Raw genomic sequence first — 276,471 nt, forward strand, 5'->3', positions numbered from 1 at the left:
TTCCCCTACTTCCCTCCTCTTGCCTTCTCTCCCCTCCCCTTCTGTCTACTCACCCAGGGATGAAAGAGAGCAGTGCTCTTGCAGTTGTGCAGGGGAAACAGTGGGGCAGCTCTTCCCTCACCACCCAAACCCACCAACAGAGGACAGCAGACCCTCCCCCTCCCCGACAGGAGCTGCACCCAGATCTCTAGGGATATTTGGGTCCCTCTCCGCCCAGCTCCGAGTAGGACTTTGTTTCTCTCAGCCCTGAGGCCATAATAGGTTTCAACCATGCTACTTGGGGGTGGGTTCAGAGGAAGGGCTTCCCAGAGCAATGCTGTAGGTGTCTAAGCCTTGCTCCTGGCCCCCATCCTGCATCTTCACCTCTGAAGAACTACTAAGCCCCCATGGGGGGTTGGAGGGGTGACTCTCTCCCCGGGTTGAATGGGGTGAGGATCTTCCAGTCTGAACAGTCACAGTGTGGGCAGTGTGAGTGGTGTGGATCCGGCCCCCCAGGAGCTCCTTGGGAGACCAGTTCCCAGGCCTTCCAGGATTTGTTGTTCATCTGCCTCACCTGGAGAAGAATCCTAGGCGGGTTTCCTGTTGCTGACCCCCCACAATCCCTGACCGTCATGGGCCAGATGGAGCCCAGTGGCCCAGCATTGTCTGTCATGACTTTGAGGTAGGTTCGGTGTCCCCTGTAGTACCCTGAGAGGTGGTTTTTAAATGATCTCCTTACCGTCGGCTTTAGAGCACTCAATCAGCTCCTACCTTACCTTGCTGACTTCCTACTACAACCCAACCTGCACACTTCGCTCCTCCAATGCCAACTCACTCACCCACGTCCTCCCTGTGGCCTGGAGCTCCTGGAGAAGCAGTGTGGCTCAGTGGAAAGAGCATGGACTTTGGAGTCAGAGGTTATGGGTTCAAATCCTGGCTCTGCCAATTGTCAGCTGTGTGACTTTGAGCAAGTCACTTAACTTCTCTGTGCCTAGATACCTCATCTGTAAAATGGGGATGAAGACTGTGAGCCCCCTGTGGGACAACCTGATCACCTTGTAACCTCCCCAGCGCTTAGAACAGTTCTTTGCACATAGTAAGTGCTTAATAAATGCCATTATTATTATTATTATATCTGATAGACCACCCCCCCATTTTCAAAGCCCTATTAAAATCACACTTCCTCCAAGAGACTTTTCCTGACTAGGTTCTCATTTCTCCTATTTGCCCTTCCTTCTGTGTTGCCTGTGCACTTGGATCTCTAATCCTTTAAGCACTTGATATTCACCCACCCCCATCCCCACAGCACTTATATACATATCCTTATACCCTGCCATTTCCCCTATCTGTAATTTATTTTAATGTCTGTCTCCCCTTCTAGACCATGAGCTCCTTATGGTCACAGAACATGTCTGTCAACTTTACTGTATTGTTCTCTCCCAACCACCTAGAACAGTGCTTGGAATACATAAAGTGCTCAATAAATACCACTTATTGATTGATTCACTGACTTGCAAGCCATTGGTTGCACAGCCCTATCTTAGAAGGACAGAATACTTTAAATATGTAGCATGTCCTAGTGGAAAGAGCACAGGCTGGGACCCAAGGGACTTGGGTTCGAATCCCTACTCTGCCTCTCATCTGCTGTGTGACCTTGGGCAAGTTGCTTAACTTCTCTGTGCCTCTGTTTCATCATCTATAAAATGGGGATTCAATACCTGTTCTCTCTCCTACTGAGACTTTGAGTCCCAATGGGACAGAGACTGTATCCACCCTAATTATCTTCTATCTAACCCCAGTTCTTGGCACATGTTAAGTGCTTAACAAATATTATTATCATGGTAAAATGTGGGAATCTATTCTCATTTAAAATGGCATTTTTATCTCCAAGGTGTCTCTCAAATAAATTGTTAAACTTTGTGGAGTAAAGCTACATTTTAAGTACTGTACTTGTAATTGAATCAAACTCCTTCATGAAGAAACAGCAAAGTCTCTTTTTAACTAAACCGAAGAGACCGATTTGGGGGGATTTCATTATATATGAATTATTTTTACAAAGGTCTTTAAAGAATATTAAATATTAAATAACACAATGGAAAGGGTATGGAAAAGTCTTTGTTATGAAGGAGTTCTTCATAAAAAGTTCTTACAGTAGAAACATTTGCCCTTAGGAGATATAGGGAAAAAAAATCAAATGAATGTTAAATACAACTATATCCTTCACAAATTCCTTTTTATTTATAGTCTGTATTTCCCTCTATTTCAGATTGCTTCTCTCTCTGATGTTTTGAAGGGTGCCAGAAGAGAAGCCCAAATAAATGTCTCTGAAATTTCTGTAAGTGAAAGTGTTTAAAGGAACAAAATCCGGCACACCAGTTGTTTAACCAAATTCTGTATTTGCCTATGCATGCTCATGCTTGGCTCAGTTATGAGAGTACATGTGATGTGCATGTGATCAGGTGGAATTACTGTTCTTTCTAGTTCAGCTACTGTACTAGTGACTCCCATGAGCTTTCTTCTGATGTAACAGCTCTAACCAAAATATTACCCTTCAATTCCCCTACTATATGTCTTTATATAAACAAAATACCACAGACTGAACTCAAATTTTTGGTTTCCTTTCCCAAGAGGATCAAATTCAGCGTCTCCTAGCTTTTGTGTTAAATTCTGAGTGTGGTTGTGCAGATTAGTTTCTCTTTGTCTGTCCCAAAACTTTCTCTCTTTTTCATTTTCAGAATAGCTCTAAGCCTTTCACTGGATGTATGAAACACCCCTTAGAATTTTCTGCCCTACTCATTTGGCCAAATTAAAATGCCTACCCTTCTTCTCGTCATAAATTGGGGATTGGGCAGCCCCTCTCTCGGGGCTTTATGGGGCCATACGTCCCCACGTACCAGGAATAGGATTATAATAGTTTCTCTCTCCTTCATTTTATTGTTATTGTTTAACATATATTGACTGTCCACCATACTCTAGACAGTGCTGAAATTAAAAAAAATTCTAACTGAAAACTAATGCACCCCCATGATCCCCCGGTCCCTGCGAGGAGGCAAATGGGCTTTTAGGATGGTAGGGTGGGAGCAGCAGTAATGACCATGGTGGCAAGGAAGCGGGCTCTTTGCCGGGTAGGGTGAAAGCCAAAAGCAGAGATGAAGGCAGACCGGGGTGGTGCAGCCCCTCCCCAGACAGGCCCCAGGCCCCCTCTGCCTCCCCTCATTCTGGCTCCCAGTTCTGTCTGACTGGGATTAGAACCCAGGTGCTCTGACTCCCAGGCTTGTGCTCTTTCCACTAGGCTATGCTGCTTCTCGCAGAATCATAGCATTGTAGAATTCTCAGGTTAGGATGCACCTAGAGAATATACCTCACCTTTTCCCTTGCCTCCCAGCAAGATCCCACATAGTAAACACCAGACAGGTGGTAGCTATCCCATTTTTGAACACCTCAACTGCTCCCCAACTCCTAAGAGTTTAAGTGCTAGGAGAGCATACTGCACAGCCAGTATCAAATCTCTGGACATACATCTCACCCCTGCAAGTGGTGTACTTAACTAAACCCACACTGTTGCCATAGGAATAACAGACACACTATACTTTCATTTCATTTAGGTAGGTCACGAGAAGATTATAATCAATTATCCCCTTTCTAGGCATAAAGAAGTCGAGGGTTAGGGTCACTCAATGAGTCAGCCAATGAACCACATGAAACCTAGCCCATCAGCCTCTCAAGAGACCCCCTCAGTTCTCTTACCTCCAGAGCTGTTTTATTCTTTCCTCCAGTGCCATGGCTAAGCTTTTCCCTCTTTATTGGCTTTTTTTAGAGACCAATGAGCCTGCTTGAGATGGCTATGTGACAGGTTTCGGTGAGGATAATAATGATAATAATTATAGTATTTGTTAAGCGCTTACCATGGGCAAGCACGGTACTAAATGCTGGGGCGCATACAAACAAATCGGGTCAGACATGGTCCTTGTCCCACATGGTGCTCGCAGTCTTCATCCCCATTTTATAGATGAAGTAACCGAGGACCAAAGAAGTTAAGTGACTTGCCCAAGATCACACAGCAGACAAGTGGCAGAGGCAGGGTTAGAACTCATGACCTTCTGATTCCCAGGCCCCCTGCTCTACCCACTACGCCATGCTGCTTCTCAGGACTCAATGGTGAGCAAGGCTGGAGAGGTTCAATGGGGATTCTTGTACCTGTTGGTGAGACAATGAATGATGGAGACAGGTACCAACTCTTAGTAAGAAGGAGGACAATCCAAAGCTGGTGTAGCAGCAAGGCTCCTGGCCACAGCATTCTCCTGGCCCAGGTCTCGGCAGGGAGCAGGAGCTCATTGTAGGTAGGGAATGTGTCCGTGTATTGCTATATCGTACTCTCCCAAGCATTTACTATAGTTCTCTGCACACGGTAAGCACTCAATAAATATGATTGATTGAATGAATGAATGAATGCCCCCTTGTCACGTGTGTCCCTTTAGTCCTGTGGGAGTCTGCTTTTTTCCCCTTTTCACCCTGCGTGTGTTTCCATGTGTCCACTTCCCTGACCCTGAGCATGCATATGTCTCTACCTGTCCACCCTCTCCGTGTCTGCATGTGAGTGCCTGCATGTCCACCTCCCCAGATCTGTCTTTGCCTCTCATTTCTTTCCCAGCCCTGTCCATTGGGAACCCCAGCTCCCTATAAGCCTCCCCTGATGCTCGTTCACTCCTGCCCTCAAAATGCAAAGCTGCATGGGAAGTCTGTTTGAACTAATGATCAGAAAACAGCTAGGACCTTGGAACTTCTGAGAACTTAGCTGGGAGGGAATAACAGAGTCTCTGCTCAGCTGAGCTGTAACCTCGAGACCATCGTGAGGTTTGGGGTTTTGATTTATTTTGGGGCCTATAACTGATTAAGTAAGATGGGCCCTGGATGTTGCTGGGAAGTTTTAGGGAGTTTTCTGATATAAATTCCTAGAATTCCCCATACACTGAACTTGAACTAATTTGCAAGGTGGAACTTCTGAAAGTGTCTGAGCAATAAGCTCTCAGGCACAGGAATGAACATGCAGTATTAAGTATTCTGATTCCATGGAATGTTTAAGTTGCTTGTAATTTTCTTTCAGTTGAGCTGAAGAAAGGCAGTGAGGTCAGATAGAAAGAGTCCTGGAACGGGACTCTAGCCCTGAACTGATCACTGACTCATAAACTTGCAATGATCAGAAAGATCACCATCTCCAACTGTCCCCTAGATTCTGTGGTCACTTTGCTGACCACTCAGTAGTAATAGTGTTTATCGAGCATCCACTGGGTGTGAAGCTACCCTAAGTGCTTGAGAAGAACAAAGCAGAGGAGTGACACGGTCCTGGAGGATTTTTCATGCTAATGAACAGATGGATATAAAAAATATTCACAGATAGAGTATTGAGTGACAATTGGATAACTTTTATATGAAAGGGCTGAAGATGAATATAAAGTACATTCATTCATTCGTTCAATCATATTTATTGAGTGCTTACTGTATGCAGAGCACTGTACTAAGCACTTAAGAGAATACAACAATAAATGGACACATTCCCTGGCCATGATGAGCTTACAGTCTAGACACGAGCTTATGCTGGCCCTGGCTGGTAGATTCGCATGACTTAGGGTGCTGGGAGAAGGTTTGTTGGAGGAGGTGAGATTTTAGGAAGGCTTTGATAGTGGGGAGCCCCACGGTCCGTTGGATTTGGGGGAGGAGGTGGCTCGAGGCCGAGGGTGCAGCGTCGGTGTGCGCGGAGGCATGAGGGGAGAGAACAAGATACAGTTTAGAAGGTTGGCCTGAGAGAAACGAAGAGAGAAAGATGGGAAGTAGCAGGGAGTAGCTGTTGAAGAGAGAAGATATGTATAAGTCGGTGGAGAAGCTTGGAAGTTGAGTATGAGGAGCTTTATTTTGATGTAATGACACAAAGAAGCAGCGTGGCTCAGTGGAAAGAGCACAGGCTTTGGAGTCAGAGGTCGTGGGTTCTACTCCCGGCTCTGGCACTTGTCAGCTGTGTGACTTTGGGTAAGTCACTTAACTTCTCTGTGCCTCAGTTGCCTCATCTGTTAAATGGGGATTAAGAATGTGAGCCCCACGTGGGACAACTTGATTACCTTGTATCTCCCCTAGCACTTAGAACAGTGCTTGGCACATAGTAAGCGCTTAACAAATGCCATCATTATTATTATTATTAAAGGAAACTGGTGATGTCTACATGTTTTGTTTTGTTGTCTGTCTCCCCCTTTAAGCCCGTTGTTGGGTAGGGACCGTCTCTATATGTTGCCGACTTGTACTTCCCAAGTGCTTAATACAGTGCTCTGCACACGGTAAGCACTTAATAAATGCAATTGAATGAATGAATGAAAGGAGGGGAGAGCTGTATGCCGAGTGACACTCCAAGAAGATCAATCAATCAATCATGTTTATTGAGTGCTTACTGTGTGCAGAGCACTGTACTAAGCACTCGGGGAAGTACAACTCGACAGTGTAACAGACACAGTCCCTGCCCACAATGAGTTTACAGTCTGGAGAGGATGATGATCTATGCAGTGCTATGAAGATTGAAGGGAGGAGAGCCTGGAGCCAGGGATACAAGTGAGGAGGCTGATGCAGCTTGGCCTAGTGGAAAGAGCATGAGTTTGGGAGCCAGAGGACCTGGGTTGATGGTATTTGTTAAGCGCTTACTATGCGCCAGGCAGTGTACTAAGTATTGCGGTGGTTCAGCACTTAGAACAGTGCTTTGCACATAGTAAGCACTTAACAAATACTATCATTATTATTATTATTACAAACCAATCAAGTTGGACAGTCTTTGTCCCATATGGGGATCACAGTTTCAATCCTTATTTTACAGATGAAGTAACTAAGGCACAGAGAAGTGAAGTGACTTGTCCAGGGTCACACAGCAGACAAGTGACAGAGCCAGGATTAGAACCCACGACCCTCTGACTCCCAGGCCCATGCTCTATCCACGACACAATCCCATGTGGGACAGAGACCTTATCCAGATTAACTAACTTGTATCTACCCTGGAACAGTGCTTAGCACCTAGTGAACGCTTAACGAACACGGTAAAAAAACAATAAAGTCTAGCCGCGCTCTAGCCAGTTTGAACCACACTGGCAGCTACAGTCAGTGCTCAGGCACCCTTTAACCACCTTCCCCCTACGCAGTTCTCTACTACAATTCATCCTCAGTCACAAGAACATAGCTTGGGGCCATTGAGCTTCCCCATGCCTCTGGTTGAGTGATTTACCTCATTTCCACCTCCTACCTGTTCAGCCCCAACAAACTCTCAGACAGCCTAGTGTATTGACTGCTCCTTCCATTGCTAAATACCCTGGCTTTCTTTCCTGCCTTCATTAAGAGGGAAAACATGTAACCCCGAGACATAGCTGTGACCTTGACATTTTTCACTAGGCTCTGACCCCAAAGCTTTCCCCAAACTTTCCACAGGGCTTAAATAATTCCTGAGTTAATTTTCACACCCAGGGAATGAACCCAAATAAACACTTGGTGTAATCAGGTGAGTGAAACCTGTTCTTTCCTGGATGCAAGCAGTAGTAGTACCAGCAGCAGGAGTAGAAGTAGTAGTTGTTTTCTAGTAGTAATGATAATTATTGAGCCCCCACTAAATGCAATGCACTGCCCATTGGAGCTGAAATCTTACCAACAAGTTTCCGGGTAAGAAGAAGCTATTAAATGAGTAAACACTTTATTCTGGAGAGGGAGGTACTACTTACTTTCCATGGACAGTTAAACTGAAGAAAAAAAGTTGAACAATGCCAAAAAGTAGGTTTCCACCTCCAGACCATAAGCTTATTATAGGCAGAGAACATGTCTGCTAATTCTGTTGTATTGTATTCTCCCAAGCACTTAATACAGTGTTCTGCACAGAGGAAGTGCTCAATAAATACCATTGATTGATTGATAGTAGGCTACTAATAGCAGGGTTGTCTAGTTCAAAGAGGACACTGCTTACGTCGAGACTGTCATGAGTTCAAGAGCCTCTCTTATTTAGGAAGGAAGAGAAATAAGGTAGTTTTGAAATCCCTCACGTTTTTGAAGTCCCAGAATCAATCAATCAATCAATCATATTGAGCACTTACTTGTGTACTAAGTGCTTGGGAGAGTACAATATAACAAAGTTATAACCTGTTCCCTGCCCATAACCAGCTTACAGTCTAGAGGAGTACAGCAGTCAAAAATCTCAAGCCACAAGCCAGGTGGATTGTAACTATCCCAACCCACCAGTCTAATAAACCACAAGCAGGGAAGACATCTGATAGACAAATACAAATTTTCTATTTGTACTTTAATTTCTTGTCTTTTGCTGTCGAGTCATCCCTGACCCATAGTGATGCCACGGACACATCTCTTCCAGAGCACCCCAACTCCATCTGCAATCGTTCTGGTAGTGTATCCATAGAGTTTTCTTGGTAAAAATATGGAAGTGGTTTACCATTGCCTCCTTCTGTGCAGAAAACTTGAGTATCCACCCTTGATTCTCTCCCATGCCGCTACTGCCCAGCACGAGTAGGTTTTGACTTGTGGTAGATTGTTTTCCACTCGCTAACCACTGCCCAAGCTAGGAATGAAATGGGTAGGCCTCTGCCTGACTCTCCCTCCCATAGTCGAGACTGGTAGAGTACTGGAAACTCTCTAGGTGTGACCCTGAGAGGGGTACTTTCATTTCTAAAGAGTCCTAAATCCTTGCAAATTGTCTTTGAGATGGAAGATAGGGCCCTGATGAGGGTAATTTTCTGTCTCAAAACCATATAGTACAAGAGAACCAGGTGGAGTTAATCTCTTCATACCACATTTATTTCCTTCCTCTCCACCTATGTCCCATCTTCAAATCTGTAAGTCATTAAGCCTTCAAAATGACAGGCGCTGAGTAAATTGAATCATCAGTCCTTGTTCGCTTTTAAACAGAATTTCTCCTTGGCATCCATTTTGTTTTCTCTCCCCTATGTACCTTTTTGTTCGATTCCTGCACTGCAGAGCCATAGCACCTGAAACAAGCAAGCTATCCATTCCACTCAGCAACCTTTTTTTTCTCTCTGGAGTGGTTGAAATTCTCTCTGTCAGAAGGAAAACCAAGAAACAAATGAAAAAGCAGAAAAATCACAGCTGCTATGAAAAGCTCTTTTGGATTTCAGATATTTATATAAGAAGGCTCTGAACTAGTGGGTCTCCCTTGGGAAGATTAATTTGCAGTTGTGATGTTAACCCACAAGTTTCCGCTCTTCTGCATATTTCGTACTAAGATTGGAGGTTTTGGCAACTAAACAGGTCTTCAAACAGCACCTCCACATCATCCCAGGCTCTGAACCTCTAATCATACTCTAATCAGCTGAGCTCCTAGGACTGAGGTGATATGTTCTCAGATGTCCAAAGTCAGGATGGATCCACTGTATTTCTCTAGGTGGTACTAGTTGGTTCAGGGGCTCCAGTCTTGTTTTACAGCTGGGATATTGAAGATTATTGAAATTTGGGTGACTTCAGGAAGACTTCCCTTCCTGCCATGACTTACATTGGCTATGTGATTAATAATTACAATTGTATAGCTTTTCCTTGCCAGAAATGTCCCCCTCAATCAATCAATCATTATTTATTGAGCGCTTACTGAGTGCAGGGCACTGTACTAAGCACTTGGGAAAGTACAATGTAACAGAGTTGGTGGACGTATCTCTTTGTGCACTAGACTGTAAGCTTGTTGTAGGCAGGAAACATGGCTACTAACTCTGTTGTGTTGTACCCTCCCAAGCACTTCGTACAGTGCTCTGCATACAGTAAATGCTCAATAAATCCCATTGATGATGATGAAAATGCACTGGCTTGCATGTTTGCGCCCTTCCCTCTCTGTGTCTTTTCTTAATTGTGCATGAAAAACAAAGGCACTGTAGCTCTCATCTGCTAATATTCCTGAATCCTATCTTGTAAAGTAAAAGTGAGTACAGAGTTGGCATTACTATTTCTCTGTACCTCCTTTTAGTATAAACTATGATCATAAATATGGCTTCACAATCAGTAGCTCAATATTTTGTAATATCTACATTTTGTTAATATTTTACATTTGTCAATCTATTTATTAATTGATCCATACTTAAAAATGTATTGGGGGATACTGGTGGCCTATCACCATCAGTGCTATAGATTAACTGATCAATCAAATTTATTGAGCGCTTACTGTGTGCAGAGCAAGGGCAGTGTGACTTAGTGGAAAGAGCATGGGCTTGGGAGTAAGAGGTCATGGGTTCTAATCCCGGCTCTGCCACTTATCAGCTGTGTGACCTTGGGTAAGTCACTTAACTTCTCTGTGCCTCAGTTACCTCATCTGTAAAATGGGGATTAAGACTGTGAGCCCCACATGGTATCTACCCCAGCACTTAGAACAGTGCTTGACACATAGTAAGTGCTTAACAAATACCATCTTCTAGACTGTGAGCCCGTTGTTGGGTAGGGACCGTCTCTATATGTTGCCGATTTGTACTTCCAAGGGCTTAGTACAGTGCTGTGTACACAGTAAGCGCTCAATAAATACGATTGAATGAATTATTATTACTAAACGCTTGGGAGAGTATGCTACTACAGAGTTGGTAGACATGTTCTCTGCCGACAACGAGCTAACGGTCTAGAGGGGGAGTTTATGAGGACCTACTGTGTGCAAAGCACTGTACTAGCTACTTGGAAGATAAACTACCAACTCTGTTGTATTGTACTCTCCCAAGTGTTCGGTACAGTACTCTGAATGCAGTAAGCACTCAATAAATACGACTGATGGATTGATAAACAGAAGAAATATAATGTAATTTATTTATTTATATTAATGTCTATCTCCTCCTCTAGACTGTAAGCTCTTTGTGGGCAGAGAATTGTCTGTTCATTGTTATATCGTACTCTCCCAAATGTCCAGATCTTAGAGCTTATCTCACCGGCCGTTCATTCTCAGTCTCCTTTGTGGGTTCCTCCTCCCCCTCCCATCCCCTTACTGTAGGGGTTCCTCAAGGGTCAGTTCTTGGTCCCCTTCTGTTCTCTATCTACACTCACTCCCTTGGTGAACTCATTCGCTCCTACGGCTTCAACTATCATCTCTACACTGATGACATCCAAATCTACATCACTGCCCCTGCTCTCTCTCCCTCCCTTCAGGCTCGTGTCTCCTTCTGCCTTCAGGACATCTCCATCTGGATGTCTGCCCGCCATCGAAAACTCAATATGTCCAAGACTGAACTTCTTATCTTCCCTCCCAAACCCTGCCCTCTCCCTGACTTTCCCATCACTGTAGACAGCACTACCATCCTTCCCGTCTCACAAGCCTGCAACCTTGGTGTCATCCTCGACTCTGCTCTCTCGTTCACCCCTCACATCCAATCCATCACCAAAACCTGCTGGTCTCACCTCCGCAACATCGCCAAGATCTGCCCTTTCCTCTCCATCCAAACTGCTACCCTGCTCGTTCAATCTCTCATCCTATCCTGACTGGATTACTGCATCAGCCTCCTCTCTGATCTCCCATCCTCCTGTCTCTCCCCACTTCAGTTTATACTTCACGCTGCTGCCCAGATCATCTTAGAGAAGCACCGTGGCTAGGTGGAAAAAGCATGGGCTTTGGAGTCAGAAGTCATGGGTTCAAATCCCGGCTCCGCCACATGTCTGCTGTGTGACCTTGGGCAAGTCACTTAACTTCTCGGAGCCTCAGTGACCTCATCTGTAAAATGGGGATGAGGACTGTGAGCCCCCCGTGGGACAACCTGATCACCTTGCATCCCCCCCAGCGCTTAGAACAGTGCTTTGCACAAGTAAGCGCTTAACAAATGCCATCATTATTATTATCTTTGTGCAGAAATGCTCTGGGCATGTTACTCCCCTCCTCAAAAATCTCCAGTGGCTACCAGTCAACCTGCGCATCAGGCAAAAACTCCTCACTCTCGGCTTCAAGGCTCTCCATCACCTCACCCCCCTCCTACCTCACCTTCCTTCTTTCCTTCTACAACCCAGCCCACAACCTCCGCTCCTCTGCCGCTAACCTCCTCACTGTGCCTCGTTCTCACCTGTCCCGCCGTCGACCCCCGGCCCACCTCCTCCCCCTGGCCTGGAATGCCCTCCCTCCGCACATGCGCCAAGCTAGTTCTCTTCCTCCCTTCAAAGCCCTACTGAGAGCTCACATCCTCCAGGAGGCCTTCCCAGACTGAGCCCCCTCCTTCCTTTCCCCCTCCCCATCCCACCGCCCTACCTCCTTCTCCTCCCCACAGCACCTGTATATATGCTTGTACAGATTTATTAATCTATTTTATTTGTACATATTTACTATTCTATTTATTTTGTTAATGATGTGCATCTAGCTTTACTTCTATTTATTCTGATGACTTGACACCTGTCCACATGTTTTGTTTTGTTGTCTGTCTCCCCCTTCTAGACTGTGAGCCCGTTGTTGGGTAGGGACCATCTCTATATGTTGCCAACTTGTACTTTCCAAGCACTTAGTACAGTGCTCTGCACACAGTAAATGCTCAATAAATACGATTGAATGAATGAATGAATGAACAGTGCTTTGCACATAGTAAGCACTTAACAAATGCCATCATTATGATTATTAGTACAGTGCTCTGCACGTGGTAAGCACTCAACAAATGTGATTGAATGAATGAATGAAGAAACATATGGCATTATCCCATCCCCCTACAAGCTCACAACCTAATCAGGAAGACAATCAGGCACAATTTGATGAATTTCTTCATCAGAATCATTCAAAGGACCACCAGTGTTTGGCACAGATTCCATCTGTGCTGTTGCACAAGATGAAGTTTATATTTCAGATAATTAGGCTGAACAGTCATTTCTCATGATTCCACTCTGGAGAAGTTGTTGTTTGGCAGATATCTGTTATGTTTCCCATTCAGTCAAGCAAACAACCAAAAGGCTTTTGAATCATGTGGAAAAGACCTGATAATTCAAACAATAGCCCTGCTTTAGATGAGAGACCATATGAAAGCAGAAGGGATGTATCAGTACCAGTAATTGTTCCAGCTTCCCGGGTCACAGCAGTTTCGAATGTAAGAGACTTCAGAAGATAAAAATTTGGGGAAATTTAGAAAACCAGTGAGAGGAAGTTGTAAAAATCCACACACAGAGAAGAAGGGGTCTGTCAAGCAGTTATAACTTAAAGCACCCAGGCTATAATTCTTCCAGGGAGGTAGTTTGGAACAAGAAATGCAAACTAGATCATAAATGGTCTTCACGGAGATGGACAACTGCCTTATTTAGCCTGGTCTGTCATGATAAAATGATGATAGATTTCCCTTGGAATCATTTTCACTTCTTTGTTTAGTTTTCTGGAATTCCTCTGAAGCAATGCACAGTCATTATCATTATTGCTTTTGGAATGGGTGAAGATGATGAGTTGAAATCATCTGCCTCTTGCCTTTAGTTCAGCACTTTCCAAATTATTTCATCAGGCCAAATCTAACCCAGAACAATCAATATGTAATCATCACCATTTTCCCCTCCAAATCCACTCCCACCATCACTACCAGAAATCAGTGGAAGAGGAAAAAAGAAATGGGGAAGGTGACTCAGGCTGTGATGAACAATCAGCTCTCCTCTACTGCAGGGGTCAAGTTCTTGATGACCCTCATTAAGAAAACTCACATGTTAATACTCACCCTGTGTTCTCTGCTGCACGCATGTGCGCAACAATTTCTGGCTCCACCACGTCATATTCAATCCAGAAAGACTTGCATTGACAGAAGGCTGTTCACTGTTTCTGTCATCACATTTTAGCCCAGACACTTAATGAAAATATACGTCATGGCAGTAACTGACTGACATGTAATGTACCTGACTGCATGTAGTAAGGGCCTCAATTTGGAGCCCTGCTGTAGGCAGGCAAACCCTTGAACTCAGGAGTGCAACATTCATTCATTCATTCAATTGTATTTATTGAGTGCTTACTGTGTGCAGAGCACTGTACTAAGCGCTTGGGAAGTACAAGTTGGCAACATATAGAGATGGTCGCTACCCAACAACGGGCTCACAGTCTAGAAAATAATGATGGCATTTATTAAGCACTTACTATGTGCAAAGCACTGTTCTAAGCGCTGGGGAGGTTACAAGGTGATCAGCTTGTCCCACGGGGGGCTCACAGTCTTAATCCCCATTTTACAGATGAGATAACTGAGGCCCAGAGAAGTTATGTGGCTTGCCCAAAGTCACACAGCTGACAATTGGCAGAGCCGGGATTTGAACCGGTGACCTCTGACTCCAAAGCCTGTGCTCCTTCCACTGAGTCATGCTGCCAAATTTTGCACCAAGAAACTGCAAAGATAGCAACATCTTGAAATTTTTGAAGTACAACAAACGGGGCTCCAAAGTTTATATCAGTGTGCTTTGGCCGACAGGATGTTCTTGCATAATGCCTGTGACAGTCACAAGTTAGAATTGTGAAAAGCAGGCAGCAGATCAAACCTCTTATATTTGCCTCCTGCTAACTCCAGCAGTAAAGATGCTGAGGAGAATCCAGCTGGCCCATAGGGTCTGCTGATCAGAGTTTTCACACTTGGCTTTAGTGTTTCATGTGGCCTGGGGGAAAGAGTATGGGTCTGGGAATCAGAGGACCGGGGTTCTTCCCTTTTGTGTCACCTTGGGCAAGTCACTTAACTTCTCTGTGTCTCAGTTCCCTCATCTGCAAAATGGGGATTCAATGCTATTCTTCCTCGTACTTAGACTGGGAGCCTCATGTGAGACCTGATTATTTTGTATCTACCCCAGCACTTAGTACATGGTAAGTGCTTTACAGATACCATGATTATCAATATTATCACCTGAAAACTTTTGAAAGCAAAGTATATTTTGGCACAGCACTGGTTTTGTTCAGCTGCAATCTGATACCCACCCAGGAAAACTAGAAACTACTCGTTTGGAGATTTGTTTGGATTTTTTCCAAACAAAAATAGAAATAATAGAATGTCCTTCCTTCTGTATTGCCTGAGTAACAGCTGGGAACAGCAGCTCAATAACTGTGTACACAAGAAGCCCTTAGGGGAAAGTCTGGCTTTTCTTCTTCCATTTAGGTCATCCCACCCATGGGGACGCCATGCAAATTCATGAAGAGTTCCATAGTATTATATCTTTAAAAAAAATAGCATTTGTTAAGCGCTTACTATGTGCCAGCATTTTATTGAGCACTAGGGTAGATACAAGATAATCAAGCTGGACACCGTCCATGTCCCATATAGGGCTCACAGTCATAATTCCCATTTTAATAAGAATAACTGTGGTATTGGTTAAGCACTGTTCTAATTATTGGGGTAGATACAAGACATTCAAGTCAGACACATTCTCTATCTCACAATCTCAATAGGAGGGAGATTAGGCACTGAATCCCCATTTTACAGAAGAGGTAACTGAGGCACAGAAGAGTTAAAGGACTTGCCCAAGGTCACACAACATGGGAATGGCAGAGCCAGGATCAGAACCCAGGTCTTCTGATTCCAAAGCAGGTACTCTTTTCACTAGGCCGTGCTGCTTCTCTTGAGGAGATGAGATTTTAGGAGAGCTTAAAATATGGAACAGTCCACAAATTTGCATGTCATTTTCTTCAAAGCTCTTCTGAAATCATATTTCCTCCAGGAGGCCTTCTCTGATTGATTTCTCATCTCCCTACCCTAACTGTGTACCCCCCTCCCTCCACTGCCACTTCAGCACTTCCCCATCACCTATTCACTTGAGCACTCACCCGACCCCAAAGCATTTATGTACATCTCTTCATAGCCCATTGCTTCCCTCTATCTGTAGTTAATTTTAGTCATCTGCCCCACTGGAATGTGAGCTCCTCAAGGGCAGGGATAATGTCTACGAACTCTATTGGACTCTCCCAAGCGCTTAATACAGTACTCTGCATAGAGAAATGCTCATTAAATACAACTGATTGATTGATCAAGAGTATCGAGTATCGAGTACCCAGTGCTTAGAACAGTGCTTTCCACATAGCACTTAACAAATGTCATTACTATTATTAAGAGTAGAACAAGCCAGGACAGCTGAAATCCAGGCTAGAACTGGACTCAGAGTTGCTCTTGGGTGAGGTCCTCTTGGATGGGTAGAAGACCCCGGCAGAGGTGTAGAGGTGCAGAGAAGGATCTAGCCTCCTGGAATGGAGAGATGGGAAGGGGGAGGGAGGGAGGGAAATCAGAGAGCCTGTGGGCTTTAAATAAAAAAAAACAAAAACCAGAAAGAACCTTGGCAGAAACTTTTATGTTTCATGGGGCAGCAGGTGGAGCATTGTGGGAAGGATGTGCAGCAATACCTGTGGTTTTGCCCCAGTACCCCCTTGAGAGGTCGGGGGGGAGTAACTCCAAGTGACAGGAGCCCACTGAGGCTGCCCTTGCCTTGGGGCTAGTAATAGGGTTGGGCACTTGAGGCCATATGGATCTGGGCAGAGAGTCCCCTGGCCTGTTGGGGTGCTGCCTTGTAGCTTGATGAGGTGGCCTGGCTAGCCCTATCCTGCTCAAACACTGCACTCTACCCTTCCCTTCACTGCCCACCAATGTCCACCTCCTCCTCCCAGAAGCTGGTGGCCTCTGAGGCCTGGGGAGATGGGATGAAGGGAGTGAAATCAGTGGTCCCACAGAACTTTTTTCTTTAAAAAGCAAATCAATAAATAGAAAGAAACAACCCTTCGTGGAGACTGTTGATTTCAGGATGCCACAGTCCTGGTCTTCAGAGCAGCAAGTTCACTTCTGACTTTGGGACAACAGGGAGGGTCTCTTAGGCACGGGTGTGGGAGCAGAGATGGCTGTTGAGATGAAACATAAATATGGCCGCTGCACAGGTACAACACCGGAGGGAGCAGGGGGGTGGCGAGGACACTGCACATGTAAGGGAGCCATCTTAGAAGGTCCCAAGCCGTGGCCATCTTGTGGAGGTCAGGAGGTGCCATCCTGAGGTAATTGCTTATTTTGATTACTGTCTGAAGCTGGCTCTGACCTCTTTAGTCCCATTTAAAGCCTCCATATTTAATTCAGGTTACGTTACCTAATTATTTCTTCCGACTATGGTAACTGGAGGCACGGATTCCAACCCCCGCCTCCCCCAGATTGGGGTGGACAACAAAAATCAAGCCAATGGTATTGTTGTCCACTAGCGGACTTGACATGACTGACTCCATTTTGTGCATGCTGACAGTAACCCTCCATTTTGTGCAGGCCGAGAGAACAACTCCTTTTTTTGTATTTTATGCAAGGCTCAACAACAGAATGTCTTCAAGGCCAGTAACAAGTAACACGTATCTATGCAAGGTCATAGGGCAGATAACAACATCCTGCACAAGACAATGAAAACAGAGAATAATGAGAAATTATAACATCCTGTTGGTCCTAATTGGATTCCTGAAATTCCCAATTGCTCACCCCCGCTTTGCTGTAACTCAATAAAAGACACAGTGGGAATGGGATCGGGGCTGCTTGTCACTCATACCTCTCTCCAGAGGTAAATGGGCAGGTAGCCAGTTTCCTTTGCTGCTCTATCTGAACTCATGTCTCCGAGTCATTTTTCCTATCTGCGTCATCACCTTGGGTACTCGAACCCTGCAGCCGATTTACACTGATTAACCTATTTTGCACCCTACTTTTCGATAACAGGTATAAAGTGGGAAAAGTTAAGGAAAGGAGATCCTTCCAGATTAGTATATGAACACTACCTCTAAGGGCAAACCCTGTGGAATAAGAAAGAATCATTGTGAGACAGAAACTAGAGCACTGATTTTACCATGAAAAATAGAAACTGTGGTGATGATTAACCCTTGAGAAAAGGCATCAGCAACATAGTATAGGGCAGAGTCAATATAGGAAAGTAATTATGTGAAACAATGTAATCATTGAATGTATCTGATGAATGGAAACAGTGGTGACATGGGAAGCAGCATGACCTAGTGAAAAAGCGTGGGCCTGGGAGTTAGAGGGCCTGGGTTCTATTCCTGGCTCCTCCACTTGCCTGCTGTGTGACCTTGGGCAAATCACTTCGCTTCTCTGTGCTTCAGTTTCCTCAACTGTAAATTGGGGATTCCATACCTGTTCTCCCTCCTACTCAGACTGCGAACCCCATGTTGGACAAGGATTGTGTCTGACCTGATGATCTTGTATCTACTCCAGCATTTAGAACAGTGCTTGATGTATAGCAAGCACTTACAAATACCATAGTTGTTATTATTATTATCAGACAATCCCCCTATGGGACAGGAACTGTGTCTGATCTACTTACCTTGTATTTACCCCAGTGTTTAGAGTAGTGCTTGGAAAATAATGAGTGCTTAAATACCACAATTGCTATTATAATAATATACACACACAATCACAAACACACCCAGACCCCCTCCCTTAGAAGATGCACTGCGGTGGGAGTTAGTGCTCTGTTAAACCACCATGACCCTCTTTCCTTTTGTTACTTAGTAAACAAATTTTCTGGGCCCAATTTGATTCCCAGGCCATCTCCTGCCATTGCTTTAGGGGCTCAACCCTCACTACAAATTGACATTGGTTTCCCAAGCAGTCTGTTGGGGAGAGGATCTGCTGATTAGCTGCTGTTGAACCACAATTAGGCAAGAACAATCCTTGTTATAAATGAATAAGTTAACATTAGAGTTTATAGCTGAGGTTTTTCTGCTGAGATAACCACCACAACCCCACCCCCACAGCACTGAACCCTGCATATCTTTCTGCTCTGCTGCTTCCCCTAGCTGTAATTTATTTTAATGTCTGTCTCCTCCACTAGATTGTAAACTCCTTGAGGGCAGAGATCATATCTACTAATTCTTTTGCACTCTCCCAAGCGCTTAGTACAGTGCTCTGCACATGGTTAATGTTCAATAAATACCACTGATAGATCGACTGTTTGATTTGATGAACAACTAGTTTCTTGGAGCAGTAGAGCTGATGTCCAGTGCTAGGCCCCTTCTGAATTCTACAGTGATGTTTTATGATAGGGGTCGGGCCTGGGAGTCAGAAGGACCTGGGTTCTAAACCTGGCTCTGCCACTTGTCTGCTGTGTGACCTTGAGCAAATCATTTTACTTCTCTGTGTCTCAGTTTCCTCATCTGTAAAATGGGGATTAAGACTGTGAGACCCATGGGGGACGTGGACTGTGTCCAAGATGATTAGCTTGTATCTACCCCAGCTCTTAGTACAATGCCCAGCAGATAGTAAGTGCTTAACAAATACCATAAAAAAATTAGCAACCGATATGACTACTGTTTCATCATCATCATCATAGAGACTGTAAACTCCTCTAGACTGTAAGCTCATTATGGGCAGAGAATGTGTCTACCAACTCTGTTATATAGTAGCTTCCCAAGCGCTTAGCACAGTGCTCTGCACACAGCAAGCGCTCAATAAATATGATTGATTGATCATCATCATTTACTGAACACCTATTGCAGAGCCCCAAACCACAAGTCGAAAATGGTAAACATGACCCCATAAGCATTAACTAAAAAGAAAATGCCAAAGAAAAACCAACACTTGAAAAATCCTGATTAGTTTGCTATTTAATTTTCAGAATCCATACCTGATTTTTATTTGATTTAGCCTCCTGAATATAGCAATCAAGAAAAAGGGCTCCACCTTGTGTCTGTTCCTCTGAATCACTGCTCATTTCACACGTTTAATATAATAGTTTTTATTAATCAATCACTTGTATTTATTGAGAGCTTACTGTGTACAGAGCACTATACTAAGCACTTGAGAGAGTACAATATAATAGAGGTGGTAAACGCATTGCCCACAATGAGTTTGCAGTCTTGAGGACTGGATTATTACTGGGTGCAGAGCGCTGCTCTAAACAATGGGAAAGAATGTACAGGTAGGAATTAGACACGGTTCCTGGCCTTCAGGGAGCTCACAGTCTCATTTGTAAAATCAATCTATCAAAGTCAACACTGTGCTAGTACTCTATGCAGAGCTCTGTACTAATGAGAACAGTAGTCAGATGACCCAAACCCTGCTCTGGAGAAGCTTAAAGTCTAGCAGCAAAAATAGACACAAAATAGTTTACAGGAAGAAGAAAAAAGCAAAGTGGATTTGTTGATGAGTAAGGTGTGTAAATCTGTACAGAAGTGCTAAAGGTGGGTGTGACCACCTAAGTGCATAGCTGGTGCAGAGAAAAGATAAATTAATCAGGGATAGTCTCCTGGAGGAGATGTGATTTTAGATTATGAACTTCTTTTGGCAGGCAACATGTCTACCAATTCTGTTATATTGTACTCTCCCAAGCACATAGTATGGTGCTCTGCATTATTAGTATTCTCATTATATTTTCTTAATTACTTAATATGTGTCAAGCACTGTTCTAAGCTCTGGGGTAGCTACACGTTAATCAGGTTAGACACAGTCCCTGTCCCACATGGGGCTCACACTCTTAACCCCCATTTTACAAATGAGGTAACTGAGGCCCAGAGAAGTGAAGTGACTTGCCTGAGGTCACAGAGCAGACAAGAGGCAGAGCCAGGATTAGAACCCAGGTCCTTCTGATTCCCCAGTCTCGTGCTCTTCGCTCTAGCCCACACTGTTTCTCTGCATGCAGTAAGTACTCAATGAATCCATTGAGTGATGGATTCATTGATTCAGAAGAGCTTTGAAGATGGGGAGAGTTATGGTCTGGCAGATTTGAAGTGGGAAGAAGTTACGGGCAGGAGGAAGGGTGTGATCAGGGGGTTGGAGTCAAGAGAGATGAGAAAGAGGTCTGGCGAGTAGGTTAGCTTGAGAGGAATGAAGAATGAGAGCTGGCATGAAGCGGGAGAAAAGATTTGATCGCCACTCCTGTCACCATTGCCACTGCCCCTGCTCCCTATGGGTCATAAGGGGTGGCTGTTGTGGGGAGGAGAAAAGGAAAAGGAATAGAGCAGGGGAGATGTAGGTGGTGGGATATGGTAGTGGGTGGAAAGGCATGCCATATAGAGCAGAATTGCTTCAGGCAAAGAAATACCTAATCCACTGTGCTAAATCCTGAGAGTAGAAGCAATACAATCAGATCAGATGTGGAACCTAAAAAGTGATGTGAGGTCCACAGAGAGCTAATTAGTACTTTTGGGTCAGAGAAGAGCGTACAATTTGTTGAGATTAATATTATCAAGGGAATAATGCAGACATAATCCTGAGTCACCTTTTTGATAGGAGCCCTGCTTTTACATTTGTACATGGGTTCATAAAGGATTAAAGCAATGACAGATGGCATATTGTTTTATAATAGTCTCATTCCCAGGGCAGAAAATCTCTTATATAAACCACTTGTTTATCCTGCTGTGAAAAGTTTTGAAACTTTATTTTAAGTTAAAATAGTATCCTCTGCCTTTAAAATATATTTTTCAGTATGAAGTAATAAACTCTACATTTCACGTGATCTCTGATGATAAACCCAAGCAAACTTCCGGGTGAATAAAGAAACTAGAAAAAAAAATCATTCTTGTTTTCAGCTCAGGGGAGATTTTTATAGGCCAAGGAAAGTTTGAACAAAACCCATTCAGATGTTCTGGAGTTTTGCGTTTTTTTTTTTTCTTATGAAATCTTAAGAGTCTTTTCAGTGTAATTATGAGAAAACAGCTGAAAATACTTTTTTGCGTAATATGTAATTTCATTTGACTATGAAATTCTCTTGTGGTGAATCATGGAGAAGAATGACTACAAGCTTTTGACAGTGAAAGAAAATTAAAGGCTGCCTATGCGTGTGGAGAGAATGGGTGAATCCAGAAAACAGAAAAAAAAAAATAGATTCTGAGGAGCACTAGTTTCATGCTTCTTCCTCACCTTCAAGTTATACGTGTGTGTGTGTGCGTGCGTGCGTATGTGTGCTGTGTATAGTTGTCTTCAATACTCGAATATGCCACTAACAGTGAAAGTAACATGTGTATGTATGTGTATGTCTGCAAAGGAACTTGGAACCCACATTCCTTACAGTGACCACACAGACTGTCTCTTGTTGTGCTTTCATGTTCATTATTCATAGTGGCTGGCACGCTCACCTACACTAAAATTTTGTTTTCCTCTTCTTGCCTCCAGGCATCCCTCCCACGGTTGCCCCCACAAGCACCTGTAGCTCAATATGTCTAAAGTCGAACTCCTCATCTTCCCTTCCAAACCCTCTCTTTCACTTAACCTCGTCGTTACAGTTGAGGGCATCACCATCCTCCCCATTTCTGAAGCCTGAAACCTTCCTTGACTCTCTCCTTGACTCCACCAGTTTGACTGGTTCTAATCTTCGGTTGAGCAATTGATCAGTGGTATTTATTGAACGCTTACCGTGTGCAGAGCACTGTATTAAGTGGTTGGGCAAGTACATTATAACAGAATGGATAGACATGTTTTCTGCCCACAATGAGCTTACAGGCTAGAGGTTATGGTTATACAGCAAAGCGGCCCCAATTTTGATCTCCTGCTGAACAGCGCTCACTGGAGTCAGTCAGTCAGTCAATCGTATTTATTGAGTGCTTACTGTGTGCAGAGCACTGTACTAAGCACTTGGGATGTGGGTTCTAATCCCGACTCTGCCACTTGTCTGCTGTGTGACCTTGGGCAAGCCACTTAACTTCTCTGTGCCTCGGTTACCTCATCTGTAAAATGGGGATTAAGACTGTGAGCCCCACGTGGGACAACCTGATTACCTTGTTTCTACCCCAGTGCTTAGAACAGTGCTTGGCACATAGTAAGCGCTTAATAAATACCATAATTATTATTATTGTTCTTACAATATAACAATATAACAGACACATTCCCTGTCCACAGCAAGCTTATAAGCTAGAGGGGGAGACAGACATAAATGGAAATAAATAAATTACAGATATGTACATAAGTGCTGTGCGGCTGGGAGTGGGAATGAATAAAGGGAACAAGTCAGTGTGATGGAGAGGGGAGTTGAAGGGAGTCTAATAATCCTTTCTCTTCAACAGAACACCCATGGGCGGAAGGAAACAGCATGGCAGGGGTGGGCAGTGCCCAAGCCGCCTGAAGCAGCATGGCCTAGTGGATAGAGCACAGTCCTGGGAGTCAGAAGGACCTGGGTTCTCATCCCGGCTCTGCCACTTGTCTGCTGGGTGACCTTGGGTGAGTCTCTTCACTTCTCTGGGCCTCAGTTACCTTTTCTGTAAAATGGGGATTAAGACTGTGAGCGCTATGTGGGACAGGGACTGTGTCCAACCTGATTACCTTGTATCTACCTCATTGCGTAAAACAGTGACTGGCACATAGTAAGCACCTAACAAATACCACTGTTATTATTATTATTAATTTCCCCATGCAGCATGACTGACTCCCCCCACACTCAGAGGCTCCATATCCTGTGGGCCCTTCCCCAGCTACGTGTCCCCTGGCCTGGACTCAGCCCATTGAGACGGGCTTCTCCAGGCCCAAATGATGTGGCTCTGGGTCCCCTCAGCCGCAGGCACCTCCCTGGACCACCCCCAGCACCCAGGCTGTGAGATTTCACAGACTCTGGCCACTTGGGAGTCGGTCTCCCCCTCTAGACTGGAAACTCACTGTGGCCAGGGAATGTGTCTGTTTATTGTTCTATTGTACTCTCCCAAGTGCTTAGAACGGTGCTCTGCACATAGTAGGCACTAAATAAATACAATTGAATGAATATTCAGGGTGCAACCAGATGGATAGGGAGTCTAAACAAGTTAATTAAGTAAAATATTTGCATATGTGTAAACCATCTTACAAACTCATTTGGGTGGCAGTTGATGGAATTTCTGGATCCTCTGTCCTTAATTTATAACTTTAAATATCTGGATGAACTAACCTTTTCAACAATATTGTAACTTTCTTGAATGTCTTGTATAATGAGCAGAACATTAACTCGTGCTTTAATTATTTCTATCCTAGATGGGAAGCCCTACACATCTTTTTAATGGTATCTGTTAAGCGCCAGGGTAGAAACAAAGTAATCAGGTCGGACACAGTCCATGTCCCACATGAGGCTCAGAGTCGGTAACTGAGGCCCAGAGAAGTGAAGGGACTTGTCCAAGGTCACACAGCAGACAAGTGGCAGAACCGGGACTAGAACCCAGGTCCTTGTGACTTCCAGGCCTGTGCTCTAGCCACTAGGCCATGCTGCTTCTCATGACCAAAGGTTTTCACTGACGACACAGAACTCCAAGCCATCACCAAATCCTGCTATATAGGCAGTACTCTGTGCATCTTTGGATAGCTGACGTAATAGAAAACAGAATTTTAAAAGCTGGCAAGACTTTCAGTAGGCTGCAAAACCTAGTGGGGCAACATCAGGAAATCAAACACCAACGAAGCTTATAAGGTTGTTATGGTGTCCATACTCCTGTTGCTGTGAGACTCCAACCAACTACAGAAGACCCACCAGCTTCTAGATCAGCTTCACCAGCACCACCCTCAAACCACACTCAACTTCAAATGGCAGGTAAGATTACGAACAATGAGGTCCCAAATGGGAATCAGCACACCAGGGCTGAAGTGATGCTCACAGCAACACAGCGTTACCAGACAGGACATGTGAGGAGAATGAACGACAGCAGGATACTTAGCTACTATCTGATGAACTGAAAGTGGGCACGTACAAACCAGGAGATTGGAATCCACTATATTAAGATAACAATGTACTGTCCCAAATAATGCAAAACAGCAGTGGAGTGTTGACACACTATTGCAGCCTGGTATGAAGCAATCAGGAAAGTGATTAGTCTAAGAAGGAAGGCTTAAAAACAGAGATAGGTCCTGTATGGCACAAATCTATTAGCCCAGCAAGGACCTATCCTTAAAATGCAAATATCGTTTTTTTTTCAGTCACACTCATATGCATGGTTATGATCTTACTGTTGGGAACATCATCCTTGCAAGTGAAGCTATTATTTCTCAGTGAAAATTTATTTTGGAAACATAATGCAGTACAATCATTGGGTACACTGTACGTTAGCAGCTTGCTAAGGTGTGACTGCACAACAAACGATAGCCTTCCAGGAAACATTTGATCTATGGATTCCTTTTTTTTTAATGGTATTTGTTAAACGTTTACTACGTGCCAGGTTCTGTACTAAGTGCTGGGGTAGATAACAAGCTAATAATAATAACAGTGGTATTTGTTTAGCGCTTACTATGTGTCAGGCAGTGAACTAAGTGCTAATAAAATAATCAGGTTGGACACAGTCTAAGACCCACATGGGGATCACAGATTTAATTCCCATTTTACAGATTAGGTAACTCAGGCACAGAGAAGTTAAGTGACTTGCCCAAGGTCACACAGCAGACGTGTGTTGGAGCCGGAATTAGAGTCCTCCAGTTAAAACATTGCTTTATGAACTGCCTTCCTCTGATTGGTTCCCCCACGCAAAATTTGATTTGTGGGCACATCTACATGTTGAGTGGTCACCAAGATCTGATTGTGGGGAAAATCTGCCTGTCAGGGTCCATAAAGTCGCTTTGGCTTTGTGGTAGAAGTGGCATGCTGTAGTGGATAGAGCACAGGCCTGGGAGTCAGAAGGTCATGGGTGCTAATCCAGCCTCCGCCACTTGTCTGCTGTGACCTTGGGCAAGTCACATCACTTCTCTGTGCCTCAGTTACTTCATCTGTAAAATGGGCATTGAAACTGTGAGCCCCACATGGGATAGGGACTCTGTCCAACCCGACTTACTCGTATCCACCCCAGCGCTTAGTGTAGTGCCTAGTACATAGTAAGCGCTCAACAAATGTCATAATCATTATTATTATTATTATTACCCAATTATTCAGGAAAGTGAATTTTAAACAGATACTGCTGTTCTTACCTGGATTAACCGCCAGAGGGCAGTAAATGAACAATTAGAACCTCTTTCAGAGAATCTCTAATAGTTTTAGGAAGTATCAGAGTGTTTGCTACTCCTTGTTTTTTCGCAGTTGACAAAACCATATTCTTAATATCAAAGTTATGCTGCAAATTGTAAAACAATTCTGACTCCAATGTCTAGGCATTGCCATAGGTTTGCGATCAAAAACAATACATAGGCAAAAATTAACTTGTAAATTCCGTCAACAAATTAGGTATTGTTTTAAAATTTGATCTTGAACTGATTATTTCAATCAATGAAATCTTCAACTTTATATATATATATATGTACAGAAGATATATATATCTTCTAAACTGTGAGCCTGTTGTTGGGTAGGGACAGTCTCTATATGTTGCTGGTTTGTACTTCCCAAGTGCTTAGTACAGTGCTCTGCACACAGTAAGCACTCAATAAATACAATTGAATGAATGAATGAATATATATAACTGTATATATATATATATATAAGCCAGAATGATTTCTTGAAAAGCATACAATGCCATCAACCTTCTCAGGAAGAACCTCACTGAAGAACATCAGTTTGACTTCACTAAAGGTTGGAATATTTTCTTCCTTGTTGAAACCAGTGGAAGCCAATACTTAAACACAATCAAGGTGAGCAAATTGAGGCATGGACATGTCCTGTGTTGGACTGGGACTATATTATGTAGTATTATGGTGAAAACAAGCACTATGTAGAACTGATTGCAATGTATACAGTTTTTCCACTTGTCTAGATTCCCCCCTCAAAGCTCTTTGAAGGCAAAGTCCTTTATTTGCAGGTTTTTATTTGAAGAGAAGCAGTGTGGCCTAGCGGAAAGACCGTGGGCCTAGGAGCCAGAGGACTTGGGTTCTAATCCCAGCTCTGCCAATTGCTTGCTGTGTGATCTTTTTTTATGGTATTTGTTAAGCGCTTAGTATGTGCCAGGCACTGTTCTAAGTGCTGGGGTAGATAGATACAAGCTAATCAGGTTGGACACAGTCCCTGTCCCATGTAGGGCTCCCGATCTTAAGCCAACTTAAGGCAACTGAGGCCCAGAGAAGTGAAGTGACTTGTCCAAGGTCATACAGCAGATAGTGGCAGAGCCAGGATTAGAACCCAGGTCCTTCTGACTCCCAGGCCCCTGCTCTATCCACTAGGCAATGCTTCTTGGCCAAGTCACTTCATTTTTCTGTGCCTCAGTTTCCTCACCTATTTATTTGGGGATTAAAATACCTGCTCTCCCATTTAGACTGTGAGCCCCCTATGGAACAGAAAATGAGGAGCTTGTATAATAATAATAATGATGGCATTTGTTAAGCACTTACTATGTGCAAAGCACTGTTCTAAGCGCCGGGGGGGTTACAAGGTAATCAGGTTGTCCCACGGGGGGCTCACAGTGTTAATGCCCATTTTACAGATGAGGGAACTGAGGCCCAGAGAAGTTAAGTGACTTGCCCAAAGTCACACAGCTGACAATTGGCAGAGCCAGGATTTGAACCCATGACCTCTGACTCCAAAGCCTGTGCTCTTTCCACTGAGCCACACTGCTTCTTGTATCTAGAACTGCTTAGAACAGTACTTGACGCGTAATAATAAGCTCTTAACAAATATCATAATTATTTTTTGACAGCTTTTGGTTCATTTGCAGATTTTTTTAGTTCCCAGGTTCTCCTAGGCTACTCCCACTTATGGTGGGCAGTGGTGGGCCTCAACCCTGCCTCAGTCCCCTGCTGCCTGCGATCTCTTTGGGGGCCAGCAGCTGCACCCCACGTCTTTCATCGGCCAGCTGGGGTTCACCGATGGGAGAGAGGCTGCCCCGTCCTCATGGCACCACTCCCGCCAGGGAAGTACTCAAACAGTGTCAACTGAGTGAGCTCTCCACTGCACCCCTGACATCCCACCTCTGGGGCCCACCAGAGGACAGGGAAGGGAGGGTAGCTGTTCCCAACGGCCCTGCTCCAGCCCTGGAAGAACTCGGCATTGAGAAGTCAAGAAGGCAACGTGAGGCCTTCTCGACATTTAAAATGTTGAAGAAGTCACTTTCGTGGCTGCAGTTATGACTTCTGTTAATAATAATAATAATAATTATTATTATTATTATTATGGTATTTGTTAAGTGCTTACTATGTGCCAAGCACTGTTTTAAGCGCTGGGGTAGATACAAGGTAATCAGATTGTCCCACATGGGGCTCACACCCTTAATCCCCACTTTACAGATGAGGTAACTGAGGCAGAGAGTAATTAATAGGCTTGCCCAAGGTCACACAGCAGACAAGTGGCGGAACAGGGATTAGAGCCCATGTCCTCTGACTCCGAAGCCTGTGCTCTTGCCACTAAGCTACGCTGCTGTTGGTCTGAGCTGCGAGGAGCCTGAAATCCTGCTGCTCCTTTTGTGTTCATTATCATCCTTGTCTTCTATATTTTTGTTTTTTCATTAGTGTCTATCGCCAGAACCCTTCTCCCCTTACTCTTAGACTCTGAACTCCTTGGAGACCAGGAACTGTATCTCTACCTCATCGACAAATTTCTTACTCCTTAGTGCTTATTACAATGCTTTGCACATAGTAAGCACTTAATACATACTGTTATTACTACCGCTACTATTGATCGGCCACCCTCTCCCTTTGCCCCCCCAAAGCTCAGAGTTGTCTAATAAACTTTCACTGTCACCCCCAAATGGTATTCACCATGTCCCCTCATTTGCAGAGAATTCTCAAACCAATTCCTGGCAAATACCAAAGCGCTGTTGTAACGAGAACCAGCGTGAACAAATGGAAAAGAACATGGACCTGGGGAGTCAGAGAACCTGGGTTCTATTCCCGGCTCTACCACTTGTCTGCTGTGTGACCTTGGGAAAGCCACTTAACTTACCAGTGCCTCGGTTTCCTCCTCTGTAAAATGGAGATTAAATCCTACTTCGACTGTGAGCCCCATGCGGGACGGGGACTGTATCCAACCTGATAATCTTGTATCTACCCCAGCACTTAGAACAGTGGTTGGCACATAGTAAGCGTCTAACAAATACCATGATTATCATGAATTATTATTAGTCCCTTCAGCAGCCGGTACAAAATGGGTAATCGATGAATTCTGATGACTGACTGAATCTAAATTTCAAAAGGAGACCCACAAGCTCAATACTTTACAAGCTCAGTAGACTCTTCATTATGCCATAAAGTCAACTTCCTTCACCAACACAGTGAAATTGAAAGGGCTATTGCAGTAACTCTTGCTAGATCACAAGGAGAGCATTAGAGAACTGCAAGTTCAGGCTTGACGTACCATCTGAACCAATTCCCCACAACAGCAAATGTTGAAGATTATTTGTTTTTGCTTTTGTATTCTCGCCCAGACCTGCTTACTCTAATATCCCATATAAAACATGACTTTAATAATAGTCTACAGGGTTTATGTAGCACTTTGTACTTTGAAGTGTTTTAAAGCTACTAATTACTACAGTGCTCTGCGCACGGTAAGCACTCAAAAAATAAGATTGAATGAATGAATGAATTTCTAATCCACCCAGCAAAAGTTGCAACTGGCCCAGTTTGCTTTTTTTTGCATTTAGCTTGATGTAAACTTTGATTGGAAACTATTTTTATGTCTCAGTCTGGCCTTACTTCCTTTGTTATGGGTGCGGGGGGGGGGGGGGGGCGGAGGAGAGCGGGAGAAACAGGAAATGCTTAGAAAAGTAGAAACTCATTACTCTTCCTCTTCTTACTAGGTTAATAAAAGAAGCAAAATAGAAGGCCATTATTATTTTAAAGACATTTTGTATACTGTTAAATTGTTTGGAACTAGGAATGCAAATCCAAAATGTAGTTATCACTGGTTAAAGCAAGAGGAATAAGAAACAGTGTGGCCTAGTGGAAAGAGCACGGGCCTGGGAGTCAGAAAGATATGGGTTCTAATACCGGCTCTGCCACTTGTGTGCTGTGTGACCTTGGGCAAGTCACCTCACTTCTCTGGGCCTCAGTTACCTCATCTGTATAATGGGAATTAAGACTGTGAGCCCCACGTGGGACATGGACTGTGTCTTAACCTGATTAGCTTGTATCTACTCCAGCGTTTAGTATAGTGCTTGACACATAGTAAGTGCTTAACAAATACCATTAAATTAAAAAAAAAAACACTAGCACTAATCAGGAAAAACAAGATTAAAAAAAATTTTAAAAAAATCTCCGGCACTGCTTTATTCAGTACGATCAAGAAAACTGGATCAGTCAGTTTTACTTTCCATTGTCCATGCCTAGGGAGACTAATAATGAGTCATTCCGTTTTATAGATTTTTATTTGTTTCAACTAATTACTAGTTCTGTGGAAACTTCTTTGTGGTGGGAAAATAGCAAGTAGAGGAACATGCCATATATAACATAAAAGTCTGAGACTATATATATATAGTATATCTGTATATACTGTACAGATAGAGTTGTCCTTCATATTTAGTCAGTCAATCGTATTTATTAAGTGCTTAATGTGTGCAGAGCACTGTACTAAGTGCTTGGGAGAGTACAGTATAAAAATAAAACAGACACAGTCCTGGCCCACAATGAGCTTACAGTCCAGAGGGAGGAGTTTACAGTCTAGAGGGATGTAGGGATTGTCTCTATTTGTTGCAGAATTTTACTTTCCAAGCATTTGGTACAGTGCTCTGCACACACTAAGTGCTCAATAAATATGATTGATTGAATGAATTAATGAATGATACTAGTGCTGGTAAGATTTCATGCATGATTGTGTGTGGCTGAAAACAGAATCTTCCACATTGTTGACATGAAAAGTTAACTGGGTACATTTTCTAACCCCTCTTACTCATTTGGGGTGAAATATGCCTTACCAAGTAGGGCTACCCAGACAGCATGGGTGTTGGGCAAAAGGCACTATTCCCTCTCCAGCAAATGAAACCAGTACTTATATTCATTCATTCATTCAATCGTATTTATTGAGAGCTTACTGTGTGCAGAGCACTGGACTAAGTACTTAATATAATACTTTTGTTTAGGCCTGAGAGGGTGAGAGCAGGTAAGGAAGAGGACAAAGGAGTATTTTACTAACAGCAGGACCCACAGTTGATTTGGAAGGCAACAAGGGTCTCAGTTCCCTCATCCGTAAAATGGGAATAAGATATCTGCTCTCTCTCCCTCTATGATGAGCCCTGTTTAGGACAGGGATCGGTTCTGATCTGATCATCCTGAATCTACTCCAGTTAAACTTAGCACATGGTAAATGCTTAATAAATGCCATTATTACTTTCTTTTCCAGTACTGATGATGGTTTGGCTCTGGCAGTGTACACCACTCTCTCTCTCTCTCCCATTTCCCATATGGCCAACTGCATGCATTGCTGGGGGAACGGATGTTATCTACGTTGATAGTGGAACCAAAAATCTGTTAGACCTTCTTGGCAAAAGACACTGTCGTGTCTTTCCTCTTTCATCAGCTATTACCAAGTGTGCTGGAATTCCCAGATTGACCTTACTAAAGGTTGGAGTCTTTTTTTGCTTGCTGAAAGCAGTGGGCATGAATATTTACACAATCAAGGTGAGCAAGTTGTGGCACGGACACGTCCCGGGTGGGACAGGGACTTTCTGGTCTGCTTATCTTGCATCTGTTGTTGTCCTATGCTATCGAGTCGCGTGTGACCCATAGCGACGCCATGGACACATCTCTCCCAGAACACCCCACCTTCATCAGCAATCATTCTGGTAGTGTATCCGTAGAGTTTTCTTGGTAAAAAATACTGAAGCGGTTTACCATTGCCTCCTTCCACGCAGTAAACCTGAGTCTCCGCCCTGGACTTTCTCCCATGCCACTGCTGCCCGGAACAGGTGAGTTTTGACTTGTAGCAGATTGCCTTCCACTCGCTAGCTACTGCCAAAGCTAAGAATGGAATGGATATGGCTCTGCTTGATTCTCCCTCCCATAGTAGAAATTGGTAGAGTACTGGAAACTCTCCAGGTGCGACCCTGAGAGGTGATCTTGCATCTACGCAGTGCTTAACACAGTGCTTGGCACACAGTGAGCCCTTAATAAATATCAGTCAGTCAGTTGTATTTATTGAGTGCTTACTGTGTACAGAGCACTGTACTAAGCACCTGGGAGAGTGAAATATAACAATATAACAGACATAGTCCCTGCCCACAATGAGCTTACAGTCTAGAGGAGGTGACAGACATTAATTTAAATAAATAAATTACAGATATTTACATAAGTGCTATGACTGGGAGGGTGGATGAATAAAGGGAGAAAGTTAGGGTGACACAGAAGGGAGTTGAAGAAAAGGAAAAGCGGGCTTAGACTTCTAGTATTGAGTGCTTTTACTGAATAAAAACAACAACAATAACAACAACAGCCATAACAACGACAAGGAAAATAATAACAATAATGATTTCTCTTCCTACTTTCTTACAGTATCTTAGGTTTTGTAAAGGACTTTTTCCCTAAAGGACTCTTTCATCATCTATCTCATTTTTGCCTTCACGACCATCCTACGAGGTAGGTAGAAAAGCAGGTATTATTATCCCCATTTTGCAGATGAGGAAACTGAAAACAGAGAGGTTAAATAACTTGCCCACTGTCATGCAGCAGGCCAGTGGCAGGGTTCGGACTCAAACCCAGGTCCTCTGACTCCCAGGCCAGGACTCTTCCATTGTACCCTGCTGCCTCCCCTAAGATAAGGATTTCATGTTTGCCACCATGATCAGCAACCCCTGAAAGCTGAGTTGGGTGACTGTCTTGGGGGAGGAAGAAGTATGCATGAATGTGCGTGTACTGATTGCTCTCTCTCTCTCTCTCTCTCTCTCCCTCTCTCTCTCTCACTCTCTCTCTCTCTCTCTCTCATATTTTGCCCCCACAAAAATACCAATATTTCTCTTCCCTATTGTTTCCATGCTAAGTTAGGTTACTAGAATGGGCATTTTTGCTTGCTGCCGACCCTTTTCTAGGGTGGTGATGGACAGCTCAACGGCTATGGTGGTTCCCGAGCTCCACCTCCCACTCTGTGGCAACTTTTCAGGTTGTGCCCTCCCGGTCCTGGGCTGGTTTTTGGGTTTTGGATGAAACCCCCTGCGAGTAAGTTAGAATGAGGTCTTGTACCCACCGAAGAGCTGCCCTGGAGTTGGTGTCCTGAGTCAATGCCTGGCCTAGAGGGCTCACCAGCAGGCAAATTGCAATCTGCTGGATTACCTGGAAGAATTTTAATAGAAGTAGCGTGGCCTAGTAGAATGAGCCCAACTCTGGGAGTTGGAGGACCTGGGTTCCAATCCCAGCTCCACCACTTACCTGCTCCCTTCACTTTTCTGGTCCTTAGTTCCCTCATCTGTAAAATGGGGACTCAATTCCTGATCTCCCTCCTACTTAGACTGTGAGCTCCAAGAAGGACAACGTCCGTGTCCAACCTGATTAACTTGTATCTACCCCAGTGCTTGGAACAATGCTTGACAAATAATAGTAATTGTAATAACAATGATAATAATTTGTTCCTTGCAGTGCCCAGTGGGGCATTTTTGCTCTTACCCCTTGGTTTCACAGACCTCCTGAAGCTTCTGCCAAGAGCCACTCCCTTGATTGCAGTGAGCCTTGCTAGCCTGTCTGCGGCAGTTGTCACCTAGCTTTCAGCAGTGATGCTATACAGTCTGCGGCTAGATTTTATTACGTCCTTAAAATGTTTCCTTAGTCTCCTCAGACTTGATTGCCCCATTTCAGCTCACCACAGAGCAACCGTCTAGGTGTCCCACTGTCATCGATTCTCCTCACATCTCAACCAGAAAAGCCAAGTTCAGATAAGCATAGCAGAGCTTCAGTGCCAGTAGACTGACTTCATTCCAAGATATTTTGGTTTGGGAATCCTGTCTTGTCATCTGACTTTGCATGTAGCTCACAGTTAATGCTCAAGGAACTGCTCGAGGAGCATTTGTGCTGGAGCCAGGTCTCATATCCATATGAAAGGTTGGGCACCATAGTCAGATTTCTTTCTCAAAGGTCTATCTCAGATGCTCTACTTCATGGAAGATAATAATAATAATAACACTAACAATAATAATTATGGTATTTGTTAACTGCTTACTACGTGCCAAGCACTGTTCTAAGCACTGGGGTAGTACAAATTAATCAGATTGGACATAGTCCCTGTCCCACATGGGGCTCACAGTCTTAATCCCCATTTTTTACAGATGAGGTAACTGAGGCTCAGAGAATAATAATAATAATAATAATAATAATAATAATAATAATAGTACTTGTTAAGCACTTACTATGTGCCAAGCACTGTTCTAAGCGCTGGAGCAGATACAAGGTAATCAGGTTGTCCCACATGGAGTTCACAGTCTTAATCCCCTTGTACAGATGAGGGAACTGAGGCACAGAGAAGGTAAGTGACTTACTCAAGGTCACACAGCAGACAAGTGGCAGAGCCAGGATCTGTGTGACCTTGGGCAAGTCACTTAACTTCTCTGTGCCTCAGTTACCTCGTCTGTAAAATGGGGATTAAGACTGTGAGCCCCACGTGGGACAACCTGATTACCTTGTATCCCCCCCAGTGCTTAGAACAGTGCTTCGCACATAGTAAGTGCTTAACAAATGCCATTATTATTATTATTAGAACCCATGACTTCTGACTCCTAACTCCGGGCTCTTTCCACTAAGCCATGCACTTGCCCAAGGTCACACAGCAGACATGTGGCAGGGCTGGGATTAGAACCCATGGCCTCTGACTCCCACGCCCGGGCTCTATCCACTATGCCATGCCTCTACCATTCTGGGTATTACCAGGCCTGCTGGGTAGAGGTTTTGACACCTGTCTACATGTTTTGTTTTGTTGTCTGTCTCCCCCTTCTAGACTGTGAACCCGTTGTTGGGTAGGGACCATCTCTATGTGTTGCCGACTTGTACTTCCCAAGCGCTTAGTACAGTGCTCTGCACACAGTAAGCACTCAATAAATATGATTGAATGAATGAATGGAGGTGATCCAACTCTGAGAAAGAGCCTGAGTCAGTTTTGGCATCCTTTCACCCTTGCGTCAAACTAATTGGGGAGGAGAAGGGAAGGAATGTGTGCTAGATATCAGTAGCTTTCAGTGCTCAGCCACCCTCGATGTATTCCTAGAGCCTTGCACGGGCTTGGGAAAGCTCACAGTTCCCAGGGAACAAGCTCTTGGGACTTGGTCAGCCAGATTTAGGTGCTCACTCACTCACTCACTCACTCAGTGCTATTTACTGAGCACCTACTGGTGTAGAAGACTGCACCGAGCACTTGGGAAAATACACCAGGAGCAAATGTTTCCAGCCCTCAGTTTACAAGAAGGGAGCAAGGTGAAGTTAGAGGGTGAGCCTGGGAGTAAACACTCAATAAATACCACTGATCAATTGAAGAGTGCGAGCTGGAGAGAAGTAGTAGAGCCTACATGTAAGAAAAAGTACTTAGAGCTTAGAACAGTGCTTTGAACATAGTAAGCACTTAATAAATGCCATTATTATTATTATTATTATTATTATTATTATTATTATTATTATTATTATTATTACTGGAACAAGTGTCCTGGGGAATCTGGTCTCTCCTCTTTGGTGGACAGCAGCTGCATAAACATAACTGTGGTATTTGTTAAGTGTGTACATTGTGCCGAGCACTGTACTAAATGCTAGGGTAGGTAGAAAGAAGCAGATCAGTCTTATATACTGGGTACTGACTGCATTCAGAACACTGTACTAAGCACTGGGGGGGGGGGGGGGGGGGCGGCTGTTACAGGGTTGATAGACATGTTACCAGCCCAGTGAGCTTCCAGTCACAGGCTGTAAGTGACTGTAAGTGACTTCAGCAGACTAGGCCAGATCAGCTCTTGGATTTCTGGGTTGGGCAAGGCTCTGTGTGTCCCTGTTCGGAGAGATGGATTTTTTTTTTTAAAAGGGTATTTAAGTGCTTACTCTAAATTAGGCACTGTACTACGCACTGGGGTAGTTACAAGCTAAGCGGGTTAGACCCGACCCATGTTAGACATGTTAGTCGGGGTTAGTCACAGGGCTCCCCATTATACAGATGAGGTCATTGAGGCACAGAGAAGTGAAGCAACTTGCCTGAGGACACGCAGCAGACAAGTGGCAGAGCCAGGATTAGAATTCCAGTCCTCTGGCTTCCAGACCCTGTGCTCTAGCTACTGGGCCACACCGCTTCTCAAGTGCCTTCTGGTTCGCAGTTTGTGCTTTGCTTTCCAAAGGCCTCTAGGTACCCAAACCCTAACCCTGACTAGAGAAGCAACGTGGTTTAGTGAAAAGAGCCCGGGATTGGGAGTCGGAGGACGCGGGTTCTAATCCACGCTCTGCCACTTGTCTGCTGTGTGACCTTGGGCAAGTCACTTCACTTCTTTGTGCCTCAGTTACCTCATTTGGAGAATGGGGATTAAGACTGTGAGCCCCACGTGGGGACAACCTGATCACCCTGTCTCCACATCAGCACTTAAAACAGTGCTTGTCACATAGTAAGTGCTTAACAGAGAAGCAGCCTGGCTCAGTGGAAAGAGCCCAGGCTTTGGAGTCAGAGGTCATCATCATCATCATCAATCGTATTTATTGAGCGCTTACTGTGTGCAGAGCACTGTACTAAGCATTTGGGAAGTACAAATTGGCAACATATAGAGACAGTCCCTACCCAACAGTGGGCTCACAGTCTAAAAAAGTCATGGGTTCGAATCCCGCCTCCGCCACTTAGCTGTGTGACTTTGGGCAAGTCACTTCACTTCTCTGGGCCCCAGTTGCCTCATCTGTCAAATGGGGATGAAGACTCTGAGCCCTCTATGGGATAACGTGATCACCTTGTAACCTCCCCAGAGTTTAGAAAAGTGCTTTACACATAGTAAGCGCTTAATAAATATCATTATTATTATTATTATTACCCATCAACCAGAGCCGGGGCTCTTCCACCCTCTCCGGTCCTGTGGTTCATCAAATGATCGTTAATAATATTCTCCCCACCACCCCCCCAACCCCCTCGTCCCCCTCTCCATCCCCCCATCTTACCTCCTTCCCTTCCCCACAGCACCTGTATATATGTATATATGTTTGTACATATTTATTACTCTATTTATTTATTTATTTTATTTGTACACGTCTATTCTATTTATTTGATTTTGTTAGTATGTTTGGTTTTGTTCTCTGTCTCCCCCTTTTAGACTGTGAGCCCACTGTTGGGTAGGGACTGTCTCTAGATGTTGCCAATTTGTACTTCCCAAGCGCTTAGTACAGTGCTCTGCACATAGTAAGCGCTCAATAAATACAATTGATGATGATGATGACACAGGGGGCCGTAGTTGGCTCCTCCTTTCGCCCCCCCCGTAGATAGAACGGAGGGGCGGGGCGAGTTCTAGCCCCGCCCCCGGGAGCGTGATGACGTAAGGAGGCCGAGGAAAGGGGTGGGGTCCGGCTGGGGGGCGGGGGCTCAAAGTGGGGCGCGCTGACGCGACGTCGCGACGCCGCAAGGAAGGGGCGGGGCCAGGGGCCGAGCTCGGCGCCCGCTCTGCCGCCCGCGCCCCCACCCCCGCGGAGCCGGGGAGGGAGTGAGCGTTACCGCCTCAGCCCGGCCCGGCCAGCGGCCACTGAGGGGCGGCGGGCGCCCCCCGAGTGCGTCCGCCCGCCCCGCCGCGACGGGAGGTTGCGGGCACCGGGCTGGATGTGCGGGGAGCGCGCGCGTGGAGGGGCTTTGTGAAGTGAGGGCGCCGAGGCGGTCGGACATGTATTTCCTGAGCGGTTGGCCCAAGAGGCTCCTCTGTCCCTCGGGGACCCCGGCGGAGCCGTGCCACATCCAGGCGGCCCCTCACAGGGCTTTCTTCGCCGTCCTGGCCCCGGCCCACCTCAGCATCTGGTACAGCCGGGTGAGTATCAATCACGTCTGCTTTCTCGCGACTCCCACCTTACCAGCTCTTTTACCTCCCCCGTCCTTGTGGCACCCCTTGTACACTACTTGTACATATCTGTTCTATTTATTTTATTTTGTTAGTATGTTTGGTTTTGTTCTCTGTCTCCCCCCCTTTTAGACTGTGAGCCCACTGTTGGGTAGGGACTGTCTCTATATGTTGCCAATTTGTACTTCCCAAGCGCTCTGCACATAGTAAGCGCTCAATAAATACGATTGATGATGATGACCCCTTCCCCCGATTTCTCCACCATTTCCCCCCTCCTCCGCTTCCTTTTCTTCCCCAGATTTTTCCCGCTTTGACCTCCCCCATTGCCTTCCCATTAAGCAAAATCTCTCAAACCTTTGATTTACTACCCAAATTCGGCCTCTCCAACAGACACACACACACATACATATTCATGTAACTTTAGATCCCTCCTTGCCCACTCCCATTTTGGTAGCGCACCTTCCTCTCACCCCCACAACTCCCCCTCGTAAGGAAAGGCTACTCCAAACTCACGCCTTTGCCCACCCGGCGGCTCTTCCCCCAGTTTGTACCTGGCTGAAGAGGCAATGGGGGGGCGGGGGGGGGGAGGAACACAAAACAAGAAAAAAACCACGATTAAAACTCTTGGTCGGGAATTATAGAGCCGGCCTGGCTCTAATGGGGGGGGCGGGGGGGGGGAATTTAGGATTATCCGATGAAAATGTGCTCTTTCTATAAAAGAAGGATACGCTTCAGTCCTTACGTTAAAACGTCGAAACTTGTATTGCACAAAAAACTTAAAATATATGTGGGCAAGCGAATCGGCTTTCACATCTTGCAGGATAAAAAAATTGCGCTTGCAGTGAATCGATTTGGGACATCTGGTGGGGTTGGGTGGTCAAGTCACAGACTCTATTCTTGTTTCTAGTCCTTGAATCTCTAACTCTTGTTTTTTTGGTTCTTCAGGGGTCGATTAGGCAGTGTGCTCAATCCTGTACCTGTTCCCTTCTCTCTCCAGTTTCTGTTCCAGCCCCTTCTCCTTCCTTCCTTTTCCACTTTATCTCTTTTTGGGCCATTTCTCTGTTAGCATCTTCAAAAAGGGGGTGCTATAAAGGAGGAAGAGATGAACTGCAGGACAGTCAGCTGTGTTCTTCGGGAGAAAGTCTGATTGAAAAAAAACTAAGTTGGAAAAGGGAGGAAGTTTTGTTGTTGTTTTTTTTTTTTAAAGAACAATAACAAAAACTGGTGTGGCTTAGATTACTTCCCCTACAGGGAACTCTTAAATTCCTCTTCATGAAATCCACTAGACTTTATGAAAAAAAAGTAGAGGCCTCTATTCAATACAGTTAGTGTCCAGATATCACTGAAACCTATCAGTACTGTAAATTTCATGTCGGCAGTCTTAGGTTAGTGTAGTTTTGTGAGATAATATTTTGTTAAATGCTTTCATGTGTTTGTCCAAATTCTTAAACAGGATGCCAGGTGCTAAGGGTAATTTATATGCAAATGCCAACTTCACTAGTGTATTTTTGAGCCCATAGACTTATCGCAAAATGATCTTATGTATACAGAAGTATCAATTAGGGCATGATCTTTGCTTTCATTAATTTGGTACTTGTTATCAATATAACAAGTTTTTTTGTGTGGGGGTTGCGGGGTGGGCGGCAGAGAGGTCTTGCCATTAAGTTCCCAGCCTTCTGATGATAATAATAATAATGGTATTTATTAAGTGCTTACTATATGCAAAGCACTGTATATGCAAAGCACTGTTCTAAGCGCTTTTGAGCTGGTACAGTTCGTAGGGGGCTTCCTGACTGCTGATTGGCCTGCATAGGGTGTGTGTGTTGTATACGTGCACTTCCAATAATCCAAAGGAAAGAAAAGGACACCTAGCTAGTGGATTCTCCAACTCTCTGCCTGCCGTGCCTCTTTGGAAAAATATCAGCTTGGCTTGACAGTGTTTCAGAGCCCAAGCCAGACAGCAAAATATGGAGAGGAGCTGTGAGCTGAGAGAGGCTCCCTGAAACACCTTCATTCATTCATTCATTGTCATATTTATTGAGCGCTTACCGTGTGCAGAGCACTGTACTAAGCGCTTGGAAAGCACAATTCAGCAATTCACCTTCTTTGGAGAGGCAGGCAGTAGAGCCAAACACTGCTGCAATTGTACTGCAAAGCCCAACAGGGAGAAGCACACTTCTTCTCTCCCCTCCTTTCACCTTCCATCCCCATCAGCCTCCTTTTCTCCTCCCCCAGTACCTATGTGTTGGAGTTTGGTGCTAGGTTGCTTCGGCTCACTCGCCTCGGTCCATCTTGCCCAAAACCCAGCCAGGGTTCTTCCTTCTCAGTGCCTGTCATCCTTTTGTCCCCAAAGAGGAGCTAACAGCACCCACAGTCAAAGGTTCTTCATGTTTCTGCTGCCCTAGCAGGCCTTGACACTCTGATGAGGGGGTAGGGAGAGGGAGAGAGTGTGTTTTGCTGGAAGTGATGTAGAAAGGGTCAGGTTTTGCAGGGAAGTGATCAGAGGAAGAAGGCTTCCCCTCTCAGTTATTGAGGAGTGGAAAAAAGCATTCATTAGACACATAAACACCTACATGCATCAATATTTTTCACTTTCTTGCCCATATATAAAAGGGCAGGTGAGGGCAAGATATATATGCCCCAACACTCTCATTTCACACCTCTATGGTGTACTCCCAATATTCCTATATGATAATAATATTAATACTTGTTAAGTGCTTACTGTGTGCCATGCACCATACTAAGGGCTGGGTTAGCTACAAGAAAATCAGGTTGGACACAAGCTGTGTCCCACATGGAGCTCACAGTGTAAGTAGGAGGGAGTAGGATTTAATCCCCATTTTAACTGAGATCCAGAGAATTTAAGTGACTTGCCCAAGGCCACTCAACAGTGACGTAGACTGGATTGGAACCCGGGTCTTCTAACTTTCAGGCCCGTGCTCTTTCCAGTAGGCCATGCTGCTGTTTTGGGTGAAAATACATTCACCCAAGTGTATTCTTCGACACGCCTCACATCATCATCATCAATCGTATTTATTGAGTGCTTACTATGTGCATAGCACTGTACTAAGCGCTTGGGAAGTACAAATTGGCAACACATAGAGACAGTCCCTACCCAACAGTGGGCTCACAGTCTAAAAAGGGGAGACAGAGAACAAAACCAAACATACTAACAAAATAAAATAAATAGGATAGATATGTACAAGTAAAATAAATAAATAAATAAATAGAGTAATAAATATGTACAACCATATATACATATATACAACCATATAGACTCAGTAAATGTAGAAATGCAGCCTGCCATACGCAGTCTGCTGCATCTCACCATACGCACTCACATGCACCATCATTCGTATTTATTGAGCTCCTACTGTTTGCAAAGCACTAGGCACTTGGGAGCAAACAATAAAAGTAGATGATATCCCTGCCCTCAAATGGACATGTAAACAAACACACTCACGTACACCCAAATACATATTCTAACTCTTCCCACATAAACAGGTAAGAACACATCCATACAGGAATGTGCTTACACACAGAAACAGACACCTCAAGTTATGGTACACTTAGAGGGAATGTACACTCCCAGAGAAGTAGAAACATATACCAGAACTAATGGAGGACGGGGCTATGAACTTCAAGACACAAACTCACCAACACCAGGGTGTTCACACATTCATGTAAAGACAGTAGACAGAGTAACGGTAGATTTCCGGACCAGAGGGGGATAAAAACAAATAGAACATCAGGAGAAAAGCACCTAGTGGACACAGAAATGGGGAAAAGTATATGATGCATTTCTCATTCTCAATCTGGCACTGACTGGATATTTTTGTTTTTAAAGTAAGCTTAAAATCCAGGGCTGGGAATAGATAGAGCACTGGAATAGGAATTATGAGGCCCGGATCCTAGCACGGCTCTGCTACTGACCGTGATCTAGGTCAAGTTGTAATTGGTTTGATAGGATTTATTCATCTTTAAAAGGAATACCATAAAAGAGCCCAACTTATTTCCCAAGAATGTTGAGGATAAATGATACTCCAGCAGCCTTTTTAGAGAAATGAAATCCCTGATAATTAATGAGAGATTTGAAAATAATTTCAGTAGTACTTTGAAGGAAAAGTGCTCTTTAAATCTAGCCTATGCTCAGTTGTCCCAGAACATGGGGATTGCATTCTTGCAAAACCCTGCTCTTAGGAAAACTGGCATCATAAGTACACCTAGTTTTGCTATAATCCATGTTTTCCTCACATGATGGAAGAACTAGGGCAGATGATTTTCCTAAGCTCCTGTGTCCGATGCCACTTGCATGTGCACATGCACACACACCGTCTCTTCCGATACCGTGGCGCATTACCTCCAAACGGATTCGTTTCGTTGAATGGATTTTCCTTCCATTGTAGCCAAAAATGCATAGTAAAATATTGCATGATAGGGGATCTCAGGGTATTTTTGCTTGGAGAGATGAGGTAGAATATTGGGAATTCCCAAAATCAAGTGTGGAAAACATCATCAATATGAAAGGACTGTGGTGAATGAAACTATTGGCTGCTGTTTTCATAAAGCTTCTTGACTGTGCCCTGAAAGGGGTGCTATATGAACACGTGTCCAAGGCCTCTGGTATTAAATCCCTCATGCCACTCTGCTTCTTGGAGCCTGTGCCATGTCCTCTTAAGGGCAAGGACTAGGTCTCTGGGACTTGGGATGGACAAATATCTTGCCCGTATGTATATGTCTGATGCCTGGTGAGAACAGTGAGAGGCTATGTTATGCCACAAAAATACCACTGGGGTTTATATGGCCCTTGTGAGTGTGTCAGTTTCCCAGCCTGCTGATTTTTAGAACCTCAGGTACTGTGCTCTCCCAAGCACTTAATATAGTATTCTGCACAGAGAAAGCGCCCAATAAATACCATTGATTGATTGATTAGTGGGCTTTGAAGACATACTGTGGCCAAGTAGTGGGTGAAGCATTACTCTGGGAGCCAGAGACCCGAGTCCTGAAAGTCACCATTTCATTTGGTTAGTTTGGTCAAGCAATTTTACTCCTATTCTTCATTTTACTCCTCAAACTCATCTAAATAGGGATTATGCAAATCCTTTTTTGTTCCTTAGAAAACAGATGGGCAGAATAGTTTTGCTTCCATCACCCCAGACCAAAAGGGTTAGCCTTGTGGGCTGGCCCCTCACTTCCCAGTGCTGTCTCTAAAATTCCTTCAGGTACCCCAGGGCCAGGGCTATACTTATTTCATTCATTCAATTAATTCAGTTCAATTAATCCTGGGGTATGATTGAAGTTCTAAAATGCTCGTTTGATTTCCCGCTATCCCAGCCTCCTGTTGAACTCATTCACCCTTACTGAGCTCTCTTCAGATTGCTTCCCTGATCTGAAGGTGGAGGAGTGGAGTGGAGCAGTGAGCTCTCTCCCTCCCTTCCACTTGTGCCTCACTCTCACTCTGAAAAAGAAAATTCCAGTAATCATGTAACGCTTACACAGCAAGTATGACAAGGGCCAATCTTTATGTGTGCATAATGTGGTCGGTTCTGTAGGTCCCACGAGGGCCTCTTCAGCCACAGTTGGAACCATAGGTAAGCTTCACCACCTGTGATTTCCCTTCAAATGTGAAGGGTTGCTATATTATATTTAATATACTTATTTTAATATAAGGGCTTGTGCAGAGGTGCTTGTACAATATAGATTGATTTTTTTTTATGTTGGGTTTTGTGTATAGATTTTTTCCCCAATCTGTAGTATTTACTGAGCGCTTCCTGTGTGAGCAGAGCACTGTACCAAGTGCTTGGGAGAGTACAGTACAGTTGGTAGATGTGATCCCTGCCCGCGAGGAGCTTACAGTCTAGTAGGGAAGACATCAGGTAAACAGCAGAGTATAAGGTTATGGGCATAGTGCTCTGGGGGTGGGGTGAGTATCAAAGTGCTGGGGGCTGTGAATGCAGGTGTGGGATGCTAGGGTGGGGAAAATGGAGGTTAGTCAGGGAAGGCTTCCTGGAAGAGATGGGATTTTTAGTAGGGCTGTGAAGATGGGGAGAGTGGTGATCTGTCGCATGTGAAGGGGGAGGGAGTGAGCACAGGGTCACAGTGAGAGAGATGAAATCACAGTACGGTAAGTAGGTTGGTGTTAGAGGTTGTATTGGGAAGGGGGCGAGGATAGGTAGGAGAGAGAGACTTGATTGAGTGCTTTAACACTGATGAAGAGAAGTTTCCACTTGAAGTGGAAATAGGTGGGCAACCATTGGAGGTTTTTTGAGGAGTGGGGAGGTGTGGCGGAATGATCTTTTCTTTTAGAAGAATTATCTGGGCAGAGCGAAGCTTGGACTGGAGAGGGAAAAGACTGGAGGCAGGGAGGTCGGTAAGGAGGCTGATGCAGCAGTTGGTGCTTGAACCAGCATAGCAGTAGTTTGGATGGGATGGAGTCTCATCTGTAAAGTGAGGATTAGGATTGTGAGCCTCACGTGGGACAGGGACTCTGTCTGACCTGATTGGCTTGTACCTACCCCAGCACTTGGTACAGTGCATGGCATGTAGTAAGCACTTAACAAATACCATAAAATAGAGAGACAGAACAGGATCAAGAGAGAACTGACCAAAACTGCTAGTTGGAAAGGTGGGAAGAAAGCCATTACAGAATAGTCCTGTAGCAGTGCTTTGCCCATAGGCGGCCAGTAAATAGTAGGGGTGACCAAAGTTGAAGCCAGAGAGAGCATTTTGTTGAAGGGGAGAGACACAGTCAATTGTATTTATTGAGCGCTTACTGTGTGCAGAGCACTATACTAAGTGCTTGGGAGAGTGCAAAATCAGACTTGGTAGACACATGCCCTGCCCACAAGGAGCTATTCAGTGGTGTCAGGTGCAGAACACATTTAGAGAAGAGGCCTTAGGACCTGGCTGAGGAGAGTTCTTTGGAATCATGTGATTTCTGTAGCGTGTTTGAGCCTGTTTTTAGAATAGAGGACATCAAGGAGTGAGTGACAGGAAGGTTAATGGAGGCAGCAACAGCAGATAGTGTGTTTGGGGAGTTGGATTTAAAGGGGAAGGGAAAAGCGATCCGAGAAAACTTTCTTGACATCGGGGGTCACGGTGCATGCTGGCAGAGGAATGAGCAGTTGAGAAACCACAGGTGAATATGTGGGAGAAGAGAAAAAGTATCTTCAATGAGACATTGATAGTATGGTCAAGACTGCAGTTAGAAAAATTGGATTTTAGAATAGCTGGGAGAGTTGTTCTTCGATGGAGGAAGAATTAAAAAGGCGTGAGGGATCCTGGGGCACTGGCCCAGGCAGCGGAAAGGAGGGCTGGGCTCAGGCTGGCTTGTTCCCTCCTCCTCTCTGTGTTTTGGATAGCATCCTATGGATTGTGTTCCAGTCATTGTGCCAGTGGTTTGCTCGTGTGTGAAGCCTCTGTGCTAGCGGGGACTGTAACTTTCAGGACCTCATAGAGACAACAGGGCATGCGAGCCACACTGAGATTGGCTCTGATGGGTTTGAGGTCAATTTTGGGCCCAACTTTTCACGTCTTGGATTAACACGAGGTAGGCCCCAGAACTTCAGCCTCTGCCAGGCTCTCTTTGAGGGAGTGATGGTAGGTTGTATAGTTGGGCAGATTGTGTGTGGGGCTTGGACCTGATGGCTTGGATTTTTGTCGGGGACATCAAGTTACTTGGATTTAATAGTTTAAACAGAGGATTTAAACTGGATTCATGTGGAAACTTTCACCTAAAGTTGTTCTAAAAACTGTACAGCAGAGTGAAAAATCCTGCAATTATTGTGTATGAGAAACAACTGACAGGCTGTCCTTGTTGCCCTTAAATCAGTGGATTTGACTCAGGGCACATCGACATGCATCCACAAGTGTATTTCTATCAACTCTGTATCTGTTCTCAGCCAGTTTTCAAATTACATTTTTATTTTTGCTACCTTTAAGGCAGCTCTCAGTTTATTTTTCTCTTCTCTCTTCTGTGTTACCACTATCACTCACTGCCCCCTGTTCTCCCAAGCTCCTCCCCTACTTTTTTGCTAAATAGATAGCAGAGGTGGACCAGTGGGGGAGGTGAAACCCAGCTCAAGTCCAACCATGCCAAAAATGGACACAGTAGCGGAAGGTGGCCTTTGCTCCCTAAGTTTGACTTGGCTACAGCCCAACCTGCAATTTTGCTTCTCTGACACCAACCTACTCACTGTACCTTGATCTCGTCTATCTCACCGTCGACCCTGTGTCCACGTTCTCTGGTCTGGAACTCCTTACCCCTTTATATCTGACGGCCCGCCACTCTCCACACCTTCAAAGTCCTCCTACAACCACATCTCCTTCTAGAGGCCTTCTCTGGCTAAGCTTTCATTTCCACTACTCTGTCTCCATTCCGCATCCTGTCTGCACTTGGATCTCTACTTTTTTAAGCACTCTATATCTGCCCCACAGTGTTGACGTACCTGTCCTTACGGCCAGCCGTTTCACCTATCTGTAATTAATTTGCTGTCTCCCTCCCACCGCCCCCCCCCCAGTTGTATGCTTCTTGTGGGTAGGGATTGTGACCTCTCCAAAATGCTTGGTACAGTGCTCAGCGTGTAGTAAACACTCAGTAAGTACTGTCGATTGATTGGAGAGAGCGGAGACGTTACTGTAGCCCTCCAGTACTCATGCTTTGGGTTCACAGATGTCTCTGAGCTCCTGAGATAGTTCACTGTGGGCAGGGAATGTGTCTGTTTATTGTTGTATTGTACTATTCCAAGTGCTTGTACAGTGCTCTACCCACAGTAAGCACTTAATAAATGCGGATTTACTGACTGACATGGGAATACGAGGCCCAGCAGCCCTAGGGTGTGATTATATATGTAATGAGACCTTCCATTCCTGCCCCCCTCAGAAACAGTTGGCTATTAGGCAGGGGTGCCACAGTCATGGGGTTCAGACCAGGAGGTGCTGGATCAAGTGGGGATGAAAATTTTGCCTGGGAAGATGGGCTCTAAGGCGAACGAATAACAGGGCAACAGTTGAGGGAGCAATAGAGGACAAGAGAAATGGACATTTCTCAAAATGGAGTTAGTCTTCTCACACTTTTGATCAATCTAAGGCTCTTACTTGAGATCTTCTAGGTCAGGTGTGTATCTCTTGGAAGCACAGAGAGCCACCCTCAGTTGCTTGAATGCTGCCCTCCACTCAGGGGTCCCCGCTGTGTAGTGTTAACAGTGCGGAGTGAAGGGGAACAAGAGAGAGTGGTGACTGCTGCTCTCCCTTTAGGCTTGTAAGCTTCTTGTAGGCAGGGAATGTGTCTGCTGGCTCTGTTGTAATGTACTACATGCTGTACTCTACATGTAGTAAACTTTACAATAAATGCCATAGATTGTTTGTCACAATCAGGGATTCTGTTGCTGAGACATTGCTCTGAAGTTGGGGTGGTAATAATAATAATAGTATTTGTTAAGCGCTTACTATGTGCCAAGCACTGTTCTAAACACTGGGGTAGATGCAAGGCAATCGGGTTGTCTCACGTGGGGCTCACAGTCTTAATCCCCTTTTTACATTAAGTGCATAATATGTGCCAAGCACTGGTCTGAGCACTGGGGCAGATACAAGGTAATCAGGCTGTCTCATGTGGGGCTCACAGTCTTCACCCCCATTTTACAGATGAGTTAACTGAGGCACAGAGAAGTTAAGCCTTTTTGTTTTGTTTTGTTGTCTGTCTCCCCCCCCCTTCTAGACTGTGAGCCCATTGTTGGGTATGGATTGTCTCTATCTGTTGCCGAATGTACTTTCCAAGCGCTTAGTACAGTGCTCTGCACACAGTCAGTGTAAATATGATTGAATGAATGAATGAAGTGGCTTGCCCAAGATCACAAAGCAGATGAGTGGTGGAGCCAGGATTAGAACTCATGTCCTCTGACTACCTAGCCCAAGCTCTTTCTACTAAGCCACACTGCTTCTCTGGTACTGTACTCTTGTCTCTTAGAAACACTGTCTAAACATGTTTTTCCTGACACCTTTCCCACCTGGTTCTCCTCTTCCCTCTCAGGCTGATTCTTAATAGTTTCTTTCTCTGACTCCTCTTCTGCCTGTGAGGGACCCTCGTGGCTCTGTTCTGGGCCCCCTTCTCTTCTCTCAAAGTACACTCGCTCCCTTTGGGAGCTCATCTGCTCCCATGGCTTCAATGAAGCCTATGAGGTTACTTCATTCAATCGTATTTATTGAGTGCTTACTGTGTGCAGAGCACTGTACTAAGCACTTGGGAAGTACAAGTTGGCAACATATAGAGACGGTCCCTACCCAACAGTGGGCTCACAGTCTAGAAGGGGGAGACAGAGAACAAAACAAAACATATTAACAAAATAAAATAAGTAGAATAAATATGTACAAGTAAAATAAATAGAGTAATAAATACATACATGTATACATATATACAGGTGCTGTGGGGAAGGGAAGGAGGTAAGGCGGGGGGATGGAGAGGGGGAGGAGGGGGCTCAGTCTGGAAAGGCCTCCTGGAGGAGGTGAGCTCTCAGTAGGGCCTTGAAGGGAGGAAGAGAGTTAGCTTGGCGGATGTGGGGAAGGAGGGCATTCCAGGTTACGACTAGAAGTTCCCCTCTGATTCTTCTGGGGACCAGACATGCGGGCCAGGAAAGTTGCCCCATGATCTTCGGATTGGTAGCCTGGCCACTGTGGGTCTTTGTCATCCCATTGAAGTGTTAGTGCTCTCTGAATCTATTTGTGGCTCCAGACAGAACCAGTCTGGTTCTTTAAGATAGGGAATTGTCGAGTGGCTATTTTAGACCCTGGTGTCAGGTTGAGGGGAGGAGAGGATTGGAGCAGCCCTCTTGAAAGGGCTGGACTTTGTTCCTACGGAGCAAGAAGGTGGGATGCTTGGGTAGAAGAGGTGGCATCTGGAACCTTTCTTAAAGGACAGACAGATTAGTAAATAAAAAATCTCCATGTGGACCAGGCTGTGCAGAACCTTATTTTTCTTTCCTCCATTTCCTCTATTTTTTTTGATGCAAATAATTGTGTAGTATTTTTCCACTGCCTTTTGCAAAAAGTGGAAAGACTCTCCAACACAACAAATGTCTGTTTGTCATATTGTACTCTCCCAAGCGCTTAGTACAGTGCTCTGCACACAGTGCTCAATAAATGATTGCTTGAATGAATGAATACAACCAACCTGAGTGCTAAGTGCTATACTCCATAATGGCCTGAGACATGGGGGAGGCACAGGGGTGTCTGCTGCTCGTGAGATTGCAAAAAAAGTATTCAGTGCCCTGACCCCAAAGTGCACTTCCTCTGTGCCAGCCAGCTGTCTCAAAATGGATGTGGCTGGTCACAGGGGGGACTGGGCAAGAGAGTGTAGCTAGCACAGCACAACCCAATGCCTTGACTGAAAAATCCAAGTCCAGTGCTTGCCCTGATGGTGGTAGAGTACGTCTCTGCACTCTCCAAAGTTCTCAACTCAAGTCCTCTCTAAGTATCCCCATTCTGGCCCCTGAGTGAGACAGAAGTGTACTTTAAGACTACCCTGGGTTTCTCAGCAGCCTACTTAATGATGCAGTGCTCTGCCCAGATGGGCAAGGGACCACATAAAAATGCCCTATTGTTATTTTCATGGGTTTGGTGTGGAAGAAATTCTTTCAACAGCATCAGTGGAATTTCTCAGCCGTGTCATCTGTGGACTTGGACGGCTATATACTTTAAAAAAAGATCTATGAAAAGGACAAATGGAGATGAAGCTGGGGCCGGTGTAATCCAAACATTGGTAAATGAGGCAAGCTCTTGGATTCCTCTAGCCTAATGTTGGGATCTAGTAAAATTTTTGTAAAGTTTTTGGATCTATCAGCTGTCTTGCTTTGGGAGAAGCAGACTCCTTGAGGGGAAACTTCCTTGGTTTGAAGAAGTTGCTTTACAACAGAATTTAAATTACGGATTCAAGGAAGAAGAAAACAAGTAGGAAGATAATAGATCAAGTTGAAATTATGCAAAGACTTGAGGGGTGCCAAGTTTTCATTTTGAACATAACTCGGATGGGATTCCAGAGAGCCAGGGCTGAGGAAAAAATTCACACTCATGTGGGCTGGCATGTAAATATCCACCCACACCCACATCTTACCCCCCCACCCCGGGTTTATAGATCTGCATATACACTTGCAGGGTAGAGGGGAGGGGCAGACACACACTGTCCCACACATATACACATGCCCGGGTCCAGAGAGTAGGAGACACACACACAGTTGGAGAGAGACACAGCGGATCTGGGGCCAGAGAGAAACCGAGTCATGTACCACATCCAGGGCTGGAGTGGTACACACAGACACACACGCAGTCCCAAGACTGGAGAGGGACTGATGCACACCTGGAAGTTGAGAGGGCACACAGATGTAAGGGCAGGCACGCACACGCACCCCGCCCCTCCACCTTGAGAGGGGGCTGAATTGGAATGGTATACACACCCAAAACTGGAAGAGGGGGCAATTCAGACAAAGACACACATGCACATATACAAAACAGTAGGTGGACGACTGTTGACACATTCAGAGGCGGGTCTGGGGACATGCAGCATTTATTTGCATACAGACCATAACTTATTTACAATTAATGTCTGTCTACCCCACTAGACTGTAAACTTGTGTGCAGGGGATATACCTACCAACTCTGTTGTACTTTCCCAAGCATTTAGTGCAGTGCTCTGCACACAGTAAGTACTCAAAGAATACCGTTGATTGATGCAACATCCTGGGGATGTCACACAGGCAGTGCTAGAGGGATATTCAGTGAAAATGGTTGGAACTTGACATTTGGTGCTTGAGGCCAGCATCAGAGAGGGCCCAGAACGCACTCACTCATTCATTCAATCGCGTTTATTGAGCGTTTACTGTATGCAGAGCACTGTACTAAGGGCTGTTCCCCACCGAGGCAGATACTTTGCCGAGGCTGGGAATAGAGGAAGTCTGTGCCTCTGGTTTTCAGACAGTTTTCATTTTATTGAGAGGGCTAGGGCAGCCAGCCCAGACAGCTGTGGAGGTGAAACTCTTAGTTTCACCCCTTCAGGCACAGTCCCTCCGGGGAAGTGATCCTCTTCTCTCCCCTCCACCCTTCCCCTCCCCCTAGTTGGCACTCGCTGAAAAAATTTGTCCTTAATTGCCTAGTTTGTACCACCTGTATTCATTCATGAGCGACTTGATCTTTTACGTTAGTGATACTCAGTGAATCCTTTCTTTCTAAGCTTATGTAAAAGTTGTTCTCTCTGACTCTGCCAGCTTCATTTGTTTCACTTTGACAAGTTTAGGCATAGCCTCTTTACATAGCCTTTCAAATTACACGTTCTTCAGTCAGATCATACCGGGATTCCTTTTCATTGCCCATTGCTTTGATTAGTCCTAGAGACTTTCCACACTTTGAAAGCCAGTGTTAGTCCTGAGCTTTGGTTAGAGTCAGGGTAGGCAATTGGTATTAGTTTGATAATGTTTACAAGCTATTTCTAGGTGACTCATATTCAAAATGACATTTGCAAAAGACAATCACTCCTCTTTTATCAAACTTGGAGTTGGAATCACTTTTTGAAGTAGTATGACTAAAGCTATAATGTCAGTTAGCTATTATTAGCATTTGAAGGCACCTAAAGAGCACAGAGGTTGTGCCTTGCATTGTTTTTTCCCAAGCATTTAGTACAGTGCTCTGTGCAGTGACGTGTATTGTTAGGAGTTGAATAGTTCTGAGGCGGTTTTAGTTGCTCTAGATGTTACGGGTTTAGTCGACTTGTTTGGTGTAATAGTCTGTCCCCCTGGTATCGCCTCCAAGTAGATGTATAGAAAAAGCATGGGCCTGGGGGTCAGAGGACCTGGGTTCTAAAATCCCACTCTGCCACTTGCCTGTTGTGCGACCTTGGGCAAGTCATTTGTGTCCCACCCAATTTGCTTGTATCCACCCAGCGCTTAGTATAGTGTCTTGCACATAGGAAGCACTTAACAAATACCATAATTATTATTAATGTCTCTGTACCTCAATTTCCTCATCTGTAAATCAGGATTAAATACCTGTTTTCCCTCCTGTTTAATAATAAAAAATAATAATAACTATAGTATTTTCTCATTCATTCAATTGTATTTGTTGAACACTTACTGTGTGCAGAGCACTGTACTAAGCACTTGGAAAGTACAGTTCAGCAACAGAGACAATCCCTACCCAACAACAGGCTCACAGTCTAGAAGGGAAGCGTAATTTGTTTAGTAGTCCTTTAAGAAATCTACCTCAAAGGGTCACTGTTAGTAAGCCTGAAATTTATCCACACATTTTTTTTTTAGAAGTTTGGAAAATTCATATAATCATTTATTTTCCCTTTGCCCACTCTTGGCCCTTTTTTTAAATAAAAAAAATTGAGAGAAAAACCAGTGCCAGCAGCCTAGCGTTCATATGCCAAGCACTGTTCTAAGCACTGGGGTAGATACAAGGTAATCAGGTTGTCCCACATGGGGCTTGCAGTCTTTATCCCCATTTTACATATGAGGTAACTGAGGCACAGAGAAGTTAAATGACTTGTCCAAGGTCACACAGCAGACAAGTGGCAGAGCCGGGATTAGAACCCAGTCCTCTGACTCCCAAGTGACTTTTGCCACTAAGCCACACCCCAGGTGGGGTGTGTTTCATTTGCATAATCCCAGAACTCAGTACAGTGTGGGCTACATAGCAAGCACGTAACAAAATATTATTACTGTTAGTAATAGTTGTGGTCCCTGGAGCTTTTCAACATCAACAGCATTTACTGAACTGCTGTTCTGTGCAGAGCACCATACTAGGCACTTGGGAATAAATACATCCAAACTGCTACCACGTTAATACAAGCATTTATCCTATCCTGCCTTGCTTATTGCATCAGCTTCCTTGGTGACTTCCCTGTTTCCTGCTTCTCCCCACTAGCATCCCTACTTCACTCTGCTATCTGGATCGTTTTCCTACCAAACTGTTCGGCCCATGTCTCCCCACTCCTCAAGAACCTCAGGTGGTTGCCTGTCCACCTCCATCTCAAACAGAAACTCTTCACCACTGGCTTTAAAGCATTCAATCACCTCGCCCCCTCTTACCTCACCTCTCTGATTTCGTACTACAGCCCAGCCCGCACACGCTCCTCTAATGCTAATCTACTCACTGCACCTCGATCTTGTTTATTTCACTGCCAACCCCCTTGCCCACGCCCTGCTTTTGCCCTGGAATTCCTCCTCTCTTCATATCCAACAGACGATCACTCTCCCCACCTTCAAAGCCTTATTAAAAGCATTATCTCCTCCAGGAGGCCTTCCCTGTCTAAACCCTTATTTCCTCTTCTCCCGCTCCTTTCTGTATCACCTTTGCACTTGGATTTGTACCCTTTATTCACCTCACCCATAGCCCCACAGTACTTAAGTATGTATCTGTAATTTACTTATCTTAATGTCTGTCTCCCCTTCTAGACTGTAAACCCATTGTGGGTGGGGAATGTGTCTACCAACTCTGTTGTACTTTTCCCAAGTGCTTATTTCAGTGCTCTGTACACAGTAAACGCTCGGTAATTACGATTAATTAATGCATGTAAAAAATGCAGTAACTGTACTCAGGATTTCAACATAATTACTGAACACCGCAAATATAAAAATAAAGGCAAACACATGTAAATAAGTAGATAAATACATGGGCCAAGGTGGCTCATAGGGTGACGTGACCAGCAAGGTGGAGATTATTCATTCATTCATTCAATCGTATTTATTGAGCGCTTACTGTGTGCAGAGCACTGTACTAAGCGCTTGGGAAGTATAGTTTGGCAACATATAGAGACGGTCCCTACCCAACAACGGGCTCACAGTCTAGAAGGGGTTCTAATCCCGGCTCTGCCACTTGTCAGCAGTGTGACCTTGGGCAAGCCACTTAACTTCTCTGTGCCTTAGTTACCCATTTGGAAATTGTGGATTAAGAGTGTGAGCCCCACTTGGGACAACCTGATTATCTTGTATCTTTCTTGTATCTACCTAATCACATAGTAAACGCTTAACAAATATTATTATTATTAATATTATTTTCCAACCCCCTCCTTGACCCTCTGCAATTCGACTTCAGTTCTCCTCTTGTATGCTGAAACTGCTCTCTCTAAGGTCACCTTGCCAAATCTAACAGAATGGATTCTACTCTGTCCTAATCCTCCTCGACCTCTCAGCTGCCTTTGATACTATGGTCCACCCCCTTCTCTTGAAAGCACTATCTAATCTTGAGTTCTCTGATGCTGTCCTCTCCTGGTTTTCCTCCTACATCTCTGGCCGCTCGTTCTCGGACTTTTTTGCTGGCTCTTCCTCCGTCTCTTACCCCATAACTATGAGTGTCCTTCAAAGCTCAGTTCTGGGCCCCTTTCTCAATCTACACTAATTTTCCTGGGGAGTTCACCTGCTCTCATGGCTTCAATCACACCTCCCCTACCCAGATGACTCCCAAATCTACCGCACCAACCCTGACCTCTATCCATCCCTGCATTCTCGCATCTTCCAGGGCATCTCTACATGGAAGCCCTGCTGGCACCTCAAGCTCACTGTATCCAAAAGTAAACTCATCTTCCCTCCTAAATCTTCTCCTTCTCCTAACTTTCCCATCAATGTTGACACCATCACCATCCTCCATCTTTTTCAAGCCCACAGTCCATTTGTGGCTCCAGACAGAACTAGATTGGTTCTTTAAGGTAGGGAATTGTCGAGTGGCTATTTTAGACCCTGATGTCAGGTTGAGGGGAGGAGAAGATGGGAGCACCCCCCTTGAAAGGGCTGGACTTTGTTCCTAAGGAGCAAGAAGGTGGGGTGCTTATCCTTGATTCCTCTCTTTCAACCCCATATTCAGTCAGTCATCACCAAATCCTGTCGGTTCTTTCTTTACAACATCTCCAGAATCTGCCCCTTCTTCTCCATCCAAACAGCCACCATGCTGGTCTAAGCACTCATCCTATCCCAATTTGACTACTGCATCAGCCTCCTCCCCTACCTCCAGTCTCTCTTCCAGTCTATACTTCACTCTGCTGTCCTGTTCATTTTTTTAAAACATCGTTCTGCTCACGTTTCGTCACTTCTCATAAACCTCCAGTGGTTGGTTGCCCATTCCTCCTCGCACCAGCGCTTAGAACAGTGCTTTGCACATAGTAAGCGCTTAATAAATGCCATTATTATTATTATTATTATCAAACAGAAACTTCTGACTCTTGGCTTTAAGGCACTCTATCAGCTCTTTCCCCACTACACCCCAGTTCGCACATTTTCCTCCTCCTCACTGTGCCTTGTTCTCAGCTCTTGTTTCTCCCCCCCGCCCCTTTCTCCTTGGGACTCTACCCCCCTTCACATCTGGCACTGCTCTTCCCATCTTCAAAGCTCTGTTGAAATCATATCTCGTCCATTTCTGATTCACCTCTCATCTCCCCACCCCCCACATACTACTTCCACTTCAGTCCTCCCATGTCACCTTAGCACTTGGATACTCACCCCCAACTCTTACAAATTTTAAACAATGTTGCTTTCCCCTGCCCATAATTTATTTTAATGTTTGTCTCCCCTGTTCTGTTGTAAAGTCCTTGAGGACAGGAATGGTGTCCATTGATTGTATTACACTCTTCCAAGTAGCGTTCTGCCCACAGTTAATGCCCAACTAGTAGGATTGATGGATTGATTAATGGGTTATTTTGCTGGGAGTAGGGGTAAAGTAGTGCTTAGTAATAATAATAATAATGGCATTTATTAAACGTTTACTATGTGCAAAGCACTGTTCTAAGCGCTGGGGAGGTTACAAGGTGATAAAGTTGTCCCACAGGGGGCTCACAGTCTTAATCCCCATTTTACAGATGAGGGAACTGAGGCACAGAGAAGTTAAGTGACTTGCCCAAAGTCACACAGCTGACAATTGGCGGAGCCAGGATTTGAACCCACGACCTCTGACTCCAAAGCCCGTGCTCTTTCCACTGAGCCACGCTGCTACAGTGCCTGGTACATAGTAAGCCCTTATCAAATACCATTAAAAGACAAAAAAGGAGAGTAGAGTCAGTAAGAGTTCTGGAGAGTGCTGGAGGTGATCTGTGAAGCCATTGGTTGAGGCTTTTTTTTCTTAACATTAAGAAAAATGGGTAGCTGTTGGAGGCTTCTGAGGAGGGGAGTGATGTGTGGTGAATGGTATTTTAGGAAGGATAGGCACAGCTGTATTGTAGAGTAGACTGAGGAGGGGAGAGACGATGTAAGGAGGAAAGTTGTCCTTTGTTTTTGAAGATAACTCAACTGGGACATGTAGGATGATGGCCCAAAGGGTTGAGAGGAAGGGGTGGATTCATTGAATATTGTAGAGGAAGAATCAGCAAGGACTGAGAGACTGAATATATGAGGAAAAACAAAACAAATAGGAGTCAAAGATGACACAAGCTGGCAAAGTTCTGGGGAAGGGAGGGTGTTGACCATGAGGTGAAGGCTTAGGAAGGAGGGTGAAGTGTTCGGTTCTTGATATATTGAATTTAAAGTTCCTCTATTGTTGCTTCCAGGGAAGGTGTTAACTTTTCATTTTGAGCATGTGGAGGTGCCACACATGTGGGCCAGAGCTTCAAAGGGTTTTGGCTTTCAGGGGCAGAAGCCTACTCCATCCTCCAGAGCCTGCTAGGCTGGGGCACAAAAAGGCTCTGACCAGCAGTGGAGTCACACTTGGGCTACGGAACCCGTCGGAGGTGAGAGGAGGCCCCAGAATCCCAGGGAACCTCTGCCCCTGCTCATGCATCTGGTCTTCAACTTCCCCCAGAACCCCGGCTTGGCTGGCTGACTAATCCTGGAGTGGGTGGGATAGATACCTGCCTCACACCTGGACCACCTACCAGTCTGCCTGGGCCAGCAGTGAAAAGAAGGTGATCCCAATTCTGGTGACCTTAGGCAGGAGCAGGGAATAAAGTAGGCAATATCAAAGGGGAAGGGGGAATGGAAGAAAGGGGGGAAGAGGAAGTTGAAGAGGGAAGGGAAAGCAGTGAGTGGGGCAGGGGGAAGAAGAAGGGAATGGAGAAGAGGGCTACCTCACCTGAGACCTTGGGGAGGGAGAATTTGTAGGGCAGAAATGTATGTTATATGCCAACCAGAGCTGTTGAGACTTGCAGTTACCTATTACAGGACTTATCCACTTGCCTTTAACAGTGACAAATCAAGGTCGATGAGCTGCTAATGGCCCAAATTTTACACCCTCTCTCAAAGGCTTCTCAACATTTTTTTTTACCACATCTAAACTTGCCTGCCTCCTCCAAAATTGGGTGTACCAGTAGATGGCGAGTGCTGAGCTGTACACTTGTGGTTGCCAAAGCTTGTTATGGAAATAATGCTGAGAAACCCCTCCATCACTTCATGGAATACCAGGATATTACGTGACCTTGAAAGCAGTCATCACCTTGAAAGAAAAACAGGCCCAGAAGCACACAAACTGACCAAATACAGAGTCGCTCAGAGTAGCAATTGCTGGCTGAAGGACAGCTCAGACAGATGCTCGTTATACCTTCTTTTGGTGAGGTCTTCCCCCTTCAGAACAGCGACTATCAGGGGTTGGTTTTGCAGTCAGACAATCACTAGTATCGGGCCTTCTAAATCTGCCCAGCAGTATAAGTGACAGTCTGATGATGCTACACCTGCCCCTGAAACTAAAACCCTATGCCACCATCATCTCCCCCCATCCATCCCAGATAGGACGAGTTGTGATGAAGAAAAAGAGCATTTCTACAAAGGGGTAGCTGGACTCATTCACAGGAGTACCACCATTTGACAAACTGATTGTAATGAGGAATTTTAGGGTTTGAGTTGGCCACGCCCAAACATGGAAGAATGTCATTGGATCACATGGGATCGATAAAACAGCAGTGGCTTACTTTTGCCGAATGTGTCAACACCAGCTCTTGATCCCCAACCCCATCTTATCCCTGGAAGACAAAAGCAAAACAGCCTTTCTTCTCCTAAACAGTGGCATCTCATTGACTACATCATAGTATGGAACAAGGACCTTAAGGATATAAGGATCATAGTTGTCCTGCGTGGAGCAGAATGCCAGACAGACCATAGTCCCTGCTATACTTTACGCTCACCTGACTGTACAATCATTTCAGCAAAAAATGGCCTCCAAACCGCCAAGATGGCTAAGTGTTAAGTTCCCAGAGAATGAAGACATCTGAAGAAGCTGCCCAGCGGTATTGGAGCAGCTCTAAACAGCAACACAAAAAAACAAGGGAGCATTTTTCCCCTAGTATTGTTGAGATATTGAGCTGGCCCAGGTGAAGTCACCAAGATTGGTTCAGTGAACCAATCGATGGTATTTATTGAGTGCTTACCGTGGGCAGAGCACTGTGCTAAGCGCATGGGAAAGTACAATATGATAGAGTTGGTAGACATGATCCCTGCCCACCAGGAGCGTACAGGCTACCAGCCTGAGTTTGAGTCGAATGACCCAGGGATAAAAAGTTATCTTGGAGCAGAACGAGTACTGTCCCAACACCTTTTAAAAAAAAAAAAAAACTACGTTGCAATTTATAAATCAAATTAAGGAACAAGTGCGACAGATGGTGGAACACCAAAGCATAAGAGATCCAGAACTTTGCAGACTGCCAAGAACATCTGTGTACATCATTAAAAAAGTAATATTGGCCCTGTGCATGTCATCCCAATACCTCTGAAGAGTGAAGGTGGCTTCAGCCTCATCACAGCCAGGAGGGGATCCCGAAGGAATGCATCCCAACTTTAGTATTCTCCTAGACACACTCTCATTGAAGATGAAACCCTGTGAAAGAGAAACTCTATCAATGTACAAAGTCCTGGCACTTATCCCAACTTCGAAAGGAATCACCAGTTAGAGCCATAAAAATGACAGAGAACCTGGATCGGGTGGCATGTCCATAGACTCCACATCCTGCTCTTTGAGTAGTTCTGTCAACACTTCTTATGGACCTTAATGTCAGGTGCAAGATAGGCTCACACACAATGAAGTCTTGGAACAAAATCAGTTTTCTAGCATTGAAGCTGTGTTCACCTCAAGACAGTGTCATTGGGTGTGACCTACGAAGAGAACGGATGGTCCTAGGATTCCCTCCACAACTGCTAATGGTGAGCTGAAATTGGACCACCAAAGCCAAGGCAGGGAGAGGAAAAGTTTTAAGGAAGCAGGAAAGCTTCAGATAATACTGCATCTCATCTGAACGCTGGGAGATAACTACAGCAGACAAGACCACCAGTTGTACAGCAGTCAAGGAAGGAGTGGTTTTTTGGAGCAGAAGCTCTGAGTGGATTGTAAGATGGAGGCAAAAGTGGAAAAAGTGCCAGGCGCTGCAAACAACAATCTGCACTCAATATCACCTATGATCTAGGTAATTATCGGGTTTTATTATTCTTTAAATTGTGGTAAAAATCTGATTGAAATTTTTAAAATGTGGGATTTTATTTTAGCTTTTATTGATTTAATTAACGTACCATAACAACTGCATGACAAGTTTTTCTTTAGTAGCATTACTCCTTTCTCACATTTGTATATAATATAATGGCTAAATAAAAATTGGATCTCACAGGTACTGTTGACACACATAGCAATGCCAAAACAATCTTGTGTAACTTTAGGGTATCCGATCACAGCAGCATACACTCATGCAAGAATTAAGCAAAAATGGACCACAGGGGTCCAAACCAATGCTGGACTTTTTTAAAAAAAAAAAAAAAACAAAAAACCGTAGAGCCGTAGAATTGTCTTTTGGTTTAAGTACAGTATTGTTGATGGGTGAGATTGTGTCCATGGGTGTGTCACACTGAAAATCAAAATTCCACCAGAAAACAACTATTTGTGGTGCATTTAGAAGTATATGTCGATTCTTTTGATGACAGGGAATATAGTGACAATTCATTACTCAGGTACTCCAGATTGACTCAACTGGGACAGAATTAATAGAACATAATTTTATTTAAGCAGCGAAGATGCTAAAAAGTAAATTAGAAAATGCATCTTTGCCTTTTTCAGGTTTAATTAAAACATTTGGGGGTAGAAATTGGGTTAAATTGAAAAAACCCCCTCAAACTTCAAATTCTAGTCAGACTTCTGATTTGTTTTTCCTATTGGCTTTATCCAGCTGTCTTGAATAGAAAAACATTTAAATGAGTAACTTCACACTAGTTGCTTGTCTGTAATGGCTCATTTTGTTGTATAGCAGCAGATGACTAGAATGTAATCTGTGCAGAAGTTCAAACCCAGTAGATAAATGGCAGTCCTTTAGGCATTTATAAAGACTTTTGAGGGGATTGCCTAGTTTAATCTTAATCTTCTCATGAGGCTAAATAAAATACCTAAAATTTATATGGCATCTTTCTTCCTAAGTGCACAAATGCTTACACATTCTCATTTTGCCCTCATTACATCCCTGTGCAGGTGGAGGGTCAGGAATTACCCCATTTTACTAGTGAAGAAACTGAGACATAGGTTTAAATGAATTGCCCAAATCTCTAAAGTTAGAGGAAGAGCAACAGCTAAACCAAGATCTCTGCCTTTGCTGTTGGAGTGCTGTTAAAGTGGTGGTCTTGTTGTTCTAGTAGTAGTGTGAATATTTTTTTTTTCTAAAATTTGGTAATGCCCATTACAGAGAGCTTAAGAGATTTAGAATAATGTTAAAAAAAAATCAGATGTAGCTTTTAACATTCAAATGGTACGATAGTGTTAAAAATGAATCACTGAGTTACTTTAAGTGTCTAGCCTTGATATTTTTTTGCTTATTTAGTGCCCATTCTTTAGGACTTCAAGGAGCAGGAATAAACATTATCTAATTGAGGAAGGTTCGGTACAGTTAATAGCGTAGATGAGTAAATGTTAGGCAGAGAATTTGAAATACTTGCCCAAGTTCGCATGGCACCCACCACTCATAGTTTCTCTGCAGCTGTTTCCTATCTAGATCCAGCATTTTCTTTTGGATTTTTATTTTTTTTGAAGGAGAGGTAAAGTATGAAGTTACTCTGACCTGTCATTACTGACCTCCCTTGGTAAAAGGAGTTTAAATTTGAATAATGTCAAAACTGTACAAAAAAAGTATAAACCTAAAAATCCCTTTCTTGAGTTAGAAATGTCCCTTAATTTGAAGTCTTTATAACAGACTCCTTAATGTTTTAGGCCATTTTTATATGGATTGGAGAACAAATCTTAGTAATGAAATGCATAATAACACTTAACAATATCTTCATTGTAGTGTGGCTTCCTTATAGCCTGTCTAAGGTTTCATGCTACACCTGTACACATTGTTAGTGCAAATATGATAACAGTTAAGGGTTTAGTATGGGCACATACTACCTACTAAACCTACTAAACTCTGGGGTAGGTACATGTAATCAAATTGAACACAATCCCTGTTTCACAAGGGACTCACAGTCTAAGGAGGAGGGAGAACAGGTATTGAATCACCTGAAGCAGAGAAGTTGTGACTTGCCCACGGTCACACAACAGACAAGGGGCGGAGCTGGGATTAGAACCCAGGTCCTCTGTTTCCAAGGCCTGTGCTCTTTTCACTAGGTCACACCTTATTGTGTCTTTTGAAATAAAAATTATTTAATGTACTTGTGATTTTGAAATAAAAAGCTTTCTCCGGACTGCAGTTCTTCTATCTCTGTAGATAAATAATTGAAAACCTTGGGTTTACTATTCTGATCAAGCTTAAATAATTGAGAAGCAGCATAGCCTAGTGGAAAGAGCCTGGATCCGGGAATCAGAGGACCTGTGTTTTAATTCCAGCTCTGCCACTTGTCTGCTGTATTACCTTGGGTAAGTCCCTTCTCTTCTCTGTGCCTCAGTTACCTCATCCGCAAGATGGGGATTCAATACCTGTTCTCCTTCCTACTTAGACTATGAACCCCATGTGGGACATGATTATATTGTGTCTGCCCCAGTGCTTAATACAGTGCTTGGCACATAGTAGGTGCTTAGCAAATAGTACAGTCATTACAATTGTTGAGTATTTGAAGCTCTTTACCTGATGATAATAATAATAATAATGGCATTTATTAAGCACTTACTGTGTGCAAAGCACTGTTCTAAGCACTGGGGAGATTACAAAATGATCAGGTTGTCCCATGCGGGGCTCACAGTCTTAATCCCCATTTTACAGATAGGTAACTGAGGCACAGAGAAGTGAAGTGACTTGCCCAAAGTCACACAGCTGACAATTGGCGGAGTAGGATTTGAACCCATGACCTTTGACTCTAAACCCCGGGCTCTTTCCACTGAGCCACGCTGCTTCTGTATAATCGATTGATTGTATTTATTGAGTGCTTACTGTGTGCAGAGCACTGTATTAAGTGCTTGGGAGAGTTCCATATGGCAGAGTTGGTTGACATGTTCCCTGCTCACAGTGAATTTACAGTGAAATATACCTGCATTCTAAAGCAGTTATGTTACCTAGGTGAATATACATTTCATACAGTTCAGGTAGAGTTACTGCTGCATCTAGCTGCCATGAATGAGTGTACTGTGAATATCCTCAGATCCTAGAAATTGTAAAAGTACTCATTTTCTTCAATGTTAATTTTTTTCGGTGGTTATGATTGTACAGTCTATGGAAAGATGCAGAAATTTGTTTTGATTGTTGGTATCAGTTACCTCATCTGTAAAATGGGGAATAGGACTGTGAGCCCCACGTGGGACAACCTGATCACCTTGTAAGCACTTAACAAATACCATCATTATTATTATTATTATTATTAATAATAATAAATTGAGGTATCCAGTTAGATTAATAATTTAATCGCACTTTCCCGAGCACAGAGTACGGTGCTCTGGATACCTTACTCTCCGAATAAGTACCACTGATCAATTGCTATCCAGCAGCCCACCCCCATTCACTGGATAATTTGCCATCTAGTTCAAATGCTGTGCCATGATGCTCAGCATGTACTCCAAGACATCTTTAAGAATTAGAAAAATACCGAATTACAAATATAACTTGCTCCTGAATGTGGTTTCCCCAAGAGAGAAAGTTCCTCCCCTTAACTCATTTGAGTTTTCAGGTAAAATCAGGCAACAAATCGAATAGATCTGGCTCACAATACAGAAGCCAGAGTTCATGGAGAGGGCCAATGGGCATGGAGAGGAAAGCTTTTCACCCTAAGGTGGTTTCTCTTCTCTTCCTCACCCCCCCCCCCCCCCCCCCCCCCAATCTGCTTAGATCAGAGATTCAGAGATAGGGTAATGGGTAACCACACTGCTTAGACTGTTGAATTTTTTGTCTTCTGAAGGATCACTTTTTACATATCTAAAACCAGAGTCACTTAAATTAAAATGTCACTCCCTTAGTTTTATGATGCAAGTAGCTTAATTGTTGTATTTGTCTAATAGGAGCAGGGTTTTTTTTTTAATGCTGGTATAGCTCTTTTATAGAGACTGCTCTTTGCAGGGTTTTTCACTTTCCAGCTCTGCAACCTTTCCAATCACCAGGAACTTTGGGTTATTGACTCCGAAGAGCTGCGTGTAACCCCATGGTTTTGTTGGTACCTTCCTTTTCAAGTCGCAGTTAGTCAATATAAAAAAAGGTTTGTTGTACACTGCAAAGGCCTGTTTGAAATAAAGATAATCTAATTCCCCCGAAAAATAGACTTAATGTCCAGTTAGCAGACCAGCTCCACCTGAATCCGTTTTCTTTCTAACTCCTTTTCTTGAATGAGAGCTTAATCACATCTGAGAAGCGGCGTGGCCTACTGGATGGAGAACGGGCCTGGAAGTCAGAAAGACCTGGGTTCTAATCCTGACTCTGCCAGTGGTCTGCTGTGTGACCTTGGGCAAGTCATTTAACTTCTCTGTGCCTCAGTTACCTCATCTGTATAATGGGGGTTAAGACTGTGAGCCCCATGTGGGACATGGTCTATGTCCAACCTGAGTGACTTGTATTTACCCCAGCCCTTAGTAAAATGCCTGGCACATAGTAAGTGCTTAACCAATACCATTTAAAAAAAATTGCCATCTTGCCTTTTAACATGATCTGGGAAGAAGTCTGGGGCTCATAATAGGTTTTAATTTGCTTGCTACTAGTTGAAAGATGCAAGGGGCAGATATATTGGTACAAGTACTGTCAGTAGATTCTCTTCTCCTCGAATGTATTGGATTTAATTTCAGCTTTGATCCATTTAGTTTAGGCACCTTCTTGGAATAAGGTTCTGACTTTGAATATCAATTGAGTTTTACTTAATCCTTTGCCAAAAATACTTCCTTGACATTCCTCTCAGAGCTCTGAATAGTGACATATTCAAGGCCCAGTATATAATAAGTACTTTTAGGTGGAAAGGACAAGCACTTAATATTTGGTTTAAATATGTATGCAGAAATAAAGACAACACAAATATTTTAAAACAAATTTTATACGAGAAGATGTATCTAAAATGTTCATGCACATTATGCAGTTACAGGATAGGAACATTGTGAATTACTGCTTTTTAATAAACCTTCAGTTTGGAGGATGAATGATTGTTGTTATGAAGCAGTTTGTTACAAAAGAGACAGAATCCACTGATGCTACTAAAGTATGAGGATTTCATAGGGATAATTTGCAGAGGAACAATAACTTTTTTGAGTATTGCAAAACAATTCACGAATATTAATGTGGGCTTTTGAGAACTGAAGTGTAGTTCACCATTGTAGTTTTAAATTTGAATCTTATACCTTTTGAAATGTGTATTTATTTGCTAATATAAGATAGTTGATCTTTCTAGTAATAACTGTTCTGGACTTTAATGAAGCAATTTATATCCTGCAATAGTTTTATGCTGTCGGGAGCTCATGTACCAAGGGTGAACAAACTTGTGGTTCACAGGGCTGTCTCCTGATCTCTTCTCCTATATGACTTGCATAGTGCTCTCCTAGAGCCACGGAAATAGGCAGGGCAGGCTTCTCCTGGGTTTAGCAGGATTAATGTGCAAGTGCTTGAGATTTAGCGGGGAGGATAGAGATTTAAAGTGCTGTGGGTTTCTCAGAAATTCTACTCTCAGCCCATCTTGTTTTGCTTATTGCTTTCCTCTGAGCGTTGGGGCCATTCCGTGATCTTCTGAGATTTTTTTCAGCCTTCACGTTCCTCCTGGTTCCACCAGGTGCAGACAGAATAACCTGGTGATGCGGGTATTATAGCAACTATGTCTTAAAAAAAGCCTTACCTAGATAGGAAGGAGAATAAGGTTAAAACAAAGTCCCAGGTAACAGGGGTAAATGAACCACTAAATGGAATTGAAGTTAGCCATAGTGTTTAATTTAGTGGGTGTGATTCCATCCGTGGTGTCTTCTTGGAATGTGGATGTGTGTGTATGTGTGTGTGATACTGAAAAGGCCTAATTGGGATCCAGTCCCGGGCAGTTAGTATTCATACACTGTTACTCTTAGCACTCTCTTCAGTTCTTGCTTCTTGGTAAAAGGTGACATATATAATCTTGGCATATGTATTTGGCAAAATTGGCCAAAATTGTCTGCTTTTTTAATGGAAACTTAAAAAGTGACAACCACTACTCTTAATCCGTGTTTCATGGCGGTTGTAATTTTGACGTTCTAATTTTAAGACATTTTTCAGGCTTTTATCATCTATCTTGTATTTCATTCCATCCATTTGCATTGCTTTCCAGATAAATGCTTAATTTTTCTCTTTTTGCTTTAGCCTCAGGTGAGCCTCTCCACTTCTTTCTCTCTCTGGCCCTATTTAATATTCTGCTGTCCTGTTAGTCTCCTTGTTTGTGGCCAAGAGTCTTAAAAAGCCATTAATAGACAGATGGCTTATTTTATGAAGATTTTTTAACCAGTAATTCTGGTTTAAAAATGAGATTTAGTATTTTCCATTTAATAACTTTGTCATGTTAATGAACTCAGATTTATTTTGTTGTAGAGCAGATCATTAGTTATATATGGAGCCAGTCTGATCTAGTGGAAAAAGTGTTGGACTGGTAGTCAGGAGACTTGGGTTTTAATCCTGTCTTGGCCTTTGACCTGCTGTGTGACCTTGGGCAAGTTACCTAACCTCCCTGAGCTTGAGTTTCCTCAGCTATTCACTGGCGATAGTAATACCTGCCTCTCCCTACCTCACAGGGATGTTGTGATGGTAAAATGAGATAGATGATGTTGAAAGAGTTTTGGAAAAATAAAAGTGCTATTGAAAATACAAGGTGGTATTGTCATCATCATCATCATCCTTATCAGTAAGTTCCACCACATCCAGTTGTATAGCATGGGGACCACGTTCTTATAAAATCTTGTGTTAAAACTCCCTCTGTGGTACTCACCTCACACATGCGGGCAAAGTGTTTCTTCCAAAACCACAGCCCGCTGTAACCAAATAAATGCCCGATGTCAGAAGAACATTCCGTAATTCCCCAACAGCCTTCTAGCTGAAACACATAGTGAAAGCATGTGCTATGGCAGACCTGACTGTATATAAAAAACAAAGGGATTAATTCAACTGTAAAATGCTAGAGCATTCAATCAATCATATCAATTGAGTGCTTGCTGTGTGCAGAGCACTGTACTAAGCGTTTGAGAAAGTACAATACAATAATGAACAGTGACATTCCCTGCCCACAACGAGCTGACATTCCAGAGTGGGGGAGACAGACATCGTTACAAATGAATAAAATTAAGATATGTACATGAGTGCTGTAGGGCTGGGAGGGGGGAAGAGCAAAGGGAGCACGTCAGGGCAAAGCAGAAGGAAGTGGAAGGTGAGGAAAAGTGGGGCTTCGTGTGGGAAGGCCTCTTGGAGGAGATGTGCCTTCAAGTAAGGCTTTGAAAGGGGGGAGAGTAATTGTCGGATTTGAGGAGGGAGGGCGTTCCAAGCCAGAAGCAGGATGTGGGCTAGGGGACAGCGGAGAGACAGGCGAGTTCTAGGCACAGTGAGATGGTTAACACTAGAGAAGCAGCGTGGCTCAGTGAAAAGAACCCGGGCTTGGGAGTCAGAGGTCGTGGGTTCTAATTCCGGCTCCACCACTCATCAGCTGTGTGACCTTGGGCAAGCCACTTCACTTCTCTGCGCCTCAGTTACCTCATCTGGAAAATGGGGATGAAGACTGTGAGCCCCATGTGGGACAACTTGATCACCTTGTATTCCCCCCAGCGCTTAGAACAGTGCTTCACACATTGTAAGTGCTTAACAAATACTGTCATCATCATCATCACTGAAGGAATGAAGTGTGCGGGCTGGGTTGTAGATAGAGAGAAGCGAAGTGAGATAGGAGGGGACAAGGTGATGGAATGCTTTAAAGCCCAATGGCGAGGAGGTTTTTTTGGATACGGAGGTGGTTGGGCAGCCGCTAGAGTAAATACATAGTCTCTCTTTTTCTGTTTAGATGTTGAAAGATTCAAATTTTTGGCAGAGCCAAAGGGTGTATATCTGAATCTACTAATTGGCAGAGAATCTGCATAGCACTGGACTTAAAGATTTCAGCCTTGCAGGGCTGAGATGGTAGCTAGTGGAGTCAGCTCTTGGCTAGGGTGAATATATTTTACAATTGCTTTAAACCATGTTTTCAAAGCACAGTGCTTGGCACATAAGTACTTAATAAATACCATCATCATCATTGTCATAAATAATTGTTCTCTGAAAGGAAGAAATACAGTAGTCAACTGCTCAAATTTTCATCTCTTCCTGCCTTTTCTCAGGGTTCCCGTCACTGTCTTTCTTTTACCGTCAGTCTATCCTTGCTTTCCTCTGCCTTGCCTATCTCTTTGCCCTCCTTATTTCCTCCCCTACCTGTTACTCTCATCTGAGTGCCCCCCTCAGTCTATTCAACCTTCTCCTGCCTTTTCCTTTATGTCCTTCCCTCTTTCTCTTTACCTTTTTGCTGTTCCTTTTCCACCACGGTCAGTTTCTCTGCATCCATCTTTCTTTCCACTTTTTCCTTTGTCCATCTCCCCTCCCTCCTTCAAATCCCTCCCTCCTAGTCACTCTCTCCTCCCTCCCACTTTCCTTCCTTAATGTGCCCCTTTTAGTCCCTCACCAGGATTATTCCATCCTATTACCAGCCCCAACCCCACTTCGAAAGGCATTTTTCTGCCTCTCTAAATTCTTATCCGGGCATTTGAGCCTATGGTGTCTGGCAGGGAAATGCATCTGAGGGCATGCTCTGCGCCAACCTAGCAGCTGCCCACTTGGGCTAAGGTCTTGCTGCTGGTTACTTTCTCTGTTGATGTTCACTGTGGTCAACATCGCAGGAGAATGGGTCAGGCCATTCGTGTCTGGAATAAGAGCAGCCAAAGCCTCCTCCTAGAGCTGCTTGATGGATACTGGCCAGAAAAATGCAGTCCTGGCATTTCCAGATCATCCCAGGTGACCGGGAAGCCAACTAGACATGGCCTCCTTCGCCACAGGTTCCACTCGTCTGAGGACGAATTCTCAGGGCCTTTATCCATTGCCTTAACTGTTCCTTGAGCTGTTCTGGAAGCTTAGGGACCATATTCTTGCGCTGGTCTCGGCTTGGCTGAATAGCGCCCAGCAGAACTGGTGGATTGGGGCCTGCAAGTGGTTGACTTTCCTGCTCCTATCCATGATTGGCAGCCGCTCCCACTGAGCCAAATCAGCATCGACTGCCACAACAACCCCTTCACCCACCTTTACCCTTATAGAATCATAGATCCATTATAACTGTTTTCTCTTTCTCTTGCCTCCGTTTGTCTTTTGTCTTTAATGTATATAATTGTATTCGTGTGGTGCTATTGATCTTGTCCTCCCATGGGATTTCCTCGAAGGTCTAATATAGCTCTCTACATCCTGACTGACTTTTCAAACTATAGTGGACATAGTCTTAATCCCCATTTTACAGATGAGGTAACTAAGGCACAGAGAAGTTAAGTGGCTTGCCCAAAGTCACACAGCTTACAAGTGGTAGAGCTGGGATTCGAACTCATGACCTCTGATTCCCAAGCCCGTGCTCTTTCCGCTGAGCCATGCTGCTTCTCATGCAGATTTAAAATCTGCATGAAAAGATAACAGGAAGGAAAGATGGCATGCTGATTTTAATACCAACAATCAAAACAAATTCTGCATCTTTCCAGAGACTGTACAATCATAACCACCGAAAAAAATAAACATTGAAAAAAGATGACTATTTTTACAATTCCTCTAGGATCTGAGGATATTCACAGTACACTTATTCGTGGCAGCTAGATGCAGCAGTAACTCTACCTGAACTGTATGAAATGTATATTCACCTAGGTAACAGAATTGCTTTAGAATGCAGGCATATTTCACTGTAGGTTCATTGTGGGCAGGGAACATGTCAACCAACTCTGCTATATGGAACTCTCCCAAGCACTTAATACAGTGCTCTGCACACAGTAATAACTTAGTTATTAACACTAAGCGGTTAATAACTACACAGATAGGAAAGTTAATGTGTTAAAAGCACAAGATTTGTCAGATGTCCAGGCATGTTTCAGTTGTGCTCTGCTTTTCTTGCAGGCCAGCTCACCGTCATTTGTACTTCTTCCAAAAAGCTGTCGACTTTTTTGAATTTCGTTTCTCCTTTGTGCACACCTAAGCTTTTATCCCTTCTTTCATTATTCCTGGTAATACAGTATATTAGGTGTCAGCCTATGAAACTGTCTTGAAATCAGACCTGATCTTATTATTGAATTTTGTCTGGTAGAGTAATGTGAACAAGAGCTAAGGGAGAGCCCAGTATCAAGATAGTCTTTTTGTTGGGATATTGAGGATATCGGTGAGAGGAAAGAAACTCCCCATTTTTTGCCTCTGCCTCTTTTATGTGGGTGCCCCATGACCTGGTGGTCTGTAGAAGCTGGGTGGGCTTTTCTCACTGTTTCCCTGAGGAAAGAAGTAGGGCTGTCATTATCATTAGCAATTGTTTGAGAAGCCTCTGAGTGCCTGGTAACTATCCAATTCATGCACCTAGATTTCTATTCCTGGGCCCAACCTCTCTCTCTGCCACCACTGTTGCTTCAAGTGAAAATGAGCCAAGCTACCACAGAGGTTCTCATTCTCTTTTGTCTCATCTAGCATGCCCCACCACAGGACTAATAATAATAATTATGGTATTTGGTAAGCGCTTACTATGTGCCAAGCACTGTTCTACTGGAACTAGTGGATGAAGTGGGCCAGTGCCTTCTTGGAGCCCGTGTGTGCCAATTTTGGCAGCTTGCTCCCTCCCTCCTCTACTCCCACTTCCTTTCTGGCTGTTGCTCTGAGCTAAAATAGCCAGAATGTTGGGAAGATGAAGGGAGGACAAGTATGAAAGCAGGTCTCTGAGGCCCTGAGAGGGTGGGAGAGGATTAAATCTTAACTTGGGGAGTTTCCCTGGGTTTCCATTGCTGTGGGCTCTCCAGAACCTTAATGTGTTCATTCATACCACCACAGTTGTTGCTTAGGGAGAGATGGGATCAAGTATCATCACTGCTTGCCTCTTTTTTTTTTTTGGGCCAACCCAGGGTAGCTACTGGAATGACACATAAATCCAGTGCAGCCAGTCATTTGACTGGTATGTTGCCATCACTCCTATGCAGTCAGCAGAACACGTTATTTTTTTTTGTCTGGCTCTAGGTCTTATTTTCAGTAGGAAACTAGAGTTTACTATCCTAGGAAACTATGGATGTCCATTTGGCAGGGATGGGCTTGGGTATTTTTTTGTATACTTTGCACTAACAAAAGCTTGGTGTGATTGAAAGTACCCAGTGCTTTCACTTCCTCTTCACCAAACTCTCTTTCTGACATTCACCTCCTTGGCAATTTGTTTTTCTGTCACTTCTGCTCTAAGACCATGCTCACAAAGGTCTCAGAGGATGTCCCGCTGACTCATTCTAATGAGTTCTACTTTACCCTAATCCTCCTTGACCTCTCTGACTGCTTCTGACAACGTTGACCACTCCCATCTCCTAGAAACACTATCCATCTTTGGTTGCTTTAACCTCCCGGTTTGATTACTGCAGGTCTCCCTTCTGTTCCTCCTCCTGGAAGCATCTCCCCTTTTCAGGTGCTCCTTGTGTTAGCATTCTTAAATTGCCATTTGGAACACATCATCTCCATTCTAAAAACCTCCAGTGGCTAGCCATTTATCTCCATATAAAACAAAAATTCCTAATAATTGGCTTCAGTGTCTCCTGACATTCGCACTCTGGTTTCTCACTTCCCTCTGGAGCATACTCTTAACTCCTCTCTTGCTAACTTTCTAATTGTACCCCACTCGTGACTCTTTGGCACAGAGCCTATTTCTCATGCCTCTCCCCTGTCATTGAACTCCTTGCCTTCAAATCCGCCGAGCCACTTCCTCCAAGTGGCGAGCCCTACTTTCCTGGTCATATTCATTCATTCATTCATTCATTCATTCATTCATTCATATTTATTGAGCGCTTACTGTGTGCAGAGCACTGTACTAAGCGCTTGGGGAGTACAAGTTTGCAACATATTAATTGTCCCTACCCAACAATGGGCTCACAGTCATATCATCCCGTAGTGCTCATGGGGGTATCTGCCTTTATCGAATCATCTTACCAACTTTTCATTTGCACCTGTGCTCTTTCTTCTACTGATTTTAAGTTGCAAAGTGTGTTTGGTTTTCTTTCCCAGTAGATTGAAAGCTGTTTCAGAGCAGGGACCGTGTCTTTGCTTCTTTTGTATGCTTCCAAACGCTTAGTACAATATTTTGCACACAAAAGGTGTTCAGTAAATGCTGCTGTTGGAAAAATTGTATGTTCTTTATATAGTTGCCCTTTGTTTTTGAAGATGATGCCTCTGATGGGAAAATTTATCTTTGAGTGCAAGTGTGATCGAAAAGGCCATTGCAGGACTGATAGTCCCAAACGCACTGTGCCCACACAAAGATTTTTTTCCCTTGTTGTGTTGGGATGTTTTACACAGTGGTTTTCCATTGTTGGAGCTCCTTCTCATTAAAGAATACTAAATTTCTTGGGATGTTGGAAATTGGATTCTTGAATATTGAATTTGTCATGATACATTTTTCTGAAACTACTTCAAGCTTTTTAAAATGATTATAGACCTGAAAGCGGGGGTGGTGCTGGTGGTGATTTCAATTGTGCAGTATCTTTTTCATGAGAACTCAATAAAAATGAAATCTTGTGTTTTGTTTTTTTTTCTTTTGGCAGCCCAGTGTGTTAATCGTGAGTTACAAGGAAGTTGCAAAGTCATCAGCTCAGTTTGGATCTTATAAGCAAACTGAATGGAGACCAGATAGTACTATGATAGCCGTGTCAGTAAGTAGAACTTTTATATCTTTGAGAGTGTATTCTCATGTATTGAAATCATAAACATTTTGATTCTAAACTGGATGATGTCCTTAAATTTGATTACTTAAGTTTCCAAAGACAGATGCAGAATAGGGGTTTCCTCCATGAGGTACTCTTGCCAAGAATGCATGCATGCATTTCTAAAACTCTTGAGTTGCTCCCTAAAAGTTGAAAATGGGGGAACTGGTGTAGAGGAATAGATTTTTCAGAACTGCAAAATAATAAATAATAACCATGGTGTTTGTAAAGCACTTGCTATGTGCCAAGCACTGTACTAAGCACCGGGATAGATGCAAAGTAATCAGGTGGGACACAGTCCCTGTCTTTTATGGGGCTCACAATCATAGTAGGGGCGAGAAGTATTGAATGCCCATTTTGCAGATGAGGAAACTGAGGCCCAGGGAAGCAAAGTGACTTGCCCAAGATAATAATAATGATTGTGGTATTTAAGTGTTTACTGTTTACAAGGCACTGGGTTAGCTACATAATAGGGTTGGGCAAAATCCTTGTCCCACACAGGGCTCACAGTCTTAATCTCCATTTTACAGATGAGGTAGGTAACTGAGGCACAGAGGACTTGCCCAAGGTAACACATCTGAAAATGGGGATAAGATATCTGCTCTAACTCCCTCTTGGATTGGGAGTCCCTTGTGGGACAGAGACCACCCGATCCGATGGTCTTGTATCGACCCCAGCCCCTAGGACATAGCATATAAAAGATGGCATTGTTATTATGTGTCAGTTATCAATCTACATATTTCAGCCACTGAAATGGAATAGTACAAATCGCTGCTTCTGGTGTAGAGCCATGTCATTCAGCAGTCAGGGAGGGTTTGGGACAGCACAGAGAGGGGTTCAGTTGTTGTAACGGGAAAGGAGAAGTCTAGTGGGAGGTGGGGAAAACTGTTATTTTTCTTGCTTTCCTTCCAAAGTTTGGCCTTCCCTACTGCTGATGGGCTGGTATTTGGAGAGGGCTTGTTCTGCAAATTACATTTGTCATCATCCCACTGTAACGTTATAGACTAACAGCTCTCCTTTAATAATAATAATAATAATGCTATTAAGCACTTACTATGTGCCAAACATTGTTCTAAGCGCTGAGGTAGATGCAAAGTAATCAGGTTGTCCCACATGGGGCTCACAGTCTTCATCCCCATTTTACATATATGGTAACTGAGGCACAGAGAAGTTAAGTGACTTGCTCAAAGTCACACAGCTGGTAAGTGACAGAGCTGGGATTAGAACCCACGACCTCCTACTCCCAAGCCGGTGCTCTCTCCACTAATATGTTGCCACTGATGCTTTGAAGTTTAAAACTTTGTGCTCTGTTGGCGAGTGTCCTAAATTGAATGACTTCTGTAAAGCTTCGTATAAAATTTTCCCTCCATTTCAAAGGCTTTTCTTTCAGATGCAGAAAAACTGAAAATTTTTAGTTATATGGGTAGGTGAATGTTTTTAGTTATATGGGTAGCAGATGAGCAAATGTGCAACCCCTAATATTTTGAAAGAAAAACTTTCATGGAAACTGATGAAGGAAATGTAGAATGAAATGCAAATTAATTTTATTTGCCAGGCATATACCTCCATAAGAATTCAGATCAGGTGGATACATTTGCTTGTTCAGTTACCTGGGCTAGTAGCCACAGCTTGGGCTCTGTGCCCGCTCAGGTTATGCCATCAGTGATGAAGTTATCTGACCAAGGAACCACGTAGGTGGAACCATTTGTGTTTGGCATCTGTGGTAGTTTTCCAAGTGCTTAAGTACAGAGTGTTGGCACTCTAGTAGATGCTCAGTAAATACCATTACTACTGCTGCTCCAGCATCCTGTATGGTGGGAAGGCTCTGAAAGAATCCTAACCTAGGTTACCCTGGCAATGACCTTTTGGCCTATGTTGCTATGGCATTGGTGCAATCCTTTCCACCAGGCCACGTGGCCTCCCCATTTTGTTTTCCAAAGCTAAAAACATGGCTGGAGGTAAAGAGGAAGGAAGCATGAGAGGAGACCGGTAGGGAAGAACCTATCAGGGCAGTAGAGTTTAAAAGAAGCAAAGAAGACCCATCACATTTGTGATTAGATGTGGAATTGAAAAATGTCACATTTAGGGTTAAGGCCAATTTGACCCTGTTGATTCAATCAATCAATCGTATTTATTGAGCGCTTACTGTGTGCAGAGCACTGTACTAAGCGCTTGGGAAGTACAAGTCGGCAACATAGAGCGACGGTCCCTACCCAACAACGGGCTCACAGTCTAGAAGGGGGAGACAGACAATAAAACAACTTTCCTTACACACTCATTCATTTCCATGGTTGCAAATTGCCTAGTGCTTACGCTTTCTTTTTGAAAAAGCCTTTTCATTTATTAAAACAGCCTAAATTTCAGTTCTACAATGCTTTCAAACTGCACTTACAGTCTGTACAATCTGATTTATTGGCAAGTCTGCAGAGGCAGTGTGACCTGGTGGAGGGAGCACGGGCCTGGGATTCAGGAAGCCCAGGTTCTTATCCCAGCTGTGCTATTGTTCTGTTTGATCTTGGGCATGACACTTAACCTCTCTGTTTCTTTACCTATAAAATGGGGACAAGATACCTGAACGTCCCACCTCAGACTCTGAACCCTGAGACGGGTCCCGTGTCTGATATGATTTTCTCTATCTACTGCAGTGCTTAGCATAGTGCTTTGATGCATAGGATGTGCTTTAACAAATGTGATTATTATTAATAATAATAGTGGTAATAAAAAAATTTGTCTTTATTGGCCTGAATATGCACTGGGCAAACCTGACAGCTGATATTGCCCCTGGCAGTTAAGATTCCTTGTCGCCAGTCTCCTCGAGCCCAGTCTGAGGGACTTAGACACATTCAATAAAAGTGGAAGACCCCCGTTCCTACCCTCAGACTTCCAGTCTGATGAGGGAGAGGGCACAGATTGGGTACAGACCTTGGGAAAAACAACAAAAGCATAAAAACAACAGAACAAAAGTGAGCAATTCAAAACAAAAGTAAGCAAATGAGCAGGTATGTACATGAGCCCATTGTTGGGTAGGGACCGTCTCTATATGTTGCCGATTTGTTCCTCCCAAGCGCTTAGTACAGTCCTCTGTACACAGTAAGTGCTCAATAAATACGATTGAATGAATGAGTGCTAATGGTGGTGGATGGAGTCAAGTGACTGGGGAGGTAGGACTTAGTTGGAAATGCCTCCTGGAGGAGAGGGCTTGGATGGTGTAGTTGGAATGTATACCACCAATCTTCCATTAGAGCTCATCCTATTCATTAGAATGGGCCAAATTCCCTGATTGAGTGATAGGTTTTTAGGTTTTTCTAGCACCTAACCTTGCTCCCCCACCCTGTTGTCTCCCTTGTGGGGGGCCTCAGGGCAAACCCCTCAGTCTAAGGAAGTTGGGAGAGAGGAGCGACCCAGGAATTGCCAACATCTCTCCTGATTTCTGTTGAGCGCTAAAAGATACTTCTGCTCTTGAAGGAGGTAAATTGTTCAGCAAAGGAAAAGAATAGCTTCCAACTGATTTATTTGAATGCAGATTGCTTTCCAGCTTCAGCTCCTGGGAAGTAAAGGATGGAATTTCCTTCAAAACAGTGGGAGGAAGAACTTTCTACTAAATGGTCTGTTGAGAAGCAGCACGGCCAAGTGGAAAGAGCCCAGGACTGGGGGGTCAGGGCACCTGGGTTCTAATCCTGGCTCTGCCAATTGCTTGCCATGTGGCCTCGGTGCAAGTCACTAAACTTCTCTGTGCCTCAGTTACCTCATCTGTAAAATGGGGATGAAGACCGTAAGTCCCAAGTGGGACAGAGACTGTGTCCAGCATGATGAAATTGCATCTACCTCAGCGCGTAGAACAGTGCTTGACACATAGTGAGTACTTAACCAATATCATAAAGAAAATAAAACAACTTAAGCTACTGTGAAAGGTCCGTTTTCAACTATTTCTTTCTCGGACATTTTCTGAACGGGTTGGAATTAATGAGGGGAGAAACGGCTCGGTTTCTCCATGGAATATTTAAGGATTTTTCCTAATGATGTTAGTGGTATAAGTTGCCAACTCCATGGGGGCAGTGCCTCCCCCACAGCTGTCTCAGGCTTACTCTCCGTCTCGCTCATCCCAAAGCTCTGAGGAGACCCGGGAGTTTACCATCAGGACTGAAAACAGAACAGTGGCTTTCTGGCCTGTTAGTTCTCTGATGTCTGCCCCCTCTCAGTCCCCGTCCCTGCCCTGTTTTTGCCCGCGCAATCAAAAATGAGCTCTTTGCACAGATGGCTAGAGGTGTTTAAAGCAAACAAGAGATGTGTAGATTTAAGGTGTCTGACTTGAATATCTTGTATCTACCCCAGCACATAGCACGGTGCTTGGTGCATGGTAAATGCTTGATGAATACCACAGTTGTTGTTATCGATAGTCTCACTTCATTACACCCACTCTTGAGGAGTTCATCCCCTTTTATGGCTTCAGCTACCATCTCTACACCATCGACTCCCAAATCTACATCTCTAATTCCAACCTCGCCCCCTCTCTGGAATCTCCAGCCTTCAGGACATCTCTATGTGGATAGCCCACCATCACCTCGTGGATAGCCCACCATCACCTCAAACCCAGTATGTCCAAATCTGAACTTCTCGTCTCCTCATCCAAACTCTGATCCCTATGACTTTCCCATCACTGTAGACAACACTGCAGTCCTTTCTGTCTCACAAACCCGCAGCCTGGGCATTGTCCTTGATTCCTCTCTCTCCTTCTCGTGGCTTCCTTTTAAAAGGGCACCAAAAATTGCACGGCTGTAATGTTTCTTCTGCAAACAGTGACTCAGAAAAGGAGTCTTTTTTAAAATGGATGTGTGGCTTTCTTTCAACACCACTCGGCTTTTAGGAAATTTTTGTCCCACATCGGTGAATCTCCTTGTATTAAGGCACGTGGGGATTCAGAAGTGACTGACCAAGATCTAGTGACAGGAATGTGTATGCCACATTGACAGTTCTTTATAGTACTACTATATGAAGCAGCATGGCTTAGTGGATAGAGCACAGGCCCGGGAGTCAGAAGACCTGGGTTCTAATCCCAGCTCCACCTGTGTGTGTGTGACCTTGGGCAAGTCACTAAACTTCTCTGTGCCTCAGTTACCCCATCTGTAAAATGGGGATCAAGACTGTGAGCTGCAAGTGGGACAGGGACTAGGTACAACTTGATTAGCTTGTGTCTACCCCCACCACTTAGAACAGTGCTTGACACATAAGTGCTTAACACATTCCATTATTATTATTATTATAATTCAGTAGCCTGTGCAAAGGAGGAAAAATGTATTTCTGCTAATGTGGGCCAGGGAAATTAGAGACAAAACCCCCCAAAAAGATTGTGTCATTTACTAGTCCATTTGAACCCTGGTATAGAGAAGTAGGCAGAATTAAGAGATAAGCCTCTGTTAGTAATCTGATCCCTATTCTGAAATGAAGATTGAGATCGCTGTGATCCCTGCGATGTGGCTCTATTTAGTCCGTACGTCGTTGCCAATTGAGTAAATCTATGTCTTTGTAAAAGTCACAATGTTTCCCAAGCTCAGAAATGCCTACTAAGAAAAGGATATAATTTTAGCATCCGCTCTCCGAAACAAAAAGGCTTATGTGGAATCTGGAATATCTGATGAATTTGGGTTTGAGACATGAAGTAGTGGTTTGAGACCTGAACTACAAGAAGTCAATAGAGCTACTGTGTAATAAGATGGGGTTTGCTTATATCCATGCCAGCCAATGGTTGAGTAACATATTACTCTTTTCTGGAAGTTGGAATTAGTTTACAGGCAACTTTCAGGAACTTGGATCCATCTTCAAAGTAATAAAGGTTAAAATTGACTTCCACCCAATAAAGCTCTTTGATTTAGAGAACTCTGATGGCTTTATAGCTTTTAGGTCCAAAAATAGCATGTGTTTCATCTGATCTCTAACTGGTGAGCTCTAACAAGTCATCTTTCCATTCAATCAATGAGTGGTAGTGGTATTGAGTGCATACTGCATGCGTCGTGCTGTACTGAGCGCTTGGGAGAGTATAGTGCACCAGAGTTGGCAGGCGCTTTCCCTGCTCACAACGAGCATATGGCCTATTCTAGATGAATAGTGGTGGGCTGTACTGATGACGTGGATGGATCATGGAGCCTGTCTACATTCCAGATGAGTAGAATGAACCTGGGTAGGCTCTGTTGTCCCAAGGCATCACTATGCTGGGTCAGTAGAAGCCACTCAGATGACCCAGGCATCCTCTTAATTTATTTTTGTGTTCATGGTGGTTACCCAGTAGAGAGAAACTGTAGTAGACAAAGACTACTGCCCCCTGGAATGGTTCTTTTGTGGCCACTAATTCCGTTTTTATTGTACTCTCCTAAGTGCAGTAAATACCACTGATTGATTTCCAGGGTGCTCTGTGAGACTGTTAGCTCCTTGTGGGCAGAGATCGTGTCTACCAACCCTGTTGTCTTGTACTTTCCCAGATGCTCAGGACAGGGCTCTGAGCACAGTAGGAACTCAGTAAATACCACTGATGAATCGCCTTGTGGCACAGCTAGCAGGAAGTGGTATAGGGTTGTCCGTTGTACTAGAAGACGACGCCACCCATGATGACATTTGACATTCACCTAGGGCTGTCAGATTTGTTTGCACTTCCCAGAAAGGAATTCTGTCACCTCTCTCAATCCCAGAAAGCAAACAAAAAAAAAGCAAAAACATCCTGTTTTCTGCTTTGGCCTGCTTTTCTAATGTTTCTTTTTCTTATACATGATTTGAATACTGGGAAGTAATTTTCACTATTGCTTCCTAATAATGATAATTATGGGATCTGTTAAGCGCTTATTGTGTGTCAAACACTGTACTAACCGCTAGAGTAGAGGCAAACCAAGTCTCACAAGGGGCTCGCAGTCTAGGAGGGAGAAAGGGTATTGAATCACCATTCTGAAGGGAAGAGAACTGAGGCCCAGAGAAGTGAAGTGACTTTCCCAAGGTCACACAGCAGGCAAGCGATGGAGCCAGGATTAGAAACCAGGTCCTCCGACTCCCAGACCTGGGCCCTTTCCCACTCCTCTCGTGATCCCTACGAAGTTTCCGCCCCAGAAAAGCCATTTCTTTCTTAATGCTCGTGGCCATGCTAGTATATCTGCAGCAAGTGACTCCTAGTTTTCAGCTGAGATGTGCCATTCATATTCGCATCAGTAAAGTGCTTTCCTTTTCATATATGGAGAATAGTTCATCCTTTAATCTCAGAACTGCTGAGATATTTCCCAGCTAGTTTAGACCCATGGGAAATGCAAGCTTTAATATGCAAGCTTGTCCTTTGCACCCGTGGTTTTCATTTGGCCAGAGTAAACTAGACGGTCAGGTACCGGGAGAGGGGATCATTCATTTGATGTTTGTTGTCTGTGGCATTCAGAAGAACGGATTTTGGCTGGCAACAATGGGAAGCTACCTTGGCATGCCTACCTAGGACATCATCATCAATCGTATTTATTAAGCGCTTACTATGTGCAGAGCACTGTACTAAGAGCTTGGGAAGTACAAATTGGCAACATATAGAGACAGTCCCTACCCAACAGTGGGCTCACAGTCTAAAAGGACAGAACTTGACTGGGTTAAAACAGTTTGAACTCAACATGCATTACTTCCCAGTACTGAGTTCATGTGTAAGAAAAAGAAACATTAGAAAAACAGGCCTAAACAGAAGACTGGATGTTTTTGTATTTTTTTTTTTTTGTTTGCTTTCTGGTATTGAGGAAAGTGATAGAATTCTTTTCTGGGAAGTGCAAAAAAGGTACCTGAAGACTAAAATGTATTCTATGGGGACCACTAATATATGAAGTTGTTTTGAAGTATGTCCATGAGATTTTTTGCATGCGTAATGCAAGCAAGCCACCGCATTTGAAATTTTAAATCGATTTTCAACTAAATGCCAAATCTCACCATTTTAGACGCCTGCGGAGGCCAAGTTATTTCAGCTTGTTTTGAGGCTTTGTGGTTATCTGGACTAAATGCATGGACAGAAAATTGTGGTAAATAACATGCAGATCTATGCAGCTTTAAAAATAAATGGAGTCAACAGCCAGACCCCCTTTTAGTACTAGATTTTGATTGTGGTTTCTAGTTTTTCGGTTCTCCGTTGACTACCCTTTAAGAAGGATTTCCTAAAAGTAAAAAAAGGACTGTGCAGAAATCGCATGAAGAAGCCACTCCGAGATGGTGCTGTTTGAACCAGTTTATGAATTTAACGAGTGACCTATTACACAATCAATAAAAAATGCATTCAGAATTCATTTGTGGTTTATGGCAAAAGAGGATTGAATGGATCAACTTTATCTGAAGAAATTTCCAATTTGTATTTAACAGAAATCCTTTGTTAGCTACAGTAGGGGTAGTGAGAAATCAATTTCGGTTTACAGTGATTTATTGAGCAAGGAGCATTCAGGCAGTGTATAATAAAGCTTCAGTTGTTTACTCTTTTTATTATTCCTGGATAATTAATGTGATGCCAGTGCATCAAAGGGATTCTTGGTAAGAGCAAAACGCATTATTCATTCATTCATATTTATTAAGTGCTTACTGTGTGCAGAGCACTGTACTAAGCGCTTGGAAGGTACAAGTTGGCAACATATAGAGATGGTCCCTACCCAAAAATGGGCTCACAGTCTAGAAGGGGGAGACAGACAACAAAACATGTGGACAGGTGTCAAACATGTGGATAGGTGTCAAGCATTACCTGTAAGTACTGTGATTGTTGAGTCCACTCTAAAATTTTAGCTAGGTTCCAATAAAAGAGCAGATTGTTCCATATAATAAAATCTGATAAAATGAGTTTTCGTAACAAAGTCAGTGGCAGGCTTTCTCTAGATGACTTTAAAGCTGCAGTAGCCACAGTATTGAGTGCCGACTGTTAGTAGAGCATTTATTCATTCAATCGTATTTATTGAGCACTTACTGTGTGCAGAGCACTGTACCAAGCGCTAGAGCAATGTACTAGGTGCTTGAGGAACGTATTAAAGAAGAAAAAGATGCAGTCTGTAAAGAGAATCAGAAAGGTAACTAACAAGCCTTGCAATTATTTTGCAAAGCTGCCCTTTGGAAAACTGGAAACAACTCCTTAGAGTATAAACTCCTCTTTAGATCACAAGCTCCTCAAGGACAAAGAATATCGTTTGGCTTCTGTGATACCTGCTCTTAAAACAGTGTCTGGCACTCAGGAGATGCTCAATAATTGTCGTTGGTTGATTGTAGTTGAAGCCATGTTTTCTGATTTGGGTCGGTTGAGTGGAACAGAGGGTTTCGAATTTGAATGAACTGGAGGGAAGGAGAAACCCCAAATTTGTATTTTATATTCAAGCTGACTTTGTATCAAATGGTTCATAGACAGAAGTGTAGGAAATATGGGACCGTCTGCAGTTTTGAGTAGTATACCATATGTGGAATTCAGTAAGATGGAAAATACTCCATTTTCTAATTTACTGCTTTTAAAAATTCTGTTCAAGTGATTTTATTGCTGTCACTTGATACTTTGGAAAGTGGTGAACCTTTGACCTGAGACAATGGAGTTGAAAAAAGCTATTGTTATCTTCATGCCTGCAGTGCAGATACTTTACAGTATTCTTTTACTTTTCCTGTCCATATTAGGTAAATGAAGTCATACAATTTTAAACAGATGGTAAACAATGCATTGGAACTGATGTACTTGATTTAAGAATATTTTTCCATCTAGAACGTTTTAGGTCACTTATAAGTGTAAAAAATATTTATGGCTTGAAAGTGTTGGGTTTTTTTCTAATCTCCTCAAGTGAGAACCCTTTTACTTTTTTCCTCTTTTATAATTTTTCATTTTTACAATCCCGGCTTCAAGTTGATCCAAAGCAATGCAAATGCATTAAAAACGATGAGCTTCCCAACTAAAAATATCTGTCTTGTAGAATAAGTTAAGTTGTGTTTCCACTTGGCATTCCTTAACTGAAAAACAGGAAACCAGTACTGGAAAGAAATTCAAACCCCTTCATTTTACTTCTACTTGCTTTTAGTCTCTTTTTGGGCGAATGCCCAACTGACATTGAAATTTTAAGAATGCAGCTTTGGTATGAAGTATTTTGGCTGAAGCATATTTACCAACGACTGTTACTGTTATAGAAGCTATTAAATCGAGAGGTCTGATATTTAGTTTCTTCTGCATGTGATGGGCAACCTATTTAAACTGCATGAATTTCTAGAGTTATACCATGCCCGAGGATATGGAACAATTTAGTCTTTTGGTTTCCAAGCCCCAGATCCTTAATGATCACATTTGAAAAAACAAGTTTTTGAACTTGGAAAAATGGACTGACTGCTATTTTAAATTTGGGGACTTGGTTATACTTCGAATCTTAGGAGCTATCAATAGTATTTACTGAGCACTTACCCTTTGCAGAGCACTGTACTAAGCGTTTGGGAGAGTACAGTAGATCACAGGTAGTACCGATCTGCCAAATACCTTCTTGCCAAATCTAGCGGACTCTCTTCTAATTCTCCTTGACCTCTCAGCTGCTTTCAAAAGTGAGAAACCACTCGTTCCTCCTGCAAACACCATCTAACCTTGGTTTTACTGACAGTTCTCTCCGGGGTCTCCTTGTCTCTCTAGATTGTAGAGAAGCAGCATGGCCTAGGGGAAAGAACATAGGACTGGGCGTCAGGAGTCCTGGGTGGTTCTAATTGCCTGTTGTGTGTCCTTGGACACTTAAATGTGTCACTTAAATACTTATGTGTTGCCAACTTGTACTTCCCAAGCGCTTAGTACAGTGCTCTGCATACAGTAAGTGCTCAATAAATACAATTGATTAAATTCTCTATGCCTCAGTTTCCTCATTTCCCATCATAGTTACCACTGCCACTCTCCTCCCCATCTCTGAAGCCTTGCTTACTTTCCACCCCTATATTCAGTTAGTCAGCAAATCCCGTCTGGTTTTCCTTCGCATCGTTTCCTCCAACTGCCCCATCCTCTTCATCCACAGGAACACTATGTTGTTCCAGGACCATGTCTCTTATCCCAGCTTATCCACTGCCTCAGCCTCCTCACTGTCCTTCCTGCCTACAGTTTCTCCTTTTGTCAGTCTATACTTCACTCTACTGCCTGGATTGTTTTTCTAAAACATTGTCTTGCACACATCTCCCCACACTTCAAAAACTTCATTTGGTAACCCATTCCTCTCTGCCTGAAGCAGAAATTCCTGACTTTAAGACATGCAGTTAGCTCTCTTCCTACTTATCCATTTTCTGCTCACACTCTTTATTCCACTCAAGCTAACTTTCTCACTTGTTATTCCCCTAATAGACTCCCTACATCCTCTCCTTGTTTGAGACACCCCATATTTGATTGATCAATCAAATCAACATTTGATTGATAATGTGATGCAGGTTAGTGTCTTTTTCAGACACATTTCAGTTTATAGATGCTCTGTCCTAAGAGTGGAGTTACTTTTCATTTGTCCTTATTAATTTTAGCCTTTATCACATAGTTGCTTTGAAAATTTAGGTTAATCTTTATACCATAAATTGCTCTAATTTCTTATAGTTTTCAGAGAATGCGATCCAGTTATTTTAAAATTTTTTTGTAAAGAATTGACTGTTAAATAATAGATCTGTGTTAATTTGTCACGTTATTTCCAAAGAACTGCCATAGTACTTGTAAAAACAGTATAGTAGAAAAGAGTGTGTGAACCTAAGCTAACTAGGGAAGAAAAGGTCAGGTAGCTGAATCAACCTGTATGCTAGCCTGCCCAAGTTACCCAAATCCCAATTTTATCCCAGCTTTTACCTGAAGTGGCCCTAGACTAATTTAGTTGAAATGATCAGGTTTTAAATATACCTTATCTATCATATTAATTCATATTTGATTTGCATTTCTAAAAGTAAAGATTAAGAGAAAATGTACTTTCATTTTTGTTATACAAAAGCATACATAATTTCAAGAGTAGATTCCAACATAAGTGGTGTTGATTGAACACTTTCAGTGTGCAAAGCACTGTACTAAACATTTGGGAGAGTTCAGTATAACAAAATTGGTAGACACGTTCCCTGTCTACAATGAGCTTATAGTCTTCATGCAACTGCTTCATTTAGGAAAGATACTCTTTCTTTAGAGGCTTGTTTTTTTAGTGTAATGATAGGAAAAGAAACGACTACATGAAAACAAAATGCACAAGAGTGTTTGAAAAGTGTTATCAATATATTCATATTCTTATACCGCCACTAATAATGTTTCTCTCTTTCAGACTACAAATGGCTATATCTTATTTTTTCAAATTGTAACAGCAAGAGGGGAGAGGTACCTTTATGAGCCTGTGTATCCCAAGTAAGTTTGCTTCTGATTGTATTTTTTTTATCTTTGTGTATTTGAATCATTCAATGCATCTGAGTTGGCAAGAAGAGATTCAAATAAGCGTAGGGTATTTCTGCTAATTTACTTGGGGATTTTTCAATAAATGCATTTGTTATGCAGAAGCCTTTGGGCATTTTAATGACATTAAAAAAATCTTGTCCTTAATGTTTACAGGAAAACTGATATATTTGCAAGTTTTTAGTGAGTTATGACTGTTGTATATCTTTGAATAGAAAAGCAGTCTTTTAAATTTGACTAGATTATGCATCTTAAACTGTATTGAATTCAAATCTTTAGTGCCTAGTTCTGACATTCTCTACCTCATAAAACGTACAAAACTTGAGCCACTTTAATTTCAAAGATTCCAGTTAACTGTACCAGATGTAAGTTTATTAAAGAAAAATTTAAAAAAATGAGTTTCTCTCATAATTTAAATGTCCTATAAAGTTAGCTCTTTAAGATCTTCAGGTACAAAGGTATTGTAAACACCCATAAAAATCATAAGTGCATTCTAACTCACAATACTTTACTTCACCAAATCCCAGGAACTTCAACTTACATACCTTTCAAAATACAAAAGAACTGAACGATTTGGGTCATTGTCCCAGCGTGCCATTTTACTCCTAGGCAAGTGACTTGGGCAAGTCACTTAACTTCCCAGTTCCTCAGTTACCACTTCTGTAAAATGGGGATTAAGACTGTGAGCCCCATGTGGGACAGGGATTGGGTCTAACTTGATTAGCTTGTATCTACCCCAGAGCTTAGTACAGTGCCTGGAACATAGGCGCTTAACACATATCAAAAAAAAAAAGGTATTGCAGTCTTAAAACACTAGGTAACCATATAGTGCATTGCCTGCACTGGCCTATGCTCCTGTAATGGATAGGGTTGCCAAGTATATGACTGTATTGCCCCAACCATCCCCTGCCTTTTTAATGCTGTTTGTTAAGCACTTATTACGTGTTTAGCACTGTTCTGAGCGCTGGGGTAGATAGAAGTTAATCAGCTAGATACATTCCCTGTCCTGTATGGGGCTCACAGTCTAAGTAGCAGGGAGAACAGGCATTAGATCCCCATTTTGCAGTTGAGGGACAAACTGAGGCACAGAGAAGTTAAATGACTTGTCCAAAGTCACACAGCGGGCAAGTGGCTGAGCTAGATTTAGAACCCAGGTCCTCTGGGTCCCAGGTCCATGCTTTATTCCACTAAGCCACCCTGCTTCTCCTGTTTTTCCCTATTTTCATTGTCTCTGCCCCTTGTCCCTGAGGCATATCAGTGTGCAGAAGTGCCACCTATTTGAGTGGCCTTGCTACCTTGACATGAAAAAAAAATCAATCAATTCTGCCCGTAGCTGTAGTTATTGTAGAGGTTGAAGACGGATAAACAAGTGGGAGGGAGGTTTGCCACAAAACTGACCACAGAGTACTTTTAATGGTTGTCTTTTTTTTTTGTAACACATCCACCCATGGCTGTCCTTCATATTTCAAGGTGACACTGCTGACAGTGAAATCCTATCCATGCCTGTGGGTGTTGCCAAAAAGACTTAAGCAAGACTGTCACACTTTCACTTTTTGCGTGCACATAAAGAGTGTTCCTTTCTGGGCTGATGCTTATGTGTCCTAACTATTGTATCAGTGGCATTTGAGTGCCTTCAGTGTGTAGAGCACTGTATTAAGCCCTCAGAGGAGTATACCAGCACCAAAATACACATCCCCTGCCTTTCGGGAACTGAAAATCAGACAGGCAGAAATAAATCATTTGCAAGTTATCGGAACAGGGTGAAGAGCAAGATTTTTACAGAGCCAAGTAGGAGTTTGGATGAAAAAACCGGTTAAGTAATTTAACGTGCATTCTTATAGTCAAATAGAGACAGGCCATACAGTCCTGCACATAGTTAGTACTCAGTAAATGCCATCAATTGATTGATTCTGAGTACTGGGGTAGATACAATTTAATCAGGTCAGACGCAGTCCCTGTCCCACATGGACCTCACAGCGTAAGTAGGATGGGGGGAGAACAAGCATTGCATTCCCATTGTACAGATGAGGAAACTGAGGTACAGAGAAGTTAAGTGACTTGCCCGAGGTCACACAGCAGGCAGCTGGCAGAGCTGGGATTAGAATCCAGGTCTTTGGACTCCCAGGCTCATGCTCTTTCCACTTGGCCACTCTGCGTCTTATAGAATCATCTTATCTTATGCTGTCGGGCCATCTCTGACCCATAGAGACACCATGGACACATCTCTCCCAGAACGCCCCACCTCCATCTGCAGTCCTTCTGGTAGTGGATCCGTAGAGTTTTCTTGGTCAAAATTTGGAAGTGGTTTACCATTGCCTCTTTCCGCGCAGTAAACTTGAGTCTCCTCCTTCGACTATCTCCCATACTGCTGCTGCCCAGCACAGGTGAGTTTTGACTTGTAGCATTCATTCATTCATTCAATCATATTTATTGAGCGCTTACTGTCCACTTGGGAAGTACAAGTCGGCAACATATAGAGACGGTCCCTACCCAGCAACGGGCTCACAGTCTAGAAGGCTGATTGCCTTCTGCTCGCTAGCCACTGCCCAAGCTAGGAATGGAATGGGTATGCTCTGCTTGACTATCCCTCCCGTAGTCCAGACTGGCTCTCCAGGTGCAACCCTGGAAGGGGCGTAGAATCAAAGCATCATAGAATTCTCATGTTGGGATCCAGTTGAATGGAATGCAAAAAAGTAAATTCAAATAGAGATTTTGAAACCCTCCCGAACTAAGATGTAAACCAGAAAACTCCAAATTAGGTCATCAATGCCTAGAGGTGTCCACTCCTAGCTGGACTCCTAGCTTCACTTATCTCACTCATTCCAGAATTTCCAATCAGGGCAGAGAAGTCTCGTGAGTGGTGGCTTTCTGGCCAACTTGCTCTTTGAAGCCTGCCCTCTCCCAGCCCTCATCCACAGAGTGCTAGAGTGGGCTGTTGCAAAAGGGAGCATGGCCTAGTGGAAAGAGCCCGGGCCTGAGAGTCAGAAGGACCTGGGTTCTAATCATGGCTCTGCCACTTACCTGCTGTGCGATGTTGGGTAAGTCCAAGTCGCATAAAAGGGACCACTCCTGCTGTCCAGGTTCTATCGGCTGTGGCCGTAGCTACCACCGTCACAGAAATGACCCAGCTCCATTGCTACAGCCACAGGCCCCAGTCCCCCGGCAGCAGTGGCCTTGCAGGGAGCCCACCCACCGCTACAGCAGCAACCCGAAAGCGCTGGCCCCTATCCCGCCCCTGCTGAACCCCACCGCGTTTCCAACTGGAAAGTAACTTGATGCAACCCTCCCCTACCTAAGAGGATCTGAAGTGAAATAATGTGGTGGTCACGTTTCGACCATAAACCAGTATCTAAAAAGAATCAGAGAACGATAGAGGTTCCAGCCTTATGCGGGAGATTGAAGCGAGGGATGTTGGGGATGAGAGGGTTAACATTGAAGGGGAAACTGAGTCTGCAGAGGAGATGGAATGATAGATTTAAGGTGGCACAAGTTAGACTAGGTTGGGAAAAGGTGTGGAGAGGTAGAGATAAAATAAAGTAGAAATGTAAGACCAGCACATGCAAACCAAGGGACTGAATGCTTGTTGCGGGCAGGGAACATGTTTACCAACTTGTGTTGTACTCTCCCAAGTGCTTAGTATAATGCTCTGCACACAGTAAGCACTCAGTAGATACGATAAATGAAGGGGTTGTAAGCACTAGCGCAAGTGCAGTGGAGAAAGTAGCACATGGGTTGCTCTTAGCTCTACCCACAAACCGTGGCCCTGACTAGACACAGATCATGGCCCAACATACGGGGCGATTGGAGGAGGGATGGAAGAGGAGGAGCTGAGATGATGGAGAAGGCACTGACGAGGACAAGGTGTGGCCAAGAAGGATGTATAGCGGGGGACAGAGGGGGTTGAAACCTTGGTATTTTGGGCCTGTAACACATGCCTCTCAGGACTGCAGCCTGAGTAAGAAATCTTGGGTACTGACGGAGTCTGCCAGTGGACTCTGGCGAGAAATATCTGTTCATCCGAAACCCGGACTTTCTTCTCTGCCTCAGCGAAGGGCTCATTGGGGATTTGGCCTAACATTGGGCTGTGCCATGAGAAGTGGTCAGGCATTCTTCAGCGTTTGAATACCGGGAAAAATTATTTGAATTTTTGCCATCTGGCAGTTTATATTTAGCATTCCTCCACACAATGATCATGCCAGCCACATTTTTTTTAACTCCCTGCTGGAGTAAAGAGTTGAGCTGACTGGATATATGGTTGTTATATAGATCCTTGTTTGAGAAGGAAGCTAGGGCCAGGGCAGAGGTACAAGGCAGGAAATAGATAATAATAATTATGATATTTGTTAAGCGCTTACTATCTGCCAAGCACTGTTCTAAGGCGCTGGGGTGGATACTAGCAAATTGGGTTGGACACAGTCCCTGTGCCACGTGGTGTGGGCTCACAGTCTCAATCCCCATTTTACAGATGAGGTAACTGAGGCACAGGGAAGTGAAGCAACTCGCCCAAGGTCACACAGCAGACAGGTGGCGGAGCTGGAATTAGAACCCACGACCTTTTGGCTCCCAGGCCCGTGCTCTATCCACTATGGCATTGCAGAAGACAGCCACTCTCATTTGCTCCCTCCTTTTGTCTGCTCTACAATCTCAGTGGAATGTCAGGCTAGGACTGTATCTGTGGGAGGAAATACTGCTTTGCTTAAAGGGGAGACCCAGTAGCTTTAGAACCGTGGGCTACTTCCATCTTCCTCCACTGTCCTGATTTTAGCCTACAGACAGTTACCAACAGAGGGAGTCTAAAATTAAGCGTCATTTTAATGACAAGCAAGAAAGTCAAATGAAGGATACAAAGATCATCATCGATGGTATTTATTAAGAACACAGTGAGGGGGACGGGCAGGTTAATCCATTGTGTGCCTAGTTTATGCAGTACTTGGGAAAGTGCAAGTATCCTCTTACCTTCCTTCTCCCCTCCTCTCCTTTCCATCTCCATTTTTCTTCTCCTCCCCCATCCCTAAACTTATTTTTATATGGTCCACGTTTAGCCACCCTCATTTTAATGTTACAAAAATTAGGCAGTAACTGGGGCTACTCTGCATGTAAATACCATACTTGTCTCCTCCGTTTTAGATGGTGCCAGATTAAATTTGAAATTTAACACACCCCCTTTTGGTAGTTTAAAGATCACTGTACTTTTTTAAAACATTAATGGTAAAGGTTGGTTTTGGTGAACGTTTGAACAGTCCTTTGAATTCATTCATTTGTTCATTTGATCATATTTATTGAGCGCTTACTGTGTGCAGAGCACTGTACTAGGTTCTTGGGAAGTACAAGTTGGCAACATATAGAGATGGTCCCTACCCAACAACGGGCTCACAGTCTAGAATCATTCTTGAATCATTCTGGACCAAGCAACGCTGTCATATACAAATACTTTAGCAAATCCTTAACTCATAGCTAAAGTAAAATAGTGAAGACCCAGGTAATGTCTTTCAGATTAGGGGGCTTGATGGTTATCCTCTCCCAATTCTCCAGGTGCAATCCTGGCATCCGATTTGGAGTTAGGGAGAGAGGGACTCCTGCCTCCCTTCAGCCCTGTCTAGTTCTTGAATCACAAATTGTATAGTTTGAGTTGAGAGAGGAAGACCCAGCCTTCTTGCTCCTCCTAATCAGCCTGCACAACTCCTCATCTTCCTCATTTTCCTTCCTTCCTCCTCCTTTTTGATAATAATAATAATAATGGCATTTGTATTGTGGTATTCTGTGTTCTGCACACAGTAAGTGCTCAATAAATACGACTGAATGAATGTAGTAAGCTCTGGGAGAGATACAAGGTAATCAGGTCAGACACAGTCCCTGTCTCACATGGGATGCCCCGTGTAAGTAGGAGGGAGACTGGTATTTTATCCTCATTTTGCAGATGAGAAAGCTGATGGACAGAGAAGGTGAGTGACTAGTCCAAGTTGCACAGTAGGCAAGTGGCGGAGCCTTTGTTCATGGGAACACGTGTTTTTTTCTAACTTTGGTTGATCCTCGAGATCCTTGTTTTTGATTAGAATGGAAAACTAGTTTGCACTTGCCCTGTCTCTGGGGACTTACCCTTTCTCCTCTAATTCTCATCAGGGAAGGTGAAGTGGTGGAGGTACCCATAGTCTGTGAGAATTAAACACCTGCCTGATTATCACCTGGGGGCTATGTGGCCAGTACGGTCCTTCAGAAGAGAAGCCAGACTCCCTCTGGTTTGGTGTAGAAAATGTCTGGTCAGGCACTTGGGGGCTGGAACTTATACCCGGCTGGTGCTGGTGCAGGCTGCCATAGCCTGCCGTGAGTAGGAGCTAAACTGAGATTTGGGGATAAGGTGTGGCCACCAAGGCCGTAGTTCCCATGCCGTAAAGCCCTGGGAGCAGATTTAGCAACCAACAGCCATGAGGATCAGTTTAGTGCTGGTGCTCTCTCCCTCTCCTTCTGTCCCTCTCCCTCCCTCCCTCCCTCCCCTAATTGGACTGGCTCAACTCCCCGCCACCACTGCCACAGTTGCCATGGCACCATTTCCGCTTCCCCTCCCCCCAAATTTATTACTTCTCCCCTCACATAATACTCTTTCTCCTGCTGTTCAGATCATCTGTCTAGAAGAATACAAGTTGCTACCTACAGTAAGTATCCTCACAGTTCCTCCTCAAGCAAAATTCACATTGAAATCTAAATAAAAGGCAATAGAGGAGGCACAAATGATTAAAACTTTTTTATATACCACTGCCTTATTTGGTTTCAGCTTGGCCTGGTTTCTTTGACCTGTGAGAAAATGCTTATTTACAGGGCAGCAGGACATCTCATTCTAATTGATGGGCCAAGCCCTTCTTCATAATCCAAATATGTTTATCAATCATTTATTGAGCACTTACTCTGTGCAGAGCACTGTAGTAAGTGCTTGAGACAGTACAGTGTAACAGAGGTGGTGGATACATTCCTGGCCTACAGTGAGTTTACAGTCTAGAGGAAGAGAGAGACATTAATATAAATAAATAAATTATGCATAGGTACAGAAGTACTATGGGGCCGAGGGAGGGGTGAATAAAAGGGGTGGATAGGTGTGAATCCAAGTGCAAAGGTGATGCAGAAGACAGTCGGAGAAGTTGACTTGGGGAAGGCCTTTTGGAGAAGATCAATCAAGCGTATTTATCGAGCATTTACCGTGTATGGAGTACTGTACTAAACGCTTGGGAGAATACAGTGTAGCAGAATTAGCAGACACGATCCCTTCCCATAGTGAGTTTACAGTCTAGAAGGGGAGGTAGACATTAATATTAATGTGCTTTTAATAAGGTTTTGAAGGCAGTGAGAGTGATCATCTGTCAGATATGAAGAGGGAGGTCGTTCTAGGACAGAGGCAGGACGTGGGCAAAGGGTCAGCAGCAAGAAAGACGAGGCCAAGGTACAGTGAGTTGGTTGGCATTAGAGAAGCACAGTGTGTGGCCTGGGTTGTAGTAGGAAAGCAGCAAAGTAAGGTAGGAGTGGGCAAGATGATTGAGTGCTGAGTTTCCGTTTGATGAGGAGTTGAATTTGCAGCCACTGGAGGTTCTTGAGAAGTGGGGAAACATGGACTGAATGGTTTTGTAGAAAAATGACCTGGGCAGCAGAGTGAAATGTGGACTGGAGTGGGGAGAGACAGGAGGCAGGGAGGGCAGCAGCAAGGAGGCTGATGCGGTATTCAAGGCGGGATAGGACAAGTGCTAGGATTAACATGATAGTTTGGATGGAGAGAAAAGAGCAGAGTTGAGTAATGTGAAGGTTGAACTGACAGGATTTAGTGACAGATTGAATATGTGGTTTGAATGAGAGAGATAAGTTGAAGATAACACCAAGGTTATGGGCTTGTGAGAGAGGTATGTATGTCAAGAGATCAGATTTTCTTCTTGAAAATAATTACGCCCAGTAATCTATGAACTTTTAAACTGGGCTAGAGAAGATAACTGTTTCAATTTCTAAATGAAATATGCATCCACACATCTAAAAATCGATTTAATGCATAGTGAGAAGCTTTGATTTCCTTCAGGGAGGAATCTTTTTAAGCACATGGACCCAGGGTGACTGATAAATGCTAACACCCCAAAATTACAAGTGCCTCTTGTGTCATAAAAAGGTGTGCATTAAATTTGGCCATGTTCAGAGTATAAATCAATTTTTTACTTTTCCTGAAAAGTTCGGCAGAAGTGCTTATTTAGTAAAAAAACAAAATATGGCTTTTGTTACGCACCTACTTTGTGCTAGGTGCTGAGAAAGGTTCCAGGTTAACTGATCAGGCACAGTCCCTGTCCTGGGGCTCACAATCGTAGCGTATTTACAGATGGGAAAACTGAGGCCCAAAGAGGTCAAATGAAAGGTCACCTAACTTGTCTGTGCTTCAGTTACCTCATCTGTAAAATGAGGATTAAGACTGTGAGTCCCATGTGGGACATGGACTGTGTCCAACCTGATTATCTTGTGTCTACTCCAGCACTTAGTACAGTGCCTGGCTCATAGTAAGCACTTAAGAAATACCACTTGAAAAAAAATGATTTGCCCAAGGTCACACAGCAAGCCAATGGCAGAGTTGGAAAAGGGTCCCAAGTCTCCTGACTCCCAGGCTTTGAATATATCAAAGAGCTTCCGAGAGTGAGGTTCATGATTCAGTCTTTTTTTGGGGGGGGGGGGCGGGGGGGGTTGCAGTTTTTTTTTTTTCAGCAATTAAATATTTCAGTTCATTTCTAAGAATTATAAGATTTAAAAAGCGGTCTAAAATGGAACTACTAGTATGGTGACCCGATTTGGGGGGCTCAAGTCAAGATAGGGGTAGGGTCTAAAAGGAGTGGAGGGGCTGGTGGCAATTCCAGCCCACACTGTATAAATAGACTTTCCAGACTGGCTGGAAATATATCATCCAGCACCGCCACAGCCCCTGGTGACCAATTCAGCCACTGCCATTATACGCATGGATTCCTTCCTGCCATCCCAACCAAAAATAGTAGGAACCGTAGTGAACCTGAGCTTAGACCTGTTGGAACAAGATGGGGAATCCTGGCCATCTCACTATAATTACTACGGTACTTGTTAAATGCTTACTACGTGCCAGGCTCTCTCCTAAGTGTTGGGGTAGAATCAAGATAGGTTGGACACAGCCCCTGTCCCACATGGGGCTCACAGTAGGAGGGAGGGCAGGTATTGAATCTCTATTTTACAGTTGAGGAAACTGAGGCACAGAGAAGGTTACTGACTTACCCAAGGTCATACAGCAAGCAGTTGGCAGAGCCAGGATTAGAACCCAGGTCCTCTGACTCCCAGGCCTGTGCTTTTTCCACTAGGGTACACTTGTCTTATCTTAATTTAAATTGCCATTGTTATTGCAGGTAAAAATCTGCAAACAATCTCTTAAGGTCATCTAGTCTCTGAAAACATTTTGTTCGTTTAGAAATGGACTTGAACAAGCTCTTGCGCAAACTACCACCATAAGTAAATAAAGTCAAATAGTTTGGGCTTTTTGCATCGACTTCCTTGGAGTTGAGCGTTTCTTGCTACACTTGCTACACTCCAGTTTAGTTCGTTGAAATTTTGCCAGATTGTGCTCGATATGAATTAATTTTTAATATTTAAAATAAGTTCAATGTAGAAATTACCTTTTCCTGATTGGTTTGGGCAACATGGTGTCTATAGAGATGAAACTTTGAATATACTGTGCAAGCCCAATTCTTCTGTCTCCTTTTTAACTTTAGTGTTTAGATTTTCCTATAAAAGTGTAGTTAAAAAAAAACCCTTACATTTTGAAAGTTACTCGTGGTCCCTTTGAAATGATAAATTAATGGGCAGAAATGAGGAAAAACTGTGATATTTCAGTTAAAAAATGCATTGGCAATAGGGATATTCTAGTCTAGTCTCCAGATCTAGTGCTGCTACTACTATACAATAATAATAATAATAATAATGATAATATTAATGGTATTTGTTAGGCACTTACTATGTGCCAGGCAGTGTACTAAGAGCTGGGGTGGATACAAGTAAATCAAGTTGGACACAGTCCCTGTCCCACATGGGGCTCCCAGTCTCAATCCCCATTTTACAGGTGAGGTAACTGAGGCACAGAGAAGTGAAATGACTTTCCCAAGGTCACACAGCAGACACATGGCGGAGCTAGGCCAGGTAGAATATAATGAGAATTTTAAAATGTGACCAGGGCATCACAAGTTGTGCTTGGTCTTCTTATGTTCACTTGGAATTTCCACTCATTTCAAGTGAAATTCTAAAAACTAATCAGAATTTATTCCAGTCCCCACTCTCCTAAAACAGGCAAATCTATACATATTTACCTCCCTAAATATGCCATATTTTCTGGTGCTGCACTTGGAAGTCATGGGGTTGTTTTTTATTCTCCTTTTCTACTGATTTGAACAAGTAATGATAGGGTTGAATTGGGCATTAGAAGTAGTTTCCATTCACTTCACTTCTCTATGCCTCAGTTCCCCCATCTGGAAAATGGGGATTAAGACTCTGAGCCCCTATATGGGAGAGGGGCTGTGTCCAACTTGTATCTACCCTACAGGTCAAAATGTCAAGCAGGATTGTTTCATCAGTGAAGGTTCATGTAGGAAAATAAAAACTGTTAAGGAAGCAAACCTGTGTAGACAGTCTCTTGCTTTTACTGCTTATTGTTAAACAAAATATGCTAGACACTTTTGCCCATTAGGTTGTTTCAGAACTTCATTCTTCTGTACTGTGATTCTTCCCTCTTCTTTTCACATTCTCAAGAGGACCTTTTTAGTCTAAAATCTTTCTGAGGTGCATTATTAATAATTATTATTATGGCTATGATATTTATGGAGAGAATATATTACTCTGTGCCCTAGAAGCCTTGGGGTAGATACAGGCTGGGTGGCCAAGTGGGCAGAGCACAGGCCTGGGAGTCAGAAGACCTGGGTTCTAATCCTGCCCCTGCCACTTGTCTGCTGTGTGACCTTGGTCAAGTCACTTAACTTCTCTGTGCCTCGGTTACCTCATCTGTAAAATGGGGGTTAAGACTGTGAGCCCTGTGTGGGACAGGGACTGTGTCTATCCTGAATTCCTTGTATCTACTCCAGTGCTTAGTACAGTGCCTGGCACATAGCGTCTAACAAATGCCACAGTTATTATTATTATTATTATTATTACAAAATAATTCATGGACACAGCCCACCCTTGGATAGCAAGCCTTCTTTTCTTAGCCTTAGGTCATCACTAGTCTAGTATTCAGGTGATGGATTTTATGTTTGATAGTTCCCTGAGAACCTTTAGCCAAATGGAGAAGCAGCTTGACCTAGTGGAAAGATCATGGGCCTGGGAGGCAGAGGACCTGGGTTCTAATCCCAGCTCTACCACTTGTCTGCTGTGTGACCTTGGGCAGGTTACTTCACCTCTCTGTGCCTCAGTTACCTCATCTGTTAGACTGTGAGCCCACTGTTGGGTAGGGACTTTCTCTATATGTTGCCAATTTGTACTTCCCAAGCGCTTAGTACAGTGCTCTGCACATAGTAAGCGCTCAATACGATTGATGATGATGATGTAAAATGGGGATGAAGACGGTGAGCCCCGTGTGGCTCAGGGACTGTATCCAACCTAATTAGCTTGTATCTACCCCAGCGCTTAGTATAAGGGGCCTGGCAGGCAGTACACACTTAACAAACATCATTAAAAAAAAGATGTATTTTCTGGAACTCAGGTTAGTCCTCCAACCAACTGGATGGTGTAGCCAACTGGTGCTATTTGACATCAGAAAACTAATTTTTCAAACTAACTGTCATTGAAGTGAATTGACCCCACGATACTTTGTTTAGTTGTCTTGGTTTTTGATTACCGTAGACTCCTTTTTGCTTACTGACTTGTCTGTAGGCAAACAACTGCTATTTGTAGGAGAAGTCTGAGAAGGGTTTTAGAAGCATGAGAAGGAATTCCTAGTGCTCCAAATTGAATACCTGGATTGGGATGTAATTCTAATGTTTAATGCCAAAAAAAATATTCAAGTAGAAATGTCTATGCATGCATTCTCTTGAAACGTGGGAGACTGTTTTATAGTCACTCACATTCCCTCACTCATTTTGTTGTAGTCGTAGCTATGTAGCTGCAGCTGGTGATGTGGCACTTAAATCAGGCATTCCTTTCTGGCCCTGCCAGCGAAACGTATCTGTAGTTTAAAGGTCAAAGTCATTGAAATACTTAAGCTGACTCAACACTTCTTTCAGCTTCTGAATGAGTGGGTACTGATATACATATATGTACATATGTATGTATATGTTTTTTAAATGAGAACATTTTTTTACAATTTCTATAAAGCAGGAATTAAAGATCCTTAAACCACGTTTAATTTTTTTTTTTTTTTTTGCCAGCAGGGAAAGTCAGGTTTTTTTTAAATTTCAGAGCCCTTAATTCATTAATTCTTCTTTCCTTAATTAATTCTTTTTTCATGTACTAAACTTATGTCTGTCCCAACTATTTCTTTGGGTAGTTGATAGCGGCTCATTCGGATATCATGTTTGCTAAACAGAGTGCTCGACAGGTCGGAGCTAAACAAGATGGCTGTAAGTCAAGCAACCAGCTCTGTGGTTTGTGGGTGAAAGAAACCATTTTTGGTTGTCACAAGTAGTTCTTTTCCTAAAGAAAAATAGTCCAATACTGCAGTTCAGGCAGAGCCCCCAGCCTCTTCCCCTTACTAGTGACCTCCTTTATTCTTCTGCGATCTATCTTTGCCATTTGTCTGCTGATTAACCTTGGACAAGTTACTTAACTTCTCTAGAGCTGTTTCCTCGGCTGTAAAATGTTAGGTGTGTTTTGTAAGAACACTAACCCTGCATTATAGAACTGGGATGTATATGAACACAATCAAAAAGAAATATAAATCAACATGTACTGAGAATAAAAGATTTTAAATTCTATGTTTATATGTGAACATATATGAATGCTTGATTTTCAAAGTGTGTTCTTTCACATATTGTTCAGTAAAATAGCACTTTGTACAAACAGACTAGGGACCTGTTATCTACGCCAAATGTATCTGCCATTATCTTAGTGGTAAATTTAAACTGCTGCATGTGTAAGGACACCCAGAAAATGCTTCCCTGAGGTACCCAGTTTATTGATCTTGAAAAAAAAAAAAACCTCTTGAGATTTGCAAAAATTTGCTTTATTTGGCCCTACTTGATTTTATGAACTTGATTTGGTGGGACTGTGTATTTTGATCTCTGGTGTGTCTAAAATAAAATAAGAGAAGCTTTCATTTCTGCTGTCATATACTTCGCTTTTTCCCCCTCTTTTTTCCAGGGGAAGCCCACATGTAAAAGGAACCTTACATTTTAAGGAGGAACAATGTGCTCCATCATTAAATCTGGAAATGAAGAAAGTATTGGATCTGCAAGCCCCCATCACCTGGTACAGTATAGCCTCTGAAGTGTTCATTATCCTAAAAGCAGAGCAAGAAGTTAATCAGCACCATCTTTCTGAAAGTATCTTTTCACAGGGCATATGAAGACACAGGGACAGGGAATGGAGATGAAAAACCCGGGCTCATAAATTTCTTTCCTGGCTCCAGCATAGTTTTACTACATGACCTGGAAGAAAAAACAAACAAATATTTTTTATCTTTCTATGAGTCAGTTTGGGATCTGTTAAAAAAAATGGACTACTTAGATCATTTCCAGGGAATTAATAGTAACAGATGCTTGTAAAGATGGACTCTGAGATTCATAGATGAATCATTATTACATTTTTGAAGATATTCCTCTGTAGCCTGAAATTCCCATTCAGTCAAATCTATCCATGTGATTTAATTTTGGCCAAATACTTAAAACACAAAAAGGGGTATCCCTCCCAGCAGTATCCCAAGGGGCGATCTCCTGCCTACTCTCAATTTCTACACCTTCCACCTGCTCCTTCGACTCTGATCCCATCCCGTTGCACCTTATCTAAACACTCGCCCTCTCCCTTTTTCCCTCCCTGACCACCATCTTCAATTGTTCACTTTCCAGTGGCTCCTTCTCCACTGTTTTCAAACATGCCCATGTATCCCCTAGCCTAAAGAAAATCCGTCCCTGGGTCCCACAGCTCCTTCCACTTATCACGCCATCTCCCTCCTACCATTCTTCTTTAAACTCCTTGTGTGAGTTTGTCTACACCTGCTACTTCCACTTCTTGTTCTCCAACTCTCTACTTGATCACCAGCAATCTAACTTCCTCCTCCTTCATGCCACAGGAACTTACCTCTCTAAGGTCACCAGTAACCACCTTCTTGCCAAATCCAGTGGCCTCTACTCTATCCTAATTGTCCTTGACCTCTCTGCTGCCTTCAACACTGTGGACCATCCCCTTCTCCAGAAACATTACCTAACCTCGGCTTCATGGGCACTGTCCCTCTCCTGGTTCTCCTTCCGTCACTTTGGCTGCTCCTTCTCAATCTCTTTTGCTGGCCTCCTCCTTTGCCTCCCACCCTATAACTGTGAGGGTCCCTGAGACTCAGTTCTCAGTCCCTTTTGATTCTCCATCTAAGCCCACTCCCCTGGAGAACTCATTTGCTCCCACAGCTTCAGCTGTATGCAGATGATTCCCAAATCTACCTTCCCGGTCCTGACCTCTCTCCTTCTCTACAGTCTCACATTTCCTCCTGCCTTCAGGACATCTCTAGTTGGATGCCCCCCTGACACCTCAAACTTTTTTTATTTTTAAATGGTATTTGTCAAGCACCCTTCTGAGCCCTGGGTAGGAACAAGACAACCAGTTTGGGCACAGACCCTTGTCCCACATAGGGCTCACAGTCTAAGTCAGAAAGAGGAGGATTTAATCGCCATTTTACAGATGAGGTAACGGCACAGAGAAGTTAAGTGACTTGCCCAAGTTCACGCAGCAAACAAGTGGCAGAGCCGGAATTAGAACCCAAGTCCTCTGACTCCCGGACCAGTGATCTTTCCATGAGGCTGCACTGCTTCTCAAACTTCACATATCCAAAACAGAACTCCTCATCTTCCAACTCGAACCTTGTCCTCCCTCTGACTTTCCCATCACTGTAGACAACGCCCCCACCTTTCCCATCCCACAAGCATGTAAACTTGCCATTATCCTCAACTCATATCTCTCATTCAACCCACAGTCTGTCGCCAACTCCTCTCCTGCCTTGAGTACCGCATCAGTCTCCTTGCTGACCTCTCTTCCTCCTGTCTCTCCACTCCATACTTCACGCTACTGCCCCAGACAATTTGTGTAAAACAATCTTCAGTCCACATCTCCCGAAGCTTCCAAAACCTCCAGCGGTTGCCCATCCACCTCCACATCAAGCAGAACTCCCTTACCATGGGCTTTAATTGCCTCATCAGCTCTCTCCTTCCTACCTTACCTTGCTGCTCTCCCACTACAACCAAGCCCATCCACTTTGCTCCTCTAATGCCAACCTGCTCTCTGTACCTTGATTTAATCTGTCCCACAGCCGATCCCTTGCCTACCTCCTCCCTCTGGCCTGGCATTCCCTCCCGCTTCTTATCCAACAGACCACCACACTCCCTTAATCAATCATTGAGCACTTACCGTAGCACTTATTCACCCCACAGCACTTATGTACATATCCATACACTGTCATTTCCCCTATCTGTAATTTATTTTGATGTCTGACTCCTGCTCTAGACTCTTAAGATCCCTGTGGGCAAGGATTGCATGTACCAACTCTATTGTATCATGCTTTCCCAAGTGCATAATAAAGTGCTCTGCTCACGGAGATGCTCGATACATCAATTTGACAGAAATAGTTTGAGCTTGTTTATAGAATTCATCATTCTGGAATATCGAGCAATTTGCACTCTTTCTAGTATTTCTTAGCACATGTATAATGATGGTAGGTTTCTAGCCGCATTGCTCTGGGACAGTCAATGAAATTTCTAACTATTTTAAAGTCTTCAAATGCTTCACGTTCTTGTGCCATTATTTACCTTTTGGGCCATCTCTTGGTTGCATTTGGTAAAGCATGGAAACAGTTTCTTTCGTCCGCTGACAAATCAAAGAGAAATGTAGGCTGAGTGCCAAATTGTAAGAGCTGTAAAGCGTGGGATAAACAGAAGCTGGAACTCACGCCCACGTGCTTTTTGCCTGCGTGAGCTCATTAACGTACCACTGAAGTGTACAAACCATTCTAGGCAAAGAGAAGGGGAAATTTGGGTTTTGCTACTGCCATAGTTGAGAGAGGATATATTTGCATTTGGCTCTGCAATTTTCAAAATATGAACAGTTGATGGCATACCGATCAATCAGTGGAATTATTAAGCGCTCACCGTGTGCGGACCTGTGTACTAAGGGCTTGGGAAAGGGAGGGTGGGGGAGGGAGAGAGAGAGAGAGAGAGAGAGAGAGTGTGTGTGTGTGTGTGTGTGTGTGTGTGTGTGCGCGCGCGCATAATTGTCCTTCATGTAATTGCCCTTCTAGACTGTGAGTCCGTTGTTGGGTAGGGACCGTCTCTATATGTTGCCAACTTGTACTTCCCAAGCACTTAGAACAGTGCTTTGCACATAGTAAGCGCTTAATAAATGCCATTAGTAAGTGCTCAATACATACCACTGATTGAAGAAGACACCACTGCCAGCAAAGTTCATTGAGTGCGTTTGTGGCTGAAAAGGCCATTGTGGAATCCACAGTCCCAGTCACTTTGGACACACAAAAAGGTTGTCTCTTACTGTGATGATGTGCTCAGTGTTTGTAGCCTCTGGCGGTCTTTTCTGTTTTGCCTCCTTGTCTCTCTTTTCTTAGGAAGCTTTGGCTCAAGTAGAGTTACTCCCTTCTTGCAGGTCTGACCTCAGCAATTGACTCCCTGTCTTCAGCTGGGGTGCAGTATTGCCTAAGGCCTTGCTTTACCATCCATCAATCAAGCAATGGTATTTATTGAGCACTGAGTGTGTACAGCGCACTGGACTAAGCTCTCGGGAGAGTAAAATGTAGCCGAGTTGGTAGACATGTTCCCTGCCCACAATGAGCACAAGTCTGTTATTCTTTTCTCACTGACTGGCAGTCTCACAACCCCCATTGACTTTTCCAAACCTTCAACTCTCTCCTGAAGCCCCCAATCCTCCCACCCACCTCCTTCCTTAATCCCAGAGAAGCAGCATGGTGTAAGTGGATAGAGCCCGGGCATGGGAGTAAGGTCACGGGTTCTAATTACGGCTCTGCCACTTGTCTGCAAGTCATTTCATTTCTCTGGGCCTCAGTTACTTCATCTGTAAAATGGGGATGAAGACTGTGAGCCCTGTGTGGGACAAGGACTGTGTCCATACAAGCAGACAGCTCCATTGCTGCCACCTTCTGCTCTGTGAATTATTTTGTGTTCATCTCTCCATTGTACTGTAAGCTAATTGAAGGCAGCGATTGTGTCTCTTTCCTCTCTCTTGTTTGCCAACTTGTTTAGCACAGTGTCCTGCATCTTTTGTTGATTGGCATATGTGTCTGTGTGCATTTGTGCATGCATGTGTATATAGTTTTATTGGTAACAGTCTTAGGTTTAGTTTTATTTGTCTTTTCATTATTAATTATTGTAAAACCAGGGTCAGTTTTTAATATCTCCTGGTGATAGAAAGTGCTCTAAACTTAATTGCTTGGGCTCTAAATAAAATAGGGACATAAATTAATCCATTGAGAAGGTAACTTTATATAAAAGCTCTGAATACAATACCCCTCCATATGTTTTATTTCCCTAGTACAAACATCATCATGGCTTATAAATAAGTTGGGTGCTGGAGCAGAGTTCTGGCTTAGACAAGATAGTATCAGTTTGCATCAGCTATTCTCTGTTAAATGTTTCGCCAATTTTTTTTTCCCAATTCAAAACCCTATTTACCTTCAAACCATTTTTTGATGGGGTCCTCCTTTCCTGTAACTATTTTCTAAAAGCTGAGGTGAAGTCAGTCCAGGGTTCTTAAGCAGCATTGCTTAGTGGACTGAGCACAGGCCCGGGGTTCTAATTCAGGCTCTGCCGCTTGTCTGCTGTGTGGCCTTGGGCAAGTCACTTCACTTCTTGGGGCCTCAGATACCTCATCTGTAAAATAGGGATTAAGACTGGGATATGGACTGTATCCAACTGGATTAGCTTGTATCTATCCAGCGCTTAGTACAGTGCCTGGCTTGGCACGTAGCAAGCGCTCAGCAAATACCTTAAAAAATAAAAAATGAAACCCTAGGGAGGCCACAAAGAGCTCAAAGTCATCCTCCCACTTCAGGAAATATTTCAGTTAGTTTGATTCAATAGCACACAAGTAAACCATGAATAGTTTTTAGTGGGGTTATCAGCATAATGTAGTGAATTGACTTTCTGTAGTTGAGATCTGGGCTGAAGATCCTGGATAGCACCTTTTAAAGCAGAATTCACTTCAGCAGTGTCACAGCCCAATTTTAATTTCTGTCTTTAAAGGCTTGGCTATGAGAATATCAGTATCATTTTCAGTTTGGCAATGACAAAAAGTAATCTCAAACCTCATGGCAGCTTGTATGAGAGGATGTATTCATATGCTTCATTTTATAAAGTATAAAAACCCAAGTGGAAAAACTTGGAGGAAGGAACGTTAGTGTTAGACTTGGCGCTTAGCAGAGTGCTCTACACATAGTAAGCCTTCAGTACGTACCGTTGATAGATGAGACATAATAGAGCCTTTCATAACTTTTCCTAAGAAGATATTTCCTTGTCTCTAGGGGAGATATGGAGGACTTCTGTACTTTAAATTTGTGATCCTATAGTAACCCTAGTAACTCCTGCTAATTCAGTAGTAGAGACGTTTAATAGGCTTTATTGATTGATTAGTAGTATTTGAGTGCCTACTAATGTGTAGAACACTGTATCAAGTGCTTGCACGAATTCAGTGGAGTTAAAACACCCTCTCCTTACCCTTGAAGAGTTTATAATTGCACAGGAAAGATTAAAGGGGTGAATATATTTAGCTTGAAATAACAATGCTGAGAGGAGACTTAAAAATAAATTATTTATATTAATGTCTGTCTCCCTCTCTAGACTGTAAGCTAGTTGTGGGCAGGGATCGTGTCTACCAACTCTGTGGTATTGTACCCAGCCCTTAGAACAGTGCTTTGCACATAGTAAGTGCTTAATAAATGCCATTATTATTATTATTATTACTCTCCCAAGTGCTTAGTTCAGTGCTCTGCACACAGTAACCACTCATAAATACTATTGATGAGGATGAAGTAAATTCATTCATTCATTCAATCTTATTTACTGAGCGCTTACTGTCTGCAGAGCACTGTACTAAGCACTTGGTAAGTACAAATCGGCAACATATAGAGATGGACGGTCCCTACCCAACAAGAGGCTCACAGTCTAGAAGGGGATGGGTTGGAATTGTAGCAAAAGAGATTTAGGTTAGACAGCTGGAAAAAAATTCTTGACACTGTGGATTGAGGCACATTGGCAGACTATCAACTCTGGGAAGTGGCAGCATCTCCTTTAGGAAATATTTCAGGGAACAGAAGGGGGATATTTTGGGTGTTATTTAACTGCATTTCTGCCTAGAAGCAAGGTAATGTATGTAATTGCTTTTTGACATTATATAGCTCTTTTCTACTAATGGGTTATGCATTTGTAACTCTTCACAGGTACAGAATAGCGATTCTTTGAATTTACAGTATTTTTCGCTTTTTTTTCGTTTGAATGTAAAATTAGTCACATTAGTCTCTTAAAATCCTGTGGGGGACATTGAAATTGATTTTTACCCTAGGTACAAAATGAATCTTAAATACTGTGTTTTTAATCATCATGTGTATTATTATTGTTGTACCCAAACTTCAAAGGAATGTATTTTAGTTTTAAATATTGGGCATGTTGTCATAGCAACCAAAATGGCTTAAGAAATTGGAGAACAGATGGTAGGCTTCATTGAATATAAACGGCTTTCTGGGAGATGTTTGGCCGTGGTCTCACACTGGGCAAGCAATCTCTTTTAGAATAAAGATTTGGTATCTTGTAAAGGCAGCTTTTCAGCCAGAAGTGGTATAAACCTTGAATTATACATTGAATTTGAACAGTACCTTTATTTCTCCATAGCAATTTCATATTATCTCACTTTTTCCTAATAACATCCCTATGAGGTAGGAAGAGACAGATATTACTATGCCTGTTGTACAGGTGAGGAAACTGAGGCTCAAAGAGGTTATGACATGCTAGAGGTCACAAAAGGGGCCAATGCCTAGGTCTAGAAATGAAGTCCTTTGACTCCCTAACCCACACTCTATCTGTTAGACTATGCTCCTTCCCCCCATGGATTGATGATCCAAGAGTATGGCCTTGCATTTGATCTTCAGAATAAAAATTGAAAGATGAAGGTTTTTTTTCAACAATACTCTCTATAAATTTAATGAATCCACAAGTCACTAGTATCTACATTAATAACTTGGAAAGTGATGTAACCTAGTTGAAAGAGCGCAGGACTGTGAATCAGGAGATCTGGATTCTAACCTCCCTCCCCTTGCCTGCTGTTTCTCCATGGGCAAATCACGTAGCTAATCTGTGCCTTAGTTTCCTCATCTGTAAAATTGGGGATGAAATACGTGTTCTCTGCCCCCCAACCAGAATGTGTAAATCACATGGGACAAAGTCTGTATCTGATCTTATTATCCTGTACCTATCCCAAGGCTTAGTACTGTGCTTGACAAATAATAATAATAATGGCATTTAAGTGCCTACTACGTGCCAGTCAGTGTACTAAGTTCTGGGGTGAATACAAGCAAATCAGGTTGGACACAGTCCCTGTCCGATGTGGGGCCCACAGTCTTTATCCCCATTTTCCAGTTGAGGTCATTGAGGCACAGAGAAGTGAAGTGAGTTGCCCAAAGTCACACAGCAGACAAGTGGTGGAGCAGGGATTAGAACCCAGGTCCTCCTTGCTCCCAGGCCCACGCTTTAACAAATGCCATTATTGTTATTAGTAGCAGTAGTAGTAGTAGTAGTAGATTGGGGAAGACCTACGTTTTCTGTGTAAAATATTCTGGTAGTCTTCCCATTTTTAAAATTCTAAGTGAGAAAATAGATAGGCCTTTGTTGTTTTTATAAGTTTTTAAAAGGTTGTGTATCTGTTTGCAGTTTGTATCCAAGAACACAATCTTAGTTGTGGTAGTATATTTCCAGATGAGTTTTAGCTTTCTCTAGTGTATAAAGAGATTCACAGATGGTTTTCTACAGTTTAAAGTCCATGCTGGAGGACGATCTTCTGGTTGCCACTTGTGATGGGATGCTCCATCACATTCACTGGGATGGAATGACCAATGGGAGGAAAGCCATCAACCTCAGTACTGTACCCTTTTCAGTGGACCTGCAGTCATCTCGAGGTAATTGTACTTTCTGTTCTTGGGGAGGTCCAAAGGGCAAGAAGAGATCCTGCAACCCCGGCCGTTGGTAGGCCACACGTTCTTCTTTACGTTCTTTTTGGGTCACCTGGCTGTAGAATCCATGGCCCAGGTTGTCCAGGGGTTCAGTCAAGGTCTGAAATTCCAGATGGGTGGAGGCCCCTGGAAGCAAGATCCTAGTTACCGAATGACCAGAGGTTGGCGACGGCCCTGGTAACGGGTCAGTAACGGGCCATTTTAACCATCAGTCAGTCCACCAGTGGTATTTGTTGAGCACTTACTGTGTACAAGGCACTGTGCTAAGCCCTTGAGAGAGCACAGTACCGCAGAGCTGGCAGACACGGTCCCCTATGAATACTCTTCTGGTGAAACATCAGGAGTCCATGCTCCCTTGTCTGAGAATATTGCTCAAGCACCGATCCTCATCTCTAGTTTGGGGTTTTGCAGGATAAGGAACAAGAGGGCATATGAACAAAAGCTTGAAAACCATCTGTAGTTTCTGCAAGCACTCATTTTCACTTTGCTTTCACCAGCAGGTTCGTTCCTTGGCTTTGAAGATGTGCATATAAGAGATATGGAATATTGTGTCACCCTTGACGGGTTTGCTGTTGTGTTTAATGATGGCAGAGTCGGATTCATCACACCAGTGTCTAATAGGTTCACTGCTGAGGTATTATTCATTACACTGAGTGCAAACTTTGTTTTTCTTCCTTTTTATTTTCTTGAATTTTATTAATTTCCCTCCTTTGTAATTCAGCATTTATCCCCACCTCATCTCCTGAAAATTTCAGTGGTTTGTACTCATTTTAAATGAACTCTTAACTGAGCATGTAGTTTTTTCTGTACTGCATCTAATACATGTTTTTGATCATGATTATAATGGCAGATTGGCCTAGAGACGGGAGATTAAAAGATACACGTTTATTATTCGTACAAAGATGAAAATACTTTTTGAAAGACCAATTGGTCTTTCAAACCCTCCCAATTCTTACAGTGGGTTTAATGGAAAACCACTTATTTGTTCCAGAATGTTTTTTCTATAGTTGTATTTCAACAGAAGATTGAAACATTGTGCTTTTTAAAAAAATTCATATAAACCAATGCCAGTTAGTTTGAGATTTGTTGCTTTTTCTGAACATTGAAATTAATCACATCCATGCTAAACAGTTTTAACTATGTTTGGGATGAGATGAATGGTATGCTTTTGAACGAATAAACCATTAAAGCCATGGAATGCAAATTGGCACTAGTAATGATGTGAATAGTGGATAGAAATCCTAATAAGACCATTGAGAATCTATATGGAAAAACTATTTTTAAATTGTGCCGTATTTTACTGTTGTCAAAACTCTCATATTCTTATGCTTCAATGCATTCAGTAAATTTCAATCTTGATCCGTGGACCAGGAGAACAGTGATTCTTGCTTTACTCGGTCATAATTTCAATAAATCAATATTTTAAAAATGGTATTTAAGTGCTTACTATGGGCCAGGCATTGTTCTAAGCGCTGGGGTAGAAAGGTAATCAGGTGGACACAGTCCCTGTCCCACGTGGAGCTCACAGTCTTAATCCTTATTTTGCAGAGGAGGTAACTGAGGCACAGAGAAGTGAAGTGACTTTCCCAAAGTCACACAGCAGACAAGTGGTGAAGCCGGGACTAGAACCCGGGTCCTTCTGACACCCAGGCCCTTGCTCTTTCCACTAGGCAAACTACCTTGAACCATGGCAAATCAACACTTGAAAATTGGAGCTTTAACAGCATCTTAAAATGCCTTGAAAAAGACTGTGCCTGATGGAAATTGTGCCTCTGGCAATAAGCTCTACTTAAAATGCTCGCAGAGTGAGATTCTAACTCTATCTTACCTGATTCTGAAAACACTTGGAGTCCCTATGAGGGCAGAGGGGAAAGTGGAAGTTTTCAGAGCCCTTTCCAGTTTCTCATTCCCCATCCAGATTGTGTTTATGTTTAGCAGGAGAGAAGAAATAAAAATAATAGTATTTAGGTGCTTAACCACGTGCCAAACAATGTAATGAGCATCAGGATAGATACAAGATCGTCAGATCAGACAAAATCCCTATCCCACGTCGGGCTCACTCAGCAGGAACTTGGCATTCCACTTTCATTCCAAAACATGGGAGGGACACTGTTTCTAGCCCAAATCCTTAAAGAGTAAGACCTAGAAACTCAAATTGATGAAGAAATACGGTTCGGGTGAAATTCCGGAATTCTTTTCTATCCTCAGTTGTCTTCTTTTACAGCAACTTCATGGAGTTTGGGCACAAGATGTTGTTGATGGAACCTGCATAGCGGTGAATAACAAGTATAGATTAATGGCTTTTGGATGTGCCAGGTAAATACTACATTTCTACTTTAGCCCAGTGAATATACCTTATAGAATCTGCTGCGTTTTAAACTAATATGAAATTGCCATAAAGGTTATAGGGATTTTAATTACATAATCGTAGTAGCATCGCAGAGTCCTATTTGCTGTTCAGAAATTCAACAAGCCCCTGGAATTTTTTTCTACAATAATAATAATAATGATACTTGTTAACCATCAGCTGTGTGCCGAAAACTCTATTAAGCGCTGCAGTAGGTACAAGATAATCAGGTTGGACATGGTCCCTGTCCCACATGGGGCTCACAGTCTAAGTAGGAGGAAATAGGATTTATTCCTCATTTTGCAGAGGAGGAAACTGGGGCCCTGAGAAGTTAAGCCATGGTGGATCTAGGATTAGAACCCAGGTCCTCTGACTCCCAGACCTGAGCTCTTTCCAGTAGGCCACGCTTCTGTCTTTTATTATTAAATGGTACTGTCTCCATGCCCCACTGTAGGTATTTGGCTGCAACCTTGCATTGCTTTTACAAGATCATCTGGGGTGGTGGAAGTGATTGCTTCAACTATTCAGTTATACTAGTGGAGCTACTAAATCTTGACTGCAAACTGAAAAAGAAAAATTTCTACTAGAGCTAAGACAACGAATAAAAATATCAAGATCATTATATTCCTTTTCAGATATCCTGAGTAAATAATAATAAATGCAGTTTTTGATACTATTAATAGGAAGGATTTCTTCTGGTGAGGAAATCCCAGTAGTATTCATTCAATTATATTTATTGAGTGCTTACTGTGTGCAAAGCACTGTACTAAGCTCTTGGGAGAGTACAGTATAACAGTAGACACATTCTTGCCCACGACGAGCTCACAGTATATTTTCAGCAATGAAAGTTTTTTCCATTTTTCTAATTCAGAAGGATAGGATCCTACTTTTCCCAAAGCACAGAGATTTAATGTTTTACTACTCCTGTCCATCGACATTCTTTCCTCCAACCTCCACTCCGAGTAGGTAGTTTCAGGGATGCCAAGAAGTACAGAAGCAATCTGAGTTTGGAGCTTCTGAGTTCGTAGAGACAGCCCTACTACTGCAATTGTTAAAAAACTGTCTTAGAGAAAACGTTCCCACTAGAAACCATATTTTCCCTATCGCTGTGACACTATCAAACTGTTTCATTTATTTTTCTCAAAGAGAGTTATTTTGGGGGATGTCCATCTGAGAGAAGCAGCAAACTTATTCACAGTTCAAATGGAGATCAAACAGTAGTATTTATTGAGCCCCTTCTATGTGGAGAGCACTGTACTAAGCACTTGAGAGACTACATCTGAATTAGTAGAAATGACCCCTCCCCTCAAGGATCTTACAATCTAGTCAGGGAGAAGGACGTTAGGACTTCAACTACAGACAGGAGGAAGAAGGAAAAGGGGATATGTACATGATTTAATAATGACAACAATAATAATGTGGTATTTAAGTGCTTACTATGTGCCAAGCACTGCACTAAGCACTTGGGTTAGACACGCGATAATCAGGTCAAACACAATCCCTGTTCCATATGCGGCCCACAGTCTAAGTAGGAGGGAGAACAGGAATTGAATTCCCATTTTACAGATGAGGAAACTGAGGATGGTTTAGCTAGTGAGTGCTGGAATAATAGGGTGTGTAAGATAAGTATGTAGGGCCTATGTGAGGTAGGGTTTACCTGAAGTGCGTAGCTAGTATGAAAATCTTGAAGTGGCAGTTGTGAGGACAAAGCAAGGGAGATTAGAAATGAATTAGGGAGTGGGTTGAGGGCGTGGATTTGTGCATCCAGAGAGGAGAGGTTGCAGGTAGCATTCTGAAGTAATTTTAGATTATTTTTTATAGAGCTTACTGTTTGTTTTTAAGCAATAGAGCATTAGCTTTTGACGTACGATGTGGAATTTGTGTTTTTCTAAATGTTGCATAAAGCTTGTGGATCTCTTCCAGCGGCTCTGTACAAGTTTACACAATAGATAACACCACTGGAGTCATGCAGCTGTCTCACAAATTGGAACTTACACCAAAACAATATCCAGGTGAGTTTTTCACACGGCATTGGTCCCTAAAACACGTGTACATGTTTAGGGGACGATGCGAACATGAGTAGGCAGAGTGGAGATGTTTACATTTTATCAGCGACAATACTGTATGCCCTTCAGTAATTAGATACATGATTAATGATAAATATCTAAATTCTGATTCATTTGTTTAACCTGAATATTTTAAAATGAGATTTTTGTATTGTACACATCCTTTTCATGTGCTGGCTGCACTAGTCATTAAAATTGATGGCTATTGTGTAACTTGTGAATTCATTTCAAGCAAGCAATTAACTTAGATCGGTATGTACACTGTGAAAATGTTTCTTCACATTCATCTGCTTTCTTTATGTTTTGATTTTTCAATCCCTAAATGTATTCCCAAAGTAAAATAGCACCAAAAATTCTGGGGGCTTGAATTTTTGATAATTCTCACCATTTTTGCCTTTCACCCTAATTATTTATGCATATGCATGAATATTGAAATGGAGTTGGCTTTGTATTGGGATAGGACCGTATGCATTCGTCTAGAAAGGAAGGTTTCTCTTCCAACTAGGCTTGCGTTTTTGGTCTAGTGTGAATAAAGAACTCCCTGTTTTGAGCACAAGTGCAGCAGGTTAAAATTAAAATGTGAAAGTGGAAGAAATTTTTGCTCTGGAAACCAGTGACCATATATAAATGTGATTTCCCGAGGGGAGAAACTGATATGTATTGATCGGGTCAGCCTTATTTTCAGCATATCTGGATATCAGTGGAGCATGGTATTTAACACCCTGTAGCCATGCTAAGGATACAGTGGGAGCTGCTGATACAGATAAAGATGAAACAAACACCTGTGATGAAGGAGTCTTGTTGTCTATGTTAAAGGGGTCAGGTTGGCAAAGGGGAGCCTTGAGATGCTACCAGCTCAATAAGGGTGATTGTTGATTGAGATTACATATGCGAGGTAAAGATGGCTGGGAGTAGCTTTCACCTTTAGGGCACTCAAACCTTTCTCCAGGAAATATATTCTGCAGCCGTTTACTAGTTTATAATCCCTGCCCAGGAGCTCATGGATGTTTCCGAATCTCGAAGGAAACCATCTTCAAGCCAATCTGCTCCTTTTAGTAAAAACTTTCCGAAAATCCGAGAAGCCCAGAATGAGAAAAACCAACCTCCGACATTCAGTAACTTTCTTGTTGAGAATTCTCTCTCTTAGTGTCAGCGTGGCAATGGAGCCAAAGGGGACTTCTGAAGCATTTGATTGGCCATGTTTCTTTCTTTGAACTAGATATTTGGAATAAAACAGGAGCTGTTAAATTGATCAGGTGGTCCCCTGACAACAGCGTTGTTATGGTGACCTGGGAATATGGAGGCCTTTCCTTGTGGAGTGTCTTTGGTGCCCAGCTGATTTGCACTCTTGGAGGCGATTTTGCGTGAGTGAATTTTAACTGATATTAGCTACAATGATTTCCTACTTTAAAAACAGAACTTGTATCCAGTTCCAAATAACGATTCCTCAGGAGTTGCTTTAGAGCTTGTGAATTTTTTTTTATCGCCCAGCAAGAGCCGATTTCCATCGCTTCAAATGTTGACATTTAAAAGATGGTGGGTTTGAAAGTTAAGTTTTGCTTTACCCCGCAGAGGAAGTTGGTGCGTGTCTGTTGCCACCCTTTCCTAAACAGTCCCCTGAAGGCCTGGAAGAGGAAATGAAGCTTTTGAACGTGTCTAACGTGTAACCGAGAAGCAGCCTAGACCGGGAAAGAATCTGGCTCAGTGAGTGTGTCTAGAAAAGCAGCCGGGCCTTTCCTACAATATTCAGGACTTTGTTTTAAAAATGACAGCTTATTGCTGTTGGATTGGTGTTGGCAGCAACAGCCCAAGTAGAATCCCTGACTTCCTAGGATTTCTTCAGTATGGAGAGGTTTCCCCTGTAATGCTACTTCACTGCTGGCTTTCCCTAGGCTCCCCATTAATTTTTTTTTCCAAATGGTATTTGTTAAGCGTTTACTATATGCCAGGCACTGGACGAAGCGCCTGGGAGAGGTACAGACTGATCCAGGTTGAACACAGTCCCTGTCTCACATGGGGCTCACAGTCTTAATCCCCACTGTATAGATGAGGTAATGGAGGCACAGAGCCATTAAGTGGCTTGCCCAAGGTCACAAAGCAGAGAAGTGGTAGAGGCGCAATTAGAACCCAAGTCTACTGACTCCCAGGTCCGTGCTCTTTCCAGTAGGCCATGCTGCTTCTCACACTGCTACTCTGTCCTCTCTCCAAGCCAAAGAAATGCTGGGAAGCTGAGGAATCTATCAGAACTGACCCCTCTGCTGTTACAGGTTCCAATTTGGCAGCCTCCAGTTGTCCCCAACCCAAATCACATGGACTGTTTTGGCAGTGAAAATTAAACCCTGACAAAATACACTCAGTTCTGTAACCAGTAGGATATGTCTTGAAAAATTCCATGTTAAGAAAAACTCACGTTCTAGTACTCAGGCCTTGAGCCACTTCAGACACATGTACACAACCATTTCTTCCAACATCGAATTACGGTCTGTGCAGATAGATGTGTGTTGTCTGGCAGAAGAATGTTCCCCAATTCCCCGACAGTGTTCTCTAGCCAACCGGGTAGTGAAAACACTCATTGTGGGAGAGTTGAGAGTACTAGTTATATAGCAGAATGAGCCTTCAGTTTTCAAGTTGTTCTTTTTTTTTTTTAAAGATAATTAAATCAGGGTTTGTTTTCCTTTCAGTTACCGGTCTGATGGTACCAAAAAAGAATCCCTTAAGGTCAGCTCTATGGTAAGTATTTTGGTTTTGTTCTTTTTATGGCATTTGTTAAGCGCTTACTATGCGTTAAGCACTCTCCTAAGCACTAGGGTATATACAGAATAATCAGGGTTAATCAGGTATCTCTCTCTCTAAGTGGTAGTACAGTCATTTAACTCTGATTTAATTTGTTCCCCAGGTGTGTTCTTCTGCAGCATCTCTGACTTGCTTCAATTTCAATCTAGGCTGAATCTTCGAGATGCAGTCTTAATTGACTCTAGTTTTTGTTTTTCTTCTTAAAAAGATGGATGAGCTAGCCCCCTTTATGTTAGTTTTTAAGTAGGTTTGGTATTCCTGGCCCTCTGTTTTTCTTTATTTGGGCCTGTACTAGGCATGTGGGGCTATGCAATAGAAATCAGTCTTATTTATCGAGCGCTTACTGTGTGCAGAGCACTGCACTGAGTGCTTGGGAGAGTACAATAAAGCAGAGTTGGTAGATGCATTCCCTGTAAGGCATGGTCTCTGCCATAGAGGAGCTTGCAGTCTAATAATCAGTCAATCACTCATAACTTATTGAGCACATTCTGTGTGCAGAACACTGTACTAAGCACTTGGGAGAGTACAATACAACAGAGTTGGTAAATGCATTCCCTGTTAGGCATGGTCTCTGCCCTAGAGGAGCTTGCAGTCTAATAATGGGAATGGATTAGCAGACATATAATAGGTAGGAGGAAAAGAGCATAGGGCATAAATTATAGAAAGCAAAATTAGACAAGTCAAAGTAAATACACAGGGAAAATACACAGAGAGATATATGTGAGGGTATACAGGGTGTCTGATGGGATGACGTGACCAGGAAAGTGGACATACATTGGGGAAAGTTTCTTGGAGGAGGTGACTTTTTAAGACTACTGTGAGGGTAGAGTGGGAGTGTCATTTAGTGGGCTTGAGTGGTGTGTTCCATGCAGGGGAAAAGACATGAGCAATGTTCTGGAGATGGGAGAGTTGAGAATGATGTGCATTTAGTAAATTAGTTGGGCAGGAGCGAAGAGTGCATACTAGCATGTAGCAAGTAACTATAACAGATAGGCAACTGGTGGTAAACATTAAAGTCAATGGTTAGGAGATTTTGTTTAATGCAGAGGGAAATGGGAAAGAGCACGGACCTAGGAGTCAGAGGCCCTGGGTTCTAATTTGGCTCTACCACTTAGGTGCTGAGTGATCTTGGGCAAGTCCCTCAGTTTCTCTGTGTCTGAGATTCCTCATCTACAGAATGGGGATTCAATACCTCTTCTCCCTCCTACTTACTTGGTGAGCTTCGTGTGGAAGCTGATTATCCCATATCTGCCCCAGCTCTTACTACGGTATTTGGCACTACAGTAAGCGCTTAACAAGTAACACAGTTATTAAATGGGTAGCCACTGGAAGCTTTTGCGTAGGTGTCTGATGCTTGCGAATGGCCTTTTAAGAATATCATCCAAGCAACCATGTAAGGTAGACTGAAGGGTGAAGAGACTTGAGGCAGGAAAATCAGAAAGGAGGCTGTCGTAATGGTCCGTCTAGGAGTTGACAAAGAACTGTACCCTGGTTGTGGATGAAAGAGGTGGATTTGGGAAGTATTATAGTGGAAGGCTTTGGGAAGTGAAAGATGAAGAAAAGTCAGAGAAGACACTAGGGTTGGGAGCGTGGTGCTTGTGCTGATGGAGTCTCTTCGGTGGTAAGATAATGGATGAGCCTTGGTCTAAGCACAAGGACTTTGGGACCAAGAGTCTGCATGAGGGAATTGAGTCTTGCGGGCGTTTTGCAGGGTGCTTCACCCTTGCCCCCCCCCCACCCCCATTTGTGGCCTGCACTCCATGCCCCAGCCAGGAGCAAGAGCATGTGAATGGCACTGAGCAAACAAGTAGCACTCTAATCAGTTCCTTCGGTGGTGTTGGCAGTGTTGGGGAAAATTAGCAGGAGAAGGAGGCTTAGGAGGGAAGATGAGATCCGTTTTTGACATATTGAGTTTAAGGCACAAGGAGGTTAATGATGTGGAGATATTCTAGAGGTACGAGGCTATATGAGCTAGTGAAGCAGGAGAAACGTCAGGAAGATGAGGTAGATTTGGGATTCGTCCACCCAGGTAAGAGAGCTGAAACCATGCGAGTGGACAAATTCCTTCCCTAGAAGTGAGTCCCCTCTGCTAGTTCTTCATCCTCCCCTGACCCTTTAACTATGGGTGTCTCAGGAGGCTCTGATCTGGGTCATCTACTCTTTTAGGGAAGGAGTTCAATATGCTAAAGAACGAGTTCGTCCACTCATGCGGTTTCAGCTGTCACATCTAGGCGGACAAGTCCCAAATCTACCTCATCTCCCTGACCTTTCTTGGCTTTTTTTATGGTATTTAAGTGCTTACTATGTGTTAAACACCTTACTAAGTGCTGAGTAGATACATGCTTATCAGATTGGACACAGTCCCTCTCCCACACGGGCCTCCCAGTCTGAATCTCCAGATTAGGGATGAGGGAACTGAGGCACAGTGAACTGACTTGCCCAGGGTCACACAGCCGACACATGGTGGGGCTGGGATTAGAACCCAGGTCCTTCTGACTCTGTGCTCTGTCCCCTAGGCCATGCTGTTTTCATTCATTCATTCAATTGTATTTATTGAGCGTTTACTGTGTGCAGAGCACTGAACTAAGCGCTTGGGAAGTACAAGTTGGCAACATGCTTCTCGTGTTATGAGAGCAGGGATCACGCTTCCTTGTTTATAAAACACATACCCTGTGGATGGTTCAGTGCCACCTGTATTCATTGAAAATATGGAGAAAGAAATTCCATCGCACTTTCATCCACAGCTATAATTTGTTTAATGTCTGTCTCCCCCTCTGTGCTGTAAGAATTTTATGGGCAGAGAACATTCTCTACCAACTCTATTATACTGTACTCTCCCAAGTGCTTAGTATGGTGCTCTGCACACAGTAAGTGCTCAATAAATGCAGTTGATTGATTAAGGGCAGGGTCCTGGATTTGGGACTACAAAGAATGACCCCATTAAATGTTCAGAGTAGCAATTACCTGTGTGGGTGTTTTAAGAATTTCCTAAATATCAATCAGAAACAGAGAAGATTTTATTATTTTTGGCTCACCAATGATTTTTCTCACTCTTCCCCTTATTAAGAGCTGGGGTGCAGAAGGCTATCACTTGTGGGTAATTAGTGGCGACAGTCCTCACAATGTGGATGGTGAATCTGATATCCAGAACAGGACTCTTCAGCCTGGCATTCTACAATTTCAGTTCATTAAGAGTGCACTCACAGTTAACCCTTGTATGGTAAGTATGTATTTGTCATCTATTCCTGGTGACTTTGAGAGTGGCTTTTTGCAAGTTACAGTTGTTGGTGCTCTTGCCCAGGATTTTCAAACCCGAGGTTTCTCATTTTGAAAGCTTGCATGCTGTCTCCTAGGATCAATGTGGTGATTATTTTCCATCTTTATTTGACAATGTTTTCGTTGATGGGGGCAGGAACACTGAAAATGCAACCTTCGATGCTAAGCAGCCCCTTAACCTATGCAGTCATTCATTCAATCGTATTTATTGAGCGCTTACTGTGTGCAAAGCTCTGTACTAAGCTCTGGAGTCTGTGTGGTAGAACAGGGTGACTGCTGGGCTGAAGAGAAGCCGGGCTGAATAATTGATCGTTGAGTAGAACATAGTGATTTTAAAAATTAGATTGCATTTTCCCCAATTTAATGACTGGATTATTGTTTTTTTTACCGCTTTCAAATATTTTCTTCTGCTTCCTCTGGCCCCTCTTCTCTCCTTGTGTAGAGCAACCAGGAGCAGGTACTACTTCAGGGGGAAGATCGGTTGTACTTGAACTGTGGAGATGCACCACAGACCCAGAATCCCAGAAGTACTTCAGCACACTCTGAACATAAGCTCATTAGGGAAAAGAACCCTTTTCCAGATGGCAGTTTAGATTCTCAGGGTTTAAGCACTTTACTAGGTCACCGACATTGGCATGTTGTGCAGGTAAGTTCATTTATTGTTACTTCAGCACTTCGCTAGACTCCCGAAGCTGGCTTCCAAATGTGTTCTCTTGCTTTGCAGGCATGTGGTAAATTGGTGTTGGGGGGGGCGGGCGGGGGTATAGTGGCCCTGACTGTCCCATTGCTTTTGGAAAAGTGAAAATTATTAAATCAGTAATCATAAGTAATGGTATTTATTGAGTGCTTACTGTGTGCAGAGCACTGTACCAAGCATTTGAGAGAGTACCATATAACAGAATCAGTAGACATGCTCCCTGCCCATCAGGAACGTGTGACCTTGGGCAAGTCACTTAATTTCTCTATGCCTGTTACCTCATCTGTAAAATGGGGATTAAGGCTGTGAGCCCCGTGTGGGACAGGGACTGTGTCCAACCTGATTATCTTATATCGTCCCCAGCGCTTAGTACAGTGCCTATCATGTAATAAGCACTTAACAAATACCATTTTTTTTTTAAAGGAGCTTGCATTCTGGAAGGGGAGACAGACATTGAAATGAATTACAGATATGGACAGATATAAATGCAGTGGTAGGGGGAGGTGATTATCAAATGCTTGTAGGGTACAGATCCAGGTGCATAGACTATGCAGAAAAGAGAGGGAGTAGGGGAAATGAGGGATTGGATGAGGAAGATGCTTGGAGGAGGTGTGATTTTAAGAGGGCTTTGAAGGTAGAGTAAGTGGTGGTCTGTCAGATAGGAAAGGGGAAGGAGTTCCAGACCAGAGGCAGGATGAGGACAAGGGGTCAGTAGCGAGACAGATGGCTTACACTGCAGATTCCCCCTCCCTCCCCAGAAATGTCACCCGGGGATAATCTGCAGGACTATTTCTGAGAAAGTATAAGAATCATAGGGGAAGCCGCCACCACCCTCCAAGGTGAAAATGATCTGGCTCCATCTGTTCTTGAGAACCTTGAACTGACAACCAGAGTTGCCAATCCAGGAGCCCTGGATATACGTGTGTGTGTGTGTATTTATCTATCTATCATCTATCTATCTATCTATCTATATATATATATATATCATTTTACTCACTCCACCCAATATGTGAAAGGAAATACTTTCCAGTATGTGAAATCTTAAAAATGATGAAATGAGATAGCCACCTATTCTTAAGATAACAGAATCATTTTCCTGGTTAGATCTCTACCCTAAGATGAGGAACAGATAGGGATTTCTCCTTGGGAGTTGACCAGTACTGTAACTTTTCAGCTTGTGATTGTCTCAAGCTAATTCCTTTGCACATAGTAAGCACTTAATGAATGCTATCATTATTATTCAACAAATCATCCAATTTTGGATGAGTGCCCATTTTCCCTTTTATTCGAAAGGAATTTCATTTGAGCAGTTTTATATTTGGGGTAAATTGCTCCCAGGGTTTCTCTTAAGATGGCAGTAATTAAGCCTCAAGCGGAGTAAACCCTGCCCTCTAGCTTTGTCCTTGTTCTACGGCTGATGTTCCAGAACTAAGAATACATTAGAAGTTACTGGGGTAACAATTTTTTTTTTAAAGAGCAAGAAAGAGAAAGCAGATATGTGCATGTTAAAAGCAATGATGGTAGTTTGGAATAGAAGCATTGTGACCTAGTGGATAGAGCATGGGACTGGGAATTATGGGACCTGGGTTCTAATTCTGCCTCCTCCACTTACCTATAGTGTGAGCTGGGGCAAATCACTTCTCTCTGCTTCCGTTTCCTCATCTGTAAAATGGGGATTGAATATCTGTTTTCCCTCGCCCTTAGACTGTGACCCCTGTGTGGGACATGGACTATGTCTGACCTGACTATCCTGTATCTACCCCAGTGGTGGTTATTTTTCTTTATTTTAGTTTTTAATGGTATGTATTAAGCAATTTCTACATGCTAGGCACTGTACTAAGAGCTGGGATAGATACAAGATAATCAGGTAGGACACAGTCCCTGTCCCACATGGAGCTCACAACCTAAATAGGAGGGCTGAGGATTTAATCCCCATTTTACAGATGGGGAAACTGAGGCCCAGAGAAGTTAAGTGACTTGCCTAAGGTCACACGGTAGACAGATAGCAGAGCCAGGATTAGAACTCTGACTCCAGACGTGTGCTCTTTCCACTGGGCCATGCTGTTCCTCACTTTGCACAGTGCTATAGTAAATGCTTAATGTATACCACAATTATTATTATTATTTTTGGTTCAGGGTTCTTTGTCAATCAAAAAAAATATTTATTGAGCACCGATTGTGTGCCGAGCACTATGGGAAGTGCTTTGGAAGTGTGCTATAGAATTTGGCGTGATCTGTGCTCTCAAGGAGCTTCTAATCTAGCGGGGTAGATAGACAATAGAATAAATTACAGATGGAAATAATAGAGTATAAAGGTGTATGTGTATACAAAGATGTACGTGTATAAATTCTATAGGGGTGGTATGCCGAAGTAATTGGTGATGCAGAAGGGCTCAAGTGGCAATTGGAGGGATAAAGGGTGGAAAGATGAGAAAATTAATTGAGGAAAGTCTCCTGGGGAGACGTGATTTCAGAAGGGCTTTGAAGAGCAGGGTCAGTCGTGGTCTGCCGGATGTGAAGCAGGAGGGAGTCCCAGGCAGTAGGAAGTGCGTGAGCAAGAGGTCAGCAGTGGGAGAGATGAGAACAAGGCACAGTAAGTGGGCTTGAGAGGAAGGAAGCGTGCAAGTTGGGTTGTAATGGGAGAAGAGAGTGGATACAGCACAGGGAGAGAGCTGATTTAGCTCCTTAAAGCCACTTGTTGGGAGTTTCTGCTTGTGGTGGAAAGGAATGGACAGCCACTGAAGGGTTACTGAGAAGTGGGAAGATATGGACAGATTGACATTTTAGAAAAACTATTCGCACAGTAGAGTGAAGTATGAACTGTATTCTCCTGAGCGCTTAGTACAGAGCTCTGCACACAGTAAGTGCTCAATAAATACCATTGATTGAGGGGATTGGTCGATAGAGAGGGTAAAGACTGGAGGCAGGGAAGTCAACAGTGCAGGCCAGGACGTGACAACCGCCCGGGCGTGTTTGGGGGCCATTTGTATGGAGCGGAAAGGTTGGACTTTGTAAACATTGTCAAGAGAAAAACTGAGAAGCAGCACGGCCTAGTGGAAAGTAAGGGCTTGGGAGTCAGGCGACCTGGTTTTTAATTCCGGCTCGGCAGAATGCTTTCTATGGGACTTGGGGCAAGTCCCTTAACTTCTCTGTGTTTTGGTTCTCCTGTTTGCCCTCCTGCTTAGACTGGGAGACCCTTGAAGGACAAGGACTGTGTCCAACTTAATGAACTGGTATCTACCCCAGCACTTAGAACAGTGTTTGACACATAGCACTTAACAAATACCATAAAAAAAACTGATTTTTTTTTTGTTCACAGACTGGATGTGGGGATCCAAAGAGAGGGAGGAGTCAAGGATAATGCCAAGACTACAGGTTTGAGGGACAGGGCAGAAGGTGGTGATGATTACTACAGTGGCAAAGTTGGGTGGAGGAGTTCAATGTAGAGCACGATGAGCTTGAGGTGCCAACAGGGTGTCCATGTACAGATGTTCTGGAGGCAGTCAGAAATGTGCGATTGCAGTGAAGGAGGGAGGTCAGGGCTAGCGAGAGAGATTTGGGAGTCGTCAGCATAGAGGGGATAGTTGAAGCCATGGGGGTAAGTGTGAATTTGACAAGACAAAAGGACCCAGAATAGAGCCTTTGGGGACACCCACAGTTTGGGAGCGGGAGGCAGAGGAAATGTCGGTGAAAGAGACTGAGAAGGAGCACCCAAAGAGGTGAAAAGAGAACCAAGAGAGGCCTGTGTTTGAAAAACCAAAGTTCGATAGTGTTTTCTGGAGAAGGGAGTGGTACACAGTGGTGAAGGCATCTCGGGAGGCAAGGAGGAGTAAGTTGGGGGTTTCGTTATTAAAATTGTTTGGCAGTTTATAATGTCTTAAGTTATTGGTTGGCAAAATGCTGAATCTGTTGTACAGCGTCGATTTTGAAACTGCTTCTAAGCTATTTTGCTTTCTGGGTGCTAGTCTATTTCTATCTGACTACGGCTTGTCTTACTATGTATTTTACATGGTGCCGATTCTGAATGCTGGAAAGGCATGACTCATTGTTTGGCAGTGATGAAAATTGCTTTGTGAGAAAGTCTAAAGCCTGGCAGGTGGTTAAATGTAGGGGGAAAATGACCCTGAGCATGCTGGAGTCACATAGGTTTTGGGTCTTACTTGGCTCCTGCTTGCTTTTCTCCTCTGTACTAAGGTAATTATGAAACTACCTTGACTCGGAAAGGATGCACATCAATTCGACCCTCACTTTCCAGGAAATGAAGACTTATCGGCTCCTTGAAAAAGTGTTTGAAAAAGAAGGATATGGTCTCAAAGGGGTTTTCCATTTAAAGATAATTATTGGCTTACTTTAGATTATTTTCAATCTATTTTTTTTAGTTGCCACAGTCCGAGGCAACTGGCAGAAGTCCTTTCACTTTTCATTTCTCCATATTTGAACGTGTTAGAGGTCTTCTTGTGAGGCTCCACTCTCGCTTTCTGAGACCAAGCTCCCCATTGGAAGCTGGGGTACTATTTAATAATGGTATTTGTTAAGTGCTTACTATGTGCGAGGCACTGTATTAAGCTCTGGGCATGGTAAGTAGCTATTTACAGCCATTGTAGGGACCCTCTGGGGACTTCTACCCAGTGTGTTCTAAGAATACCCCGTGAGTTTGCTGCCTTCACCCACCCACCCGATTGAGTTTCCTACCACTGTCATAAGAAGCATTGGGAGCTCAGCTCATTGACCCTGCCCTCTGTGGGGCTGCCAGCGACATTTGGGAGGGACTGCCTAATGCCCAATTCCTTCCTTACGGTGGCATGGTTTTCCAGATGGGCAAAGTCATCAAAATTCAGAATTCATAGGCGTTCTGTCAGGTTTAAGAACCCATCACTGGAATTTACGTGTCGTCGTCGACGATAAAGGTGCCTTGGCCAGGTGGGATCTTAAACCCTGAATAAACACCGACTTGCCCTAGTCTAATACTCCACCCTACTTGAACCTGGGGTCTGACCCCCTGAAATACTGCTGAGCAGTTTCTTCTCTAGTCCTCTTGTCCACAGATGGGTCTGTCCTGAGGCTCAGCCAGCTCCTAACTTCTTCCCCTTCCAGAAGCAGGGCAGGGTTTCTTCCCCTTCCTTCCAGCCCTTGACGATTTTGAACTGTCGGCTTCCAGCCTGGTGCTGACAAGCCCCTTACTTCTTAGTTCTGGGGCTTTCTAGCACCTGTCCCTGGAATCGGCTGAGTTCCAGCACAGGGCATCAGGTGAATGATTAAGCTCACTATCTACAGGGGAGGGAGACCAGGTGTTAGATCCTCATTTCGTCTACACTCGCTGCCTAGAATTCCTCAATAACAACTCTCTCCTCGACCCCCTCCAGTCTGGCTTCCATCCCCTACATTCCACGGAAACTGCCCTCTCAAAGGTCACCAATGACCTCCTGCTTGCCAAATCCAACGGCTCCTACTCTGTCCTAATCCTCCTCGACCTCTCAGCTGCCTTTGACACTGTGGACCACCCCCTTCTTCTCAACACGCTATTTGACCTTGGCTTCACAGACTCTGTCCTCTCCTGGTTCTCCTCTTACCTCTCCGGTCGTTCTTTCTCAGTCTCTTTTGCAGGCTCCTCCTCCCCCTCCCATTCTCTCACTGTGGGGGTTCCCCAAGGTTCAGTGCTTGGTCCCCTTCTGTTCTCGATCTACACGCACTCCCTTGGTGACCTCATTCGCTCCCACGGCTTCAACTATCATCTCTACGCTGATGACACCCAGATCTACATCTCTGCCCCTGCTCTCTCCCCCTCTCTCCAGGCTCGCATCTCTTCCTGCCTTCAGGACATCTCCATTTGGATGTCTGCCCGCCACCTAAAGCTCAACATGTCGAAGACTGAACTCCTTGTCTTCCCTCCCAAACCTTGCCCTCTCCCTGACTTTCCCATCTCTGTTGACGGCTCCACCATCCTTCCCGTCTCACAAGCCCGCAACCTTGGTGTCATCCTCGACTCCGCTCTCTCATTCACCCCTCACATCCAAGCCGTCACCAAAACCTGCCGGTCTCAGCTCCACAACATTGCCAAGATCCGCCCTTTCCTCTCCATCCCAACCGCTACCCTGCTCATTCAAGCTCTCATCCTATCCCGTGTGGACTACTGCATCAGCCTTCTCTCTGATCTCCCATCCTCGTGTCTCTCTCCACTTCAATCCATACTTCATGCTGCTGCCCGGATTATCTTTGTCCAGAAACGCTCTGGGCATGTCACTCCCCTCCTCAAAAGTGTCCAGTGGCTACCAATCAATCTGCGCATCAGGCAGAAACTCCTCACCCTGGGCTTCAAGGCTGTCCATCACCTCGCCCCCTCCTACCTCACCTCCCTTCTCTCCTTCTACAGCCCAGTCCGCACCCTCCGCTCCTCCACCGCTGATCTCCTCACCGTACCTCACTCTCGCCTGTCCCGCCATCGACCCCTGGCCCACGTCATCCCCCGGGCCTGGAATGCCCTCCCTCTGCCCATCCGCCAAGCTAGCTCTCTTCCTCCCTTCAAGGCCCTGCTGAGAGCTCACCTCCTCCAGGAGGCCTTCCCAGACTGAGCCCCTTCCTTCCTCTCCCCCTCGTCCCCCTCTCCATCCCCCCATCTTACCTCCCTCCCTTCCCCACAGCACCTGTATATATGTATATATGTTTGTACATATTTTTTTACTCTATTTATTTATTTAATTTATTTGTACATATCTATTCTATTTATTTTATTTTGTTAGTATGTTTGGTCTCTGTCTCCCCCTTTTAGACTGTGAGCCCACTGTTGGGTAAGGACTGTCTCTATATGTTGCCAATTTGTACTTCCCAAGCGCTTAGTACAGTGCTCTGCACATAGTAAGCGCTCAATAAATACGATTGATGATGATGATGATTTTGCAGATGAGGAAGGTGAGGCCCAGAGCAGTTAAGTGACTTGCCTACAGCAGGCAGGTGGTAGAGCTGGAATTAGAATTCAGGTCCCCTGACTCCCAAGCCTGTGCTCTTTCCAACAGGTCATGCAGCTTCTTTTGGCACCCACATCTTTTGGGGGGACCATGGGCAGCTGAACTCATTGCACCTGGAACCATTATTCCAGGGGGCTCATCCCACCCAAATTGGGACCACGTCACCTTACTAACAAAAGCAGTGGGGAGGGAATTGATGGTGAATGGAGAAATTTCCTGAAGGGCTAGGGAGTGCACCATACAGTTTTGCCGTCATCCCCACTTGAAGAGACTGTCGGGAGCCTCATTCTGGCATTAACAGTCAAGCTATTCCAAACCTCGGATTAAAAATTTGCTGTAGTGCAGATATGCAGGAGAACAGTATTTTCTGGAAATTTCAGAAAACTAGCATGAAAAGAACTTAAAAAGAGTTTCTGTTGTGTAACTGTGACTCCGACTCCAGTCTGTGGAGGAAAAGAATTGTAGATGGATGGACTAGATGACAAGTAAGTGCTTTAAAAAGATTTACAAACGTTTTATGAAAAGACTCTGTTATATTTTCTTTAGATTCACAGCGCCTACCTGGAGAGCAATTGGCCTATTAGGGTGAGTTGTTTCTATTTCTACTTGGTTCTTTTTAAAGCATCTCATACAGTAGTCTTTGGCTAGCCATTATTCACCATATATTTTCGTAGACTTTAATGAGGCCTGCTTAAAATACATTTGGGGCTTACTCTGTTAAAGTTGGTGTAAAGAGAGAAAGGTTGAGACTTTGGGTGACAGAGTTAAGATACATCAGTGTGCTGTTAATATTGTAGTGGGACATTTTTATACAATTTATGGCAGTGACATTTTTGTAACTGACAGTGGTTATAAATTTATTTTCTTTGAACAGTTTTCGGCTATTGACAAGCTGGGACAGAATGTTGCTGTAGTTGGCAAGTTTGGTTTTGCACATTACTCTTCACTCACCAAAAAATGGAAGCTGTTTGGAAACATCACCCAGGTGGGTGCCTACTTTAGAATATAAAGTGAATCTGGTACATATTATATCCATCACGTAACTATGGATCTTTTATTCAAAATATATTTTCATGTGACCGTAAAATTACGCAAGGTCCTGTGGAATCAAGCCAAAGGCAAAGATGATTAAAAAGAAGCACTTGATAATAAAGCTCATGAGGCTGTGGTTTTTATTCAAGTTTTGGTAGAACTCTCTGAAATGCATTGAAATTTCAGAAGCCATTGCATTTCAATTGAATGTACTCAACAAAATGAACTGCTTGAAGATTTGCCACATTCCCTGCTGCAGTCTTATATTTGTATCCCAGGCTCTGGATGTTGTGGATTCTATTGCAATCATCATTGGTTATGCTGCAGTCTGTATATAATTTAACAAGATCTGATTTTTCATAACTGTACAGTAGATTCTCCACACATTAGTTATCCATCCTGACTAATTATCCAAAGCCAGAGTTTTGATGATCGAACAAATTTGGCCACAATCCTTGTCTGTGACAACCAACCCCAGTTTGAATTACTCGAAATGAACCAGAATTCCCGGTCCTGTTTCTAGCCCTATGGAGGTGATACCGTGTGTTGTCCAAAGTCTTGCTGTGGACTTACTTCTCTACCAGGTGGAGAGGGATTTGTGCATGTCCAGGCATCCCATTTGGATGCTGGGATTTATAATCTGCTAGGTTCCGCTGAAGCATTGATGTAGCTGCTGCTGCACTCTTGGCTAGAGGGGGATTTAAGTTTGGTGTAGGTGGTTCCAAGTCTGGCTCATGTAAAGACTCAAAACTGCCCTTTCAAGTATGTGAACTATTGATTATAACCATTAATTGTCTGGAATAGCTTTGGCTTCAGTTAGTTTGGATGATTGGCTTTCTATTTGAATCAAATTAGTATTGTAAAGTACTTCTGAATGGTTCCCTTTGACAGAGGGTAGAGCAGAAATACTCTCCTTGTATCTGCTTGGAGTTTTTCTTCTACTTGGGGGTCATTAGCAAGTGGAGCTGGCATAATAAAATGTTTTTCTTTCTATTTTAAGGAGCAAAATATGATTGTGACGGGTGGATTAGCCTGGTGGAATGATTTCATTGTCCTTGCATGTTATAATTTGCATGACCGACAAGAAGAGGTAAAGAAATATTGTTTTTCATGTTTTGGAGATATTACTCATATTTTTATATTAAATAGAACAAAAAAGGAGTTGTAGAAAGTTGTACAGAAAATTCCATTCTTTGACCCAGTGATGTGTTAGAAATTACTTCACTCAATACAGTTACCAGAATTTTCTTCACAGAAAACACAGACTTTTCATTTTGGAAAGTGGCGTAAAGATCTGTTAGTATTACAGAGAACTTATCGTAAAGATTTGAGGGCTATACATTTTTGCTCTGAGTTCTTAGGCTCAGGGAAGCAGAGAACTCTCTTATGGCCATAGGATACAGGACTGCAGATTTTCCCTTAGTTTGGAGTAAGTCAAATTTAACTTGAGAGTTATAAAGGAATATTCATCAACTCTATCATCCTAAACTTGACCCATTGTTTTGTCGTCACCTGTCTACTTTTTTTTATAAATGAGCATTGCCAGGAAAGTGTTTATTGTCCTCAGATTGTTACTTAGAGGGCTCTTTTCATTTCTTGCTTGGAAACATGTAGGGGCCCTAAGTACATTAAATTTTGAAGTATCAGTTTTTGGTTGAGAACTAGCATGGCCTAGTAGAAAGAACATGAGCCTGGAAGTCAGAGGACCTGGGTTCTAATGCTGACTCCACTACCTGCCTGTTGTGTGACCTTGGTCAAGTCACCTTAACTTCTCTGGACCTCTGTTTCCATATCTGCTAAATGGGGATGAAGTGCCTGTTTTCCCTCCCACTTAGACTGTGAGCCTCATGTGGGACAGGGACTGTGTTTGACTGGATTATCTTGTGTCTACCCCGTGCCTAATACAGGGCTTGACACAGTTCTAGACTGTGAGTTCGTTATGTGCAGGAATGTGTCTGTTGATATACTGTACTCTCCCAAGTGCTTAGTACAGTGTTTTGCACACAGTAAGTGCTCAATATGATTGAATGAATGAATGGTCAGCATTTGAACAAATACTACGATCATGGTTATTATTTATGATTTTTATTAATAATAATAAATATGTATTTCCTTATTTTTATCTAGCTGAGAGTCTACCTGCGGACATCCAACCTGGACAATGCTTTTGCTCATGTCACCAAAGTGCAGGCAGAAACATTACTGCTTAGTATCTTCCGGGACATGATAATATTGTTTAGAGTGGATTGTTCTATATGCCTTTATAGTATTGAAAGAAGACCCGATGGGTGAGTATTGGCAGAGAAAGAAAAGGATGCCCTCCTGTTTATGCACACTCTACGTAGCTTTTGGGTTTTGGGAGGAAGGTGACACTTCTTACAGCTTCTTTAATTTGCTGTGAGCATTGATAAAGAAAAAAGTCTCATCAGTCTGCTTAAGGCAATAACAACTTTCTCTTGGCCTGCAAAAAATAGAAACCAAATTGTTCTGCTGTCATGAACTCCCGAGGCAGGTGATCAAAAATTTGGATCAAACCCCAAGAAACAAACCCCATTCACCATTTTGCACCTTTACTTCCTCAGGGAAAATAATAGCCATTCATAATAATAAATATGATTCACCTCTTTTAGGTTGTTGTCTCTGTTCCGATGTAGTCAATTTTCAGAGTCCACATACTTTGCCCGTCCACTACGGAGATCCTACTACGCCGTTGACTAGGATCTAAGACTCATAGGCAAAGAGACACTTTGTAATCAATCAGTCATATTTATTGAGTGCTTACGATATGCAGAGCCCAGTACTGAACGCTTGGGAGAGTACAGCACAACAGAGTTAATAGACATGTTCCCTGCCCATAACAAGCTTATCTGATCTAGAGCTGACTGTCCTGTACCGTAATGTGCAAGAGAGTCTCTGTGACACTCACACGCCTGGAGACAGTCTTGTGGTACATAGCGTCGTCATGAAACCAAAGGACAACTCTGATCTGCGTCTCTTCTATTGAACTCCAAACTCCTGTACCTTGGATTTTTGCAGTGCTTCAGGGTTACTGTCTCCTGAGTGTTCATGAATTAATGCAAGTTTTGGGCAAGCAAGACTTGTTTTTCCTCTTCAGGGAGCAAAGTTGGGGAAATAAATGAGACTTGCAAAGCGAAATCTAAAAGAATTGTACAATACAAAATCAGAAAGGGGATCTCTCATTTGCCCAAATTTCTTCCTCCTCTGAATCCCCTAGATATAAAAAAAAAAAGATTCCTTCTCCATCCCACTACTTCCCCATCTCCCCTATTTAGTAGTAATATTAACGGTATTTATTAAGTAATTACTGGATGCGGTACTGTACTCAGCACTGGGAAAGACGACGCAGAAGAGAATTAAGCATGGTCCCTGTGCAGTGAACAGTTCCCTATCTTTTTCTATCTTCTTGTTCCCTTCTCTCTTTACTCTCACACCATTACTCTCACCAGGCAGTCAGTAGTATTCCTGGAGCACTCGACACCTGTTATCACAGGGGCTGTGAGGACAGTGCTCTTTTTTTCCCTGCAAATTGGCCCTGAGAGAATGTGCTGTGAGTATGAAACTTAGTAAATGGGGTGGACATAAATCCAGTCTTTACCCCTGGATCAGCAACCCTCCAGGCATCGTCTGGGTGGTCAGGTCCCCAGCCTGCAAGGCCAGAACAACTATGGTCCAAGCCCTGTGTCTCCAGAAGCCCCCACTGGGCATTTTCTTGTTTGCACCGTCGTGGGTGAGGCCAAGCAGCTCGCGGACTTTCCTGTCCTTTCCTCTTGCCACTGCTTTTCTTACTTGACTCTAAGCCAAAGGTGGGCCACTCCAGTCCACTCACAGCCAAGCAGTCGGTGTGCAGTTGTCATCTCTGAGCCAGCTTGGAGGACGGCGACGCTGTGGAAGTAAAGAAATCTCCGCTCCCCCATCCCCTGCCCCCTCCTCTCTAGTCCAGCCCGGATGGGTACCCCATCCAACCTGATTCCTGGCCCCCCCAAACCCTTAATTCAGATCCACCTTCCTGGCCTTCCCCCACTACCAGGGAATGCGATTGTTCCACGGCCAGGAACTTTGTTGCCGAATTAACAGTACTACTGAAAGTGGAAAATGGCCTGTTGCCTGTAATGTTGCCTTTTTTTTTTTTTTCCTTGCAGTCCGAATACGACTGTCAGTATTCAGGTTCTCCAGGAGGTGTCCATGTCTTGCTACATTCCTCACCCATTCCTGGTAGTGTCTGTTACTCTGACATCAGTGAGAACAGAGACTGGAATCACCTTAAAGATGCCACAGCAGGTACATAAGAACTGTCTTGATTTTCAGCCGTGTCTGAGTGGGATTTCGGAAGCCACGGGATTTTACTGAGGGCCGATAGAAATAATGCCTGGTGCGATTGCATTTTCTGCATTTTAAAATAGTGAAATAGGGATGTGTTTCACAATTGAGAAAAATCATCCACTTGGAACTGTTGGGTCATATTTAGTTTTCTCTGTCATAGAATCATAGACCTGGAAAGGTTTTCTCCCACCACCCATTCTCCTCTCTTCCTTCCACACCCCGACCACAGCCAAGACCAACAGTTGTGAATTATTTTTAAAGCTCTCCAAGGATACAAGCTTCACAACCTCCCTCGGAAGGTTGTGGCCCCTACTGAGTGGCCAGCACTGTACTAAGTACAAGAGAAGTAGGACACATTTCCAGCCTATGAGGAGCTCACAGTATAATGGGAGAAGTCAGGCAAAAATTATGTACAAATAATACTATTAGGAAGGTATAACAGAAAGTAGTTCAACAATATTGGATGAAAGTGTAAAATAATGGAATAGACCAATGAAAATTCAAAGAAAAATGCCAAGGTTAAATGTTTCAGGATTATATCAACTGGATGATGAAGAAATTCTTCTTCGTGTCTAGCCAAGATCTCCCCTGATGTAATTTAAACTTGTTTCCTTGTGTTGTATTTTTGTATACTTGGAAAAAAATTGGCCAGAATTCCTCTCATATAAAACTTGATTCAATTGTATTTATTGAGCGCTTACTGTGTGCCGAGCACTGTACTAAGGGCTAGCAATACAGCAATAAACAGATACATTCCCTGCCCACAATGAACTTGCAGTCTAGAAGGGGGGAGACAGACATCAATGCAAATAAATAAATTACAGTTATGTACCTAAGAACTGTGGGGCTGGGAAAGAGTAAAGGTACCCCTTAGCCTTTTTTTCCCTCCAGGTTAAAATCCTTACTTTTTAAATTTCTCCTTATAGATCCTGATTTACCTTCTGTTTAAGTATTTTCATTGGTTTTTTTTGTTGTAGTATTATTTATTAAGCACTTTGTGCGGAGCACTGTACTCAGCATGGGGAAAGAATACATAGGTGAGGATTAGACAGGGTTCTTGGCCCTCAGGAGGCTCACAGTCCAAGAATAATGAAGAGGGACAGGTGATGAACACATAAGGAAAAAATAATACAGTAAGACACAAAATCACCGTGGCTCAGTGGAAAGAGCCCGGGCTTTGGAGTCAGAGGTCATGGGTTCAAATCCCGGCTCTGTCAATTGTCAGCTGTGTGACTTTGGGCAAGTCACTTTACTTCTCTGGGCCTCAGTTCCCTCGTCTGTAAAATGGGGATGAAGACTGTGAGCCACCGTGGGACAACCTGATCACCTTGTAACTTCCCCAGCGCTTAGAACAGTGCTTTGCACATATTAAGTGCTTAATAAATGCCATTATTATTATTATTATTAATATAAATAATTTATAATACAGCTCATCATCATCGTCAATGGTATTTATTGAGGGCTTATTATGTGCAGAGCCCTGTTTCAGGAAGATGGTTTGGGCAGCAGCAGGTAGTAATAATAATAATAATGATGGCATTTATTAAGTGCTTACTATGTGCAAAGCACTGTTCTAAATGCTGGGGAGGTTACAAGGTGATCAGTTTGTCCACGCAGGGCTCACAGTCTTTATCCCCATTTTGCAGATGAGGTAACTGGGGCCCAGAGAAGTTAAGTGACTTGCCCAAAGCCACACAGCTGACAAGTGGCGAAGCCGGGATTTGAACCTATGACCTCTGACTCCCAAGCCCGTGCTCTTTCCACTGAGCCATGCTGCTTCTAGTATAGATTGGACAGGGGAGTGAGCCTGTTGGCAGGGAGGTCTAGCCATGGTTAGACCAGAGCTTGTATTGGGAAGTATCAGTTTGGGTGGAGAAGAAGCAGGGGATCTGGGAGATAGACTGGAAGCTCGTTGTGGGCAGAGAACACGTCCGCCAACTCTGTTGTATTCTCCTAAGCGCATAAATACCATTGATGATGATGATGATGTTGCTCACTTTACCAGTACAGGACTCCCATGCGGCCCAAAAGTCACTCCACATCCATCGGTCTCCCCTCCTCACTCAGCTGGTGGGCATTCCCCTGCACACGGGAAATCTTGTGGGAGCACAAAAGAGCCCTGGTTTGTTCGGGAGCTCTCTGAGCACCCAGAGGGACTTCTCGGTGTCAATACTGAGGAAAAATAAACGATTAAAAATGGAAGCCACGGGGAACATTGAAAATGAAATTCGGCTTGCTCTGGCTCTTGTCAGCAAGAGGTTTTAGAATGCAAAATTATGGGGAGGATAAGCCAACGGATTCGGTTGAGTCATCTTTTCCATTCCTAATGTTGGCACCCAATCCATGCTTGCTCACATATCCATTCTGATCAGTTTTTTTACTCGCAAAAGGGGCGTACAGTAGCTTCCTCTTAAACATTGCAGAAGCTATCATGTCATTTGAGGACTGCAGTAGTAATGATCTGCTTCTCCACGAGTCCATGGTTACAGGCAGTTTTTACTTTCAGTTTGAATGCATCGCATTCTATTTTCAGAAGGTCAGCTGTCTCTCTGGGTTTTGAGATCTTTTGTCATCTGATTTTGTAACACTGCTCCCTGACATCCTGGTCTTTGGAATTTCTGACAAATAACGTTAAGGAATTTTAAAAGGCCAGCACAAAATTGAGGAATCCTAAAATACAGTACCATTTTCCTTTCATTCATTCTTTCAGTCGTACTTATTGAGCACTTACTGTGTGCAGAGCACTGTATTAAGTGCTTGGGAAGTACAAGTTGGCAACGTATAAAGACGGTTCCTACCCAACAACGGGCTCACAGTCTACAGTCAAGTTAATAGCACTCGTTTACAGCAAGTTCATTAATCTCTGGGCATAGTCCAAGATTCAAATAAAAATGAAACTACTTGAAAGCTATTCTAGACTCCTGCTACTCTCTAAAACCCTCCACTATTTTCTCAAAATTGCACCCGTAGAAGAAATGCTTTTTTGCTGGAACAAATCAGTCTAGCATGGAGATTGGGACTGAGCATATCAGGTATGCTCCATTCTCTCTAAACCATGGGCTTTTAGTGCGCGCTTTGGTTGGCACACTGTTACGAATACGGGGACGTTCTTCCGAGGAGGTACATCCGGGTAGATTGAGTGCAGTGTTGGTCATGCCCAGGTGCACAGAGCTCGCCAAGAGCACATGTACTAGAACGCAAGTTTTTCTTAACACCAGGTCCGTCGGGAATGTGACCCTCCCATTACTGGAAAACTGAGGGTATTAGCGTTGGGCAAATGAGCCTTCACCCTCCAGTTTGCAGTATGAGGCTTAGACCACAGCAAATGGGGACGAGCCGAATCTTATCAGCCTCATGTCCCACATGTATTCCAAGTTAAAATGAGAGCCACTTCTCAGAGAGCAGGTGCTAGAAGATTAACGTTTGACCAAGAGCTGACTTGCCCAGATATTTTGGAAAAGTGGGCTGATGTTAAGCATTTCATCAATTGAGAGTTCCATCTCTGTACTAAAGAACGAAATGTCTACTGCTAATGCTAAATGAGGGAGGAATGCATTTCACCGATCAATCAGTGATATTTCTTGAGGGCTTACTCTGTGCAGAGCACTGGACTAAGCTCTTGGGAAAATACAGTGCTGCTGCTAGACAGTCCCTACCCTCAAGGATCTTACAAACTAATGGGGAAAACAGATATTAAAATACATTATAGGTAATGGAAGCAACTGAGTAGAAGGATACATACATAAGTGATGTGGGGTATGTATCCAAGTGCTTTGTGCTTAGTATCCACCGTGCTTTGAACATTGTTGTGATCTTTATTCATTAAGAACACGTAATGCATATCATCCCAAAGTCTGAAGGTGGGATAGTATGCTGACCGGAGCACGTGTACCCACACATAAAATATGAAGTGATTTTAAAAACACTAGAGTGGCTCAAAAGTGTAATAGGGCAGGACTGGCCCCATTGGAGTGGGATCCATCACCCATGGGTGCAAAATTCCCAATTTAGAGGTGCAAGCATCTGGAGCAGTTCGTGAGCTATTTTAACTAAGGTAAATCAGAATTCCCGGGAATTCATGAGATGGTAGTGTGTGTGTTTCACTCCTGAAGTACAAGTGTTTTTCCTTGTTTTCAATGAATGTCAAAGTTACATTTACATATGCTTTTCGTCCTGAGGATCATCTTTCAAAAGGCACCATTCAAAAGTGTATATTTGAACATGGTGCCCTTGAAGAAAATGCACTTGATTCTTAGATAGTTAAAATCATTCTTACCCGTGTGTGCATCTTCAAAGCCTCCCAGCTTGGCAACTCAATCAATGCCTCTGGAAAACAACCTGTGTGAAGCAGGAAGACTTCATTCAGAAGCTTGGTTTCTAGACCCAAGGTTTTCTAACGAGAGACTGGAGTCAAAGCATGGAAATAAGCACGTGACTGAATGCCTAAAGGAAATCCAGGTGGTTCTGTTGGAAATCAGCCAGCTGGGCTTCAGAAATGGCCATACGCCACCTCTCTTCCTGTTTACTTTCGGTTTGCTTTGTGAATGCGCTCAACTGGTTGTCTGCTACAAGCAGGTGTTCATTTTCTCCTAGCTGAATGGTTTTGGAGATTAGAAGCCCACCCTAAGTGGGTAGATGTGGTTGAAATCACTGCTGATGTAAAGGGTTGACTGGAATCTTCATGGGACTATGAGTCCTTAAAAACTATCTGTAAGGTTGCCTCGGGCCTTAGATTGCATACCTTCCTTACCCCTCAAAGGGACTGTTTGCATTTTTATTACTGCCGGAAAGGCATAGCTGCTTCTCAGTGATCTGGCCTTTGCTCTTGAGCAGGCAGCTCATGGCGCTTTACTGAGTTCAGACCAAACCAATTTTCCCACCATGACCATCCCATAAAGCGGCTGACTTGCTTTTGAGTTAGGAGGAGGAGTTTTCTTCCCGTGGAAGTTTATTTTCTTTGATGCATCAGAGCCTTGAATACCCACTGGTACAAGTGAATTTCCCAAAATAAATTCAGAAAATAGAATCGGTCAGTAGTATTTCTAGAGAGCCTAGCAAACCAAGTGCATGTACCAATCCCTGCCCTCAAGAACTTTACAGTCAAGTAAAAAAAGAGGGTGAAAACCAGATATGTAGTTGATTGAGAAGCAGCATGGCATAGTGAATAGAGCATAGGTTTGGGAGTCAGAAGGACCTGGGTTCTAAACCCAGCTCTGCCACTTGTCTGCTGTGTGACCTTGGGGAAGTCACTTCTCTGGGCCTCAGTTACCCCATCTGTAAAATGGGAATTAAGACTATGAGCCCCATGTGGGACAGGGACTGTGTCCAACCTGATTAGCTTGTATCTACCCTAGTGCTTATTACAGTGCCTGGCACATAGTAAGCGTTTAACAAATACCATAAAAAAGTGCTTAAGTGACCTGACATATTGACTATGTAAGTCATAAACTGAATTGGTTGGATATCTACAAATCCCACACATGTTTATTTCTTCTAGGCCTGTGACGCCGAAAGCATTATGCTAAATCTGGCAGGACAGCTCATCATGGTGCAAAGAGATAGGTCTGGCCCTCAGATCCGGGAGAAGGACAGCAATCCAAATCGAAGGAAGCTTGTAAGTAAATGCCCATGGGATGGAACTGTTGTTTTCGGTCACCTAAAATCCCCTAGAACGTTGTACGGTAATTCTGTCGTATTGTACTCTCCCAAGCGCTGAGTACAGTTCTCTGCACATAGTAATCCCTCAATAAATGCCATCGATTGATCAATGAACCTAAAACGAACAGGCGATTGGAAGGGCTAGGGGATCCAAGCGGGCACTGGCCTCATTGGGTGTTACTGTTCCAAGAGGTGGTGGATTTGGGGCCCGAGGCTGGAATGCCACCCTGTTGCAATTATGCCTGGCATGCTCAGTGCCTTGCTGCTTGGTTGTCTCCAAATAATTTGCTAAGCAAGCAGGAGTGGCCAAAGGATCTAACCGACCCGGCCATGTATCTGGGAAGTGGCCCCGTAATAATTGATATCAGTGCTTAGAACAGTGCTTGGCATGTAGTAAGCGCTTAACAAATGCCATTATTATTATTAATAACTGTGGTGTTAAGCACTTACTGTATGCCAAGCACCGTACTAAGCACTGGGAGTAGGTAGTCAAGTGTCACGTGGGACTCAGAGGCTAAGTAGGAGGGAGAACAGGTATCGAATCCCCATTATTGCAGATGAAGCAATGGAGGCCAAGAGAAGTTGTGACTTGCCCAGGGTCCCACAGTAGGCAGGGGCAGAGCCGGGATTAGAACGCAGGGTTTCCAACTCCGAGGCCCGTGCTTTCTCCACCAGGCCACCGCTAGCGGGAGGTAGCCGTTTCCGACGGTCACATTCTCCACAGAGTGGACTGCCTATGGGGAAGGGAGCAAGCCGAAATCCCGGGCCAGTTCAACCCGCCAGAGGTGCGGACCCAAAGCCTGGGTGCCAGTTCCTGAGGCCGCTAGGACTTGTGGCCCCATGATCCCCCGGGGGACTTCTGCTAAACGCACAAGGCATTGCAGCGCTGCCATTTGGGCCGAGAGATAATAATAATAATAATAATTATGGTATTTGGTAAGTGCTTACTATGTGCTAAGCACTGTTCTGAGCATTGTGGTAGATATACGGTAAGCAGGTTGTCCCACGTGGGGCTCACAGTCTTAATCCCCATTTTCCAGATGAGGTAACTGAGACACCGAAGTCAAGTGACTTGCCCAACATCACACAGCAGACAAGTGGCAGAGTTGGAATTAGAACCCATGACCTCCGACTCCCAAGCCCGGGCTCTTTCCACTGAGCCACACTGGCCGCTCCACCCCTGTCTGAAGCTAACCCAGAGCTGGCAAGGCGTCAGCACCGCCCCCGGGCTGACCTGACCTATGCAGGACCTCAGCTAGGAACACACGGTTCTCAGTTCAGTCCTCAGTCAGAGCTATTCAAGCAATAGTATTTGATCCCGGTTCCATCTGGAGAAGTTTCAGCTGGCAGGAAGAGTAAGTGGCCAACTCTCTGGAGAGGGGAGTTAAGCATCTTCGGGTTTCAGAGAAACTCCTTTTAAGCATTTTTCTGGCTCTGTGAAAATTGCAACGAAGCAGCATTCGGGAGGAGCAGAGCAAGTTATTTTTGCAGTGGAACTCCAGCAGGGAGTCTAAGATCAGTTGAAACACTGGAACTCTGGAGATTATATCACCCGTTTCGAAAAGGGGGCGGCACCTTGCCACCTGGCGCCCCCGACCGAGGCACTGAATGCTACCAGCTCGTCGCCTCCTGTGGGTAGTTACCGGGCTCAGTTGGGAAAGAAACAGAAGCGGGATCCGGGGAGCGTCGTTGAGGGAAAATTCCATTTTTTTCCATGCATTCTTCTTTTTCCTTCCTCAGCTTCCGTTCTGTGCTCCTGTAGTGCTCGCCCAGAGTGTGGAAAATGTCTGGACCACCTGCCGGGCCAACAAACAGAAACGCCACCTGCTGGAGGCCCTGTGGCTCAGCTGTGGCGGGGCGGGAATGAAAGTCTGGCTCCCTCTGTTTCCCAGGGACTACCGCAAACCGCATTCCTTCCTGTCAAGACGGATCATGCTGCCTTTCCACATCAACATTTACCCCTTGGCCGTCCTGTTTGAGGATGCCTTGGTCCTGGGTGCTGTCAATGACACTCTGCTTTACGACTGTTTGTACACTCACAGCAGTGCTAGGGAACACTTGGAGGTCCTCTTCCCTTTCTGTGTCGTAGAGAGGACCTCCCAGATCTACCTCCATCACATTCTCCGCCAGCTTTTGGTCAGGAACCTGGGCGAGCAAGCCCTGCTCTTGGCCCACTCCTGTGCCGCATTACCGTACTTCCCTCACGTGCTGGAGCTGATGCTCCACGAAGTGCTGGAAGAAGAAGCTACCTCGCGGGAGCCCATTCCCGACCCTCTGCTTCCCACCGTGGCCAAGTTCATCACCGAGTTCCCCCTCTTCTTGCAGACGGTTGTCCACTGTGCCAGGAAGACTGAGTACGCCCTGTGGAATTATCTTTTTGCCGCTGTAGGGAACCCCAAGGATTTGTTTGAGGAGTGCCTGATGGCCCAGGATTTGGACACAGCTGCCTCGTACCTTATCATCTTGCAGGTACCTCTTGTATTCCGTGGGTTTCGGGTTGGGGGGGGGACCGACCGGTAGAACTCGGAGCAAGAGGTGGCTGGGGACGGACGTCCCCTCTATAAGGACCGGCCAAATCCTAGGACCAGAGGGGACCTGCTCCCCGAATGCCCGACCCCCCGGTTGGATGTTGGAGACGTGTGGTTGGAAGCGGCTCCGAGGAAACTGTTGGAGCCTGGGCACTCGAGGTATTTGGTGATGAACTGAAATGCCCCTCTCCGTTGTGGGACTTCCCGTGAATGGGCTGGCCAGGTAGGGTGTGGAATTGTTCAATTATCGCCGAGTCCTTTTAGGTTATTTCTGAGTCCGTTTCTTTTTAGAACGAAAGCGAAACCCAAAGGGGTATGCGGACCATTCGGCCATTTTTACCAGCCCGGCCGGTAGAGCCTTAAGTGGACCGTGTTTCTGGGCCCCAGTTCAGGAGTCCCCAGGTGGGACAGGGACTGGGTCTGACCTGATCCTCTTGTGTCTACCCCAGCACTTAGCACAGTGCTTGGCACACAGCGTGCTTAACAAATGCCACAATTATTGCTATTATTTTTAGACAGAGTCCCAGGAATATAGTCCCATATCTGACCTGAAGCCCAGTTGGATCCAGCAGAGAACAGTGGGCTGAGAACAGTGGCAGTTTGGGGGTTCCAGCCCTTTCATCTGACTAGCTGACCCAGTAAGGGCTTTCAGCCAGGGTTATGAGGAGAGATTTGGGGTGTTGGGGGGAGAGAGGCTGCCACTACGGGCCAGAGGAGGAGGTGGCAGTGGCTGTCAGCCTCCACTTTGGCAACCACAGCGATAGTAGCTGCAGCTGCTGCTGAGGCTTGAATGGCCCCTATTAGGACTACACTTAAAGCGAAGTTTCCAGCAAGCTGGACCTCTGTGCTTTTGACCGTGCCAGAGACTCCCCCTCATTCACTGCCCCAGCAAGGGCCAGTAGAGGCCTGGGGGCTGCTGGGATCTCCCCAGGTGGTGGTGGTGATGGTTGGTGGCACTGGCCCCAGGTGATCCGGCCCGCTGTGGATCAGATTGCCACTTCTGCCACTGGGCTCTGGGGAGGGATGGCCGCTGCCTTGACATCTTGCGGGAACGGTTGTGATCTGGGTTGTGTCTCTGCCCGGATCACTGAGCCAAAGTGATGACAAAAATGGTGGGGGAATTGGAGGTTGATCCATTTCTTTTTGTTTCCCCTTTCCCCTCGCCCTTGCTCTTCCTTCTCAGTCAGTCTGTCAATCGTATTTATTGAGCACTTATTGTGGGCAAAGCACTCTACTAAGAGCTTGGGAGAATACAATATAACAGGCACATTCCCTGCCCATAATGAGCTTACAGCCTTACAGCTCACGCCTGTCCACCTTCTCCTCTCCCCTCTCCCCACCGTTTTTCTTTTCATTCATTCATTGTCGTATTTTTTGAGTGCTCTCTGTGTGCAGAGCACTGTACCAAGCCCTTGGGAGAGTACAAAACAACAATAAACGGTGACATTCCCTGCCCCCAGCAAGCTTACAGTCTGGGGCGGGGGGCGGGGGGGTGGCGGGGAGACAGACATCTAATACAAATAAATAAAATTACAGATATGTACGTAAGTGCTTTGGGTCTGGGAGGGGAGAAGAGCAAAGGGAGCAAGTCAGGGCCATTCAGAAGGGAGTGGGAGATGAGGGAAAGTGGGGCTTATAGTCTGGGAAGGCCTCTTGGAGGAGATATGTCTTCAGTAAGGCTTTGATGATGATGATGGCATTTGTTAAGTGCTTACTATGTGCCAAGCACTGGAAGCAGGGGAGAGTAGTCGGATTTTAGGAGGGTGGGGGTTCCAGACCTGAGGCAGGATGTGGGCTAGGGGTCGGCGGCGAGACAGGAGAGTCGGAGGCACAGTGAGGAGGTTAGCACTGCCGCAGCCACTGCCTTGGTCACTGCCGCCCAAAGCCCTCTGGGCCTTCCCTTCTACTACCCACGATGCCAGATTTCTGGTCAGGGATGGGGGCCAAGCAGAACCATACAGGCAAGGAGCAGCAGGCTGAAGATGATGAGCTTGGGTTGGGGGTGCACACCCTGATTCCAGCAAAAAAGCGGGGACTCTCTGCCTGTGCTTTTTCTCATACATAATAATAATAATGATGATGGCATTTGCTAAGCGCTTACTATGTGCCAAGCACTGTTCTAAGAGCTGGGGGGGGGGGGGAGGGGATACATGGTGATCAGGTTGTCCCACGGGGGGCTCACAGTCTTAATCCCCATTTTACAGATGAGGTAACTGAGGCCCAGAGAAGTTAAGTGACTTGCCCAAAGTCACAACTGACAAGTGGCCGAGATGGGATTAGAACCCGTGACCTCTGGCTCCCAAGCCCGGGCTATGGTGGTGTACTCGTTAAGGATGGTAGGAGCCGCTGCCTCAACCCCTGCTCTGCCCGCTTCTCCCTGCTATCCTAAGCAGGCCTGAGAAAATGGCCTCTATCAGCAACTAGCATTGGGTTTGGACCGACAGAGCTGAAACTCCACCAGGTGGCAGTGGGTTTGGGGGTTTTGTCTTTTTTTTCCTTAAAGTTGCTAGTGGTTCTGTTGAGCTTTCTGTGGTGAAATGTCGAGGGTCCCAAGTATAGCGAAATGAATCATAACCCATGAGTCACGGGCATGATTTCTCTGATATGCCGTAGTAGGATTTGACTCCCTGAAAAACATCCCTGAGATTCATCAGCTGTTCAGCAGTGTTGTGTTTGTTTTAAAGAAACATTAGATTTTGAATCCCTAGGACTAGGTCTTATTTTTAAAAAAGGCAAAGCATTGCAATTAAAATCTGGTTTAACAGGCAGTCCCAGAGTCCGTCGTCCGCACCTATGAGCCTGCAGGACCTACAGCAGTTTGTGTCGAGTGGTGCCGAATTCCTAAGGGCTGCTGCAGTCTGACTGCAGAAAGAGGCCAGAGGAGTTCAGTAGACTTTGGGTCAGCTCAGAAGTGGAGAGTCAATGGCACTTTCTCCAGAAAATCTGTATGTGGGGTGGTAGGGTTGGGCAGAAGGTGAGGTGTGAGAGTTGAAATAGGTATGCTGGAAAAAAACCCCAAAGAAATTAAACTCTGGCCCCACATTGGAAGTTTGAGGTCTGGGCTTGTGAGAGAGGAGATTGGGAGAAGGGAGTGTCAAGCAGGTCTGCAATTCACTTTCTTGCTCCTTGCTCTGGTAAAGGGTATTTGGTGGCAGCCAGAGGCTCCCTAGGGATCGTGGAGCAGGAGAGGAGAAGGCACACAGTTGAAACCGGTAGTCACCTCCTATCCCCTTAGGGCTTTTGCAGCTCATTAGTGTCAATTTTCTCAAGTGAGAGTTAGCTAAATTGAGAATAGAAACAGATTTTAGAACTGTAACCTGCCGAGTTTATTGTATTGAAAAATACCTGTCTATGATGGTTATCATTAATATTATTATTATAGTATTGATGATAATAATACTACACTCACTCCCCTGGAGAACTCATTTTCTCCCACCCTTGAACTACTATCTATATGCGGAGGGTGCCCATATCTATCTCTCTCATTTCCTCCTGCCTTCAGGACATCTCGGCTTGGCTGTCTCCCTGACACCTCAAGCTTAACCTGTCCAAAACAAAACCCCTCATCTTCCCACTCAAATCCTGTCCTCCTCCTTGTTTTTCTCATCACTGTAGACAACATCACAATCCTCCTTGTCTCACAAGCCCATTACCAGGGCGTTACCCTTCACTCATGTCTCTCATTCAAGCCACATATTCAGTCTGTCATGAAATCCTGTTGGTTCTACCTGCACTACACTGCTAAAATCCATCCAGACTGCTACCACGCTGATCCTACCACTTGTCCTATCCTGCCTTGACTTGCATCAGCCTCCTCGCTGACCTCCCTGCCTCCTGTCTCTCCCCACTCCAATTCTGTTTTTACGCTGCTGCCCGGATCATTTTTTTAAAAACTGCTGAGTACGTCTCCCTTCTTCTCATAAACCTCCAATGCCTGCCCATCCCCTTCTGCGTCAAACAGAAACACCTCATTGTTGACTAACAGACAGTCAATCAGCTCTCCTCCTCCTACCTTTCCTCGCTGATCTCCCACTGCAACCTACCATGCACACTTCACTTTTTAATGCCCAACTACTCACTATACCACGATCTCATCTCTTGCCGCCATCATCCTCCCTTTGGCAAGGAACTTCCTCCCCCTTCTTATCTGACATTCTCCTCACCTTCAAAGCCTTTCTAAAATCACATCTCCTCCAAGAGGGCTTCCCTGACTAAGCCCTCATTTCCCCTACTTTCTCTCCCCTCTGTGTCACCTGTGCCATCAGTCAGTGGTATTTATTGAAGGCTTATTGAGTGCATAGCGGTAACGGTCCACAAAGAGCTTACAGTCTTCAGGGGGAGGCAGATATTAAAATGAATTGCAGATAGGGGAAACATGTAGATAAGTGCTGTGGGGCTGGGGTGAATATCGAAGTGTTTAAGGGGAACACAGCCAAGTGTGTAGGATTTATACCACTTTGTATTCACTCCACCCTTAACCCCACAGCACTTATGTACATATCCTAACACTGCCATTTCCCCTATCTGCACTTAATTTTAATGTTCGTTTCCCCTTCTACACTGTAAATTCCTTGCGGGCAGAGATCTGTGTCTACCACTTATTATATTTTTCCCAAGCACTTAGTACAGTGCCTGTGCCCTCAGTAAATACCATTGATCGATTGATGATGATAATGGTATTTGCTAAATGCTAGGGTTGAGTCAAGATAATCCTTGCCCCACACTGGGTTCGCATTCCAAGAGGAAGGGAGAACAGATACTTAGTGGAAAGAGCACGGGCTTGGGAGTCAGAGGTCGTGGGTTCTAATCCCAGCCCTGCCACTTATCAGCTGCATGACTTTGGGCAAGTCATTTAACTTCTCTATGCTTCAGTTACCTCATCTGTAAAATGGGGATTAAGACTTCTCATAAACCTTGTATCTACCCCATTGTTTAGAACAGTGCTTGGCACATAGTAAGTGCTTAACAAATACCATTATTATTATTATTATTATTATTATTATTATTATTATTATATATTTATCCCCATTTTACACACAGAGAAGTTATGTGAATTGCCTAAAGTCAATCAGCAGGCCAGTGGCAAAGCCAGGATTAGAGCCCCTGTTCTCATGACTCCTAGATCTGTGCTCTTTCCACTAGAATATACTGTTCAACTACTTAATTGTGTAATCCTGCAGCAGGTTCTGGATTTCTGTCTGACCAGACTATCTTGTATTTACTCCAACACTTATATAGTGCCGGGCACATAGTAAGCACTTCACAAATACCGTGGTATGGTTACTATTATTTGTAATGTAAAAATATTCCATTTTAATATCTAAAATAAGATGGTTTTGAAATTGGGTATTTCAATTCATTTTCTTCAAGAACTTCATGTGAAGGTTAAAAAGTGTAATTTTTCATAGAACAATCATTCTATTCCTGATAATTAAAGTACAAAGTTAAAGGTGAACGTTGGGCCTATTAGAGTCCTTATTTTCGCTCAGATTGGCAAAACACAATCCCAGGTGGAGCTAATTTGTTTTTTCATAGGACTGGAACTGGGTTTTTTGTGTTTTGTTTTTTAAAAAATATGGTATTTGTTAAGCACTTACTATGTGTCAAGCACTGTTCTAAACATTGGGGTAGATGAAAGTTAATTAGGTTGCACACAGACCCTGTCCCACTTGGGGCTCACAGTCTAAGAGGAGGGAAACTAGGTATTTCCCTTCATTCATTCATTCATTCATTCATTCATTCAATCAGAGCATTGTACTAAGCACTTGGAAAGTACAATTCAGCAACAGAGGCAATCCCTACCCAACAACGGGCTCACGGTCTAGAAGTTTCATTCCCTACTGAATGAAACTTTTTTTTTTTTTTTTTACAATAATGCTTTGAACATACCATGAGGGAAGATACACTAAGGGGCAGCATCTCACATTCATCCAAGAGCATTTATATGACTGCAGCTTTAACTTCTGCAAGTATTTGCAGTACAAACTATTCAAAGTCATTTAAAAGATTGTGTTAAAATATGCCCAGCACCTCAATATGACTGTCCTAAGACATGCTGCTTTTGTACTGCTCTCCGTGACTCTTTCCAAAAATTAAATTTAGATTTTTAAATGTCTCAAATATAGTTCTCAGTTGCTAAAACTAAAAAAAATCAATTTTATATATTAAACCTAGGCTATTTGGATTTGTGAACATGTATGTGTGTGTGTTTTCAGACAGGCTTCATTCAAGAGCATGCTTCATTAAGTGGAGGTCAGATTTAAATTGGTTACCTCATAAAATAATAAATTCAAATCATCTAGAAAGAAATTTTCAATGAGGCCTATCATTTGCCAAATGTTAAATTTCTTCCTTCATCGTAACCTTTTGACTATCTGTCCCTCTTCCCTCCTGTAATTATGTAGCTTCTGGGTATGGAATCATAATATGAAAAGGGATATGTTTTCCGACATGAAACAAATTTTGGCCTAGCCTAAATAGATGCAGTGGTATTCAAGTGAGACAATTCCAGATTCCTCTTCAATCTTTTCTGTTGTTTGTAGAATATGGAGGTTCCAGCGGTCAGTAGACAGCATGCCACCCTCCTGTTCAACACAGCTCTGGAACAGGGAAAGTGGGATCTGTGTCGACACATGATTAGGTTTCTGAAAGCCATCGGCTCTGGAGAGTCTGACACCCCTCCATCTACACCTCCAACTCAGGTAAGAAGCAACACTCCAAGCTCTGGGATTATCCATTGAAATTAGATTCTTTTTCTCTGATGATAATATATCTCACCCATTCTTTCTCCCAATGTTCCATGTAGGAACCCAGTTCAAGTGGTGGTTTTGAGTTCTTCAGAAATCGCAGCATTAGTTTATCCCAGTCAGCTGAGAACCTTCCTGCTAGCAAATTCAGTCTTCAAAAAACGCTAAGTATGCCATCTGGCCCTTCTGGAAAAAGGTAAAAGAAATTGGCAAACACAAGGAAACAGTGAATGCTAAAATCCTGACCAGAGTATCTTTTCGGCTCCACCCAGCCATTGAATCCATGTTATTTAATGTATTTTGTCATTTCAGATAATAGTAATAGTATTTATTAGGCTCTTATTGAGTGCCGAGTACTGTGCTAAACGCTGGGAGAGATTACACAAGTGGGAATTAGACACAGTCCCTGTCTTGCAGGGGGGGCTCACAATCTAAAAAATATGATTTGTATGCAACCTTCATTGTCTTTGAAGATATGTTTTGACTCCAACCCCCTAAGAAAATAGCCTACGTAGTAAGCATGCATCCCTCCATCATCTGAGGCTCTAATCTTCCGCTTTCCCCTTATCCCCCATTTTTACCCCTCTACTTCCCAAGGTGATTCATGATACTTGGAGTAATAGCGGATGTAGATCACACGGGATCAAATACAAAGCAAAAATAATCCCCAGACCTCACTTTTAGCCAGCTTCAGCTTCTCTCCCCCCGAACCAGTGCTGCTAATGAACTTCTCTGTTACTTGAGTTTCATACACCCGGGCCTCTCACTGACCACCCTCTCGCGAACCAGCCGGAAGACTTGCATCAGGGAGGAAAAGTAAAAGGAATCAGATAATCCACAAATTCATTCATTCAGTCGTATTTATTGAGCACTTACTGTGTGCAGAGCACTGTACTAAGCACTTGGAAAGTACAATTCAGCAACAGAGACAATCCGGGCACACACCGGGCTTACAGTCTGAGCGCTCACCAAAATAGCTTTATATACATCCCCGGACGGTTCTTTCCCCTTGGTTTTCATTTTCATGGAAGCGGTCCGGGCACCTTGTCTCTTCTCTGGCAGTATTTAAGCTTTACTTGCTTTCGTTTCTCTTCAGGCCAGCACCCGAGATGGCTTCTGACCAAATTTTCCTCCCACCTCTCCAACCCCATTCCCATCCTTGCCCTTTCCCATCTTCTTAGACAGGCTCCGTTTCTTCCGCATTAGAGTCAGATTTCTTTCCTCCTCCACCCAATCTTTGGTCTCAGCTCTACCCTTACTTTCACCTTGCCTGGTTGTCTGTTTCCTGTGATCTTCTTAAATTCTTCACCCACTCACAGTCCCCGTTATCTCCCACGCTGTTCTTTGAAAGAGCTTCCCACTTAGAAGAGGGGGGAAGTGACTTCACTTCAGTACCATTCTGCCTGTGCTTCTCTGTGCCATCCTCCCTTTGGCGGTCCCTCTGGCGAAGGGATTCTTACAGATGGGTATTTTGTCTAAAATTAGCCCACGAGGTACACTGCACCCGGCCATCTGCAGGTCATGTGTTTCAAAGGAGCCTCTAAGAGCATTGTAATGGTCAGAGAACTGTTGTAATGTGCTATCTTTAGTATCTATAAAATTAACTGTTGAGTTCCTGTGAAAATGAAGCCCCTGCAAAATATTGTCTTCATTTTTTAGTTAAACCTTCCTGATCTAAATCAGTTCATCAGGTGGTCTTAAGCCTTCTTTGCCCGACAGAGCAGGCCTCACAGGAGCAAGATGGTGCATTTGTTATTACTTTTAGTGACAGATGTCCCCAGAATTGTCAGCACTGTTTATCTTTGACAGGTTTGTGGAAAGGAATTTTGGCCACTAAGAGCTATAAATAGTAGTACATTGGATTGATGTAGTGCGATACCATGCTTTGGCTCTCTAAAGTGAGACTCACATGAATAGATCAACCTTCCGGCCCAAGTTTGATGGTGAGACCTGCCTGACGTTAGATTCCTCCAGAATGCTGGGAATGGACACTGAAGCTGGGGCTTTCTGAACAGGTGCCTTCTGAGCACGGGGGCAAGATGATGCATTTTTTTTAACCGCTTCATTCCCAACATCCTCGTGAGATCCTTTAATGTCTAGGCCTTAATGTCTCCCTTGTATAGATGAGAAAGCAGATTCAGAGGTAAAATGATTTGCTCAGTGTCACATAGTGAGTCAGTGGGCCGGTCAGCGCTTCAAACCCAGGTCTCCAGCCTGGTGCTCTTTTGCATTTTAAAGAGTTAAGCTCTTAGGCCTTGAGAGGAATGGGCTATGGAAAAATGTCTTAGTAAATCATGCCGCCCTGTAGGTGGAGCAAAGACAGTGACTGTGCTGAGAACCTGTATATTGACATGATGCTTTGGAGACATGCCCGGCGCCTCCTGGAAGAAGTCCGGCTGAAGGACCTCGGGTGTTTTGCAGCCCAGCTGGGCTTTGAGCTGATTGGCTGGCTGTGTAAAGAGCGCACTAGAGCTGCCCGGGTGGACGATTTTGTGATTGCTCTGAAAAGACTCCACAAAGATTTCCTCTGGCCATTTCCAGTCATTCCAATTTCCTCCATCAATTCTCCTTTCAAGAATGGGAAATCCCGGACAGGTAATGTAACATCTTGGTCAGTTATGGAGAGTAGTGATTTTGATGGTGAGCATGTGACAGCCCTCTCTCCCCACCATTCTGCCAGAAGATATTTTGAGCCTTTCACTTTAAGCCCTTTCCCAAGCCCAGGTCCTAGAGATAGATGACCTTTGGGACATTTTCCCCAAGGACAAACTGGAATGCTAGTGACTCATCCAAGGGTATGGCTGAAATAGAAGAAGCCCTGGTTTGTAGCCAGCTCAGCAGAAAATAAAGGAACCACTTCAGCGGGAAACCTAGGTGCCTTTCTCATATTGCCCAGAAATTGTGGTGCTGAATTATTTAATTTTCTGCATTCTCGGCTCTGGCGTCCAATTGCCCTAAGCTTCATTCACAGAGCGAAGCCATTCGTATTAAAAATACATGAGAAAGATAAGACTCAGAGTTTGGCCTGGTTTTAGCTGAGCCGGGGAACCGGTGAACTTTAAAAGTTGGTCATTTGGGGACAGATAAAGGCTGAGGTTTTTCCGTTTGTTTTTTTTAATAACAGCTACTTTAATGCCTCATCAAAATACACTATGAGAGTATACCGTGGAAGCCCTTCCAATCTACCAGTCCACTCAATTTGTGCATAATGTTCTTTTCACTACATGCTTTGGATAGATAGGGGTTAGAGGATGGTCTCCTGACAACATGATGGGATGCTGGAGGAAACACTTACGCACCTGTGTATAGGGTTGATCCACAGACATGTACTCTAACATCATCGGAGACCTGGGAAGATACTGTAGAATCTTGCGTATCCTAGCCAATTCTAAGTCCCCGCAACAGCCTTGGAAAGAGACTTTGGCTTTGCTTTTTGACTAGATTTACCATATTAGGTGACCACATGAGGTGGGGGATATTCGGAAATAGTGGGCCTCTTAGTAGCAGTAGTAAGCAGCGTGGCTCAATGGAAAGAGCACGGGCTTGGGAGTCAGAGGTCATGGGTTCGAATCCCGGCTCCGCCAATTGTCAGCTGTGTGCCTTTGGGCAAGTCACTTAACTTCTCTGGACCTCCGTTACTTCTTCTGTAAAATGGGGATGAAGACTGTGAGCCCCAGGTGGGACAATCTGATCACCTTGTATCCTCCCCAGCAGTAAAGTGCTTTGCACATAGTAAGCGCTTAACAAATGTGGTCATTATCATTATTATTATTATTATTATTAAGTGCTGGGAAAGTATACAGAAGTGGGGAGTTAGACATGGTCCCTGACCCTCAAGAGACTCACAATCTTAAGAGGATAAATGGGGAAGAGAGGACTAGTGACACACACCGAGAGCAATGAAGCAACAAAACACTAAAGCAGCAGAAAAGACAAGGACAGATACACAAAATAAAAACCAAAATCAGTAGGGAACTGTGGCTAGAGGAGCAGAACTTCAGGCTCCTTGTGGCTCAGAGACCTCGGCATCCCCACAGCCACAGCGACCGCTCCAGCAGCTGCCAGTCTTGAGATTTTGTGGAGGCCTCGTGCTGCGGGTAGTTTTCTCTTTACAGCCAGGGTGGTGGAAAGCAGGATGGGGTGGAATCTCCTCGATGGTGCCGGTTCCTGGGGCGGCAGCGTGGCTGTCCGGTGGCCGAGGATAGTGATGGTGCTCAGCTACAGCTTAAGTCCCCGTGGCCAGGGGCGCACAGAGCGTGTCGGGAGCAGGGGCTCTGGGTGGCACGGAGGAAGCAGTGGGGTTCCTTGTCCTGCTGCTGCTACCTCATTGGTGGGCATAGTGGCTTTAATGTAGATCTATATGTAATCTCCTCTCTTACCACAGCAAGGATTTGGTGGGTTATCAGAAACTCCCGTGCAGGTGGCAAAGATTTGAGTAATCAGCTCGCAGGAGTAGAAGGCCCAGGATGAGCCAGTACAGGGGAAGCTTCAGGGCAGAGAAACAGAGGGTCTGTTAGAAATCCCAGCCAACTCCCTGGAGTCCAGACTCTGGCTGGTCCTCCGCCTCACTTCCCATCCCGGCTCTCCCCGCTGGCCCCTCCTGCCTTCGCCATGACACCCCCACCCCACCCCAGCCCTTCCCCTCCTCTGCTGTCCATCATTTTCTTTGAGCCCTTCGATGTATATGTTTAAGGGATGCTCTAAGGGCTCCTCGCAAACCTTTCTGCTTTCTGTTTCCTAGTGATGGGAGAACAATTACTAAAGTCCCAGTCAGCTGATACCTTTCCCAACCTTGAGATGGATGCCAGAATCCCCAATGCCTTACGCGGTCAGAGTTGGTTTGGCAGCATTGGGCCTACCCACCGAGAGATGGACCCCGGCTCCTCCTACAGTCCGCATTCCCAAGACGCCTTCCTGTCACCGTTATTAAACAAAGGTACTCATAGTGAAAAGAGTGGCTCGCCTCGCACCTGCTTTCCTTGGCCTCTCTGTGGGGGTGGGCTCCTTTTTGGTTTGGTCTCGGAAGAGCCACCACAAGCAGCAGTGGCACCTGCAAAAGGCCAGAAGGAGCGCTTGTGTTTTTCCCGATCGTTTGAGACATTTTTTATCTGAATGTTAGAAAAGGCTGGCCTCCAAGGAATTTGAAAGCAAAGTTAGGCTGCTGTGATATCCGTGTGGAACATGGAGCCCTCAAGTGGAGAGGCTTCTCGACCAGGGCCTTTGGAAGTATTCTGGAATGATCTGGTCCCAGTGCCTTTTTGTAGAAAAGAGAGCTTGGTGATGTTCTCTGGAACCCCAAAAGCTCTCTTGTTAAAGGAAAGCTGTTTTTGGTCTCATCTTGAGGTGCATATTGTTGAGTTAGGGATTATTAAAGAAAATGAGCAAAAACCATTTGGTGTAGACATGTGGGAAGCCAGCATAGCCCATTCTTCAGCTTGCAGTCCTTGTAGGCTTTGCTCGCCAGTCGCCCACCTCCCCTGCTCAGTAGCATCTCTGATGCCACGTGTCTGCTTTGTGACCTTAGGCACATCACTTAGGCAATCCCGCCACATGCCTGCTGTGTGACCTTGGGCAAGTCACTTAACTTCTCTGAGCCTCAGTTACCTTATCTGCAAAATGGGGGTTAAGACTGTGAGCCCCACGTGGGACAACTTGATCACCTTGTATCTCCCCCAGCGCTTAGAACAGTGCTCCGCACATAGTAAGTGCTTAACAAATGCCATTATTATCATTATTATTATTATTATTATTATCACTTTTCTGGACGTCAGTTACCTTATAGGTAAAATGAGGATTAAAACTGGAAGCCCTATGTAGGACAGGGGCTGTGTCCAACCCAGTTATCTTGGATCTACCCCCCTTTGCTTAGTACAGTGCCTGGCACAGAGTAAGCACTCAACAAATACCATTTAAAAAAAGGGAGAAAGGAGATTCAAATTCAGCCATTTTAGATGTTGATTTTGTGCATCGGTCACATCCAGTCAATCAGTGGTATTTATTGAGCACTTAGTGTGTGCAGAGCACCGTGTTAAGCAGTCCTATTGAGTGCTTACTAAGCGCTTGGGAGAGCACAAAATAACAGAGTTGGTAGGCATGTTCCGTGCCCACAGGGGGCTTACAGTGTAGAAGGGGAGACAGGTATTAGCATAAGAAATAAATTACAGACATTTGTAAAAGTGCTGTGGGAGAGGGAGTACAATGCAACAGAGTAGGCATAGACTATTCCTGGCCACCTGGCGCTTACAGCCTAGAGGGAGGAGACAGACATTAAAATACAGTATGGAAGTGCTTGTTGGGGTGGGGTGAATAGCAGAGTGCTTCAGGGTACAGACCCAAGTGCTTAAGGCAATTTTGGACTCCTTAGAGCAATCAGTGTCCTTTCTGGCTGTCTATGTACTCTTAATAATTGTAGTGTTTTTTTCTGGGCCCTAGCAATGTACAAATGGTCAAACTGTGTGTCAGATTCCAGCCTCACAAGAACTTACCCAGATGTTTAGTAGAAATTTAATAACCCGATGAATCGGGGCTTGATTCGGCCCATTCTGTTAGAATTAGATCGTACCTGGGCTTTTCCCCAGTAATTGAAAGCCAGTCGTGTTAGCCAGCTTCTGTCCCATGTTCCTGACCTGGGCAGGGAGGCAGCATGGCTCAGTGGAAAGAGCCCGGGCTTTGGAGTCAGAGGTCATGAGTTCAAATCCCGGCTCTGCCATGTGGCTTTGGGCAAGTCACTTAACTTCTCTGAGCCTCAGTTCCCTCATCTGTAAAATGGGGATGAAGACTGTGAGCCCCACATGGGACAACCTGATCACCTTGTAACCTCCCCAGCGTTTAGAACAGTGCTTTGCACATAGTAAGCACTTAATAAATGCCATAAAATATCCCGGCTCTGCCGCTTGTCTGCTGTGTGACTTTGGGCCAGACACTTGACTTCTCTGTGCCTCAGCTACCCCGTCTGGAAAGTGGGGATTAAGAGTGTGAGCCCCAGGTGGGACAGGGACTGTGTCCAAAATGATTAGCTTGTATCTATCCCAGTGCTTAAGCTCTTAACAAATACCATCGTCATCATCATCATTTATAAACAAACTCTATTTCATCCCGAGTGCAGCGGCTCCTGCCTTCTGTCGTCTTGGTTTGGGGATGCTGGATGTGAGCTCTCCTGTCGGAAAGTCAGGCTCTCCCTGTCCCTTACCCTGGGAGGCCAAGGTAGGCCCGGTCTGATTGTGCCGCACCTACCCCAGCCCGGATCGTATGTTATGGCTTTACTTCGAGCAGCTGAACTATCTTCCAGAGAGGACTCTTTCATCATCATTAACTCTTTTGATAGGTGACGAGTGCAGTATTGGTTCAGCCACCGACCTGACGGAAACTAGTTCTATGGTGGATGGCGACTGGATGGTGGTGGATGAACATTTTTCAACTCTGAGTTTAACCCAGTCAGAGCTAGAGCACCTGTCTCTGGAATTGGCTAGCAAAGGACCCCACAAGTCCCAGGTCCAGCTCCGGTAAGTTCCTATCTCTGGATCGATGTCTCGAGGAATGGCCTTGGATGGGAGTTATTGCCAACAGGGAGGGAGAAGAGTTTTGTGCCCAGGGTCTCTTGCTATTCGGGGTGTGGGCTGTATCGAAGAAGTCCCTAGAGCACCCATCTTTCTTTCCAACAGCTATTTGCTGCACATCTTCATGGAAGCAGGGTGCCTGGATTGGTGCATTGTTCTTGGCCTTATTCTTCGAGAATCTTCGATAATCCACCAGGTTTTTAGTGCGATGCAGTCTTCAGAAGTGGATGGAGAGATGTTACGGAACATAAAGACGGGGCTTCATGCCGTAGACCAGTGGGCCACTACAGATTGGTAAGTGTCAAGCCCTCAGAGGCATTTTGTTTGGGGCTTTAACTAGGGAAACTAGAAATTCTTTAAAATCTCTGGTGGCTTCATTGTCTTCTCTCTTCCTGAGTCCACGTGAGCCCTATGCAGGGCATGGACCGTGTCCAAGCTGATGATCTCGTATCCGCCCCCAGCGCTTAGTACAGGGCCTGGTACATAGTAAGTGCTTAACAAACATCATTTAAAAAAGATGGGAGAGTCAAAGGGAAGGCAGGACCAAGGTGGGACTAGAGAGGTGCGGGGGAGAGTTTAGGGAGATGGCACCTGATGTCTTCAACTTCTTTGATGATACACCATAAAAAAAGTTCCTTATAATTAGTCATGAGAGCCAATCATTTATTGAGTGGCTACTGTGTGCAGAGCACCGTACTTAGCACTTGGGAGAGTACAATATAACAGACACGTCTCCTCCCCACAGTGAGCTCTAATAGTTAAGCACTTTCTCTGTGACAAGCACTGTAGCAAGCGCTGCGGTAGAGATAAGCTCACCAAATCTGATACAGTCCCTGTCCCAAATAGGCCTTGAATCCCCCATTTGACAGGTGAGGAAGCTGAGGGCCAGAGCAGTGAAGTGACTTTCCCAAGGTCCTACGGCAGGCATGTGGCCAAGCCGGGTTGGGAACCCAGCCCCATTGCTCCTCTGTGCTCCTCTGTGCTATTCCTCTCCCACTGCCTCATTGTACCTTCTGGGAACGTGAGGTGGAAGTTGCATTTGGGGCCACGACATCGTTTTGAGCATCTTCCCTCCCCACTGCCCACAGGAAAGAACCAAGATTTTGAATGCCATTTTCTCTTTCTTCTCCTTTCAGCCCCGGATACAAGCCATTTTTAAACATCATTAAGCCCCCTTTACAGAAACTGAGCGAAGTCCCCGAAGAGCAGGTTCAGCCCGAAGCCTTTCAGCCCGTGGGGGCCTGTATGGCTCCTGAACAGGCCAGCCCCAAGCCCGAGGAAGGCAGGAGCGTGGCTCTCCACAGCAGTGTTCTTCTGAGCGACGCTGCTGGCTCTAGTGCTGGGAGCCGGAACGAGGAGGACGTGGCAGGAGCCAAGGAAGAGGAGCCTTTCCGGGATGGGAATTACGACTGCACCCTGTCTTAATGCGGATGGGCAGAGGGGATGGTGGTGGTGACAGCCAACTGACTACACTGTGAAAACATCCTAGGCTTTAACTCGGGGGAGGGGGTGGGCTCCAGTTGAAATAGACTTTGATAAAGGGTTCTCAAGTTTAGACTGACTCTTTCACATCAAATTAAGTTGTTGGGATTTACAAATGACAGCGGGGATTTCCCGTGTTTTTTAAGCTGCAGTGGACAAATACGCTGTACGGAGACGTAAGTGAGAAGACTGGTTTTAACGGCGACTTGGACGGGGATGTTGTTTTTCCCCGATGTGGTCATTCTAGGAAAAGTGTGGTGTATCTAGGTACATGCTCAACCCCGACGCACGTTGGTCATTTGCTCCCGTGGGCAAGAATGGCCCAATGAGTGGGGTGCCCACGGAAATGAAGAAAACTAGTGCTGGTTCTGTCGGGTAGGGCGGATGAAAATCAGAATTGTGAAGCTTCCTATAAGATAATTTGTAGACCTGTTTTAGCGAGCTTGATTGTAATGTAGTTTAGGCTGATGGAACTGGGATCTGAAGAATTCATATCAGTTATGCTGTTTGATACCACTAAACTATTTTTTCTTGTATTAAAGAGCTGTGTATAAAAAGAAAAACAAAAAAAACCACCAAAAAAACAAACCCCTATCTCTGTGTGAATACTCTTGTGTAAATATTTAAGGGAACTGCTGTGCTGGCTTGTATCATAGTGTGTAAGGCATTGCTCTGTATTCGGCATGTCTCGCAGACTGGTGAAAAACAAAAAAGCGAGGCCTTCTACATTACAGATGCCCCACCCCCACCCCCCTTAACAGCTGGCTCAGACTACCGGAATGGCCATGTCCGTTCAGTAACGGCTGGATTTATGCAAATTGACGTAGGTTCTTATTTATTGCATTTGTAAATTCTTTTGAAAATGCATTTCCTGTAAATAGAACGGCTACTCTCGTGTATAGATCAGTGCTACTAACAAAACTAGTCCCGTAAACAATGCATACCTGTCACTTTGAAAAGCATTTAATAGCGTCTACCTGAATACACGACTTAGTGGTGGCTCTCCTCTGACGGAGTTCCGGAAAGACACCTGCAGAGTCCTAGCTGCCTTGGGGCACCGGGACTCCCAACCTATGCCTCTCTTTCCCTGCATATGGAATATTAAATGCCTATAACAGTATTAATTTAGATATTAGCGTGTTTGTACTGTGCAATTTTGGACAAAGGTATGCAACATTATTTTATACAAAAGCAATCTAGTTTATTTTTGTAACAACATTGTATTTGATGTGGACCAAATTAGTACCACCCCATCGAAGCAGCGTCTCGCCTCCTTTCCAGGTTGTTTCTTTACTCCCATGCAGCTGTCCATGCCCTTGCTCCTAGGGTGAAGGTAAATGTTTGGTTTTCTTGAGACTCCAGATCATTTACTAAGGATGCTTGCTTTAGTTCAACTTTGTCAGATGTGTTTAAAATGATTTCACTTAAGTTTGGTAATTGCTGTTGCTTTACTTTTCTTAAATTTCTATTATCACCATTACAAGTGCAATAATATCAAGTAATAAAATTCCTTACTGGATGGACTTTAAGCGATTGTTCTGACTTGGTCCCTGGGGCAGTAGTTATTTGATGTGGGTTTTAATGTCAAGCCATCCTTCGTGTACTTTCTTCACAGTGATCCAAAAGCAAGCAAGTGGTGAAGTGAATGACTGGTCTTGTGTCCAGCGGGCCCTGCCCCCCCCCCCCCCCCCCCCCCCCCATGATAACAGTTGATTTCATTCAATTTTAGGCATCTCCACAGAGGTAATTCTTGAGGAAATGTGGGGTGAAGCCCGGTGTGATTTGAAAGACTGAGTCTGAGGTTCTGCATCAGGTGTGAAAGGAGTTGCTGAAAACATTGGAATTACAACTCATTTTTTGCTAATTGCTCTTTACCTCAGACTCTTCCCTTAAGCCACAGTGACTTCATAGGGTGTTGACTGGATTTTGCTTGACCTGAGACGACAACAGCCATCTCATCTTGGCCTGTAGAAAAGAGCACCTGAGTAGTTGCCTAGATAATCATCACTCTGCTCATCTACCTGTTGCTAGGCACACTAAACTGGTTCCCTTCCTCAAGCTCCATAATGTCTCTCTCTGCAGAGCTGGGGTTGTTTCCTTTAAAAAGAACATTGGAAATGTCTGAAGTCTTTTAATGACTGCAGTTCTGAACAAATCAGCCTTTAACCAATAATCTCTATAAAAATTATTAGTATAATTTTTATAAGCTTATATATAGTCTTGGGTACTCAAGGCATATCTGTACATCTAAATTTAGGATTTAGCCACTTTGTCATGCTTAAGTGGCTTTTGTTGAAGACAACCAATATAGGCTCTTTAGTCATCATCCTAAAATGAATAGAACTGTATTCTTCCTACAGCAGGGGCCACTGTGATCTCTGCCTACCAACATAAGCAACAGGTAGAGAAGCAGTGTGGCTCAGTGGAAAGAGCTTTGGAGTCAGAGGTCATGGATTCAAATCCCTGCTCCGCCACTTGTCAGATGTGTGACTTTGGGCTAGTCACTTAACTTCTCTGGGCCTCAGTTACCTCATCTGTAAAATGAGGTTGAAGACTGTGAGCCCCACGTGGGACAACCTGATGATCTTGTATCCCCCCAGCGCTTAGAACAGTGCTTTGCACATAGTAAGCGCTTAATAAATGCCATCATTATTATTATTATAATCTTATCTCCCCCCACACAATTGTGAAGAAATAGGTGGCAGAGGCAGTTACGTAAGTAAATACAGTAATTATTTCTCTTGGCTTTTAAATAGAATGTAATCCTCACAACGCAGTGCAGATAGTATAGCTATTCAGGCCTAAGGTACCATGACCTCAAAGAGGAACAGGGACAGAGGCTATGCTGCATACATCATCAACAGTATTTAGTGAACCCTGACTGTTTATAGGCAAACTCTGGCATACACTTTAAAGCATTTGTTCCTTTCAAAGTTAGAAAATGCTTGATATTGGCCCACAAGGGACTAAAATCTAGGAAAATCAAAGAATTCAAAAATAAACAGAGATTTCCAAAAAAGCCAGATACCACACAGGCCCAAGATTTGCTTCTCCCCTTAAGCCCATGGACCCTTTGCTGTGCACGTGCACAGCCTTTCTCCAGCATTTTTGAGGTGTTTTTGTTGGTTTTTTTGAATGCAGCTGAATGACAGTGGAGAAGGGGAGGGGATCTGTTTTAATCACAGAATTAAGATGTGATTTTAAGTAATGGGGTGAATGGGTTAGTTCCAGAATGTTGAAAGGGAAACATTGAGTCTTGGGCTAGTGAGAAGCAGTGGTATGTGCTACATACCTGTATAGACAGATGTCAGGGCTCTTCAGGATCAGCTGAGCTTCTGGGTAATGGCAGGGCTATGGTGCTCAATGGCTCTACTTAAGGTTTCCTCTGCTTCTAAGTGGATTTTTCTGTTGGCAAAGGACACTTCCAAAGCTCCCCATTGTGGTTACCTTTGTTTCCTTGCCAAGATTGTGAGGCGAGGAGGGATTCGATTACATTCTCACGATAGCCTGGGCCCCAGGATCCTTTCTTTAACCAACCAACCAGCGAGGCTCATGTAGAATGAACGCAACAGCAACAACAAAAGTACATATCAGTTAATCCCATAACCCCCCTGGCACTTCTGGCAAGGAAACAGGGCTGAGGCAGGTCAAGAAACAAGACATATGACATTTAGACAAGGAACAAACTACTATAATGTGTCCTTAGCTCATGCAACTCCGATGGTATTTTTTTTTATGGCATTTGTTCAGCGCTTTCTGTTTCAAGCACCGGGGAAAATACAAATCTGTCAGGTCGGACACAGTCTCTGTCCCACACAGGGCTCAGTCTAAGTAGGAGGGAGGAAGGGTATTGGCTCCCCATTTTACAGACGAGGAAAGTTAACTCACCAAAGGCCACAGAGCAGACAAGTGGTGGAGCCAGAATTAGAAGCCAGGCCCTCTGCCTCCTAGGCCCAGGCTCTTTCCACTAGCCCATACTGCTTCTAGCTGGATTAGTTCTCTAACTTGACTGAGAAACGTGCAGCAGACACAGCAGTGCTGTAGTCATTTGAACTTGGAGCCGTGGAACCAGGAACTCTATTTTGAGAATGTGTAGGGGGCATAAAACATCCACAGATTTCCACAGCCAGAGGAGAAAGGTACTTACATCTTTGCAAATTACATTCCAAATGGTTCTTCCGTCATCAATCATGACCCACAACACACTGGGGAAGAGGCGGAATTCCTTGCCCATGCTCGGTAATTTCTAGAATCACTGACCCGTACACGATGTCCATTCCCTATGTGTCCGCCTTTCCACAAGGCCAGGGGTCAACAAGAAATCAAGCTAGACAAAGCAAGACGTGAAACAGACATATTTGCATTTGTGCTTTATTGTGCCTAGAGGTCACGAGGAAGCAGTATTGAGTCCATAAATTGCTTTAACTTTCGGTAAAGGTTGTGCTGAGCTGAAAGCCACCCTCCTGCTAAAGAACCTGCGATTTGGATTTCCGCCACGGGAAGCTGGGAGAGTGTTTAAAGTGGCTTACAGTTCCACCTTCCCTCGACTCATGGGAAGTGCACGAAAGAGCAGTGTTCTTCAGAAGCCCTTCGTATGGCGCCGGTTGCTGTGTTTGAAGGAGGCAATCCTGCCCGGGCATCAGATGATACAGTCCTAACTTCTCTAAATTCCCGTTGTTCTGATGCTGGGATCCTCTCACTCCAGTTAACCTGTGCTACTAAAATAACACCACTGTGTTCTTTGGTCACATCCCAAATAAAGAGCAACTAAAATGAGAAACATCATCTAGTTCTTTTCATTAGAGAAAATAATCTGGAAATCAGGGGAAAAGAACATATGCCGCAGGCTAAATGACAATTCATTTCCTTGTTTAAAAAAAAGCCAGCAATTTAAAACAATCTTTGTAAGTTACATTATTATAAGGCAGCAATTAAAACCATGTCAACAACCTTATTCACTGAATCCTAAAACCTCTATACAGAACACATTCCAATTCAGCAAGCTATCTACTCTTGCACGCGTATGCGCACACACACACATTGCTTCGGTGATGAATATGTAAGAGTTCAAAACATACTCATTATTGTACTGTTCTCTCAAATGCTTAGATCAGTGCACTGCACACAGGAAGTGCTCAATAAATACCACTGATTGATTGCAATATAACACAAACGATCATGCAACTTTTCTCTCAGAAGCATAACGAAAACTGAGATGGTATTTAGAATCACAATTCTTCATACTTACTGCAAACATGCAACACTGTGCTACTTAGTTTAAAAAACAGTGCATCTGTTAATGGCTTGAAATAACCTTGTCCAAATGTGTCACTACTAGATGTAGTAGTCGCATGCACTTAAGAAAAAAATGAATAGGTTCATTCAATGTGCATTTAATCCAGTTACTCCTCACCTGACGAGTAAAGCTGATTGTGCTTATTAATAAGCTTCTTTAAGAGTATGTTCCCTTGAACGTTTCTGGCACAGACAGCAATGACAACCTACTAAAACAAGTTCCAAAACTCCATAAACTGCCTGGAAATCATAGGGAAGAGCTTCATAATGCTGAACTAAGCATGAAAAACTAGCAAAGATTTTCTTTTAAATGGAAAAATAAACAGCAAGCAAAAGGAAAATCATGATCATTTACCAAAAAAGTAGCAGCTTCCTTCAAGGGCAAAGAAAAATGGGGAATGATTTTCCCTCCCCAATCCCTTGAAATTTTCTGATCACGTAGAGTTCACCCCTTAATAATCCTAGATAAACTACTGTACCTGATGGCTTTTTCGATTAAAAGTGGAAGCATAGGGTGAAAATATCTGTGCAGATTTGGCAAGTTTTAGCAATATAAGGATTATATATACACATTTATACATATTTGTAGCTTGTCTCCAGAGTAGTAGTTCTATTCCAAACCATTCACCAAGAGAAAACCTTAAGCTTGGCAGACCGACTGCTTCAGCCATTTAAGGTTAGTGTTAAGTGGCAGCCCACTAAGAAAAATTTCTCAATGATCCTTGGGTCTACAGCTGCAAGTAACTGCTAACTGGCTAGGCTGCTTGTGGTTGCCTGACCTATTCACTTCATCCTTGTCTGGAGGTGCCAGTTTAATTTTAAAAGGCAGCAGAATCTCCAGCCAAGCTCTCAGGCTAGGAAGATCATGGCCACCACCAGCCTGGGGAGACCTCTAACCCCAGGCAGCTTTCTCCCAGGAGTCTTGCTCCCCCCAGTTCATCTGGAACCTGTCCCTGCCACCTCTGTTTTCCCAAATCATATTTTTATTTTGCTCTGGAGAGGGAGAAAGAAAAAAAAATCAGAATTCTCTTACTACATTTTGGTCTTTCATCCAATAAATGAAACTCAGAATGGTCCACCACCTTTCTCCTGCCAGTTCTTGCTGACACCTCCCAGATCCCCAGCTTCCCCTCAGCCCAAATTGCCACCACCCAGTATCAGTTCTGGTCTCTCCATGGCTAGACTACTACATCAGCCCCGTCGCTGGTTTCCCTGTCTCTCTCCATTCCAAACTATTCAGCACGCTGCTGCAAGGATCATCTTTCTGAGGCGTCAATCAGCCCACATCTCCCCTCGCCTCAAAACCCTCGACTGGCTCCCCATGTCTCTTCGCATCAAACAGAACCTCCTCACAATTGGGCATCCACCATCTGGCCCACCTTACCTATCTGTTCTCTTCCCCAGCTGTTCCCCAACCTTGACTCCGCTCCTCCGGAGCCAACCTTCTAGCGGTACCTCGCTCTCCACTCTCCCGCCTCCACCCCCTCGCTCACACGGTTCCCTGGGCTTGGAACTCTCTCGCTCCCTTCCGCCATCCAGCAGGCCACAGCTCTCTCTGGGTTTTTTCAAGGTATTTGTAAAACGCTTACTGTGCATCAAATGCTGGAGTAGGAACAAGCTAATTAGGTCAGACCCACTACCTGTCCCACACGGGGTTCACAGTTTATCAGGAGGGAAAATGGGTACTCAATCCCCATTTTACAGTCGAGGAAACTGAGGCACAGAGAAGTTAAGTGACTCTCCTGAGGTCACACAGCAAGCAACTGGCAGAGCTGGAATTAGAACCCAGGTCCTTCTGACTCCCAGGCCCGTGCTCTTTCCACTAGGCTACACTGCTTCTCTTTCAGCTCTTTCAAGTGCATGTAAAATCCCAGCACCTAATGCCATATGAACCTATTGGCCAACTCTGGCAATTATGAACTTATTTATACCGTCCGCATTGCTCTTGCATTGCTCTTCACGCAATTGAACTTCCAATGGTTTATTCTGACCTCTCTTGTTGCAAATATTCTTGTCCCTCTCTCCCGAGTGGAAGCTCCTTGAGGGCAGGGAACATGACACATCATTATTCTGTACTTCCTGAGTGCAGTGCACCGCCCCAAGGGGGGCACTCAATAAATGCCACGACTCCTACTTCTCTCAACGATTGACATTTACTGAGCACTTTAATGTGTGCAGCCCGCTCATCAAACCCTCCTTCTGCTGAAGCCAAGAGACCATAGAGTAAGGAACGGTGAGACCATCTGGGGGCCGGCTCAGGCCACTGTGGGACTCCCTCGATATTGCACAGGAAGATGAGAAAGTGGAAAGCATTAAGAACTCTGAAATCAATACGAAGAGACAGGGCCAGCTCTTCACAGTACACGCATGTGTTCAAATCTACTTCGAGAGTCATCATCAGTGTCGTCCTCAGGAGAACCAGTCCAAGAAGAGCAGGACCAGTCTGCGAAAACCTAAGGAATTAGCTGGTTGATCTATTCCCCGGAGATAGATGAACGGATCGTTTGGGCCCCAGAGTTGATTTGGCAAAGTCAATAAACCAGAAAATTGCTTAATCCACCAGTTATCAAGGTAAAACAATTTGTACAATTGATTAAAAAAAACATGGAATAAAACTCAGAGCCCAGTGCTATTTTATATAAATAGAAGACTATCTACAAAATACAGAAATGACCCAGAAGAATAGTGGCATCTAACAAAACAGAAATTGGAATAAATATCTACAAAACTCACGACCACATCCCATGAAGGCCAATGCTGGCTCAGTGCATGGATGCAGGTGGGCATGTGTGTTCCTGCATCTCTTCCAAGCAGGTGGACCCGGTGCTGCCAACACTAGAAGCCAAAAAGATTGGGAAAGTGTGGGAGAGACTCCTCCCCTCCCCCAACCACCCCAAGACTAGTAGATCCAAAAGGTGATGCCGAGATTTTGAGGAGAAAATGCGGGCCACCAGGCCAGGTGAACCAACACCCAGGTCCAAAAGGGTAGTAAGTAATATGTATGGCATTTCTAAAGCTTGAAAACCTTTCAAGTCCAGTGATCCTTAGGGCACTCTCCAGGTTCATTCTCCTCATGCATACATATTCCCAATCTGGAGAGGGAGAGCAACATTAAGTCTGGATGGGAATTACTCCCTTCAGATTTCCTACTGGCAATGATGAACATGTCGCACACTCTGATGCTTAATCCAGAAATGGCTTTTCCTTCACTATCACCTTGTGACTACCTGGGAAATAGGCTTACAAGCCAGTGTACTGCATTGAAAGCTTTCTCCTGGGATAGCCACGATGTCTTTGTATCAAGAGGAGAAAGTAGCATAACCTTATGGCCATGGTTTTTGGGGGGTGGGGAAGGGGAAAGAGACCACACCTCTTTTCCCCAACCCTCACTTCTCCACCCTTTGGAGGGTCCAGCTTTGACATCTTCCTCAAAACATAGTGCGCCTGGTGAAACGCTTTGATCAAAGCTTGTGAAAATAGACCTGCTTGGGTGACAATACTTTGTGCAATACGACTGTTGTGCCATGTTACGCAAAGTACTGTGCTGCCTACTTGCTTAGAACAGATACTGCCGGACTAAAAGACAAAGAGGTCATAGGTGCAGACCCAGCCGGAGGGAAATATCCAATCAGGGAACTTCTTCTTTAAGACCTCCAGCTGGGGTGACCGCTTATCTTCTCCAGACATGTAGTGGGCAGCTATGGCCACGGTGACCATTCCATCAGGATGTTCTGCTGAAGCCTATGGGGGAGAAAGAGGAGAAAAGGACACATCCTAGTTACTTGTTTTGAATAATAATAATAATACTAATAATGGTATTTGTTAAGCAATTACTACATGCCAAGCACTGTTCTAAGCACTGGGGTAGATATGAGTTTATTGGGTTGGACACAGTCACTGCCCCACATCGGGTCATGCTTTTAATCCCCCTTTTACAGATAAGGTAACTGAGGCCCAGAGAAGTGAAGTGACTTGCCCAAGGTCACACAGCAGACATGTGGTGGAGCCGGGATTAGAAACCAGGTTCTTCTGACCCCCAGGCCCTTGCTCTATCCACTAAGCCACGCTACTGCATCTGCTGCTTCTATTCATGTCTGTCCATCCCACCAGGCTGTAAACTGCGTCTCCCAACCATACTGCACTGTACTCTCCCAGGCCCTTAGTACAGTGCTCTACACACAATAAGCACTTCATAGATAACACCGACTGACTGGAAACAACAGAAACAATTACTGACTTCTCCATCCCCTGAAATTAGTAGCAGGTAGCACCTGCAGGAACACTCCCAAGATTCCCTGGGTTTTCTACAACAAAGCAGCTGGAGATCCTGGGAGCAAGGTGCTCCCCATGCAAGGGCTGGGATTATTTGCACCCAAGCTATTGGTCAAATTCCTGAGAGTGATAAGATAAAAAAAAAAACAAAAAAAACTATGGCCTGTTAGGAAAAGGTCAATCTGATTAATGAACCGTTAAATACGGGAGATGTTCTAAGAGCCAGGGTGTTTAGCAAATAACATTCCTTAGGGCCTAGATCACTTCCTGAAAGTTTACACTAGACCCGGGAGAAGCTCAACTCAGTGCATGGTGCCTAAGCCTAATTGTCCCTTCTGAAGTGAGAGCAGGTACACCATCCGACCAGGCCCTTGTCATTCATTCATTCATTCAGTTGTATTTATTGAGCGCTTACTGTGTGCAGAGCACTATACTAAGCGCTTGGAAAGTACAATTGGACAACAAATAGAGACAATCCCTACCCAACAACGGGCATCATCTTATTAAGACTACAAACCCCAGCAGCCCAGAGGGACAATCATGCACGTGTGCGCGCGCACACATACACACGTCTCATTACATAGGTACAGCTTCAGGCTCTGCCACAACCTTGGGTCTCGCACTCAAAACAGCTCGGCTCCGCTCGAACCCAGGATTTCGGCCACGAGCGGCTCCGTCACATACATCAGAGTACCTGGATGTCTTGGAGCATGCTCTTAATCAAATTAAGAAGTGTCAAATCCTCAATCTACTAGTGGTGTGCTTCCATTTTTTTTAATGGCACTTGCTAAGCGCTTACTATGTGCCAAGCAAATGTACTAAGTGCTGAGGTAGATACAAGCTAATCAGGTTGAACTCACTTCCTGTCCTACATGGGCTCACGGTCTAATAATAATAATAATGATGGCATTTATTAAGCACTTACTATATGCCAAGCACTGTTCTAAGTGCTGGAGGAGGGAGTTTAAGTCTCTATTGCTTCATTCAGTCTCATCTTTAACACCTTCTGAAACCACAACGTGAAAATCAACTTGACTCTATATGAAAATGAACTTGTACATCTCTGGGGATTTCCATCCTGCTTCTCTAGGTGGCTCAGTCTTACGTTTAATACTTCACTCCTTATGAACTGCCTTTCTGAACGCTTATGAGAGTTCAATAATGGAAGTCGGCCTTTTGAGGGCCGGGTCACTGCTATATACAAACAATCCTCACGCACTCATCCTTCTTCCTCTGGACCTGAAGTGTCCCCCACGAAAAGTGCCAACAGAAAGCAGGTAAAGTAGAACCAGCCAGGGAAAGGCCGGCACTGTGGGATTCCTGCGTGGGACGGGGGTAAATCCCCAATGCCACAAGGTCTCCTAACCCAAGCCATCCCCAAAATACACAATCGAGTGAGCCAACGGGACTGCATTCTTAAGTCTCGGACCTGAAAAGTGAGGTTTGCTCAACTAAGGATCAAGTGTGCCCCAAGGAACCGGTTACAATTTTCTTCTTGATGCAACCACCCACTGTGAGCCACAAGGGGGCCCCAAGCGCCTTTGGAATGACATCTGGAACAAGCTCAGGAAATCCTATGGGTCCTCCCGGACCCAAGCTCCCAAGGCCAGGCCAGCTCAGACCGAGGTTAGGTGACAGACAGCCCAAAATACCTCCATGAGACAGCGATGCAGGGGGTCGCATTCGGTGATGTTGAAGTGGAAATGCACCGAACTGCACGACAACAGAGGGGGCCAGAACCTAGCTTTCAGGGAGTGAGCCGGGATACTCGTGAGCCATGGATTTCTGGTTTATCCTGGGCTCCGACTCTCCAACCTTGCCCTGCTTCCTCATCCCTTACTCTCACCAACTCGATTTTCTACATGGTAAGCACGCTGTGGGCAGGGACCGTGTCTACCAACTCTGTTCTACTGTGCTCGCCCAACTGCTTAGTACAGTGCTCTGCACAGTTAGGTGCTCAATAAATATCATAGATCGATTGGCTGATTTTCAATTCCACAAATCTGTCAGTTCAAAATACACAGTGGCTAGAAAAAGTCTAGGAAGGAAGAGAAAGGAAGGAGGAAGGAGGAAACTGAAGCAGCTTCTGTGTTCTTTCTACTTACCTGCACTTCGATCCAGAATTGCCACGCAGAAGCCTGCAGCCCGTGGGAGTAAAACACAAAGTAATCCCCTCCTTTACTGGTCACTGGTATACCATTGCCAAGAGACCACCGGATTAGCGTCGACCCTTCGTGGGCTCGAACATAGAATGACATGTGACTAGGACCTGTGTGACAGGAGAGAAGCACAAATACATTTTTCTTTTCCCCTACGACTGCAAAGAGAAAAGCTGGTGAGAAGTACCGTGGTTTAGTGGAAAAGGCACAGGCCTGGGAGTCAGAGAACCTAGGTTCTAACCCACTTAACTGCTCTGAGCCTCAGTTTCCTCATCTGTAAAATGGGGATAGGAAGCCCATCCTCTCTCCCTCCCTCTCGGACTGGGAGCCCCATATGGGACAGCGGCTGTGTCTGACTTGATTATCTTGAATCTACCCCAGTGCTTAGCAAATAGTATGCGCCTAGCAAATACCACTATTATTATTATTACCATTATACATGCCCTCAGTCCGAAACTATTAAGCACCCACTGTGTGCTAAGCACTGGGACAAACAGTCCATATTCCACTAGGGGCTCACAATTTATGAGTAAAATGATGCTGCATTATGCCCTGCCTTACTCTGATCTGTGGAACAAATGGGAATAAGGATCCCATGGACTTCTTTGGTATCTGTTAAGGACAGGAGAGAAGAGAAGAGGGTGATAGTGATGATAGACTAAGAATCTCGGTGGGCCTTTCAAGAGATTAAAATTCCTGGGCAGTCTGCTAGTTCCTAGTAAATGTGACTTTGCGTGTTCACTGCCAATAAACCCTGACAGTCACCATCTGGAGCAAATTATCAAAATAGGAATGAGTTTCTCTGTAAATCTAAGTAAAAACTTACTACACATATAACGGAACACGATTCCATCTGGTAATGAAAACAAGGCTTTCCGAATATTGAAGCAGCGTGGCCTAATGGTTAAAGCACGGGTCTGGGAGTCAGAAGGACCTGGGTTTTAATCCTGGCTCTGCCACTTGTCAGCTGTGGGACCTTGGGCAAGTCACTTCACTTCCCTGGGCCCTTCACCTCACCTGGAAAATGGGGATTAAGACTGTGGGCCCCATGTGGGACATGGACTGTGACTAATCTGATTAGCATGTATCTACCCCAGTGCTTATTACTATGCCTGGCACATAGAGAGTGCTTAATACCAAAATATATAACATATATATATATTTATATTTTTATGGATCCACAATTCTACAGTATCTGTTTTCATGTGACAGCCTTAAACAGGTAGTGTTGGTTGAGCCAACCTATACACGGTTCGACCAATCCCATCCCCGTGCCTAGGTTATGGCCCTTTACGTAAAGGATAGAAACAGGATTCCACAAGCCCACCGAGTCAATCCAAACCCAGACAAAACGGGACATCGAAGCTGTTCTTGAACTACGACTTATCAGTCAACAACTGAGCCAAACGTTGGGTAGGGACTGTCTCCAGTGCTTAGAACAGTACTTTGCACATAGTAAGTGCTTCACAAATGCCATCATCATCATCCATCTGTTGCCGAACTGTACTTTCCAAGCACTTAGGTACAGTGCTCTGCACACAGTAAGCGCTCAATAAATATGATTGAATGAATGAACTGACTTGGGTATTTATTAAATGCTTACTAAGTACCAAGTGCTGGGGGAGATAAAAGATCATCAGATCAGATACGCAGTCCCTGTTCCACATGAAGCTTGCAATCTAAGATGGACAGGGAGAGAAGTACCTTGGCCCCATTTTACAGGCGAGGAGGCTTAGGCCCAGAGAGGTTAAGTGGCTTGCCCAGGGTCACGTGGCAGGCCTGTGGCAGAGCTAGGACTAAATTCCGGGTCTCCTGACTCCCAGGATCACGCTCTTTCCACTGTCATGCTGTCTTTCCCTGTGGTCCCTCCTAACGGAAGAGGCTACAGCTAAGAACCAGAACGCATGGGCTGCAATCCTTAGCAGGTCCTGGGTAGGAATGAGGTGTGACCCAGTGCTAGCCAAAAAAAAAAAAAAAAGAGAGAATTTAAAATTCTGCCCAACAGATGTTGAGAGTTCAGCTCACCGTATCTGTGAGCTGTGAGGAACAAGGCTTCCTACTAACTTTTATCTTTTACCCACCAGACCATGTCAGGTTGGTAGCATGCAAATACTACTGAACAACCTTACTGAGAACCAGGACAAATTTTCCTCTGTTGATTCAACGCTTTACTGCTTTGACCTTGGTAGCAGGGTGAAGGTGTCGTGAAATATTTGTACGTGCACGTATGAGTGGCGGTGCTTTTCCAGCTACAGATTCTTTATCTGACCTCCCATCAAAAAACTCAGTTTCTAAAAGACCTTGGGTAATTTTAATGCAAATTATGTCCACTGGGAGATCTCTGGGGAATAGAGCCCTCATTTACCAAGCACAGAAAACTCGGCGTGGGGAAGGTAGTATGGATACGCTTTCCAGAAAGGAACAGGACTTCTGTTCCCTTCTCCCAAAATGGAATGTTTAAGCAAAAATGAAAATAGGCCAGAAACAATGACCCCCTCAAAGGTCACTCACTCTTCCTGCCTGCTGATAAGCACCCAGCCCTAAAGAGAACAACTCAATCTTCAACCTTCATCTCTTCTACTTCGAAAGTTATCCAAGGAAACAATCTACAAATTGATTAGGCAACTATTAGCACGCACTTGCCAGTAAGGTCTTGTTAACAAGAAACCAAAGACAGGGATAGAGACAAACACACCCAGGAACTGGCTTGTAGGCGGGAGGCCACTCAGCGGCCCGAAAGACAAAAGCCACAAGCAGAACACTATAACTCGAGGTTGCTGCTTCCTGCCGCTTGAACTGCACACACCCACAAACTTTTTTATGTTTGTGGCAATGTCCAGAACAGTTCCCTACCAAAGCTATTTTGAGAAGTGCTGTTGGCCGGCTCAATGAGGAGGCACAAGGGTATCCAGAGGAGAGCAAACATTTGCACTAATACATAACTGCCCCTCCCAAAATGAGACCCACTTATTTTGTTTTTATGGTACTTCTTAAGCACTTACCACATGCTAGGCACTGCACTGAGCGCTGGGGTCGATACAAGCTGATCAGATTGGACACGGTCCATGTCCCGCATGGGACTCAGTCTCAATCCCCATTTTACGGATAAGGGAACTGAGGAACAGAGAAGGGAAGGGACTTGCCCGAGGCCACACAGCCGACGAGTGGCGGAGCCGGGATTAGGACCCAGATCCTTCTAACTCCCACGCCTGAGCTCTATCCACTAGGCCGTGCTGCTTCTCTGAGAGTGACTGTCTGCCTTGGCCCTGCACTGCAATATACCCTTAAGGCTTCCATGTCGGATAAGCACTGACAGGGCATTGGCTTTGCACTTGGATTTTCACCCTCTACCTCTTCCTCAGTCTCACAGCACTTATGTACATCTCCATAATTTATCTTTATTAATGTCTATCTCGCCTTCTAGAATGTAAGCTTGTTGTGGGCAGGGAATGTGTGTAACAACTCTGTTGTAGTGTACTCTCCCAAGTGCTTAGTACAGTGCTCTGCACACAGTAAGCACTCAATACCATTGACTGACCGACCCCAACATTTCCCCAAGCAGCAACTTCATCTCCTATAGAGTTAGGACCGTCCAATATACACATTAACCTTTAAATACTATGTTATGGCAGAAATAACTGAGGGGAATGCACCTCACAAGCCCGCCACCACCACCAGAGGGGTCGGGAGGGAAGAAATCAAAGGTCTGAGCGGGACTTTGTGTCCATGGGTATGAAAAGCAACGTCAGTCAGCGGTGTTGTTGGATCCCAATTTATAAAGAGCCAAATGGGTCCTCGAGCAGTGTCATGTACCTGTCACCTCAAAGGTTAACTTGGCAGAATCCCAGGGGGTTTCTTCTTTGGACACAAGTCTGAAGCGGGTAGGGTTCTTGGGAGAAATCTCCGGAGCAGGCAGATACCAGTTTCTCCTAATGGCACAAGAAGGACATTTTCAAGTCAGCTTCAATGCTTAAAATGACTTCAAAGTTTTAGTCTGTAGCACTGAGTGTCATGGGTTCTAAATCCCGGCTCCACCACGTCTGCTGTGTGACCTTGGGCAAGTCACTTAACTTCTCTGAGCCTCAGTTACCTCATCTGTAAATGGGGATTAAGACTGTGAGCCCCACGTGGGACAACCTGATCACCTTGTATCCCCCCCTCCCAGCGCTTACAACACTGCTTTGCACATAGTAAGTGCTTAACAAATGCCATCATTATTATTACACAGATATAGCAGTCAGCAGGGATGGAGGGGTCTGAGAGCACACAGGAGCAGCTTTTCTCCCTGACCTGGCACACACGGAGCATGCCAGGAGCGGGGTGTCTCGGTTTTACCGCGATTTTACTGTGATGCTTTTCTCAGTAGGGATGGAGGAGTTGTGGTAAAGTGACACCTAGATTTGATGTTACCTGACCGATGACGACATTTCAGAACTTCATTGTTAATGATTTTTGTCTTGCCATTTGATACTGAATATGGCTTATAAATGACATTGATGGAACTGCTAAAGGAGTCAGAAAATAATAATAATGATGGGACTTATTAAGCACTTACTATAATAATAATAATAATGGTATTTGTTAAGCGCTTACTACGTGCCAAGCACTGGGGTAGATCCAGGTTAATCAGGTTGGACACAGTCCCTGTCCCACATGGGGCTCACGCTCTTAATCACAATTTTCCAGAGGGAAGTGAGGGCCAGAAAAGTGAAGTGATCTGCCCAAGGTCATGCAGCAGACCTTGAATTGGGTCACACTGCTGCCATCACAATCGGTCTGCCCGTCTCCCAAAGGCCCCGCTGGCCTTCTTGATTCGGTCTTCTACTTCCCTGTCCAACACTGCTTCATTGGTCGGCATGCTGCCGAGGTAACAATACTAGGCTTGGGGCGAGACTACATGGGTGGGAATTGGACCCAGTCCCTGGCCCTCAAAAGGGCTCACAATTTAAGAACAAAGGGGAAGAGGGAACTGGAGACAGACACACAAGCAGTGATGAAACAACAGAACATTAAAACAAAATGAAAGATGAGGACAAATACACAAAAGAAAAACAAAAAGCAGTAGGGTGCTGTGGCTAGGTGGCTAAATTACAAACAAGCTCTTCCCAGTACAGCATCTGGAACACTGATTATGTTCAGTAAATGCTAACACCCTCTGGAAAATGGTTAGAAATTGTGTTTTACGCAACTCATGTTACCTGGATACAGAAATTGAGTACTGAAAGGGTAGGGAGATAATCAGGTCTCTGTACCTCAAATTGCCAGTTTCTTTTCACCTGCCACCAGCCTCTTCCTGCCCAAAACACAGACCTTTCCCAGAAGACTTTTGATTCTCCTGTAATTTTGTCTAAAGTAACACCCAAGCTACCCTGAAATTGGGGCTTTCTACTCAGTTGCCTATCTGCTCATTTCCTCCTATTATAACGGTTAGCTTGCCCACTTTTCCTGTTCTGTAGGGCCCTAGGAAAAAGAACTGCTGAGGTTGAAAAAGTTCATTCCATCACTCAATCAAGTGCCTTTCCAACCAAGGGGCACAGACCGCTTATGCCGCTAGAAAGGAGACTTTGTTGATCCCATATCCTTGTTAGAATAATCAGAGCAGTATGCCTATGAAAGTTATTGGAAACTGTCTACTTCCTCATCATCATCATCATCAATCGTATTTATTGAGCGCTTACTATGTGCAGAGCACTGTACTAAGCGCTTGGGAAGTACAAATTGGCAACATATAGAGACAGTCCCTACCCAACAGTGGGCTCACAGTCTAAAAGGGGGAGACAGAGAACAAAACCAAACATACTAACAAAATAAAATAAATAGAATAGATTATGTACAAATAAAATAAATAGAGTAATAAATATGTACAAACATATATACATACATACAGGTGCTGTGGGGAAGGGAAGGAGGTAAGATGGGGGGGATGGAGAGGGGGACGAGGGGGAGAGGAAGGAAGGGGCTCAGTCTGGGAAGGCCTCCTGGAGGAGGTAAGCTCTCAGCAGGGCCTTGAAGGGAGGAAGAGAGCTAGCTTGGCGGATGGGCAGAGGGAGGGCATTCCAGGCCCGGGGGATGAGGTGGGCCGGGGGTCGATGGCGGGACAGGCAAGAGCGAAGTAGGGTGAGGAGATTAGTGGCGGAGGAGCGGAGGGTGCGGACTGGGCTGTAGAAGGAGAGAAGGGAGGTGAGGTAGGAGGGGGCGAGGTGATGGACAGCCTTGAAGCCCAGGGTGAGGAGTTTCTGCCTGATGCGCAGATTGATTGGTAGCCACTGGAGATTTTTGAGGAGGGGAGTGATATGCCCAGAGCGTTTCTGGACAAAGATAATCCGGGCAGCAGCATGAAGTATGGATTGAAGTGGAGAGAGACACGAGGATGGGAGATCAGAGAGAAGGCTGATGCAGTAGTCCAGACGGGATAGGATGAGAGCTTGAATGAGCAGGGTAGCGGTTGGGATGGAGAGGAAAGGGCGGATCTTGGCAATGTTGTGGAGCTGAGACTGGCAGGTTTTGGTCACGGCTTGGATGTGAGGGGTAAATGAGAGAGCGGAGTCGAGGATGACACCAAGGTTGCGGGCTTGTGAGACGGGAAGGATGGTAGTGCCGTCAACAGAGATGGGAAAGTCAGGGAGAGGGCAAGGTTTGGGAGGGAAGACAAGGAGTTCAGTCTTCGACATGTTGAGCTTTAGGTGGTGGGCAGACATCCAAATGGAGATGTCCTGAAGGCAGGAGGAGATGCGAGCCTGGAGAGAGGGGGAGAGAGCAGGGGCAGAGATGTAGATCTGGGTGTCATCAGCGTAGAGATGACAGTTGAAGCCGTGGGAGCGAATGAGGTCACCAAGGGAGTGCGTGTAGATCGAGAACTGTAAGCTCATTGTGGACAGGGAACGTATCTGTCGACTCTGCTGTACTATATTGTCCCCAGTGCTTAGCGCAGTGCTCTGCACACAGTAAGTGCTCAATAAATAACACTGATCGACTGACTGAAAAATGAAGGGAATGAAGGAATGAAAAATAACCCACTATCCCTACCCACCTGATAAGGAAGTGGACTGGAAGATACCAAGGAAAACCACAGAGGGGAGCTGACTCCTCACACTGAGCTCGGATGGTTTCATTAATTTCTGGAATATGAGGTGTGATGTGAGATATTCCAGTATAATCGAACCCATTAACCCATATTCCAGAGTCTCTTTTCACTACTTTACCATCCAGGTCATGAAAAGTTCTGGTCGTGTGCTGAAAAAGAAAATAATACATAATAATAATAATAATAATAACAATGGCATTTATTAAGCGCTTACTATGTGCAAAGCACTGTTCTAAGTGCTGGGGTAGATACAAGGTAATCAAGTTGTCCCACGTGGGGCTCACAGACTTAATCCCCATTTTACAGGTGAGGTAACTGAGGCCCAGAGAAGTTAAGTGACTTGCCCAAAGTCACACAGCTGACAAGTGGCGGAGCTGGGATTTGAACCCATGACCTCTGACTCCAAAGCCCAGGCTCTTTCCACTGAGCCATGCTGCTTCTTAATGGAAGCAGTTTGGAACATAATGGAACATAATGGAAGACAAAAATTGTATTAAATTATAAGCGCGCCCACACACATTCCTTTCAACCAACAGCACAAAACACAACTAAAAATCATCAACTTGTGTTGTTGGGTGGTCTTTCTTTGATGTAGACATCTGAAATGCAGTAGGCCAAGGCTGACAGACTATTCCTCAGGGAAGCAACTACTGAGTGCATTTTTCAGAATTCAAGTCTGAAAGTAGCAAAAGCTGATCTCGAGAGCAGATTTTTTTTGGTGGGGGGAGGAGGAGGAAGAGGGACAAAGATTATTTAGCCACCAAAATAAAGCGCAAATCAAGGCAGGAAAATCTTAAAAGTTAAAAGTCTACTTTTCTCTAGAGATTACTGCCCAAATACAAATCTTGTTCTAAAAGGTAAAAAGGAAGATTTTCGGAGACAAATATAACATTTCAAAATGACTGAGGTACATTTATTGCTGATTAAAAGCCTCTTGGTTTTGGCCTCTCTCTCCTGTTTTTGATACCTAGTTCTTTGAAATTTCAAATAGAGTTGATCAATTCCTGATGACTCAGGGGTTGATCATTTCATTTGTGGAATATTCATCCTGTTTTGCCTCCTTCCTCTAGCACCGCCTCCGGCCTTTTCACTATCTGCTAATGCTCCATCAGAGAGTACAGAAGGGCTGGAAAAGAAGGTTTGAGTCAAATTTTGCTTTAAAGAAGCTCTGAGAAACTGTTTGAAGGGGAAAACGCTTGAACCTGGAGGCTAAATTGAAGTTTTTGAATGATCTGTAGTAATTCCTCCCTCCTATGACATGGAGAGTTGACTAGATTGAGTCATTATTCCAACAGATCCACCCAGTCAATTGTATTTCCTGAGCACTTACTGTGTGCAGAGCACCGGACTAAGCGCTTGGGAGAGTACAACAGAGTTGGTAAACACATTTCCTGGCCATTTTAATCGACCCAAACTTCAAGATAGTACAGATTTGTATTAAAGCATATTCGTCCAAAGCTCTGAGAACATATCCACACTATGAATCAAGTCCATTCTTGTTCTTCAGCATTTTCCCACGAGTAGTAAATTAGAAACACATTTTTTGTATTCTTTTTTCCAAGCAAGTGGGCCCATTTTCAAATGACCTCTCGGAGGTCGGGATTTGGGGCTTTGTCTTGCAGGCGTAGAACAGCCATTAGAAAGCCCCTACTTTTGGGTTGGGCTTACCCTGACTCTCTCAAGCACCTTCACAAAAGGATCAAGTTCAGCCAGTTGGACCAGGAATGGTTGAGTCGGTCTGGTTTTCCTGAGTACTGCTTCGGCTTAAAACTTGGCTCTTCATCAACCAAGCTTTTGGTATGAGCATCGAACACACCCAGTGCTTTTCAGTCCAAAAACCTCAAGTACCTTACCTGGAGAAAGACTCTCTTGGGCTTTGGATTGGCAGGATCAGAGCTGTAGGGAAAGAAAGTGCCACTGCAAACAAGAAGGAATGTAATTGCGCACACTGAGGCCAAACTTAACATTGTCGTCTTTGTGCTTTTGGCAAGGTAGATGAAGTTTATCTAAAGTACAAAATACAAAAAAAAAATGCCCATTAAATAGACAACATTAGAGGTGTTTTCGGGGAACGAATTTAGGGAACCGAACATCAATGACAGGTGAGACTACATCAGTAAGGCTGAACGAAATACACTGGGATATTCCAAAGCCGGAATCCTCCACCTTCAGTTCCAGAGCCTCTGACCTGTCTCTGTGACCCAACGGAGAGCGTGCTCACTGCAGAGGGACTCCTGACCCAGCCTAACACTGGGCGCAGTGATGAGCAATGCACCGTAACTGCCACGATGTCCCTTGCTCTTCCAGGGAGTCGGCACGCAACAGGAGCCACAGGAGGGTGAAAGGTGACAAAGGCCAAGGGCCACGTCCAATTCCCACCTGTGTTCTCTGCTAGCACTTAGTACAGTGCTCTGCACCTTGTAAGTGCTTAATCAACACTGTTATTATTATTTCAACGAGCTACTTCTCAGCAAAGTGATAAAATCATAAGAAATGCCATACTGACTCAAGAGGGGTGGCAATCCAGCCCAAGACAGTCTCCTTCAGGATGTTCAGAGGAACTCTGGGAGGCTATGGGTTACCATTCGAAAGGAAACACAAGAAGTTTCACGGCTTGATCTACAGCATCCTGGAAAATATTCAACTGTGATCCTAACTGAACCTAACTGAGAAACGTTCTAGTAGCATGGCAAGTTCAGCGCTCTGAGTCGGACTGTCTTCCCTTAGGACATCAATCTGGTTCAGCCTTTTTACTGTCAACCTCTTGAACATACAGCACAGTGGGGAAGCAGCATGGCCTAGTGGAAAGAACACAGGCCTGGGAGTCAGAGGACCGGAGTCTAAACCCGATTCTGCCAATTGCTCTGCCAGTTGCTTGCTGGGTGACCTTTGACAAATCACTTAACTTCTCTGTGCTTCAGTTTCCTCAACTGTAAAATTGGATTCAATACCTTTCTCTCTCCTACTTAGACTGTGAGCTCCATGAGGAACAGGGACTGTGTCTGACCTGACTGACTTATACCTACCCCAGAGCTTAGAACAGTGTTTGACACATAGCAGGCACTTAACAAATGGGGGACAGGAAGAGCACGAGCAACTGAAATCCAAAGATATTCCCTAAATCTGGTCTGATCAAATAGTTTCGAATTCCTCCCTTACCAAACCTTTTCCTAAGGTGACCATGAAGGAGCAAATCTGACCATTCTCAATTTCATCACCCTTTATTTCTCCTGCTCTCCACCACCTAGAAGGGCTAGTGGGCTGGGAAATGGCAAGCAGCAAGAGGTCAAAGAACCCAAGGGCTTTCCTCAATTAGCATCCAACTGCTGAATGAGCCACAGTTTTTTGTTTGTTAAGTTTCATGGTATTTGTTAAGCCCTTGCCATATGCTAGGCACTGTACTAAGTGCTGGGGTAAATATGAAAAGTTAATCAGTTTAGACACAGTTCATGTCCCACATATGGGGCTCACATTCTTAATCCCCATTTTAGAGATGGGGTAACTGGGGCACAGAGAAGTGAAGTGACTTGCCCAAGGTCACACAAGCAGATAAGTGGCAGAGCTGGGATTAGTCAGTCAGTTGCATTTATTGAGCAGTTACTGTATGCAGAGCATTGTACTAAGCACTTGGGAGAGTGCAATATAACAATAAACAGACAAATTCCCTCTACATGAGTTTATAGCCTAGAGAACCCAGGTCCTTCTGACTTTCAGGCTCAAGCTCTATCCACTATGCCACCTGCTTCTCAAAGTTACAGGCACATTTGTCCAGATACATCCACTGCCCTTAACACTTCTCTTCCCATTCCAATCCGATTCTTTACCACACTGTCGTCACCTAATGAAGCTCTTTGCTTCTTTCTGGGCTCCTCGCTCAGAACTCAATTAACATTACGATTACACTTCTCTTTTCAGTCAATGCAGCTCTGACAGCACTACCTATTGATGGCTCGCCTTTCTGTTCCCCAAGCTGATTGTCAGGAGTTTCCTTTTACAGTGATAACTTTCAAAAATCCCTATGCAGAGTTCATGGCAGGATGCGATGCATTTCTTTTTAAGGGCCTGCGGGATGCATGACTCTTCCAATTTATACCTTGAACAAAGAAGTTTCTCACTCTTTTCACCTTGATTATGCAATCGTACTGTAGTGTTAAAAGGAGTTGTTTAATGGAGTTCTTTTTTTTTATAATTCAATTGTTCTTGCTCTTTGAGGCTGTGGGTGGTGAATTATAAAAAAAAGAACAATCTGAACACATTTCACGAGGTCTTCCACTCTCCTTTAATGAAACACCAGTAACATGCAGTAAACCTCTTCTGGTTTCTTCCCGAAGCAAAGACTAGCCTTGATTTCCCTGCCTAAGGGAAACTCACAAATGTAGTTTGTTTGCTTGTTTTTAAATGGTATTTGTTAAGCACTTACTATGCGTCGCTCACTGTACTGAGCGCAGGGGTAGATCCAAGTTAATTAGGTTGGACAGAGTCTATGTTCCTCACGGGGCTCACTGCCTTAATTCCTACTTTACAGATGAGACAACTGAAGCCCAGAGAAGTTAGGTGACTTGCACGAGGTCACAAAGGTGACAGGTGGCGGAGTTGGGAATAGAACCCAGGTGCCTTCTGAGTCCCAGGCCCGTGCTCAATCCACTAGGTCATGCTACCATGCTGCACTGGCTCCCAAGATTTATTCTGTTTCATCAAGTTTATTACAGAGCACTACTATTACTTCTAAGCACACCCACACAGGTGTTTCCTTTTATCCCTGGCTAAGTCAAAACATGCTCCATATTCCTAGATGCTATGGATCTGCTGCTATTCCTCTTTTAGGCAAGCATAGTGTAGGGAAGAATGGTAACACTTCCCACAAGCATACAACAAGCTTCGTCTGAAAAATCTTCTCCGACCCCGGCTCCGAAACACTATCAATTTCCAGGAAACATGGAATTTTTGCAAAGGTTTCCAAAAATACATATTTCACTTTAGCTTATGCCAAGAGTGCCACAAATGCCAAGCACCAACCTGTTTTAACATACACACACAATTTCATCTCGAGCATTATGCATGGACAACAAATAAAATAGGCTATACAATGATCGTTTTGGTATTCTGGCTCCTTCAATTTGTTCTTCTCCATTCTTGCATTTGAAATGGGAGCTACACTCTAGCCGAGAGACGGATACTCAACTAACACTCTCACAATATTAGCAAAAAGAAATCACAAGCTATTGAGAAGGTAAATAATAAAAAAGAGTCCTTACAAAATAAGATGACAGAATCATTGAACAACCAGCCAGAATGGATGCCAGCACAACATCAGGTGGAATTTCTGAACCACTTCGCCCCAAGATAGGTGTGAACATTTCAAATACTGCCCAGATGAGGTACATCGAATAAAGATATGGAATAAACATCCCCAAAAAATAAATCATGATATACCGTCCCGAGGCCCCTATGAAAAGGAGAGAAAAACAAGTTTACATGCAGCCCTGCAAACAGATCTGGGTTTATCATCACTGTCCTGCCACAATTGCTGAACATTCCCTAAGTGCCTAGCAGAGTGTGGGCTGGACATGAACTCAGAGTTTAGATTGTACAAGCTTCCTGCCCTCAAGGAGCTCACAACATAGGTGACAAGACAGATACTCGCTGCAGCAATATAAAAAGACGTATGTTATCCAGAAAACACATGTAGAATCCAAGATGGGTTTGATGCGCTGGGGTGGTGTGAGCCGGTAACTAATTCTGGGTTACATCGAGGAAGGGTTCTTAGGGAAGACGGATTTGGAACCAGGCCTTAAAGGACAGGAAGGACCCGATTTGGCAGAGGAAACAAAATGGGAAGTTCCAGGAGTGAGAAACTGCTTGTGGAATGGATCAGAGAGGAGTTGATTTGCCCGACTGAAGTGGAGGGCATGTAGCAAATGGAGGCAAAATGCCACTGAGTAAAGGATCAAGTTGGGGGGAACCGAAGCCCAATTAAAAGTTTCCATTTTGCCTTCCAGTAGACCCTCAGGCATACTTCAGCTCTTCATTAGGGGATCAGGGGACCTTTCGAGGCCTGGTCAAGCCAAGCCCACCAAGCCAATTTCCCTGACACTCACCTTGGGGTTCGTGACCCCACTACTTTTACAGCTGGAGAAAAAAATAGCTGAATATCTAGGGGATCATCAGAGTCAGAAGAAACAGGTTAGTGAGGGGAAGAAAAGGGAACATTTCAATTATAAGATAGCCCTCATTTCCTCCTTAAATTTGGCAAAATGCTGTAGCAGGCCAGTGAGAAGTTCCATTAGCCACGGAAACAGATTTTTTAAATGATCCCAGGCCACAGCCTCACTCACCAAAAAGTGTGTGACTGCCAGAGGCCGCTATGTAAATTGAGTATTTTTCCTTTCCCCACAAAAAAAAAAAAAAAAATCTTATTACAGAGAAAGAGAGAGATCAGAATTTGAGACATAGAGTTGGGAATCACCCGTGTGGAGATGGTAGTTGAAGGTGTGAGAGCAAATGAAAATAGAAGGGGACCCAAAACTGAGCCTTGAGGGACACCCTCAGTTAGGGAGCAAGAGGCAGAGGAGAAGCCAGAGAAAGAAACTGAGAGGGGCAACTAGAGAAGTAGGAGGCAAACCAGAGGACAGTTTCAGTGAAACTAAGGTTAGATAGCATTTTCAGGAGACGCGGTTGGCCCACAGGATTAAAGGTTTTCAGGAGACGCGGTTGGCCCACAGGATTAAAGGTTGCTGGGAGGACAAGAAGTATTGGGATTGAACAAAGTCCATTGGATTTGGCTGGGAGGAGGTCATTGGTGACCTTGGAGAGGGCAGTTCCTGTGGAGTGAAGGGGACACAAGCCAGACTTGCAGGGGCTTGAGGAGAGCACTAGAAGAGAAGAAATGGAAGCAAAACTTGTTCAAGGTGTTGGGAAAGGGACGGTAGGAGGGAGATGGGGTGATAACTTGAGGGTGCAGTGGGGTCATGGGAGGATTTTTTGTAGGCTAGGAACTACCTGAGCATGCTTGAAAGCAGAAGGGAAGGAGCCACTGGAGAGTGGTTGAAAATGGCAGGCAGAGAGACAAAGAGAAAGGGCAGGGTGTGAAGGGATGGGGGTTGGAAGGGCAGATGGAGGGAGATTTTCAAAGGAGGCAGGAGTTCACCTCGAGAGGCAGGTCGGGCTGATGTCTGGATTTCCGCCAGCAGTGCTCAGAGGAGTGAGTGGAGGAAGCATGCTGCGGAGGTGATCCAGGATTGTGGCTTGGTGGTACGAGATGATTAGAGGGACACGGGAGAGAGGGAGTTAATGGAGAGGGTGGAGTTGAGTGTGGATTTGTGGTCAATAGAAGGGAAATTAGAGAAGCAGCATGACTCAGTAGAAAGAGCCCGGGCTTTGGAGCCAGAGGTCATGGGTTCAAATCCCGGCTCCACCAATTGTCAGCTGTGTGACTTTGGGCAAGTCACTTCACTTCTCTGTGCCTCAGTTACCTCATCTGTAAAATGGGGATGAAGACTGTGAGCCCTCAATGGGACAAGCTGATCACCTTGTAACCTCCCCAGTGCTTAGAAAAGTGCTTTGCACATAGTAAGCACTTAATAAATGCCATTATTAATTATTAATTAATAAGGACATCAAACGGGCGTGATGACCTGGGATAAGTAGAGGGAGGGAAAATCAAGTGATTGGAGGTCTCTGTAGGGTTTAAAAATAATAACAATAATAATGATAATAATAAGGGCATTTGTTAAGTACTTACTATGTGGCAAGCACTGTACTTACTAAGCACTGGGGTAGATACAATATAAGCAGAGTGGACAAGGACCTTGTCCCAGATGGGACTCACAGTCTATGTAGGAGAGAGAGAGAACAGGTACTTAATCCCCATTTTCCAGATGAGGACACTGAGGTACAGAGAAGTTAAGTGACTTTCCTAAGGTCACACAACAGGCAAATGACAGAGACAGGACTAGAAGTCAGGTTCTCTAGCTTCCAGGCCTGTGCACTTTCTACTAGGCCACCCTATTTCTCTTATTATTGTTATTATTGGTTTTTATAGGAAGAGCAAAATATACATGGGGTGAACAGAAAGGATGCTAACTTGACTCATTTTACTTTTGGTATTCCTCTTAGGGAGGGAGGCATGATGCACAAAAATCTAAGCTCTGACAAGTTTCTGAAACTCCTTTATAGAGGTGTTTTTGAAGACCCTGTACAATACAAACCAAGGTAAAACATTGTCCCTCAGAGCTTATCTGATGTTTTTAAAGTTGTACCAAAATAAAGAGTTCCTACCATTCTGTTTGAATTCCTTGTGGACCACGAGTTTTGTGAGCAAGGGAAACGCCACCCAGATAGCAATAATAAATGCAGAGCACAGTCCTTGATAAGTGAATAGAATAAGGGAACTACAGTGCACCAACAGCGAGACATCAAAAAATACTTCTCCCAGGTACTGTTCACTTGCATTCTGAAAAGAAGCACAATATGCAAATATTCTTACTGTTGGTTTATCTTTTCTTCAATATAATTTCCCTCACTTCTACGGAAGCATACTCCCCTTCTCCATTCCCAGCCCCCTCCCACCCAACCCATCCTTTTTTAACGGTAGGCCAGATCCTGAACCCATCTGCTGCCATGAAGCTAATTAGTGAGCACAACTAAAAGAGATTAGGACACAAGGGACTCTTGTCAGGGGGGCTTGACAATTCTTCTCCTCTCCCCACTGCCTCAATTCAATATAATGGAAAGGCCATTACCAGGGCCCACAGAGCTTACAAGGCAAAAGGAAGTTGGACCTCATTTCTATAAAAACAAAACAAAACAAAAACATTTAATGGAAAGTCACTTGATTCGATCCATACTTCCAAAACCATTGGTTTAAATAAAGACACAAGATCTGAGTTTCCATGCAGGTTTAGTGCTCAGAGAGAACACTCAGATAAATAGCTTTTAAGGCCCCATACAGAAAACTGGTTAATCATACTAAGCTGAAGAAAAAAAAAAAAACCAAAACCCCAAAGGCAACAAAACCATTGGCTATGATCTATGCATTAGAGTAAACTCCACTGCCTCCTGTCTGGTGCCTCAGCCCAGAGTCCCATGATGACAACTGGGACAGAAATTGCAAAAACGGAAACATTCCTCTCAACCAAAAACCCCTCAAGCCCCATTCTGGTTGTGCAACTCTGCAGTGGGAGAAGCTTTCTCTCTCATGGCGACTCTTGCAGAAGTTAAAAGCAACTGCGTGCCAGGTGCTACCTCCACCCTATCTATGACCTATTTTGTGCCACTTCCCAAACCATCCCCAAGGCTCAATTCCCCTCACTTCCACAGTGGGCCCCTCAGACTACAAAACAGACCCTACATGAAGTGACTGGCCCCCCAGAAACCCTGGGTTACCAAAGGTGCTCCACTCTGTACCTCGTACCTTGAAGAGAAAATAATCTCCTAGGCCTTCCCGAATAAAGGGACTTTTATAACTGCATCCTAGCAGGTCTGTACTGCACGGCCTTAGCAGCTGGCTTCTGGCCAACTCTCTAATTCAGTGTTGATGACAAACGGAAATACCTGCAAAAATTCAGAATCCTGATATTAAAGGGACTAAGGTAAATCTCTCCGCTCACTTTAGAAGTTCAGGAGAGAAGACATGGAACCTCCCTAGGAATTTCTCTTTGATTTTGAGAGGGTAAAGGTACAAAGTCCAGCATATGCAGCCTTAATACCAGGCTGGTGTTTTCCAAACTGTATCTAAAGATGGACTCTCAGATCCAGGCCCTCCACCTTCACTCTTCCCTTAGCTTTGTGCATTCTTCTCCTCTTTCAGGATAAGGGATCTGAGCCAATATTAATGGATCCAAAAAGAGGGAAAAGGAAAGAGCAAAAATCAAACATGAGGATAGTAATGATACAATCTCCACTTAAAAATTACACCAAGAGACTTGGTAGACATACAATAGTCTATGCCAATTAATATGAAACTCTCTTCAGTCTTTAACATGCAGAGCTGAAACACTTGGAGAAAGCCATAGTGCTCTTTTTTATGGTATTTGTTAAGCACTTAGTATGTGCTAGGCACTGTACTAAGCATTGAGGTAGATCTACGCTAATCAGGTTGGACACTGTCCATGTCCCACATGGGGCTCACATTTTACAGATGAGGGAAATGAGGCACCGAGAAGTTAAGTGACTTGCCTGCAGTCACACAGCAGATGAGTGGCGGAGCTGGGATTAGAACCCAGGTCCTTCTGACTCCCAGACCCGTGCTCTATCCACTAGGCCATGCTACTTCTCTTCTAATCAAACACTCAGGTTCCTACTTCAATAGACTCAGTGGATTTACCACAGCCTAACTCCCTTCCCATACAGGTATGCGACTGGGCTCAGGACTCTTCAAAAGCTTAGTACAATGGCAAGACCCAATTTTCAATTTTTTTCTTTCAAGAAGAAAGCAGTTCATAGGATTTTGCAGAAGAGTAATCCATTATTATTGGGTGCTTTTCTCCCAGGACTTAAAATCCTTCTCTGATACTAAGTGCTTTGGGAGAATGATTACCTCTTCGGACCAAGAGATTCCTCCAGAGAAGCAGGAGTAGCAGTATTTTGGCAGAAGGCCCCCATCCCAACTTCCAACCGGGTAACGAGCGGGGGCCTCTCTTACTAATACAATGCCACGTACACTTTTGGTGGTTTGGTGGGCACTGAATGCCCCTCCACATGGCCTGCTGGCGAAAAGATATGCCCCCAAGAGACATCCCTTACCTATTCAAGGCTACAAAGGGCCAGCTTGGCCTCAGCAAGAGCAAGGGCCTGAGAATCAAGAGACCTAGGTTCAAATCCCAGCTCTGCCACTGGCCTGTTCTGACCTGTGGCTACTCATTTTACCGCTCTGTGCCTCAGTTTCTCCCTTCTCTAGAATGTGAAGATGATGCCTGCTCTCTCTGCCTATTGGATTGTGACAGGGACTGTGTGTGACCTTATTATCTTGTATCTACCCCAGTGCTTATAAACGAAACTTGGCACATAGGGCTAGAACGTGGGTCTGACAGTCAGAAGGACCTGGGTTCTAAACCCACCTCTGCCACTTGTCTGCTGTGTAACCTTGGGCAAGTTACTTCACTTTTCTGTACCGCTGTTACCTCATCTGTAAAATAAGGACTACGACCGTGAGCCCCAAGCACTTAGTACAGTGCTCTGCACACAGTAAGCGCTCAATAAATATAACTATGAATGAATGAATGTGGGACATGGACTATGTCCAACCATTCATTCATTCGTATTTATTGAGCGCTTACTGTGTGCAGAGCACTGTACTACGTGCTTGGGAAGTACAAGTTGGCAACATATAGAGACGGTACCTACCCAACAGTGGGCTCACAGTCTAGAAGGGGGAGACAGAGAACCAGATTAGCTTGTATCTACTCCTGTGCTTAGTACAGTGCCTGACACATAGTGAGCGCTCAACGAATACCATTAAAAATGTTTAATGCAATAATAATAACAATGATAGTAATAACCACAACAAGGGGACTGTTAAGTGTATTCCTGTCTACATCATGCATACATTCAACAAAGCGTTCACCTAGTGGTCTGATAGAGTTAATGTGCCTAACTCACCCCCAAGAGAGTGACTAAAGGCACTGGGAGAATTGGCCTCATTATTTCTGTCTGTTTTGACTTGACCGAAGATTCCTTTGCAGATTGCTGGACTGTCTACAGTTATTTATAAGCAGAATAAATCATGTGCTTTCTTAGAATCTAGTCAGGACAACACAAAAATTTATAAAGGTGAGTCCCAAAAGAATGACTGGAATTAGCGCATGATTTTAAAAAAGATAAAAGAGACGAATTACACACTGTTGAACCTATTTAATGAGCCTTTAAAAGAAGCATGTTATTCTCCCAATACTAAACCTTTTTAAATAGTGTCACTGGAGACATAGCCCACTGTACTGGGAACCTGACAAAATGACCTGCAAAACAGAGACATCATAGTCTAAAGATCTAATTTGTCATAGGGGTTAAAGAAGAAAAAGGCAGCTGAGACTGACCTCCCTGCATCAAGAGCTTTACAAAAGCCTGGAGTTACTGCATACTTTTTTTCCAACATAGCTGAAACTGACTTCAAGGCTCTTGGAGATTTTTCCAAGAACCTTAGCAACAGAGATGTCACTGGCCTGACAACAGGAAGGTACAAAACCTGTCCCGAAATGGGCTTTGTTGGACTGTAGAGAGTTATCGTGAAATGGCTGTGTAACTGCAGAGCAGTCGGCCCTGGATTCTTATTTCCTTTCTTCTATCTAGACCCTGTTGTCAATTCGATTTAGGGACCCACTGAATGTTATGTAGTAAAGCAACAACGTGAGAGGGCACTTTAACACACCACCACTACATCCAGGTATGCAAATATATCATGGGCCAATATAAGTGAATGGTTTATCCATAAGACTTTAATCCCAATGGCACTGAAAATAAACAATAATAATAATAATGGTATTTGTTAGGTGCTTACTACCTAACACCTGTTCTAAGAGCTGACTTCATATAGGTTATCTCAATATACAGCATTCACTTTAGGCACCAACAGTTCTCAAATACGGATTTACAATGCACCCATCTCCACTGTAAATTACCTTTTGGTTTTTAGGCAGACCAGCCTCTGATATTGATGAATATTCACACAATGTTTGAGGCACTCCTTTTTGAAGAATAAAGCAGACCACAAGACTTCTGCTTAACTAATGGCTTGAATAGGTTTTGTTTGTTTGCTATTAAGGTATTTGTTAAGCGCTACATGCCAGGTGCTGTACTAAGAACTAGGGTAGATACAAGCTAATCAGGTTGGACACAGTCCCTGTCCCACATTGGGCTCACAGTACTAATCCCCATTTTATAAATGGGGCAACTGAGACACAGAGACTTGAAGTGACTTGCCCAAGGGCACAAAGCCGACAAGTGGCAGAGCTGGGATTCTAAAAAAGGTTCAATGTTGTCCTTATGTTATTCTCCCTCCAGCATCATTTAGCATACGACTTGTTTTTCACTCCTTTAAGACACCAATAAGCAAAACGTAAACCTGCCCGGCACTTACCACATAATAGAATTTTTTTGCAAGAGTGTGGACAAATATTATCTTTGCCACAGCTGCGGTTCCATAGAGACAGACTGAGACATAAAAATGGTTGTACCATGAAAGAGACTGTCCAGTAAGAGAAATGAAAACTGCTAGCATGAGGACAGTCACTAAGCTGGTGAGCCAGCTTATTATTGTGATGCCAAGTCCACCGAAGAGGTCCCTCATGTAGTTGGCAGCTAAGGAAAAGAAAAAGGAAAGCTCAGTTTCAAACCATTTCACAAACTCAACCGAGGCAGAATAAGAGTGGAGCAAAAGCTAAAACAATAAAGGTTTTGCTGCTACGAATGAAAAAGATAATTCCCTGAAGGCAAGAATACAGGTTATCAAGGGAGGTTATGGAACCTCTTTCCCTAAAGATCTCCATAAATAATTCCTCGACTGGTTACTTATCGGGTGCCCACAGAATGCAGGTCACACAGCTAAGCGCTCCAAATACCTAAACTTGCCTTCGTGTTTGGGAACAATCTTCTCCAGAGACAAGGTAATTGCCTCAATCTGTGGCTCTCAAGTTGGGTGCCACAGCACATCTGGGGCCTTTAGATGATTTCTTGGGCTATCCCAACGCCAAGCCCAACCACAACCCCAAGGCCTGGAGCTCTGGAGCCTCCTCCTCCATGGATGGAGCAATCCACAGGGCCGAGACTTTCACCCTTCACTCTCCTGGAGGCCTGGAGGCAGCAATTATTTGAAGGAGGTGGCCCGGCTTAGTGGATAGAGCACAGGCCCGGGAGTCAGAAGGTCCCAGGTTCTAATCCCAGCTCCGTCACTGTTTGCTGGGTGACCTTGGGCAAGTCACTTCACTTCTCTGTGCCTCGGTTACCTCAACTGGAAACTGGGGATTAAGACTGGGGAGCCCCAAGTGGGACATGGACTGTGACCAACCTGGCTAGCTTGTTTCTAACCTAGTGCTTAGTAAAGTGCCTGGCACATAGTAACTGCTTAAGAAACTCCTTTTTTTTAAAAAAAAAAAAAAAGAAGGCTATTGATCATTTTGCCAAAACAAAATATGTTTGGGAACCACTGGTCACAATGACCTTTTGAGGTCCCTTCTATTCTATGTTATGGAATGAAGCAGAGCAAAGGGAAGTGACCCTAGAAAAAGTAGGAATAGGAACCAATTATGGTAACTCTATGAGAATAAGAAAAATCGATGTTAAATACTTCACTCCTAAAACATTTGGAACATGTTGCAAAGATCAATTATCAGACTATTTTTCTGAAGAAAAATCAAATTAAAAAAGTTCATTTTAAAATAAAAACTCACTATTTTTGCAGGTTGATTACTTCATGATGTGGCCTAGACTCTTCAGAGCTTTTTAATATTGATGATAATCATAGTAATTGTAACATTTGTTAAGTACTATGTGCCAAACACTGTACTAAGCACTGGGGTAGATACACTATAATAAGGTCGACTCAGTCCCTGTTCCACATGGGGTACCCAGTTTAAGAGGGAAGGAAAATGAGTATTAAATCTCCATTTTACAGATTTAATCCCCATTTACCTCATTTGTAAAATGGGGGGACTAAGGCACAGAGCAATTAAATGAGCCTCCCCAGGTCACACACAGCAGGCAAGTAGCAGAGCCAAGATTAGAACCCAGGTCCCCTGGCCCCCAGGCCCATGCTCTTTCCACTAGGCCACGCTGCTTCCACATTAAGTTAATTATTTCCCTGCAGAGGCCATGCGGTATTTCTATCTTTTTTTAATTGTGCAGACCGGCCATGTCAATTGCCACATGTAACCCACTGTGAGGGTGCCTGCAAGCCTTGAGGGGGAAGTCAAGGAAGCAGGAGAGACACCCACTCAGCCAAAACTGTTCTTCGGCTCTCTTCTCCTAGCTTACTTCCACCCACAGTTCGACTCCTGGCTCTTTGGACTCAAGGCACTGCCGCTGTCAGTCCTGTGGCTACTGGGGTGAGGGGGTGGGGGGAGGGAGGGGGCAATACCTCTCACTGTGTGCCCCCATCTCTCCACCTTTCTTGCTCTCTTCTCCCACTTACTCTTGGGTCACTCCCTCGCCACCCCCACCTCCCATCCCCATGGAAGCCCTGCACACAACACTGGACCTCCAAAAAACGTGTAGCACTGTCAAAAACTTCATTTCCTTTTGTTCTAGTCCATAAAAACAATGATGTATTATGTTACCAATGGTTTAAAAAAAAACATTCGGAAGGTGCAACTTCTTCAGCGGTGTGGTCTGCATATGGACGTATACCCACATGACTACCTTGTCCAAAGGAATGAGTTAGAAATGCCCGGTGGAAACTATATGTAATAGCTGCATACTCCAGGGAGCCTAAACGCTAAGACACTCTGAAAGACTGGCTTGGCTTATGGAGTGAATAACGTGGGACGATTACCTTAGACCTTCCAACCAGTTGCGTGTGCACCCTCAGCCTTATCTGAACTTCTGAAGGCATATAAAAGACAGGCCATGCACTTTCCTTCAACTCCAAATGTATTTGCAATTTTAGAAAAACCTAAAGAAGACTTACCCTTATGCCTAGGCTGCAAAAACTTTTTGCCCAAGTAGAAGATAGCAGCAATTACTACCATGAGGTTAATTATCGTGCCTACGCGAGCTGGATAGGCCACAACAAACAGACCAAATACATCAAAGAAGACCATGTTTCCATGTCGATATTCAAAGGAAGAGGCCAACTTGTCAGATGTAGCTAAATATTTAAGCACAGCTAAAATGTTGTCACCTATTGAGAGAGGAGAAACAGCCCAAGAACAAGTAGCATAAATTCCTTGGATTTTATTTACACATAAGTGTTTAGTTCACGTTTCAGAGCAGAAACAGGCTATCTATGGAAATGACTGCAATCTCGACTGTATCTGCTATCTGACTGAATGATCTGAGTTCAGGTCTCTTCTGTAGGCATTTGAATTAAAAAACCAGAAGGCCACTTCCATCAAACAAATAATGCAAGAGTTAGCAACACTCCTCTCGAGCTCACTGGAAATCAAGCACTTGAGACTTAGAAGTCCTGCTGTAACAAGGACATGACCCCAGTAGGTTTTAAAGGAGTCAAGACAGATTCTTACAAGTTTACTATGTAACCTGGTTTATGAAGTAACAACATGAAAAACCCTTTAATCTCAAAGTGGTACACTTTCATTTGGCAAAGCCCTTACCCAATCAGCTCTTTAAACATAAAAGAGACAAGTAAATTGGACATAAGAAAATGCCAAGCCAAACAAAGGTGGTTGCACTTTTACAGTGCAGTCACTCCAAGTTAATGAAAAGTGGAAAACTAATTCTGCTGCAGCTGCCAGAAAGGATACCAAATGCATTGGGGATTATTTTCTGATTCCTTCTAACATTATCTCTCACTCTCCCCTCACTCCTAATTTCTATTTTCTGCATGCACATGGGGCAAAACTCTACATGCTGTAGGGAATGATTGGCAATATTCAGTCACCGCGCAGGTGAAAACCCCCCCGCCAAGCTTAGAATACCAACCTGCTCTTTGAATTGAATCTGTTAAAATTCTGTCTGGAGTGTCATACTTGGTATGGTAAATGTAGCCATTCTCAATAAAAGCCAAGTCTATCCCTAAAATTAAAAGAGAACAAGACAAGGCAAACATTACTGAGATTTCAAGTGAATAAAGCACATTCCGTTTGAAAGCAAAGCCCAGTAAAGGTAGGTACTGCCCTTCCCTTACCCACTGTAATTCCTGAGCACAGAAACAGACACTGAAAATAAAATACCTAGGCTACTTTACATTTATTCAGTCATTTTCCAAGGCAGTTTAAAATAGGCTCTATTTAAAGAACACTGAATGCATGCTTTATCAGAGCCAGTTTTAGAAGAGCTATCTATAGTGTATTTGAAAAGTATATATATTTTTAATGCTACTTGTAAAGCACATACTATGTGCCAGGCACTGTACTAAGCGCTGGGGTAGACATAAAGATAATCTGGTAGGACACAGTCCCTGTCCCACGTGGGGTTCACAGTCTTAATCCCCCCCCATTTTATAGATGAGGTAACTGAAGCGCAGAAAAGTTAAATGGCATGCCCAAGGTCACACAGCAGGCATGTGGCAGAGCCCAGGTCCGTGCTCTTTCTCACTTCATAGTCACTGATCAAAACTCAACATTCCTGGGGGCTAAGAGGGTGAAAAGTCTCAAGATGCACAAACACATTAAGTCAGTGAATGGGTGGAGCTTGGAGCTCCCAATTCACAACTCGCAGTCTCCTAGGAAACATCCATATCCCAACACACACGAGGCGCATTCTCAAACAGGGATTCTCAGCCTGTTGCTTGGAAGCACCACAACATCGAGCATCTTTGGAAATACGCTCCCCTTTGTAGAAAGAAAAACAATGCTCAAACCACCAAGCATCACCAGGCTGTTACATGCCAGGAGAATATAATCAAGAAATCAAATGTGCCATTTGATTAGCAAGTTTAAAACTTCATCTTTAGGGAGCAAGGATCCAAACTGGGTTGGGTTTTTTTCCCATTTCACCCCAGGCTTAGCTATGGGGTGCTTAATAAATGTCATCATCGATCCTGTCACCAACAACATGGGAAAGAGGTAGAAGAGGAATTCAGTGCTAACAATCTAGTCATAGCCCTGCCTGAGTCAACACTAGCTTTTTGGAAACAATAGCAACATCAATCGTATTTATTGAGCACTTACTGTGTGCAGAGCACTGTATTAAGCGCTTCGGAGAGGACGACAAAAAAGAGTTGGTAGACACGTTCCCTGCCCACACGCATCTGGATAATTTCCTTATTGATTTTAAAAATCAATCAGAACAGTAAAAGAACTAATGGGTATACACTGACCATCCCTCGGGTCATGAATTGCATGAAGAGTACAAAAATCTTGCTATTAAAAAAAAATGATTCATCTTTGGCTTGGCTGCAATTTTAATTACCAAGTAGGTAAAGTAATTGGACTTCAAAATAACAGGGAAAGCATTAGGGAATCAAACTGAATACTGACATTACATAACACATTGCTCTCACTTGAGCACGCTGGGAACTGGCACTTTCACTTAACATCAATACATGTTTTTATAGGCTGTTCCATCTAGTGGCAGCCACTGAGTGCGATTATTTCACACACAATGGCCCAGAAGGAGGAAGAGAGGTGGGAAAGGAAAGAGAGAGAAGAAATGGAAAGGTAGGGATAGACAGGAGAGGAAAAAGGAAACCAGAAAACTAGAAGAGGGAGGGGAGGAGAAAAGACCTACTTAAAAAAAGGGGGAAAAGCAAAGGGAAGACAGAGAATAACATGAAACGGAGATGTTTCTTCAAAGGAAGTAGTGGTAAAGTTAGTAAGAGAAAGTTAATAGAAGATTGGAAAGAGCGGATGAAAGAAAAAGAAGGGGAAAGAGAGGAGGGGAAAGGAGGACAGTTAAACAGAAAAATATACACATGCCAACAGTCAGGCAGGGAGACACCCAGGGATAGTCACCACACACACACGTCCAAGACGCACCCAAAGAGAGATAGAATGAAACCCCAAGCAACTCAAAGATACACAATCAGACAAACAGAAATTCGGGGAAACAACATAACCAGAAGGACTGAAAGTCAAACAGAAAACAATAGACAAAAACAGACTCACTGGCAAGTACAGAAAGACAGAAATAGAGAGTCACGCAAATAAGCAGATACAAAGCCAGAAATCTTTCACTACGACCTCACAAATATGACACACCTGGAATGTTACCAAAATCCCTGTAGATACGGAAATCTGTATCCGAAGGAATAATTCCACTCTGAAACACCTCCTGAGCAACCACGGAGGCAAAAGGGTGTTTGGCTGTTAGGACATAAGCCTGGACCAACCAGGGATTTTCAGGACCTGTCAGGAAATCAAATAACATAATTAGCAAGATTCACTGGGAATCACCATGGCCTAGGGGATAGAGCACGGGCCTGGAAGTCAGTAAGGTCTGTGTTCTAATCCCAACTCCGCCACTTGTCTGCTGTGCGACCTGGGCAAATCATTTCACTTCTCTGTGCATTTACCTCACCTGTAAAATGAGGATTGAGACGAAGTCCTTTGTGGGACAGTGACTGTGTCCAACCCAATTATCTTGTTATCTACCACAGTGCTTAGTACAGTGCCTAGCATATAGTAAGCACTTAGCAAATACCACAATTATTATTATTGATAATATAAAAATAATAACAGTGGCATTTAAGCATTTAAGTGTGCAGTGTTCAGCACACTGTTGGCATTTAAATGCCACTGTTATTATTTTTATATTATGCCAACAGTGGGGCATAACAGTGGGGCAGTGTTGCTCAGTGGAAAGAGCATGGACTTTGGAGCCAGAGGTCATGGGTTCAAATCCCGGCTCCGCCAACTGTCAGCTGTGTGACTTTGGGCAAGTCACTTAACTTCTCTGGGCCTCAGTTACCTCATCTGCAAAATGGGGATTATGACTGTGAGCCCCCCGTGGGACAAGCTGATCACCTTGTAACCTCCCCAGCGCTTAGAACAGTGCTTCGCACATAGTAAGCACTTAATAAATGCCATTAAAAAATAAATAAATCCAACTGATTGACCAGAGATAGCATGCTCTGTACTAATTTGCTTGGGTAGATACAAGATAATCAAATCAGACACAGTCCCTATCCCCTAGACTGTCAGCTCCTTGTGGGCAGGAAGTGTGTCTACCAACTCTGTTGTATTGTGCTCTCCCAAGCACATAGTACCATGCTCTGCATACAGTACATGCTCAATAAATACCAGTGACTGACTGATCCCACTTGGGGCTCAAAGTCTAAGTAGCAGTGAGAAAACTGAGGCCCAAGGTCAGACAACAGGTAGAGGGTGCAGCAGGCCTGTGCTCTTTCCACTAGGCCTACTCTCCTACTACTACAACCCAACCCACCCATTTCCACTCCTCTAATGCTAACCTTCTCACCGTACCTCGATCTCATCGCTGCCGACACCTGACCCACATCCTGCAGCTGGCCTGAACGCCCTCCCTCCTCAAATCCGACTATTACTCTCCCCGACTTCAAAGCCTTATTGAAGGCACATCTCCTCCAAGAGGCCTTCCCAGACTAAGCCCCACTTTTCCTCTTCTCCCACTCCCTTCTGCGTCGCTCTGACTTGCTCCCTTTAGTCATCCCCCACCCCCAGTCCCACAGCACTTATGTACACATTATCTGTAATTTATTTATATTAATGTCCGTCTCCTCCTAGATTGCTGTGGGCAGGGAATGTGTCTGTTTATTGTAATATTGTACTCTCCCAAGCACTTAATACGGTGCTCTGCACACGGTAAAATGCTCAATAAATACGACTGATTGATAGGCCAACCTGCTTCCAATAAATAGTAAAAATACGTTATTTATGTTATAAATTGGGATCTATTCCAGAACCTCTGGAAAAGTAATACAAAACTCCATTAAGTGCTATGCTTCTGCCTCCATCCCCCTCATCTTCAAAAAAACCCATTTGCTCCCACCCTAATTGGTATTTTTAACAGCTCACTCTCTGACGGTTCCTTCCCAAACAGATTTCCTTAAAAGCTCAACATGTGTAAAACCTATCACTATTGACTACCACATGATCCTCCCGGTCTGAGGCCCCCCAGCCCTGGCATTATCCTTGCTTTCTTCTTCTTTCAATTCTCACGTTCCGTCTGTTGCTAAATCTCGTTGGTTGTTCCTCCATGACATTTCTCAGATCGGCTCCTTCCCCGTGGTTTGGGTGCACGTCGGATCCCGGCTACTTGTATCAGCCTCTTCACTGATCTTCCTGCCTCCAGCTTCTCCCGACTCCAATCCACACTTCGCTATGCTGCTTGGATCATTTTTCTAAAACACTCTGCAGATCTCTTCATCTCTTCTAGCCACAATACCCTGAAGCTTTTATTTTGTATTTATCCTTGTCCTCTTCTTTTATGATGATTTTGTGTTTTTTATTTTTTTCCTTTAGGTGTCCATCGCCAGCCCCTTTCTCACCTTATTCCTAGACTGTAAACCCCTTGAGGGCCAGGAACCCTGTCTAATTCTCACCCCATGCACTCTTTCCCGGGGCTTAGTACAGTGCTCTGCACACAGTGAGCACTCAATAAATACGTGGAAAAAGCCTGGGCCTGGGAGTCAGAGGACCTGGGTTCTAATCCCCGCTTCACCACTTGTCTGCTGTGTGATCTTGGACATGTCACAACTTCTCTGGACCTCAGTTTCCTCATCTGTAAAACAGGGATTCAATACCTGTTCTCCCACGTACTTAAGACTGTGAGCCCCATGTGGGACAGGGTCTGTGCCCGACCTGATTATCGTGTATCTATCCCAGCACTTAGTGCAGTGCTTGACACACAGTAAGTGCTTACAAAATACCACAATTATGGTTATTCGTATTATTACTACTATCAAAATGATAATTGATGGGAAAATTCTTTGGAAAAATGAAAATACCCAAACAAATTGAAGGTATTTTTATCATTATTATTCATAGATGCTAAGATAAAGTGAGCATTAGGGGAAAGGCTCAGGGGGTAACGGGGGCAGACCCAAAGGCCGGAAAGTGGGGGAGACCGAGAAAGAGCCATCCAACCGACCATCCAACCGAATGCAGAACCTCTGGTCTCATTATATGAAGGAGATTGTTTCAATGGGCGAAATGCACTCACTTATTAAAATTCAATCGTTGGAGACCGAAATAGGTAGGGTTAATGTGTTTTTATGTTTTAATTTGCAAAATAAGTGTCATTTCAATTATTTTTTAAGCAAAGTTAGTTTGTGTCTCATGAATAAAATGAGCAATGGAATTATCCATGACAGAAGCTGATTACATGAAGTTTTGTTATGTTAGCTTATGATACCTATTACATTACCGTGTGGCTGCTCTCTATGTGATTTCTCAACATTCCTAGAAGAACGCTCATTTCGATCCAAAAAGATTATTTTTCAGCTAAAAATACAAGATGATTAAAAAAAAAGATTAGCCAAAATGCAAAAGTAGAGTCACATACCTGTTTGAAATACAAGTTCTTTTCCTCCTACTCCTGCTGCCTCCAAGTTAATAAATGCCCGAATCAAGTTGGCCCAGTGGTGCTGAGTAATGAAGCCATGACTGGCCTTAATGAGAAATATGGAAAACAAATATAGGTCAAAACCTACATTTCACTCACGGTCACTAAGGTGGACCACTGTTAAATATAAGACATAAGTGGTCAGATATTCTCTCAAAGGCCTAAGTACAGATAAAGCGCTACATTTTAAACTGCATTTCGGCAACGCTTGACACTTCTAAACCTGGCAGCACTAAAATTCAATCCTTGTCTTCCCATTCCCCTGTTATGCTCATCATTACTAATAAGTCTCATAGCAGCATTTTATGAAAGCCTGGTGCAATAAGATAGGGCATCTTACCTGTAAGACGTTTTCTTCAGCGCCATTAAAAAGAAATATGACAGCATGCTGTAAGGGATCTGATGATGTTGACAAGACTCTTAGAACTTCAAGCATCACTGAACAGCTAACTGCATCGTCACTAGCACCTTCAGATTTGAAAAGACATGATGAGAACTTGAAATATTCAATGAAACCAGCCTGGAATGAGCTCCGGTCACCAAGATCTGCCAGACCCCCAGCTCTCCCCAACCTTAAAGTCCTCCTAAAATCCCACCTCTTCCAAATAATTCACAACATCCCAATCATGCCAACTCCCACAAGCAATCTTATTTATTTTCTTACTTTTTTAATGGCATTTTTTAAGTGCTTACTATGTGTCAGGCACTGCACTAAGTGCTGGGGTAAACACAAGCTAATCAGGTTGGACACAGTCCGTGTCCCATGTGGGGCTCACAGTCTTAATCCCCATTTTACAGGTGGGGTAACTGAGGCACAGAGAAGTGAAGTGACTCTCCCAAGGTCACACAGCAGACAAGTGGAAGAGCCAGGATTAGAACTCATGCCGTTGGTCTTTCCACTAGACCTCTCTAGTAGTACTCATTCATTTAAGTGCAAATGTACACAAAAACTTCCAATGGCTTTTCATTTCCCTCTGAATCAAGCAAAAACGCCCCTCAGATTAGCTTTAAAGCTCTGCACCAACTTTCCCCAACTTAGACTTTAAGCTCCTCGTGGGCAGTGAACATGTCTACCAACTCTGTTGCACTGTATTCTCCCAAGTGCCTAGTACAGTGCTCTGCACACCCAGTAAGCACTCGATAAATACAATTTATCGATTGACTAATTATATAGCTGCTCTCCTTTCCAGCTTTTTCTCTGTGGTATTTGTTAACTGCTCCCTACGTGCCAAACACCGTACTAAGTGCTGGATTAGATACGGGATATTCAGGTCGGACACTGCTCCTGTCCCACACAGGGCGCCCAGTCTAAGTAGGCAGGGGGGTTCCCCAGCTTGTTCTCTTCATTCCTTCCCAAGCCAACCTTCTCACAGTACCTTGCTCAACAATCCCGCCTCCGTCCCCTGGTGCATACTGTTCCCCTGACTTGGACCTTCCTCCCTCTCTAAATCCTACAGACCACAGCTCTCCCCACATTCAAAGCCCCTCTAAAATCCCACTTCCTCCACCAAGCCTGCTTCCATTAATTCCCAACACCTCACGTCATCTCTAGCACCTAGGCATTCCCATTCACAGCACTGGCGTGTAAGCTGAGTCAATTGCACTTTTCATTATTTCTTTATATGAATCTATTGGTAAATATTTGTATGCCAGTCTCCCCCATTAGACCGTTTGTTCCTTGTGGGCAGGGAATGTGCCACTTTTGTACTTTCCCAAGCACCTAGTACAGCACACTGCACTCAATGGGCACTCCAATAAATAGTGACTAGGGACCGGCAAGAACGACAACATCAGTATCAGCAGCGAATTTATGACAGGCTAGCGCCTTCAACCTAAACTACCGGTCTCGGTTCGGCTACAATCCAGACAAGGATTCCCACTCCTGCCTCAAAAGAAACTACTTATTAATTGGATTACTAACATGCCGACCAGAAATAATTACTTTTTAAAAGTCTCGTTAGACGGCTAGAAGGAAAATAATAAAAATAATGAAACATGATTCATTTGCCTTGCTGTCACCAAGGGGTGATTAAACTACATCGGCCTTGGAGACCAACTATCAGTTTTCGCTTCACGTAAAATCTCTCCAGTCCAAAATACGAGGAAAGAAAAAAGACAAATAAAATGGAATCTATAAGATAAAACTGTTTTCATGTTTTAAGTTTTATTAAAGATAATACACTCTTTCATAGGCTTTTTTAAACTCGTGCCCCATTCCACACAGGACCAGAAGGATAGAAGCCAGGGAACATCTTAAAAAGGTACTACACTGAGATCCACTTTCCAAATCTCTACTAGTAGGCCTTTCCCATGTTCGTCCTGATGTTAGGAGATGCTGTCTCTTGTTGAAGATGTGAAATAGCAACCTTGACAATTTATGGTTCTGAAACCTTAAAGGCTTAGCCGAAATGGCCCTACTGAAGTCTAGAAAATTGCATTTTGCCCTCCTAAACATCTCTTTCAGGTCCAGAAGACAGCACATTATGTACTTCCTCACCCTTAGTTTTGCATAGTTGTATGGTATAGCTGTGGGGTCACTATTTGAGCAATAATTAATGCTGTTCATGGATGGGGAATGACTCCTCTGATGGGTTTTAAAATGGCAAAGGATGGTAAAGCACTCTGGATTTACAATAAAAATTGATTCAAGGGTCTTGACATATATACATACCACAAAATAGTTTCGCCAACATCCCAGCTTATTGATTTCGGAAAGAATGACCTCTCTCAAAAAGACAAAATGAAAAATAAATATCTGGCATGAGGTCTAAGGCCAAAGTAGCTGGGTTTACACAGGAACAGAAAAATGGGCTCCAGAATAATAATAATAATAATAATAATAATAATAATAATGGTATTTGTTCAGCGCTGAGAGCCAAGCACTGAACTATGCACTGGGGGAAGACACAGGATAATCAGGTCGGGCATAGTCCCTGCCCCAAACGGGGCTCATGGTTGAAGGGCGGGGAGAGAACAGGTATTGAATCTCCATTTTACAGATGCGGAAACTGAGGCCCAGAACAGTTAAGTGACTTGCCCAAGGTCACACCGCAGGCAGGTGGCATCTCCTGTCTCCCAGGCCCGTGCTCTCTTACCACTAGGGCAAGCTGCTTCTCTAGGGAGAAAGCAAATTACTGGATTTAAACCTCCTGGGCTGTTAGCAGAGACACTGTAGCTGATTCCAACAACTGCCACAAAAGACACTAAAAACTCCAAGGCAATCAAGGACCGAAGTTTTCTTTACAGCATGGTCCAAATTTTTTCATCATATTCAGATGCATGTTTAGAAAGCATAAAAGCCTACTGAACAAAAATATGCTCGAAGCAGGATAGTCAGATTTCATAAGTTACTCGGCCATCTTCAGCAAAGTCTAGTGGAAAGAGCACAGGCCTGGCAATCAGAGGACCTGGGTTCTAATCCTGGCTCTGCCACTCACCTGCTGTGTGACCTTGGGCAAGTCACTTCATTTCTCTGGGCCTCAGTTTCTTCATCTGTAAAATGGGGATTCAATACCTGTGCTCCCTCCTACTTAGACTGTAAGCCCCATGTGGGACCTGATTATCTTCTATCTACCCCAGCACGTAATACAGTGCTTGGCACATAGTAAGTGCTTAACCAATATCACAATTATTATTAGACTGTGAGTCTCATGTCGACCTGATTATCTTGTATCTACCCCAGCACTTAGTACAGTGCTTGGCACATAGTAAAAGCTTAACAAAACCCACGATTATTATTATTATTATTATTATTTCTTTATGGTATTTAAGTGCTCCGTATGTGTCAGACTCTGTTCTAAGCATTGGGGTAGATACAAATTAATTAGGCTGGGGCTCAGGAGAGCATTACAGTGCTCTGCACACAGTAAGTGCTCAACACATATGATTGAATGACTGAAGCACAGAGAAGTTAAGTGACTTTTCCAAGGTCACACAGCAAGCAATCAGCAGAGCAGGATTAAAACCCAGGTCTTCCAACTCCCAGGCCCATGTGCTTTCCACTACGCCAAACTGCTTCTCCACAGGAAGTACTAAATGCAGTGCAGTTATAAGCACCTGGAGCCCCCTGGAAAGAGCACTGTTCCGGCTATCGGGCTACCTGGGTTCTAGTCTCAGTTCATCCTGTAGGTGGTGAAGGTGGGCAAAGACCTTACAGGCAATTCACACTGTGCTGCACCCCTGCCCACCTTACTCGCTCACTGCATCTACTGCCCCAGTGGGAACCTGACTGGCAGGCTCTCGATCCTGAGAGCTCAGGACCGAGGCTCATCCACCATGACCTAGTTCATGGATAAAGCACAGGCTTGGGAATCAGAAGGACCTGGGTTCTAATCCAAGCTCCACTGCTTGTCTCCTGGGTGACCTTGGGGAAGTCACTTGACTTCTCTGTGCTTCAGTTACCTCATCTGTAAAATGGGGACTAAGACTGTGAGCCCCATGTCCAACCTGATTAGCTTGCATTTACCCCAGCACTTAGAACAGTGCTTTGACACACAGTAAATGCTTAATACCATCATTATCATCATCATTACTAATGGGAAACTCCATTATCTATAATCTAATGGCTAAGGGCAACCAAATGTCCTCATTTCACTGAGCAAATAATACCTCTTCATTTCTTTAAAATGGTATTTGTTATATGCTATGTGCCAGGCACTATACTAACCCCTGGGGTAGATTCAGGCCAGTTAGGTTGAACACAGTCCATGTCCCACACAGACTCACAGTCCTAATGTCCCCGACATCTGAGCCACTCAGGAGGCTTTCTTACTGCAGTCCATTCCTACTGCTCCCAGGGTAAAAACTGAGCAGGCAAGCCCTGGGTTCACACCTGGGGATACAATGAGAAGCAAAAGTACGATCTCTCCCCCAGCTTCTCCCTCTTCCTTCCTTGTTAGGCCCTCTTGGCAATCGACTCCCATTTTTTTTTCCAAAATCAACCCTTAAACGGATCGAGGTGCTCAGCCAGTCTCCCACTACCTTTCTTTCCAGAGTCAACTCGGCAGAGTGGAATGCCCATTCCCGGATTAGAAGTTTTTTTGTCCTATGCTTCAATGAACAAATCGCGGGTACGCCACAATTCATGTTCTGGACAAAAGCCCACTTTCCAAAAAGCCTCACAGCAACGGTCTTCTAGGTCTATACTCCGCTACCGCTAATGTGCCTGGACCTCATCTTCAAAGATAAAGGAGCAACTTTCTGTCTAGCTTATGCCTTTGGAGAGAATTCTGGAGGCAAGTTGCCTGGAGGGTGTACAGCAATGAAAATAACAAACTATGCCTTCTTGCCATGTTGTGGCATTTAATCGATGTCAGTAAACGACACAGAATTCATTGCTACACCCATCAAACCCAGAAATAAGAGGACTACGCCAAGAGCCAGAGAGCACAATGATTATTGGATCTAACTGCTATTTACAGGGCAGGTAGGCTTGGCATTCTGCAGCAGAAACTGTTCACTGCTCCTTATTTCTTTGGCATGTTATTAAAGATAGTTAAATATTGTCACAAATTGAATTCTTGCTGTATGGCATGAGATTGACTGAACAACCTGAAAGCAGAAAGAAACACTGGCCTCGTTCCCAAGTCAGGGCGACAAGGATTTTAGGACAGCATTAGCCTAGGACTTGCCCCGCCACTGGAAAGCCGCCGCCACCCCCTTCCACCAACGGTCATGTGTTTGCCTGGGGGAACAAGGCCAGGTACACTGACCTGTATCATCGAGCCTCAATCCCCCTGGAATTCAAGAATTTTTTTTAATGGTATTTATTAAACGCTTACTATGTGCCAAGCATTGTTCTAAGCACTAGGACAGATACAAAGTTACCAGGTAGTCCCACGTGGGGCTCACAATCTTCACCCCCATTTTACAGATGAGGTAACTGAGGCACAGAGAAGTTAAGTGACCTGCCCAAAGTCACACAGCAGACAAGTGGCAGAGCCGGTATTCAAACCCACGACCTCTGACTCCCAAGCCCGTGCTCTTTCCACTAAGCCATGCTGCTTCTTAGCTGCCGTCTAAAGCTGCACCTACAGTGGTTTCAACCGAGTCACTTGCAAGAATGTTTCTGGTTTTGCACCAGTTACTTGGCTTAACCAAATAGCAAGGCCTTTCTCAACTACTCTAAAATACTGTCTCCACAAAGCCGGAAACAATACACAATTTTTCATTTCTTTGCTGTTAGCAATCACACTGCCCAAGCATATTCTAAGGGGACTTATGACAAATGATCTTTAGACTCAAGGAACTTTTAATTTTACCAAAGGTTTTTTTGGTAATTCTAATTGGTGGGAAAATTAATACCAGATATCAAACAAAGCTGAAACACAGTTGGCACGCATTCATTGAACATCACTCATATTTCAAGAGGTCAGTTTAAATTCGTTTTTTTTTCCTGACTGGACCTCTCAGGAGTCATTAAAAGAACCAACTGCAACCCTCCCCCTATCCCCACCAAAAAAAATGGTAATTCTATCCTATTGGTAGCTTTGGGTCAGTTAATCAATCATTTGTATCATACTGAGCGCTTACTGTGAGCAAAGCACTATTACCATCATTGACGGCATTTATTGAGCGCTCAATGGGTGCAGCGTACTGTACTCAGCACTTGGGAGAGTACAACACAGAATTGATAGACACATTCCCTGCCCACAATGGGCTTAGCGTCTAGAGGGGGAGACAGACATTAACATAAATATAGTATTAACTGTAGCATTCCAACAAACTTAAAATGATTGGGAACAATAACGCCAAGTGCATACCTGGAGAGTTTGCTACGGAATCAAAATGGCAATTGGATAACACCGCGTGCTTAGCTCCGTTTCTCGGCTCCAGCTTCACTACGATGTTGGTTATGTTATCGTAGTAGCTCGTAAAGCCTCCCAAGAAGTCAATGCTGAAGGAGCCCGTTGGGTGCTGCACATCTACGGAAATCTTATGGTTGCGGCTGCTTTCAATTTCAATCAGTTTGATTTGTTCTAAGAGGTAGTTAACTGTGAGAATTTCATTTTCTGGACTTCCGGTAGTCCTGGGGCCAATGGAAGTGATATGTTCAAGATATTCCCTGTAGGACCCAAAAAGATAGGATAAGAAAAAAGATAAGGCACTTGGACCAGGTAAAAGTTCAGATCATTTCTTACCAGGCAATTCATATTTATACCCAAAGTTTACAGACATCGTTTTATTTCTCAATATTAACAGTTCTTCCTGTCGGCACTATTTTAATGCTATTTGGAAATATTTACATTTTCTTCCCACGTTTTATTGTTCATGTTTCTTCTCGGGCATCTTTTAAATCCCTCAAAAGTTTGTAACTTTCCATTTTCACTTCTCATGCTCACTTCCAATACCTCAAAGGAGTTTCTGTGGGGTTTACATTTACTTTCAATCTCCACTGTATGATAAAACAAGAACCTATTTACAGAACTTTAACTGTGTCTTGCTGGGAAAAGCAATGGGAACCTTTGTTCGGCACTGGTGCTTGCTCGAAGCTCTAGGATGGCTCAAGACAACTTCTCTATTGTACCCTCTGTTGTGCACATCATCTGCAGAAAACCAGAGTCGGTGCTTGATTCCTGTGCAGATCCTAAAAGCAACAGCACAGAATAAACTGACCGGAAGGCAATGGACAAAAAGCAACTGAGAAATGAAATGATGTCTGTAAACTCTGGGAAGTAATCAGACCCCCCCTGGCCCTCAAGCCGATACCTCCACCACCTCAGGCCCTGACAAGTTTCACCCAGCCAAGCAAACTACCTTTGCCCAAATTCAAAGGGACAAGGAACATCTCATATGTGACCTACGGCAGAAAGGAGACGCAGAGACCGAGATTGAGAAAGGAAGGCCTTTACCAGCAACCAGATCAACTCCGGGCATTTTTCTGCCCCTTAGGATTTTTATGAGCTTGATGGCAGCTTGAATACCCTTCACTTAAGCATTTTTCGGTGGATGTGGTTTCCCGGGGCCAAACGGTTCTCAGAAAGAGGGTGTCAATCCAATTGACTCCCCTACTCCCTCCACCTTGGTGAAGGTCTGAAATCACCCAAGAACAAGTGACTTCCCTCTTCCCCCCTTTATCTTGGTGATGAGGAAGGAAGCAGCGTGGCTTAGCGAGAAGGGCACGGGTTTGGGAGTCTGAGGTCTTGGGTTCTAATCCCGCCTCCACCACTTGTCTGCTGGGTGACTTTGGGCAAGTCGCTTAACTTCTCTGTGCCTGTCACCTCATCTGTAAAATGGGGGTTAAGGCTATGAGCCCCACGTGGGACAATCTGATTACCTTGCATCTACCCCAGCGCTTAAAACAGTGCTCGGCACATAGTAAGCACTTAACAAATACCATCATTATTACTTCGGGGCCAACCACTTAAGAAAGAAATGAAAGTCATCCAGGACAACCCTGCCTCTAGCGGGTAGGAGGGGCGACAGGATGGAAGGAAGGGCAGGTGAAATCCATCTCCGATGCCATCAAAACTCCCCAGGGCGGGGGTGGGCGAAGAGGCGGCCCCCCCAGCCCCATCCTTCCGGGTCCGTTCGCCCGGAGCGAAGCGGCGTGGCCTCGTGAATCAGGCCTGGGAGGCAGAGAACCTGGATTCTCATCCTGGCTCCGCCACTGGTCCGTTGTGTGACCTTGGTCGAGTCACTCCACTTCCCTGACCCTCAGCTGGAAAACGGGGTTAAGGCTGTGAGCCCCAGGTGGGGCAGGGATTGGGTCCCACCCGATTATCCTGTTATCCGTCTCGGCGCTCAGTACAGTGCGTGAAATATAGCCAAGCGCTTTTAAGACCTAAAAAGATAGAGGGAGAGCGGCCGCCCCGCCTACGTGGTGCCCTTCCCGCGATCCCGAGGGTCCCGCTAAAGGCGGGGAGAGGATGGGGGTGGGGGGGGGGGCGACGGGTACCTGGCGCGGAGCGCGCTGAACTCGCGGGGCCCCGAGCCCCGGAGCAGCAGGAGCTGTTGCAGCGACAGCTGCACGAGCGCCCGCAGCGCGAGCAGGTAGAGCACGAGCCCCAGCGCCGCGCGCGCCTCGGGCAGCAGGGTCCTCGCGCCGCCGCCGCCGCCGCTCGGCTTCCGCGGCCCATTCCCGGAGACCGGGCCCAGCAGCGACGGGCGCAGCTCCCCGTCCGCTTCCTGGCCCGCGGGGGACCCCCTCCGCTGCTCCCGCTCCCCTCCACCGCGGAACCGCCTCACGGCCGCCGACTCCAAACCTCTCTCCATGGCTCCAGCCTGGACTGCGGCGCGTCGGCCGCAGCGCCCCCCAGTGAGCGGACGGAAACTGCACAGGGTCAAACTTGTGCTGATTGGTCGGCGCCGGAGCGGCCCGCCGCCCCTCGTCTTTGAGCTACGGGGAGGGGGGGGGGCGGGCGACAATCAATCAATCAATCAATCAATCGTATTTATTGAGCGCTTACTGTGTGCAGAGCACTGTACTAAGCGCTTGGGAAGTCCAAGTTGGCAACGTATAGAGACGGTCCCTACCCAACAGACAGAGATCTGCCCCCCCCCCCCAAGTCGGGGTGCAGGCGGGAGAATAATAATAATTATTATTATAATGGCATTTATCAAGCGCTTACTATGTGCAAAACACTGGGGAGGTTACAAGGTGATCAGGTTGTCCCACGGGGGGCTCACAGTCTTCATCCCCATTTTACAGATGAGGGAACTGAGGCACAGATAAGCTAAGTGACTGGCCCAAAGTCACACAGCTGACAATTGGCAGAGCCAACTGGGATTTGAACCCATGACCTCTGACTCCAAAGCCCGTGCTCTTTCTACTGAGCCACATTGCTTCTCAAGCTGACTCGGATCGATTGCGTTCGCTTCCACCACCAGCTAACAGGCGAAGGCAAGGGGGGACTGGAAAAAAAAAACAATGCATCATAATAATAACGATGGTATTTGTTAAGCACTTACTATGTGCCAGGCACTGGCCTAAGCGCTGGGGTGGAGACAACATAATCAGGTTGGGCACAGTCCCTGCCCCACATGGGGCTCACAGTCTCAATCCCCATTTTACAGATGAGGTCACTGAGGCACAGAGAAGTTAAGTGAGTCGCCCAAAGCCACACAGCAGACAAGTGGCGGATAGGGGATTAGAACCCATGACCTTCTGACTCCCAGGCATCTTCTAGACTCCATCGGTTTTAGCTACCTGATTTTTTTTAACGGTATTTAAGTGCTTATATATATATGTATATATGTTTGTACATATTTATTACTCTATTTATTTATTTATTTATTTTACTTGTACATATCTATTCTATTTATTTTATTTTGTTAGTATGTTTGGTTTTGTCTCCCCCTTTTAGACTGTGAGCCCACTATTGCGTAGGGACTGTCTCTATATGTTGCCAATTTGTACTTCCCAAGCGCTTAGTACAGTGCTCTGCACACAGTAAGTGCTCAATAAATACGATTGATGATGACGCTTACTAGATGCCAGGCACTGTACTGAGCACTGAGACAGATAAGTGATAATCGGGTTGGACACAGGCCATGTCCCACCCTGGGCACATGGTCTTAATCCCCATTTTACGGATGAGGGAACCGAGTCACGAGAAATGAAGGGGCTTGTCCGAGGTCACACAGCAGAGAGGTGGCGGAGGAGGAATTAGAACCCGGGTCCCTCTGACTCCCAGGCCCATGCTCTGTCTACTAGGCCACGCTCCTCCTTGGCTTTACCATAAAAGAAATGTCAGCGAGCAAGGAGAAACTGAACACATGATTCTCCCTCCAAAGGGAATATACTGATTCAGACAACTGATCTCGATGCCTCATCATAAACCTAATAATAACCGCAACAATAATAGTGGTCTTTGTTAAGTGCTTAGTATATGCCACAAACACTGTTCTAAGCACTGGGGGAGATACAGTATAGGCAGATGGAACACAGTCCGGGTCCCACAGAGGGTTCAGTATAAGAGGGAGGGAAAAACGGTATTTCATCTCCATTTTACCAATGAGGATACTGAGGCACTGAGACTCACCCCAGTTCACACAGCAAGTGGCAAGTGTAAAACAATGGTTCATGCAAAAAAAAAAAATCACACCTGGAGGCGTATTCACACAGCAAGCAAGTGGCAAGTGTAAAACAATGGTTCATGCAAAAAAAAAATTTCACACCTGGAGGCGTATACAGAGTCGCTTGACCCACCCCACCATGGAAACACAAAGTAGATGCGGCAACCCTCAGATCAGAGCATTGCAGCAATTAGCTGCTGTTGACATTAGCTAATGAACAAGTTATGTACTTGATTGAGAAAGCCCTATCATCGATCGTCATCGATTGCATTTATTGAGCAGTTACTCTGCGTAGAGCACTGTAGTAAGTGCTTGGGAGAATACAATATAACAGAGTTGGTAGGCTCCTTCCCAAACCACAAGGAACTTACAGTCTAGAAGGTGACAGACATTAATCCAAATGAATAAATTACAGATATGCACGTAAGTCCTCTCTGTGACCTTGGGCAAGTCACTTCGCTTCTCTGGGCCTCAGTTACCTCATCTGTAAAATGGGGATTAATAATAATAATGATAATAATGGCATTTATTAAGCACTTACTATGTGCAAAGCACTGTTCTAAGCACTGGGGAGATTACAAGGTGATCAGGTTGTCCCACGGGGGGCTCACAATCTTAATCCCCATTTTACAGATGAGGTAACCGAAGTCCAGAGAAGTGAAGTGACTCGCCCAAAGTCACACAGCTGACAACTGGTGGAGCCGGGATTTGAACCCATGACCTCTGACTCCAAAGCCCGTGCTCTTTCCACTGAGCCACGCTGCTTTTGTTAAGATTAAGACTGTGAGCCCCATGTGGGACAGGGACTGTGTCCAACCCGATTTGCTTGTATCCACCTTAGCACCTAGTACAGTGCCTGGCACATAGTAAGCGCTTAACAAAGACCACAGTTATTAATTATTACTATTAAATGCTTGGGCCAATGTGGTGGCAGCTTGGTTGGAGAACAAGGATTCTGGAGATGTTGAAGACCCAACAGGGTTTGAAGACAGATTGACTATAGGAGTGAGAAAAGAATGAGGAGTCAAGGGGAATGTTGAGGTTGCACCCTCATTCATATCTATAGGCAGTAAAGGCATCTTTAAGTGAAAAGGGCAGTGATAGACACTACTTCTGAGACACCATTGCTCTTCATTAACAGAGGGGGAGACATAGTGTTTTGTCCAGAAATCATATTAGACCCAAGAGAGCACATTCATGTGCTCATTCAATCGTATTTTTTGAGAACTTACTGTGTGCAGAGCACTGTACTAAGCACTTACGTGTTCAGTCTTTGAAGCTGCCACCAAGATCCCCAGTGGTCTGGAGAATGGTAACGGTGGCAACAGCAGCAGGGGGCAAAAGTAATCAATCTCAATGAATCGTGTTTATTGATGATGATGGTGATGATGATATTTGTTAAGCGCTTCCTGTGTGCCAGGCACTGTGCCGAGCGCGGGGGTGGATACAAGCAAATCAAGTTGGACACAGTCCCTGTCCCATGTGAGACTCACAATCACAATCCCCATCCCAACTTGCTTCTGGCCAAGTTCACCCGACCTTAGCACGTCTCTCTGGGCTACCCTGACCCTCCCACTCGCTCTAAAATCAAGCATTTCCCTCCTATGCCTGTAGAAGCCCGGCTCTGCAACCAAGGCATGGAACTCTGAAGCTGGAGCCACAGTGGAGGGAGGCTCAGGGCCGAAAAGTAAAATAGCAGACATAAAGGCATCCAGCTTGCTATCCGCACTATGAAGGGGATGGGCCAGCTGAAAATCGGGCTGTCTGTGGTAAAAGCGGATTACTGGCCACTCAATCCAAAATTCAGAGTGAAAAAACACCTATTGGGAGAACTGAGTGTGCAATCAAGGAGTAGCATGTTTAAGCTCCAAATGTGTGCAAAGCCCTGCACAGTAGAATTGGTAGATATGATCTCTGCCCTCAAGAAGCTTACCATCCAGTGGGAGAGACAGATACTGAAATAATTTATGAATGGGGGAAGAAACACTTAAATAGTAGAGTATGTAAATTCATATATACAAAAGTGTGATGCAAATTGTGAACCCCAAAGTGCTGTGGTGGTGGCCCAGAGGATGTGACTTAGGGAGAAGAAAAAAGAAGCTGGCAAAGCCTCCAGGAGGAGGTGAGATTTCAGAATTCATTCAATCATATTTATCGAGTGCTTACTGTGTGCAAAGCACTGTACTGAGTGCTTGGGAGAGTACGATATAACAAGAAACAGACAATTTCCCGGCCCACGGCGAGCTTACAGTGGCTTTGAAGATGGAGAGAGCAGTGGTCTGGCAGTGGATTTCAAGCGGAAGGGAGTTCCAGGCAGGAGGATGGGTGGGAGCGAAGGATCAGAGGCAAGACAGCTGAGAACGAAGCCGATTTAAAAACTCCCGGAAAACACGTCTCAAGGTTTGGGGACATTGACCTACCTCAAGTTTTCCCTCTGAGACACAACCGGATGAGAAAATTTAAAGAAGCAAGTAATGTAACATAAGAGTTAATTAAGCAAGAATGCTTTTAATCTTTACAATGGGAATTTGAAAACTGATTCTGCGCTGGATGCATTCCAACAGGAACTCAATGTCAAAAAGCCAGTCCTGGGCTCATGTTTCTCAGGAAAGTTTCTAGATAAAGATCGTTTCACTCACTTTTGAGTGAGTCAGCGATTTTTTAAAATTTGGATTCTGTGCTCAAACTCCAATATCATCCTTTCAAATCTACTCTATTATTCTAAAGAAGAATCGTTAAGAAAACTCTTGCCTGATCTTGTCATTTTTTCTTTTCTCTTCTGAGAAGGAAAGCCTGTCATTGTAGAAAAAGACTGTAAGAACCTAGAATCTTACTCCAAGGATGCACACTGGCTACATCAGGTCGCAAAAATTTCATGTATCCGACCTCCGTCTTAGCCTGCTCACAATACTTGCCTTGTTAATGTCGACATTGGTGTGATCATTTTGTTGTTATTCAGCCAAGAAGGGCTGGAAAACATTAAATTGTGCTTGTGCAAATGGGGTATTTTTACCATGCGATTGTATCCTCGTGCGAGTCCACCCGGATGACAGCTGCTGTCCAAGGATGCTGGCAGTTCTGTGATCCTTGTGGCAGAGCTGTCCTAGGCTCTGAGGTGACCCAAGGCATCACAGGGTTTGAGGGACAGATTTGGGAGTAACCTAGTCTGGGAATCAGTAGGCTAGGCTGTAGCAAATGGGCGATGTCAGACATCAGTCATTTCTGTGAAGGACAAACCCCGTCACGTTAGGGTGGTGGCGAGCATTCGGTTTGATCCGTGAAGATTCGAACTGATAGTTTCGCTCTGTAATTCATTTATTCATATTCATGTCTGTCTCCCCCTCTAGACTGTAAGCTCATTATGGGCAAGGAATGTGTCCACCAACTCTGTTAGTTTGGTATATCATACTCCCCCAAGGAGTTAGCATGGTGCTCTGCACACAGTAAGCGCTCAATAAATCCCACTGATTGATTGATTGCCCTTGAAAATTCTCTTCAAAAACTGGATTCATTCTATGCTGAAACAACTATTACATTATTGCAGTCTTGTTTGTTTTCATTTCTGAAATGGGTTCCAAATTCTGATGGCAAATTTGCTTTATTAATGCAATAAAGACATGGGCTGGGGATCAGAAACTCCTGCTCATGCATCAGGAGTTGCTGAACAGTTACCACCCTTCTTGTTGTGTCTTTTCTCCTTAACCGGAGGCAACTGAGGCACAGAGAAATCAAGTGACTTTCCCAGGGTAACAGAGCAGGCAAGTGATGGGCCAGGATAAGAACCCAGGTCTCCTGACTCCCAGGCCCGAGTACTTTCCGCCAGACTCCACACCCTTTTCCCGACCCGCGGGTACCTGCAGCTGAGTTGCTGGTCGGAAGGATTATCAGCGTCCCAATGGGTCCCCGTGGATACCGGTCAGATGGGCGTAGATCAGCCGTCATGGCTTCGAGCGACCAAATGAGAGAGCCATCACCAGCCATCGCCACTGCTGCCGTTGGGGTGCCTGGGGCCGTGGTCCCTTTCAGAGCTGCCCCGACCTTTCCCCACTTTTCTCCCCTTCTCCTTCCCTCTCCCACCATGGCTCTGGGCCACACCATGCCGCCCGCAAGGGAGGATGGCAGGGTCTTCGAAGCTGACCAACCTGGAAGGCCGTCCGATCCCAGGAGATAAGTGGCCATGTTCGGCCTGAGGCTTGGCACGTACCCAGGGCTGGGGGCCTCGGGATCGCTCTCCAGAAAAGGGGTGTAACAAAAACCCAGAGGAATGTAAGCTATAACAGTCCCCGATCCGGGTGCTAGCACTCATCTCCACAATGGCGGACAGACAGTCCACTAATTGTGGACAGAGAGCCCCCACAGCAGGGGAGAACCTCTCCCCAGGTCGAGGACTAACAGAGGAGCCAAGCAAGCAAATGATTGCTGGTTGGGTACTACCTCTCCAGACCTGTCTGTATTGTTCTGGGCAGGTTGAGCTCTCCAGTGAAGATCTGTAGCTCTGCCATAACGCCTTCTGTGTGGTTCATGCTACGCTTGGAGGTACGAATCTGAATGTAGTGGATAGAACACGGGCCTGAAAGTCAGAAGGTCATGGGTTCTAATCCCACCTCTGCCACTTGTCTACTTTGTGACCTTGGGGAACTTGCTTCATTTCTCTGGGCCTCAGTTACCTCATCTGTAAAATGGGGATTGAGACCGTGAGCCCCATGTGGGATAGAGACTGTGACCAACCTGATTTGCTTGTATCCACTCCATCACTTAGTATAATGCCTGGCATGTAGTAAGCCATTAACAAATACCACTATTATTATTATTATTATTATTATTATTATTATTATTATTATTATTGTTGACCCACTGCCCCTGAGTTGATCAGTGAGGGGCGGTTAGTACAGAAGCGGCCTGCGTACCCTAGTGCCAGTACACAGAAGGTGGACTCGACCGATGAGTCTCCACCGCAAAGTAAATATGTCTGGCCAAGTAAATATACTTTTGCATTTGGGCTAGATCCACGGGGGGTTCGGATACTCCACTCCCTCTCCAGGTCACTGCTGCGGCCTCCCACCTTTAGATGGGGCCCAAAGACAAGTTAGACCTCTAAGCGGTGACTCAGCAGAGTTTTGTGGCTGAATCACTAAAAATGGATGAAAAAAAAACATTAAAGCTTGAGAACCCAGGGGAGCCAATGCCTCAGACCACTTGATCAGCAGCTTTTCCTCCCACAGAAGTCACTAAACCACTTCTAGAGTACCCTGGACACCTCTTGTGGGCCCACATCTGGAACGGTTTCATTTAATAAATGGTGTGACCTTTGTTGAGATAATGGATCCTTCCACACCCAAAATAGCCTCTGCAGCTGCCGGCTTTCTGGAGTGCTCCGTAGACAGTGCTCCCTCCCAAAAGTGTTCTTCCTACTGCAGCCTAGGAAAATGAAATGGGAAATGGAATTCAAAACTTCCTAGAGCCTCAGAAGTCTTCTCCTAGTCTACTCCTGATGATCGGTATAGTTTTTTTATGGTGTTCGTTAAGTGCCAGGCACATAGTATCTATGTGTATCTATCACTGGGACAGATACAAGCTAATCAGGTTGGATGTAGTCCATGTCCCACACGGGGCTCAAAGTCTTAATCCCCATTTCAAAGATGAGGAAACTGAGGCACAGAGAAGTTAAACGACTTGTCCAAGGTCACTCAGCAGACGAAGGACAGAGCTGGGATTGGAACCCAGGTCTTTTTAAGTCTGAGGCCCGTGCTCTATCCACTAGGTCATGTTGCTTTTCTCTCTGATTCAGAGAATGATATTAGCAAATGTGTTGAAAGTAAATTTGAGGCATCAGCGAGATGTTCCCAGGCTGGGAGCAGATCTGTTTCAAACATGGCACAGCTCACACAAAAAAAATCTGGACAACAGAAATCTAGTCCCATTTTGGGAGTTGGGCCAGTGAGGCACATGTGCTATCCACTCCACTTCCTGCGTTAGTGTGCCACCACGCAGCCCTGGCAGCTGCTTCTCTGTGTAGATTTTCTAAGAGGGCCCACAAAATTTTTAGAGCAAAACAGTGGTTTGGGTCCAGCCTGGATCTGGAGTGACCATAGTTTTAAATAGAAGCTTTGATCCAATCCTTCCAGATATCTCAAGAGCTCATCAATGGGGCAGCCAGAGACTCTGGCTTATGAAGACGCTCATGCTGCTCAGCCTTGAAGTGTCTCCAGCAGCGGGTGGGGGGAGGGCTGAGCCAGTAAGGAGTCAGGCTAGGGAGGGTTATGAGCATATTTGTTTGTGTATTTCTCAGAAATATGGAAAAATTAAAAAATCTGGAAACGTTTGGTCCCCAATATTTCTGGATTTTTGAATTGTACTGAAATCATATTACTTAGTAATTTTAGACCACTTTATAGGCACACACCAGGGGATGAGCACAATATGTGCATGACACGTGTTATAGTGTTTGCTGACACAACCCAGCATTTGTAAAGTTCACCCCCAATATTACATCCAATCTCTTCAAATAAATCGATTCCCTCTCCCACCCCTCCTCTCCTCACTCTACCCCATCACTCTCCCCATTGCTTCCCCACCGACCACCACATCCCTTCTGAACTGAACAGCACTGTATAGTACTGGGTTTTTTGATTCTTTCACCTTCAATTCAAATCTTCCCCCTATTCCCTCACACCCTGCAGCCATGCCACTTCCCATCAGCTGGATTTCAGGCTCATTTCCTCACCCTAGTTAAAGCCACAACTGATCCAGGCAAGATGGGGGGAGGGGCTGAGGGAAGAAGAACAGAGCAGGTGTTGACAAGAGGTGGGGGAGGACGGGCAATACTACTTACCTATTTTACACTCAGAGAACAGCTCCTCCCTCAGCAAGAGCTGATCCACTGTAGGTTCTTTACAGGTGGAAAGGTTGAGGGAGAGAAGGTGAGAGATCTCTGAGATGATAGTTGCAACTAGAAATCAAACCCATGAATCCCAGCATCTAGGCTGGTGTGCAATAGCTTGCAAGGCCCTCGGCAGCTTTGGGAGGAATTCCAAGGTGCAGAGGGGTTCAGATGGAGTTGGACCTCTACAAGGTACTCTAGGAAGAAAAGAAGAGGGCTGTCGTTTGCTCAAAATTGGGCTGGTTCTCCACTAAAGTTGAAATCCCACTACCACAGTCAGCGGCAGAGCAAGCTGGAACTTCAAAGACTCATAATCCCATCATTTAGTTAATAATAATGATGGTATTTGTTAAGTATTTGCTAAGTGCCAGGCATGTTTTGGTGTTATACTTTGAATTGCTCTAACAAAGATTAAACGATGGTTTAATGATGTTTAATGGCAATCGATCAGTGTTTGTTTTTTTTACTGAACAATTATTGTGTGCAGAGCACCATATGAAGCACTTGGGAAAGTTCGGTATAATGGTGATGGTAGACACTATCTCTGCCCACAAGGAGCTGACAGACATTTAAATACATCAGGGATAGGGGAAATAGACTATATGAACATTCACATAAGTATTGTGGGGCTGGGGTGAGTATCAAAGTGCTTAAGGGGTACACAGCCAAGTGCATGGTAGACACTGAGGGGAGGGCAGAGAGGGGAAATACAGCTTTAGTCTGGGAAGGCCTCTTGGAGGAGATGTGATTTCAGGAGGGTTTTGAAGGTGGGGAGAGTGGTGGACTATCAGATATAAAGGTGGCGGGGACATATCAGGCCAAAGGGAAAATATGGGTAGGGGGTCAGTGGGAGAAGAGATGAAAATGAGGTACAGAGAGGTTGGTGTTAGAAAGAGCAGAGTGTACTGGTTAGGTTGTAGTAGAACAGCGAGATTAGGTAAGAGGGAGAGAGCTGAGGTAGGGAGAGTCTGTCTGATGCAGATGGGTAACCACTGGAGGCTTTTGAGGAGTGGGGAGACATGAACTGAACAGTTTTTCAGAAGAGTCATCCAGGCAGTAGAGTGAAGGACAGACCCAAGAGAGGCGAGGTAGGTTGCAGGGAGGTCAGCAAGAAGGCTGATGTAGTAGCTTGTATCCACCCCAGCACTTAGTACAGTGCCTGGCACATAGTAAGCGCTTAACAAAAGCCATTATTACTATCATTAGTATTATTGTTAGTCAAGGAGGGAAATGATGAGTCCTTTGATCAGCATAATAGCAGTTTGGACTGAGAGGAAAGGGAAGATTCTAGAGATGCTGTGAAGGTAGAACCAAAAAGATTTGGTGACAAATTAATATGTGGGTAGAATGAGAGAGATAAGTCAAGTATAATGCCAAGGTTATGGACTTGTGAGATGAGGAGGATAGCGGTGTCATCTACAGTGATGGGAAAGCCATGGGGCCAGAGGACGTGGGTTCTAATCCCAGCTCCGCCACTTCGAGCAAGCCACTTAACTTCTCTGTGCCTCAGTTACCTCATCTGTAAAATGGGGATAAAGACTGTCCCCACGTGGGACAACCTGATCACCTTTTATCCTCCACAGCGCTTAGAACAGTGCTTGGCACATAGTAAGCACTTAAATACCATAATTATTATAATTATTATGGGGTGGACAGGGGTTTGGGTGAGCAGATGAGGAGTTCCGTTAGGGACGTGTAAAATTTGAGGTGTCGGTGGGATATCCAAGCAGAAATATCCAGAAGGCAGTTGGAAATGTGAGACTGCAGATAAGGAGAGAGGTCAGGGCTGGAGAGGTAGATTGGGGAACCATCCACGTAGAGATGGTCGTTGAAGCCATGGGAGAAAATGAGTTCTCCAAGGGAGTGGGTGTAGATGGAGACTAGAAGGGGGCGTAGAACTGGGCCCCAAAGAACTCCCACAGTTAGAGGGTGGGAGACAGAGGAGGAGCCCATGAAAGAGACTGGGAAGGAACTACCAGAGAGAGAGAGGAGGAGAACCAAGAGAGGACATAATGTGACAATATATAGCACAGCAAGGACTTTCATATTCTTTTTTCCAGAGGTTCTGGAGTGGATCCTAATGTATAACATGTAAGCCTATGGGAAAATGTACATTGCAATGCAAAAATTCATGACATAACCACATTTCCAAGGAACGTAGTCTACCTGTACTGTGGGCTAGGTCTGTACCTAAGGAAGCAATTTACCTTTGTTATCTTCTGTATCATCACAATACCCTCGTGAGTTAGATGGGTAAGAGTTTGTCAATTTTGAAGAAATTACTGAGAAGGACTAACACTAACATAATCAGGTATACTGCCCTTGGTAGGAGGATCAAACATCATGTCTGCTGGTGGAACAGATAGAGTTTCAGTTTGGGGCCCTGGTGACAATGAAAACCATAGAGAACTGGTTGCAGCATAGAACTGAGCAGTTGTGGAAAGAGAAAGCAAATTTCAGGAAAGGACAATCAGCAACAGAAGCAGCATGGTCTAGTGGATAAGAGCACGGGCCTGGAACTCAGAAGGACCTGGGTAATAATCCCGGCTCTGCCACTTGTCTGTTGTGGGACTTTGAGTAAGTCACTTCACTTCTCTGTGCCTCAGTTCCCTCACCTGGAAAATGGAGATTAAGGTCGTGACCCCCACGTAGGACATGGACTGTGTCCAACCTGATTAGCTTGTATCTACCCCAGTGCTTAATATAGTGCCTGGCAAACACCATAAAAAAAAAAACCCAACCATAATCACCTGCTTCCTGGAGTTTCTGCCAATATGGCCTGCTGGGACCAGTCCCTGGGAAGAGATGCCTGCCATCTGCCCCCTGCCACCTGCCCACCTCCATGCCAGGAAGTAACAGAGAAAACTCAAGGGACAGTGGTGGTTGTTGAGATCTTAAGCTATTTCTTACCCACTACCACCTCTCCTCAGCTCTGTGCCAAACATGTCTGTGTGGGGGAGAGTCTGACCATCTGGGGGAAGGCGTGTAAGCGTGCGTGATTGTGAAAACAGTCAGTTCTTCTACACCGTGGGAGTTGTGTTCTTGAAGAAACTTTTGTTCAGGAGAAATTGGGTTAGAGTGCTTATGCCTTGACCGAGGCCACACCATGTGTTCACGAATGGACCGGATTACCCCAGTGCTTAGTGCAGTGTTTGGTACATAGTGAGCGCTTAATAAATACCACTATTATGATTATTGTTATTATCAGCAAATGTTTCTTCCCACTTCATATCATGCTGTATACAGGAAGAAGCATGTTGTAAGAAGAATGTTACCTTATTCCTCAACAGTGGTGTAGCTGAAACGCATGATGAAGACATGTGTTAGAGGTACGCTGGGTGGGAGTGCAAAAAAACAAGTTGGGGCATGTATGTGATGATCTCTCCTGCCTGTATGTGTGACTGTCACCCTTGCCTGGGAATCTTCTTCTAGTTCTGCCTCTGCCTCCTTCTGTCTCCATCTCCGGTTCCCGCTCTCTCTTGTATTTGTTAAGTGTTTACTATGTGCCAGGCATTGTACTAAAGGCGAGGGTAGATTCAAGATAATCGGATTGGATGCAGACCATGTCCCACATAGGGCTGACAGTCTTAATCCCCATTTTATAGATGAGGTAACTGAGGCACAGAGAAGTGACATGACTTGTCTAAGGTCACACAGCAGAAAAGTGGAGGAGCTGGGATTAGAACCCCAGGTCCTTCTTATTTCCAGGCCTGGGCTCCGTCCACTAGGCCATGCTCTTCTCCACTTTTCACCCCAGCCCCCATGCACACCCCTCCTAGAAGCCCCATCTGATGGTTTTAATGGAACAGTTGGTCCTGCCTATTAAGAGTCATAACAACTCATGAGTTAACATTCATAAAGAGCTCTGGGCTTCTTGATAAGAAATCTCTGGAGCAATGTATGGTATTATTATAGCAGTGTGACCAGAGAGGCTTGAGTCCCAGTGGACACATTAGAGATCGATTAGCAAAGAACAAGTCTTGAAAATAGGTATGGAAAGATCCCACATTCCTTTGCAAACACTGCATTATTTACTGGTGGGGGTGTAGCCAATGCAGAGAGTTAAAAAGAGTTCTTGACTCCAGGGGATGATGCTTCAGTAGTTCTCCGTTTTAATCTAGCTGGGCTTAGTTTAGTGGTATGATCTGGGAAACATCTACAGGATTTTAAAAGAGGGTGTTTCTAGATGACTCTTCCCCTTTTTTCCTGACTTCCCTTATCAGACCGAGACAACTTCTCATTTTTTTACTCACCTTTGTTCTCACTTTCTGTCTTGATTTTGTTATCTCCATTCTTTTTGGTTGAATTGCTCTTTGTCTCTCTTCCCCCACCTATGTCTACACACACCACCAAGACTCTCTTTCATGCCTGAATTGATATGGAGCCTCCCAGAGCTGTCCCAGCAGTGCTCTCAGAGCAGTGTCCTCGGAGCTGTGCTCTCTCTGTCTCCGCAGACTGCTCCAGCCTGGGCAGGGATTGCTCACGCTTCTGGGAGTCGACGCTACTCTGGGCCCAGGGGGAATCGGGCAGTAGTGACAGTCTCCTCAGCGTGGGCTAAAGCAGCCAGCAGGCTGGTGGAGGAGCAGAGTTTTTTCCAGGCCCAGGGCAGTGGTGCTTCCATCTGCTTGGCACCATTGCCGCAGTGGCAAACCACCCTCCGAAACAGCTCTGGCCTGGGGCAAGGGTTTCCACTGGGAAACAGGGCTACTCCAGGGATTGGGAACGGCCCTGGAGACCTCAGTCAATGCACCTTGCCCCAGTTTCCGCCTCTGCAGTCACCTCCTGCAGGCCCAGGGCAGTTCGGCCCCACCCCTGCCCCAGCAGAAACCTCTGCCCCTTAATGGAGTAATTTTGGAGGCAGTGGCGTCAGCAATGGAATGGAGCCAGTAGCAGTGCTGTGCGGGGAAGAGGACTGTCCCTGCTCTGAAGCTTGCATAATGCTTCCCAGGGCCCAGTGTTTAACTGAATGTTATTCTCAATCTCCATTCCCCTTATCTCTCTCCCTGACTCGCCCTCTCTCTGATCCCTCATCACCCCTCCTGGTGTCACCCTCCAACTCCCCTTACCGTCTGCCACCAACGTTTCCCTGGATCTGCTGGGTGTCCTTGGGCAAGTCACTCAATTTCTCTGTGCCTCGATTTCCTCATCTGTAAAATGGGGATTTGATACCTGTTCTCCTCCCTCGCCACCCCTCGAGTCTGTGAGCTTCATATGGGACAGGGACTGCCCCCGATCTGATTATCTTGTATCTACCCCAGCACATGGTACAGTGCTTGACACACAGTAAGCGTTTAAAAAAACACACAATTATTATCATTATTATTATTTCCCTGTTCCTTTAATCCTCACTCATTCATTGAGTCTCTCGGAGAAGCAGAGAAGCAGCGTGGCTCAGTGGAAAGAGCCCGGGCTTTGGAGTCAGAGGTCATGGGTTCAAATCCTGGCTCCACCACTTGTCAGCTGTATGACTTTGGGCAAGTCACTTAACTTCTCTAAGTGACTAAGTGCCTCAGTTACCTCATCTGTAAAATGGGGATTAAAGACTGTGAGCCCCCCATGGGACAACCTGATCACCTTGTAACCTCCCCAGCGCTTAAAACAATGCTGTGCACATAGTAAATGTCATCATTATTATTATTAGAAGCTATAGAAAAAACAGATTAAATTGTCAGTTTCCTATCCTAAGTGTTATAAAAATACCAACTCATGGTTCACTGTTTGCTCTGTTTTCTAAAGTATAGGCAGCCAACCTCCTACTGAAGAAATCTGACTCCATTGCAATACATCAAATAATTGGATGTGGCCACTGTTGTCTTGTGCCATTGGCCCTGCTGAAGTAAGCAGGCTTGTCATTACCAGAATCTATGATTTCAATATTCCACCCCACCTCTCACATTTTGAAACAGCCATGGTGTTGGGAGTTACATTCTGTGTTCATATGAGACCAGAAAAGGAAAAAATAGGAAAATGCACACCAGAAACAGGATGAAGTGAAAAATGGGATGAAGACAAAGTAGAAATCTGCCAATTTAGGAAGAAAATAAAGCACCCTAGGATCTGGTTTAAGGTAAGCGTGCATAATTCCTGAATAATAAAATAATTTCCAATGTGGTATTTGTTAAGTGTTTACTATGTACCAAGCTCTGTACTGAGTGCTGAGATAAATACAAGATAATCAGGTCAGACAGAGTCCCTGGACCACATGGGGCTCACAGTCTAAGTGGGAGGGACAGCAGGCATTGAATCCCTATTTTGTAGATGAGGGACCAGAGGACCAGAGAAGTTAAGTGACTTGTCCAAGGTCACACACAGCAGGCAAGTGGCTGAGCCGGAATTAGCACCAAGCTCCCCTGATTCCCTGACTCCAAGGCATGTGCTCTTTACGCTAGGCCACAGTGCTGTTCAATAATCCAATCAATGGTATTTATTGAGCACTCAAAATAGTGGCTGCAATCTAGAAATTGACTTCTCATGTTGAAGAAACACATTTTGGGTTTTTAAGTTTTGAAACTGGAGGCCCGTCACTGAAAACCCAACCAGTTCCAAAACCTGATTGCCCTAAAGGTGATGTCTATCTACTCTAATCCCAGCTCCGCCGCTTGTCTGCCAAGTGACCTTGGGCAAGTCACTCAACTTCTCTGTGCCTCAGTTACCTCATCTGTAAAATGGGGATTACGACTGTGAGCCCCACATGGGGCAACCTGATCACTTTGTATCTATCCCAGTGCTGAGAACAGTGCTTGGCACATAGTAAGTGCTTAACAGATGCCATAATAATAACAATTATTATTATTCTATCTGCCTAACCCCAGAGAGTCACCACACACAACTTACAGAGGCAGTAGGTGAAAGGTTACATTGCAGGTAAAAGTCAATCTTCTTTAGGGACAAAAGGAAACCTTAGCAAACAACATTGCAGCCTGTTGCAGGATCTTACTGATAATAAAAAAAGCAGAAGCCAGCCAGTTCCAACCAGAAATAACTCCTCCATTAGTAACTGCTAGGAACCAAGCCTGATCCAACTTTGTTTGTTTGTAAGAAGATATTTCAGGTTTATCAGCTTCACCTATACCCGCAGAAAAGTTTCCATTTCCTTATTTATTTTTGATAGTGTTTCCTTCTCCTCCCAGGTTACTCAACTTGTAACTAAGCTTATGATAATAAAATAAAGACCAAATTGGCTCCTGCCCTACCATAAATTGTGACTGGCAAGAGTGCTGATTTTTTTTTAATTGAGTATGGGAGCAAGCCAAGGAAAGCGAGAGGGTAGGGTGTGCTGACTATTCTGCTGCACCTCTTGCTCTCCGCTCCCTGCTTTGTGCAGTACTGAGTATAGTACTCTGCACATGGAAAACGCTTACTACATACCATTATTATTACTACTGCTACTATTACTGTTTCTCCCCTGCTCAAACGACGCTGAGAAGGCAAAAGAAGCTCAGCCTCCAACCTGATTCTTCTCTCAGCTAGCTGGACAGGAGAAGGACGCTGTTGGTGAAGGGAAAAAAGGGTGCAGATTTTATCCTCATGTCACACATCCACGTTCCTTCTGGATTCTTGATCCTGGGCTTCACCTGCATCCCTTCCTTCCCAGAACTTATCGTATCATTAGTAATAATAATGATGATGGTATTTGTTCAGTGCTTACTCTGTGGCAAGCACTGTGCTAAGCACTGGGGGAGGTAAAAGATAAGCAGGTCTGACACAGTCCCTGACCCACATGGATCTAGAGGGTGTGTGTGTGTGTGAAGAAAAACTGATGTTTAATCCCCATTTTATTGATGAGGAAGCTGAAGCACAGAGAAGTTAAGTGACTTGTTCAAGGTCATGCAGCAGGCAAGTGGTAGAGCCGTGATTAGAACCCACATCGTGATTGCTATAACTGTTATTATTTTTATTTTACAAGGCCTAGCACATTTCAAATTAGCCTAGGACAGTCTAAAATAAAGCCAGGGTGGTGAAGGAACCTGCAGAGCCAAGCGGTACTCTCAAGGGAGAAAAGAAGTACAAACCTGGTGTAGATGAAATCATACTTCAGGCCCTCGACTCATTTAGATCATTCCATGTTCTTGACATGTGGTTCAGCCCACCTTCATGCATTCATTGAGAAACAGCATGGCCTGGAGGATACAGCACAGGCCTGGGAGTCAGAAGGATCTGGGTTCTAATCCTGACTCCTCCACTTGTCTGCTGTGTTACCTTGGGCAAGTCATTTCACTTCTCTGGGCCTCAGTTACCTCATCTGGAAAATGTGGGACAGGGGCTGTGTCCAACCCGACTTGCTTGTATTTACCCCAGTGCTTAGGATAGTACCTGGCACACAGTAACCACTTAACAAATTCATTCAATAGTATTTATTGAGTGTTTACAGAGCACTGTACTAAGCACTTGGAAAGTACAATTTGGCAACAAATAGAGACAATCCCTACCCAACAACGGGCATCATATTACTAGGACTACAAACCCCAGCAGCTCAGAGGGACAATCACGCATGCATGCGCGCGCACACACACACACACACACACACACACACACGTCTCGTTACATACGCACAGCTTCACTATCTTCCCCAACCTTGGTTCTCGCACTCAAAACAGCTTGGCTCTGCTTGATGCCATTACTACTACTATTATTATTACTAATTCATCCATTCATTCACTCATCTATAATGATTAGGCACCTAATGGATCTGTACCCTTTAAACACTTAATAGACACCCCACTCTCAGCCCCACAGCACTATGTACATATCTGTAATTTATTTTAATTCTGTCTCCCCCTCTGGACTGTAAATTCCTTGGGGGCAGGGAACATGTCTACCAACTCTGTTATAACAGTGCTTTGCACATAGTAAGGGCTTAACAAATGCCATTATTATTATTATTATTATTGTACTCTCCCAAGTGCTTAAACAGTGCTCTGCATGCAGTAAGAGCTCAATAAATACCATTGATTTATTGATTGATTAAAATAAAAGACACTATCTTTGTCCTCAAAGACCTGACAAACTAATGGGGCAAACAGGTATAAACTGTATAATAAGTAGGAAAATAGCTTCTGCACACCTATTCTCCCTCCCACTCCTGCTCTTCTCCTTCTCTTCCCTACTCTTTACTTCTTCTTTGGAATGGTATTGTGCCTAATATTAATATCAGTAATAATAATGTTAATGCTAATACTTGTGGCATTTGTTTAGCATTTATTATGTACCATGCACTGAACTAAACACTGGGGTAGATACGAGATAATGAAGTCAGACACAGTCCCTGGAATACGTGGGGCTCACGGTCCAAGGAAGAGAGAGAACAGGTATTGAAGATCCATCTTACAGATAAGGAAACCGAGGCCCAGAGAAATTAAGCTACTTGCCTAAGGTCACACACCAGGCACTGGCAGGGCCAGGATTAGAACCCAGGGCCTCCGATTCCCATGATTGTGCTCTTTTCACTAGACCATGCTGTACCTCTGGAAGTTGGACCTATAAGCCAAGAATCAATTGATCAATCAGTGGTTAGTACAGGCGAGGGGAAGAGGCAGGAGGAAGGAAGGTCAGCGAGGAGGCTGATGCAGTAATCAGAGTGGGAAAGTATGAGCACTTGGAGTCTCACGGTATTGGTTTGGAAGGAGAATCTTTGGTTTTGTTTGTTTTTAAATAGAACCCCACATACTTTATTGGTCACTATTAAATTTTTTAAGCCTTTAATTGCTTGATGAATGGCCCTAATTTCATATTGGGACTTTCAAAGCTCTCGATAAGTGGGTCACAACCTACACGTTTGTCCAGTTTATACTTCCCATCCAGCAAAAATTGCCATACATTAATTTACTGCATCTGGTCTTCCTTCTCCTGCTTCTTAAATAAAGACAACCTCCCTCCATACCAGATCTCTTCACTCCTTAAATCTCAGATCAAATCCATCTCCTCCCTGATTAACCACACCCAATCTCTTCTAAACCAGTATAATGTGTGACTCACTTCACTACCTCAAACATTATTATAGTTCTATGCCACTACGTTTGTCTATCATTATGCTTACATGTACACATTTATGTCGAGTGTATGTTGTGACACCTCTATTATAGTGTAAACTCTTTGAAGGTAGCAGCATGGCTCAGTGGGAAGAGCACAGGCTTGGGAGCCAGAGTTCATGGGTTCTAGTCCCGACTCTGCCACTTGTCAGCTGTGTGACTTTGGGCAAGTCACTTAACTTCTCTGGGCCTCAGTTACCTCATCTGTAAAATGGGGATTAAGACTGTAAGCCCCAGGTGGGACAACCTGATCACCTTATTTCTCCACCCCAACACTTAGAACAGGACTTTGCACATAGTAAGCACTTAACAAATGCTATTATTATTGTTATTATTATTATGTCCATTTTCCAAACTGTGTCCTTAAGGAATCTTGATAAACACTTATTAATGATGACAATGATGATGGGAGGTAAGATAAAGAGATGGAATGGAATGGAATTGTTTTCTGTCCGAAAAGATAAATTGCAGAAAATCTTCATTTGGTAACTATTAAAAATCATTAGCTAAAGCACAGGCCTGGGAATCAGAAGCACCTGGGTTCTAAACCCAGCTCCGCCACTTGTCTGCTGTGTGACCTTGGGCAAGTCACTTCATTTCTCTGTGCCTCTGTTACAGCTCTAAAATGGGGATTAAGACTGCGAGTCCCACGTGACTGTGTCCGACCTGATTAGCTTGAATCTACCCCAGCGCTGAGTACAGGGCCCGGCACATAGTAAGCACTTAACAGATACCATTAAAAAAAATTGTTAGATGTGGATATGCAGAGCCCTTTTAATAGGGCTTGTCTTTACTCTCTCTGCACAAGACAAGGAAGGAAGCAAATGTTAAATTTTCTTCATGTGTAATTCTCCCTCTTCCCTCTTACTGGAATCCCACTGGCAAGAGAGAGGAACTTGCACAATGAAGAATGAGAGTGCTCTTATTCCCACAGCATAGACCTCATTTCTTAAGCCCTTCTCCCATTTCCCGAGCGATCCCATTCAATTTCAGCCCCGACTTGAACCTTGGCCAGAATCACATCTCCATTTGTCTACACCATATCTGACAAATAAGTTGTCATGGGATACTGCAACTCCAGAGTGTTGGACCATATGGGATGAGCAAACTAAACAACAATAATAACAACAAAAATTATGGTATTTGTTAAGCGCTTACTATAGGAAACGCACTGTACTAATTGCCGGGGTAGATACAAGATAATCATTCATTCATTCATTCATTCAATCATATTTATTGAGCACTTACTGTGTGCAGAGCACTGTATTAAGTACGTGGGAGAGTACAATATAACAGAGTTGGTAGACACGATCCCTGCCCACAGGGGACAATCAGGTTAGACACTGCCCCGTCCCACAAGGGGCTCACAATCTAAGGGGGAGGGAAGACAGCTGTGTAACCCCCATTTTACAGATGAGAAAAGTGAGGCACAGAGAATAATAATAATAATGATATTTGTTAAGTGCTTACTATGTGCCAAGCACTGTTCTAAGCACTGGGAGCGATACCAGGTATTCAGGTTGTCCCATGTGGGGCTCACAGTCTTAATCCCCATTTTACAGATGAAGTAACTGAGGCACAGAGAAGTTAAGTGACTTGCCCAGGGTCACACAGCAAGCAAGTGGCGAAGCCGGGAATAGAACCCATGGCCTCTGACTCCCAGGTCTGTTATCTTTCTACTAGACTGTGCTGCTTCTCTTCCTCACATGCGTACACTTGTGAATTCTTTGTAGAGCCCGTCTGGTACAATTGATTAATGATAGGTCTCCAGAAAATCGAGATAAGCCTGTATCATGGAAACTCTATGAAGAACCTTAAGCCTTTTTAAAAGCACATCTTCTCTAAGGACCGTCCCTTACTAAGCCCTCATTTCCTCTTCTCCCACTCCCCTCTGCATCACACTTGCACTTGTATTTGCACACTTTATTCACCCCTTCCTTAGCCCCACAGCCCTTATGTAATATCCATGATTTATTTATTTATACTAATGTCTGTCCCCGCCTCTAGACTGTAAGCTTGTTGTGGGCAGGGAACGTGGCTACCAACTTTGTTATAGTGTACTCTCCCAAGCACTTAGTACAGTGCTCTGCCCACAGTAAGTGCTCCGTAAATATGCTTGATTGACTGAACAACCATGATCTTCATTGGCAATATTGTCCCAGAATTCTATCACCCAATCAACATGATATCTGATGATGCCATGTCAACAAGAAAGTGGAAAATCTAGGGGAAACTGTCAGCGGGTGGTGACCATGTGGCACCAGACAAGTGCAGAAAGCCAGGAAGCAGTAAGACCAAACATCAGGCAATGCTATATCCCAGCTGAAAACTGGGAGTCAGTTGCTGCAGAGAGACGGGAATAGTGCGCTGCCAACAAGACAGCGGTGGCTCTTTTTGAACAGAAGCTTTGAAAGGATCACAAGACGAGGAGCAAAAGTGAGAATTGTACCAGGCAGAGCCAACAGCAAACACGTCATCCCAGTGAAGGTTGGCTTTTTGTATGCATGGTGAGGTTGGAACTGTGGGTCCCCGGTTTTCCTTTTCAATCACACACATAGACTTGAAAATGAATTTCACGATTAGCGACGTCTTCTTTGATTATTTATATAGTGCCGTAAAAACGAAATAGTTGTGAGACCTGGACCTTCACATATGACGCATCTGGCTCCTTGAGCAGTTCCATCGGGGTCACTTAATACATCATAGTAATAATAATAGTAACTGTGGTATTTGCTAAGCGCTTACTGTTGCCAGGAACTGTACTAAGCTTCAGGGTGGATACAAGCAAATCGGGTTGGACACAATCCCTGTCGCACACTGGGTTCCCAGTCTCAATCCCTATTTTCCAGATGAGGTAACTGAGGCACAGAGATGTGAAGTAACTTGCCCAAGGTCACACAGCAGACAAGTGGCAGAGGTGGGATTAGAAGCCATGACCTTCTGATTCCCAGGACCATGCTGTATCCATTGTGTCATGCTGCTTCTCTACTTAATATTATATGGCAAGACAGGATCACAAACAACAAAATCCTCGATCCAAGTAAGTCTCTTAGCACTGAAGCTATGCTCACAGTTGCATTGGATAAGACAGATGAGAAGAATGGATAACAGAGGGCTACCCAAACGCTTGCTATCTGGTGAGCTGAGACTGGCACCCGATAGCAAGGATGACAGAAGAAAAGTTTTAGAGACACAGCAAAGCTCAATCTCAGACAATAAGCCTTCACAGCTAAAAGCTGGGCAACAACTCGGACAGTTAGTCCAGCGTGACACATTGCAGTTGAGAAAGAAGTAATTCTTTTCAGCAGAAGCTTGAAGAAAATCGTGACACAAAGAGGCAGAAACATAAAGAGTACCAAGCGCTGCAACCACAAACATCCCGAAGTGCCAAGGGATTTGGTGTGTGTGAGCAGGGAGCATGTCTCCAACTCTCTCAAGTGTCTGGTACAGTGCTCTGCACACAGTAAGGGCTCAATAAATATGATTGATTAATTGATTGATAGTATGGTTAGAACTGTTGGAGCTGGAATTGCTCTTTCAATTCATTCAATCGTATTTATTGATTGCTTACTGTGTGCAGAACACTGTACTAAGCACTTGGGAAGTACAAGTCGGCAACATATAGAGACGGTCCCTACCCAACAATGGGCTCACAGTCTTTTAATCACACTTGCACCCATAGAAAAACTTTACCGTGAATGGTATCACTTTTGAATTGAAAGGACAGATATGACTGTATGCGTGCATGCACACACACACACACACTCACTCAATCGTATTTATTGAGCGCTTACTGTATGCAGAGCACTGTACTAAGCACAGTGGGAAGTACAAATCGGCAACATATATTACAAACCACAGGTTTAAATGGTTTAAGGCAACTAGGACATCCTTTTCCTTCTGGAGTATGTACTAAATACAATCACACTCCCTTGAAAAGCAGTGTGGCCTAGTGTCAAGAGCCCAGGCCTGCGAGTTGGAAGGAACTAGATTATAATCCCAGCTCCACCACTTATCTGCCATGTTGGTTGGTATTTGTTAAGCACTTACTATGTGCAAAGCACTGTTCCAAGTGCTGGGGAGGTCACAAGGCAATCAGGTTGTCCCACGGGGGGCTCGCAATTTTAATCCCCACACTACAGATGAGGCAACTGAGGCACAGAGAAGCCAAGTGACCGGCCCAAAGTCCCACAGCTGACAGTTGGCGGAGCTGGGATTTGAACCCATGACCTCTGACTCCAAAGCCCGGGCTCTTTCCACAGCCACGCTGCTTCTAATATGTGACCTTGGGACAGTTGCTCCACTTCTCTGTGCCTCATCCACCTCATCCGCAAAATGGGGATTGAGACCGTGAGCCCCACATGGGATAAGGGACTGCATCCCACCCGATTTGCCTGTATCCACCCCAGCACTTAGTACAATGCCTGGCACATACATAGTAAGTGCTTAATACCATAATTGTCATTCTCTTCGTCTCAGTTTCCTCACCTGTAAAATGAGGATTCAAAGCTAAGAAAATAAAAAGAGTGATGCTACTACTAGGTGGTTAGCTGCTGTCCATCTATTAATTAAGTTAAGGTAAGGAATTCAATATCTTGAAATGAACAGTTCATTTGTAATAAGGAAACATGCAAGTCATTCTTCAGTGATTGTTCACCATTCAGGGTTGACCTGAATTTTTAAAACCTTTCACGAAGTTGTCTACGTGACAGGCAGAGTGAATATTTCATATATAGGGGTACATAAATAATGAACACATATATGTATATGTGAATGAATATACATACATATGTATGACAGAGAAGCAGCGTGGCTCAGTGGAAAGAGCACGGGCCTGGGAGCCAGAGGTCATGAGTTCCAATCCATGCTCCGCCACTTGTCAGCTGTGTGACCCTGGGCAAGTCACTCAACTTCTCTGGGCCTCAGTCACCTCATCCGCAAAATGGGGATCAAAACTGTGAGCCCCACGTGGGAAAACCCACGTAAGAATTTAACAAATGCCATCATTATTATTATTATGACAGATTCATTTTCCTTTCTATATCTAACTTTAAAATCCCATGCCATTACCTATGACTGTTTTAATTCGTTGTGCCTGTTTATCTGTTCACAATCATTATATACTTCATAAAACCAATTATACTAACCATACCAATTATACAAAATCATATTGCAGCCACTACAGATGTATGTGAAGCTGTAATACACCCCTCAGATTTTGGGCTGTTTTAAAGCATTTCTCAAGTTAAGACGTAACCATGTTTGGCTGGAGGAGTTTTTTGGTTTGGGGGAAACTGGTCGGTATAGGACCTTCCCAGGCAGTAGCTAGATAAAAGATGCTCACCCCCACCCTTCCTATTTCCTCCCAACGCCATAAGTCACATGGTCTTTCGTGGCCAACCCCAATTCAGCAGTGAACACAGAGACCTTCTTGGCAGCTTGAAGTGAAACTCCACTCCCTGAAGGCCCAGACGTTTGTAGATCAGTAGCCTGATCTCAGAGAATGATGGGATGGCATGTTTTCCCTGCCACTATAAAGCGATTCTTCTTCACTCATGCCAACAGAATTGCTAGCTCACTCCTGCCTAGCCTGAAATTGGAGAAGTTTCCCTTGCTAGATTGTTTGCCTCCACTTTGATAATCAAGCCTGTTACCTGTTTGCCTCAGTGAAAAGGAACGAGATATTTCTGATGGGGCCAGGTCATTTATACCCCTCCCTCCCACTGCACCTTCAACCTTCACAGCTTACTGGCAAGGCAGACTGACAAGAGCAAGATAGTTTTTCTTCTGACCTCCCTTGTTATTTCCTTTTGGATCAAAAAGGGTATTTTGATCCTGCCCTTGTTGACACAGCCTTCCACACATTCAGCACCAGCAAATTCCTAGAGTGTGATTTTCCTAGTCTCTCCAACTTCACACCCTGCAGCTCTCTAATTATTCATTCATTAATTCAATCATATTTATTGAGCGCTTACTGTGTGCAGAACACTGTGCTCAGCGCTTGGGAAGTACAAGTTGGCAACATATAGAGACGGTCCCTACCCAACAGCGGGCTCACAGTCTAGAAGGGGGAGACAGACAGCAAAACAAAACATATTAACAAAATAAAATAAATAGAATAAATATGTACAAATAAAATAAATAAATAGAGTAATAAATGCGTACAAACATATATACATATACACAGGTGCTATGGGGAGGGGAAGGAGGTAAGGTGGGGGAAATGGGGAGGAGGGGGGGAGAGGAAGGAGAGGGCGCAGTCTGGGAAGGCCTCCTGGAGGAGGTGAGCTCTCAGTAGGGCTTTGAAGGGAGGAAGAGAGCTAGCTTGGCGGATGTGCAGAGGGAGGGCATTCCAGGCCAAAGGGAGGACGTGGGCTGGGGGTCGATGGCGGGACAGGCGAGAATGAGGCACATTGAGGAGGTTAGCAGCAGAGGAGCAGAGGGTGTGGGCTGGGCTGTAGAAGGAAAGAAGGGAGGTGAGGTAGGAGGGGGCGAGGTGGTGGAGAGCCTTGAAGCCGAGAGTGAGGAGTTTTTGCCTGATGCGTAGGTTGATTGGTAGCCACTGGAGATTTTTGAGGAGGGGAGTAACATGCCCAGAGCGTTTCTGCACAAAGATGATCTGAGCAGCAGCGTGAAGTATAGATTGAAGTGGGGAGAGATAGGAGGATGGGAGATCAGAGAGGAGGCTGATGCAGTAATCCAGTCGGGATAGGATGAGAGATTGAACGAGCAGGGTAGCAGTTTGGATGGAGAGGAAAGGGCGGATCTTGGTGATGTTGCGGAGGTGAGATGGGCAGGTTTTGGTGACAGATTGGATGTGAGGGGTGAATGAGAGAGCAGAGTAGAGGATGACACCGAGGTTGCGGGCTTGTGAGACGGGAAGGATGGTAGTGCCTTCAACAGTGATGGGAAAGTCAGGGAGAGGGCCGGGTTTGGGAGGGAAGATAAGGAGTTCAGTCTTGGACATGTTGAGTTTTAGATGGCGGGCAGACATCCAGATAGAGATGTCTTGAAGGCAGGAGGAGACACGAGCCTGAAGGGAGGGAGAGAGAGCAGGGGCAGAGATGTAGATTTAGGTGTCATCAGTGTAGAGATGATAGTTGAAGCTGTGGGAGCGAATGAGTTCACCAAGGGAGTGAGTGTAGATAGAGAACAGAAGGGGACCAAGAACTGACCCTTGAGGAACCCCTACAGTAAGGGGATGGGATGGGGAGGAGGAGCCCGCAAAAGAGACTGAGAATGAATGGCCAGAGAGATAAGAGGAGAACCAGGAGTGGACAGAGTCTGTGAAGCCAAGTTTGGATAGTGTGTTGAGGAGAAGGGGGTGGTCCACAGTGTCGAAGGCAGCTGAGAGGTCGAGGAGGATTAGGATAGAGTAGGAGCCGTTGGATTTGGCAAGTAGGAGGTCATTGGTGACCTTTGAGAGGGCAGTTTCTGTGGAATGTAGGGGACGGAAGCCAGATTGGAGGATGTCGAGGAGAGAGTTGGCGTTAAGGAATTCAAGGCAGCGCGTGTAGATGACTCGTTCAAGGAGTTTGGAAAGGAATGGTAGGAGGGAGATAGGGCAATAACTAGAAGGGGAGGTGGGGTCAAATGAGGGTTATTTTAGGATGGGAGAGACGTGGCATGTTTGAAGGCAGAGGGGAAGGAACCAGTGGAGAGTGAGCAGTTGAAGATGGAAGTTAAGGAGGGGAGGAGGGATGGAGCGAGAGATTTCATAAAATGAGAGGGAATGGGGTCAGAAGCACAGGTGGCTGGAGTAGCACTTGAGAGGAGGGAGGAGATCTCCTCTGAGGATACTGCTGGGAAAGATGGGAGATAGCGGAGAGGGTTGAGAGCCGGGGGGGTTGGAGAAGGGGGAGAAGTGACTTTGGGGAGCTCTGACCTGATGGATTTAATTTTATTAATGAAGTAGGAGGCCAGACCGTTGGGGGTGAGGGAAGGAGGAGGGGGAGAAACAGGGGGCCTGAGAAGGGAGTTAAATGTATGGAAGATTTTTCTTTTTTCAGATGAACTGATTGTTTTGGATATTTGAGGAGTGTGCCAAAAAAATTATCATGACCCTCACATGCAATGACCACATAAGGTGTAATTCTGCTTCTCCCATCCAAGTCCTCAACAACTTCATTTATAACCAGCAAAGAGTCCAGCTTTCATGTGATGGTGACCCAGAGAGTCACCAGAGGGGATTAATAATTGTAACTGTGGTATTTGTTAAGTGCTTGCCGAGCACTGTGCTAAGCACTAGGGTGAATATGACATAATGAGATCAGACACAGTCCCTGTCCCACGTGGGGTTCACATTCTGAGGGGGAGAGAAGACAGATACTAAATCCTCATTTTATATATAAAGAAACCGAGGCATAAAGAAGTTAAGTGACATGCCGGAGGTCCCACATCAGGCAAAGGGCAGAGCCAGGACTAAAAGCCAGGACTGCTGATTACCAGCCATGAGCTCTTTCCACTAAGCTATAGGATGGAAAATAGAGACAGACACAGAGGGAAAGGGGAATAAAGTTAGAGATGTATGGGAGACAGAAAGTCACCTCTGTTGCTCCATTTGACAGTCTGAGGACATCTATCCCCTCCAACATAGTCTTTATGGCAGAAAACAGACCTCTGAGGGCTTCACTGGCCATGTTCGCCGCTCCAGTGCACTGCTGGGGGGTTCTAATCTTGGCTCCTCCATTACCTGCTGTGTGACTTTGGACAAGTCACATAACTTCTCTGTTTCTCAGTTACCCCAGAAGCAGCGTGCCTACTGGAAAAAGCACAGGCCTGGAAGTCAGGGACCAAGTCTATTTAACTACTGGGCTGTTACTACTCTACTGCTAAAGCAGCATGGTTTAGTGGAAAGAGAGAGTAAGGGCATGGGGGTCGTAGGTCATGGGTTCTAAACCTGGATCCGCTACTTGTCAGCTGTGTGACTTTGGGCAAGTCACTTAACTTCTATGTGCCTCAGTGACCTCATCTGGAAACTGGGGATTTAGACTGTGAGCCCCACATAGGACAACCTGATAACCTTGTATCTACCAGTGCTTGGAACAGTGCTTGGCATATAGCAAGCACTTAACAAATACCATCATCATTATTATTACTGACTATGTTGTGATAAGTGCTGGGTCAGGGAATGTGTCTGTTTATTGTTATAGTATACTCTCCCATAAATATGATCGAATGAAAGAATGAATCCCATTGGAGTTTTGAGGCAAGCCATATGGTTACAGGACTGTGGATGAAGAGGACCCATTAAGACAGTGAAAAATTGCTTCAAAGGAAGAAGGATCTGGACTTTTTTCAATTTCGTTTTCACATCCTAGGCCATTGTTGTGAGTAACTACAGCTATTACAGTAGATGCATAAAAATACATAATTATCTAATTTGAAAGGAAATTAATTTGCTCCCAGGTGAAATTTGTAGGACTAATTTTATTCTGAAAATGCACACATTTTCACGATTCGGTATAGCTTTAAAATAAAGCAACCACCCACAATCTATCCTAAATTAAATTTAGCATTATTCCAGATTCAAAGCAAGGTGAAGGTAACTGGTACCTTAATTCTCAGCGACGTGTTACAGGAGTTCCCTCTAGTGGCCATTAAAACCGCATCGATCTACAGTTTTAAAATTCTGTACAATGAAATCGAGAGGAAACACTATCATCGTCAATAGTACTTATTGAGCACTTCATTCATTCAATCGTATTTATGGAGTACTTACTGTGTGTAGAGCACTGTTCTAAGCGCTTGGAAAGTACAGTTCGGCAATAGATACAGTCCTTGCCTACAACGGATTCACAGTCTAGAAGGGGGGAGACAGACATCAAAACAAGTAAACAGGCATCAGTAGCATCGTTATAAATAAACAGAATTAGAGATATATACACATTATTAATAAAAATAAATGGAATTACAATTATAAATATGTACATATACACAAGTGCTGTGGGGTTGAGAGGGAGGTAGGGCATAGGGAGCGAGTTGGGGCAATAGGGAGGGGAAGGGGAGCAGAGGAAAAGGGGGGCTTAGTCTGGGAAGGCCTCCTGGAAGAGGTGAGCTTTCAGTAGGGCTTTGAAGGGATACAGTATTGAGCACACAGTAAGTGCTCAATAACTACCACTGATTGATTGATTGAGAGTTTCCAATCATGGCTGAGCTGATCCAAAATGGTGACTCCAGACTGTTAGCTCTTGAGTCATCCCCCTCTCAGTCCCCAACCCTCCTAAGATCCCTGCCCCCTTTTCATTCCAGCACACATGTAGGTAAGGAACACAAGACACCCTTCCTATCAGCCTTGTCACTGAGCACAAAAATCACACACAAAAAAAAGTCTGGAAAAGAAAATTATGGTATTTGTTAAATGCTTACTATGTGCCAAGCACTCTTCCAAGTGCTGGGATAGATACAAGGTAATGAGGTTGTCCCGTATGGGGCTCACTGTCTTAATCCCCATTTTACAGATGAGAGAACTGAGGCACAGAGAAGTTATGACTTGCCCAGGGTCACACAGCAGACAAGTGGCAGAGCCAGGGTTAGAAGCCATGACCTTCTGACTCCTAGGCCTGTGCTCTATCCACTATGCCATGCCACTTCTCTGGATGTGGTACTGGGTTGAGACAGCTGGGTCTAATACCTTAGAAAATGGAAATACCCAAGTATTGTCAATCAATCAATCAATTGTATTTAATGAGTGCTTACTGTGTGCAGAGCATTGTACTAAGTGCTTGGGAGGGGACAATACAAAATAATTAGCAGTCATGTTTCCTGCCCATAATGAGCTTACAGTCTAGAGGGGGAGATAGATATTAATATGAATAAATAAGCACTTTATAATATATAATTCTAAGATATGTACATGAGTGCTGTGGAGTTGGGGGTGGGGTGAATATCAGATGTCCAAAGGTCACAGATCCAAGGTGCATAGATGACGCAGAAGGGAGAGCGAGCTGGGGAAAAGGTTTAATCACGGAAGGCTTCTTGGAAGAGATGTGACCTTAGTAATGCTTTGAAGATGGAGAGTGGTAGTCTGGAGTATATGCAGAGGGGGAGTTCGAGGCTGGGGGAGGACATGGGAGAGGGGTGGGTGGCGAGATAGATGAGATCGAGGCACAATGAGTAAGCTGGTTCTAGAGTAGTGGTGTTGGGTGGGCTGAGCTGCAGTAGGAGGTTAGCGAGATGAGATAGGATGGGGTGAGCTGATTGCTTTAAAGCCGATAGTAAGGAGTTTCTGTTTGATGTGGAGGTGGATGGGCAGCCATTGGAGGTTTCTGAGGAATGGGGAGATGTGAACTAAACGTTTTTGTTGATGAATGATTTGTGCAGCAGAATGAAGTATGGATTGGGGCAGGGAGAGACAGGAGGCCGGGAGATCAGTGAGAAGGCACATGCGGTAATCAAGGAGGGATAGGATAAGTGCTTGGATCAGCATGGTAGCAGTGTGGATGGAGAAGAAGGGGTGGAATTTAGCAATGTTGTGAAGGTAGAACCGACAGGATTTGGTGATAGATTGATATGAGGGTGGAATGAGAGAGATAAATCAAGGAAAGCACCAAGGTTATGGGCTTGTTAGAAGTAGGAGTAATAATATTATTTATTGAGAGCCCTCTGGAACTCTCTCCACCTTTAAATCCACCAGACCACAGCTCTCCCTAGCTTCAAAATCCTTTGGAAATCCCTCTTCCTCTAGGGAGAATTTCCGGATTACGTCCCTCTCTATTATTATCTCAGAAGATTTACACCACCTAAGCACCTCTGCACTCATTATTCTCTCTTATACTTTTGTACATTTCATTTTACATTACTATTTGAGTACTTCCTCTTATTGGCTCATTATTTTATGTCTTTCTCCCTTGTTAGATTGTGAAACTCCTTGTGGGCAGGGATAGCTTCTTCTTCTAGTGTTCAGTAGTGGAGAGGTAGATTTGGGAATCATCCACATAGAGATGGGAGTCGAAGCCATGGAAGTGAATGTGTGACTGAATGTGGAAAGTGCAAGACAGAAAGGAGTCGAGGATGACCCTGAGGTAGTCACTCTGGGACAGGGAGGCTGATGGTGTCATAGACTGAGATGGGAAAGTACGTGGGAGGAGTGGGTTTAAGGGGAAAGGTGAGTATAGTCCTGTTTTCCACTGTGGCTGCTCACTGCTGAGGGACTGGACTTCTAGCTGATTGAATGTGATGTCAACAACTCTAAGATCCCTTTCCTTTTTTATTTTAAATTACAGAATACGTGGGAAGAAAACGAATAGGCTCACCCCAAATTAAATTCAGCTGTCTTTTACCAATGCCAATTATAAATGCCTTATAGTAAATACCACGATATTATTAGATGCCAGCAACTATTTATAACATCTCACGTCTTGGTAGCTTCAGCAGATGTGCAATTCAATGCAGTGTTAAAAGGGATTTAAAACATGACTTTCCAAGGAACAGAATGTTTTTTCCTGCACAAGCCAAAACGCATCTAGTGATTTTAAAATATGGACAACCAACACTCAATTATCTGTGGTACTGGAGGAGAGGGTTAGCATAAATAAGCAAAATCCACAGAGACCCTCCCAAACCTCATTTTAGTCAATACTGGAGTGTTTATCCCCCTCCCCACAAAACACCTTTCACCAGAGCTGCTATTAAATAGCAAAAATGGATGTGTTTCCCTGTCTCTCCCTGCTCTTGTTCATCTAATGAGCGGGAACATGGACAAAAGGAGGCAGGGAGTTGGGGGGAAAGAATTTGCAGCCAAAGATCTGGCTAATCGACACACTGGATAACCACCAGTCCATGAGTAATCAAGGTTTGATAGTAGTGTAGGTGGTTAAATTCCCTTTACAATTAGTTCTCTTTAAAATGGCAAACAAGAGGTAACTGCCGAACTGAGATGGTGGGAACCATTATAGCCATCAGTGGGGCAACCGAGGACATTTTAAGAGCACCTTATTATTATTATTATTAATATAATATTAATAATATTTGTCAAGCACTTACTATGTGCCAAGACGTGGCTTAGTGGCAAGAGCATGGGCTTGGGAGTCAGAGGCTGTGGGTTCTAATCCCGGCTCCACAACTTGTCAGCTGTGTGACTCTGGGCAAGTCACTTAATTTCTCTATGCCTCAGTTACTTCATCTGTAAAATGGATACGAAGACTGTGAGTCCAACGTGGGACAATCTGATTCCCTTGTACCTAAGCCAGCGCTTATAAAAGTGCTCGGCACATAGTAAGCGCTTAACAAATACCATGTGTCTACTTGTTTTGTTGTCTGTCTCCCCCTTCTAGACTGTGAGCCCATTGTTGGGTAGGGACCATCTCTATATATGCACTTAGTACAGTGCTCTGCACACAGTAAGCACTCAATAAATACGATTGAATGAATGAATGTTGCCAATTTGTACTTCCCAAGTGCTTAGTACAGTGGTCTGCACACAGTAAGCGCTCAATAAATACAATTGAATGAACGAATGAATGAATAACTGTACTAAGTACTGGGGTAGATGCAATATAATCAGGTCTCAAATGGGGCTCACAGTCTAAGTAGGAGGGAGAACAGGGATTGAATCTCCATTTAGCAGATGAGGGAACTGAGGCGCAGAGAAGGGAAGTGATTTGCCCAAGGTCACTTGGCAGACAAGTGGCAGGGCTGGGATTAGAACCCAGGTCCCCTGACTCTCAGGCCCATGCTCTTTCCACTAGGTCACACTGTTTTCTTCCTCCATCTTCTTACCCCTCTCCTAGCCACTGTCCCTGGGCCAAAAATAGTCATAACCGAGTCAGGGAGAGGAGCACATGCTCTCGGGAGGATGGGATGAGGTCAACTTAGTTTGGGGGTCCGCGACTTTCCTTGGCCCTAGACCTTAATTCATTCAATCATATTTATTGAGTGCTTATGGGGTGCAAAGCCCTGTAACTAAGAGCTTGGGAGAGTACAATATAATCTAGACCTGGTACTGGTCATTCCACGTTCAAGAGGGCAGAACTTCCTGGCTGCAAAGGGGAAATACATCATTCTCCCCTCTTCTCCTCCCTCCCCCTCTCTCCCACCATGGTGCAGCAAAGTCCAATCAGGACTCAGCCCAACCCTGGACATGCTCCCTTTGGGGGATTCATGATGCAACAATGCATAAGGTTGAGTGCCTCGACATGGTTAAAATATTCCTGTAATTGGGTGGACATTCTTTCCTTCGGATAAAAAGAGAGAGAGGCATCTTAAGCATCTGCGTGACGGTCCATACCCAGAATTGATTGGATCTACCCCTTCTCAGAGGCAGCAATCCTCTTATCGCTTTACTTCACTGGGAATTCCTGCTCATTCAACCTCAAACAACTCATTCTTCCAGCTGTATTTTGTTGTTTTGCCTACACATCAGTCAGTCAAACTAGTGCTTGGGAGAATATGATAGGGAAGGTACAGGCTTTTTCATTCACTCAATCATGTTTATTGAGCACTTACTGAGCACAGAGCACTGTACTAAGCACTTTTTCCTCCTTCAAACTGAGTCTAGTTCCAGTGACCATTTTTCAAAAGGAAAAAATCCTCTTCCCTCTTCTACCTTGCAGCTTTGTTCCCCTGAAGCTTCTAGCTGGGACAGAGGAGTGTGGGAAATGACAAGTAGGAAAAGATTTTCAGTTTTCAGTAGGGTAAGCCATTATAATCTTGCCAATGAGTTCACCCATGAACATCTCTTGATTTCTGGCAGATACCAAGCTGCCTCAAGAATGACAAGCAGCATGGCCTAATGGGGAAAAGTACAGGACTTGCAGTCAGGAAACCCGGGTTCTAATTCCATCTTTTCTGCTTGCCTACTGTGTGACTTTGGTAGTGACTGCTACCCTTCTCTCTTCTAATCTTCACCCACCTCTACCTATGAGGAATCATCAGATGTAAAAGCAAATAACTCAGGAGGCACCAAAGCAGATAAATCATTCTTGTTCATTCATTCATTCATTCAGTCGTATTTATTGAGTGCTTACTGTGTGCAGAGCACTGTACTAAGTGCTTGGGAAGTTGGCAACATATAGAGACGGTCCCTACCCAACAATGGCTCACAGTCTAGAAGGGGGGAGACAGACAACAAAACAAAACATGTGGATAGGTGTCAAGTCCTCAGAACAAAAAGAATTTAAGCAAAATGCACATCATTAACAAAATAAATAGAATAGTAAATATGTACAAGTAAAATAAATAGAGTAATAAATCTGTACAAACATATATACAGGTGCTGTGGGGAGGGGAAGGAGGTAGGGTGGGGGATGGGTAGGAGGAGAGGAAGAAGGGGGCTCAGTCTGGGAAGGCCTCCTGGAGGAGGTGAGCTCTCAGTAGGGCTTTGAAGGGAAGAAGAGAGTTAGCTTGGCGGATGTGTGGAGGGAGGGCATTCCAGGCCAGGGGGAGGACGTGGGCCGGGGGTCGACGGCAGGACAGGCGAGAATGAGGCACAGTGAGGAGGTTAGCAGCAGAGGAGCAGAGGGTGTGGGCTGGGCTGTGGAAAGAGAGAGGGGAGGTGAGTTAGGAGGGGGTGAGGTGATGGAGAACTTTGAAGTCGAGTGAGGAGTTTTTACTTGATGTGTAGGTTGACAGGCAGCCACTGGAGATTTTTGAGGAGGGGAGTAACATGCCTAGAGTGTTTCTGCACATAGATGATCCGGGCAGCAGCGTGAAGTATAGACTGAAGTGGGAAGAGACAAGAGGATAGGAGATCAGAGAGGAGGCTGTTGCAGTAATACAGTCGGGATAAGACGAGAGATTGAACCAGCAAGGTAGCAGTTTGGATGGAGAGGAAAGGGTTGTCATCTTGCCTCAGGATTTATTATTATTATTGTTATTATTAGTAGTAATAATAACAATAATAATAATAGTGATATTTATTCCTGAGTAAAAGTGAAACAACAGTGAACTTGATTTGCCCAAATAGGGAAGGGTAAATTCAGGCATAAGGGAGGATTTAGGGCAAAGGATGTAATTTATTAACCTGTCCTCTCCTTGACTTTCCGATTGCCGTAGAGAACATCACCATCCTCCCTGTCTCACAAATCCATAATATTGGCATTAACTTTGACTCATCTCTCTCATTGAGAAGCAGCGTGGCTCAGTGGAAAAGAGCCCTGGCTTTGGAGTCGGAGGTCATGGGTTCAAATCCCCGCTCCGCCACTTGTCAGCTGTGTGACTTTGGGCAAGTCACTTGACTTCTCTGGGCCTCAGTTACCTCGTCTGTAAAATGGGGATGAAGAATGTGAGCCCCCCGTGGGACAACCTGGTCACCTTGTAACCTCCCCAGCGCTTAGAACAGTGCTTTGCACATAGTAAGTGCTTAATAAATGTCATTATTATTATTATTATTATTCAACCGGCACATTCATTCAGTCATGAAATCCTTTGGGTTCTACCCTCACACCATCTCTAGACTCTGCCCTTTCCTCTCCATCCAAACTGCTACTATGCTGATCCAAGCACTTATCCTCTCCTGCCCTGAATACTGCATCAACTCCTCGCTGACCTTCCTGCCTCCTGTCTCTCCCCACCCTAACCTATGGATCATTTTTCTAAGAGTACTTGTCGTCCATCTCTCCTCAGTCCACAAAAACCTCCAGCGGTTGCTCATTCACCTCTTCAAACAGAAGCTCCTTACCCTCAGCTTTAAGGCACTCAATCAGCTCTCCCGCTCCTACCTTACCTTCCTGATCTCCTAGTACAACTCAGTCTGCAAACTTCACTCCTCCAATGCCAACCTGCTTACTGTACCTTGACCTCATCGATCTCGCCATCGAGCCCTTGTTCATGTCCTCTCATTGACCTGGAACTCCCTCCCTCTTCACATCTGATCGGCCACCACTGTTCCCACCTTCAAAACCCTCCTAAAATAATCTCTCCTCCAAGAGGCCTTCCCTAAGTCCTCACTTCCCTATTCGCCCTCCCTTCTTCATCGCCTAGGCACTTAACAATAATAATAATAATAATAATAGAGACGCAGCATGGCTCAGTGGAAAGAGCACAGGCTTTGGAGTCAGAGATCATGGGTTCAAATCCTGGCTCTGCCAATTAGCTGTGTGACTTTGGGCAAGTCACTTAACTTCTTTGTGCCTCAGTTACCTCATCTGTGAAAAGGGGATTAAGACTGTGAGCCCCCTGTGGAACAACTTGTTCACCTTGTAACCTCCCCAGAACTTAGAACAGTGCTCTGCACGTAGTAAGCACTTAATAAATGCCATCATCATTATTATTAGTGATGGTATTTGTTAAGCACTTACTATGTGCAAGGCACTGCATCTGTACCTCTCAAGCACTTGATAAATCAACCCAACCTCAGCTCCATAGTACTACGTAACCCTGTACTTCTCTCATTTTCCTTAACTCTAAGTTGTTTGAATGTCCACTTCCATCTCTAGTCTGTAAGATCCTTAAGGGAAGGAATTGTTCCTACCAACTCTATCAGATTGCACTCTCTCTTCCAAGCACTTAGTACAATGCTTAGCAAACACTAAGTAATAAATAAATAAATTGATTGATTAAACATGTGTGTCTAAGTCCTTGTCTTTTATGTTGTGTGATTGCTTTTTCCTGTATCATCACTCAGTGTGGCTCAATGGAAAGAGCACTGGCTTGGGAGTCAGAGGTCAGGAGTTTAAATCCCCCTCCACCAATTGTCAGCTATGTGACTTTGGGCAAGTCACAATTTCTCTGTGCCTCAGTTCCCTCATCTGTAAAATGGGGATTAAGACTGTGAGCCCACGTGGGACAACTTGATCACCTTGTATCCTCCCCAGTGCTTAGAACAGTGCTTTGCACATAGTAAGCACTTAACAAATGCCATTATTATTATTATTATCACTCCTTATGGGGGTCTACTGCTAGCCCTTTCTCTCTACTTGTACTTTAGTACTGTGAGCCCTTGAGGACCAGGGACTGTATCTAATTCCCACTCGTTCCCAGCACTTAGTGCAGTGTTCTGTAAATAGTAAACACTTACTAAATACTACTCCTCTTCCTAAATAAAGATGATTTGTCTGACACAATCCTTCTTAGCTGAAGTCACATGCACTTCAAAATAGGGGAGAAATAATCATAATGTTTTGTCAATCAATCAATCATATTTATTGAGTGCTTACTGTGTGCAGAGTACTATACTAAGTGCTTGGGAGAGCACAATACAACAGAATTAGCAGACACTTTCCCTGCCCACAACGAGCTTACACTCTAGAGGGGGAGACGGACTTTAATACAAATAAATAATTTATGATGTAATTTAAAGATATGTACGTAAGTGTTGTGGGGTTGGGGGTGTGATGAATATGACCTAGTTTCATATAGTGCCCTTTTACCTAAGAGATTGAAATGGTTTCATATCTATTAGCATTTTGTTTCCAAATATCCCTGGGAGGAAAGGAGAGGCAGATACTATTTTGCAGATATTATTATTATTACTGGATGTTAGGTACTTACTATATGTCAAGCACTCTGCTAAGTGCTGGCTAGATGCACCTTAATCAGGTTGGACACAGTCCCTGTCCCACATGGGGCTCACAGTTTAAGGTATTTAATCTCCATTTTACAGTTGAGGAAACTGAGGCACAGAGAAGTGAAGTGACTTGCCCAAGGTCACACAGCAGGCAGGTTGAGGAGCAGGGATTAGAACCCAGGTCCTCTGACCCTCAGGACTGTGCTCTTTCCACTAAGCCAAGCTGCTTCTCACTACATCTACAGTGTAAGCAGAAGGAATGGGCTAGAAGGAGGATGTGGTGGCAGCAAGAGGCCTGGCTGCTCCTTCCACACCAGGTCCATATTTTCCATGTTTTCTCATTGTTGACTTGGCTTATTGACTCTTATGCTTGTTGCTGTTGCAATGCTTTCTTACCATTGTCTTTATCTGACTACCCGGACTAGGCTGTGAGCTGCATGTGAGACGGGAGTCTTGGCACAGAGTAAGCACTTAATAAATATAATAACTAACTCACTGTAAAAAAAAATGTTTTGCACCTGTGGACCAAAAGCACCTGGGGGCTATTTAGGAGTCGTAATACTGTACTAGTACTACCTCCTACTATTGTAGAGTAGACTTCATTGGTTCTCTCGACGGCCTTTCTGCCCCTCCTCCCACAAATTCCCCAAAGTCGCTTATCCACCATAGCTTCCACCCTCACCATAACTTCCAAAGCTAATGCTGCAAGGCCCCACTACAGCTTGCTACCTGTTGTTGTTAATCTCATAGAAAAGCAAATAGAACTATTAGCGATTAAGAGCTCTGACTCACCTATCCCTTCTAACATACTCTTGCTCTGCTGGCATCGCTAGCCCCGTGAGAAGTAAGGCACATACTCCTAGATAAAAGAGCAGTAAGGGAGCATCTTTCTTACCTTGGGCCCTTTCCCTTTCAACACTTTCCTCCTGTCTCCATCTTGACTCTTGAAATCACAAGATCTCACTCTCGGTCAGATGAAGCAGCCCGTTTCCAATGTAGAGACAACGGGCACTCTGTTGAAAGGTCAGGCATATTCTTCCTGGACACACAGAGCATTCATTCTCAGCCTAGGGAGGGTCTGTTGGACTCCAGGAACAATTACCAATAGTTGCTGGCTGCCAGCGTAAAATCAAAACTGTGCAATTTTTACCAGGGACTTTCTAAATGTCCCTTTCTTCTTGAAATGCGGTCAGAAGCCAAAGAAATAAATCACCACCCCTTCCCCTAAAGTGGAAGTCCAGGACCCTCCAAAAGGTCAGATTTTAAACGTCAGATTGGCTTTCATCTGATGAGGTCTCATGGGACCTAAGATTCAGTGGGTGTGGAGAGGAAGGGCTGGAATAGGAACTCTCACTGACAGTGGAAAGGACTCGAGAACACGCTCATCCAATTTTCAGATAGATCTGAATTGGGAGGGGTTGTTAGCAGTTGGAAAGACAGGAATAGACCTCAAAGTAACTTAGACAAATTGGAAAAATGGCTCTACAAAAGGAAACAGAAGGAAACTCAACCAAGACAAGGTAAAGAAAAAAAAACAAGTAACACAACTACAGGCTAAGCCCAATCCCAGATTAAAAAGACACAGGAGTTCTAGTTGACCAGAAGCTAAATACAAGACTGCAGTGGAGAATGTCATTACTAAAAAACCAACATGGCTGTGGGTGGTAGTAACAAGAGGTGACAGGCCAAAAGATGGCACTGTTCATCAGAGTGTTTAACAGGGAGGCTGCTTCCCTAAGGGAAGGGCTGAGTTAGAATCTGGGGCTGCCATTTACTATTCTATTTATTTTGTTAATGATGTGCATTTAGCTTTAATTCTATTTGTTCTGATGACTTGACACCTCTCCACATGTTTTGTTTTGTTGTCTGTCTCCCCCTTCTAGACTGTGAGCCCGTTGTTGGGTGGGGACCGTCTCTATATGTTACCGACTTGAACTTCCCAAGCACTTAGTACAGTGCTCTGCACACAGTAAGCACTCAATAAATACGATTGAATGAATGAATGAATGAATGAATCTCCTCTAATCTCCTCTAATCTCCGCTAATCTCCTCACCGTGCCTCGCCTGTCCCGCTGTCGACCCCCAGCCCACGTCATCCCCCGGGCCTGGAATGCCCTCCCTTTACCCATCCGCCAAGCTAGCTCTCTTCCTCCCTTCAAGGCCCTACTGAGAGCTCACCTCCTCCAGGAGGCCTTCCCAGACTGAGCCCCTTCCTTCCTCTCCCCCTCGTCCCCCTCTCCATCCCCCTCATCTTACCTCCTTCCCTTCCCCACAGCACCTGTATATATGTATATATGTTTGTACATATTTATTACTCTATTTTTTTTATTTATTTTGCTTGTGCATATCTATTCTATTTATTTTATTTTGTTAGTATGGTTTTGTTCTCTGTCTCCCCCTTTTAGACTGTGAGCCCACTGTTGGGTAGGGACTGTCTCTATATGTTGCCAACTTGTACTTCCCAAGTGCTTAGTACAGTGCTCTGCACACAGTAAGCGCTCAATAAATACGACTGATTGATTGATTGATTGATTGACTAGGCCCTGGCACGACTCTGAGCCTAGACCAAAGAAACCGGACTTCTTAGAGCTATGGAAGTCCATTTATTTCTCTGGATTTTTGTTTTCCCTCCTGTGAGATGGGGGGAGAAATGATCTTGAAATAAAAAGTGTCACTTACCCCACTCCCTCTCCTCCAACTCCCTTCTTGATCTTCTACAATCTAGCTCCTGTCCCCTTCACTCCACTGAGACGGCTCTCTTCAAGGTCACTAGTGATCTCCTCCTGGACTAATCTAACAGACTCTACCCTAATCCTCCTCAGCCCCTTGGCTGTTTTGGAGACTGTGGAACACCCCCTTCTTTTGGAAACACTATCTAACTTAGATTTAGCTGACACAGTTCACTTCTAGTTCTCCTTCCTCTCTGGCCAATCCTTTTTGGTCTCTTCCTCTGCTTCCCACCTACTAGCTGTGAGTGTTCCTCCAGCCTGTGTTCTAAGTCCCCTTCTCCTCTCACCTGACACTCATTCACTCATTGAGAACTCATTCACTCCCATGACTTCAAATGCCATCTCTATGTGGATGACTCCCAAATCTACCTCGCTAGCACTGCCCTCTCCCAAATCCACAACCTCAGTCATGGATTTCATCTTGCCTCCAGGACATCTTCACTTAGATGACCCGCCTGCACTTTTAGATTATATGCTTAAAATTGAACTCTTCATTTTTTCTCCCAAATCTGCTCCACTTAACTTTCCAATTGCAATGGACAAAAACCCCATCCTTTCTGTCTCTGATGCCCACAACCTGGGCATTATACTTGATTCCTCCCTATTGTTCTACTCTCATATTCAGACTGTTGCCAAATCCTGTTGGTTTTTCCTCCATGACATTTCCAAGATCCATCTCTTTCTCTTCTTCTGGTCCAGCCACTTGCCATATTCTCCGGCTTGACTACCAATTGCATTAACCTCCTCCAAGACCTCCTGGCCTCCAGCCTTTCTCCGCTCCAGTCCATACTTCACTCTGCTGCCCGGATCATTTTTTTGGGAAACCTTCTATGGTTAGCCTTTCCTCTCGCGTCAAGAAGAAACTCCTCACAGTTTATTTAAAGGCAATCGATCAGCTCTCTTCCTCATATTTATCCACTCTATTTCCCCACCACACTTCAGCACACAGTCTTCATTCCTCTCGTTAGCCTACTCAATGTACTTCACTCTCATTTCTCATCATCGAGGGTATTTATTGAGCATTCACTGTGTGCTGAGCACTGTACTAAGTGCTTGGGAGAGTCCAGGACCTTCTGCAGGGTCAGATTTTCCATGTGCTCGATAAATACTATCGATTGAATGATAAGAGCAACATGATATCATAAGAAGTAAGGAAATGCCATGTTGGGTCAGACACATGGTCCATCTAGCCTAGTATCCCGCCTTTAACCATGGCAACAGGATGCTAAGTTGCCGAGCTTGAAGCTAATTTGCCTTGTACGTGTAAAGTGAACTTTCCCGACCCGAACAAGCTCCATTACTTTCAGCTGACCATAACCCCAGGCTCGCATCTCCTCCGGCCTTCAGGACATCTCCATCTGGATGTCTGCCCGCCACCTAAAACTCAACATGTCCAAGACTGAACTCCTTGTCTTCCCTCCCAAACCCTCCCCTCTCCCTGACTTTCCCATCACTGTTGACGGCACTACCATCCTTCCCATCTCACAAACCCGCAACCTTGGTGTCATCCTGGACTCCACTCTCTCATTCACCCCTCACATCCAAGCCGTCACCAAAACCTGCCGGTCTCAGCTCCGCAACATTGCCAAGATCCACCCTTTCCTCTCCATCCAAACCGCTACCCTGCTCATTCAAGCTCTCATCCTATCCCGTCTGGACTACTGCATCAGCCTTCTCTCTGATCTCCCATCCTCGTGTCTCTCCCCACTTCAATCCATACTTCATGCTGCTGCCCGGATTGTCTTTGTCCAGAAACACTCTGGGCATGTTACTCCCCTCCTCAAAAATCTCCAGTGGCTACCAATCAATCTGCGCATCAGGCAGAAACTCCTCACCCTCGGCTTCAAGGCTGTCCATCACCTCGCCCCCTCCTACCTCACCTCCCTTCTCTCCTTCTACAGCCCACCCCGCACCCTCCGCTCCTCTGCCGCTAATCTCCTCATCGTGCCTCGTTTTCACCTGTCCTGCCATCGACCCCCGGCCTACGTCATGCCCCTGGCCTGGAATGCCCTCCCTCTGCCCATCTGCCAAGCTAGCTCTCTTCATCCCTTCAAGGCCCTACTGAGAGCTCACCTCCTCCAGGAGGCCTTCCCAGACTGAGACCCATCCTTCCTCTCCCCCTCGTCCCCCTTTCAATCCCCCCATCTTACCTCCTTCCCTTCCCCACAGCACCTGTATATATGTATATAAGTTTGTACATATTTATTACTCTATTTATTTATTTATCTTACTTGTACATATCTATTCTATTTATTTTATTTTGTCAGTATGTTGGTTTTGTTCTCTGTCTCCCCCTTCTAGACTGTGAGCCCGCTGTTGGGTAGGGACTGTCTCTTTGTGTTGCCGACTTGTACTTCCCAAGCGCTTAGTACAGTGCTCTGCACACAGTAAGTGCTCAATAAATACGATTGATTGATTGATTGATTGAACCAAGTCATTATTTCCTCAGAGACAGGCACAAATGGAAATGAGACTACAAAAGAGAAGGTTTATGAAGGGTTGTCTTTTTTCTTATAACCTTTACCAGCTAGAGCACTTATGCCAGGTTGTTCCTTTACTTGCCTTATTTTAGCTGGACTCCTAATGGGATTCAATTGATTGGTTTAAAATTATAGTCTGTATTTTATGAGTGTCATGCAAGGTGCATGAATTGCTGGTATACTTTATGGAGTGGACTCTGGCTTCCTTGGCAACAACATGCAAATTAATAACAAAATTAAAATGAAAAATTTACATTTAGAGCCCAGGGTTCAGGCATTCTCTAATAGGATGGAAGTACTGCTTAAGACAGCACTTTTCTCTTCAATTTTTCAATTTTCTCTTCAACCATTTTATTAGCTACTAACAAATGAATCGTTTTCTTTTCTTTCCTTCAACCCTGCCCCCCCCATCCTTTCCCCCAGCCCAAGTAATATGACATTTTCATTTATAGATTAGTTAGATTTATACAGCACTGCTTCCCCCTTTAGAGCTCACGGTATTGTGAAGAGTTTGTTTAAACAAATAGCTTTCAAAGATCAAGCACATTCAGATGCTTCAGAGCATTGGACATCAGAAAACATGGGAAAACACAGAGAACAAGGGCTAGGAAGAGAAAGAACCCCAGAGAATCTATCCAAGAGGACACAGGGATGATCGGTGGTCATCAGAAATTCCAGTGGTCACCCATCCACCTCCACACCAATCAGAAACTCCTTACCATCGGTTCTAAAGCTTTCAATCACCTTGCCCCCTCCTATCTCACATCACTGCCCTCCCACTGCAACCCAGCATACACATTTCACTCCTCTAATGCCAGCCTACGCACTGCATCTTGATCTCATCTATCTAGCTGCTGACCCCTCGCCCACTTCCTGCCTCTGACCTGGAAAATGTCCTCCCTCTTTATACCCAACAGACAATTACTCTCTCCTCCTTCAAAGCCTCATTAAAGGCACATTTCCTCCAAGAGGTCTTCCATGACTAAGCCTTCATTTCCTCTTTTTTCACTCTTTTATGTTGCCCTGATTTGCTCCCTTTATTCACTCCTCCCTCAGCTTCACAGCACTTACGTACACATCCATAATTTATTTATTCATATTAATGCCTGTCTCCCACTCTAGACTGTGAGCTCATTGTAAGCAGGTGATGTATCTACCAACTCTGTCATATTGTACTCTTCCAGGAGCTTAGCATAGTGCTAAGTGCTGCACCACTTCTCCAGTGGCCACGATAAAAGCAGCGTGGCCTAATGGCTACAGCATTGGTCTGGGAGTCAGAGGATGGGGGTTCTTATTCCAGCTCTGCCATTTGTCTGCTGTGTGACCTGGGGAAGGTCACTTCACTTTTCTGCATCTCTGTTACCTCACCTGTAAAATGGGGATTAAGACCATGAGCCTCTTGCGCGACATGGACTGTGTCCAACTTGCTGTATCTACCTCAGCCTAGCACAGAGTAAGCACTTCACAAATACCATAAAAAATGCCATTGTTAGAGGAGCTCTTTGCTGCAGGTCAGCTCTAACTTGCAAAACAATTTTTTCCGTTAACTTGCCCCACACTTCCCCTTTTCCTTCCATCTCCACTCACCCTATCCTCCACTCCAACCTTTTTTTGTACACTACCCCATTTTCAAAGGTGTTTCCCCCCCACCCCACTCTTTGCAGGGAAGACTCCCTCACCCCTGCTTCCAGCCCCACATCCTGAACCTATCTCCTTTTTTTTAATGCCCCACCCTCCCCTTTGGGCCTATCTCCATCAGCCTCTCTCTTCCCTCTCTTCTCTCCTGTCCTGACCACCTTGTGGCTTAGGGGGGTCTGAGGGAGAGGACAAACACAGTACTGATGGGGCAGGAGTGTGGGGCTTGCTTCTAGAGGGAAAAAAAGGACAGGGATTCGGGGAGTGGGATGGCAGGGTCTGGCTAGGAGCAAATCGTTAAGGGGTGAGATGTCTCCCCAAAACCACAGGGACAGGAACAGGGATGGATGGGACATGTTTATTTTCAAAAAGGAAGTTTTCAAAGTGTTGGGGGTTCTTAAAGCTCCCCTGTGCTGGGGACACTGGGGTACGAGGACCATGACACCCCACTGACAGTCCAGAGAAGAATTTCAGGAGAACACTTGATTGGAAACTTGTGGGAGCGTGAGTCTTGTAAAATAGTTGGGAGAGGCAAGGAACAGAATGAAAGGTCTATAGGACTGCGGTGAGGAAGGGAGATGGTCAGAGAAAGAAAAGCAGTGGGAAGGCAAAAGTAACACTCACTTGGCTTCTTTCATGCTAATTAGAGCAATCACGGGCTGCATCACTAGGAATCCAAACCCGTGATAGTCATGGGACTAAAGACCAGAAAAGAAATAGATTAAGAAAAGGAGGACGAATTACCACACACCGCCAGCTAGCTAACGGAGTGCACATCTGCAAGAAAGGTAAGTGTCTTGCCTCATCACTTACCCAAGATTTTCCTCCGACCTTAGATTTGAGAAGATATGAATGGACCTTCCAGAACTTCCTTGGTATTTCCTCCCGTGGCCTTGACGGGCAGCATAGGTTCTCTTGTGCATGGCCATTTCTCTCACAACCTTTAACTTTGAAAATGCTGCTTACTGGCAAAACCTTTCCTTTCTCATTTGGTGGCCTGATTTGATCCCTTTATTCCCCTCCTCCCCTCCAAAGCCCTCAAGCACTTATGTACATATCTGTAATTTATTTATTTATATCAATGTCTGTCTTCCCCTCTAGACTGCAAGTTCATTGTAGGCAGGGAATGTGTCTACCAACTCTGTTATATTGTACCCTTCCAAGTGCTTAATACAGTGCTCTGCTCATAGTCCTGTCTTATGCCGTCATGTCGTCTCTGACCCACAGCGAGCCATGGACATATCTCTTCCAGAATGCCCCACCTCCATCTGCAATCGTTCTGGTAGTGTATCCATAGAGTTTACTTGGTAAAAATATAGAAGTGGTTTACCATTGCCTCCTTCCGCACAGTAAACTTGAGTCTCTACCCTTGACTCTCTCCCATACCGCTGCTGTTATCCAGCACAGGTGAGTTTTGACTTGCAGCAGATTGCCTTCCACTCACTAGCCACTGCCCAGGCTAGGAATGAAACAGTTATGCCTCTTCTTGATTCTTCCTCCCGTAGTTGAGACAGCTAGAGTATCAGAAGCTCTCCAGGTGGGACCCTGAGAGGGGGCTGCTCATAGTAAGCGCTCAGTAAATAAGATCGATAGGTTTCAACTGGCCAAGCAGAGTAAAGGGACTGAGGGAATGATCTGGATAATTCAGGATTAGCACCACTTCTGCCTCAATTATCTGGGTCACTTAGACAGACGCTGCTTTGCCGATAGAGACCTAACCCATCTGCATCTTGTGCCATTCAAAAGACAAATGAATCTTTGTTCAGATAGGAGCACATTTTCTCATTGTAAAATGGCTATACTCTACCTCACATAGCTAGGTTGGTGGTGTAGGTTTAGCAGTGCAATTGAGTACCATTAATATTTATTCAATTTAGCGCATTGTCTTTTGAACAATGGTTTCTAGGATTCAGCATCATGCTATCCAATGGAGATTCAAGTAGAACTGGATAATTGTTTTTCAGCTGAGATGGAGAAATTGGGTTTCAAATGCTTAAATGAACTGATTCACATTGGTTGATTTCTTGTTTCTAAACCCCTCTTGCCTCTTCCCTCTGATTAAGGCATTGTAAAAAAAAACTTTCCGCATCCGTCTGATCATTGAAAAATATCAGCCTTTAAGTGTTCAAAGGAGGGGGGGGAGGGAGGAGAGAAAGAGAGGGAGAGAGGGAGAGAGGGAGGGAGAGAGAGAGAGAGAGAGAGAGAGAGAGAGAGAGAGAGAGAGAGAGAGAGAGAGGGACAGGGAGAGGGACAGGGAGAGGGAGAGGAAGGGGGGAGAGGGGGAGAGGGGGAGAGGGAGAGGGAGAGGGAGAGAGAGAGAGAGCGAGAGCGAGAGAGAGAGAGAGAGAGAGAGAGAGAGAGAGAGAGAGAGAGAGAGAGAGAGAGAGAGAGAGAGAGAGAGCAAAAGCCAAAGCTTGAATTGTTCTGCTGGCTCTGCAGATGACTGTTGAAAGGTGCAGACCCCTCACATGACCACATTTCCCACCCTGAGCTCTGACAGCTCCCAGGTTTAACCCGTCATTAGCCTGGGTGCTGTGAAAGAGCCCCTTTTCAGGTACAGGAATTAGCTTAAAAGAACAGGGAAAGAGAAGAGTTTAATTTGGGGTGACTTTGCTAATGAGCTATGTGGTGAATGAAGTCTGGCATTTGCCAAGGGCCCAGCCCCCTAGGACTTCCCCCAATTTCATTTTCACAGTGTCACACAGCTAGAGCCCCTCAGCTGGGTAATAACAAAAGATGCTAAGTACAGAGATGGGAGCAAGCAGGGGAGGCTGAAGCGGGTATTTCCCTTGAGCAAAGTCTTAAGGTGGCCGTGAGGGCAAGTGCCCGATGGCCGATGTCTGGTAATCATTTGCAGTTTTCATCCTCAGTGGATTTAAAGATCATTCCATAAACCTGCACGTTGGTATTCTTTCCAGTTTGTCATATTGATTGAATCTCAAACTTTGGCTATTATCCTGCTTGGGAACCTGGTTCGCCCATGATTCCCGGGGCCTTTGCAGAGCAATGGACTGGGTCCTGGGTGGAGTTTCTAATTCCATACTTCCCTTGGATTGTTCTAAATGCAGAATGTTCGATTTAGGTCTTAGATGTAAATCAGCTGGTGGTATGGGGCTAAGCAATCCCAATTTCAACTTTGTAATGTGAAAGTTTCAAAGCATGACATCACTGTGTGCAAAGTACTGTATTAGGAGCTTGGGAACATACATTATAATGTAATAATGTTATTTATTAAATGCTTACTGTGTGCAGAGCACTGTACTAAGCGCTGGGATAGTAATGATAATTATGGTATTTGTTAAGTGCTTACTATATGCCAGGCACTGTACTAAGTGCTGGGGTGGATACAAGTAAATTGGGTTGGACGCAGTCCCTGTCCCACATGGGGCTTGCAGTATCAATCCCCATTTTACAGATGAAGTACCTGAGGAACTGAGAAGTGAACTGACTTACCCAAAGTCACACAGCAGACAAGTGGCATAGCCAGGATTAGAACCTTCTGACTCTCAGGCCTGTGTTCTATCCATTATGCCAGAGTCTACAGATGTGAATTAGATGCAGTCCCTGTCCCCGGGTAGTTTATAATCTTGGGGATTTGAAGAGCTAAAGGATTTGTCCCAATTTGGGTTTTTTTTCAACTCTGCTTGGAAATTCAGAGTTTGCTGGAGCCTGCAATGAAGATGGAAATCCAGCCCAAAGCATTGCTAAGGTGTAAACAATGGTTTTGAGTCCCCACAGCTGGAAAGCCCTGGCGGCCTTGGCTCCATTTCCATCTTGGGGCCAATGAGCGACCCCTCCTAACATCAGTGAGCGCTTGGTACAGTGCTCTGAACACAGTAAGCACTTAAAAATACCAGTCATCCATTGGTGGATCCTTTATTTCACTGCTTTGATCCATTTGCTTCGAATGGTCTACTGGGTGGCGATACATATCTGTTGCATATTTGGGTGACACAAGCCCTAGCTTTCTGCCACTACAGCTAGGGCCCCATATCTTTAAAACTGAAATCTGGCAACCCTAGTTTTATGGATTTAGGGGTGGACTTTATCAGTCTAGACTGTGACTAGACTGTGAGCCCGTTGTTGGGTAGGGACTGTCTCTATATGTTGCTGATTTGTACTTCCTAAGTACAACAGTGCTCTGCACACAGTAAGCACTCAATAAATATGATTGAATGAATGAATGAATAAATACGATTGAATGAATGAAATAATAAATACGATTGATTGAATGAATGAATGAATGAATCAGTCCCAATAGAATTGAGATGTCCCTGGACTGATCATAACCTCTTTCTCTTTCCTCCTAACCTTCCTGCCTCATTCCTGCAGGATGGAAACCCTCAGGACAGATCTGTTCCCCAAGGGCAGGCATGATGACCTGGAAAGCACCTCAGGTTTCAAGGAAGCCCTGAAGCAAGATGGTGGGATTTACCATGCATCAGGAGCCAGAATTTCCTCCCATAATAGGAATAGGGAATAGGAATAGGAATAATAGGCCTCCTCCAGGAGGCCTTCCCAGACTGAGCCCCTTCCTTCCTCTCCCCCTTGTCCCCCTCTCCATCCCCCCCATCTTACCTCCTTCCCTTCCCCACAGCACCTGTATATATGTATATATGTTTGTACATATTTATTACTCTATTTATTTATTTATTTATTTTATTTGTACATATCTATTCTATTTATTCTATTTTGTTAGTATGTTTGGTTTTGTTCTCTGTCTCCCCCTTTTAGACTGTGAGCCCACTGTTGGGTAGGGACTGTCTCTATATGTTGCCAATTTGTACTTCCCAAGAGCTTAGTACAGTGCTCTGCACATAGTAAGCACTCAATAAATACGATTGATGATGATGATGATGATAATAGTTCACTGCAATTCACAACCCAATGAAAACCTGGGTGGGTGGGGAAATGAGAGTGGGAAGCAGCATGGCCTAGTGGAAAAAGCACAGGCCTGCAAGTCAGAAGACCTGAGTTCTAATCCCGGCTCCACCACTGGTCTGTTGGGTGACCTGGGGCAAGTCACTTAACATTTCTGTGCCTCAGTTTCTTCATCTGTAAAATGGAGATTAAATTCTACTCCCTCCTACTTAGACTGTAAGCCTCATATGGGGCAGGGACTGTGTCCAACCTAATTATCTTGAATCCACCCCAACGCTTAGAACAGTGCTTGACACATAGCAAGCGCCTAACAAGTACCATAATATGAATCGTTATTACCAAATGTGACAAGTGCTGGGACCTCAAGTAGCTTACAGTCTAGTGATGGGAAAGTTATGTGGAGCAGAAGATTTGGGAGGGAAAATGAGGAATTCAGTTTTGGACATGTTGAACTTGTCACCGGAACTGTGGAGATATCCATGTAGAGATGCCTTGGAGGCAGGAGGAAAGTACAGTACAGAGAAGGAGAGAGGTCAGGGTTAGTGAGGTAGCTTTGAAAGTCAATAGCATAGAGGTGGAAGAGAAGCCACATGACCTAGTGGAAATGATATGGGCCCAGGAGTTAGAGGACCTGGATTCTTATTCTGGCTCTGCCACTTGCCTGCTGTGTGACTTTGGGCAAGTCCCTTAACTTCTCTGGGCCTCAGTTTCCTCAGAGGGAACCCTAATGTTACCTACTTTCATTCAAACCTAATGTCACCTTTCTTGTCAGGTGCCATAGAGTCTGATCCCACAAGATGCCAACCGGAAATTCCTACTTCTCGGATGGCTACCTCAAGAGAAAGGAGGGATATTCCTATATTACACCCGAAGAGTAAGTTTAAAACTAACCTAAACTCAAGTTTCTAACAGCATTTGGGCAGTGTTTGTGTGTGTGTGGTGGGGTCTCAACTTTACTTAGTGATCCAAGACCATGGGTACATTATAACAAGAAGAACAATTTCCCTAGTGACTTGTCATGGGGCTGGGTCATGTGAGAGATGTGAAACTCTGATTTGTCACAATGCTGTTTGGTTATGTCCCGAATCAAAGGGCTATTTTCAGCATCCCATGACCTTCCTTACCTCCCTAAGCCTGTCAAACAGGCTTGGGCTAACTCTGGAGGGTCACAAATTCTGGATCCTTCTTCTTCTTAGCTAGATCTGCATCCTCAACAAGAAGCATTACTGGGAACCTACTCCAACTCTATAACTTCAGAGAAACACAACCACCTGAAGGTGTTCTGGGTAGTTGGCTTGAATTGGTTCTGGCCATTTTGAAACTGGAGGCACTTTGAAGTCCTACTTCAAAGCACTTGGCTCATGACACCAAAGCTTCTGCCTACAGGAAGATTTCTAAGAAGGAGGCTCTTGTTTCTGTCTCACCATGTGTGATGTCCGATAAAATCCAAAGAAGATAGGACATAGAGTCCCTGAATAGCTTGGTGACTCCAGACAGCTGAATGAATTTTTAAAAACTGAAGCTCCAGATATTTTTTTTTTATCAAGAAGCCACATGCTTGCTGTGTGACCTTAGGAAAGTCAACTTCTCTGGGCCTCCGTTTTCTCATCTGTAAAATGGGGATTCATTACTTGTCCTCCCTTCCCCTTAGACTATGAGGCCAGTGTGGGACAGGGTCTGTGACTGACCTGATTGATTACATTGTATCTACCCCAGCACCTAGTACAGTGCTTGACACATAGTAAGTGCTTAACAAATAGCACTATTAATATGACAGAAGCAACAGAAACCATTAACTTCAACAGTTCTATACCATCCAAATGCCTGTATTTCTGGTAAGATCCACGTTAGTCTAAAGAGAAGGATAAAACCTTAAGAAAAATCATCCAGGATATTCATAAATTCCGAGTCCAGCACCTACGGGATTCCATCATCACTCAAATGTTGAACTGAGACCAGGCTCGGTAAATTTGCTGATGATACTAACTTGGGCAGGGTTGAAGTTGAATAGCTGAGAAAGCTAAGAAGGAGACTTAGCTGCCTTCAAGCACAAGACCACTGAGAGCTGAACAAGAGAAAGTAATCTTAAATTAAAGCAGAAGAGGCTTCAGCTGGACATAAAGAACTTCAGGATTACAATGGTGCCAAAACACTGAAATGAGTTGCCAAGGGAAGTTCATAATGGTAATAATAATAAATGTGGTATTTCTTAAGCCCTTACTATGTGTCAAACACTGGGGCAGATACAAGATAATCAGGTCCCACATGAGGCTTACAGTCTATGTAGGAGGGGCACAGGTATTGAATCCGCATTTTGCAGATGAGGGAACTGAAGCACAGAAAAGTTCATTCATTCATTCAATCATATTTCTTGAGTGCTTACTGTGTGTGGAACATTGTACTAAGTGCTTGGGAGAGTACAGTATGAAAATAAACACCTTCCCTGCCCGTAAGTGAAGTGACTTGCCCAAGGCCACAGAACAGACAAATGGACTAGAACTCGGCTCCTCTGACTGCCAGGCCTGTACTCTTGCCACTAGGCCATGCTGCTTCTCAGTTGTGATGTCTTTATCCATGAAATTCTTAATAAAAGGCTTAGACCCCTAGCTGCCTGAATGATGTAATTATTCACTTTCCTTGAAGCAGGGAGCTAGCTAGACCTGATGTAGTCTGTCTAAGGTTTCTCTCAGCTCTCATTATATGATTAGTACAAAAATACGCTAAAGGACTCCCTCCTCCTCCCCCGACATACATACCTTGTTGTCGATGTAAACACAATGGGGACAAAGCCCTGAAGCTTTTCAAAGACCTTGTTTTCCCTAGCAACACAACACTCAGCCTAGATCAAAAACCATTCTCTTTAGAGAATAGGCAGTGAGAGGGAATAGAGAAAGAAAAGGAGCAAAATAAAAGGCAAATGCAACTCCTCCAGAGCTCTTACCACAAATCAGAGCCCCACCCTCACATGGAGAGGTTTTTTTTCTTGCCTCCAATTTTTCCCTTCTGTTTGCTTAGTGTGGTGCTCTGTGCACAGAAAGCGCTTTAAAAATAATATTACTACTACCACAAACTCTCTATTGAGGAGTTTTCCCTACGGCTGATACTAAGACCTTCAAGCTTTTAGGCATTTCTTGATCCTTCTCCCAGATAGGTACATTTATTTCTTATCCCAATTCAGATAAGATGAAATTGCAGGTCTCCTTTAAGTTTATATTACACACTCTCTTATTTGCTATGCAGTAATGAGACATCCTTGAACGTGGAATCATTATGTATGTAATTATAGCCTATTGCTGTTACGCATCTTTAATCAACTATAATAAATAGAGCATTAGGGCAGAAATGAGCCTGGAAGGTTGAAGCAGTTAAAAAAGCTTGCCATAGGGGTATAGAAGGAGTGGCCATAGATATTTTGGATGAGAGCAGCAAATGACTCGGAGGCTGAGGATCAAGTATACCTGTTTTCAGTAAATCACACTTCATTCCCTTTCCTCACCTTAATTCTTCTCCAACCCTTAATTCATTCAATCGTATTTATTGAGCGCTTACTGTGTGCAGAGCTATACTTCAGGGAGCCTTGTGGTCTCTGTCAACCTTTCCGTGACAGCTGCTTCTAGCTCTCTGTGGGCAGGGAACATGTCTACCAACTCTGTTATATTGTACTCTCTCAAGCACTTAGTACAGTGCTTTGCACAGAGTAAGTGCTCAATAAATACAAGTGATTGATTCAACTTGACAGTGCTTCATGCAGGCAGGTCAATCAATCAATCAATCATATTTACTGAGTGCACACTGCAGGCAGAGCACTGTACTAAGTGCTTGGGAGAGTACAACAGAGTTGGTAGACACATTCCTTGCCCACAATGAGCTTACAGTCTAGAGGGGAAGATTACAGTCTAGAAGTCATGCCATATCCTACCCTAGATTCTGATTCACACTGTGGCCTCCTCCTTAGTAATGCCTCAGTAGGAGGGGCTGGTAAAGATTCACTTCAGATGAAACCTAACTCGAATTCTGCTACCTGGTGGCCCCATGCCCTCCCATCGTCTTGGCACAGAGCTACTTGATGCCTTCCCAATCTCTTGGAAACTGCCCATTTTCCTAGGAAATCAGTTTGCGATTGTTAAGCAAATCAAGGGCACTGGCAGTTTAATATGATGAAACCTTTTGCTAAGTTGAGATGCTGGTGCAAAGAGGAGAGGTTCAAGAACATTAGGAACTGGGGGGCTTTTGAAGAGAACTGGAACTGATAGGTCTCTACCTGAGCCAAAATGACACCTAGCTGCTGGCTCTAAAAAGGAAAAAATGGTAGAATGCTTTTAAAACAGCACAGAGAAGCTGGTGAGTAGGAAAACCTGGGCCTGAGACAGGAGGGAGGTGGTTCCAGGACAGTGTGGGGCTGGGGAAAATTCAATGGGGCACTCAAGCTCAATGGGGAGGGCCCATTCGACTTCCCATCAAATAGGGAAACTGGCAGATGAGAGGAAACATACAGAAGACAAAGCCAAAATATTCGCATATTTTTTGGGCCTCTAGACATACATGTCGGGTGCTTATAAATGCTTGTCTGTGGAAAAAGTTTATTTGGTCAGCCAATTTATTTCGGGTATCAAATATACAGCAACAGGGCTTTCTTTCAAAAACATTCCCAAGTCTCTACCACAAGGTGTCACCCCAAATTTTATCCAAAGCCTCTTTACATGTAATATGCCTAAAAATGGCTGTTGGCAAAAGTTGTTGTCATGTGTATCCCTTGAGAATAGAGCTTTAGGACTTTCTTTTGAAAGTATCCCCAAGCTCGTAACCACAAGGCATCTAAGGAGGCTTCATTTCAAAATAAATGTAATTCGTTATGCTTGTGGAGGACACCAACTTAAAGTGGGTAAATGCTAGAAGCCTCAAAACTAGTGAGGCTCTTGATACACTGGCACTGATGGAGGTAAGAAGACCAGTGGGTTATGTTGCTTGCTGAGCTATAAGCTCTAAAGGAAATTCTGGGAAGGGCGGATAATTGGGGGTGTGGCACTGCATGTGAGGGGTGGAATAGGCAGTAGTAACATAAAAATCTTACCAAGCAAGAAGAGGAGGATGAAATTCCTGTGGGGAGAAATTCCATGTAGAAAAAAAAGACAACTCAAAAATATTGCAGTAAAATGATATTATAGACCAGGGAGGGAAATGTGAACAGGAAATGTTGACTGAAACTGGGGAAGCTGCAAAACTAGCCTCAGTAATAATAATTCTCACAGGGAAAAACTGAATAACTCATCTGAGGAAAACTGGAAGTAAAGTTTGTGGGGAGGGTAGATTATCTTTCTGGAACAACTAGTCTAGAAAGGTACAATATGGACTTACCCCACAATAAAACTGGGTCACATTCCTGGAAAACGTGGTTATATCATGGGGTATGTTTGCCCACAGACTTACGTGCAAATAGTCAGTTCCATTCCAGAACCAGACCCAACGTGACAGCCGAGGCCTACAAAATCTTACCGCCTATAGCATCATCTTTGAAAATGAAGGACAGCTATATATATATATACACATATATTCAGGTAAGTAGGTAAGCATCACAGGTAAGTACTACAGCAGCAGTCAGAGCCATGAAAAATGGCCCAGCACCTGGTCCTGAAGGCATACTCGTCGAGATCTAGAATCACGGGAGGACACTCTGCTTAAACACATAAACCTGTCCTCAATGCATGGAAAATGGAGTTGCCACATGATCTCAAAGATGTCACTATCACCGCCATCTTCAAGAAGAAAGGGGAAAGATCAGATGGTGGCCATTATGAGTGCATCTCCCTACTCTCCATTGCTGGCCAGATTCTAGTCAGAGCATTCCTGGACGATCGGCTACTGAAGGATATCATCGGTCAAAAGATTCAGGAATCGCAGCGGACGGAGCTTTTGCAGCACATCGGATACACTATAAGTGTCGGGAACACCACCAGGACCTCTACACCATTTTCATGGTCCTGACCAAACCATTCGACCGCATTAGTTGATTTGGACTCTGGAAACTGCTTAGAAGCAGCATGGCCCAGTGGAAAGAGCATGGGCCTAGGAGTCAGAAGGACCTGGGTTCTAATCATCGCTTATCTGCTTTGTCACCTTGGGCAAGTCACTTTGACCTCTCTATGCTTTAGTTACCTCATCTGTAAAATTAGGATTAAATCCTCCTTCCTCCAGTTTAGACCATGAGCTTTATGTGGGACAGGGACTGTGTCCAAACTAATGATCTTTTATCTACCCTGGCACTTAGTACAGTGCCTGGTACATAGTAAGCGTTTAACCAGTAGTATAAAAAAATGTGGCTGCCCTGGAAAGTTCATCAGGGTTCTGAGAACGGTGTCCAACTTGATGATCTTGTATCTACTGCAGTGCTTAGTACAGTGCTTGGTGCACAGCACTTAATGAGTGCCATTATCACTGATAGATACAATTACTATTTCATGAGGGTATAACTGGCCGGATAAAGAGCCCAGAGTGCTCTGTCTGAGCCATTCTCCTCTTACAATGGATACAGCAGTAGTGTTCATTCATTCATTCATTCATTCATTCATTCATTCATTCCATCATATTTATTGGGCCCTTACCGTGCACAATGCACTGTACTAAGCGCTTGGGAGAATATGAGTAGTCATAGTGGGCCTGGTCCTGTTCCACTTGTTCTATGCAGCCATGCTAGAGAATAGTAGTTATGGTATTTGTTAAGTGCTTATTATGTGCCAGGTGCTGTATTAAGTGCTGGATGCCACAAGAGACCTAAACGCAGGTGTTAGAATCCATTTCCTCTCCTCTGGGAAACTCTTCCAACTCAACCAACCATCAGACACCCTCCACAGTCCTAGAAACAGTCATTCAAGAATTGCTTTGGCAGCTGACTGTGCCCCAGAGGCACCCACGCAAGGCGACATGCAAATCATTGTGAACCACTTTGTCAAATCAAGCAGGTGTTATGGGCTGATGATCGGTCTAAAAAAATCGAGGTGGTGCATCAGCCCACACCAGGAAAATCAAATACACAACCAAAAATCTACACTGGCAACGGAGACCTAACTGGTGGCCCAGAATTCAGTTACTTAGGCAGCGCACTGACCAACAATTGACAAGGAAGTAGTAAATCAAATCAAGAAGACTATCACGTCCTTTAGGAGACTGTTACATAGAGTGTTGTGGCAGCGTGTTGTTATTAGGTTTCAGCCCAAACAAAGGGACTATAGAGGTGTCCAAGTCTTCTCTATGGCTGACCTGAACTATCTGTTTTTTATTGGTATTTATTAAGCGCTTACTATGTGTCAAACACTGTTCTAAGCGCGGGGGTAGATACAAGTGAATTAGGTTGGACATAGTCCCTGTCCCACAGTCAAAGGAGGATGTAGAACAGGAGAACTGCAGCTCAGAGAAGTTACACTTGCCCAAGGTCACACAGAAAGCACTCGGCAAAGCCGAGATTAGAACTCAGGTCCTCTAACTCAGAGGTCCAAGCTCTTTCCTCTGTCGTGCTGCTTCCTCCAGGCGGTACATTGATGGGCTATGTTCAACATAAAATGGCAAGATGGGACCACAAACAACAAAGTCTTATAACGAGGACAGTCGCCCAGCCTCAAAGCTTTGCTCACGTCAATACAGCTGCAGCGCATGGGACGAACGAGGAGAATAGGATATCGAAACAGCTGCTGTTTGGAGAGCTGAAATTGGGAAACTGAAAGAGAGGGAGACAGAGGAAACATTTTAAAGACAAAAGTAAAATAAAGCCTCAAACAATGCTGTGTCTCAGGAGAAGCAGCATGGCTCAGTGGAAAGAGCACAGGCTTGGGAGTCAGAGGTCATGAGTTCTAATCCTGGCTCCCCCACATGTCTGTTGTTTGACCTTGGGAAAGTCACTTAACTTCTCTGGGCCTCAGTTACCTCATCTGTAAAATGGGGATTAAGACTAAAAGCCCCATGTGGGACAACATGATCACCTTGTATCCCCCCAGCACTTAGAACAGTGCTTTGCACATAGTAAGAGCTTAACAAATGCCATTATTATTATTATTATTAACCGGGAGTCAAATGCCACAGGCAGACCAGCGTGGCGCAATGCGGTTAAAGAAGGAGCAGCTCTAGTTGAACAGAAGCTTCATAAGGATCAAGAGACCAGAAGGCTTTGCAGCAACAAATGTCAGCCTAGGAAAGGTCGGTGTTTGTGTGTGCACAGTGTGTTTAGGACTGGGGGTTCCGCATTCCCCTTTCCAGCTGCACGTGCACCCATATAGTAACTTCACTACCACTAGCATCTTCTTCAACACGTTGGATAAAAAGCTTTTTAGGTAAGTAAACTTGCACCATAAATTGCTCCCCATTCCTTACTTCCTTAATCTCTCTGACCCCCTCCCTTCTCATGCTCCCAGTAGCTTTTCTGCCACCCCTTTCCTCCACCATAAACTTGCCTATCAAACTGTAGTCTTCCCCTTTCCTGTGCTCTGGTGGGTTTTTTTTCTCTTTTCAAACATACCATAGTGACAGCTACTGCTCCAAGATGGTAGTCCACTACCTTACTCCCCCGCCAACCTTTCCTCTTCCCACTTTTAGTCCTGTGTCCTTACCCCGGCCAAACCCATGGGAGCAAGAATATAGGCAGAGGGAAGGATAGAGAAGCAGCATGGTCCTGTGGAACAGACCACAGGCCTGGGAGTCAGAAGACCTGGGTTCTCATCCCGGCTCTGCCACTTACCTGCTGTGTGACCTTGGGCAAATCACTCTACTTCTCTGGGCCTCAGTTTCTTTACCTGTACAGTGGGGATTAAATACCTCTTCTCCCTCCAATTTAGACTCTGTGGGACATGTAATAATAATAATAATAATTGTGGTATTTGTTAAGTGCTTACTATGTGCAGGGCACTGTACTAAGCACTTTCGTAGATACATGGTAATTCGGTTGGACATGGTCCCTGGCCCATATAGAGCTCACAGTCTTAATCCCCATTTTAGAGATGAGGCACAAAGATGTGAAGTGACTTGCCCAAGGTCACACAGCAGACAAGTGGGGGAGCCAGGATTAGAATCCAGGTCCTTCAGACTTCCAGGCCCGTGCACTGACAGGGACTGTGTCAAACCTGATAAATTTACCCCAGCACTTATTACCTTGCTTGGCATTTAGTAAGCACTTAAATACCATTATTATTATTATTATTGGTAGTAGTAGTAGTAGTAGTAGTAGTAGTAGTCTTGAGAGCATCTTGAGAGTGGATTGTATGACCTTCCTTCCTTCCTTCTCCCATCCTGCTCTAGTCTTTCCCTGATCCCATGAGTTTGACTAAGGTGGGGAGTTGGAACCGCAAACAGGAAAGAGGAGAGAGTGGTGGTGGCTAGAAGCCTGTTCATTTGGCTTGATGTGACTGCTGCCTTTAGGAAGTAGCATGGCTTAGTGGAAAGAGCACAGGCTTGGGAGTCAAAGGTCTGCCACTTAGCTGTGTGACTTTGGGCAAGTCACTTAACTTCTCTGTGTCTCAGTTACCTCATTTGTAAAATGTGTATTAAGACTGTGAACCCCATGTGGGACAACCTGATCACCTTCTGTCTCCCCCAGTACTTAGAACAGTGCTTGGTACATAGTAAGTGCTTAACAAATACTATCATTATTATTATTATCAGAGGCCATGGTGTTATTTTGGTAAGTTTAAATAAAAAGAAGAAAAATGCTGAATTGAGTGAGGAGATTGTCCAAACAAGGGATAGGGGACAAGTCATTCATTCATTCATTCAGTCGTATTTATTGAGTGCTTACTGTGTGTAGAGCACTGTACTAAGCGCTTGGGAAGTACAAGTTGGCAACATATAGAGACGGTCCCTACCCAACAGCGGGCTCACAGTCTAGAAGGGGGAGACAGACAACAAAACAAAACATATTAACAAAATAAAATAAATAGAATAAATATGTACAAATAAAATAAATAGAGTAATAAATACGTACAAACATATATACAGGTGCTGTGGGGTGGAGAGGGGAAGGAGGTAAGATGGGGGGATGGGGAGGGGGAGGAGGGGGAGAGGAAGGAGGGGGCTCAGTCTGGGAAGTCCAAGGTGGAGGGGTGACAGGAAGCTGACTAGGAACTGGGGTGGGTGGGGAGGGAGCCAGACAATGAGAGGTAGGTTCAGAAAAGGAATTGGCTTGCCTGCAGTGATGGGGAGTAATGTCGTTGGCGGAGCTTACATATGCTGGGGCAAATCAGCAAATAGTGTAGAATACCTCTGAGGGCTATCCATATTATGGGGAAGTCATAGCCCAGAGCACTTACCCTGGATTTTATTGTGACTTGTACTGGAACTGATGCAGAAGGTATATGTGGGAAGAACCACTTTGCAACAGTGAGCTAACATGATTTTTTGTAATGGTATTTCAATGCTTACTATGTGTCAAGCACTGTTCTATGCGGTGGGGTAGATATGAGTTAATCAGGCAGGATACAGAGCCGGTCCCCCATGGGTCACACAGTCTAAGTAGGAGGGAGAACAAGTACTGAATCCCCATTTTACAGTTGAGGAAACTGAGACACAGAGAAGTTAAATGAGTTGTCCAAGGTCACACAGTTAGGCAAGTGGCAGAGCTGAGATTAGAACCCAGGTCCTCTGACTCCCAGCCCCATGTTTTATCCACTAGACCATGTTGTTGCCCATTGAACAGTCTACTGGGGATATTTGAAGCTCAAGGATGGTGGAAATTTTTGCTGTCCTTACATCACAAGGACCAATTATCGGTATAGGAACCCTTATGTGATCTTGGGCCACTCTTTAGGGATTCTTGAAATCAAGACTACATTACCATGCTTTGGGTGTGCTCTGAAAGTTTCTATCTTCTAGAGAAGCAGCGTGGCTCAGTGAAAAGAGCCCGGGCTTGGGAGTTAGAGGTCATGGGTTCAAATCCCAGCTCTGCCAGTTGTCAGCTGAGTGACTTTGGGCAAGTCACTTAACTTCTCTGTGCCTCAGTTACCTGATCTTTAAAAAGGAGATTAAGACTGTGAGCCCCACATGAGACAACCTGATCATCATCATCATCATCATCATCAATCGTATTTATTGAGCGCTTACTATGTGCAGAGCACTGTACTAAGCGCTTGGGAAGTACAAATTGGCAACATATAGAGACAGTCCCTACCCAACAGTGGGCTCACAGTCTAAAAGGGGGAGACAGAGAACAAAACCAAACATACTAACAAAATAAAATAAATAGAATAGATATGTACAAATAAAATAAATAAATAAATAGAGTAATAAATATGTACAAACATATATACATATATACAGGTGCTGTGGGGAAGGGAAGGAGGTAAGATGGGGGGATGGAGAGGGGGACGAGGGGGAGAGGAAGGAAGGGGCTCAGTCTGGGAAGGCCTCCTGGAGGAGGTGAGCTCTCAGCAGGGCCTTGAAGGGAGGAAGAGAGCTAGCTTGGCGGATGGGCAGAGGGAGGGCATTCCAGGCCCGGGGGATGACGTGGGCTGGGGGTCGATGGCGGGACAGGCGAGAGCGAGGTAGGGTGAGGAGATCAGCGGTGGAGGAGCAGAGGGTGCAGACTGGGCTGTAGAAGGAGAGAAGGGAGGTGAGGTAGGAGGGGGCGAGGTGATGGACAGCCTTGAAGCCCAGGGTGAGGAGTTCCTGCCTGATGCGCAGATTGATTGGTAGCCACTGGAGATTTTTGAGGAGGGGAGTGATATGCCCAGAGCATTTCTGGACAAAGATAATCCGGGCAGCAGCATGAAGTATGGATTGAAGTGGAGAGAGACACGAGGATGGGAGATCAGAGAGAAGGCTGATGCAGTAGTCCAGACGGGATAGGATGAGAGCCTGAATGAGCAGGGTAGCGGTTGGGATGGAGAGGAAAGGGCAGATCTTGGCAATGTTGTGGAGCTGAGACTGGCAGGTTTTGGTCATGGCTTGGATGTGAGGGGTGAATGAGAGAGCGGAGTCGAGGATGACACCAAGGTTGCGGGCTTGTGAGACGGGAAGGATGGTAGTGCCGTCAACAGAGATGGGAAAGGGAGAGGACAAGGTTTGGGAGGGAAGACAAGGAGTTCAGTCTTGGACATGTTGAGCTTTAGGTGGCGGGCAGACATCCAGATGGAGATGTACTGAAGGCAGGAGGAGATGCGAGCCTGGAGAGAGGGGGAGAGAGCAGGGGCAGAGATGTAGATCTGGGTGTCATCAGCGTAGAGATGATAGTTGAAGCCGTGGGAGCGAATGAGGTCACCAAGGGAGTGCATGTAGATCGAGAACAGAAGGGGACCAAGCACTGAACCTTGGGGAACCCCCACAGTGAGAGAATGGGAGGGGGAGGAGGAGCCTGCAAAAGAGACTGAGAAAGAACGACCGGAGAGGTAAGAGGAGAACTAGGAGAGGATGGAGTCTGTGAAGCCAAGGTCAGATAGCGTGTTGAGAAGAAGGGGGTGGTCCACAGTGTCAAAGGCAGCTGAGAGGTCGAGGAGGATTAGGACAGATCACCTTGTATCCTCCCTAACGCTTAGAACAGTGCTTCACACATAGTAAGCGCTTAACAAATGCCATCATTATCAGCCAATACCCTCACGACAGTCATGGTGGCAGTGAGAACCTGTAGCCTATTATGAAATCTAGCTTAATAATACATTCAGAGTATCACACGCACACACACACACACACACACACAAACACACACACACACACACACACACCCCACCCCCACGAGCCTTGTGTGGAGGCCTGAGTAGAAAGCCTGGAATGGCAAGAAGGAACAGCAGGGGAGTGGAGTGGGAAGAGGAGGAATTGGAGTGTAGCAGTGTTTCATTTTTGTGGAGCTCTGGATCACTTGGAAAGATCCCAGGACTCCTTACAGTGTAAATTCAGCCCGCAACCCTGGTGTAGCCCGCAACCTTGGTGTCATCCTCGACTCCGCTCTCTCATTCACCCCTCACATCCAAGCCGTCACCAAAACCTGCCAGTCTCAGCTCCGCAACATTGCCAAGATCCGCCCTTTCCTCTCCATCCATACCGCTACCCTGCTCGTTCAAGCTCTCATCCTATCCCGTCTGGACTACTGCATCAGCCTTCTCTCTGATCTCCCATCCTCGTGTCTCTCCCCACTTCAATCCATACTTCTGCTGCCCGGATTGTCTTTGTCCAGAAACGCTCTGGGCATGTTACTCCCCTCCTCAAAAATCTCCAGTGGCTACCAATCAATCTGCGCATCAGGCAGAAACTCCTCACCCTGGGCTTCAAGGCTGTCCATCACCTCGCCCCCTCCTACCTCACCTCCCTTCTCTCCTTCTACAGCCCACCCCGCACCCTCCGCTCCTCTGCTGCTAATCTCCTCACCGTACCTTGTTCTCACCTGTCCCACCATCGACCCCCAGCCCACGTCATCCCCTGGGCCTGGAATGCCCTCCCTCTGTCCATCCGCCAATCTAGCTCTCTGCCTCCCTTCAAGGCCCTACCGAGAACTCACCTACTTCAGGAGGCCTTCCCAGACTAAGCCCCTTCCTTCCTCTCCCCCTCGTCCCCCTCTCCATCCCCCCATCTTACCTCCTTCCCTTCCCCACAGCACCTGTATATATGTATATTTGTTTGTACATATTTATTACTCTAATTATTTATTTATTTTACTTGTACATATCTATTCTATTTATTTTATTTTGTTAGTATGTTTGGTTTTGTTCTCTGTCTCCCCCTTTTAGACTGTGAGCCCACTGTTGGGTAGGGACTGTCTCTATATGTTGCCAACTTGTACTTCCCAAGTGCTTAGTACAGTGCTCTGCACACAGTAAGCGCTCAATAAATACGATTGATGATGATGATGATGATGATGATGATAAATTTCCCCCCAAAGTGTGAGAAGGGTAGAGAAAGGGCAGAGGGAAATCCCTGGAGGGTACTTATCTCACTTTACACAACTAGGCTTCATTCCAGCTCAGAGGTACAGTACAGAAAACAGAAGTTTCCTCTATCCCTTCTTCCCTTTGTATTTGCAGCTGGGAGACAGTGGATATAGCATGGGCCCAGGAGTCAAAGGACCTGGATTCTCATCCCAGCTCCACCACTGCCTGCTGTGTGACTTTAAGCAAGCCACTTTACTTTTCTGTGCCTCAGTTCTCTGTGACTCAACTGCAAAATGGGAATTCAGTACCTGTGCTCCCGCCTACTTGGACTGTGAGCCCCATGTGGGACAGGGACTGTGTCCACCCTGATTAAATTGTATCTACCCCAGCACTTAGAACAGTGCTTGACACAGAAAGCACTTAGTAAATATCATTTAAAAAAAGGAAATAGGATGGACAGGAGAGAGGAAAGAAGTTGGAAGGGAGGGGAAGAGAGGAGAGGAGGAATAGGAATGGGGGAGAGAGATCAGACTGCAGACAATGATAATAATAATAATTACTATTATTCTTATTATTATGGTATTTATGAAGCACTTACTATTTGCCAGGCACTGTACTAAGCACTGAGGTGGATACAAGCTGATCAGAGAGGCAGGGAAAGACAAAAGGAGAGGAATTACAAAAATCCCAGAAACAGTTCATGTCTATCAGCTAGTTTTCAATATTTTTTTACCCATCTTCTTCCTCTGCAACATGTGTTTTCATCCAGCCCTGTACTATTCTAATTTAAGAAGCAGCATGGCCTAGTGGACAGGGCACAGGCCGGGGAGCCAGAAGGACCTGGGTTCTAATCCCAGCTACACCACCTGTCTGCTGTGTGACCTCGGACAAATTGCTTCACTTATCTGGGCCTCAGTTCCCTAATCTGTAAAGTGGGGATTAAGACAGTTAACTCCATGTGGGACATGTCCAACCTGATTAGCTTGTATGAACTCAGCACTTAGTTTAGTACCTGGCACATAGTAAGCATTTAACAAATACCTTAAAAAAATCGCCCATGGGTGCAACGCAAACAATTCGGAAATGTCTAGATAAGGCTTTAGAAGCTCAGGATGGACAAAAGAGCACTTGAAATTGAAGTGGCCTGGAATGGGAGAGGGTAGACAGGTATATCATTTGGAAATACTCACATGTCAAGTTGCTGGTGGACTGCTTACAAGCACAGAAGGGCTTCCCATTTGTTTTATAAACAACAAGATGAAGTATTAGCAAAATGAATTTTCATCTTTTGGGACAGGGCTGCAGGACTTGGCATCCTGGTGGTCATTCTGGGGCTTCTAATCTTGATTGGTTGCTGGTATTACAGAAGGCGCAGTGGCTACAAGATCCTGAAGGTAAGCAGCCAAACACATGCTTCTACTCAACACAAAGTGACCTGACAATACAGTTTTTCAAAGGAAAATACAAACTAAGATATACTTGTTTGTGACCTTGCCCCCCAAGCCAAGGAACTCACCAGCAAGTGAAAGTGTTCTCTATCACCAGTAACATCAAAAACAGCCACTCTGTTTCTGAGAAGCCTCAGGATCGAGGCTCACCCCTTCAAATAAGACTCCATCATCACTTCAAATATTAATTCAATCGTATTTATTGAGTGCTTACTGTGTGCAGAGCACTGCAGCAAGCTCTTGGGAGAGTACAACAACAATAACAATAATAATGATGGTATTTGTTAAGTGCTTACTATGTGCCAAGCATTGTTCTAAGACATGAGGTAGATACAAGGTAATCAGGTTGTCCCATGTGGGGCTCACAGTCATAATCCCCATTTTACAGATGAGGTAACTGAGGCCCAGAGAAGTTAAGTGATTTGCCCAAAGTCACACAGCTAAGTGGCGGAGTGGGATTAGAAATCACAACCTCTAACTCCCAAGCCTGTGCTTTTTCCACTAAGCCATTCTGTTTCCCGTGTCAGCAATAAACAGACACATTCCCTGCCCACAGTGAGCTTACAGTTGGGGGTGGGGAGTGGGGGGCAGGAGGCAGGCATTAATATAAAAATAAATAAATTACATATATGTACAAAAGTACTATCACATGTAAAGTGTGGACTAGGAAATGGTCCACAATACATAAGACAAAAATCGAAGGTGGAGATAAGGAGGATCAATCAATCAATCAATCATGCCATGGTATTTATTGAGCACTTACTATGTGAGGAGCACTGCACTAAGCGCCAGGGAAAATATAATACAGTAGAGTTGGTAGATATGTTCCCTGCCTACATAAGCATATAGACATTAAAATAATCAACCATATTTATTGGGCACTTGCTGGATGCAGTGCACTGTACTTAAGTGCTTGGGAGAGTACTTGGGCAAGTCACTTCACTTCTCTGTGCCTGTTACCTCATGTGTAAAATTCATTCAATCGTATTTATTGAGCACTTACTGTGTGCTGAGCACTGTACTAAGCACTTAATGGGTAGCGAGACTGTGAGTCCCACAAGGGACAGGGACTGTGTCCAACCTGATTTGCTTGATTCCACCCCATCACTTAGTACAGTGCCTGGCACATAGGAAGTGCTTAACAGATACAATATAACAGATTTGGTACGGAGCGAAGGAGGATGTCATGCACTGCGTGGCTGCTTCATAGCAACTTCTATCAGAGGGAAAGGGAGCGTGTCTGCCCACACTATTGTATTATACTTTCCCCAGCGCTTATCACAATGCCCTGCTCGATAACCACCACTGATTGATCGATGGACTGAGAGGAGATGGGGAAAGGAAATAGGGAGATAAGGAGGGGAAAGGGAGAGGAAGAAGAGATGGGTAGAGGGAGAGGAGAAACTTGGGTCCTAAAGAGGAAACACCCTACAGCAAGTCACTGACAGACCTGGACAAAATCCTCAAATACCGATTCCCACTCCTGACCATTAGACCACAGTGTCTCTACAGGGAGCACCAAATCAGTCACTCTCCAACCTACAGATCTTCTTTTTATTCGGTTTCTTTGAACCATTCTGCCACTTCTCCAATTACATAACTCCACCTTATTTACATTTCAGTACAAAAGCCTTCAAGCTGGCACTGGGAGTGCTTTGATGGGAAGATATCACAGTGAGGAAGGTTCTCCCTTGGACTGCAAAATGCCCTTTCCAGAAAATGGCAGCCATAGCCCTGTGGTATGTTGAAGTCCCAGATTTTGTTGTTTTACTGTACCATATTTTTTTAGCTCAAAATGGGTTAAAATAAACCAGAAATAAAATAAGAATAAAATAAACAGTAAAATAAAAACAGAAACGTTCACCTGAGTTCAAAACTTTTGACACTCTAATCTCCAGGCCACAAGGAGAGTTTCAGTTCCTGAAACAAGAACTCCAGAATAGCAGATTTTAAGCAGAGGATTTTTACCCTGAGTTTGTCAATTTCCCCCCATTTTGTAGTGGAAAAGTATTGGCCTTTTCCCACTGGCGTAGAGTCTCACCTAAGGAGGACAAAAAAAATCACTTTAGTTTGTTTTTCTATTTCCATGTGTTTATTTGTTAAAGCTGCTACTTGACAGGTTCAGATGGCTAAGCTACTCCTTGCCCACCTACCAATTTATTGTACTTTCTGCCCCAAGAGGGGACATGACCGGCAGGTACAAGAATCAATTCTCGGTCCTGATGTGTCAAGACTTGGGTTTATCTGTCATCCCTGATGGGAGGCTCCATCATCCCTGATGAGAGATTCCATCATCAATCATCATCATCCACAAAGCAGAGCATACCCATCAGTTTTGGCGTGACATTTGTAAACAAAATACTATATTTCCTCACATAGTCTCCTCCACTGACTTTTTGAGGAGAAAATAAAATATTACTTTTTTAAACAGCAGTAATTTTGACGGCTGGGGTAGGGAGACAAGAGGGTCAGAATTTGCTAATGATGCAAATATAGGCTCACACTTGGGAGATTCTTCAATCAATCAATCAATCAATGGCTGTTTATTGAGTACTTACTGTGTGCAGAGCACCGTAGTAAGCGCTCTGGAGAGTTCAATATAATACAGTTGGTAGACATGATCCCTGCCCATAAGGAACTTACAAGTTCACAGTTTACAACAGATTCTCCTCTACATGACACACAGGAGTTGTGCTGCTGGTTCCCAATGGTGCTCTGCTCTCAGCTCATACCAGCTGAGAATCTGGTTAGAGAGAATCAAGGGAGGGCTTATGCTCTCTTTTGATCTAGATTCATCTCTACCTTTACTTCTTGACCACCTTCAACGCCATCTAAGCTTGGTTTTATTGGCATTGTTCTCTCCTTGTTCCTCTCTTATTTTTCTGGCCATATTTTCTCAGTCTCTTCCACTGGCTCTTCCTCTGCCCCCCACTCTCTATCTTTGAATGTCCCCCAGAGCTCTGTTCTGGGTCCTTTTCTTGCCTAACTTTATACTCACTTCCTTGAGGAGAAAAACCAACTACTCCCATGGCTTCAACTACTATCTGTATGCAGGTGATTCCCAAGGTTCCTATACTAGTCCCAGTCCTTCTCCCTCTCTGAATTCTTGCATTTCTTCCTGCCTCCAGGGCATCTCTACCTGGATATCCCACCAATAACTCAAGTTTAATAGGTTCAAAACCAAATTAATCATCTTCTCTCCCAAATCTCTCCACATAATTTTCCCATCACAGTTGGCAACACCACCATCCTTCCCCTCTCTCAAGTCTGCCACCTAAGCATTATGTTGACTTGTCCCTCTCTTTCAATCCTCATATTCAGTCCATTGCCAAATCTTGCTGGTTCTTCTTCTCCAACCTTTCCAAGATCCACCCCTTTCTTTCTATCAAAGCAACCACAACTCCAGTCCAGGCACTCATCCTATTTTGGCTCAAACACTACATCCGCCTCCTTGCTGATATCTCTGCCTCTCTGTCTCTCCCCTCTCTGGTCAGCCCATACTTCACTCTGATGCCTGGATCATTTTTCTAAAACATCATCTTGCAAACATCTCCCTGCTCCACAAAAACCTCCAATGGTTTTCCATTCCTCTCAGTGTCAAGCAGAAACTCCCATCCACTGGGCTTAAAAGCATTCAGTTAGCTGTCTCTCTCCTACTCATCCACTCACTTCTCCCATTATACCCCAGTTCACACTCTTCATTTCTCTAAAGCTAATTTACTGGCTGTGGCTCATTCTAGTGGCTCATACCAGTGACCTTTTGCTCACATCCTCCTCCCCGCCCGGAACTTCCTCCCCTTTCATCTTTGACAGTCCACAGCTCTCCCCATCTTCAAAGCCTTTCTGAAATCACATTTCCTGCAGGAGCCCTCTAGGGATGAATTTCTAAACTCTCCTGCTTATATCCTCCCAACTGTCACTTAGGCACTTTCTCACCGCATAAGCATTCAAATACTCTCAATTTTCCTAAACATACCATACATATCCATTACATGAACACTAACTTGTATACGTCTCCTTTTCCTTACTTATTTTTATAAGAAGCAGCAGAGAAGCAGCATGACCTAAGGGGTAGAGCAAGGGTCTGGGAGTCAGAAGGATCTGGGTTCTAATCCAGCCTCTGCCACTTTGCTGTGTGACCTTGGGAAAGCCACTTCATGTCTCTGTGCCTCAGTTCCCCCATATGTAAAATGGGGATTAAGACTCTGAGCCAACCTGATTCCTTTGTATCTACCCCACTGCTCATATCAGGCAGAAACCCTCGGCTTCAAGGCTCTCCATCACCTCGCCCCTTCCTACATATCTATTCTATTTATTTTATTTTGTTAATATGTTTTGTTTTGTTCTCTGTCTCCCCCTTCTAGACTGCGAGCCCACTGTTGGGTAGGGACCGTCTCTATATGTTACCAACTTGTACTTCCCAAGCGCTTAGTACAGTGCTCTGCTCACAGTAAGCACTCAATAAATACGATTGATTGATTACAGTGCTTGACACATAGAAAGCGCTTAACAAATACCATCATTATTATTATTAATTTTAATGTCCTTTGCTCAAGGGAGACTGTAAGCTCCTTATGGACAGGGATTGTGTCTACTAAAATCCTGTTGTACACTCTTGAACACTTATTTCAGTGCTCTGCGCCTGTGCTCGAGAAATACTATTCGTTGATTTGTGAAATCTGTTTTTAGGAGATGGACATAAGGTCTTAGAATCCTCAGTCTGACATAAGCGATCATCATATAACTCACGTGTATGTGTTCGGTTGAGCAAATTCTCTTCCACTTCTGATCCTCATAGGTGCCTGATGCGCCACCAGCCTATGAGAAGGTCATCTCTGAGCGAGCTCCACCAGCCTATTCGCCTTGAAGCCCAGTGAAGGTTACTTTCATATTCTCGCTTTTGCTACGGTTTAGACCATCAGAAGAGCCATCTCTGAACCTGAAAGACAGCTATGTGTCGACACCTAATGTTCTGCCTTTGTAGCCTGCACTAGTCAAGTACAATATGCTTAGTGACGAAGTATTGAGTGCCATACTTTGCTCGTGATTTTCTACAAGCGCTCAGTTGTCAAGAATAACATACACGCCAATAAATGGTTGATGATAACCACAGCTAACTCCAGTTTATATGATTTACGGTGATATTTCCCCTAGACTGTGAGCTCGTTGTGGGCAGGCAATATCACTGTTTATTACTGTATTGTACTTTCTCAAGTGCTTAGTACAGTGATCTGCACACAGTAAATGCTCAATAAATATGAATGAATGAATGACAAGCAGATAAGTGGCAGAGCCAGGACTAGAACCCAGCTTCTTCTGACTCCCAGGACCATGCTCTATCCACCAGGACATACTGCTTCTTGGTGGTATGATGGAATGATGGTGGTATTTGTTAAGTGCTTCAGTGATTCATTTAGTAGTCTGGAGAACTTCAGAAATTCCTCCTTCATTCTGGCCAACACCCCCAGAGAAGCAGTGAGGCTCAGTGGATTGAGTACGGGCTTGGGAGTCAGAAGGACTTGGATTCTAATCCTGGCTCCACTTGTCTGCTGAGTGACCTTGGGCGAGTCACTTCACTTCTCCATGCCTCAGTTACCTCGTCTGTGGAATGGGGAGTAAGACTGTGAGCCCCATGTGGGACATGGACTGTGTCCAACCCGATTTGCTTGCATTCATTCATTCATAGATTCATTCAATCATATTTATTGAGCGCTTACTGTGTGCAGAGCACTGTACTAAGCGCTTGGAAAGTACAATTCAGCAACAGAGACAATCCTTGCCCACACCGGGCTTACAGTCTAGAAGGGGGGAGACAGACATCAAAACAAGTAAACAAGCATCAATATAAATAAATAGAATTATGGATATATACATACCAAAACAAGTAAACAGGCATTAATATAGATAAATAGAATTATAGATATGTACATATATACACAAGTGCTGTGGGGCAGGGAGGGAGGGGTAGAACAAAGGGAGGGAGTTGGGGTGATGGGGAGGGGAGGGAGAACTGAGGAAAAGGGGGTTTAGTCTGGGAAGGCCTCTTGGAGGAGGTGAACCTTCAGAAGGTCTTTGAAGGAGGGAAGTGTGGTTGCTTGGCAGATTTTAGGAGGGAGGGTGTTCCAGGCCAGAGGTAGAACGTGGGCCAGGGGTTGATGGCAGGACAGGTGAGAATGAGGCACAGTGAGAAGGTTAGCAGCACCAGAGGAGCGGAGTGTGTATGCTGGGCTGTAGAAGGAGAGAAGGGAGGTGAGGTAAGGGGGGCAAGGTGATGGAGGGCTTTGAAGCCAAGAGTGGGGAGTTTTTGCTTGATACAGAGGTAGATAGGCAACCACTGGAGATTTTTGAGGAGGGGGGGGTGACATGCCCAGAACGTTTCTGTAGAAAGATAATCTGGGCAGCAGAGTATCCCTCCAGTGCTCAGTACAGTGCCTGCCACATAATAAGCACTTAACAGATGCTATAAAAAGCCATCCTCCTATATGTAGCAATCCCTTACAGACCAGCATTAAGTATGCAAACGAAGTTCCACACTTTGCAGGTGGAACACTGCAATAGTGAACCACCTTGCACACACAGACTGCATTTTGGGTGAGAGAAAAACCTACTGGTTCAGCCCACTTGGGCAAACTGACAACAAAAGCTATTGCTTTCTGTAACAGGTGCTAATGCCTCAGAACTGATTGCATTATGCAGTAGAGCCTCAGAACCTGAATAATAATTGTGGCATTGTTAAGGACTGTACTAAGCACTGGGGTAGATACAAGATAATCAGGTCCCACATGGGGCTCACAGTCCAAGTAAGAGGGAGAATCAATCAATCAATCAATCAATCAATCGTATTTATTGAGCGCTTACTATGTGCAGAGCACTGTACTAAGCGCTTGGGAAGTACAAATTGGCATCACATAGAGACAGTCCCTACCCGATAGTGGGCTCACAGTCTAAAAGGGGGAGACAGAGAACAGAACCAAACATACCAACAAAATAAAATAAGTAGGGTAGAAATGTACAAGTAAAATAAATAAATAAATAAATAAATAGAGTAATAAATATGTACAACCATATATACATATATACAGGTGCTGTGGGGAGGGGAAGGCGGTAAGGCGGGGGGGATGGAGAGGGGGACGAGGGGGAGAGGAAAGAAGGGGCTCAATCTGGGAAGGCCTCCTGGAGGAGGTGAGCTCTCAGGAGGGCCTTGAAGGGAGGAAGAGAGCTAGCTTGGCGGATGGGCAGAGGGAGGGCATTCCAGGCCCGGGGGATGACGTGGGCCGGGGGTCGATGGCGGGACAGGCGAGAGCGAGGTACAGTGAGGAGATTAGTGGTGGAGGAGCGGAGGGTGCGGGCTGGGCAGTAGAAGGAGAGACGGGAGGTGAGGTCGGAGGGGGCGAGGTGATGGAGAGCCTTGAAGCCCAGGGTGAGGAGTTTCTGCCTGATGCGCAGATTGATCGGTAGCCATTGGAGGTTTTTGAGGAGGGGAGTGATATGTCCAGAGCGTTTCTGGACAAAGATAATCCGGGCAGCAGCATGAAGTATGGATTGAAGTGGAGAGAGACACGAGGATGGGAGATCAGAGAGAAGGCTAGTGCAGTAGTCCAGACGGGATAGGATGAGAGCTTGAATTAGCAGGGTAGCGGTTTGGATGGAGAGGAAAGGGCGGATCTTGGCAATGTTGCGGAGCTGAGACCGGCAGGTTTTGGTGACGGCTTGGATGTGAGGGGTGAATGAGAGAGCGGAGTCGAGGATGACACCAAGGTTGCGGGCTTGTGAGACGGGAAGGATGGTAGTGCCGTCAACAGAGATGGGAAAGTCAGGGAGAGGACAAGGTTTGGGAGGGAAGACAAGGAGCTCAGTCTTCGACATGTTGAGCTTTAGGTGGCGGGCGGACATCCAGATGGAGATGTCCTGAAGGCAGGAGGAGATGCGAGCCTGGAGGGAGGGGGAGAGAGCAGGGGCAGAGATGTAGATCTGGGTGTCATCAGCGTAGAGGTGATAGTTGAAGCCGTGGGAGCGAATGAGGTCACCAAGGGAGTGAGTGGAGATTGAGAACAGAAGGGGACCAAGCACTGAACCTTGGGGAACTCCCACAGTAAGAGGATGGGAGGGGGAGGAGGAGCCTGCAAAAGAGACTGAGAAAGAACGACCGGAGAGATAAGAGGAGAACCAGGAGAGGACGGAGTCTGTGAAGCCAAGGTCAGATAACGTGTTGAGGAGAAGGGGGTGGTCCACAGTGTCAAAGGCAGCTGAGAGGTCGAGGAGGATTAGGACAGAGTATGAGCCGTTGGATTTGGCAAGCAGGAGGTCATTGGTGACCTTTGAGAGCGCAGTTTCCGTGGAATGAAGGGGACGGAAGCCAGACTGGAGGGGGTCGAGGAGAGAGTTGTTGTTGAGGAATTCTAGGCAGCGCGTGTAGACAACTCGTTCAAGGAGTTTGGAAAGGAATGGTAGGAGGGATATGGGAGAAGAGGTATTAGATCCCCATTGTGCAAATAAGAGAACTGAGGCATAAAGAAGTTAAATGACTTGCCCAAGGTCACACAGCAGGTATGTGGCAGAGATGGATTAGAATCCAGGTCCTCTGACTCCCGGGACCATGTTCTTTCCACTAGGCCCTGCTGCTTCTGGAGTCTGGCATCCACCGCTTTCCCTCTCTCATGCCTCAAAGTGGGCAAGAGCCCTTGATTTTCAAAGAGAATTGTTTCAGGGGGCCACCAATAGAGGATTTTGGGGTCAAGCTGGCACTTGGGGAAATCTGGCCTATGAGTATCTGTATAGTAGGGATGGTCAGAAAAGCCTGACTTGGGAGCAACAAGCAGCAGCATGGCCTAGTGAACAGAGACCGGGCCTGGTAGAAGGCCCTGGGTTCCAATCCCAGTGCCACCACTTGTCTGCTGTGTGACCTTGGGCAAGTCATGTCACTTCTCAGTGCTTCAGTTTCCTCATCTGTAAAATGGGGATTAAGAC

At 44.5% G+C, this 276,471-nt stretch overlaps 3 protein-coding genes and 2 non-coding genes across 7 annotated transcripts; 2 read left to right on the plus strand and 3 right to left on the minus strand.

Annotated features, from left to right (window-relative positions):
- Positions 1–8,524: 8,524 nt before the first annotated feature.
- Positions 8,525–8,662, minus strand: LOC119948501. The gene has a single exon (XR_005456892.1). It is a non-coding gene; the product is annotated as a small nucleolar RNA SNORA7 (small nucleolar RNA).
- A 22,957-nt stretch (positions 8,663–31,619) lies between these two features.
- LOC119948366 lies at positions 31,620–31,757 on the minus strand. The gene has a single exon (XR_005456766.1). It is a non-coding gene; the product is annotated as a small nucleolar RNA SNORA7 (small nucleolar RNA).
- Positions 31,758–37,400: 5,643 nt separating this feature from the next.
- Positions 37,401–154,697, plus strand: RIC1 (RIC1 homolog, RAB6A GEF complex partner 1). Of its 3 annotated transcripts, none has more exons than XM_038769488.1 (26): positions 37,401–37,639; positions 71,753–71,860; positions 84,163–84,242; positions 97,602–97,709; positions 105,485–105,630; positions 106,182–106,318; positions 107,909–108,000; positions 109,955–110,043; positions 111,317–111,461; positions 112,779–112,827; positions 115,958–116,110; positions 116,609–116,812; positions 124,372–124,410; positions 124,700–124,810; positions 125,858–125,947; positions 126,985–127,145; positions 129,018–129,156; positions 134,696–134,812; positions 136,597–137,325; positions 143,927–144,085; positions 144,190–144,326; positions 146,439–146,725; positions 148,872–149,066; positions 151,455–151,632; positions 151,792–151,980; positions 152,823–154,697. In XM_038769488.1, exons 1-26 carry the CDS (start codon positions 37,499–37,501, stop codon positions 153,109–153,111), a joined length of 4,272 nt encoding a protein of 1,423 aa, XP_038625416.1. In that variant the 5' UTR covers positions 37,401–37,498; the 3' UTR covers positions 153,112–154,697. The 3 variants fall into 3 exon arrangements, with proteins under 3 accessions (XP_038625416.1, XP_038625417.1, XP_038625418.1); XM_038769489.1 differs by having other exon boundaries at positions 106,185–106,318; XM_038769490.1 differs by lacking the exon at positions 37,401–37,639 and adding an exon at positions 58,039–59,021.
- Positions 154,698–161,079: 6,382 nt separating this feature from the next.
- On the minus strand, positions 161,080–203,343 carry ERMP1 (endoplasmic reticulum metallopeptidase 1). The gene is made up of 15 exons (XM_038769927.1): positions 203,027–203,343; positions 200,892–201,193; positions 194,471–194,598; positions 194,071–194,176; positions 190,788–190,934; positions 188,569–188,661; positions 187,595–187,807; positions 185,051–185,271; positions 180,256–180,430; positions 177,234–177,424; positions 173,832–173,984; positions 171,925–172,127; positions 168,708–168,823; positions 164,841–165,004; positions 161,080–162,204 (listed from the first exon to the last, which is right to left on the minus strand). Exons 1-15 carry the CDS (start codon positions 203,341–203,343, stop codon positions 162,040–162,042), a joined length of 2,694 nt encoding a protein of 897 aa, XP_038625855.1. The 3' UTR covers positions 161,080–162,039.
- A 49,678-nt stretch (positions 203,344–253,021) lies between these two features.
- Positions 253,022–272,584, plus strand: MLANA (melan-A). Its single transcript, XM_038770123.1, has 4 exons — positions 253,022–253,098; positions 267,354–267,450; positions 269,127–269,243; positions 272,303–272,584. Exons 1-4 carry the CDS (start codon positions 253,022–253,024, stop codon positions 272,369–272,371), a joined length of 360 nt encoding a protein of 119 aa, XP_038626051.1. The 3' UTR covers positions 272,372–272,584.
- The last annotated feature ends 3,887 nt before the right edge of the window (positions 272,585–276,471 follow it).

The sequence above is a fragment of the Tachyglossus aculeatus genome, chromosome X4, assembly GCF_015852505.1.
Source record: "Tachyglossus aculeatus isolate mTacAcu1 chromosome X4, mTacAcu1.pri, whole genome shotgun sequence".
NCBI lineage: Eukaryota > Metazoa > Chordata > Mammalia > Monotremata > Tachyglossidae > Tachyglossus > Tachyglossus aculeatus.

Bases quoted from the DNA above. Each gene is read 5' to 3' on its own strand.
- MLANA (XM_038770123.1), top strand. From the start codon at position 253,022: ATGCCAACCGGAAATTCCTACTTCTCGGATGGCTACCTCAAGAGAAAG. The intron at 267,451-269,126 runs GTAAGCAGCCAA...TTTACATTTCAG, and splicing joins GTGGCTACAAGATCCTGAAG to TACAAAAGCCTTCAAGCTGG. The intron at 269,244-272,302 runs GTATGTTGAAGT...TGATCCTCATAG, and splicing joins ATGGCAGCCATAGCCCTGTG to GTGCCTGATGCGCCACCAGC.
- RIC1 (XM_038769488.1), top strand. From the start codon at position 37,499: ATGTATTTCCTGAGCGGTTGGCCCAAGAGGCTCCTCTGTCCCTCGGGG. The intron at 97,710-105,484 runs GTACAGTATAGC...GGTTTTCTACAG, and splicing joins CTGCAAGCCCCCATCACCTG to TTTAAAGTCCATGCTGGAGG. The intron at 149,067-151,454 runs GTACTCATAGTG...CTCTTTTGATAG, and splicing joins GTCACCGTTATTAAACAAAG to GTGACGAGTGCAGTATTGGT.
- ERMP1 (XM_038769927.1), bottom strand. From the start codon at position 203,343: ATGGAGAGAGGTTTGGAGTCGGCGGCCGTGAGGCGGTTCCGCGGTGGA. The intron at 177,425-180,255 runs GTAGGAACTCTT...TCCTTTTCATAG, and splicing joins CAAGGAATTCAAACAGAATG to GGGCCTCGGGACGGTATATC. The intron at 162,205-164,840 runs GTAAGTAGAAAG...TCTCCCCCATAG, and splicing joins AATTCTGGATCGAAGTGCAG to GCTTCAGCAGAACATCCTGA.